Below are 288,358 nucleotides of genomic sequence, written 5' to 3' on the forward strand. Positions count from 1 at the left end.
CAAATCTCAAGTCTTCAGTTTGGGTGAGCAGGCTCGTACATACATTCTGGTCTCAGTTAACAAAAAAAAGAAAAAAGAAAAAAAAAAGAAAGAAAAAAAAGAAAAGAAAAATTCAAAACAAGATGAAGTAGAAACTTGCCAGACCCAGTAACATAGGTGAAAAGAGCCCAAAGGCTTGACAAGTTTTCCCTCCAAGTCAAATCCCAGCACTCCTCCTGTCTTTGTTTTTATTTGGCGATTACCATGCCCAGCAACAATCTAAACGTTTGACATGCATTAATCTAGCTCTGCCTTATCAAACCGAGGTGAACACTGTGCCATGGCAAAGGCAGGGCTCATCCCTAGGAAGCTGGAGGCTGAGAAGCCTGGCTGGGCTGGAAGGCATGGAAGAGAGGGGTAAGGAGGGGAGGATACCCAGCCTCAGGCCACTGAGTCCTTGGCCTTGGTAAAGATTCTAGATAAAGTCCCCTCTACTCATCAGAGAGCTTTGGCCCTACCCCAACCATCTGGATCCCTTGGGGCTTGTGTGATACTGGCCCTACACACAAACCCCAGCTTGGAAGAAGTCCTCAGGGCTGGCTGCCTTCCCCAGGTGGGGGCCCCCCACCCCATCACCTCCACTCCAACACTACATAGGCAACTTCTCGTGACTGGCTGAATATATCCCTGAAGTTTGTCAGGAAAAAAGAAAAGGTGTTTGGACCTTGGAATACATCTTTCCATAGAACTATAGGTTGATGGTTGCAGTCCCAGAAAAACCATTTATTCCACATGTACCCACACTGGGCACTAACAAGTACGTGTACCAAAACCATAAAAGCTCTCACTGCTTCCCATGAGCCCACATATAGCCAGGCCACAGGACAGAAAGGAGGACTCAGGAGCACTCATACCCTCACTGGCACTGGCTGCCAGCAGACACTTCCCCTCTTAGTCCTTGACCTGTAAGACTCCAGCCTTAGCTGTCCTGCAGGCTGAATTCATCCCAAACCTGGTCTCTTTCCCATTTTTTATTGCCTAAATAGAATCTCCATCTGGACCTTCTGGCAACTCCCCTCTGGCCAAACCCATTGTGCTCCAAAGGATAGAGGCCCAGGGCAGAGGACCAGGAGGCCTGGATTCTGCCACCAGTGGCTGAGCCTTCTTTTGGACTTCACAATTCTAAGTAAAAATATAAGGGGCATGCCAGAAACTACTCATGGCTCCCTCCTGATTCCAAAGGGAATCAACCACCTTCGTTTGCCTTCCCCTCCACGCTCCTCCATGCCTTCATGCTGCTAACAATCGCCTCATTCTTCTCCCAGCAAACTAGCACAAAATGTCAGTGTCCAATTTGACTCTTTTCTCCCTCCCTCAAATCCAATCAGTCACCAAATCCTGCAGAATTTCTTGGCAATCTCACTTACTTATGTTTCCTCCTCTACATCCCTGCTGCCATTGACTTGATGCAGGTCCTAATCCACTTCAATGGGTTAGTCCAACAAACATGCTCATGAGAAGTTCCTCTCTCCCTCCAGTCTGCCCTTCTCAGCCCTGAATCCTTCTCAAAGCACAGCTTTCGCCATGTCTTTTCCATACTCAAAGACCTTTGATGGCATTGGAATAAAATTTAAATTCTTTAGCTTCAACTTCTAAGGTCTTCCGTGATCTCTTCCCTAAGACTACATACAGCCTCACCTCTCCTGGGGTCCCCTCCCTACCTCACCCTGTGACTCTAGCCACTTGGGCCACTCCTCATTGGGCTTTTCCTAGTCTTTCAGGTTCTGCTCTTGTTCCTTCCCTCATCTCCTCCACAAAATAACCTGCTCCTTCCCCACTTTACTGAGGCAAACATTGCAAAACCAGCTAGCTCAAGGCTCCTGTCTGCCACACACTCTTCTTGAACATCTGCCACGCGTAGGCCACACACAAGGGCTGATGCAGCCCTAGAGCAGCTCAGTTTGCAGGGCGCGTGGACAGAGATATGCAAATAAAGTGCCTAAGTACCACAACAGAGATCTGCATTTGATGCTATACATATGTAATATTAGTGAAAAGAGTAAACATGACTTGGGGGTGGGGAAAGGAGAAGTGTTTCAAGAGTTTGATCTGCATCCTGAAGGATTACTAAGAGTGCATTCATCTCGCAATGCAGAGAACAAAGGGCCTTCCTGGAAGAGGAAATAGTGAATGCAAAGGCAGAGACACAAAGACAGAAATTGGTGAGGTACTCAATTTGGGGAACAGTGGAGATGCAGCTGGTGAGCTAAATTACTGTCAGCCTCCACAGAGCCTTGAATGCCATACAAGGATGCTATACTTTATGCTTTCAGAAAGGCAATCCTATCCCATCTTTGTCTAACCTTTCTACCTACAGATGTGCTAATGGGTCAAGATTACTATACAACAGGGAACATGGTGATTAAAAGCATTGCGCACAATGAATGATCAATTGTCAGTGTGCATAACTATGTATGTGACAGAGAGAGGAAATGAAAGTTAGAATTACCAAGAAAAAATAAACAAACATCATAAATTTCCTGAGAATTAGCAGCCTCTTGAAACTCAAAAGTCCTTGGGGCAATCTGGGTCTAAAGTTAAACAGATGCTCTGGAATAGCACCTTCCAGATTATTTACCTGGTGTGTGAGCCATGAGAATGGACCTCCTGAAGATCCACAAGGTCAAGCAAGACCTGGCTTTCAGTGTCTATGAAGGATACAGCCCACCTTTCTGAGACCACCTGTGGATTCTGTGAAAGCTGACACATAGGTGCCATCAAGTGTTGAAACCAACCAACAGGAAATGAGGCCAGGGAATAAAGTGGAACTGCTCTGAGGGAGGAGGAAGCAGGAAAAATAGTAACTCAGGACAACACGAAACTGCCCAAGTTTTAGCCTAGTTGTGCCCACACCAAAGGGTGCACAGTCTGGGAAAATAATAAATGCTTAAATGCCTCAAAGTGTGTTCATATGAGCTCTTCCTTCTTGTGTTTTGCAACAGAGAATCCACCAGGGGGTTTTCAGCAGGGGAGTTTCATGAACGAATTTGTTCATGGAAAAGAATTTCTGATGGCCAGGTAAAAAATAACTTCAGATCTTACCCCATATTGTTATAGTCCTAAATGCATGCCATTCCGCCTTCAAAGCTGGATTCTCTCAGAATCATTCTTCCCTGCTCACTAAACCTGTGCAGTGAGTCAAGAGACCAATTTGTCCCACTCCCTAGTCCCCCGTCCTATACATGTATAGATTCTATCTCTCTAGATTCTCTTCTGCCTCGATGGCCCATTCTCCAGACCCAATACATGGTCTCATCACTTCTATACTGATTGACTTTCCAGGGTCCTATCTGGGCTCTCCATTCCAGTGTCTGCCCTCAGGTCACTGCTTCCCATGGAACTGCCAAGAGTCCCCTACAAGACTCCACTCAGCCTTCATCAAATCTTCTGGGAAACCTGGTTAAAAACATCACAAACCTGCTTAATCTGAATAGTTTAAAACCTCCTCAGGCAATTCTAAGGCATACCAGGTTTGCAAACTACGGCTCTAAATCAGCCCAGGAACAGGTTAGAAATGCAGAAGTTCTGGTCCCATCCCTGACCTAGTGATCAGAATCTGCATTTGAACAAGATCCCCAGGTGATTCTTAAGCTTGTTCAAGTTGAGAAGCACTGCTTGAACTTGTTGCCTGACCATTCATCCTACAATATTTACTGGATTTTCTCTGCATCACAGTAGGGTTTGCAAAGTGGGACGGGTCTAGGGTGAAGGTCCCTGACTTTAAGTTCACAGAAACATCCATCCTTTCCCTGCTTAAAACCCATTATTGGTTTCTATGCTTTCAAAGTCCAGACTCTGGACCTGAACTTCACCACCTGCTGGGACCATGTTTTTCATCCTTATCAACTTTATTGTCTACCACCAGCCATAGGGGCCCACCTGGGCAACTTGTCACTTCTCAGGGCATGTCACCCCCTTCTTGAAATTATCCCAGATTTTCCCTGCTCAGATGAAAGACAGGAATTCCCACAGCTCTTTGTTCATACCTCCTTCATGGCATTTGTCTCATTCTACTTAAAGTTAATACACCTGCTATAGGAGGTGTATTAAGACGTAAAGAAGAGACCATGATACTGTGTCTCCCCAGTAGCAATAAAATAGGCACATCATCAAATTTCAAAGTAATAATAATAATGTGTTAAATCATCACCCACTTCAAAGTCATTTAAACACGAGTTTAAACAGAATACAAATAGTCTGCCTCTCTTAAGCCCAAAAGAGAAACACAGTCTCTAAATCAAATAACATTGTGTTTTTCAAATAGAAATAATAATCGAAGACTGAACATGCTGAAGATGAATTATGTTTACAGCCAACTACCTTTCTGTAGTCAGTCATTAAAATTCACAAAATGCAACATAAAATTTGGACACACTTCAGATATGTATTATAATCAGTTAAGGAACTGGGGGAGGAAGGAGAGAGAAGAGAAAGACAAAAGCAGACCAAAATTGGAAAGGGAGATAGATCTATACCAAACACCCAGCTGCTGTAAATGTAAAAGTATAATATTCTGGATTTAAATTTTTTTAAGGATTTAACACTGACTAGAATGCCTGTTTTAATCCTACTCAAATTTTGAAAGTTCTGATCTACAGATATATAATTTTATTTTTATCTGAGGAAAAATGGGATCTAGAGTCAGGATGACAGGTGGAAGAGGAGGAGCCCACTTTCAAATAGGAACACCGCCTTCTTACAGTCTACTGGGAGGCAGTGGCTTGAGAGTTTCAAAAGCATGTTGCATTTTTGCAATTACAATATAGTTAGTATCAGCCAAGGCTTTGCATCTGGACACATGCTCTGTCGAACACAGATTTACTTGGGCAAACAGACCGTAAGATTCCCAGCCACCTTGAGCTCTCTAGATTACGCTGTTGCTCCGGGGAACTGAGAAGAGCTCTGACATACCACACAGAACTCAAGTGACCGACCACCCAGCGCATCTCCAGGGACATCCTAGCACCTGCAGGGGCGCAGACTTTCCCTAGATCCCCGGAGAGTTGGGTGGAGATTCAGAGCAAATCTATAGGAGTTATGCCCTCCACCCACTTTTCTGGCCAGAGAAGATGGTCCCTGTCCTCGCGCCTGGGACACGCTCTGGGACCCATACTGTCACTGACCTCTGCCCCCCCGGGTGATTCTATTATTTGGAGGTTCTTCCTATTCCAGGCAATGCTCCTGCGAGGGCTCCCAAACCGGACCGCCCGCAGCGGGCCTGGGGGCTTTGGGAGAGACCACTGACCTGGGTGCAAAGCTCCTCTCCGGGCGGCTCAGGTGTGCGGACCGCTCCCGTGTCCCTCCCACTTCCGAACATGAGAGCTGAGAGTCGAGCTGCAGGCCACTGACCCACCGACCAACTGACCGACCGACCAACCCGCGGACCGACAGGCAGCGGCTGGGTCTGGAGCCCACGTGACGGGGGCGGGGACCCACGGGAGACTTGTCCCGGAGCGCCCGCTTTCCCCGCCTTCCTTCCACTGGGGCCGCCCCTCTGTCGCTCCCCGACCCTCTCTGGCACCGTTGAGAACCGCAAGGACCGGTCTGCCACAGGTTCCGGTTCCTCAGGGACAGACCTGGTCAGACACGCCCCTTCGAACCTGCCTTAGCCCTGGTCCGCCTAGCCCCGGCCCCGCCCCCTGGACAGCACTCCAGGTTTCCAAGCCCCGCCTCTCGCCGAAGACCACGCCCCTCCTTGGAGCCCCGCCCCTCTCCTGTCACATACCCATCCCGCACCCTTCCCGCCCCGGGGAGGCCGCCTGGCAGTTCCCAGCTCTCAGTCCCCTGGGCTTCTCCGGCCTTTCAGCGCCATATCCCGGCGGAAAAGAATGAAAACGGGGAAGCAGAAAGGAAATTTGTATGACGAAGTGCAGAGAGAGAAGCCATAGAAAAACCAATTAGAAGCACACCCAGCGCAGCAACCCTTTGGGTGTCTGGACTCCCGGACCTCTGCGATTCTGTCCGAATTGAGTTTGGCCAGAGGGAAGTCTCATTCCTTGTCTCTGAACTTCTCCCCCACCCCCCGCCCCGCCCAACCCCCGCGCCTCTATATGGAAGGCTCTGAGGCACCCTAGGGTGCGGCTACTCTTGAACCCCTCTACTTGGGGTGGAGGTCCCTCTAGTGGTCAGCGCCAACTAACGGCACTGATGCCCAGTCTTATGAACTGCTGAGGACCAGAAGCAGTTCCCTGTGCCCAGTATCAAGGCTGGGGTCCTTAGGCACAAGAAAAGCTTTGTCGGTCTGACCACAGGAATGGATTCTTGAATCTGGGCAGAACCGGGCCCTGAAGACCTAGTCCAATGCCTTCCACGAGTGTGTGGCCTGGATCCCCTTTGGTTGTACTGCTAGTTGTTGCCCTGCCTAGGCCTCCAAGGACTAGTTGCTCAGTTCAGCTGATTAAAATCCCTGTGGGCCTCAAATGGCATTGACACCAGGGACTCTGGCATAGTCCCCAGCTCTGGCAGGAGTCACTGCAGCCCTGGTCTCAGTTTTTTCTCTACATTTCTTCAGGCTGAAATGTTGACAAACTCCATAGACACATCCTTTTTTTTTTTTTTTCAAATTACCCTGGTGGTCTGAAATTACCAGTGTGCCCAGAAGACTTTTACATGTGAACAGAACTTAAGCCACCCTGGCAAATACGAGACTCTGGTCACTGAAGGAACCTAGCCAGAAGCAGACTAAGGGCAAAGCCAGCCGAGGAAGGCTGGGGCCCACAAGAGTTGTGTTACAACAGGACACCCTTCAGTTCTCTTTCACTTCCTTAAAATAGCAGCAGAGAGGCTTTGTAGATGAGGCAGCCACAGTTCACATGAGTTCATGGGTATTCCCAAACCCCACATCATTGCTCCAGTAGACCCACTGCCCAGACCCTGGACCCCAGAAAATGCTGATCTGTTCTCAGAACTATGTAATTAATTTTTTACAATCACTTTTTAAAAATGATGTAAGTCACTGGCTCTCAAGCTTATTTGCACTTTGAAACCACTTTGGAGGAGGGGATTTAAAAATGTATATGGGCCCCCCCTCTCCAGAGGTTATGATTTGATGGTTTGGGGTAATGGCCTGGCATTATGATTTTTAAAAGCTCCTCAGGTGATTCTTCTGTGAAGTTAAGTTTAAGAACCATTGGTATAGGTCATAGGGACTTCAATACAGACTAAAATCCAGCAAAATCCCCAGAGCTGAAAGGCAATTCACCTGGAAGAAGCCCCAAAAGTGTACAAAAGTGGTACATTAACAGGGGCTTCCTGGAGAAAATGTCTTAACCTAAAAGAATGATTCTAGCTGCAGGAATTTAAGGTGCCAAAGTGTCTTGTTAGTGAAAAGTGCACCGTGTAAAACTATAAATTCAAAGCACATCACAAATGAAAGTCAACCTCTCCTCTGTGCCTCCAAAGGAACTATTTGCTCAGGACTCCACTTGCTAATAACTCTACTCTAACCTTCTCTGTGAGGCAGCTCACATTCCTTATCCCTGTGAAATAGGTAATCTTCTTTTACCTATAGGGTAGGTAATGTCCTCAAACCCTTGGAGCAGATAATGTCATCATGTTTATTCATACCTGCCTCATTCCACAACGAATTTGGGCTTACCGTAGCGCTCTATTAGTATGTATCCATGAAGTGAGCACTAATTCCATTCTGCCAAAGATCTACTCCATGCTAGGGGGTGAAAAACCTCTCTTCACTGCCTATGGCCCTGGCCTGAGCTTGGCAGAGTCTGGAAAACAGCTGCAAGTGTACAAAGCAAACCCTCTCATGTGACCAACCTGGAAAGACAGAGACCTCAGCACATGACAGACTGGCACAACCATCCGCACTTGTGACCCAAACCAGGCTGAATTGGATGAACGCATGGGAAAGATTTTGAAGAAGCCCTTCTGGCCAGGCACAGCTGCCCCCTGTCCCCTGTGCCACGTGGGACGCCTGCTATGGCAGGAAGTCACTTGGAGGCTATCTGGCTTCTATCCAGATTCCAGAGTATTTACCAAGGGCCTCAGTGTGTTGGGGATTGTTCACAGTAAACCCAGGCACAGGCAGCACTCTCTGAAACTGCTTTGCTTAAGGACATGTAGGCAAATATACCTAGATGAGATTTGTTTGCTTAGCATCAGTTTTATTGCATCTCGAGCAAGAAGAGAGAGGCAGGGGAAGTAAGACAAGAGGAGGCTAGAGGTAGGGTCCTCACCCTCAGGCTAGTTTTCTGGAGCAAGTAGCATTTGAAAAGCCTATAGGAAGGTCTTGTGTGGACATGAAAAGTGGTTAAAGGGCAGACCATTATTTGTAGTATAAAATGATGAACATATTACTTATAAAAGGTTTGGTGAACAAACATGCATACAAGGGGAGACAAAAAAAACTGGAATTTATTTATTTTTAATTGTGTAGTCTTACACGTTTAACCTTTTGAGTGCCAACGTCACTGTGAGCGAAGCTGACAAGTTTTCCCAAAAGTCCCACAGCGTTGCTCCTAGCAACTCTTTTTTTGATGGCTATAAATGTAAATAAGAATGGAATAATTTGTATTTTATGTTTGGTTCTTTTTTTGTACCTTAGGTTATATATTGATATAACTTTTGCTCATGTTGATCCAAATTTTGAATTTTTACACTTGTTCAAATACTGACATATTAATTCTGTTATAACTTCTGTTATAATTTTTACTTACATTTTAAATGGCCCTTTTAATTTCATTTATATTTGCAATAATCGTCGATGAAGGAAGAACACTAAAGTATTGGAAGAAGGCTGTGTTCAGTGTATTATCAAGAAAGCTGCTGAATCCCTACATTCTTTATAAGGAAAATGTTTTAGGTGGGAACAAACCAACATCTAGATTGAACTTCAACACCTCCATAATAGAAGAGCTTGCCAGAGAATGGCAAGAGGTTAGAGACACTGTTAACAAATCCAGCAATGAAGAAAATCCACCAGGTCCCTCTCATGTATATGGCATAAAGATGCTTCCAGAAAGAAAGCTAAGATTGTGTAAGGAATGCTCAACACCGGAAAAAAAAATCAGGCTGAGAACAATATGTGTGAGATGTGACAAAGGGCTGCACCCAGGATGTGTCAATAGCCACAAATGTTAATATATAAACATTTTACTATTATTCTATTGTTTTTGCATTTCATTTTTGTTTATAAATTGTTTTTCTTGCTTGTTATCCATGTTGCTATGTGTTTTTCTTTCAAATTATAATAATAGGTTTTATATTATGCCATATATTATACTTCAAAAGCCATATTGAAGGAAAGAATTTATTTTTTGTAAAATAATTGTTATAATAAAATAATGTAATGCAATACATTTTTTGCTAAATTGTGTCAAAGGACACTGCTTACAAAAGAAAAGTGTATTTACTATATGTCATGAAATTTTCAGCAAATTATTATGAATAATAATGTTTTTAGAGACATTTTTCATAAACTCTGCATTTCTCAGCCATATAGACTGGCATTTCTCACACGAATTGTAGCAATTATGCATGGCACCCAAAGGGTTAAACTTCAGCCACCTTCAAAGTACTCTCCATTTGATGGAATGTACCTGTTGAGGTGTTTTTTCTACTGCTCAAAACAGTTTTTTATCCTGTCAGTTTTGATGCCTTTTAGTGCTTCTGCTGTTTTTTGTTTCACCTCTTCCACATCGCCAAAACATGTCCCTCTGAGCACTTGCTTAGTCAGTAGAAACAAACAAAAAAGTCACCTGGGGCAAGATCAAGTGAATAGGGAGGGTAGGGCACGGTGGTCATGCCATTTTTGGTCAAAAACTGTGACTAGTCAGCGCAATGTGGGCCGGTGTGCTGCTAAATGACTTATCATGAAATGGGCAAACATGTTGAAAAAGTCTTCCAAAAAATTCACTGAAGCCGAACACAGCCTCTCACAACACCAGTTGGCACAGTGATACAGATGGCTTCCTAGAATACTTACCTAGCAGGGGAAGTCTGTATTACAAGGGACCCACCCTTCAGAAGGTAATTCCATTTTTGGGGGGGTTCCCCTTGTATTTGGTGTTTCCTTGGGCAATAAAAAAATTATGGGATTTGCAGTATTTTATAGCTCTAGCTTTTATTTTGTAGCTGTGTTACTTTGAATGGCTCACCTAAGCTCTCCTCATTTCTAAAATGGCAACTATAAAGATTTGTTCTGCATACAAGACTAAGATAAGAATTAAATTATGTAGCATAGGTACAAACAATTTGTACCTGGAAAGCGGTATTCAAATGTTAATGTGTTTACCTTATTGTTACATCTACCTAGCTTGGTAGAGAGGCAAAACTAGGGGCAATCGAGATTAAACATCCATAAAAAAACAGTCATTTAGTTGGGCAGTAAAAATGGGAGAATATAAAAAGGCATTTGTAAAAGAGAAAAGAGTTTGGGCAAAGGCCAGAGGAGAGAAAAGGCAAGGGTATTGGGGGTGGCCTACATATCTAACTGCTCGGAGGGTTGAGGTGGGTAGAGTTAGAGTAAATGCTAGTAAAAGGCAAGGCAGGAAGTAAGCTGGATCAGAATGTGGAGGCCTTGAGTGCCAGGAGGTTTGATGGATTGGAAGTTGTTGAAATTTCTGAATGACAAACTCTCATTTGAGCTCTTGGAAGATCCCTAAGGCAGTAACATCTGGGAGGATACATATGCATTCCAACTTCTAGACCCTATCACTGTGTGTGATTAGAGGGATACAGTACTGTAAAGGGGCAGTGGCCTCCATGTCCTGGAGAGCAGCTTCCAAGGCCAAGGCACTCGCCCTTCCAGATGTAATGTGTTACTTCAGAGGCTGCTTTCTCTTTATCTGGAGTTTGTAAATGATCTGGTTTCCATCATTCCAGGCATAGAGCTGCTTATCTCTGGCGTTGTAATGGATCATGGAGTGACTTCTTGGCCGCCTGGGAAAGAACAAGTTGGGCAGATCCTCCTCAGTGATAGTGCCCCGTGGGTCATAGACACAGGTGATGCGATGCAGGCCACGGCCTCCAGAACTATAGACCACGTAGAGAACCCCACACAAGAGGAACGCAGCTTCGGCATCCTGGCTTCCACATGGAGTGTCCCATGAGTGTTCTACTCCCAGCGTGCCAGGTTCAATTTTGGTGAGAACCAAATGGCCATGGATGCCTGGTCCTGAGTGGATGGCCCAGAGCCCGTGCTCATCCACAGCCAAGTCAATGTAAGTTGATGGGGAATGCTGGTAGACCAGTGCTCGGCCTGCCCCTCCTGGGAGCAGCATTCGATCTTCCACAGTCCTCCTCTGCAGGTTGTATTTGATTATCTCATTGGGAGTTCCATGGTTATGAAAAAACAGGAAACCTTTGTAGATCACTTGGCCTGTTCCCTGCCAGGAATGTGTTAAGATTAGCTTCCGGGGGCCTGGCTTGGTGCTATCCTCCATGAGTGCCCGCATGTTTGCAAATTCCCAAACAGTGTTATTTCTGGATCCAATTAAGAAATAAACCTTTGGAGAGTTGCTGACAGCATCTTTCATCCAAGAGCCATCTGTGTCCATAGTCTTCTTCACTATTTTCAGAGACTTTATGCCCATTAGCATGTTGTCACAGCCTGGCCAAACAAGAGAAAAAGGGAAAGTTACTTTATAAACATGGGATGTCTGCTTTTCTCCCAGATGGCTTTTTTATCCCCTTCAGTGTCTAGAGTGAAGTTATCACACATAGATCAATGACAACTTATGGTATGATTCAATGAATCAAAGAATTAAATGAATAAATGGGTCTCCACTAAGGGAGGTGCTTATCCACCTAGAAGAGTCAGCATTTTATTCAAGTCACGTTGTAAGTAACTACTTGCTGTCAGAGGCCCTATTCACTCTCCAGAGCGCTTGGGAGTGGACACAGGTGTGACTTAGGTGTGAAGCTACCTAATTCAATTCCATTTGCCAAGGTTTTATTGGGTTTATCTACTGTGTTCTTAGTGTGTAATGTTACCAGAACATTACTAAGTATTGAGGGAGGGTAAAAATATATATTTCTGACATTGTCATGACAAAGAAAATCATGCCTCAGTTAGGATAAGAGACACTTGGAACAAGTGTTATTATTTATTGTATTATTTTCCATACAAACAGCTGTAAGCCTTATTTTGCCCTACCATTTCATTAATTATATAAAATCAACCCTACACCTTGAGGAGATCATCTTCTAGTGAAGGATTCTGGCCCTTAAACTACTAGAACATTATAAAAGGTCTATTCATCCATTCATTTATTTATTCATGAATGCATGCATGCATTTAGTCAGTAGACATTGGATACCTACAAAGGCAAAATACTGACCTGGGTGTTATGAGCTGGGGGCACACTGCACCGAGGTGCAATGACAAATTAGGAGGGGTTCTTGCTTAATATGACTAACAAGAATATAAAGCTTAATGTGAAATTTTTTTACATAAGAAGAACAGAGAATGGAGATGTCATTTGAGGCAGATGTTAATCTGCATTTGAATTGGCCCTTGAAGGATGACATTCTAAGAGAGGTAGGAAGAACATTCCCGACAGTTAACAAAACCATATTTGGGAAAGTCCTCCAAGATGAGTGTTAATAAAGTAGAATCAAATTTAAACCAATACAAGCTAAGTACTTGATATTGCCTCAAACTAGATGCATAAAACAAAGTAATACAATAGATTGAAACCAGCTCTATGCCTGGAACCTTGAGGGTGGAGCTAAGGAAGATGGATTTTATTCTATTGGCAGATGGGGAGCTACTGCAGAGTTTGAGCAAGAGTGAGCAACAGTCAGGGCTGTTCAACAAGATTAACTAAGCTGGCAGTCATGCATGATGAGTACATGGGAGAGAGGCAAACATCAGGGAAATCAATTAGAAAAATGCTTCTATAGTTCAACCAGGATGATAAGGGTATAAACTAGGTAGAGGAAGGTGAAATGAAAAGAGGGGTTTACATTTTCCTAGCTTCTCCTTGCCACTTCAGACTATTATTCTTTCACTTTTATGCAAAGAAAAACACCTTTCTTCTTTGTATCTCAAGCTATTAACTCCTTCTGGTCTAAATCATTGAGTATTCTCCAGGACACTACCCCACATGCACTAAGGGCCTGAGCATTTCAACCTCTTCGTTTCCACAGTACCTTACTTTCAAACCACTTTAGTAACCTCCTCCCGTGGTCATACTCTGGATCTCCCCATCCTCCAGAACTGCTCCATGTTATCAATATAAAACTCTAATATCCTGCCTTCTGCAACAACAACATCTAATCCTTCCATTTCTCACTCCTTTGCTCTCACCTTCTCTGCTCTTTCATTGCCTCATGCCATCCAGTCCCCTGACCTCTACTTTCTCCCAGGCCATCAGCCCTCTCTTGGCCTCGCTTCCTTTCCTATCCATCCTAGGCCACTGTAATAACTCTCTGAGCAGCCCTGTCACCCACCAATCCCTAGTTATTCCACAATATTCAATAGACAAAAGGCAGTTCAAACATCTGCCTCTGCCCAGGAGAGTTGTGTGTTAGTGGAAACAAATCTCACAGTGGCACATATTGGTGCCACTACACATTACGGGTCTCCAAGCTCAGCTGAGCCCCAAATACAATACCGCTTTTCATGGTTAGCTACCCGCCCCCCACCTTCTACATAGCAACTATCTTAAATCCCCCCACAACTACTCCATCGTTTCCTTCATAACAACAGATTAACTCTTTGAAAAATAAACACCATTAGGCTCCCTTCACCTCCTTTCCCTCACTTATAAACTTCTCTGCAGTTGTTCCTACCCTTGTTACCCTCCCACACATCTCAGAAGAGGCCATGTCATTCCTCCTGTCCAAGACGAAGACATTCACTGTGCCCTGGCCTTGTCCTTTCCTGGCTTCTCTTAGACCTCCTTGATGAATTATCATCTCTCTGTTATCTTGACTTTCTCCTTCACTACGAGTTCTTTAGCTTATAAACACCTTGGCCTGCATTAAAAAACAATTCTCTCTCAACAGGTACCCTTTACTGGTTACTTCACTAGATTCTACTACAGAATAGTCTGTACTCTCTACTTTCTCACCTCCCATTCTTTCACGTCACCATAACTTCACAGAAACTACCTTTTGTAATGTTAGCGGGCACTTCTCAACTGAAAAATTAGGCCTTTTACATCCATATCCTACTTGACCTTTCTGTAGCATGAGATCATACTCAGTTCCTCCTTCCTGAAGATTTCTTTCTTCTTGATCTTTGCGTCACCACTGTCTCTGTGTGCCTACTTGTTTCTTCTCTGACTGATTATGGCAGAGACAATGTCTGTCTGTGTTCATCAAACGCCATTTCCTTTGCCTCATCCCTAGTTACACATTCGCAGCCTCCTTGGTAGTTAGGCTGCACCCACTGACCTGTGTTCTATCCAGCGAGATATGGACGGAAGTGGTGTAAGCCATTTCCACCTGGCCTTAAATATGCTATTTTCCAGAAGACCATAGTCTTAGAATTTTGGATCAAGATAAGATTAGTTCTACTGATCATTTCAGGAAAAGCAGGTCATCAGTTCTAGTTAAGGACTTGTCGGGACAGCTCTGTTAGGCAGTCTACTGTGAGATGAGTAGAGTCACAGAGGCAGGGAATGGTGGTCTTACTAGAAAGCCTGAAGGACCCTGTGGGTCTCTATCAATCCTGAGGAGTTCTGTATCATGGGTAGGAGAGGATGGTCTTAATAAGAGTATGGAACTCTATGGGTACCCCTCATTGACTGGAGGGTGAGGTGCTGGCCTGATAGACATGCCCATAACAGTCTCTCAAGGAGAACTGGGCACTCTGAGGGCTTCCTCAAGTCCTTCCAAAGACTTTGGTATAAGAAGCTGGATGTGCCAGAGGGCTGTCATTTTCTTCTTAATAAATGCTTGGGTTCTGAAGGCTAACTGGAGGTCTAGAGTTAGAGGACATGAAACAGGTGAAGGGAGAGAAACTGGACACAAGGAAGAAAGACGCACAGTCAGAGAAGTCTCACAGGTTCTGAGGTAAGTAAGCATTTCAGCAAACTTCTTACTGCCAGATGTTTGGGTAAAAATCCTGCCATACTTCCTTAATCAATTCGTCATCCACCATTATCATACCTTCTCTTTCCTCAGGCCTCCATCACACCCTTCTCACTTTCATATGAAGATCTTAACTCTTATTTCACTGAGAAAATAGGAGCAATCTGAGAACTATATCTCTTCCCTAAAGTACAGCAATAGACTCCTACATGGTGACCACACCTCCATCCTTGACACCCATAGTCCATTCCCAGCCAAAGGGATTTCTTTTTAAAATGTAAATCAGATCATGTCACATGTCTACTCAAAACTCACAAGTGACTTCCCATCTTACTGAGTAAAGCTCAAGCCTGCCTTCCGGGACATATGTGAGCCATTCCCCACAGTGCCTCTCTGGCCTTGTCTCCTGCAACCTTCTACCTTGTTCATTTTGTTCAGCCACACTGGCCCCCTTACTGTTCTTCAAATTGTGACAAGCTCTCTCCTGCCTCAGGAGTTGGACGCTTTGTTTCTCCTCTGCTTGCAACCTCACTATCTTCCCCAAGATATCTACATGCTTCCTCTCTTGCTTCCTTTAGGTCTGTTCTCAAATGTTCCCTGATCATTAAAGTTTTTTCTGACAACCTGATAAAAGAAAAAAGGCAACCTCTTCTCCAGCTCTCCAAAACCCTTTTACCCTAGTTCATTTTTCTCTAGAGTGCGTCTTACCTTCTATCTGGCCGATCATAAATTCATCCATTAACATTTATTGTTTGACTTCCTTCAACAGAATGTAAACTCCACAAGGGCAGGAGCTTTGCCTTACTGCGCATTCATTGCCACATGTCTTGCCCCTAGGATAGCAACTGGTACATAGGCCTGTATCGGCTGAGTGAATGAGTTTACCGCCCACCATCGTCGGCAGCCATCCGTCTCGAGAAACGATGGTGTAGCTTCTTAAGAGTCTATCTGCACCGCTGAGAATAGCTGTGCAGTCCGACTCGGGAGTGACACGGTACCTGTCTCCTCCCGTGTTGAATCGACATCTTGCGATGACGCTGGAGTGTCCTCTCCAGTGAAGCTGAAGCTACAGAGCCTGGGCAGGGTCATATGGAGGGTCTGCTGTTGCCCATGCAGCAGACCCCCCCTCTCTTCGCAGCTGAAGGGTCCAAGGGAAAGACGGAGTCAATACAGCTTGGCTTCAGGTGCGCCGCAGGAGTTGCCGGTGTTGACTACAACGTCAAACCGCCTTAGGGACTCCGGCTCCGGATTTTCTGTCGGGGTTTACTCCCTTAGCCTTTCCCCTGAAGAGGTATGCCGCAAGGCAGCGGAGGTGTTTTGGAGTCAGAGTTTTCCTTCTCTGATGTGCCCTGGCTGGAAGATCGAACCAGCGACACTTAGCTCGCAGGCCGACGCTCAATCCACTGAGCCAAACCAGCCAGGGAGACCGCCCACCAAATCTACCAATTGTACCTAAACCCATACTCACGGCCTTCCCTCCTACTCTTTCAGTGGTTCTAATCCCCTCTCTCCTACCCAAGGATTTAGCACCTGAAAAAAATCTCCCCTCTCCTGCCTCAATCGTCTCTCTGTCCCTATTAGACCATTCCCCTCAATAAAGAGAACTTTGAGTGTGGCTCCATTTCTCTGTCCCACTTTACAATAAACCCCTTAAAAGAGGACTTCCATCACCTGCAATTATCCCTTCAGCTACTCTAAGCTTCAGTTCTACACTGATTTGAATTCCCCTGCCCACTCCACTGAATCTGTTCTTGTCAAGGTCACTGACAACCTTCATGTTGACATACCCAAGGGACTTCAGCCTACTCAAATTCTCAGCAAAATTTCTTTACTTACATACTATCTCCCTCTTGAAACCCCTTCTCTTGATTTTGGAGCACGCCTTCTTGTGTTTGTCCTTCCATCTTCCTGGATTTCTTTCTTGGCATCCATTGCTGGTTCCTTCTCATCTTCCACCTTTAAGTGCTCTGTCCTCACACCTCTTCTCTTCTTTATCTGCAATCACTTCCCAAGTCTCCTCGTGCTATCTCATGGCTCTGAATTCCACACAAATTCTAAATCATGATGAACTTTAAATTTGTATCTGAAATGATGTCCTATCTTGATGTCTACTTAGTCCCGAACTCATTTATCCAACTACCTACTCAATGTCCCTACTTGGATATCTTCAAACTTAACCTGTCTAAAGCAGAACCCGTGCTTCTATCCCACAAACTCTCTTTTTATCCTTCTCTTCCCATTTCTGGCAATAATCATCAAACAAGTTTCATTTCTAGAAGTCATGTTTCATTTCTTTTCCTCTATTTCCCCACCACCAGCAAGTTCTCATAGTAAAGCTTACCCTTAAACTGTGATGTTACGTTTAAATTAAAATGCTCAAATGCATCTCTCTCACCCTCTTACTATTTCCTCTTCCTTTGTACTCCTGGAATCTTCTCTTGCTTAGACCATGAAAATAGTCTCTAATTTCTTTCCCTGATTTTACTCTTGCTTACCTTCAGTATCTTCTCTACAAAACCATAGGAGTGACTTACTTGAAAATATGAACTATGGGGCTGACTTACTAAATCCTTTCTTCTATTACTTTTGGAAGAAAATTCTAACCCCGATCCTGTTCTAAAGCAGCAGCCCCCAACCTTTTTGGCACCAGGGACTGGTTTTTCCACTGGAGGGTGGGGAGCAGGAGGTGGAGCTCAGGCAAGCTTCCCTCAAAGTCCAGTTCCTAATAGGCCACTGATTGATAGCAGTCTGTGGCCCGGGGATTGGAGACACCTCTCCTAAAGGCCATACATGGTATGGCTGCTGACTATTTCTGGGACTTATCCTCTACTCCCCTCCCCCTTGCTCAGTGCCTTGGGACTACATTGGCTTTCTTGCTATTCTGGGAGAATGTCAAGTTTGTTTCTGCCTCAGGGCTCTTGCACTTTTAATTCTTTCTGTCTTGAGTGATATTTTTCTTAATCTTTCCATAGTCTGCTCCTACTCATCTTTCAATTCAGTTTCATTATCATCTCTTTAAGAAGCTTCCTGAGACTACTGCACTTAAATTTAAAATGATGTCCTACAGCCTATAGTATATTTTTCTATATCCCTGAGATCACTTATCATATTCTGTAATTATGTAGTCTGCTTTATTTATTAGCTTATTGTCCTTCTCCCCCACTATACTGTAAATTCCACAAAAGCAGGGCCTTTGTCTTAATGTTTATAATTGAACCCTACTGCCCAACTCAGTGCATAATGGGTTCAGTAACTATCTATTGAATTAATGAGGAAAAGAGCTTCATTCAAGTTGATGTTTTTCTAGGGTGTAAATAGTGCTACATATCCGGAGCTGTGATCACAATCTTGTCTTAAGTAAATAATATGTGTAAAGTACTTTAAAGCTTTTAAAATACTTTCAAGTCCATTATTTCATTAAAAAATCTGACACAAGCTTCTTATCAAGGAAACCTACACCAGGAGTAGAAGGGAGGAGCCTTCGCTGGGAAGAGCTGAGTCCCAGGGAGGTCAGTCCTTTTGGTGGTCATTGCTGTCACTGTGTGCTCCTGGAAGCCCAGAGAACTTGCCTGGTCCCCATTGTGGCCAGAGCCTGGCTTTGGGACTGAGGTGTAGAAGTCTCTCAGCCATCAGCTGCCACCACATCCCCTTGCTGATATGCTTTGCCAGCCTGAGGGATTGCTTCCCTGTGACCTCTGGGTCCCCATTGCCCAGACGGGCCTATGTTAGAGGAAGCCAAACCCTTGGGGAAGGCAGGGGAGCCTCGGCCAGCTGGGGACCTGTGCATTGAAGGAGGAGCTAATGGAGGGTCCCCAGCCACACTGAGTTTGGGGTCTGCGGGCTGTGGCGTGGAGGAGGAGTGGGCTTTCACTGACCTGGACCCATCCCTGCCAGAGCCCAGTATATCTTTTTTTCAGTTTCACAAGCTCATGCTGTCTCATGCAAATAATCTGCTCCTCACATATTCTCTGGTGATCGCAGTGGGTGAACGAATGAGGGTTTAAGCCAGTAAGTGATCACAGATACCTTTAATGGGGAGGAGGAGGAATATTAGAGAAGCTTAGAAACTGTTCCTTATTGAAAACCAAGCACAAAGACTTGAGAAGTTAATAAATATCTATAAATACATATGATGTGCTTGGTACTGTGATAGGTACTTTATTTAATTTATCTAATTCTTACAATAAACCCAAGTGGTAGATATTTTAATCTCCTGTTCCCAAGTGAAAAAACAATTAAGACTTGGATAAGTTACTTGGATAGGTCACAGAGCTATGGGTCCTTGAGCTCAGTCTGAGCCAGGAGGCAGGGTCAGCCAGGACACCTCCAGCCGGCCCCAGGGACATGGTGGAAGAATGTGTATCTGTTTGGTGGGAAGGTGAAGAGTGGGTGAGTCTGGGTGTGCCTAGAGAGGGGTTGGGTGAGGGCAATGGACTCCCTGGGACCTCTTCACAGGCTGATGACATATGCCTGGACAAGGAAGCCCCCAGCCTGCCCATCCTTCTGGGAGGAGAGGCAGCAGACTTTCAGCCCAGTTGAGAGGAATTATGTCTAAGAACAAGGCACATTCAATGTCTCACCCATAAGAAACTGTTCATTTAACATACAAAAGTACAAGTTAATAGTTAGAGAATAGTCACAGGGATATAAAATGCAGCAGAGAGAATACAGTCAATAATATTATAACAACTATGTATGGTGCCAGGGGGATCACTTCATAAGGTATATAAATGTCTAATGACTATGCTGTACACCTGAAAGAGTAAGCAAAAAATTTTTTAAAAAATACAATACATCAGAAACTAACACAAAAATTCTTTCCCCTTCTACGCCTCCATTCTAATTCAGAGTCCCTGGAGAAATAGCAAAACAAAGAGAGTGTTGATAGGTGGGTTTGATCAGGGAAAGAGTTCTGGGGAAAAAGAAGCAGACTTTTCCACATGTGCTCCCTCCGCTTCTCCTTTCCCTTCCTTGGTATAGGACTCTGCTACTGAGAGTCAGAGCCCTGAGGGGTCTGAAATAGGTCGCTGGTTCATTAGTGTTTCCCTATAAGTCTCTTTGTCAATCAGCCTTAGCTGAGCTTTTCCAGCAGTAAAAGGAGGAGTTTAGGCTGGATGCTTTCTGTAGTTTTTTCAGGTCATATATTTTATAATTTTTATAAATTCCTCTTGTTTTGGAATTTGGGGAGAATATACTTGCAGTGTTTGAGTAAAAGAGTAAACTGAGATGCTCTGCTGTGCTTCTCTTGAGAAGAGATAATTAGCAGGAGGAAAAGGAAGGATAGGAAATATGTTTAAGACCTTTGAGTTCAGCCAACATGCAAATTATTTAACAGAGACAATGACATGCAAGGTTCCACCTGCAAACCAGAGAATGAAACTCGGTCCTTTCTCCCTCAGGCAGCATTGCAGACAAGCAATTAGGATAGAATCTGGCCCAAGGCCTCAGAGTGAATTCATATACAAAGGACCCTTATTTGAATTAAAAAAAAACAAAAAAACTTTCCCCCTTATTTAATGACAACACTCTCCAGACCTGGTGAGACTTGTCCTTCTGTAGAGAAGTGACTCAGTAGGAGTTATGTTTTAGAACATGGGTCAGGGTGTTGATAGAGAATGGACTGGGGGCAGGGGTGCGCAGAGGGGGCCACAGAGAGACAGGTGGAGTGTCTGTACGTATAATCTAGAGGAGAGATATCTAAATAACAATGACATAGAAAAACGGGTATAGATTCAAGGAATAGAAAAAGAGATGTCAGGTCTTAATAATGATTAGATGGAGGGAGCTGGGTAATAAACCAAACTCAAGGATAGGGTGACAATGCGTGAGATAGTGACAGAGAAGAGAGGACGGGTTTGCTTGGGAAGAAGAGTGCTCAATTCATTAAAAAGAAGAGAATTCCTGTAAAACCATAAATATTTTGACTGCCTCTTGAAATTCTGCTATAAAACTTGACTTTTTCAACCACCTGAATTGTATTCATATTAATAAACACTTGTTAATACCTATTGAGTGACAAGTACAATGTTAGAGGCTCAGCTGAGGAAGATGACATCTCTCGGACGAGTAGTTCATTGCAGTGCTTCAGGCAGTTACAACAACATTGTCAACGTGAACTTACTTGTTCTAGAACATAGGGCCAGTGCATGCTTTTTGCCCATAGAATAAATTTCGGGTATCTCAGCATGGCACTCAAGGTCCTTCACCTGACTTCTTCTTTTGTCACTTCCCCACCACAGTAGGGGGGGGTCACTAGTCACCAGACTTGCAGCGGCCTCTCAGAGGTTTTAGGCTTTGCTTGGACTTTCCCTTACCTTTGCTGACTTGGGCCACATCTACTTGTCTTTCAAAATTAAATTCTCAGACTCCCTCAGAGAGCTGGTTGCACTGTCTACGTCCGAAGCGTTCTGTGCAGCCCTCTCTCTTCCAGGGCACTTGCCACGCTGAGCTGGAATTGTTTATTCAATTTGTTTCCTTGCAAGCACTTCAGACAGAGACAGTGTCTGATTTTTTTTTTTTTTTTTTTTTTATCCACAGTGCCTGGGACACAATACATATCTCCCTCCTAGTCAATCTTCTACTGCTTACCATCTGAACTCAGGAATCAATTCAGTTCAGGTAACACAGCATTAATCAACATCCAAGTCTGCCATCCCAACTCATGCTATGCCAACTTAGAAATAAAATTGATTTGAATAGCAGGAGACGTGTGTGGACATGAGCAGGCCCCATTTCATTGTCTGAGTGCCTGGGTGGTATGAAAGAGGTCTCAGTGAGCCATAGGCGGTGGCTTTGCAGGGTTGTGAATCCAGGGCTTAAACAGGGCCTGAAATATGATAAATGCTCTAGATGTTGGTTTTGGTGAGTTATCAGAACTCTTTGGTAAATCCACGTCAGAGGCTTTTCTAGGTGTCCCGCACTAAAGTCAAAGTATTCCATGGCGCCCAGTACTGAGCCCTGACAGCTCCTCTTGATTGGTGATTAGCGATAGATTGTGAGGATGAAAAGTTGCTTGCATGGCTGTGTGTTGCTCGGCGACACTGAGTTGAGAACCTGATGGAGGTGCATGGAAGCTGAAAGCTGAGTAACTGGGTCCCGCCGGCTTCCAGCCTGGGGTCCCAGAGCTGGAGCCCAACACAGCCAACCTCCTTCACATGCCTCCTTCTGGAAGAGGCCAGCCCTTCATAACCCCTTACCTTAGCTGATTTTCCTCCATAGTATTTATAATCCTCTATCTGACATGTTACACCTTTATCTTTAACATCTTTACTATTTGACTCCCCTCAATAGAGTGTAAAGCCCAGGAGGGCAGGGCTTTGTCTAACTAGTTATATTCACTGCTGTATGGCTTATCCTGGAATACTGTCTGCCACATATTAAAATTTCTATATTTTAATTATGAATAAGGTAAATATCAACAGTTATAACCTATATCAAAAATTCTCTTTGGGGTCCTTATAACTTTTTAAAATGTGAAGGGTCCTGAGACTAAAAGTTTGAGAATACTGTCTGAGAGGATCCAGGCTGGTGCACACTGATGGGAAGTGAAGCACAGGAGGGGCCAGTCCTCTGGGGAATTTTTGATCACAGAGCTCCATTTCATATCAATTATCTGACAGTTGCAATGTTTAAGCATTCCAAGGTTTTAATTATGAACTTCCTGCTTTTATTTTTCTTTTAAAAACTTAGCTTTTTTTTTTCTTGCATACTATTTGTTCCCTCTGTAATATTCTTACCAAACTAAAAAGGATAGAAAAGTTTTAATTTTTAGGTGTGGTACTGCCATCCTCCCATTTGCGTAGTTAGAACACAAAGTCATTGAGACATGTCAGCATGGATTTGTCCTATGAGATAAATCTCATTTCATTCTGTTCTTGCCAACCTTTCTCAAAGTCCAGGGCCTGCTCTCCTGAACCTGAACTTTGCAGCAGTCTTCTCCCTGATTCTTCGATCTCATCTCAAAGCCATCAATCACACTAATGCCCAATTCACTGCTCTCAGATAGAAATTTACAAACTTAAAAACTGATCTTGATTACTGCCTGTTTCCAGAGTGTCAAGACCAAAAGCCCTGTAAATGCTATTAGAGGTTTCAGGGGAAGGGTGGGCTCTGGAGCTAGACTTGGAACTTGCTTTGGCCAAAAAAAATTTGGTAAAAGAGACCACATCTTGGTGTGCTTGTGCCCTCTCTCTCACATACCTGCCCCCATCGTGAGAACAAGCCCAGGTTCGCCTTCTCAAAGATCAGAGATCACGTGGAGATTCAAGCCATCCCTGCTAAAGCCACCCTCAACCAGCCATCCCCTGGGCAATGTGCCACTAGGAAACAGCTGGCCCAGACCAACAGAGCTGTCCAGCTGCCCTGGAGACTTCTGAGAAATAACCAGTGATTGTTGTCTTGACAGCTCACTTTCAGAGAGTGGTTTGTTAGGCAGCATCATGGTGGCAGCGGAGAACTGACGCGGGGTAGCGGTGAAGGGTTGGTGAGCAGAGATGAAGGCTGAGATGAATCCAATGCATCTCAGGGGTGATGCATACTCTGGGTGCAGCGGGAAAATGGGAGGCAGAAGGGCTGCGTGAAACACTCTGAGCCACAGTTTCTTCATCTGAAAAGAAGTCATAATTGTCTCCACCTAGCAGGGTCGTCATGGGCTTGGACAAGATAACAGATAAAAAGTGCTTAATGCACTCTCTGGCAAATATTAATAGTTGCTTCCACTATCTAATAAATTACTCCTCAAGGTCAGAAAATATTGATTCCTACTCTGTTCCACGCACTGCAGTAGAGTTGGGAATCACAGCATGAATAATGCAGGGATGCATGAAGTATATTCATGTTTTCAGAATAGCAGATAAGACCCAGCAGAGAGTATCAGGTGGATGGAGATAGGCAGCAGTGGCACAAGACGAAGCTGAGAAATGTTCAAAGTTGCTGTGTTCAACTGTTGACTTGCTATCTACTGTCACAATAAAAGTAAATACAATAAATATAGTACCTACACTATTCACAGTTTTTACTTAATCAGCAGGTATTACTTTCATAGAGAATAACATAACAAATTGTTTAAAGAAAGCTAGGTTAGGGTCAGGCTGTAAGGGCTTTCTTTATGCTATTTTATGGGGTTTACTTTAGTTTGTACGTTGTGGTTTTCATCAAGGTTGATACAGCAATGATAAAGTAACTCTAGCAAGATAATATTGATGGCAGTAGAGGAGGAAGCCTGCCCTGGAACAGCCAGAGACTGGAAGCCAGTTAAGAGGCTCTTGTAGGAATCAAGAGTAGGGATGATGAGAGAGTGGTACAGATGGAAAAAATACACTTAAGAGGTGTTCAGAAGGAAGAGTCTACTTGATATGGTACCTGGTCAGATAAGGGCCAAAGAGATGCCCCTGAGATTTCTAGCACAGGAGATGTGCATGCAATTCTTCTGTTACCCAAGAGAACCAGAGGAAAGAAGAGGAGTGTTGTTGTTTAAGAGTAAATGAAGAAAACTCAGGAATTAAAAATAAGGAATGTGGAGGAAGAAAATTGACCCTTCTAGACCAGGGTTTAAAAGAATAATTTAAACGCAACTGTTTGTGGGCAGGACTCATGATGAAATAGCAACCAATAGGATCGACATGGTGTTCCTAGGGGTCCCACAGTCAGATCAGAAGCCGCTGAGCCTTGTGGGTGTGCACCTCCAGTCTCAGGACAGATGGCTCCTACCCCGAGTGCCTCTGTGACAGGGCCCTCTCTCCCTTCTTTGCACACTCTGCCTCTCCTCCTGCAGGCCATTCCATACACTGTGACCAGAATGACCTTCCCAAATCCTCCAGCTGAGCCCGGGCGCCCCCATGCTTACCACTATCAAGCAGAACAGCATGAAGGGAGAGGTGTATGGTGGCATCAGCCTTCTTCGGATGAACCTCAGTTCTGATACCAATTAGCTCGGAGACATGGGGCAATTCCTTAAGCGCTCAGTGGTTTAATTTCCTCACCCACACGTGGGAATAATTATAAAACCAATATATAAAATGCCTAAAGATTACCTGCTACACAATAAGCGCTTAATAAACAATAGCTACTCCTATTTACGTTATTTTCATTTCCCACAGCTAGAAAGTGTGACCCGGCTTAGCACAAAGGAGCTTAGCTCGTATCTGGTTCTTTCACCTTCTCTCCAAGCCTTCCCCTTCACCTGAGACCTATTGAACACTAAGCCGCATTAGGCCTGTGTGCCTCCACTTACTGTTCCATTGGCTTGAAGTGCCCTTTATTTTCTATTTATTGGTTCTTTTCATTTTAAAACTGAGCTTGAGGATTACTTTCTAGATTCCATGGCAACCCTGACCTTGCTTAATTACTTAACGGCTGCCCCTTGCACTTCTGTGCACTTCCATCAGAACAGTCACACTTTGGCTTAGATGGCTACCCCACTTGGCTGTAAGCATTTCGAGAACAAGATGTTATATTGTACTATTCAGTGTTCCATCTCTAATGCCTGGCACGATGCCAGCATATATCTGGAATTCAGTTAGACATTTGTTGAATAAGTGAATAAATGAGTGAGTTATAGAGAGAATAAATGGAGGTTCACTGAACCTGGATCCAAAGGCATCAGCTTGGGGACCTTCTGTCAGTATCCATAGTGATGGAACTGGAGGTATCCTCATAGACCACAGGCCTTCCAGATGGAAGTGCAGTGTGCCCGGGTCTTTCTGCACACAGCACAGCGGCCTACTGTGCTCTCCTGGAGACAGTGCAGGATAAACTGCACATGTCCCTCCAGTGCTACTGGCCCCGTGGGCGCAGCAACTTCCGGGCGAAGAACCTGTGTGTGTGCACTCACACTTGTGTGCTCACCCTCAGTATCCTCCGTTGTGGTCAATATATCTGTTGCGAATTAGAGTTACACATCTCTTAATGCTTCATTCCACTCATCACAAACTAACAGAGCCTGGGACCTGGCTCACAGATATGTTTTATTTGGCTTCCAGTAGGCTTTTTGTTTGCTTCCTTGCTTTTATTTTTATTTCATTTGTTTTTAATGGCTTTGAATATGAGGCACGCACATTTATACTACCCGAATGGATCACAGAGATATTTAAATTTGCAGCAAAAGATTTCCTTCTTTCAAAGAAGATCAAACAGAAGATATGAATTATTTAATTCAGCAAGGTGAGGGTTACTTGAGGTAACTTGCATGCATCCTTATAATAAAAGGGCCTGAACTAAAACAGGAAATAAAATAAAATATTTTATAATGCCTTGTTTTGACTGCTTTGAGAATTTTTCTTCACAAGCTACTTACAAGAGATTAATACTCTTATCCACACAAGAATGCAACCAAGTGGAATTGGCAGAGGACTTTTGGTTGGATGAATTCTCCACCTGGGTATCTGAGGCAATGTGCTTTGCCATAAACTTCCAAATGCAATGCAGAATTTCTTTTTACTAATAAGAGTTAAATAATCAAAGACTTGGGATGATTTTCAAATATAAGTTAGATTTTATTCAAGTAACTTTCACTTACTGTATTCTAAAGTATGTTTATGTTGTGTGTGTGGACGTGTGGATATACACATGTACATGAATGTGTGACAGAGGGAGAAAAGGAGGAAGGGGGGGAGAAATAGAGTGTTTGTTTGTTAAAGTTAGGATTCTAAAAATTTTACATAACCCCTAAACATCCTTAGGATTGTGGCACTCATAAAACCATCTTTTCCCAAAGGGTTGGAGACTTGGGAACAACTCTATAGGGAATGGCTTAATTACAGAACAACTCAATCTTATTAATTATCCTCAGTATGTAGTCCTTCATAGTTGCCCAAGAAATATTTCCAGAATAAATAAAAACAATTTAGACTGACGTTAGAATTTTCTGGAAATCTCTCGAGACACAAAGTTGAATGCTTCCAAGGAAGTTATATTAGCCTTTCTCTATAGATTTTCCGAAAAGAAATTAAGAGTATATATATGGACAAAACCCTGCAATGTGACCTCTGGTGATTCTTCTTCAGCCCATAATCCCAAGGTGTTTGTCCATCCAAGAGTGCAAAATTGAGTCTCAGAAGTTTTAGTTTAAGTTCCGTAGCTGGTTCAGTTCCTGTAGTCCAAGAGTAGAAGACAGCAAGATCAAAGACTTGTAGGAAGAAAGTGGGTACAGGTAATCAGTGGCACCAGCTGGGCTGAGCAGACTAGGTTACCCTTGGTAGACAGAATTCTAAGACAGATCCCAAGATGCCCACTCCCTAGTGGACATGCCCTATATAATCTCCTCCCCTTCGGGGAGGGCAGAACCTGGCAATACAATGAGATTATAGCATAAGATAAAGCTGAAGAAATTTTGCAGATATAATTAAGGTATCAAATCAAGTTGATTTTGAGTTAATCAAAAGGAAGATTATTATGGGTGGGCCTGCCTTAAATCAGATAAAAACTCTTAAAAGAGGGACTGGGCACTTCCTGAAGACAGGCACTCTCCTCCTGGCTTTGAAGCAGCAACAAGCCATGTTGTGAGCTGCCCATGGAGAGGGGCAGCCTCCAAAAGCCGAGGACCCCCAGTTCTACAACCAAGAGAAAGTTAATTCTGCCAACAACCTCCGTGATCCTGGAAGGAAACCCTGAGCCCCAAGTGAGAATTAGCCCAGCCACCATCTTGATTGTTCCCTCCCGAGACCTTGAACAAAGGGTCCAGCTGAGCTGTGCCTGGACTCCTGACCCCCAGAAACTCTGAGGAAATAAGTGTGTATTGTTTTAAGCTGCTAAATCCGTGGCAATTTGTTACACAGCATTAAAAAACTAACATTAGGCATAGTTACTAACAGAAATGGCAAAAAAGTGGGGGATGGGCGCAGTATGTAAAATATAAAACAGTGTAAGGTAGGGGAACGAGCTGGCATTCCCACGTCTATCTCTGGGCCAAGAATCTCTGAAAATAATAGGCCAAGGAACACTAATCACACAGTTGTGATTGTTACAGGTTTTTCTTTCCCTAAACTAGGCTCTTCCATAGAAAATAGAAGCCTCCTCCATGGGAGGCACTGATCCAGAGTCTGGGAATACAGAAATAAAGATGTAATATACTCGTGGTCTGATTGAGAAGTCAACTACACACAGACATGTATTGTTAAAAGTATTAGTGCTCCCTTGGGGCACTGAGTGAGGTGCTCCAGGAGTTCTACGGGCCAAATTGCCTGGAGTCTGTGCCACCGCCCCTCCCCACACCAAGAAGTCTTTCCAGAGAATCCACAGCAGTTGTGAGTCATAAAGGGTGGGTAGAAAAAACAATATTTTTATTTTCAATTGCGACTGCATTGGGTAAGTTATAGGAGCCTAAAAAGCTGGAGGTGAGCTTGGGATACTTTGTGAGCGGCCTTCTCTATATAAAAGGCTAAGAGATTTGAATGAATTTTTTTATTGTTGCTGATAACTGATGATGAATGACAAAAAAAATTGTACTCAGAGGACTAATTTTGATTCATTCTGTGTGGTGGGAAGGCCTGCATGACAGCAGTTAGATTGTAGGAGGCAAGACCAGAGGTAAAGCAGTAAGAGAGCTAGTGCAGAATGTACCATGTTCTACTGACTCCTCCATCCCTACTGTGTATGTAGACAGGGCCTATCCAAGAGTGGGGGGCAAATGTGGTTGTTAATCATAAACCAAGTCAGGGCCCCAGAGGGAACAGGCATGAAAGGAGTAATCTCCAGAAAGCTGAAAGAGAAGTCTTCACTCACCATGGAGCTGGGAGAGCGGGTATTTCAGCCACCAGTGTCTGAGGGATGAGGCAGAGGACGAGAGTTGAATAAGCAGCAAGTCCAGACTCAGGATGCCTGCTGAGCTCAAGGTGGAGTGGAAAGGGGCAACTGCAAACCTTGGGGGGCTCAGGGTGTTCAGGGACCAGGAGCATCTCAGGGATCCAATTCAGTACAACCAACCATTCCGGCTTGGGGTCCTGCCTGAACCCCGGCACAGAAGTTCAGGCACATTCTAACTCAGGCCACATTAGCACCCAATCTTAGCCATCAGCTTTTTGGGCAGATTCCATTCAACCTCTGCTGGCTCATCCCAACCCTTTCCCCCTTCCCTCACCCCATGCTTAGCCCCAGTTGTTCTCTCTCAGAAGATGGTCCATCTCAAGACAGTTTCAGGGCCAAAAAGGAATACTCACTTGACTTACTTGATCAACTGTTTCCTATTACAGGTAAGATACTCTCCTCTCTGTCTTCTGACTCAGAGATAACATGTTTTCTTTTCTTTCAAAGCCTAATAGCCCCTCTCTTTGTGCCAACAGCCCTTCTATCGATTTATTCATTTGTTTACTTAGTTATTCACTAACAAAGAGTTGTTGAACATAAACACTATTCGAGGCACTGGGACACAGCATTGAATACGACATGCAGGATTTAGGCTCTCATAGAGCTGACATTCTAGATGTGGAGGTGGAAAATAAGCAGTGAGCAAATAAATGATCTAGAAGAGTTCAGACTAACAGGTGGTCGAAAAAAGAAAAAAAAAGTAGTAGAGTAATAAGAGCTCCAAAACTCCTCTTGGGTTTCCTATCTCAACATATTTCAGACCAACCATCCAATGACCTAAGTCACAACCCTGGGAAGCAACCTGGATGTATCTTTCTCACTCACTTTTCACTTTATTTTAAAAAGATTTTATTTATTTATTGCTAGAGGGAGGAAGGGAGGGAGAAAGAGAGAGAGAAACACTGATATGCAAGAGAAATATTGATTGAGGAGCTGTCTCTCACATGCCACCAACCAGGGACCTGGCCTGCAACCCAGGCATGTGCCCTGACTGGGAATTGAACCGGCGACCTTTTGGTTCACAGGCTGGCACTCAGTCCACTGAGCCACCAGCCAGTGCTCTTTTCACTTTTAATTATCAGTCACCAAGCCATGTGGATTCCAACGCTCATTGGCTCTCAGACCCATCTGTTCTCCATCTCACTGACACCTAATGCGGGCACCATAAATCACCATAGCTCAAATTACAGCAGCATTGCCCTGACGGGTCTCCTCTCTCTAGCCTTGCCCTCTTCCTTCATGTCATGATGCTGCTTAAAATTGCTCAGTGGTTTCTATAGTTTCTCAAGTCAAGTCCAACTCCCTTAGCATGCAAGGCCTTTCATCGTCTGGATCCTGCTGAACTCTTCGATATTACTTCCCCATTCACCTTCCCCGAACAGGTCCACTCAGCCGTATCTGCAGACCTACATGGCAGAGTGGATGTTCCCTCATACCTATGACAGGTTGTGCCCTCCGCACATTCCTAATTTCTTCGTTAAAAAATCAGATCAACTGTCCCTTCATTTAGGAAGACCCATGGAGTTCTTAGGAGGGTTACATTGAGAAGATGTGTGAAACCTTCAGTGCAACAACGGCATTCAGCTTATATCTTATTTCCCTAATAAAGTTTCTCACATTTGGAGCACATGCACTTGGCCTATACATCAAGTTTTCCCATTTGCAATAAAACCATCTCAGAATACAGGCTTTGGGGGAATAGTCTCCCTCATTGTTTTAATAAAATGGACTCATGTACAGGACATTTTCCTTCTTTTATGTTTTTGTTGCTTGCTACTTGTTATTTTAATTTGAACTCCTAAACATTATTCTTAATGGCCTGGAAGTGATTCTGATGGATGACAAGATAGGAGACAAATCCCCTGGATCACACCATCCCAACAGCTCTCAAAATAATAACGCACTGCAGACCCCGGCCCAGAGGGTGGCCTGGCACATTTGCAGCCTCTCCCAGAGCCCTGGGAGAATCCACCAACCTGTCACTTTCCCTGCAAGGATCTGGAACCACACGCCTCTGCCAAAACAAGGTCTATCAGGAGATGCCCCACCTAGGCTGACCTCTGACACTGTAGCCCTGACCTTCTATGGGGTCTTTAGGAATGCCATGTGAAAGAAAAAGCTGCTTTCTAAGAATGGGTTTTCGTTTGGACACCTGTTCCCTGCAGAGGCTTCCCCTCTCCCAGCACAGGCTCACAAGGGTGCACAACCAACTATTACTCTCCTACTCAGTCAGCACCCTCACCAGGGTCTGTGTCTCTGAATGACAGTCCCCTAGAAGGGTGCAAAAGACACAGCTCTCTTACTTGCATTCAGCAGAGTCTGGATCTTTTTCTCTTCTTCAGCTTCTTGGACTAGCTTTTCTGCCAGCATCTTGTCCTCTGATTCCACGCACATGTCGGCTTCTCGCAGGTACTCCAGGTAGTCAATCTCCCGTTGGGCACGTTCAACCCTCAGTGCCAGGTTGTCCACTGCGCTCTTATATTCACTGGTGTAGGTCTGACATTTTCCCAGCATAACAGATATGTTCTTTGATAACTCGCGGAAGTCTTGAACGTATGCCCTCGTGACTTGGGTACATTTTTGCAGTCCTTGCTTCAGTCAGAAAATAAATTCCCAAATTACTGCTAGTTATGGAAGTTACCCAAATAATATACATAGCTATCACTCATAGAAAAAGATTTTTTAAATACAAATAATCAGAAAGGGAGAAAAAAAATCACCCTTAACTTCTTAATTCAAAGTAGTATTGATACTTTAAGAAATCAGTTTTTAAGTTTTTTTCATGCATTTAGTCATAGATATATAAATCTATATCTTAAGACGGTGAGCAAGTTGGCACTAAATGTGGTGGTGGAGTGGAGTTCTGGCACTTTTAAGGAGGTGAGAGTGGGGAGGAGGTGTCTGAGGAGAGAGCAAGTGAAGAAGCAGCAAGAGGCCAGTGGCCTGGGGACATGCCATCCACGTCTCCAGACCTCAGCCTGCTGGCGGGGCAACGCTAGGGAATGTGATGGCCTTGCTCTGTGGAATCATTTCACCCCGATTATAACTAGGTGACCAAATAATTTGGATGTTAAGATTTTTCAGGAAAATACTGAAAATAAATATTGGAGATAAGAGTGTCTGTGAAAGAAGATAAGTTATCATAATTTAACTTGTACAAAGGAAAGGCCATTAAATATGAAACAGTCAATGTCAACACCAGGGTCGTGTCAAAGGGTAGGTAGGGCAGAAGGTTACATTTGTCCATGGGAGACTAGTCATGCTGCAAAAATGTGGGGTTTTGCAAAGTTTAATGAAGTGGTAGCTGCAACATGTGGAGAAGAGGGGCCCAGATACTTTCTCTCTGCTTAACATTGCTGACATCTGCTCATCTCTAAATCTGAGTTCAGTTTGGCAAAGGAATCTATGACAACTTCTTGGCACAGCGATATCATGACTGTTACAATGACCTAATGGTTTATCATAAAAAGACATAAAGAAGAGCTAAAATTAGCTACCATCCTGACATTGTGAAAATGAAGAAAAAGTAACCCCAAGTTTTAATTTTCATATTTTAAAAGTTGAACTATTGAATAATAACATTTTGGACAGTTACCAGAATGCCAGGCAATGTTCTAACAGAATAATTTTTAATTAAATCTTCAGAATAGCTTTAGGAGGTACATCCGATTATCATCCCCATTCTACAGATGAGAAAACCTGCACGGAGGGAGGCCCTGCTCCAGGTCTGGGAGTGGTGCAGTCTGGACTCTGGTGCTCTAAACCACTACTGTAGCTTTAGCCATGTATTTATCATTTACTACCTGGAAAACTGCACCCAAGTAGATAGGGAAGCAGGGAAGCATGGGTAAGATAAGGTGACTTCCGGGAGGCATGTTCCCTCCTCAGGTGCACAGAGGCCACCTACCTCCATGACTCGAAGGCGCTGGTAGATGTAGTGCACCATGCCTGCGTCCTGCGCGCACTGTGGCGGGGGCAGAGGAGCAGAGAGGAACAGAACCAGGAAAGCAGAAGCTTGTCCAAGGGCCAGCATCGTCCTGCAAATCACACTGGGGTGGACTCTCCTATGCGGTGCCTCTGCAAGAAGAGTCAAGGGTCCAGGTGGTGGTCTTCTGGTTTCTAGCCGCTGCTGTGAAAATCCTCTAAAAACAACCGGAAAGCAGTTTGCTTGTTATTCCACCAGATGTGTGATCTCAGTTTGCAAGCTGGTGATCAAGTCCAGCTGTTGGCAAATGGGTCCCTGGAGGCCTTGCAGGCTGACTTGGGGTAGAGAGCTTCCTGGGTCCAGCATCTGTTGACATCACCCTTGAGACACACAATCCCTCCGCAGCCTAGTGGCTGCACCTTGTTTCTAGGCCTGGGTGAGTGTGCATTGGGGTGGGTACAGGAAGGACTTCTTCCCTCTCTCAAACTCTTTTACTTTTACTTTCCTTCCCAAGGAGATTCTGCAGTCCAATCCCAGCCCCGATCTAACACATACCACTCCCAGCTTCTCAAAGTTGGAATCTCAGTTTTATTTCTGGCAAAAGTTCCCAGGATCCTTTCCCAGAAGTCCTGTTGGGAGACCCCACCCCTCCTCCAGGCTGTCTTTGCTTTTGTGCAGCTCTTAAAGGCATAGCAAGGAAAAAAAGCTGTGATGTGCATAGGGCTGATTACCCCTAGGGGACAGGTACAATGGGCTGCAGGCCTGGCCACCCAGGCTGAGAGCTAAAAACATCTGAGGATCAAGCACAGAAGAGTTTTATTAAGATGCACAGCTGCACTTACTAATACAGTGATGCTTCCAGAGCTAGATCATCAGCAAATGGAACTCCCATAAGGAAACCCTTGACTTTTCTCATCCCTAGTGGCAGAATTCCCTTCACCTGTAGCTGCAGGCCAGGATTACATAGAACTCAATTCCTGCAGGCCCCAGTGCTGTTGAAGATAAATCACATTCTTAAGGCAAAATCTTGCAACTTTTGCCTTTGCTCTCCAGGCCTTTATTTATCTTAACCTGTCCTTTCATGTGTGGGTTCCAGAACACCCATGGTTCTTTTTCAATCACCTACCAAAGTAGGGAAGGTTGGCACATCTATGGGACTGGGAAAGAACTCTGGCCGGGAGTCAGAAGACCTGGGTTTGCATTTGGTCCCTTCAAGAGACACTAAAAGATTGAGAATTTCCAGTCTGGCCTTTGCCTGTCCTTGCCCCAATTAGATATTCTTCTCTGCCTCTCTCCCACAAACAATGGCTCCTCATCCTTAAGAACAATTCCTCCCATTTCTGAGAAGCATCTTTGAACTATTCCCCAAACTAGCTGATCTTCAGCCAGTCCTTCCTCTTAAATCCTCATAAAAAGTACTGCTTGACTCAGTCTTCTTGCCCAAGTGAGAATGCTCTTTTGGAAACTTCTCATGCCAGGCATTTTTGAATAAAGTCTTAAGCAAAAGGTGCTCTGATTGATTTTCTTCCCGGGTGCCTCAAGTCCTAATTTTGAGACTGTGACCTAAGGTGGGTAAGGTCAGTGGAGGAAATCTACGATTGTATCACACTTATCTTTTGTTAGATTTGTGCCCGGAAGAAGCGAGGAGTCGGGTGGACCAGTTCAAAGCCTTTATTGAGGGATGTTCAAGTAGGCGGGCTGAGTTCAAGCAGACTACAGCCCCAAGGGAAGGCATAGAGAGACTTTTAAGGGCATGGAGCAGACCCTCAGGGGGATGAGTCACACTGCTGGTCGGCTCCAGTGTCCAGGGTATAGGTGTTTTCAAAAGAACACTGTCCTCTGATTAGGGATGCCTGTCAGGAGACTTATGGCCCTTGTTCCTGGGAAATAATCAAGGGAGAGGGGAAGGGGCAGTGGGGGTGTAACTAGTTCTCAGTAGGATGCTGGTGGCTATGCCTTAGTCACCCCTGTTATAGGGAACTTCATGTTCAGGTGCAGGGCTGGTGACGCACACCTTTGTTTCAGCACAGGTCGGGGCTCAGGTCCTCCAAGTCCCAGTACATTCTAACGGCTTTGAGGGGCAGCGTTGTGGATAAACGTTTCCTTGGTTTTCTATAGCATGCTTACAATTATTTTTACAATGAAATATGCAGTCGATATTAATGAAGTCTAAAGAATTATTGGGAAAAAAAGAATTATTGGAGAGTTGGTGAACAGGCAGTAGAAGGCTTCGGGCTGCCTCTAGGGCTGCTGTGCCCAGTTGTGTACGGGGTATGCTCCAAAGAGCTGGGCCTCAGAGCCCTTTTGTCCAGTCCTGGCAGCCCCTCTCTCTGCCTGCCAGTGATTCATGCCCCACACCAATCTCTCATCAGTCACCAGCTTCGTAGGGATAAGCCTGGCCTCCCTGCTCTAACTGTTCCCACACGGTCTTAGAGAGCTTGACTCTCCTGATCCCAGAGGTAACAAAGCCCCACAGCTCGCTCCCTGAGGCCATTAGGATTGATGAGCCATAGGGCAGACCCAGAGTGGAAACCCCAGTGTTCTTTTTTAATCCTCATCCAAGGATATATTTAAATTGATTTTAGAGAGAGAGGAAAGGGGAGAAAAACATCCATCAGTTTCCTCCCATACTGGGGATCAAACCTGTAACCTAGGTATGTGCCCTGACCAGGAATCAAACCTGCAACTTTTTGGTTACAGGACAATGCTCTAACCAACAGAGCACCCAGCCAGGAATGAAACAGTTGTATTCTTGTGATCAGAGCTTTCATAAAGCAAAATTAAACTCACCTTGGAGATAGTAACAGCTTTGACTGACACAGAGTAGCCAACTCTGGTCATCTTCATTCAGAGCAAGCCTTTGTCAATGGGAAGGGGAAGATGGCTTGCTTAGCCTGCAGCTGGGATAAAATCCTTCACTTTTGCCTTCCTTACATTTAACCTCTGGCCTTGACCACGGCTATAAGCTCACTACTGACGGCAGTGACCAAGCATAGTGACCTCCCTTTTCTGCTTTGCAAGTGCCTGATCCTTCTGCTTTCCTGCCGAGGTACCTGAGAGAGGAACTTAAGCCCTTTGATAGACACCACTATGTCCTCAGTGTCCTTGGATCCAGGTCGCTGGTCCTTGATCTGCAAGCCCAGTCCTGAGTTGACTATGTTCCCTAAATGACCAATCAGCCCACAGAGGCCGATCTCGTCCAGCCTCCGCAGGAACTCCATAGGAACTGACCCCTGATTTCCAGAGCCTCCTCTGCTCCCAGGATCCTCCACTTTCCAGAAAGTCTGTGAGGAGGAGACCGTCTTCTTGAGGAGGCAGAGCCCAGCTCAACAGAATCTCACCTGGGATACTAGCATTCACCATTTAGATCTGAACAAGATATCCCCTTTCTGTCTTCTCCTCCCTTCTCCTCTCTTTTTCCTCAGCTTTTTCTCTTTATCTTTTAGTCACCCCTCAGGCCCCTACCCCCATCCTGATGGCTCTTGGCTTAATGTTATCCTCCAGAGTTCCAACCTTTTACAATAATTACATTGTTTCCTGCCGGAGTGATTTGGAACAGCCTCTAATTCCCTGTTTATATGTCTAGAGAAAGCGCTGGCTGATTTTATGCCAAAAGGAAAGCTCTTTACCATGATCTCAGCCACCCCCTCTTGCCTCAGCTCTTACCATCCCCCGCATGCCATCGCCACAACAGCTGCATCTAATTGTCCCCAAACTCCCTAGGAAATTTAACATCCGGGCATCTTTGCTTATGTAGGTCCCTCAGCCCAGAGTGTTCCTCTCTTTTGGAACCAGTGAATTGTTACTCATCCTTCGTGTCTTCCTTTCACTCCCTCAGCCCCATCCCTGTCAGAATTACCCCTTTTTCATCTGTTTCATTACACATTGAAGTCTGGATCTTAGGAACCCGAGGCAAAGGCTCATCTGGAGGAGAGGCACGGGCTGGTGCCTCTGGGGCAGCGGTGTGGAAGGGGACGAGAAGAAATGTAGGCCTGTTAGAGCCAAACTGAACCCCCTGCAAAATTCCTACCCGCCAGTACCTCAGAATGTGACTGTATTTGGACACGAGGCCTTAAAAAAAAAGTGACCTAACCTAACGGGACTGGAATCCTTACAAAGAGAGGGGATTTGACACAGAGAGAGATGGCAGGGAGGTGGGCGCCCGGAGGACGGACCACGTGAGGACAGAGCGGGAAGGCAGCCACTTACAAGCCAAGGAGAGAGGCTCAGAGGAAACCAGACCTGCTGATACCTCAATCCTGAACCTTTTGCCTTCAGAACTCTCAGAAATAATTTCTGTTGTTTAAGCCTCCCTTATACTTCCTCTGTATTCTCTCTCTCAATAAATAGCATCATCTCCTGCCTACTTATAAATGCAGAAACATAGGAGTTATTCTAGACTCTTCTTCATTCTTATTCTTAATCAGTCATCAAAACCCATTAATTTTAGTACCTAAATATATATCAGATATGCCCTCTTCTCTTTTATTCTTTTATTCTGCTGCTGCTTCCTTACTTAGAGCTTCTTTATATCCTTTTATTCATTTATTTAACAGATATTTTGGTGTACCTGTTGTGTTCCCAGTCTTGCACTATGCACTAGCGAGACAATTATAGACAGGACAGACGCCGTCCTTGCCCTCACAGAGGATATAGTCTAGTGGGGGAGGCAATCATATGGATGTGTAATTTAATTATGTAGTGACAGAGCCAGTACTGATTGCAGTGACAGCTCAGAGGTAGGGCATCTGAGCTTAGGGAATCAGGGAAGACTTTCCGGAGGAGGTGACATCTTAGCCGAGGCTTGAATGATGAATAGGAGTCAGCCCTGCAAAGCGGACAGCAGGGAGGAGAGAAGGGGAAGGCTCTAAGCAGGAGCAATAGGATGTCCAAAGACACATAAATCAGAGAGTGCTTAGTGGACTTGAGGAACTGATCAAAGTTCTGTATGAACTTTCAATGACTGAGTGATGGGGCTAGAAAGTATTGTAGGTCAGGCCCCCCAGAAAACAGACAGTGAGACCAACTCGCAGGCAAGGCATTCTGGGGGTGTGTTCTCTGGAGCAATACCTGTTGGGAGTGAATGAAGCATAAAAGGGCAAAGAGAGGAGTTAAGCAGCTACGCAGTTGCAACATAGGCCTCAACACATGTCACAGAGAGCTCTGGAACTAGGAGGGCCCTTCACAGGTGGCCCCAGTTGAAGCAATGGCACCCCTGCATCAGGCAGTCATTGCTGAAGGCTGCTCCTGAGGAGGGACGTATATAATCTGGAATAAGGCAGAACCCTCTTGAGTGGCTAGCAGAGGCGCTGTTCCCTGCCTGCAGTCCGGAGCCTGGCCCTGCCTCCCCGCCATCCCCAGGATGCACAGCTGCCTGCTCAGCATTCACTTGGTGGAATAGTCACTGCCTCACACTGCTCTTTGAAATAAAAAACCATATACACCAGAGCCCCTAGAATTCTCAAAACCCCTCCCAGTGATCATTCTGGTTTGACTTTTGAACCTCCCCCCCACCCCGGGCAGTTTCCTATGAGATGATTCTCTCTGGAGGCTGAGTGTCTGGTCCTAAGTGGCCCTAGTCAAATGCTGGACATGCCAGGTGTGCTGATTGGGCTCAGGTGGCCTATTTGGGGTCCTGGTCCTTTAGCACCTGGTAACCAAATCTCTGCTGATAGCTTCTGAAGTTTTGTGGATGTTCACTCAGCCTGGGGGGTGCTTGGGAACACAGGGTGGACAGACTGTGGTTGAGAAGACTGATTAATGAGAGGCTGATGGTGCTGTTATGTGACCAGTGGCTTCTGGAGGTGGGAAAGGGGTAGCTGCAGCTTGAGAAGACCTGCTGGCCAGGACATGATGTCATATTGCCTGATGGTCACCTGCACAGGGCTCCTTCCTAGAGAGGTCTCAGGGCCAGGGCAGGTCAGTGAGGGTGGGAAGCTGGGTCTTAACACAGGCTCTGTGGCTTCCCCAGCATAGGGCTACCCTTGGCCTCTGCTCCACAGATTCCCAAGTAAGTGAGGCCTCTGGGGACCTAATACCAGAGCTCCAGGACTTAAAACCAAAGGAGGTAAGCCCTGTACCCACATAGTACCTGCTTGGGCAGTCTCAGTTCAGTGTTCCAGGCCCACATTGTCAATTTTGTGCAGAATATTTGTTTGAGCCTTTAGCCACTAGAGGGCAGAGTCTTTTCAGGTGTTATCTGACAAGGGCTCAAGTTAGTAGTCCTTTTCCTTTAGAGATTTGGATGGGAATGTATTCCACCTGCCAAGAGTGCCCACAAACCTCTCTTCTTTCCCTCCTCCCCTAATTAATCTGATTGATATTCTCAATCAGATTGACTAAACAGAACGATCTGCGTGGTTTTATTTTCAAACATATTCTTGCAGTCAATAGAACATCAGGCTCTAGAAATCCACATTACAAACCAGTGCACACGGGGGCCTGATGGGTGGGCTGTGCTGGCTTGTATGAGTTGTGCGGTTTGGCGAGGGCGGGTACTTGCTCTGGGTGCCCGGTACCTCTGTCTGGATGTTATTAGAGCACAGGGCTGAGCAGATGAGCTGTGGACAAATAATATGAGCTTTCTGGGATCAAGTTTTCTACCACAGCCCGAGGGCGGGGATTATAGGCTGTTGCTTGAAGTAGGCCAGGGAAGGTGTCCCCCTCTTCCCTGCCCCTGGCTGTGGGCCAACCACACAGGCTGTCTTTCCCTCTTTTCTTTATCTAACCTTACTTCCTCATCAAGAAACTCTTCCTTTAGAGGCCTCACTGTGCCGCCACCACGATCCTCCCTCCTCCAGTTCCTTGCAGGACCACAAAGAGCTCTTGGGGGTGTATTGAGAGAAACTGTCATGGTATTTAATTCAAAATGGAAATTCCTCTAGAGTGCCATTTTCTGATGCACGGCAGACACCACTGATAATTAAAAGGGCATCCAGGAAAGTCTCAAAATCCAGCCCCTTTAAGATCGTATATAATCATATGTGGGATATAAAACTGAGATCGACGAAAGAACAAATAAGACAAACTAACACTCACAGACACAGAGACAGTGTGGTGGTGACCAAAGGGAAGGGGGGGTGGGTGGGAGGTAGTAAAGGGTAAAGGGCGTCAAATATATGGTGAAGGAAGATTTGACTTCGGGTGGTGAACACACAGTGCAAAATACAGATGATGTATTATAGAATTCTATAGCTGAAGCTTAGATAATCTTATTAACCAATGCACCCCAATAACGTTAATAAACAGAATATCATATATAATCAATAGTTAAAAATAACCTGTTGAAAATCATGGGGGAGGATGGGGAGAGATCCAATGTCCTCTGGAAATCATAAAAATAAAAAAAAAACTCCTCCAGAGTTAGTCTGCACTTGGGTTTCCCAGCAGTAGGAGTCTAGGACTACACAGGCCGCACCCAAGCTCCATGGCTTTCCCATGACAGAAACAAGCAGTTCCTTAGATTCAGAGACACACAGACAGCAGAGGTGGAAGAGCACAGAACACACTGGGCTATAACCCTCCTTGTGTGAGAAGAAGCTGGGAGCCACAGGGTGGTCTCAGCTGCACAGGCAGGAGCAGAGCTCTGGGTCCAGCCCCAGTCCGGGGCCCTCTCCATTACATCGCTCAGCATTTCTCAGGCTGGCAATCCAGCTGCAAAAACCCCATGTGAATAGCAGCCTTTCATCCAAAGCAGCAACCCTGAGAAACCTACACATTATCTGTCACGATTCTATCTTGAACCCACATAACATGGCCCTAGAGTGGTGAGGACACCCCTAGTGACACCTTTTTTGGCTGCAGACCGGGTTATGGAGGTGAGTGTCATGTAGAATTTTGCATAAAATGAGAGGCAAGAGCTGCCATGACTAAGGGTCACAGGTGTCCAAGGAGACAGGAAGAAGCTTCTGAGAAGCTTCCTTATGCCACATGGGCAGGTGAGCTCATGAAGCCTTGCCCTACGTTTGGAGATCCCATGCAGCGATTTCTGTAAGACCTAGAGAGCTTCTTGCTGTAAAAGATGCATAAGGTCAAGTCTCCCAGCTCCGAATGAGGCCATGCTCTCCTCAATCATTTTCCCTTGCCTAGAAGGGACATGAAGCCCTGCACCAGACTCTTCTGAGCTGTTCCTGCAAAGTAATTGTATTTATGTTTGTGTGTGTGCATATGTACAGCGGCCTGAGGATACAAAGCCACATTAGGTGAAGGTCTGTGAGAGGCTGGGACAAGGCAGGAAGTCCAACACGTCTGTTGTGTCCTCGAGTCCTTTGGGGATTGCCAGAGTCCTCTTAAGCCCAGAAGTGTGGGCACCAAGTATAGCCACAGGTTCACTGCTGTTTCCTGTGAGGTATGCTTGTGATCTGGCTGTACCAGGGACTGACAGGGTCTGGGCACGGACCCCTACGGGCTGGAGGAATAGTAGGAAGATGAGGCCCGAAGGTCACAGGGCTGGTGGGTGGCAGAGCAGATCCTCAGTCCACCACAGGTGGGGCTGTTTCCGACCAGCACTCTGCTAGGAGCTCACTGGTTTGAGTTCCTTCCGCATCTTCTAGGGCCAGCTGGTCTCCCACTGCTTCCTTCTACCAGAATAGGCAAATGTGTTATGATTAGAACCCAAAGCAGTGAGATAAATGCACTAGTTTCAAGTGGTGGGTACAAGTCTAACCTTCCTTCCCAGTCCTTAACCCTTGGATAATTAGAGCTTTAAGCCTGACATCTGCCTTTCCCAAATTTGTGATTTTATCTTGTCCCCTGGAGTCAAAGAGAGTCACGAGTTTGCCCCTCATTTATATAAACGCCTTCATCCACAAGGACCGGCCCTCCCCATGGAAGCAGCAGAAGACGTGTAGACTGTGCTGGCCTTTCCAGTATCTGCTCTTCTCTTCCAAGCTGGAAAGGGCTCGTAAAGTTTCATGTGTAGGGACAGTCCTTTAAGGAGGCACCCGCAACAGCTATTTTTTATTTTTACATGGTCTGTCAAAATTCATATAAAGGAGTAATCAGTCAAATGTTAATATTTGATTTACTAGATATAAGAAGCATTTGAATACTCTACTGAACTTTTCTGTTTCTATCACAGACATACATACCCCTTGGGTTTTCTCTGAGCCCACTGCTTACATCTTTATATCCCCTACAAATTCAAGATCAATAAGTTTTCAAATGTAGAAAAAAAAGAAGAATCCTGCATTTGGGTTGGCTCTAGATGATGATGCCCCCTTCCCTGCGTGCACGTGCAGAAGTTGTCCTTGTTTTTATTCTATTTGGTGATGTAGATACATCCTCCCTTGCTTTGATTTCTTTTGTGGGGGTTGGAGAGAAAGGACCCCCTTTTAGAATGAGGAGAACCAAAATCAAGTGGCAATTCCTGCCCAAATTATCTTGACCTGGAAGCCCCAGAGGTTTTGTGGAAGCTGCTAAGTGGCCTGCAGATATTAACAGCTCTGGTCAGGTCCGGGTCCTCCCTGGCAGATCGGGTAGGCAGCTTCTTGTAGATTTCAAGTGTGGAAAACACTGGAAGGCGAAATTTAAATGTCTTCTTGTTACTTTTACTCAAATAACAATTCTTTCAAAACCTTTCAGTGCTGTTCAAGATAGTGTGACTGACTTTGCAGAGAGATCAAAGTAAAACCAATACATATTTTAGAAAACTATTTACTTTGGTTGAAGTACTTCCAACCCCAGGGGTTCTAAATTAGAAAAACAGCATATAGCTGCTCTTCTTCCATTTTATATGATAGCTCAGACACTCCGTTTCTCTTCAGGGGGCTTGGCCCAGGGCTGCCTGGATCTTATTCTCAATAAAACCTTTATGTATTCACTCTTTCCAGCCAGAAAATACAATTTAAAAATACTGACCATAACGTTGGGTCAAAATGCAGATTTGTTGCTTGTCTAAGAAAGCTCATGAGACCTGCTGGATCCAGCAGGCCCAGTGGGTCCTCAGCAGCTCTCCAACCTGCGCTTGTGGACCCACAGGCAGGGGTAGTGCAATTTGTTTTCGATAAGAAATGTGCAGTTTATGGCAATGCTTTTATATTGAGTTTTTGTCTAGCTTGCGCTTGCGTGTGCACTTTTAAAAACTTTACCTTAGATTTCAAGTTTTAATTTAGTTCCAATTTTGCTTGAGGGAAAAACAATTTAGTTTTTAAAAGTCATTGCTCTTTTGAGATAAGAGTAAAACTTGTCTCTGGAAGGTTATTATTTTATATGGTCCATAGCTCATCTCTAAAGCCCTGAATACAGTATCTTCAGGTATTTGAAGAAATGACTTTATTATTATCTGAAAGCTTTGAGTTTGATGAATTAGAGAAATTGTTTTCCTCTGATGCATTCAAATCTGGATATTGTCACCACACAAAAAGATTTTTATCTAAATTTTCAAAAATCCAGTGTCTTCAAGTTGATGTTCACTTGATAGGGAAAAAACCATATGGGACGATGCTCTAACCAACTGAGCTACCTGACCAGGGCTGGAAATAGTTTTAATGCAAAGAATAATTATTGGAATAATAACTATAATAAATTTTGTATTGAGCCAAGAGGATATTAACTTTTTAAAAAACTAACTTTACGTTTTGGAATCACAAGATAAATTTTCCAAAAAAAAAAAAAGATAAAAATGATACTATGCATTGTAAACTATAAAATGCAGTGTTAAATATAAATTACGTCTATATTGATCAGTATACTTTTTTAACTGCCTGGCAATGTTCACTCAGCCTTCATGGAGAAATCTAACTTACAATGGACATTAGGAGGCAGAAGCAAAGACTTAAGGGCCCAGGTCCCTTTGGCCTGTTCTCCTACCAACCAGGAAAAGTTACACAAAAATCATCAGCTACCCTGTGGATGAACTGGGGACACTGGTGCCATTAAGACTTAACCAAGATGACTAAACTTCATGGCTGGCTCCTGATCCTGTCAGGCCTTGGGGGCTATCTTCCAACCTGATTCTTGGTTCTTTCCAAGCCCAGAGCTCCTGGACATGGCGAAAAGACACCAGGGAGTGTGAGGACAGAGGTGATTATACTGCTGGTTTAATTTTGCAGCCCATATGCTCAGGGAGCCTAGGCAGCAAGTGACAAGTAAGCCTTTTGAGTGGAAGAAGGAAGAAGTGGGTTCTGCCATGGCTCTTGGAGACCCTGGATCTGATTTCTTGGGAGACTGAGCAAAAGGAGTTTTCACTTGACATCATTGCCAGTAGAGGTGGGTCCATGGCACTGCTCAGAGCTTCTGTTCACCTTCCATCTGGGCTTAGAGATGAAATAGAACCAGGCCTCACCTTCTACAACCCCTGGAACACCAACTAATGCTCTCTTTTCCTGTTTTCCTTGGAGTTACCCTACAGGTATTCCCTGGGATAGTTCCTCAGTTGGTGGGGCAATTTTTCCTTCTGATCCTTTTATTTTTCTTGGTTTTACTATTTCACTTCTTCAACGAAGGTCAGCCTACTTCATATGAAGTTGGATTAAGGTGAAATAGCAGGTGCTATAACAAAGGGCTCCTTCGTCTGGGCCTCTTCTTCAGAAAGGGCGTCTCAGAGACACACTATGATTCTCTGAGCTCTGCCTGTGACTTATCTCTGGCTTAGAAGATAAGGTCCCAAGCCAAGCCTCTATGGCTGGCATCACTGGGTCTATGCCTAGGGAAATAATGGCAGGTGATTTTTAAAAGTTATTGAGGTGTGTCACCTCTCTTTGGTCCAGAGAGAGGATTGGAGGGGGAAAGAATCAGAAGGCCCCACCAGCGAGAAAACCTCAGTCTCAGAGAAATCTCTTTGGCCGCTCCATGTCAGCAACCAGCTCTGGAATCCTATGTGTGCAAGAGGTACTCTTTGCAGGGATCTGGAATGGGACAGTAAAGCCACAGGTGAGGCCATTCTCTCTGGCTTGAGTGTGCGTGGTAATTCCAGGGCACTTCCAGGCTGGATGGACACTCCCAATAGGCCTCAGTGGCCATCAGTGAAATGGGTGGCCATGGGCAGCTGAATGGCCTGCAGCCTTCCCGGGATGCACATACAGGGTGCAGACATTGTTCGTGGCCATTTGCAATTCCATGTTTTACATCCTTTTCTCAGTTCATTAAATCACTTTCTTTACCTTCACTTTGAAAGTCCTAGCAAGGTGGCTGAGTTAAATGGAGGCCAGGGCAGGGGGAAAAATCAGTGGGCTATTCCATATAGCAGACTCCTGCAAGAGAGGGAGGGACAGACTAGAGAAGGTGCCATGGCAACTCTAGTGATGTGGGGACCTCATGCAAGGGGATAGCTGGCAGAATTATGTTCATCCAAACTAGACTTGATAAAACTCCTCTCTCTTAATTAACTGCAATAATTCTTTCTGAAGTCTTCAGAAAAGGAACAATCTCCATTTAGCACACTTAGCATTTTACTCCCTATGTTTCCAAGAATGGGAATGTCTTGTTTGAATCTTTACTTTGGTTTAGAGCTGGCGGGAGGGAGAAGCATCCAGCTCAAGCATTTGAGCAGTCCGTAGAATGACAACAATCATGGTTTCCCTCTAGGGTTTCTTGTGACGTTGTAAGCTCTATAACCATCACAACCAGTTGCCTTTTAGCTTGTGCTCCATTTACATGCCCATGGATATCGTTCCCCATCCTCCGCTCCTTATTACTCGCCCCTCACTCTACCCTTGTGCATGTTAAGTACTGCATGTGCTTTTAAAGTGATAGCTATCCAGGAAGCCCTCTGATTTAGTGACACCTCCCCCTCCAACTTCTATCCCCACTATCTCCAAAGTGGCCCCAATGAGCCACGTCTTCTTACATTCCATTCCTGTGTAACCCTCCCCCTTGAGTCTAGGTTGGCCTTATGACTGTGTTACTTCAGATGTTATTAGAAGAACCTTGCAGTGTCTACTGGGACCTCTTGCAATGTCATCTCTTGGCAGGAAGCCAGTTGTTCTGTCAGAAGTCTGACTACTTTGAGACCTCCATGTTTCGAGGAAGCACAAGATAACTCTGTGGAGAGACTACTGAGAGATGCCCAACCAGCCTCCACCTGTCCCAGTCACCCCAGAGGAGAGGCCAGATATGTGAGCAACTGATCACTCATGGATGTCCCACGGAGTCAACCATTCAGAGGATACCAGACTCAGCTGCCATCTGAAAGCATTTGTGAGACTCCAAGACACAGCAGTCACCCACATAATCATGGGAGATAATAACGTTCTATGTAAATCACAAAGTTTTGTGGTGCTTTGTTATGCAGCAGTAGATAACTGGAACACCATCGCAAGACAGGTTGGTCATGAAGATAGCAACGCATTTTCCAAATCTATCTTTTGTCAGTCTTCTTGGCTTAAGCATGAAAGTATAACTTCCTTCTCTTCCTATGAAAAGTAGTTCTAATAATGGCCATGAAGACTAAACGACTCCATTTAGAGTCATGATCACTGGAACATTTTGAAAACAGGCACATTGTAGAAACCACTGCTTCCCCTTCCCTGCCCTATTCCTCCTCTGGTCACACACCAGCAAACTTCCTGGACGTCACATCGCCTGCTGAATGTGTCCAGTTCACTGGCTGGGAAGATGCTCTCACAGCAACACACATTCAGGGCAGAATTCCTTGAAGACAGAGGCAACAAGAGGAAGGGGCTGAGAATCAGTGCTAGGTGTGTGTGTGTGGGAGGGGGGGTGGGGGGTGGGTTCCCATGTCTTGGAACCAGCTTTCCCCAAGGCCTCTTTCTAAGATCTAACCAGAGTGTTTCCCTCTCCAGTGTCATTTTCAATTTTTCAAGGTTCTTTAGTTTTCTTCTCTACCCTGGAAAAGACATCGGAGAACACCCTTCCCCCTCCCCAAATTCAATGAGACAAGGTTGGAATTTTTCAAAAGGAACATTTACTAGGAAACTAAAGGGGAAAAAACAGAATGCAAGAGAACAAAAGCAGACTTACAGATGGGTTAAAGGAGTTCAAATTTATAACTGGCCTCTGGCTTCTGGCCACAGCTGGACTGGCTAGGCAAAGCTTTCCAGACATAAAGCCACCTGCCTGCCATGTGGGCAGGCCTCTTCGCCTGCTGGCCCCTACAAAGCCACCTTCTGTTTCATACCAACAAACCAGTAGCATGCTCATTAGTACCCCAGGGCTGCTAACTCTCTGGGCAGGAAGATTGTGACGGGGAACAATAGGCACAGCTGCCGCAGGATCTCCTACCCAGGCTCCCAGGGCCAAGGACATGTCAATGTTAATTGGGATGGCTGCCTGATACCTATTTGGGCCAGTCTGATTTATCTGGGACCATTCTTCTGGGCTTATCTGCCTGGCTCTGGAGAAAACATTTCTGCTGACTATCCTGCTGGCACTAGTCTTCCATGCTTTGGTCCTAAACACTGATATTGTGAAGGATATCAGAATGGGGAGGAATAGGCAGAGAGAGTTGGCAAAGAAAGTTGCATTCTTCTCATGTCATCAGACAAAGGCAGAAACTTGGATCCCCTTTGGATCCTGGAGGTGGAAAGCCAAGTAGAAATGGAAATGAATTAGGCAGGCTGGGGCACATGAAGCTGGAGTGTCATCGTAGTGACTCACACAACCAAAGGCCTCCATCCTTTTTAGATCTGACATCAGGGTAGTTTCTTTCTTTCCCTTCTTCCCTTCCTCCCTTCCTTCCTTCCTTCCTTCTTAAATCCTCAACTGAGGACAAGACCACTTTTTTAGAGAGAAGGGAAGGGAGGGAAAGGAGAGAGAGAAACATTGATGTGAGAGGGAAACATTGATCAGTTGCCTCTCATACATGCCCTGACCAGGAACAAATCTGCAACGTAGGCATGTGCCCTGACTGGGAATTGAACCCGCAATGCTTCAGTTTATGGGATGATGCTCAACCAACTATGCCACACTGGCCAGGGCAAGGGTAGTCTCTAATACCAGGCAGCTGTGGCAATGCAATCTTTCTGAAGACATGTGATGATCCTGTTTCCACCCAGTTAGTTCCCCATTGAAATGTTAATTCAAATGAAGATAATGAGCTTCCCAAGAACGTAAACTACAATCCAACTCTGGATTCTGCTGCAAAGGGCTTGTATGAAAAGGGATGTTATCTTGGAGAAGTGGAGAAAATGTGTGGATGGAGTACCTTGCACCCATCATGGGAGAGAGAGGACCTCCCCTCCCAGGGCATGCTGAGGCCTTTGGTTTCATTTATATCATGGCAGAAGCAGTGAGGATGAGGGATGCAGCTGGCAGTGGGTTGGCTAATATGGTCACAAAGGAAGCTGAGTAATGAATGAGATACCCGGGGAGAGCCCTTGACCTTCACTCTTGTAGGTATTTCTATTCCCCAAGTGCTATGAAAGTGACGTATGTGTCTGGAAGTGAAAAGGAAACTACTCAAGGCTATGCCTCTGGGCTGTTGCATATGGAAATACCCCAGAAGGCACTCAGGCCAAGAAGTCCCAAGCATTGTGCCTTCTGTCAGGGGACTACGGTATTATCTCTCCACGAACTCAGCTCACACGGTGGCACATCTGTCTGAGGCTATGGCCTCCATGGACAAATGTGCCTGGGAAAGGGTATTCCAGGACGCTTACGACACCCAGATGGATGCCTCTCTAACAGGAATGACAAGTAACTTTCATTCTAATGCCAACACCAGGTGGAAGGGAATGGCTGCTGGCTATCTAGAAGACGTGTTGGAGATTCTGACTCCTCGGAATCTGGGTTTAGCAGAAGAGAGGGCCATGATCCACTGGTGCTTGCTGCCATGTGCATGGGAGGGGGCAGTGAATTTGCTGTGAACTAGCCCTCCTTGCATGAGATTTTCTCCAGGGGAACAGCCTGCTTATTCTATTATACTCCTGGGGCTATTCCTTGCAAAGCTGGAGCACTTCTTGGATGAAATTACTTTCTGGAGACAGTTGTTAGCTCAAAGGTGAAGTAAATCTGCTGCCTATTTAGCACCTGGATATATTTTAAAACATTCTGTCCTTCCAGGGTGTTCAAGCAAATAACATCATGTCGATATGATGTTGCTGGGGCAGATGCTGTGACCTCGTCACTATGAGTCCTGGTACTCAGAGTACTCCCAGTCCTCTCACTGCATCAGTTCGTTTCTTCCATAGTCTGGTCGTGGTTCTTGGCCATGAGAAATGTGCCTTCCCTGCAGCACACCACCTGAAGACAGTTGCACCATTCATGTTCGCCAAACCCAGTCTGGAAAGAAGGCCAGTTATTGCTGTGGTTACAGCTGAGCATCTGGTCACTGGAGCCGTCCAGGTGTTGTTGGAGAGGGAACGTTACTTAAGATCTTTGTAAGATGGTTGTCCTACTGTGCCTTGCCAAAGCAGTCCTCTTACCCACAGTCATCGTTTCTGCAGGAAGAAGAAACAAAAAGAATGCTTTGGTTTTCATCCATATATTTTTAATGCATACCAAACAATTGCACTGTTCTGGATGCTGGGGACACAGTTCCATGAGTAAGACACACACCCTGATTTCAAGGGGCTGACACAGGGAAAAATGACAACATGAGAGGCTGAAAAACAGAGGTATACATTAAAATGCATAAGAGCAAAGAGGAGGGAGGGACAAATTTCCAGGGGACTGAGGAAGTTTACAGACAGAATGCTGAAAGATAAGTCTTTTAAATTTTTAAAAAATTTAAGTACAGTTGGTATACAATATTACATTAGTCTTGGGTGTAAAATATAGTGATTAGATATTTATCTACCTTACAATGTGATCACTGCACTAAGTCTAGTAATCATCTATCACCATAAAAACTTACCACAATATTACTGACTATATTGTCCTTCACCTTTTCCACCCATCCCCCCACACTCTCCCCTCTGGCAACCATCAGTTTGATTTGTTTCTATGAGTCTGCAAAGAAAGCAAATCAAAACCGCAGTGAGATACTATCTCCCAACAGTCAGAATAGCTATTAACAAAAAGTCAACAAATAATGTTGACCCTTGTGCACTGCTGGTGGGACTGCAAATTGGTGCAGCCACTATGGAAAACATTAGGCAGATTCCTCAGAAAACTAAAAATAGAACTACCACATGACCCAACAATTCTACTTCTGGGTATTTATCCAAAGAAAAGAAAAACACTAATTAAAAAAGATACATATAGGCACCTCTATATTCATTGTGGTATTATTTACAATAGCTCAAATATTCAAGCAACTTAGGTGTCCATTAATAGATGGATGGATAAAGAACCTGTGGTACATATACACAATGAAATATTACTCAGCAGTAAAACAGAATAAAAGCTTAGCTTGCCATTTGTGACAACATGGACAGACCTAGAGGGTATTTTGATAAGTGAAGCAAGTCAGACAGAGAAGCAAATACCATGTGGTTTCATTTATATGTGAAGGAATCTAAAACACCAAAACAAATGAACAAGCAAAAAGGAAGGTAAGTTTGGAGCTGGAGCATTGAGGCTGAAGGGGACTCCATCAGCAGGGAAGGAGGGAAGGCCATTTTGGGCGGAGGAAGAGCCTGTGCGAAGGCACTGAGACAGGAAAGGGCATGTGGCGCACTGGAACTATCGTCAGAATTTGGTGTGAGGGTGGAGTGGTAGGAAGCGAGGCTGGGGAAGAGAGAGGAGGTCTGCCTGGTGCAACCTCCCTTCTTTGTTTCCAGTCTGTGAAGGATAGGCTTTCATTGGAGCCCAGACTTAGAGTAGCAAGGTCTGTTGTTTCACTCTCAGCCCAGTATTCAACTTAATTTATAAATTCAGGACATTTTCTAGTACAGAGTAATGCTGCAGTCACAGCGAGAAAAAAAAAAAAAACAGAGTCACTTCCACGGACATAGCAGTAATAAAAAAGCATATATAATATATATACTATGGGAAAGCCACAGACATTCCCAAACTGGAATATATAAATGGAATTTCAAAGAGCAAATGTTCGCATGTGAGGCTATTAGAGGAAGTAAGGCAAGCCGGAGCATGCACTGTAGAGGGAAAGCCATGTCTGACTGTGACCCTTGGCTTTGAAGTGAGTGTCTGGGGGTGGATACACCCATCCCCCTGGGAAAGGGTATGTTCCTTTCCGAGTCTAGGAAGAAAATGTGAATAGATGTTTGCGTATACTGTGATTCTAATACAACTTTCTCAGATCATCTGATGTTCTGGAGTACCCTCCAGATGGCTCTACTTCCTAACCCACCACCCACAACAGGCCCTGCTTCCCAGGGCCCCTTCCCTCAGCTCTGAGACCCATACCTGCTGGCCCAGTGTGCCAGCCCGAGTCCTTCCAGGGAAGGCAAACTATTAACAGCCTCAGCCCCACCAGTGAATGTGGTCTGGAATTAGTTGTCCTGCTGTTAAGACAACTAGGCCACATGCCACATCCCTTCAGCTTTTGAGTACCTATTGTGTGCCAGGCACTAGGATATAAACTTTTCACCTTACAAAAATCCTATAATGTTCTTTACTTGATGATACAGAGATGTAGAAAGATTAGTTTTTCCAAAGCCATGCTGTTACTCTCAGAGCTGGGATTTGAACCCAAGACCTCTAACTTCAAAGTCTAAGCTTTAACAATTACAGTATTCCCTCACTTATCGCGGGTATTACGTTTAGATTCCCCGCAATAGGTGAAAATCCATGAAATAGGAAGATTACATTTATTTTAGTATTTATATATATTTTAAGGCTTTATAAACCCTTCCCACACACTTATAAACCGTTCTCAGTCCCTTATTAACCTTTCCCACACTTTTATAAACACTACTTATGTTCTTGAACATATTCTACACTCTTAAACCTATGTAACTTTAACAACATATGTATACAATACTGCAAAATCCTGCGATATAGCGAAAAATCTGGTATAAATAATTATAATATTTTAAAAAATCCTGCGATAAGTGAACCACGATATAGAGACGGACTACTGTACATGATTCTGAAACTCACTCTGTAAGTCCAAGCTATACATCTGAGCTTCTGCCTAGACAGATGAAATAACTTCAAGAAACTAGTCCAATCTAGTAGTATGCAGCAGGTGCCGTACCCCACTTATGAGTTCCTACCTTCTTATCCCATTTCTCTGGACTCCCCTGGTTATAGTGACCCATTTGTATATCTCATTTGCCCCTCAGTTCTAGGTACAACCCCATTCTTCTCTGTTCTGACTTTAATTTTACCTCTCCATTTGAGCAGTCCCTTCAGACTGCTTTGGATAGAGCTCTCTCAAAATGCCTAAGCCTTAGAGACCACCTCTATTTGTGATTTGTTATGGCATTACCTGAAGACTGCTTAGAGGGCTGGGCTATGACCTCAGCCGATCTTGTACCAGGCCCCATACCCAGCAGAGGTCAAGCTGCCACTGGGAAAATCATAGTAAAGCTCTGATCTGACCTGGATAGCTGGGCTTCACTCACTTAGTGAGTTTCTTTGTGTGCAATTACCTGGAATCAAGCTCAGCCCTTGGGAATACTGTGGCGTAGACTATTGGTCTCCCCTTTCTTCAGCTGAGTAAGTTTTTTGGGCTCTGGTACTGCCAGGTCCCAGTGTCCTTTGTTTTCCTACGCTAGACTTTAGTCTGCCAGCCACGAGATGATAAAAGAGTTTCACCACATCTGATGGAATGCAGGGGCCATCTCTACCAGGGGTCTTATGAGAGAGTTCATGAAAACAAAGTTCTCCTAGGGAAAGTCAGGTATGGAAACTAGGTGTGGGAAAAGTCGTCCAGCTGTTCCGGGAGGAGGGCAATTTCGTGTACTGTTGAGTGAATTGTGCTGTGGGTCAGCCCCCTGTGTGTGTCTTGTGGGGAGAAGACAGGAAACACTCAGCTAACCAAAGGAAACCAAATAAGCAAACTACAACACATTTCCAAACTCTTAGCACCTAATAAGCTGTTTCTCAGTCAAAATTTCTGTTAAATGAGGTATAAAAAAATATTTTTCTATATTGACGCAGTAGGAACTTGGTGGGGGGATGGAGTGGTAGAGACTGTGGCATCAAGACTGTAGATGGCAATGGTGTCCGAGCACCTGTGGCCATGTGGCTGGCCCAGCTGGTTCTGGTGTGCGCCCCCAGCCCATTTCAGCAGGCAGAAACAAATGACCTCATTATCAGATCCAGTGCCCTCCCAGGCAGTGCTAGGAGTTTACAAGGTACCAGGAAGTTTAGGGGCATCAGCAGGAGTAGTTGTTAAAATCTTATTTGAACAGAGGAGGTTTTAAACAAATTTAATTGTCCTGAGACATATGAATCTGATTTGAATTAAATTGAATTGAAAGCAAAGATGAGAACTGTCCCAATGAAAAATATAATGTGAAGTGACACTTCGATCACAAAAATGACAGCTGATGTGAGACAGGCCATTGCAACTGACCCCAAATTAAGAACATGAAAAGACTGAGTGGATCATTAGATAATATCTTCCTGTGAATTTGAAAATGGGTTTTGATTACAGGAAGTACTAAGGGCTTTGAGCTAAGAAGCTTGTCAAAAATTGAAGTGACTCATTACATGATTCAATTTTATATGTGCTTAAAAACTGAAATTTAAAAATTTCATTTAAATTTATATAAATCTCAGAATTTTGTTGACTATTTATTATGTATCACAGCTTTGCAAATAGATGACAAAACATCATGCCATGCCCACTCAGCATCTGATTCTTCCTTTCCCCCTTTCTCCAAAGAGGGCATTCTTTACTCTTCACTCCCTGTCACCCCTTAAAGAATCAGTATATTAAAGATATAAAGCAGTACGGCTGTAACTACACTTCCAGTCAGGAGACTGGAGCAATAGCATGGAAAATGAAAGAGTCCATTTGGGTAATAACTGCTATTCAATGAGCACTGAAGCACCCTGCTCTATCCTGAGAGCTTTGCATACCTCATCTCATTCAACTTTGGCACTCTGTGATAGATATTACTATTACATTTTTACAGAGGTAACTGAGTCTGAGAAAGACAAACTAAAAAAGGTAGTAAAGGCAGGGCCAGAATCTGCCAACATGGTTTATGGACCCAAATGTCTGCTCTTTAATTACCATGCTCAGGATGGCAAATCACCACACCTTGAATGCCAACTCCATTACGATGCATTTCTAAAAAGGATTCTCAGTTCAGAAAAGAATTTGAACCGTCCAGTCTTCGTAGGAAAGTGAATTAGGATCCACTGTAAAGTCAACCTTGAGAGGAAAGGCGGTGAATGGTGGCACGGGTGACATGGAGACTGCTACTGAGAAGGGTTCACTGGAAACGAGCAAGAAGCAACAGTCCTAAGTGAGGTGTCATTCAAAAAGGTGAGGAGAGGGCTGTGATAGCTTTTCAGAGGAAGGGGCAAGTTAGGGGATTACTGCAAGGAAAAACTTACACTACCTGATGAAGTTAAGTAGAAGATGTTTAGAATTTGTTATTCCAAGTTAACATTAGTTATATTTATTCATTAATTCATTCAAAAAGCATCTTTGAGCACCAGGTAGTTGCTGTGACTGATCGAACGTGTCAAAAGTGGTTTGCAAAGTTTCATGCTGGAGATTTCTTTTTGGACAATGCTCCATGGTCGAACAGACCAGTTTAAGTTGCTAGCAATCAAACTGAGACATAAACTAAAAACAACCAATGTTATACCACATGGGAGACAGCTGACATACTCAAAATATCCAAATCAATAAAGTTATTAGTGAAAATGAAAAACATGTCTTTCATTTTATGGAAAAAACCATACAGACTTGTTGGCCAAACCAATATAATGTTTATTTTCTGTTTTTCCCACTAGCACATAAGCTCTACTAGGGCAAGAATTTTTGTCTATTTTAGGTATTCAATCAATATTTTTTGATGAATATATTAATGATAGCACCCCCCCCATTTCCCTCTGCAAAGTGATCATTTTAAAGGAAATTGGACTGATCATTACTTGAACAGAACATAATAAATGATGCAGGTAATGCAGAGGCATCTTCAAAGGTTGCTGAGATAAGCAGCCACTATGGCGATGCCAAGGATGATGGAATTCTGAGCTTTTTGGAGGAACTGGCCGTGGGTCTCCCAATCTGTTTTTTTTTTTTTTAAACATATTATTCTTTTTCTTAAATAATTTATTTGTTTGTTTATTTATTTATTTTTAGAGAGAAGTAAAAGGAGAAAGAGAGAGAAACATCACTGTGTGGTTCCCTCTCACTTGTGCCCCCAACTGGGGACCCGACGTGCAACCTAGTCATGTGCCCTGACTGGGAATTGAACCAGCAACACTTGGCTCGCAGGCCAACGCTCAATCCACTGAGCCACAGCGGCCAGGGCTCCCAACCTGTTTTTAAACTATGATGTTTTTTAGGAAACCTTTATGAAAACTGCCACAAACCTCACCTGAGACAATGACTGGGAACTGAACTGCATCATCTTAACTCTCACGGGTGTTGCCTTGCCCTTGGAGAACTGGGTGCTGGAAGGAAGGTGGGGCTCATTTAATCCTCAAGAAGAATGAAGCTTCTTTGGCTTTCAGAGGTAGCTCTGGGTTACTTTTATACACTAATAGAAAGACCACACCTGTAGATCTGAAAACAGGACATGCAGAGTTCATCTAGCGAATCAGCAATCGTTTTCCAAATCGTAAGATAGAAGAAATGGGAATTCCATCTGACAAGAACGTGTTCAGTGCTGACTCTGGGCCTGGCATTCTGCTGGGTGCTGGTTCACAATGATGACAGCCTCATGGAGCGGTTGACATGCTGTGGATGACACATGTACACAGAGGACACCAAATGGCGCCAAATGTTGTGTTAGGGGTAGGTACAGGGTACCAGGGGAAGAGAACAGACAAGAGCCATTAAATCATAGTAAGAGGGTGTTCAGAATGCTTCTTGCAGAAGAGGACAACAGACCCAGATGCTTCAAAGATAAGCTGGACCCAGCCAGACAAAGAGGGTAGCAAGGCAGCACAAGAAAGTGTGAAAGCAGAAACAAGGACATGGGGTGAGCAGAAAACACTGCGGCGAGGGTCAGCAGTAACTGGGCATGGCCTCAACATGAAGTGCAAGGAGCAGGTGAAGGGAGGGTCACTGAAGACCTCGAATGCCCAGGTTGGGAGCCTGATCCTTCTCTGGACAAAGGGCGGTAACTGAAGGATTTTAAGCAGGGAGGGGCCCAATCAGACCAGCGTTTTGGGACTGGGCCCCCGGAAGCAGTGTGGATAGGACTGGGGGACACACAGGAGGGCAGTGAGGTCAAAGGTAAGTGACCGTCTGGGAGCAGCTGAATTACCCCTCTGGCCTCGACAGTCCCTGCCGCCCTGGCCCTGTGGAAATGCTGGTCAGTGAAGCGGAGAGGAGGTGGTGGGCTTCGGCTTCTGAGAGCTCTATTTGGCTGGGCTCCAAGCAGTACTAAAGTGTTTAAATTCAGTATTTCCTGAAAAGGGACAAATGGAGCTCCGAAAAATTACGAAGAGCTGTAACTATAAATACCAAAGAGACAGGAAGTGAAGAGCCATGTATCTACCTGACAACCACCAACAGACCCTATACAGCAGCGCACAATAACATGGATGCTGGATTCATTCACCTGTGAACTTGACTTCAGAATATCACCATTACCACTTATGAATAATGGGCATTTTTTTGATAAAAAGAAAGACCCCAATGTCCTCTAGTTCTTGTCTGCCTGACACGAGGGTGATACTGAAAGGAGGTACACCCAGCCTGCTGCATGTGTGAGCACCTTGCGTCTCTCCTCTGGGTGCTTCCAACCACTGTGCAGAGCTATGTGCAGACTGCATCAGTCAATCCTCCCTTGGGCGCTCTCACACTGACTAGTTTGTCCCCTCTTGTCTTGGTGAACACAAATGGACCATCACCTACTGGAAACTTCCCTATGGACCACATAGGAAAGGTTCAGTCACCATCTGTAGCAAAGGTAGGCAATGAGCCCAAATCAGCAAGATTCATCAGTAAGTGAATATGAAGGCTCTACTTTTTACCAGGTGGTAAACACAATTTCAGACCTGAAGGGGTTCCCAGTCGAGAGAGATGACAGATGAATTAACTAGCTCTAAAGCCACACCTAGAGGCAGAACATGGTCAATGTGAATCATAATCAAAATACCATGGGAGCACTTTGTGTGAAGTGGGGTGCAGTCTCTGGAGACTTCACAGAGGAGGTGGCACTTAAATTGAACCCTGAGGACTATGTAGGATTCATATGGTGATTGCAGAGGAAAGGTGTTCTAGGCTGAGAAAGCAACAGTAGAAACAGTACAAAAAAGAAATTTAATTTAGGAACTATTAGGAGGTAGGGCCAGCCAGTAGAAGCTTTTGAAGGAGGGAGAACTGGTTCTTCCCAAAGAAAGCGGCTTAGAATGAGAAGGGAGCAATGCAGGGGCTGCCGAAATCACTTCCATAGACCACCTGAGGGTGAGATGATGGGCACTGGGCAACCTCCTTCTTGGGCACCTGCTGGGACCAGCCTCTTCCAAGTGGGAGGGGATACTCACTTCAGATGTGACCCCAGAGGCGGTCACTCACTCCCAGAATTTACACAGACCAAAGAGAAGGGCTGTAGAATTTGTAGCCTACTGTGGCACCCTGAGGGATAAAATACCAACTGCATGACAGCCTTGAGTGGGGCCCTCGAGCCCGCCTCCCAGGCCCTTCACGCTCCCCGCCTCTCCTCCAGGTGTGACTGTATAGAAGGGTTCTCCTTATGGGGGGAGAGTTCTCAGAATTAGCTTAAACATTAGGATGTAGTTGCATCGGATAAACCCATCCAAGAGATTGAACAGAACTTCATTTTGAAAAGTCAATTAAATGTGGTAATTTTAAAAAATAAATCTTGCAGCTTATTTTTCTCTGAGAGCTGAGAGAATCCTTTAAATATGTTGTTTGAAAGAGGTTATGACATAAGAAACTTTCTTCTCCCCAAAGATTTTGAGGCTTATATTGATGCTATTAATAATATCAAATTTTTGGTACTGTTCCTCCTATCAGTTTTTCATATCACAATACTGAAAAAGCACCTATCAGCACAATTAATTCTCTCATATCTGAGTATCTGCTCTCTTCTAAAAAATATGACAGATAGTAGGCCATGAATTGTATCTCTGCACAATGCTATTGACATTGGCCCTTTGCGTGAATTAGAAATAGGAACTTGCCCTGGCCGGGTGACGATGCAGTTGCTTGGAGCTGCACACCCAAAGGTTGCAGATTCTATCTTCAGCTAGTGTGTGTATGGCAGGCAACCAATGAATGTATGTCTGTCTGTCGTCTCTCTCTTTCAAATCAATAAAAACATATCCTCAGGTGAGGATTTAAAAAAAGAAGAAAAGAAAAAAGGAAACAGGAACCTCTTCCAGGCACATGCACCATTGGGTGAGTGGAGAGAACACTGTCTCCAGCTTCATGCATCACCTCTACCTGGTTACCTGCGGAAGGAACTACTTGTAGGACAGTTTGCATGGCCCAGGGAGGGGGCTATTGGTGGACTTAGATTATCAAAAGTAAAGTCCAGATGCTATCTCAGCCTCAGAGGCTAAGACCATAAAAGGCTATTCTGCATAATGATGTCAAGTGTGTTCCTCACAGGCAGTTTCCTATTGGCAGGGACAATTAGACATCAGGTAGATGTTTCTTTCCCTGGTTATAGAACTTTCATTTTCACATGATCTGTTTTGTTCTGTAATCATTCATTTCATCCCCAATTCTTAGAAAACTTTTATTAAATGCTACAGCCTGGCACTAGTGTGCTCTGGGGAGCTGAGAGGGGCTGGGTCCACACCTGGGGTGAGCAGCTGGGAGAAGCAGTTTTGAGACCCCTTGAGATGACCAGAAGATAATCTCTGGGCACAGCTGGGAGAGCGGAAAGGGTAAGCGACCGTTGGGACCTGGGAGACAACGCAGACAGATATTCTTCAGGGAATTGCTGAGCTATGTGGGGAGAGGTAATCACCTTAGGGCAGAACAAGGTAGAGATTCAGCTCAGGTAAAACTCGAGGTCCCTGGATTTTCATCAAGGGGCTGCAAGCAGGGCATAAGGAAGAAAGGTGACTGACAGTGCAGCAAGGACCAGGAAAGGGCTGCTCATCTTGGCTGAATTAGGCATTGTTGTTACCCGCGGGGAAGCTGAACTCTCATGGCTCTGGTGGGAGCCCGTTAGGCAAGATGAGCCTGCACAGGGGACCATCTGAGCTCAGCTCCTCTCCCCTGGGGCTCAGGAGGGGCTGGGGACCAGAACCGCAGGGGCAGCCACCCCTTTGCCCCGATGTCAACGCCAACTCCAGAGGACTTTGTGTCCCAGCCACACCCACCTGTGCTCCCTCATTCCTAGGTCTTTGCTCGGCTGTCTGCTTCCTGTTCCAAGTCTCTGTTCAGTGTCCCCTCCCCAACCACCATCACAAAGATATCCCCAGTCACTCTAAACACATCTCTGCTGTATTTTCATCCTCGACTTATCATGACCTATTTTCTGTTTACTGTTTGTGATTGGTCTGTCTCCTTCCACCAGCCTGCAAGCTCCACGGTGGCAGGAAGCTTGCCTGCCTTGCTCCACACTGTATTCCCAGGGCCTGAAATAGCACGTGGCACAAGGCAGGTGCTTAATGAATGTTGGCTGAATAAATGTGTGAACGTGGAGGTCAGGACCACTGAAGACTATCATGGGAACTGCTGATTAATATGCTGATGGCCAGCCCTTGGGGGTTAGGAGTGACCTCCCAGCACACAGTGACAACACTCCCTCCCCATTATCTACAGTGCCCCCACCCAGAGCAATGAGTCTCTGAAAGTCATGTTGTGAGACATGGCTCCCTTAATCCTCTCCCCTTCCCCCATAACCCACTGCCTTGGCTGTTAGGACCAAGGGCAGGCAACCAACCCAAGATGGGTGAATGAACGGTCCTGTTTTGGGAAAACGGGGAAGGGGAAGAAAGGGAAGTGACAGAGGGGGGGGGGAGAGACCTGGGGGTTGGGGAGAGAGAGAGAGACAGATGAAGTAGAGATGAAGAAAGGAGAGAGCAGGGACCTCCCGCCAAGATGGAGGCATAGACAGACACGCTGTGTCTCCCTCCACAACTAAGAAGGAATACAACTACCTCAAAACTAGAAACAACCAGAAGTTCCAGAAAACCAACTACATGGAAGTCCAACAAACAACAATATAAAAAAGAAATACTCATCCAGACAGATAGGAGAGGCAGAGCCAGGGTGGAGAGGACACAGTGTGGTGGTGACAGCAGCGGCAGGCCAGCAGAAAGCGTAGTCACACGTTTTAAAGTCAGGAGGGACACCTAGGGAGCATTTCCAGCTCCTCACCGGCCCTCGAAGCTCATGGTCCCAGCAATGGGGGAAATCAAGCCTCACTGTTTCTGACTGTACAGACCAGTGGGGGCTGGGGTGGAGGCAGAAATTGCCAGTCTCTCAGCCGAGTCCGCTTGTTTAAAGGGCCCCCATGGTCCTAGAAGGTCCACAGACCCATCCCTTCTGGGAACGACGACCAGGGCAGCGGCTAGAAAGGCGCCAGTCCAGTGCGGAAGTGGGAGAGGTGCTTAGAAAAGGGGCAAGTGCTGGGCAGGTGGCATTGTTCCTTCTCAGACCCCTCCCCCACATACAGAGCCACAACGTGGTGAAACAGGTTGCCCTGTACTGAAGAATCCCTAAGGCTCCACTCCTTACAATGTAACAGGAGCGACAGCTCTGCTTAAGACACAAAGGTAAACAAACACAGGAGCCTGTCAGAACAAGGAGACCGAGAAGTATGGCCCAAAAGGGGAAATGGATCAAGGTTCGGGTGGGAGAACTAAGCAGTGAGGAGATAGACAACCTCATAGATGAGGAGATAAACAACCTAACAGATGCAAAATTCAAAACACTGGTGATAAAGATGCTCACAGGCTTGACAGATATGCTGGAGTATGGCAAATGCATACGGAAAGCTATGCTAAGTGAAACGAAAGAAAATCCACACAAAACCAGTGGTGAAGGGAAGGAAACTGGGGTTCAAACCAATGATTTGGAACATAAGGAAGAAAAAAACAGTCAACCAGTGCAGAATGAGGAAGCAAGAATTGAAAAAAATGAGGAAAACTTCTCAAATTTTGTGAAGGAGATGGACATACAGGTCTGGGAAGCACAGAGGATCCCAGGTGAGCTGGACCCAGAGGGGACCACACCAGGATGCAACATGACTGAGATGCCAAAGGTGAAAGATAAAGACAGAGTCCTGGGGGAAGCAAGAGAGAGGCGAAGAGTTGCCTACCGGGGGGTGCCCATAGGACTATCAGCTGATTTCTCAGAGGACACTTTGCAGGCAGGAAGGGACTGGCAAGCAGTATTCAATGTGATTAAAGGCAATCTTCAACCAGGATTATTCTATCCAGAAAGGCTATCATTTAGAATGGAAGGGCAGATGAAGTGCTTCCCAGACAAGGTAAAGCTAAAGGAGTTCATCATCACCAACCATTATTATATGAAATGTCAAATGGACTTACTTAAGAAAAAGAAGATCAAAATTATGAACACTAAAATGACAACTCACAACTATCAACAACAGAATCTAAAAAATAATAACAAAATCCAACTAAGCAAACCAGAATAGGAACAGAATCATAGGTATGGGGGTCATTTGGAGGGTTGTCAGCTGGGAGGGGGAGAAATGGGGAAATGGTGCAGGGATTAAGAAGCATAATTGGTTGGTACAAAATAGACAGGGGAAATTAAGAATAAACAGGAAAGGGTGAAGCCAAAGAACTTAAATGCACGACCCATGGACATGAACTAAGGGGGGTGGGATTGCTGGAGGGAAGGGCAGAGAGGAGCAAAGGGTAAAAAATTGCAATACTGTAACAACATAATCAATAAAATATACTTAAAAAAGAAAAAAAAAAAAAAGAAAGGAGAGAGCAGAGTGAAAGAGAAAATAAATGTTGTCTGGCTTCCCAAAAGTTTCCATTACCAGCCTCAGTCCTTCCTGGAACCTAGATATATTCCTGCCCTTGAATTTCAAGAAACTTTCCTCTATCCTTACAAAACCCCTCAAGCTAGTTCCACTTGGTATCTATTACCTATGATTAAAATAAGCTACAAGAGGAGACACCGGGCCTGATTGCCACCTCACACCCCCCAATGCCATTTCCAAGGCCCAAGGCTCCCAGGGCTCCCAAAGCCCTCCAAGTTAGGGTGCACATGCCAACGGAAGCCTCAGCCCCATGCTTGGTGGGGCCGAGAGTAGCTCTTGCAGCCCCTGGAGCTGGGCATACCTTGCAGAGCCTCCCTTGTCACCTGTAGGTCACAATGCCACCTGTGTGCACCAGGTTGGCTCTGTCCTACCTGGTCTCAGTTTCTGGTCACAGCCCTAGGCTACAGCTTCTGCATGGCCAACTTTGGTGGAGGTCCCGCCACCCTGCCTGTCTCTGCCAGTCTTGAAACCTGTCCCTGGCAAAGGCCCTGTGCGGCCTGTACCACTACCTGAGGCTTCCCAGCCCCAGCCCTCCAATCTCCCTTTTCTCGCCACCTCCTCGCCTGGGCCAGGTGCGGGCAGTTCCACCCTGAGCTGCTGAGCGCTGAGTGCTGAGTGACCCATCAGTGCACCTCCTCAGTCTCTGGTCGCCTATTGTCTCTCCTCCCTCCGGAGGTTCAGATAACGGCACCAGGACTCATTACCCTTGTCCCCACCTCTCAACTCTGCTTTCCTTTGATTTGCTCCATTCTGGGGCAGGTTCTAGTACAGCGATGGCAAGATAGCAGCTAGGACTCCACAGCTGCACCTCAAAATTCCAAGTCCAGAGGGAAAAGGTGAGGCTTCCTGGCGGTTCCTACAAAACTCCTGGGCCTAAATTAGGTCCCGTCCACACCCGGAGCCAATGCCAGAATGTGCTGATTGGACACAGCCCAGGGGAACCGAGAGCCACTTCTGGAGCTGAGGGTGCAGTTAGGTCCACCCAAACCACATGGACAGGGAGGGTGCAGGGGTGGGTCCTCAAGGAAAAGGGGTTCTTTTATCAGAAGAGGAGGGAAGGAATGCTGCATAAGTAAAACCATGTTTTCACCTCAAAACTTTTCATATTAAGATAACCAGGGAGTCCTGGCTGGTGCGGCTCAGTGGATTGAGTGCTGGTCTGTGAACAAGAAGGTTGCCAGTTCGATTCCCAGTCAGGGCACATGCTTGGGTTGCGGCTAGGTCCCCAGTTAGGGGCATGTGGGAGGCAACCAACCAATGTATCTCTCACACCTTGTTGTTTTTCTCCCTCTCTTTCTCCTTTTTTTCCCCTCTCTCTAAAAAGTAAATAAAATCTTAAAAAAAAACAACAACAGCTAACCAGGGAAAATCAGGTTCTAATTTGAGGAAATCAAATCCCTGTAGTTACAACATGTAGTCTTATCAGAATACAACGTTTAAAAACACATTTGTGGAAAAAGCCCAAAGAAAATAATATGACACCTAAAATTTTAAAAAAAGGATTCCATTAGCTTGAAGGATTTTTTTTAAGGGCTTTCAGTTAATCAATTTTACTGCCTATTGTTCACTGCACATCCTACTGGCTCTGAAAATTATGGTTATACTGAAGCAGATGATTAGGTGGGGGAAGAAACAGCAAAAGCCGAACAACTGAGAGGAAATTAGCTGAAAGCTTACATGAGAAACCATTGGGGAATGAGATATCGTGAGGGCTACTGAATCGGTGCCAGCAGGAGGACAACAAAACGACTTTCCAGAATATTCTCAGGCCTTGTTTCAGTTTTACATTCATAACTGAGCTGCATAATAACAGAAGGGAAAATCTTCAGAACCAGCACGGCTGTGTGACCTGTGAAGTGACCGACCAGTGAGAGGCTGGCTGGGTGTGACTGACACAGCTTCGCTTCCTTCCAAACTGCCCAGCTGGCGGAGGAACGGGTTTGAGATTTGTTGAGAGGTGCAGATACAGGCATTTTTTCCTCTCTCTCTCTAGGAAGAGGGCAGGGGAAGAAAAGGAAGAGTACAAACTGGGATGGGTAGAGCCTGCCTGCTTCCATGGGATGATGAAGGGATGAAGAAAGAGAGCCTTTCCTATGGAGTGAAGAGAGGTCCACATCTGGATCCAGGCCAAACAGCCCCGGTGCCCGGCTGAGAAGCACTGAGATAGACAGAACACCAATTTTAAGAGCACCCTGTGAAGAATCAGCCGGAGAACATACATGCATAACCCACAGACACAGCCAACAGTGTGGGACGGCCAGAGGGAAGGGGGGTGGGTGTTGGGGGGAGGTGGGCAAAGAGGGGGGAAATGGGGACATCTGTAAGAGTGTCAACAAGGAAACTAAATAACAAATAAAGAAAAGCACTGTATGGAGTCAGGGAGATCTCAGTTTAAATCTGCATTAGTCAGCTCTCGTTATATCCCCCAATCAAGCTCAGTCATTTACAACAGCAACCACGGATTTCTTGCTCACGGATTTGTGGGTTGGTTTCGGCTCTGCTGGCTCAGCTGGGCCCGGCTCCAGACGGTAGCTGTGTGCCTCTGTGTCTTCTCATTCTAAGCCCTTGGTAACTCCCATGACAGATGGACAAGCTCCAGGGGTTGAGTAGAAATACATGATCCTTTGAACTGTCACCCTTCCCATATTCTTTTGGTCCAAGCAAGTCACAGGGTCAAGTTCAAAGTTACTGGAGTGTAAGACCCTTGCAAGAGTGTGCATAGAACTATGGAAAAATAGAGCACTCTACATCATTATGCTAGTTCCACCACTTATTTGCCTCATGACATCGGGTAAGTTAGTTCAGCCTGTTTTTTTCATCTTGGGGGATACGACTGTTTACCTCACAGGGTGAGGGTTAAATCTGATGATGCACATACAGTGCTTAGCGCAGTACCCTGGGCAGAGCAGGTGTTTGATGCAGGAAAGCTAACAGGACATTATTACTAATCTGAGGTATCGTGTTATAGGGAAGGCATGTCTGCTTGTCAGGAGGACAGTAAATGGCATTGAGGAGAAGGGAGGACACAGTGACTGACAGGTTAGAGGGGCACAGTCCAGGTCAGCAGGAGGGGCGGTGCCAGTCAGGCAGACAGGTAAGGGTTTAAGGTGGTGGGAAGGACAGGGTCACATTATACCCAGGGCTTACGAACACTGGGTGATGAATGAACAGATGCACGGGGGAGACAGCTTGGGCCCCGTCTCAAACAACTCTGGGAGAGCAGTTGGTCCGAGGCTTCATCGTCCCACCCCAGGACAATAGTTACCCTATTTCCTCCAGGTAAGGCACACTTTGCCCCTTGAGACTGAACCCACCAGGGCTCCCCCCTTTACTTTCTGCCTCACTGTCCAGTCGCCTGTCTGCTCCCTGTTGTCATCCACATCTGGTCCTGTATTCCCCTTCCCTGAAAGACGCCTCCCCCATTGGAACCATCCCCAGCCCTCCCTTGGTGCCCGCCACCAGACATCGTCTACGTCCTTGACTGCTGAAACCTCTTTCCATGTCTTTGGCTTAGTGCATCCTGGTCTCCCTCAAAGGCTCGACCCTCTGCAGCCCTCCCCCCAGAAGGCTGATGCATCCCTCCTATCTCCTGTATCTCGCTGGGGTGATAGCATTGTCTCTTTCGCTCTTCAATGCCTTTGCTTCTCCACCTTCCTGTAAAACCGCCTGTCGACCCTACACCTCTCTTCCCTGAAACCCACATAACATCCTCGGCCACCCCCTTCATTGCTGAAGATGAGGGCGCCTGCTGCTCCCAGTTTTCCCTTCCACACCAAGCCCTGCCTTTGCCCCACACTAATAACCAGGCTGGGGAAGTGTCTCCCCTTGGGGCCAACTCATTGCACCATGAGACCACAGCCAGGCATCACAGTGACTGCCTGACGGTGGTGAGGAGGGGATTCAGGTCTCCGGGCAGGCTGTAGAGATGGGCCTCTGACTCCATGGGCCCACTGAAGAATTATTTGAAGGGCCTAGGAAAGGGAGCTATTTTGAGAGAGTTCTTTGTGCGTGCAGCAGAGAAGATTTTTTTCCACTTTATCAAATGATTTCAGGAAGTCTGAGAAACAAAACTATGCACCACACCAGGCTGGAGACACAGTGGGGGCAGTTGCCCTTCTCAGCATAGACTGAAGTGGAATAATCGCAGCATGAAATTGCGATAAATAAAGCGCAGTCAGCCTGTTGACGCCAGCACAAGCGTGTGCCTGGGATGCTTTCTCTCTTCTTCAGAGCAGGAGGTGTGTGCGACTGCACTGTCCTCTGCCTTGTGCTGAGCATGGCAGCGACTGGGGCCACACGCAGAAGCTAAGATTGATGGGGTGCCTGAGTGCCCTCTGCTCATTTCACAGAAGCCGTCAATGGTAATGGTGTTTCCCCCAAATCTCAAACCAGATCCCACGCATGAATAATGGCCTCTCACACGGCTGTTTTCAGAATAGATTTGAGATGAAGCAGGTAGCTCTGAAGCCCTTCTGGAGGCCACAGTCTCCTTGATCCTCTGTCCTTGCTCCCTGCTGCCTCTCCATCTTGCACATTCCCAGTTTCACAGAAAGTCACCAAATCACCTCACAATGTGAATTGTCACGACGTCCCTGGGACCTCGAAGCCCAGCTGGATTCCTCTCCCTGTGGAATGTGCAGAGGTTTCCTAAATGTTCCTCCAGGGAGGGAGAGCCTCTGTGTTGTCAGGTAAAACATGGGTGTTGTCAGTGAGGGCTTTTCCATTCCGCTTTCAGTGGGCAGAAGTTGAAACACGACAATTTGCTGAAATGATGCACTGATTGTCGGTGAACGACTCCCAGTCTGTGAGTCAGGAAAGGGGCTTACGTACCACTCATGCTGAGCGCATGAAAAGCCAGGCCTCCCTCCCGCCGCCCTCCGCGCGTGCATGTGTGTGTGTGTGTGTGTGTGTCTCTCTCTCTCTCTCTCATTCAGCCAATTGCTGGGGCCCACACAAGGGTCCAGGGCTTCAGAGATGAGTGGGATACAATCCCTGTGCTCAGGGAACTCAAAGTCTGTTCTAGAAAGCGAACACAAAGCGGCAAACAGCCTTATGGGAACTACCACGAAGGTGTACGCACAGGCAGGAGACTAGGCTTGGGCTGAATCTGAAAGAAGTAGAGTAGCCCCGCCTTCACCCATGGTTTTGCTTTCTGCAGTTGCAGTAACCTGTGGTCACCTGGGGTCTGAAAATATTAAATGGCAAATTCCAGAAACAAACAATTCTTGTTTTAATTTGAGCACCGAGTAGCGTGATGCAGTCTCACAGTCCTGCTGTCCAGCTGGGGACGTGAATCATCCCTCTGTCCAGCGTATCTACACTACAGATGCTCCCCTCCTTTAGCCAACCTGGTCATCAGAGTGACTGTTAGTGGTATCGCAGGCTTGTGTTCAAGTGGCCACCCCCATGTTACCTAATATTGGTCACAAAGTGCCATAGAGTGATGCTGGCAATTCAGGTATACCAAAGAAAAGGCATAAAGTGCTTCTTTTAAGTGAAGAGGTTAGTACAATACCATAAGGTATTTTGAGTGAGAGATCACGTTCACATAACTTTTATTACAGCATAATGTTAGTTATTCTTTTATTATTAGTATTGTAGTTAATCTCTTACTGTGCCTAATTTATAAATTAAATGTTTTCATAGCTATGTGTAGAAAAAAACAATGTGCACATAGGGCCTCATGAGAGCATGTTTTGGATACTCTGGTTTTCTCTTCTGCTTTGCTCCTCCTGTACATACCTGTGTGTTAAACAACATCAATTATTAAAATTTACCTAGCATCCATTAAGTGCCAGGCACTGTGCTAAATGCATTGCATTATTTTCTCCTTTAGGTCTCAGCAGAGGTCTTTGGTGGGGTCTACCGTTGTGCCATTACAAAGGTGAATGTCTGAGGCTGAGAAAGGTTCAGATACTTGCTCAAGGACACACAGCTCAGAAGTGGGGAAGCCAAATGTGAGCCCTGCGGTCTGACTCTAGAGCCCGTGCTTTTAAATTCCACAGTGGAGAGACCACATCTCTAGCCAGGAGTTAATGGAACGTGGCCTAGGGCCCCTGCAAAATCCAGGCAGGGGAGGACCCTCCTGGAAGCTTCTTGGCAAATCAAGCCGCCCTCCCTTCTGTTCCCAGTCACTGACCTCAAGGGCCCAAGAGTAATCCTGCTCTGGAAAATCATGAACTCTGTGGGAGATCAAAGGCAAAGCCAGCACGGACTGCCAGTCCCTTTGGCCCAGCCCCTCCTGCGGTGTGGGTCTCAGGGAGGCAGCTTCCACAAGACACGGAACATCCCTGGCTCTGCCTCCATGGGGAAACACACACATGGGCCTCTGGTCTGGAAATTGGGCAATTTCTCACTGAAAACCATCTGAAAACAAACTCCAGTGCCTTCAAAATTATACATTCTCAGAACATTTCTAGATTCTGGAATAGGATCAGACAGTAATGATTTAATTGACGGTTAAGTGTGTAGATAAAATGAATGCGCTGAATCCTCTCCATAATTATCTCTCCAAGGAGCCCTGGCGGCTGTAATTACTGTCTGAGGCCGAAATTACAAACTGGCTATATAGCCTTAAGCAACACGTGTTGCCGCCCCTGCTGGATCTCTGAGTAAAAGTCGGTCATTCCTAGCACAGGGGCCACCACTAGGATTGTCAAAGAGAGCATAGCCCTTTTGAGGTTTGCCTGTTCTGCATGCCCAGCCTGCACCCTTACTCCCAGAGCCTCCACCCTGTTGGTGGCCAATACACCCAATTGAGTTATAAACCCACTTCTGACTACAATGAATTGTAATGGCTATCTCCACCAATCAAATGAGTCCAATCATGACTGAATTCATTACAGAAACTAAGCTTCTGCCTGGATAATTATGCAAAATTCATGTACTCGTTCAAGAATTGCCACAGAATTATGGAGTGCCTCCTATGCACCAGGTGCTGCAAGAAGGACTGGGGACCCTCAGGTGAACAGAGCAGATATGGCTCCTGCAATACTGGTCTGTGGCTCTTGAATTGTCCTTGACTACAACCTGCCAAAGGTCCTGGCCAGCAACTGTCTCACACATCTGGATCTGCATCTGGAGAGGAGTCAGCTAGATAGAAGAGAGTGTCAGGATGGGGTCGGCATGCTGCAGGTGAGGGGATGGCACGTGAGCTGCTGATTTCACCAAAGTTTGTTGGAGACAATGGTTTGTTTCTCAGGTCTTGGGTGCTTTGCAGCCTCTATCATGCATACAGCACTTCCTGGGATGCTTACTGTGTGCATAGGCTGTGCTCCTTTGTGGTTCATTCCTTCTACCCCCAAATCATGGATTCCATGCCCAATCCTTGCTGTGCAGGGCTCTTACATAAACAGACAGAACACAGATCCAGGTAACACTGACCATAATGGTTATCAGTCAACCTGTCTGGTTGTTTACTTTTGTCTATCCCCTTAACTGGACTGTAAATTCCACGGGGGATGGAGCTCCATGTCCCCACTCTAGGTCCAGTGCCTGGCAGAATGCTTGGCACCTGCTCAGAAACATTTGATTTATAAATGAAAAACCACACAATGCTAGGGAGAAGGCAGATGTCACTGGCACACTCTACCCTAACAGGGAAAGGGAGCTCAATGCCAAGGATGTTGTGAGGTGAAGGTGCTAGTAGGCAAAGCCTGTGCAATGATGAGCAAATCTAGGCTTCCACAGGGGTACACAGAATTCATTCATTCTCATATTCTTTCTTTCTCTCTCCCTCCCCACCCCCTCTCTTCACTTTTCCTCACTGGACTATTCTCCTGGAAGGCAAGCACCATGCATTTTTATTGCTGAGTCCTCTGTGTCTAGACATGAAGCAGTAGTAAGTGGCCCTAAATAAGTGTTTATTGAATGAGCACATCCGTGAAAACCATCAGAGCCCTGAAAGGTTACCTGCAGTGACACTAATGGCCTGAAGAGGGCAGCAAAGAGTAGCAGAGCTGATGGCTGAGGCCCTGGAAGGGCCATTTGCTCTATGGGGATCACTGGGCATTGAGGCAAGGGTCCTATTATCCATGTGAATATCTGGGGACACTGAGAGCACCAGGACTGGAGAAAATTGCTGGAAGAAGTCCAATGAAGCCCAGCATCATTAGGATGGGAGATCAATTTGAGTGGGGAACTAGCGAGACTGGTGGCCCCAGCTGGGGTAGAGACGTGTGTCCAGGATCCCGAGTGAAGTAGTCTTGAGCCACACTGTTGGCAGCACACGCCCTATGTTGAGCACCTCTGGGAACTCTAAACTTACCCTTGGGACTTTGCCTGTCATTCTTAAAGTGACACGTGTCCTGAAAGGCAGGCCTGATACCATCCTCCCTCCTGATTTGGTCTTAGCACAGTGGGACTTAGGAACAGTGGGACAGAGGGCAGGGACCCCAGAGGGCAGGGACCCCACCAGAGCTGTGTGTGGGGATGCTCCCACACTCAAAGTCCCCCACAGGTGTGGGAGTTGACAGAGTGCTGGGTCATTGGAAGAAGAGCTCCTCATCTCAATCCATTTCCCCTCTAGCTCCAAGTGCTGATGGCAGGTGCAGAGATGATACAGGAGACAGGTGGAGAGCAGGCCGCTGGCTGCCTGCCAGGACCATCTATCACCTGGAGAGGGTCTCTGTGGGGGCTGCTGGTCTGGCAAACTGTGGGATCCAGACCTCATTTGCTGCCCTGTGGAGCTGATGGTGGCCTAAGCCTTTTGGAACTGGCTAGAAAATGGTTTGCTTCAAGGAAGGCAGATAATTGAGCCCAGAGGTATTGTGGGCAGACATTGGGGAATGCAGGGAGTCACAGCTGCAAGGTCAGACAGACAGCATGAGGGGGCAAGGAGATGGTGTTTTTATTTATCTGAAGAAGGGATTCTGCCTGAGGTTGGAAAACAATGTCCTCCAAATCAGGACCTTTGGGCCTTGGTGGATGTAACATTGCCTGCTGACCCAGGCAGTAGGACATACAGCTTTTTGGGATACTATGAGTGTCAGGAGCTTTGGGACGTCCTTTGCCCAGGAGGATATGAAGAGACACACACCCTTAGGTTTTGGACCAAAGCTTTGATGGAAGAAAAATTTGCTGTAGGATTCCTCAAAGTGTCCCAGTTGTGAAAAACAAGTGGCCCCAGTGTCAAGTGCATGGTTACTTGAAGAAGTCCAGTATAGACGGAGAAGCAGATTTCTAGGTGCACCTCTGGAGTAGGCCCCTCCTGGAAGTGGAGAGACAGGTAAAGCTCTACATTTCTAGAGAGTGCATGTGTTTCATAAAAGCAAAAGGATGAACAAGGGGCCAGGTGGTTCTGAGAGACCAGGTAGTAAGACAAAGGCAGGTGTGTACCCTCCTTACTGTTTTCAGTGTTTGTACGTGTTCTTGTAAAACATCAGTAATCATGTGTTTCTGTGAGTGCCTCCCTTACTATCATTCTGATTGCACCGTCACAACAGCGCTTTAAAGAGCTTTTCAAACATTTTGAGTCTCCATCTAGGCTCCCAGCAATTGAAAATGTCTACCTTCTCTTCTTCTTCTTCTGAATTTTCGAAACTCTAATTCTAAAGCTGGTGGTGGAATCAGACCATATCCAAACATTATCCCTTTCATTATCATAATCTCTAGGATGATATTCCTCAGGGCCTAATTACTGTTTTGCCAAAGAGTTCTTGTTTTTCTACACATTTTCTTTGTATTTCTCCTTCTATTAACATACGGTTGAACCTTGAACAGTGTAGGTGTTAGGGGCACTAACTCTCCCGCATGCAGTCAAAAATCGATGAATAACTTGTCTCCCCAAACCTATTACTACTAATAACTACTGTTGACCGGAAGCCCTACCACCTTACCAATAACATAAACAGTCAATTAACACATGCCTTCTAGGCTGTACATGTTATATACTGAACTCTTACAATAAAGTGAACTACAGAAAAGAAAATGTTATTAAAATCTTAAGGAAGAGAAAATGCATATAGAATATTTATTGAAAAAAATCCACATATAAGTGAACCTGCACAGTTTAAACCCATGTTGTTCAAGGGTCAATGGTGTATGTTTTCTTACCTGTGTCCTTGCTATCTCCATTAATCAGGAGATAGCTTATAAAGTACACTCTAATTACCTGCCCAGTACCCATTCCCCCAATCTCCTCCTTCCCAAGTGAACCCTGAATTTGTCAGGTTTCCACCTCCCTGCCATGCATCTAGGCATCTTAAGGGAAGGGGATCCATTTCAAGAGTTGGATCTGTATGACCCACTTAATAATAGTGATTAAAAATTGAGGAAGTCTTTCCTTGCTTCTAATAGAGCTACAAGAAGTGCATTGTCCTCTGGTTATTTTCCTGTCTGAATGCAATGGCTGAAACTGCATCCATCTTGCTACCAACCTGAAGATGAACGAAAAAGGAAGGTTGCTCAGCAGCGTGGGAAGAACCCATGTACTTGGCCCCATCATGAGCTGCTGAACCTATACTCTCTGAACTCCATCTTAACTCTAATCCCCTAGCCAGATGACACATTTTCCCACTGTTTAATCCAGTTTGTGTCAGGATATCTGTCTTTTACATCAAAAGTATTTTGACTGATATATCTTGCCAGCAAAAAGACTCAAGAACTTGTCTGATCTCTGTTTTCAACCAAAGAATACTCTCAGGAAATGACTCCCAGGCGAGTGTCTTCCTCATGAGATTTTGTCTCTACGCTATTGCTATGCTTTGCCTGAGGATAGCATTGCTCTCTACCTGTTATGCTCCCTTAGCGGGGTCATTCTAACCCTATAGTGGTATCAGCATAGGTTACTTGAGATCAAACACGCTCCTTTTTTTTTTCTTATGATACTGTAAGTATCTATAAATGTTTAGCTTTATCTTTTTTTAATTATAAGAGGCAAAATTTCCATGTCATTACATATCTTTTGAAAACCTTTTTTTTTTTTTTTAAGATTTAGCTACTTTTAGAGAGAGGGGAAGAGAGGGAAAGAAATCTTGATGTGAGAAAGATACATCGATTGGTTGCCTCTTGCATACCCCCAACTCGGGACCTGGCCCTCAACCCAGGCATATGCCCAGACTGGAAATCAAACTGGTGACCTTTCAGTCTGCAGGCCAGAGTTCAATCCACTGAGCCACACCAGCCAGGGCTGAAGACATTTTTTTAAATGGCTGCCTGTGTTCCATCATTTCTATTTAACATAATATACTTAACCATTTAGGCACACATTCCATTCCCACATTTTTGCTATTTATAAATAATGTTGCAATGAATGTATTTGTGCATAAATATTCATATGAATTTCTGACTTTTACCCAGGAAAAAAAAATGACTGTGTCAAAGGGCATAAACTTTGCTTAGGTTCTCTATATATTTTGCCATTTTAATTTCTATGTCTATTGTATAACTCCCTCCAGCACTTTTTTTTTTTTTTTTTTTTGGTAATTTAGAATAGTTTAGGTTTTCCTCTTTTCTTTTCTTAAAATGTTTTTTTCTATTACAGTTGACATGAAGTATTATATTTGTTTCAGGTATACAACAGAATGATTGGACATTTATATACCTTATAAAGTAATCATCTGGTAAATCTAGTACCCATCTGACACCAGAGCAGACAACTCTTTTCTCTCAGCCCACCCTCAGCTCCAACACTGCCCATCTGTAGCTTCCTTATCCTCATTTCCTGGAATAAATAAAAACCTCCCCAGAAGGTTTAGATTCAGGTTCTAAGTGAAGGTCTCACACCATGATGAAAGCAGATCCGGTGACTTTTCCTTTTTTTCTATATGATGTACGTATCTCCAAGCCTCTACTGGCATGTATAATTCCAGTTTGTATAATTCTTTTCATTCTTGCCTGGAATTTTGTCCGCTCCATTAAGCTCAGTGTTTAGGAACACTGGTCAGGCTGCTTCATCCCTCTGAATGTCTTGCAGTTTGTCTGATTGGAGCCAAAAGGGCGCAGTGAGCGTTTGCATTCTGAGTGATGAGAGTAGCCTCTCGCATCAGCATTGAGCCCTTCAGGACTTCAGAATAAATGCTCAAAGATTGTCCACAGCTGGACTTGCTGGAGCTGAATGGAGGTGAGGCTGTGAATTAGAGCTGGGAAGACACTCTGCATCGGGGCTGATGATGAAGTGAGAGCTGAGATCTAAGCAGAGGTGTGGCACATTCATTCAGGTGTCAGCAGTGGGATGTGGGTGGTATCAAGCCCTGCATGGTTTGACAGGGAGTGGGGCTCTGATCTGAGGGGTGCAATTTCAAAGTGCTGAGCAGAGTAGTGGGTGGAGGCTGGGTTGTTCCAGATAACGTGATCAAATTTGATAGAAGAATAAGAGCAGGGTCTGAATGCTGGCTAAAGGCCCAGCAGGATCCAGGTGAGGAAAAAGGCGCTTTCAAGGCTGCACTGGGCTGGAAGAGGGCAGGGTTGCTTTCAGTACATGGGGGCACATGCAGTAAGTATGCAGAGAAAACCTGGGGACCTAGACATGTGGGAAGAGAGGAGGCAGGTGATCGTCTGGGCCTCACTGTATGAATGCCGGGTGCTCTGCCCTTGTTCTGAGAGCAGCACAAAGCTACTCCCTAACCCCATTCTCTGGGGTAACATCTGCTTCCATGGCCACAGAGGCACGATAGAGCCATGGTGGCCAGAAATAGGAGAAGAACATCCTGTGTGCTTGGTGAGAGGAGCAGGGCCTAGGCCCAGGGCTGTGTGTCTCCAGGATAAAGGCCCCCACATCAATTATCCCCTCTCTCTCCTGTATCTTCAACCTTTCCTGCCCTATTAGCCTTTTCCCCAGTCCATAAAAACACTCAGATCTCTTGCTTCTGAAACAAAAGATCCCGCTGTCAAAATCCTTCATCTTTTTATCTCTTGCCTTCCCCTTTCAGCTAGAAACGTAAAGAGTTGTCTGTAATCATTAATTCTAATTCCTCACTCCTTGTCTGTCTCCAGTTCAAAGGCCATCAGATTCCACTGCTAGACTGAGATGCTCTCCTTGGGGGAGGGAGACACACAGACATGAAAATTCAGGGTCGTCAGCCCAATCCACCCTGTGCATACAGAAGTGCCAGCATGCTCTCTCTTTCTCAAGATATTTGAGAAACTTAGAAGGTAGCAAAGGGACGTGGCATAGTTTGAGGAAAGATTTTAAAGTATTATTAATTGCAGTATTATTTGCAATTGTCAAGACATGGAACCAACCCAAGTGCCCATTAATAGATGAGTGGATAAAGAAATTGTGGTACATATTTACAATGGAATATTACTCAGCCACAAAATAGAATGAAATCTGTGGCTCTCTATGGAGCATGCCCATGCCTTTCCCCATCCCCTTCCCCCAGGTACGTTTTCCTTGCTTCTCTCTACTAAGCTCCAAGGGCCCTGTGTTTGCCTCTGTAAGTTGTTTCCTGAGCCTATTTCTTCTACGGTTCATTTTTTGTTTTTTTACCTCTGTGACTTTCTAAATAAACTTGCTCTTATACTTTGAGTCTTGGCTCTGAATTCCTTCTTAGCCAGAACTCAAGTACCACAGTTGCTGAACTTAAGTCTAACACCTGGTGCTGTTTCATTACCACGAGCACGACTTTGTTCAAGTGTGTTGCCTCTTTAAAGTATAAGTTTATTATCTATGTGGGCAAGGCTCTTTATCTCCCATAATATTTAGTAAAATATTTTGCACATGATAAACACTCACTAAATGTTGAATAAATAAAATCAAGTATTTTGAGAGAGGTCATAATACATCTAACAAAGAATCTCTGTTGAGAGGCTTTATATAGTTTTCTGGATTTATCTCTTTTCAGAATATTTCATAACCAATCTAACTTCTCTTGGCTTAAATAATTGTTGGCATTTCCCACTCATATGATACTCATATCTGACATTTATAAACAAGAAAAAAATTCCCTTTTCTCATTAAAAGTAACCTTTTCAGGCCTATGGGAAATGAATGTATACTTAATATCCCACTTAGTTTGGCCCAGAAATGGAGACGCCACTGACGGTGTATGACAAAAGAATAAAGTAACATCACCTGCCACAATCATAATGAAACTCCAAAATTAGTTATAATAGTATGCCCTAAGTTACTAATTTCAAGAAAGGGAAGTTTAACCTGTTTTGCCCTCAGGCAAAATTGATGCTATGTTTTTTTAAAAAAGAAGAAGAAGAAGAAAAAGAATGAAATCTTACCATATTTTAAAAAAAGAAAAATACTGAAATCTTACCATTCGTGACAATCTGGATAGACCTAGAAGGCATTATGCTAAGTGAAAAAAGTCAGACTGAGAAAGACAATTGCCATATGATTTCATTTATATGTGGACTCTAAAAAACAAAATAGATAACAAAACAGAAACAGACTTACAAATACAAAGAAGAAGCTGATGGTTGCCAGAGGGGAAGGGGGTTGGGTGACTGCATGAAGGGATCAAGAAGTACACATTGGCAGTTATAAAATAGTCACGGGGATGTAAAGTATAGCATCTGTAATATAGTCAATAATATTGTAATAACTATGCGTGGTATCAAATGGGGGATCAATAGGTATATAAATGTCTAACCATCATGCAGTACCTGAAAATAATATACTGTCGACTGTAATTGAAAAAATACATTAAGTTTAACGTGAAGTTGATCTGAACAGATTTTGCTCAGCCTTCCTTTAGTCCCAGGCTGCTCCGGGGCCCAGCGCTGACTGTCCCAGTGCTGCTCTGTCTGTCCAGTCCTCACCACCTCCTCTCCGTGCTGGGAGGACACCCTGTCTGTCTGAGTTCGCTTGATGACTATGGCTCCAGATCCTTTTTCAGGCCTCGCTCTCAGCCTCAGCAGTGAGAGGGGTGCAATGCAAAGAATCCGCCTGTTGGAGTCGAGGTCCCTTCTCTTCCCAGCAGGGTTGCAGCTGAATCTGGACTCTTACAGATATGTTGGCCACCTGGGAAAACCTGCAGCCTCCCTAACTCATGGAGAGTTTTTGTCAGTAAAGTGTAGAGGTTCCTGACATGTCTTCCCCAAGGGACCTGGGCTTAAAAATTCAGGCTAATTAGCCTTTTGTCAGCAGATTTTGGGCACAGGTATTTTTGTTTAAAAACCAGTGTGCCTTTTTCACGTGGCCTTGGGCCATAAATAAAATCTGACTGGCTGTCAGCTAGGAAAAGGGTAAGAGACAGGACCACTGTGTGTGAGGGGTGGATGGTTAAAATCTAAGTAACTTAGTTGTGAACGCAATACGTCTTCCAGGAGAGCATCCTTCAGAAAGTAATACGTGAATGGTACATTTTGTCAAATTCCTCTGCTCTTGGCACTGAAACTCCTTGATATCTCCTCTCTCCTTGTCAGCTCCATTTCCCTCACTCCTGTCCCAAACACCCTGTCCCTTCTCTACCATTCTGTAGCTCAGTAGATGTCAGGACCATCCGTCGACATAGAGCCCCAGTTCTTAGCCCAGCCTCCTCCCTCTTCCTGCCTTCCCATAAACCTCTGCAAGGCCATTTGTTCTTCCTTCCCCATCCGCCCCTCTGTGTCTGCCCACTTCAGGTCAAGCCCAGCACATCTTTTTCTTAAATATATTTTTTTATCGTTAGCTGAAAATATGTTTATTGATTTTAGAGAGGGAGGGAGGGAGGGAGCAGGAGAGAGAGAGAGAGAGAGAGAGAGAGAGACATTGATGTGAGAGAGAAACATTGATTGGTTGGTTGCCTTCCATATGCACCCTGACCAGGAATTGAACCTGCAACCTTTTGGTGTATGGGATGATGCTCCAACCAACTGGACCACCCGGCCAGGGCAGCCCAGTGCATCTTGACCTCTGCCTCTAGCCTTGTCCCCCACTCTAACCCACAATGCTCCAGATGGTTGGCATGATGATTTTAAAACACAAATTTGAGCATGCTGTAGCTCTTCTTAAAATAATTCCAGAGCTCCCTTACTGCCCCAGTGGAAAGTTCTAAGGCCTTATCGTGGCTGAAGGAACTGTTCCCCTTCTGGCCTCATTTCTGTCCTCCATGTACCCTGGGTTTCACTCACCCTGAACTCCTCACTGACCCAGGCACCAGCCCTCCTCTTTCATACCTTCCTGCACTTCGATGTGTTAACCTTTCTCCTCAAAATTCCTTTTCCTCTTTGCTCAGTGGGAGGATTTCTGCTCATTTCCAAGAGCCTGCCCCAAAGGTTCAGTGTCTGGTCACCACCCTTCCCCAGTGGGTAGCTGGGAAGTCTCTCATCCCTGTTCCCAAACAAGTTCTGAAAACACAGATTATACAATTTACTGTCAGACCACTCCCCACCCCCTGCCCACAGCCCCGGGAGTCCTTCAGGGCAGGCCCTCAGCACCAGCACTAGGTGGCAGAGCAGTCCAGCCACCTTAGGAAACTCCTTCATAACAGGGACCCAGTCATCCAACAGGAACTGCCTCTTCCTTCTGTGCCTTTACCCAACATTTTCCTTCAATTATAAACACACAGTTGGTGTCCCTGTGCTGTTTAAGTATTTTAAGGCTAAGCCCAGCTCCAAACCAGACGGTTAAATATTTGTGATTAAAAATAATCTATTTGAGTTCATGCAAAAGTGGCAACCCAAACTCAGGTATGCAACATTTTATGCAGAGAAGCTAACACCAAGGGGTGGTGTTGTTTCCTGACAAACAGATGGGCCAAAAAGCTGAGAATTCTGATCTGTTGCAGAAAAAAGTATTCTGGGTGGCCCTAAAAATGCCTGCAGTTGGCTACAGTTCCACATTTCCCTCAGCCCTCCCACACCACCCCAGAATTACAGTGGCCTCTCTAAATATGCATAAGCTTTACTCCACTTTTTCATAGTCTGGATCACGACCAATTATTGGGTTTGAAAATCAATTTAATGGTGTGACCAGCCTTTTTTTAATATAATAAAATTGAAAAATTTAAAAAATGCATCACAGATATATGCATTATTTCATGAAACTTTCAGTTTTATATCTGATGTACAACGTATTTCTTACTGTAAATCACAGCCAATATTGTTTGAGGCACAATGCCCTATATAACTGGGAACTTAATGAAATATTGTGTTACTACATCTTACGTTCTTAACAGCTAAGTCCCTGTGAATCATTGAAAATTCCAAAAGCCAGAGAAATGACAAACTTGGAATAACCCAAGAAAAGTTATCTATTTTGAATACTCAGAATCAGGAATGGAAAAGCTGGGTGGAGCTCCGTTTTCCCTGCCGTTCAACGCTTGGTGAGCATCTTTCACTCCCAGATACTATGCTGGTTGCTTTCATATACATTGTGTCATTAATCACAGCAGGTATTTAAAACTAGGTGCTATCAGCCCCATTTCATGGAGGAGGAAGCTCACCCTCAGAGAGACTCGTAGTTTGCTTAAGTGCACAGCTCCAAGCAGCAGAGCGGGCATCCGCCCCCCTCCCTGCTAGACACTGCCGCAGCATAGCTGAGGTAGCCCACCAGGAAGTTTAATTGGTTCATGCCTTCCCCTTGGATGAATTGGTTTGGCTCTCTTCAATTCCTGTGTGCTTCAAACACAGTAGCTCTTGCATTTATCTCTTTTACATATTCAGTTTCCCAACTAGATTTGACTTCAGGGAAGAGTTCAACAGTAAGAACAAAAACTCTCCAAAAACTCCACACCTCTGTGTTAAACAAGTAATTGAAGCCTTTGGGTGTATGCTTAAATTTGCTAAGTGCTAGCTTTGATTTGTACATATCTAGATGCATATGAGGAGCAGACTGCAAAAAATCTAGAATCATGTAAGACCTTCATGGATCCTTCAGTCTGGGAGTCAGACTCAGCAAGTTCTCATAATGTAATCTAAATTCAAATGTGTTAATCCCATTGAAGACTTCTTGGAGCTATGATGGTTACCTTGTCCCCTGCCAGCAAAACTGACTCCAAGTATCCTTCAAATATCTTTTATCTCCCTACCCTGGTGTCCCTGCCAAATCACCAAATTCCTTTCCCTGTGGCTGCCTGCCCTCCACCACTTCTCCCAAACCTACTCTCCCTTTAGCTTCTCTGACCACAACCCCTTGTACAACCTCCCGCCCCACCCCACTCAACAGCTACTCAGCAGGCATGTCCCACTGAGCAACACAGAGCATTAGAAACAGGCTACCCAATGTTCTCTGATCATGGAGGGGATGTAACAGTGGAGGGGGCCTAGCCTTTAACTCCCAAGCCCTCCACCCTGGGTGGGAATGAGCGAAGCTTGAGTTTGGCCCAGATCTGTTTCTTCTATCACAGCACTGGTTCCCCACCATTCCCTGGCTCACGGAGTCCCTTTCTGGTATTTGCAGCTGATGCACTAAGCAAAAAGTGATAGCAATCTCCCTGCAATTACTCAAGACCTCCTGTGAAGCTCAGAGCCACCCACCTCATCTGTAACACAAGACTGGGTGCTGCATTTCCAGGGCTATCACTATTATTAACTCTGGTCCCTGTTCCTGCAACTGAGGAAGCCCCCACCTAGTAGAGCAGTCTCCTGGGCTCCCATGAACTCAAACGCCATCTGTAAAGATGGTGAAGGAAGCTACATCTGCACTGTGGGCTTCAGAGAATCACTAGCTGGAAGCAGTAAGAGAAACATCTGGACTGAGTAGCGTGCGAAGACTCCCGTGTGATTCTAAATCCTTTTCTTTCCTATTATTCCCCTTCCTGCTTTCAAGCATCTCCATCAGCAGCAGTGGCTGGAGCTAAAAGCTATTTCCCCATAACAAAGCACAGCTTTCTCAAGGCCTGTGACGTGTGAGAGCAGGACTCGGTGGGGCAGGTGGGCACTGGCTGTGGTAGCTTAGATTGTGCTGGCTCAGCAGTGTTCCTGACTCCCCTCTTCCTGGGAGTGAAGGGTTTCTCTGCATCACTATTTATTTTTCTGCAAGGATCCCTGGATCCTTATTCCTGGTATAAGATTTAGTTTCAGGTAAGCCCGTACTGACATGCTTCTTTGGTTCCATACTTGAGAGCAATGTAAGTGCCCCATTACTTTTGAGTGGCAGGATGAGAGCTATTAGTGCTAATCCCAGGAGTGGGCATTCTGCAACTTTAGAAACATAAAATTTTAAATGCAAGGGAAAGATCAGATCCTCTCAGCCCCAGCTCCATACCTAGGAACCAATGTGGACTTTGCAGGTTCCAGGTGGGCAGGCAGATGGCAGTCCTGTGGATGCCCTGCCGTGCTGCGGGGCCCTGTCATACAATTTTCCACAGCCAAGGGGCCTTGGTTGTCAACTCATTCCTCGACCTGCGTGCCAAAATCTAACTCCCACACCCTTCACCTCCACTGCCAGGCTGACCCAGCCTGCCAAGCCGAGGTCTTGCTTGGAGCTGCCTCAGTCCTAAAAGTCTGCCATGAAGACACCTGCCATCAACTCTAACACCAGAAGCCCACTCTGACCTCTGCCTGACTCTTGGGTCCCTTGTTTGGGGCTGGATCTAGGGCCACAGTTGGGACGACAGTCATTGCCACAGGGAGCCCCAACCTTTGATCCCTGTATGAAAGCTCCTAGAACAAGGATGGGAGCAACAGATGCTCAGCCTCCATAAGTTGGTTTTGGATTCTGTGAACCCCTTTGCATCCAGTTCATCCATGCCCGCCTTTCCCTTGTGAGCAGGAGTTGACTGTTCCAACCCAGCTTTGTCCTCAGTATGATCCGACTCCAGACAACAAGGGGGAAGAGTGCAGGCAAGGCCCCAAAAGAGCACTCTTTGTCTGCATGCACGTGCCCCCTTCCTTCTAAGACTGCATTACACATTAACAGGAAAAAAGACACCCAGAGTGTTTACATTGTTCACATTTAGTCAGTCTTAATCCTTTTGCCTGGTATTTGCTTTCTTGATTGGTTTTAGGATCTATTTCTAGTAAAGTTTTCAGTCTGAACACTTACTATCATATATGTACAGTATTGACGCATACTCCATTCAGATCCCTCCGCTACACAAGAAAAAACTGCACCTTTGTTTTCGGTTCTTAACTGCTGGTCTTCCTGATGATCTGAGCACAACCCTCAATAGTACATCTATACCTAGGAGTTAAGATTGCGTTATGTAAGTGCTCAGTGATTTGTAAAGTTCCCCTGGCTTTTAGAAATGCCCCCTTTCCTTATTTTTAAGCATTTCAGTAATCAATACCATCACATTTCATTTTCTGAACTTTATTTAAAAAGGGGGAAAATATGTAATTCTAGCACTACTAGTCACAGACTTAATAAAAAATATAGGAGCAATCTATAGATTCAATGCAATTCCTATTAAAATACCAATGGCCTATTTAACTGATCTAGAACAAATACTCCAAAAATGTATATGGAACCAAAAAAAGACCCTTAATAGCCTCAGCAATCTTGAGAAAGAAGAATAAAGTTGGAGGGATCACAATACCTGATAAAAAACTATACTACAAGGCCGCTATAATAAAAAAAGCCTGGTACTGGCCTAAGAACAGACACATAGATCAATGGAACAGAATAGAGAACCTGGAAATAAACCCATGTTTCTATGGTTAATTTATATTTGACAAAGGGGGCAGGAGCATACAGTGGAGTAAAAATAGTCTCTTCAATAAATGGTGTTTGGAGAACTGGACTAGTACATGCAAAACAAAAACAAAAACAAAAACGGAAGTCGACCACCAACTTAAACCATACACCAGAACAAACTCAAAATGGATAAAAGACTTAAATATAAATCATGATACCACAAAAGTCCTAGAGGAAAACAGAGGCAGTAGAATTTCAGATATCCCACATAGCAATATTTTTGCCAATATATCTCCTAGGACAAGGGAAATAAAGAAAAAACAAAACAAAACAAAAAAAGGGACTATATCAAACTAAAAAGCTTCTGCAGAGCTTAAAGGAAATCATCAAAATGAAAAGGGAACTGACTGCATGGGAGAACATATCTGTCAATGATACATTGGACAAGGGTTTAATCTCCAAAATATATACAGAACTCATGTAACAACACCAGGAAGACAAATGATCCAATTAAAAAATGGGCAAAGAACCTGAATAGACACTTCTCTAAGGAGGACAAAAGAGAGGGCCAATAGGCATATGAAAGGATGCTTAACATCACTACCTATCAGAGAGATGCCAATTAAAACCACAATGAGATACCACCTCATACCTGTCAGAATGGCCATCATCAACAAATCAACAAACAACAAGTGCTGGCGAGGATGTGGAGAAAAAGGAACCCTAGTGCACTGCTGGTGGGAATGCACACTGGTGCAGCCACTATGGAAAACAGTATGGAATTTCCTCAAAAAATTAAAAATGGAACTGCCTTTTGACCCAGTGATTCCACTACTGGCAATATACCCTAAGAATCCCGAAACACCAATTCAAAAGAACCTATGCACCCCTATGTTTATAGCAGTGTTATTTACAATAGCCAAGTGCTGGAAACAGCCTAACTACCCATTTGTAGATGAGTGGATCAAAAAACTGTGTACATTTACACAATGGAATACTATGCAGCAGAAAGAAAGAATTCCTACCTTTTGTGACAGCATGAATGGAACTGGAGAGTACTATGCTAAGTGAAATAAGCCAGGGGATGAAAGACAAATATTATATGGTCTCACTTATAAGAGGAATCTAATGAACAAAAACTAACAAGCAAAATACAACCAGAGGCATGGAAGCATGGAACAGACAGACAGCAGCCAGAGGGAAGGGGAGAGGAGGAATAATGGTGGGAAGAAGGGGAAGGGACTAGTCAAAAAACATGTATGAATGACCCACAGACATGGACAATGGTGTGGGGATTGACTGTGGGAGTGGGGGATGGGCTTGGGAGATGAGGGCAAAGGGGGGAAAACTGGGACAACTGTAATAGACTAACAATAAAAACATACACAAAAATATAGGGTTAAAAGAGAATGTTCAAGTTGCTCAAATACCATTATTTAATAACTATAGATTTTCATTTCCATTATAAACAAATGACTTGTAGTACATAGGGGGACAGGCTGCTGGGAAAGAACAGCCATGTGGCTGGTCTTCACTAAGGAATTGCCTTTATTACCCCAAGGGAGCAGCCCAGGATGGGGAGCTACCCAGGGCTCCCACAAGTCCATGGAGGGTTTGAATCTGCCTTTGGTAAATAAGATGCAGAGCAAAAGGAAGGCAGTTTTTCTCATTTTTTACATTACTGGTGTGTCATTAAGAGTGGGGAGTCTTTCTTTTAGCCATAACTGTTTCAATGCACAAGTGAATTAACAAAACATCAATAATTTGTTTCATTAGGAACACTTTATTGAATGTCTACCACCTGCTAAATACTTTGTGAGGTATTGAACATCCCACGGTGAGCAAGACAGAAGGGCTGATTCCAGGCAGCTTTGGAAATGGTTCTCTGAGTCCCAGAGAAGGTATCTTCTGTTTCAAGCACAGAAATCCCACTTCATATTGCTTACACAACAAAGGAAGTTTATTTGCTTATGTATTTATAAAGGCCAGAGTGAACGCTATACTCATGAGAGGCTTGCTCAACCAGAGATTCTTTTTCTCTCTATTCTGCCACCATGGGGCTGGCCTCACCCTACGCCTGGCTTCTCTAGAGGTTCAAGAGGGCCACAGCTGCTCCTGGGGAATAGGCTTCCTTGTTTACATCACAGGAAAGAAAGAGCATCTTTGTCCAAGCATTCACACAGGAAGTTCTAAAATGCTGTCTGGTTAAATCAGCTGATACAGTGCTAATCCCCATAGCTGGCTTGACTGATTCAGCCTGGGACTAGGCTGTATGTAATTCCATTACTGGAGGCAAGATTCCTAGCATCCCCAATAAGAAGTCAGGGCATCAGAAAGGGGGTGCTGACGCTGGGGAGACAACAAGCAAACATTCATGCTGCCCTGGATGGGTTTGCAGAACCAGGCAGGTTCTTGCCAGCTCTCCTTCTGCTTTTTGTTTTTGGGGCAAAAAGAACTAAAGCCATCTCCCCTAACATCACTGTCTACCAAATACAGTAGTCCCTCGCTATATTGCGGTTCACTTATCATGGCCTCACTGTATCATGGGATTTTAAAAAATATTATATTTAATTATTTATCGCGGATTTTTCGCTATATCGCGGGATTTTGCAGTACTGTATACATATGTCGTTAAAGTTATGTAGGTTTAAGAGTGTAGAATAAATGTAAGATTCCTACTTCGTGGGGGTGTCTGGAACATAATAACCGTGATAAGTGAGGGAATACTGTATACTCTTCATTAACCTGACTTTACTATTCTATTGTCTTCATTAGTAGCTTTATTCCTGGAGAAGACTGTTGCCAAGCTAGATAAAAGCTGCAAATAAAATTATTGCTTATTATGGGGACTTGCCAAAAGACCATCAGTTCTTCCTTAGAAAGCATCAACAGACAGTTAACACCTCAAAACTCTTTGAACCCTGGTTTCAAAGTCTTCACCTTGCTCTGTCCACCTAAACTATCACATGATATTTACTCAATCCTAACCAAGCTCCCAAAGCTTTGGCTCACCCCCCTTGCCACCATTGAAGACCAACCTTACATCAAACTTCAAAATCTTCATAAATCAGACTGCCTTTCCCTTTTCATTACCAGGCAAGCAATACACTCAGTTTTGCCTTATCAACAGGTTGTTCTGGTGCTTTTTGGGAGATAGCATTCAACAGGCACATACTCTGAAAGACCATTTCCTCATCAGTGGTCTTCATCATGTCCTCGATCTGCTGCCAGGATGCTCCACCCAGCTCCAGGCCCCTTCACCCAGGAAGTGCTCTCCTCCCGCAGATAACCATGGGGGATTGTGGTTCTTCAAAAGACTGGCATAAACCACTAAAGTTCATTTCATCTCGGGGGAAGAATCGGGCCCTCGACCCACTGTATTGGCAGTCACTTCTGAATGTCGTTCCTGGAAATGGAGATTGCTGAAGACTCGAGCCCACTGTCAACCACTTTCTTACTTGATTATTATTAAGTGTGCCCTAGGAACGGCCCAGGACAGCGACTGCTGGGGCAAGGTCACTTGTGAATGAGAGGATAGTCAAGGTGCACTTGTCTTTGTTTGGGCAGTAATGCTATTTTCCAACACATTATTATCCTTTATACCTCCTGCGTTTACCCTAATGCTTCTGTGTTGTGTATGATTACTCTCTCTCTAGGCCTTCAGAAGAGTCACTGGTTTTGTACCCAGTGACTTTAGAAGAGAAAATGTTTAGCATCCTTTTATTTGTACAGATAATTCAACACAGAAAGAACCCTTGCTTGGGAAATTCGAATGCTCTTGGTTTAGTTTGCTGACCCTTCCCTCCACCAGCTGGAAACACAACACCTCATTAACACTAACCATCCTGCTTGTCCAAGCTTTGTTCTGGCCACTTATAGCAACTGGCACAGATTCTAACAGGTTCGTTAATGTTTTTCAGATTCCCAAACATGTAACACATTTTTATGTTATCCACAATCAGTTTTGCTTCAGTTGCCCTGCAGGTACTTATGGATACTGGCATGCTAAATCCCATCAATTAAAATAGCTTTTTTGGGGAGGAGGGGTCTCAATTTATAAGTCCTTTGTTTTGTCCAAAAACACTTTCCCACTATTTTTCGCTTTTTTTAAAAAATTATGTTTTATTGATTATGCTGTTACAGTTGTCCCAATTTCTTTTCCCTTTGTTCCCCTCCACCCAGTGACTCCCTCCTTCCAGTTGTCCCCCCCACCCCTTAGTCCATGCCCATTGGTTGTGCATATAGTTCTTCTCAACATCTTCCTGTCTACTCCATTCCCTCCTACTATGCGTCTTAATTCCTGTACCATCTCCCTCCCTCTCCCCTTTCCCCTTCCCTGCTGACCTTCCCCCAATATGTTCCCCATACCTATAATTCTTTTCCCACTCTCATTGCCTACTTAGTTTGCCTTTGTTTTGATTTCCTAGCTTCTGTTGTTGGTTGTTGTGATACAGTTTTCATTTTAATGTTCATAGTTTTGATCCTCCTCCTAAATAAGTCCCTTTAACATTTCATATAACAGTGGTTTGGATCTGACGAACTCCTTCAGTTTTACTTTGTCCTGGAAGCACTTTCTCTGCCCTTCTATTCTGAATGACAGCTTTGCTGGATAGAGTAATCGTGGCTGTAGGTTTTTGCTTTTCTTTATTTTGAGTATTTCTTGCCAGTCCCTTCTTGCCTGCAGAGTTTCTTTTGAGAAATCAGCTGATAGTCTTATTGGGACCCCCTTATACATAATTCTCTTCTTCTCTCTTGCTGCTTTTAAGATTCACTCTTTATCATTAATTTTTGATATTTTGATTATAATGTGTCTTAGTGTGGTTCTCCCTGAGTCCAGTTTTTTTTTGGAACTCTCTGTGCTTCCTGGACCTGTAAGTCTATTTCCTTCACCAAGTTAGGGAAGTCCTGCTTCATTATTTTTTCACATAATTTTTAAATTTCTAGTTCTTCTTCACCTTCTGGCAACCCTATGATTCGGATGTTGGCCCACTTATAGTTGTCCCATAGGTTTCTGAGCCTCTCCTCATTTTCCTCACTTCTCATTTCCTCTTTCTGCACTGGTTGACTGTTTGTTCCTTTCTTATGTTCTGATTTGTTGGTTTGAACCCTGGTTTTCTTTCCCTCACCATTTGTTTCGTATGTATTTTTGTTCATTTCAGCAGGACTAACCTTCATTCCTTCCCCATCTTGTTTAATATCTGCTGTCAGGTCTGTAAGCATTCTTATAACCAAAGCTCTGAGCTGTGCCTCAGAAAGATTTCCTATCTGCTGATCCATTAGATCAGATATTTGCTGGCTGGTCAGCAGCGTTACTGGGATCTCTATCATGATCAGTGCCATCCTGACAGTTCTGTGTTTATCTTTGCTTCTTGGGCAGAGCTGTCCCACCTCCTACGCTATAGAGGGTGGAGCCCCATGCACTCGTCACTACCGGGCGACCCATCTCACCACACTGTGGCGTTTTCTATGGGGGTGGGGGTCCAAGATGGATTCTTGCCGTTTACTCTCCGCTGAGAGACAGGGAGCTTCTTCCTCTGCCCCCACCCCCTCCGGCTTTCACGGTCCAAGGCAATGGGGGTCTGCCTTCCCTGGCATTGGAATCACGAGCTGATGGGTTTGGTCTGCAGCTGAGGGTGCTCCCGGCTTACTGCCATCCCACTGCCATTGCCACAGCTGCCGCCACCATCACAGCTTGACCTCTCTGCTCAGGCTTCACCCCTCCCACCCTTCTAGACAAGCACCACTTCTTTATAACTTCATACATTGGAATTCTATGTAGCTTTATTTTATGGACTTTCTGGTTATTTCTGGTTTTACAGTAGATGTATTCCTTCTTAGTTGTGGAGGGAGATGGAGCGTGTCAGTCCACGCTCCATCTTGGCTAGAAGGCCTATTTTTCTCTTTTTTATCTTCACATGCAGATGGAGTGAATCATTACCTTGTGCAAAACTGCTGCTAAAATGTTTCCCTGGTGAGAAAAGCCAACTTTTGGACCAATATCCTTGTCACCTCCTGATTAGTTCTCATCAGGGTACAGTGGTCTGCCACTCACCACAGGGATCTCTGTGCTGTTTCCATTTCCTCTGTCTCTTATGAAAGAAGATACTGAAGTACTCTAGAACCTGGCTGTCCATATTAGCTCAAGAGAAATCTTCATGATCTAATAAGTTGCCTCAGTTACTGTTCTGAATATTTCTCAACTGGATTCAAAATGCAAAGCCACTCTTGTCAGATGGCAGTACATGGGAACCAGGAGAACAAATGACCTCTTCTCACATCCTCCTCCTAAATGGAGAAGAGCTTAATAAGGGCCATCTCCATTTGAAGAGCCTACTGCAAATTCAGTCTCAATATTTTCCACATTGCTCCGAACTGACTTCTACCTGAACTTCACTGAAAGGGGAGTTATGGAACTTTATAACCAAAGGAACCCAGTTGCTTTCATTATATGACTCATTCATTCATCCATCAAATACTAATTCAGAATCTATGTAATAGGGATAGTATTTCCATTCCCTATAAATTGTGTTGTTCCATACAATTAACCAAAGCATATGTTCCAGCACATCAAAGGCAAATAACATAAGGTCAGTGATCAGCTACTCCCTCATGAAGCAAGGGAATTCCAGATATTCTCTTTAGATGTTGAGAGAAAACCTTGGCTATCTGAGCATAAGACACAGGTAGAGAGGAAACATGCTCTGCACATAAAGAAGTGTCCACCAGTTGGGAGGAGGAAGTAGAGAGCCTTTGGTGGAGGAAATAGGAGAGAGAAGGAAAGGAGGCTCTGATGCAAGGTCCTGGCTTTGTCCCTCAGGTTCAAAACCCTGTGTGGATTAAGAAGGAAGCTGAAGGCACATGTGGCCCCTGTGCCCACACAAGGCCAGAGGAATAATGTAAAAATGGCCATGCACTAACATGTAATGTAATAGTACCAAGTCTCCTGCAGTTCCCATGTGTCCCTGAATGCTCACAGGATGTGGAAAGGAGGTGACAGTATTAGTGAGAGTTTTAGGGGTGTTCCAGTAAGTGGGGAAGTGACCCTGTACCAAGGGCTGCAAAGAAGACCTCCTGGGTCAGGCATCCAATGGGATGGACTGCTAGACTCGAGACCTGCAGGGCTATCAATAGCACAAGTGGGGTCTGGTCAGCCTCGAAGTGCGCAAGCTCCCAAGGAGCAATCTTTTTGCCTGGCTGATGCTGAGGACAGGCATACGTGAACCCCACAGCCACCATGAGTAGCTCAGGCAGTGACGGAGGCGCCTGGACAGCATGCCCAGACACATGCAAGCACCCAGACCCCTGCCTGGCATGAGCTTTGTGCTTCCCTGCACCTTACTGCCAGCTTGGGAAGGGGAGCTAGGAGATCGCTAGGAAGAAGGAAAAGAGCTCTAGTTGGAAAACTGAATGTTACATTTGATTGAATATTTATCCCAAAGAGACTGATGTAACCTGGATATTACTGAAAAACAGTAATTAGCAAGATCAAGTTTCTTTTTTCCCTTCCTGTTTCTTACTAAGATGGTATCTGTTTTAGAAAAAGGAATTTACATTTCTTTGCACTATTTCCATGTACTTTTAAACATTTCTTATTCTCTCAGTTTCCATCCGGAACAAACGTTTTGTTCTCTAAGACACCAGACACACCATGGCACTACGTGTGGGGAGGCTATCACACCACGGGGGAGATGGCGTGATGCCATGTGGCCTGCATGTACCCACCACTCATGTCCTCCATTACTACCCCCGACACGCACACCAGGCTCCTGCTCTGTACCTGTGCCATGCCTATGATTGCCAGCCAGGGTTCACTCCCTGCTCAACGACTGGGGTTCATGCTGTTTCCAGACCTGCAGGCTGGGGTGTTAAGGGGCACCTCAAGTACCCCCTGCTTGCTAAGTAGCAACACTTCCTATGGCTTTCCTTGTTCTAGGCCTCAGGCCACACTTTTTCAAAATAATTTTTCTGTCTCAGTTCTCTTCTCAGTGGTCTAATTCTCACCTGAACCCCTTTAATGGGAACCTGATTTGCTTGGTGTTTTCTAGTCACCCACCCTCTTTCCCCAGAGTGCTAAAGCCTCTGACTCCTTCACCTCAAAATCTGGGTAACAGTGTGTTCACTTCTGTCAATGACTCTATCCTGCCAGGACCCGTCTTGGGAAGTCTAATCCCCACATTCCTGCTGGAGTGAGCACCAGATCACACTTCCATGGCCTGAGGCGAACTGGACCAGGGATGGATCAGGGGTTGCCCAACCTGGGCAACCAGATGCTTTCTCCTGGGAATGTGTGGACCTTGAAGACTCCTGGTAGGCTCTGCTGGGCACCTTTAGAGTGCCTAGTAGTGTAATTCCCTGTTGAGTCTGTGTATCTGACATTTGCTTTAGATCTATAGCTCTAAGTTCACACCCTTTAGAAGGCAGAGGGTGGTAGGACTGCCTACCAGAGTTCATTGTGCTACACCTGCCCCCTAGTTAGGGGCATCGGGCTCCCTGATGTGGTCCCAGCAGACCACTAGACTAGCCGGGTGCAGATTCCATTAGCCTTCTGGACATGCATAGAAAAGGCTGAGCTTGGAGAGAGAAAGACTTATCCACACCTGGGTACACCCTGAGGAGAACTTGGAAGTTTAGAATCTTCCATCTCTGCCCGTCAGAACAATGCTGCTGATTTTCACTGTAAATTCTGACTAGAGCTTCTGTCTTCTATCTCTTTTAGAAGAGTAATATTGGACTTAACCAAATGATATGTGCCTAGTCTTCTGATCAAACCGGGTTTCTTAATGCAATGCATATGGAAGCAATGAAAACCTGGAACTATTTCTATGATTCTCCCTGGGGATCATAACATAGGTCTCAGCTCCACATCCAGAAGGGTGGGCAAGGAGCTGGGACACAGCCAGGCCAACACCATCTTCTCTTGGATATATGGTGGAGGGGGCTGTGGTGGGAGTCCCGACTTCTGTCATCTCTTGAGACCCCACAGAGGGGACACTCCTATCCCCAGGCCCCAAGCAGCCTGCTCTGGAGGAGTCTGCACAGTTTCCCAAGCCACTGGCATCATGTGCAATAAAGGAAGCGGGACTCGCTGACCTTTGAGTGTGCAGTGAAGCCATCCAGAATCCCTGAGAGAGAAACGGGTTTTTGAACTCATTGGCTTTGAAGACTCCATCTGCCACCTGCCCTGGCAAGGTCAGGGTATGCTGGATGCAGCCCCAAGCAGGCTGCCAGATCTCTGCAGGGATCAGGGTTCAGTCCTAACCTGATCCCTCAGCCCCCGGCAGTGAAGAGCTTCTGCCAGGGCAACCTCCCTTTACACTAGATCCTAACTATTCTATATCCTCTCTTTTCCCTTTTTCTTTCTCCTTCATTCAAGCACACATGCTTCGGTACACACACACACACACACACACACGCATGAGAACTGGGACTTAATTACTGTTTTTGTTTTAAAGCAGAAATTTAAACAGCAACTTATCTTTAAGGCCGAGGAAGAAAGGAGAAGAAACAGAACTTATACATGTGCATCTACCTCCAGCAAAGTTGCAAATGACTCCTTCCCCCAATCTGAGGTAATGGCTCACAGGGGTGCAGGGGACAGGGATTTCCACCCTTCATGTGACCCTGAACAGCAGATGTTATGGATGATATTTCTTTGTGTGACAGTCACATAAGGACACACAGCAGTCACACAGAGTGTGGGACACATAAAATAATGACTGTAACTGAGGACTTTACTGAGCATTTATTATGTGCTGACCACTGTGCTTCACATATATCAGACGGTCTAATCTTCACCATAACCCTGTGTGATAGACGCTGTGATGGCCCCTCGACAGAGAAGAAAACTCAGACTCAGGAAGGGAAAACTTGTGAGTGGCAGCAGAGAAGGATGTGAATCTAGGTTCATCCAACTCCCAGTGAGTGCTTCCAACCACCCTGCCTACAGCCTCCTCCGTCCTCATGGTTGTCATGGAAGTGCAGTGACCTGACACTGCTTTTCATTCCCTCTGGTACCAACTCTCTGATTTTGCTAGCTGCACACTTATTTTTAAAAGGAAAAGTATCACTTCCTCCCTCAGGATGGATCCAGAGTTCTGGCATATACTTCAAAGAGACAGGAGGCCCCAGGGCAGGGACAGCCTCCCTCGGTTTGCCCTTCATAGAAGGGCACAGGTGTTTCATTTCCTAAGTTCTGCTGCAACAGTTGAGAATGACCATTGTATTAGCCGAAGTTATTCTAGCTGCTGGAACAACCAACTCCCAAGATTCAGTGGGTTAACCCTAAAAACCTTTATTTCTCACTGACATAACCGTCAACACAGATTTGCAAAAAGCTAAGTGCTTAGGGTTAAGGAGTATCTCCCAGTGACCGAAGTCACACAACATCTTTTCCTTGGCAGAGAAGAAAGCCTCCAAGATTAGCTGTCTACATGTCCTGTTGTGTCCCGTGCAGGTGTTGCTGCTCAGGGTCCCTGGTGCACACCACCCCGGGGTCCTCCCTGACAATGTCACTGTGAAAGAAACACTTGTACAATGAATCAGGGCTCACGTCTCAGCCCCCTCGCCACTTCCTAGTCCTTATCCTTTCCCATGTTCTGCATCTTGAGAAGCACAGTTTTATACTCTTTGACACTCCAAATTACAAATAAGAGTTAAAATCAGCAGTGACTTGTAAGGGTGCAAAATGTCTATTAGAACTGCCCTAACTGCCACAGCTAGTAACAGGCGCAGGCAATGTGCTGAGCCCACAGATGGGCTCCTCTGAGACTTGCACCAGGAGCTGCAGAGGCGAGGTGTTGTTCAGTCAGCATCAGTCCTCCAGCTACTTTCCAGGTGCTTCATAGAACCAGTGGGTCTCCTGTAGGACTTAATTTTGAATCCAGGAAAGAAAGTGTCTTGGCTTCAATGGTCCAGGGGCAGAGGTATCCTCAGGCACCTGCAAACTGGGGACCCTAGGCTCCTCCTCAATACCCTGAAGCTTAGAATCAAACCATAAATCCTGTCCTGCACTTCTCTCTCCTGCACCATCTCCAACAAAGGAAGACTGTCCCTCTGTCCCCAGGCTGGATAGGGGCTTCTCTACACTGCCAGCATGTTTCCTTCAACCAGTCTGACCTGACTGTACATGGCAGCAGCACCCACACTGAGCAAGGTTCTGATGGGGACCTCTCAGGATGGCATTGCAGGGGGTGGAGCCATCTGCACTGGGAGAGAAAATTCTCTGAAACCCATGCTCCCTGTTGTCCCCATTCAAAGAAATGCTCCACGGATAATCTCATCTAAGCACAGCAAACACTCTCCTGCTTTGTCCTTCTGGAGCACCAATGTGGATAATGATTATGAATGTGCACTTTAATGAGTTTATATGCCATACTCTGTCTCTCTTATGGTGTATAAGCTCTTCTGTGGAAGGAGGGGATGGCATTTGACTCTCAGAAATGTTACCCAGTTTATTCTTGAGAGAATGAGTTAGTAAATAAATAAAAGAGTAAGCCCATGAGCAAAGATGAATGAGAGGAGAATAAATGAGAAGTAAATCATGGGGAGTGAGAATATGAAGGAGGGTATGAGAGGCAGAATGACGGCCCATTGCCTCTAGGTCTCCATTGTCCTCTTCTTCCTTGCATTCAAAACCCTAGTTTTTAATCGGGCACATTTCCACCCAACAACAAAAAATAAAACACATTTCCCACAGTCCATGTGACTAAGTTCTGTGCCTAAGTTAATTGTGAGCGTCAGGGTTGCATGAGACATCAAGAAAAATCCTTGGAAAAGGAGTGTGCGTGCTTTTGGTCATCTTTCTATGGCATAGAAGATATGTGATGGCTAGAGCTTAGCAGCTATATTGTACAATGGGGTGACCTCAAGAAAAGAAAAAAGCCACACTAGGTCAGTGACGTAGAAGTCTAGGTCTCCACGGATCACAGAACCTCTATAACAGTCTAGACTACCTTCTTCTGGGCCTTTATTATGTAAGACAGAAATTTTTCATTTCACTTGTTGTTTTGTGGTTTGTTGTTCTTTAGATATTTAACATATGTAGTTGAATCTGATATTAACCAACCTGTCCAGAATCACAAGTTCATGCTAGAATCAGTCCTAATATCCAGAGTCAGTCCTAATATCCAGGTCTTCTCTCTCCCAGCCGCAAATTCTTTCTGACACCAGGTGTAAGTCACTATATGATGGTCTGAAAATGCCACAGTCACCCAGAACCTGACTTTCAAATGTCAACCCAAAGCCATAACACAGGATCAGAGAATCCTGACCTTTATTTTAAAGACAATTAATGTGAGGGATGATCTCTGATCTGTGCTCAAAACCCACTAGGCTGGCAGAGATCACAGACTCAACCTCAGATTGAATGCAATTTCTTATAGCCCAGGAAATGTACACTCACATTTTTGATGGGTCCTCTATTTCAACAGTGAAGCAGTTTTTCTTCCATAAAGTGGAGCATGTGGGGGTCAGATCTTACCTCCACCAGGGAATGCCAGTGTGCAATGGGCTTCCGAGGATACGACAGCATTTCACTCCAGTGGTCTCTGCCCAGCCTCTCTGCTTTGTTGCCTACTTGACACACGCCGATGATCTCATTGTGACCTATACTGTGAAAATGGCCCACAATAATTTTTTCTTAAAATTTTAGTATGTAAGAACAATAACTACTCAATTAAACCAATAAAGGAATTAGGGGAAGGGTGGTTCTTTTTATTCCCTAATTTAAAACTAGATGCTAAGTTTAGTAGAATAGACCTGCGATCCAATATTGTACTCAGTGGTACAGATTCAAAGAGCAGAGTCTGGTCCTCACACACCTAGGGTTTTTGAAACAAGAACGAGGTGGCATGGCTTAGCTTGTTCCCAAGAACCCTGCACTTGAAGAGTTTCCTGATGCATGCTAAGGATGCCACCTCTGTTTGGTTTTGGAGCTAGGTTGACCTTCAGGTCTCCAAACCCATGTAACGAAAGGGGACTACCTAAAAGGAATTTCTTGCAGCAACAGCTACTCAAATTTCCGCAAAAGGTAACCAAATACTGAGGGGGGAAGCTCTGTGTCTGGCAGCCATAGTCTTGAACCCACAAAGTAGGTAGAGTTGAGGAGGCTCCTGGGTCTTCTTGCTTCCCCTCTCTTTAGCGAACATGTTTTCTCACAATCTTTCCTCCTTCCTTCCAAACCCAGCTTTGCTCTTTGACCTGATTTAATTTCCCTACTGTAAAAAGTGTCAGAACATGGCGGCAGCTGGACCGCCCACCTGGACTTTTAACATATGCAAATTAACCTGGATATAGCCCCTCCCATAGGAAATAAAAATGGACTTTGCTCATTCCCAGAAGAAATGTTGATGGACCTAGCATGATATATTGACTGGCCTGGTGGGGGAAAAGCAGGGACATGTAAATGACCTGCTGAATGTGTTGATGGGTAAACTCAACCCTAACCGAAATGTATGTTCGGAAAAGTGTGGGGACGGTGCCTGCAGGTGCACAGGCAGGTAATTCCTACTGTCCCTTGTGGGTGACCAGGAGTCTCCGCTCCCTCTTCTCCCTTTCACCTTCCCTTCCCCCTTCTCCTTTCCTCCTCCCCCATTCTCTTGTTCCTATGGGCCCTCAAGTTAGTCTGGAAGTTTCCTCTTTTCTCCATCCCCTTTCCCAGTTTTTCCTCAATAAACCTGGTGTAAAATCCTAGACTGTTCTCTGGGTGACTTCTTGGAGCAAAAGCAGCCTGACAAAAAGATCCTTAGCTCCTTTAACTTTAGGGCTGATATTTCTGAAACATTCTCTGGGTAGGTCCCTGCCTTAGTCCATTTCTTTTTCCTTAGTAGATTTTGGTGAGAGATCCTTTGCATAACTAGAATAACATGGCCCATCCTTTAACTCTTAGGGATCAAAACACACAGACTTCCTCTCCTGTTTTCTTCCTATTTGTGTAGGGAGTAAGGGGGAGACAAGGTGGGGAAGTGGCGTGAAGGGTATTCAAGTTTATGCTCATTAAAACCCATTGCATGCAACAGCACCATGAATTCTGCCGTGGGTTTTTCCAGGCCAGATTCATGATTTTACTGAGAATTACACTGAAGCAAAACTCACATAATCAGGTTTGTCAATGCAGGAAACTTGGCAAAAGCATGAAAAATGCTGGCTGAGCTTTCCATGGTTGGTGGGCAATGTCCCCGCCTGTGGCTTGACACTGCTGGTGTCGTGTGTTGTCCAGAGGAGACAAGAGGAGGTCTGCTGCCCAGAGTGGGCTGCCACGCCCACAGGCAGCTCGGCCACCCATGTGCCCCTGGGTTGGCAGATGCTTAGGCTTCACCCAGGCATCCGCTGGAGCTGCTTTCCTGACATTTCATAGGTACGTGAGAAAAAATTTTAGCTACAGATAATATTTGGAAGATTATATTAGACGTCAGAATGATTTTTTTCAAAAAATTGTGCCCAGACCACGTGGGAAGTTTCCAATTAAAAACAGACTTTTCATTTCAGTCTAATGACTGGTTTAACATATATAATTCCCTGTTGGTACTTCCTCTGCATATTAAAGTGACTGTTTTTCAAATCTGTCCTTTAAAGACACAGTTGGCTACAATGTAGGCTATAAATATCTCTTCTGTGCTGTATTAATTAGAAAGTCGAGCATCTTATACATTTTAATGTACCCTGTCATCCATACTGATTCTAGCATTTTCAAGAGAACATTGCTGTGTTTGCTTTCAGACTTAAGTGGATGGAAATGATCTTTATTAAACACATTGGAAGAAGCAGGAAAAAAATAATGCAGTTATGTATATAGAAATGTTGGTGGTCTGGCTAATCATTCTGCTGTTTTGAGTGGAACCCTTCCATGAAGGCTGGGCAGGATTGCCCAAGAGAAGATTTAGACCTGTGGGGCCACAGTTCTCCGAGCTGAGATTCTAGGGGGTGTGCAGAGGTGAAAGGGGGTGGGGTGGGAGTCGGAAGGATGGAAAAGGAGAAAAAGACTGAAAAGGAGGAGGAAAGAATGGGAGAGCTAAGAGGCACTTTCATAACCTGACTCTACAGCATGGTTTGTTTCCTGCTGCCAGGACACCAGCTAAGAATCTGTGACTGCCCCCACCCCACCCTCCTTGCCCTGGACACAGCGGGCCTGCACTGAGAAAGAGCTCCAGGAATCTCACCGGTCGTAGTCCATGACCGCAATGGACAAGTGGATTTGGTCAATGTTGTCGGGAGGGACGTCAAAGACTATGGCTTCATTGTAAACAGGATTCAGGGTGTTCCTTTTGGTGGACGTTTTCCTCTTCTTCAGCCGCCTGTCATCACACATCAGTGAGACTTTCACATAGGGATCTGTAGGGCCCATGAGAAGCAGGGGTACTATGAGGATAAATGCAGATTTAGACCTGCAGTTTCATCATTGCGGGGGTTCACAGACTGTACGCACAACTCATTTCTTTTCCTGCCTGTTGACTGGAGTTTGAGGATTTTAATTAATATGATGCCTGGGCAGTGAAGAGTTGGGATAATTAACTCTTTCATTCACGAAAAAGCACAGCACACTGTCTCCTCCAAATGCATGGAGTTTAAAAATAGTGTGAAAAAACACCTGTTACCAAATTAGAAACTGTTCCAGCTAGAATTTGGACCTGCCTGGCTAGGACGGGAAGAGAAACGCAAAGGCACTTTCAGGCCTGGAGAGATGGGCTGCAGACCCTGACTCTGAGCCACTAGGAAGGACAATCTTCTCCTAAACATCAGGTCTTTAGGAAAGGGAAAATTTCAGGGGTGGATTTCCGAGGTGCAGGACCCTTGAACCCCCAGAGCTCCCTGCAGTCAGGCTGCAAAGAGGGAAGCAGTTCAGCATGTCAGGAAGAGAAAGAACACAGGCTTGTTCATGGTGCAACATTGGGATGGGGTGGCAGGTGACAAGGCTGGTCTCTGCTTCAGGTGGGACTTTCCTGGTTGCACCTCACTATCCTACTGCTCAGTAGGGAGCTCTCTCCTGACCTGTATAATAGTGTGTTGCCCTGACTCCCATACACTGCCCAGCAGGGGCTTGGACAGCCTGAGGGGCCTGGACAGCCTGAGGGGCCACATCTTTTGTTTTCTGCTTGGAAAAACACTGGAGTACCAGAAGCAGATGTTGCATCTCATGTCCTTTGATTTCAGTGACCAACAGCCTGTGGACTAGGTATTTCAGGAGCCCTCTGCAGAGGTTGCTTGTGATTTTGTATATTAGGAACTACATGTTGGGTCTTTCTTTTTAGGGTTTAGAATTTAAGGTACAGTGTACACGTTTGATTTACTGGAAAAACCAAACTGCATAGTTTACTAATGAGCCTTTTATGAGGATATAAGATTCTCCAATCTTCAGTAAGCCTGACACGGTAATTGCTTGTATCTGAGGAAAGACTCAATTAGGATACTATATCATCCTGTGTAAATTGCAGACCCAGTTCACAATTTTGGTGAAGACAACTTAAGAGAGAAGAAGAATGATGATAGCTAACAACAGATAGCACTTAGTATGCGCCAGGTATGTTTATGGTTTATTATGGATTAACTCGTTCAATTTTATAACAATCCAGTGAGCCAGTCACTACTATTACATTCATTTTACAGGTGGAGAGTCTGAAGCCCAGAGAGGTTAAGTGACTCGCTGAAGGTCACACAGCTATTAGGTCTAAGACAGGGATTAAACCTAGGTAGTTTGGTTCCAGAGTCCACGTGTTTATTACTCTACTAGAAACTTTGTAAGGCACACGACAGAACTGTATGAGAAAGTCTGAATTAGAGAATGTCCCACCTGATGCTCCTGTTATGTCCATTGCCTTTAAATTCCTTGCTTTTATAACAGTGATGGTCAGCCTGCCCGCCGTTGGCAGATAGCAGAGGGAAAACATCAGTTCTCCAAGATCCACGTTGTCCTGTTGAGAGAGCACAGACTGAAGCATGAGGAAGCGTCTTCAGCCTGAGAGGGTCCACACTGCTCCCTCTGCTTGTCTCACAAGTCCCCGGGGCCTCTCACCTTCACACCTGCACTTTGGGAGCCCCTCGCCCCAAGGAAGCCCAGGCCATCTTCAGATGGCAAAGCTGTGGAGGCCACTCGGGGCCTCTACCACCTTCTGTCCAGCCACTTGCAGCCCTGCACAGCCTCATACAAGTCCCAGTGGCTAGAGCAGTAGTCCCCATAGCCTTAACTACTTCCCACAGAGTCCCCCATGTGAGTCCATTCATATCCCCGTCACAACCCACACAGAGGCCCTAGGACACTGCTACGCAGAGGTGCTGCAGGACCGTGTGGCCCCCACCACAGCCTTGCACATGCACGTGCCCTGCACACAGCCCTGTGCAGCCTCATGCAGCCTCTCAAACAGGTGCCCACACAGCCCCTTGGGGACTGTCCCTCCCCTATTTCCTGCATGGCCTCTGCCATAGTTTTTCCCACAGGCCTCACATAAGCCCACAGAATCTTCCAAATAGTCACCGTCCATAGGCACCCTTGCCCCATACACTCCCCTACACAGTCCACCCCAAGTTTGCCACAATACCCTCGTAGATGCCTGCAAACACTCCCGCACCCCAAAACGCAGACACACACACACACAACTCCTCCACCCACCAGAGCACTGCACACAACCTGTGCAGACCAGCACAAGGCTCCACTAAACCCTGGAAACATCTAGTTCCTACATGGTCATGGCCCTGGACAAGGGCCCTTCAGAAGCCTGACAGCAGCATCCAGTAACCCCACACATCACAGCCCTGAGCACACTCTCCATGCGGGGACAGATGGCTGGGACCCAGACTGCACAGGCCCCTATGGCCGGCCCCAGGGACCCCACTTTGCTGCAGTGCTTGCCGTCTCTCAGTGTGTTTCTAAAGAGCCCCCATCTCCCCTGTTGGGGAAGATGTCTCCTCAGGCAGTACACAGCCATTCAAACAAGTCAGAAGACATGCTTCTCTTTCTTTTGAGCCCAAGGAGAGTGTAACCAGAAAGGAAAATAAAGCCAGTTCATTTAGTTTTGCTTTCTGTGATACCCAAGGTTATTGAGCTGGGGTGTGTGTGTCTAATTAATACAGTTTCATACTCACAATGCTCTGGGAGTCCGGTTTTTGCCCTCAACATCCACAGCCTCCCTCCCCTTCTCCATCCTCTAAGGATGCTTCTATTTTTAGATGCACAGAATCAGCTCCGGAATGTCACCTCACCCAACCTCCCTGCCTTGACCAGTTCTGCTGGAGGAGGAGGTACAGGGAATCTGTTTGGTCGCCAAGGCAGATGGATTGCTCTGTATCTTCATGCATCACTTGCCTCATGTAAATAGATGAACTTAGCTTGCAAGCCAGGCTCTCCTGATTCCTGGAACATTGACCTCAAGAGACCCAGGTGGCTGGGTCTTTCCCTCCGGGGTGGAGATGAGGAGGAGAGATGAGAATTCTACAGGAGTGGGGGGTGTCCCACGGGCAGGTGCTGGACTGCTTTGAGCCACTGGGTTCCATACAGCAGGAGGAGTATCTGTCTCACTGAGGAGGGAGGATCTGACCCAGCTTCCCGCTGGTAGCACAGGAGGAAGAGAAGCAACAGCTGTCTCCACAAATTATCTTTTTCCTTCCTTACTCCCTGGCCTATTCCTTTGCTTTCCATCTGCCTTAAGTACAAGGGCCCAGACACCTGTTCTCCCCTCAAAGGGCTTCGTTGCATCAGTCTCACTCCTTATCTTCTCTTGTTCTGCTCAGATAATCTTGGTTGGACAAAGTAGAACAGGAGGGATCAAAATCACGCCTATGAAGCTTCATCACCATCCGTCTTTGCAGCATACAATTCCCGAGGGTCCACACCGCACAAGTTGGTGGGGTCAAGATGTGGTTCCTTAAGGCCAATGCACACAACTGAATGTGGTATGTCAGGTTACTTTTGTACTAAGTACATTTTTTTTCCAACATAAACCCCATTCACAAATAGTTATATGACTGTTCGCTCCTGAGTTTAAAAAAAGAAAATCAGAGCTTCAGGCTTGGTGATACTTCAGAATGTGACTTAGGGCTAATGTCCACATTGGTACTTAAAAAAACTCTGGCAAATTAAAGAAATACAGTAGTCCCTCTCTATATGGTGGTTCATTTATTGCGGTCTCACTGTATCACGGGATCTTAAAAAATATATTTATTTATCACGGATTTTTCGCTATATTGCAGGATTTTGTGGTACTATATACATATGTTGTTAAAGTTACATAGGTTTAAGAGTGTAGAATGTTTAAGAACATAAGTAGTGTTTATAAAAGTGTGGAAAAGGTTAATAAGGGAGTGGGAAACGTTAATAAGGGACTGGGAATGGTTTATAAGTGTGTGGGAAGGGTTTATAAAGCCTTAAAATATATATAAATACTAAACTAAATGTAAGGTTCCTACTTCACAAATTTTCACCTATCGCAGTGTGTGTGTGTGTCTAGAACGTAATACCTGCGATAAGTGAGGGAATACTGTAATTATTAAAGAGAAAATGTGTGCTTTGATTTCCAAGTCCTTTAAAAATAAATCATTCAAAACTTTCTATGCTGTGAGGTTAAAAATGATAAAACTCAAATGCACAAATTTTTAAGTAAAAAAAGTAAATATTCCCCTCTTATGTGTATACCACCTATGTTACTCCTTTCTGCAGAGTATCACTGTGGATCACCGATATTTTGCTTTTCATCCATCCATTCATTCATCCATCCATCCATCCATCCATCCATCCATCCATCCATCCATCCATCCATCCACTCACTTATTGTTTTAACATTTGCAGCGTTTGTGGTTGTTGAGCACTGCTTTTTGCCAGGTGCTGGGAGCTGTATTTACAGTGGAGAAAAACAGACATGGTCCCTTGACGAGAGATGGACGTGCTTGGATAGGAAGTAGAAGGTGATGGCACCTAATATTAACTCTGCTTTCTCCCCATCAGCTGATGTTAATTTGAGGTCAAGAAGCTGTAGATTCTGATGTTTGTAAACATTCCCTTAAACCAGTGGTTCTCAACTAGGAGCAATTTTGCTTCCCCAGGGGACATTTGCTACCACCTGGAGAAATATTTGATTGTCAAAACTGGGGACATGAGCATCTTACTGACATCTAGTGGGTAGAGTCCAGGGATGCTGCTAAACGCCCTATAATATACAGAGCAGTCCTCCACTACAAAGAAGAATCTGGTTCCAAATGTCAATAGTCCCAAGGCTGAGAAACTCTGCATTATACAAACAGAAGTGCTTATATTATTAGTAAAAAATTTCAGAATGTTGATAAAAGTCAAACATAAGAGAGTGGTGAAGCATTTGGTTTCTTTCCAGCTTGACTGAAACCAAATAGCAGACGTGTCACTGGTGGCTGAGTGCCCCAGGGTGGGGCGGGGAGGGGGGAAGGAAAACGTCACACAGAGAAATGCTTCATTTGCTTTGGCTTTGTGTGGCCAAGTTCAGTATTGTTGGCAAGATATATTGGGGCTTTGTAGAAAGTGTGTGTGAATTCTCGACCTGACAATCTGTAAATAACTGTAAATTCTTTCTGTAATATGTTTGCTTGTAATGGTCTACGATAGCTCTAGTTTTTGTCTACCTAGTACACTTCCGCATTTCTCTTGCTGGATTCTTCTGGTGAGCTCTTTCTCAATTCCATCAAGTTCTAGGATGGCTGCCACAGGAATTCAGTCGAGCTTACCAAAATATTCACATTACAATATACTGTTGTCTGTTCAGGGATGAGTTACATAGTGCAAGCAGGGCCACTTACAGTCCTCTCTGAGACTGGATAATCAATACTGAGAAATTGTCATTCTGTTGGGGTAGTCACTGGGAAGATATGAAACCAGAACTGTTGTAAGGTTCTTGTACTATATGTAGTAAAAGTGGTATAATATAACTTTAAGTTAGGTTGTGCATGTTAAAGATGTATACCACAAACTCAAAATAAATGACTAAAATAATAGAAAAAGGACTTATAGCTAATAAGCTAAAGAAGGGTATAAAATGAATGCTTTAAAATATTTAATTAATCCAAAAGACGGAAGAAAAAAGGGAAAGGAATAAAATAATAAGAGACAATTCTGAAAGAAATTAAAAAATAGTAAGATGTTAAATTTAAACTTAACTATTTTAATAATTATATTAAGTGTAAATAACATAAGCATCCAAATAAAAGGCAAAGATTGTCAGATTCAATAAAATGGCAAGATCCAATTTTATGCTCTCTACAAGAAACTTACTTTAAATATAAAAGTAAAATAATAGGCCCTGGCCAGGTAGCTCAGGTGGTTAGAGTGTTGTGCTGATACACCAAGGTTGTGGGTTTGATCCCTCCCTGATCAGGGTACATACAGGAATCAACCAATGAATACATAAATAAGTAAAACAACAAATAGATGTTGAGCTCTCAAAAAAAAAAATCAGTCAATAAAAAACTAAAGTAAAATAATAAAAAAGATATGCCATACTAACACTAATAAAAAGAAATCTGGAATGGCTAAATTAACATCAGATAAAGTATATGTCAGAGCAATGAATATTACTAGGGACATGGCTAAATTAACATCAGATAAAGTATATGTCAGAGCAATGAATATTACTAGGGACAAAAAAGGGTTATTTCGTTATGATTAAGGGTCAATTCATCAAAAGCAAACACATAACAATTCTAAATATTTATGCACCACACACCTTCAAAATAGATGTATATTCTTATGAGAATAAACAAGTTATAGTCATAGATTTGAATACGTGAACAACACTACCAACTAAATGGGCATAACTAGTAGCATTAAAAGAAAAAAAAAACTCTACTAAACAGCAGTAGAATGCATATTCTTATCAAGTGCACCCAGAACACTGAACAAGATAGACCACATTGTGCGCCATAATAAAAGTCTCAATTAAATTTGAGACGTTTCAAAGTATATTTTCTGAATGCAATAAAAATGAATTAGAAATCAAATGAATTAAAGATAAAAAGTTATCTGGAAAATCTCCAAATACTTGAGAACTAAATAACACACTTCTAAATAACCCACGCATCAAAGAATAAAAAGAGAAATTAGAAAGTATTTTGGCCTAAATCAAAATGAAAACAACACATAAAAATTTGTGGAATGCAGCACTTAGAGGAAAATTTATAGCACTAATATGCCTATATTACACAAGGAAAAAAAACTCTCAAGTCAATGACCTCAGCTTCTACCCTAAGAAGCCAGAAAAGAAAAACAAATTAAAAGCAAAGTAATAGAAGAATGGAAATAATAAAGATTAGATAAAAGAACATAAAGATGTATATTTTAAAGAATAGAGTAATCACTAAAGAACTGAAAGGTATATGTTCTTTAATAAGCTATTACTGAAGATAAAATGGAATCATAAAAATACTCAATGCAAAAAAAAAGGAAAGAAAGAAAGAAAAACACAGATGAAACAAATAGAAAAGGTAGGTTTAAATATTATCATATTGATTATTACATTACATGTATACACCTAATAACTTCAATGTAAAGGACAGAAATTGTCAGATAGAATAACAAAACAATATTTAACTATATATGCTGTCTACAGGAAGCACACTTCAAATATGACAAAGATAGGTTAAAAAAGGATGAAAAAATTAGGCGATGTAAACACTAACCAAAAGAAAGTTGTAGAGGCTATATTAATACCAAAGAAGATTTTAGAGCAAGAAATATTACCAGGAGGAAGAGGACATCTCATCAATAAAGGGTCAAATCATTGAGAGAACATAATCCTAAATAAGTATGCACCTAAAACATAACTTCAATATATATTAAACAAAACTGATAGAATTAGGGGGAGAGAGGGGTAAACCCACAAATAGAGTAAGAGATTCCAACACTTTATCAGTAATTGATTGAACAAGCAAGCAGAAAACAAGTGAGGATATAAAAGACTTGAACAATACTATCAACCAGCTTGACCTAATTGATATTTACTCTACCCATCAACACTCCATCCTACAACAGCAAATAGACTTTTTTTTTCAAGTATAAGCCAAACATTCACCAAAAGAAACTATATTCTGGGCCATAAAAAATCCTCATTGAATTCAAGAAGATTGAAATGTTACAAAGTATGTTCTTTAACAAGAATAAAATTAAACTAAAATTCAATAATAGATATCTGGAAAATATGCAAATATTTGGCAATTAAACAAAACTTTTCTACATTACACACAGGTCAAAGAAAAAAATCACAAGGGATATTAAGAATTATTTTGACTAAATGAAAATGAAGACACAAAATATCAAAATTTGTAGGACACAGCAAAACAATGCTTATAGTGAAACTTATAGCATTAAATGCTAATATTTAAAAGGAAATTTAATCTGAAAACAATTATCTGAGCTTCACCTTAGGACCAATGAAAAACAAGAGAAAATCAAACACAAAGTAGATAAAAGGAAGCAAATAATATAGGAGTAGAAAATAATACAAAATAAAAATGGAAACACTAGAGAAAATCAATAAAACCAAAATCTAGCAAGACTGATCAGGAAAAAAAATGAGAAAATATTAATTAATATCAAAAGGAAGTGGGCACATCTGTACAAATATTATATACATTAAGATAATAAGGGAATATTATAAAAACAATTTATCCCAATAAATTTGACAACTTAGATAAAACGAACAAATTACTTGAAAGACAAAAACCACCATGAAATTTATATGATAAAAAACATTAATTGAGAATATAGGTTATTACAGACTGCACATCTTTTTAAGATTAAATTTACTGGGGTGACATTGGTTAGTAGGATCATATAGGTTTCAAGTGTACTAAAAATTCTAGACAATAAATACAGTATATTATACTATAATATTTTATATAAGTAATTTATTGAATATTAAATGTTAGAGCAGCCAATGAAGTACATGAGAAAATAGTAATTTTGAAGTTACAATTTTCAAACTAAAGACTTAATAAAAAAGAAAACTATTGGGAAAAAAACCACCATAGCAAACTAAGGAAAAAACTGGTAACTGAAATAGTATTACATCCACTAAATAAACTGAAGTCAGTTAAAAACTTTCTCACAAAGACAATTCCATCCCATTTAAGAAAGAAATAATACCAAATCTACATGAGCTTTTCCAGAAAATAGAAGAGGTGGGAACATTTCCCAACTCATTATATGAGGAAAGCAATATCATGATACTAAAACTAGACAAAGATATTATAAGAAAACTAGAGACTAATGTCCTCATGGACATTGACATGATTATACTAAGTGACATTTTAGCAAATCAAATCCAGAAATATGTTAAAAAGGATATGTATTGGTAAGAGGGATTTATTTTGGAAATGAAAGTCTGGCTTAACATTTGAAAATCTTAATTAGGTAAATCACCATATCAACATACTAAACAAGAAAAACTATATCAATAGATAGAAAATAATCATTTTATAAAAGTCAATACCTAATTCAGGATAGAAACTCAGCAAACTAGGAATGGAAGGGGATTTCCTTCTATTAAGAGAGGCATCTGGAAAATACTAGCTAACATTACACTCAATGGTAAAAAACTTAACCCATTCCCCTCGAGATTAGCAAACATGGCTAGGATGTCTCTCACCACTTCTGTTCAACATTGAACAGCCAGTGAAAAAAGGCAGCAAGAAAATACATACACATTAAAAAGGAATAAGTAAAACTATCTTATTTGCAGATGCAATGACTGTTTATGGAAAAAATCCTGAGGAATCTATAAAAAACTACTAAAACAAGTTTAGCAAGGCTAACAAGGGCAATACAAAAGCAACACTATTTCTACACACTAGAAATTAAACAATTGAGAATTGAAATTTAAAAAGAAATTTAATTTATACTTATGGATAAAATCAGCAAATTATGTACAAGTTCTGTATACTGAAAACTACAAAACACTGCTGAGAAAAATTATATAAAACTGAAATAAATGAGCTATTTCACATCATGGATCAAGAGCCCCAACATTGTTGATATCACTTTTTCTTTATTGATCTGTAAATTCAATACAATTTCTTTTTAAAAAAATAAAATTTATTTTATTTTTTTTATCCTCATCTGAGGGTATGTTCATTGATTTTAGAGAGAGAAAGGGAGAAGGAGAGAGAAACAGGGGTGGGGGTGGGGAGGTAGAAGCGGGGGGAGAGAGAGAAAGAAACATCTATATGAAAGAAACATCAATTGGTTGCCCCCATATATGCCCGGATTGGGATCAAACCCTGCAGCCTTTTGGTGCATGGGATGACGTTCCAGAAACTGAGCCACCCAGCCAGGGCTCAATACAATTTCAACCAAAAGCCCAACATACCTTTTGTAGATGTTGATGAACAGATTTTAAAATTATATGGAAATGCAAAAAACCTAGAATATTCAAAACCATTTTGAAAAAAACAAACAAAATTGGAGCACTTAACATTATCTGATTATGAAAGTAGAATAAAACTTCAGTAATCAAGACAGTGAGGTATTGGCAAAAGGACAGATATAATGATCAATGAAACAGAATGAAGAGGCCAGAAGTAAACCCCCTTTTTTATGGTCAAGTGATTTTCTAGAAAGGTTCCACAAAATTTTTTTTTTTTTTTTAATTTATTTATTTTTTTATTTTGGTTTTTCAATTACAGTTATCCCCTTTTCCCCCAATTTCTCTCCCCCACCCAGCCCACCCCCTCTCCCGCAATCATATCCCTCCCCGTTGTCTATGTCCATGAGTCTTTCATACAGGCTCTTTAATTAAACCCTTCCCTTACTTATCCCCCTTCTCTCCCTCTCCCCTCCCCCCTATTGACTTCTATTCTGCTCTTTGTTCTATTTAGTTCCTTTGTTTGTGCTGTTCTTTAGTTTCCTGTATTAGGTGATATCATATGGTATTTTTCTTTCTTTGCCTGGCTTATTTCACTAAGCATAATTCTCTCTAGTTCCATCCATATTGTTGCAAATGGTAGGAGTTCCTTCTTTCTTTCTGCTACATAGTATTCCATTGTGTAAATGTACCACAGTTTTTTGATCCACTCATCTACAGATGGGCACTTAGGTTGTTTCCAGCACTTAGCTATTGTAAACAGTGCTGCTATGAACATAGGAGTGCATAAGTTCTTTTGAATTGGTGTTTCAAGATTCTTCGGGTATAATCCTAGTAGTGGAGTCGCTGGTTCAAAAGGCAGTTCCATTTTTAATCTTTTGAGGTAATTCCATACTGTTCTCCATAGTGGCTGCACCAGTCTGCATTCCCACCAACAGTGCAGTAGGGTTCCCGTTTCTCCACATCCTCGCCAGCACTTGTTGCTTGTTGATTTGTTGATGATGGCCATTCTGACTGGTGTAAGGTGGTATCTCATTGTGGTTTTTATTTGCATCTCCCTGATGGCTAATGATGTTGAGCATTTTTTCATGTGTCTATGGACCTTCTGTATGTCCTCTTCGGAGAAGTGTTTGTTCAGGTCCCTTGCCCATTTTTTAATTGGGTTGTTTGTTTTCTTGATGTTGAGTCGTATCAGCTCTTTATATATTTTGGAAATCAGTCCCCTGTCTGTGATGTCATTGGCAAATATGTTTTCCCATATGGTTGGTTTCCTTTTCATTTTGCTGATGTTTTCTTTTGCTGAGCAGAAACTCTTCAGTTTGATGTAATCCCATTTATTTATTTTTTCCTTTATTTCTCTTGCTTTAGGAGATGTATCCGTGAAGAGATTGTTACGTGAGATATCTGATATTTTCTTGCCTATGTTTTCCTCTAGGACTTTTATGGTGTCACGGCTTACATTTAAGTCTTTGATCCATCTTGAGTTTATTCTCGTGTGTGGTGTAAGTTGGTGGTCTAGTTTCATTTTTTTGCAGGTCCCTATCCAGTTCTCCCAGCACCATTTGTTAAAGAGGCTCTTCTCACTCCATTTTATGTTCCTTCCTCCTTTATCAAAGATTAGTTGACCATAGAGGCCTGGGTTTATTTCTGGACTCTCTATTCTGTTCCACTGATCTATATGTCTGTTCTTATGCCAGTACCATACTGTTTTGATTACAGTGGCTTTGTAGTATTGTTTGATATCTGGTGTTGTGATTCCTCCTGCTGTGTTCTTCTGTCTCAAGATTGCTTTTGCTATTCGGGGTCTTTTTTGGTTCCATATGAATTTATGGAGTATTTGTTCTAGGTCTGTGAAATATGTCATTGGTATTTTAATAGGGATTGCATTGAATTTGTAAATTGCTTTGGGTAGTATGGCCATTTTGATGATGTTGATTCTTCCCATCCAAGAACATGGTATTTGCTTCCATTTATTTGTTTCTTCCTTAATTTCTTTCTTCATGTTATATAATTTTCAGAGTACAGGTCTTTTATCTCTTTGGTTAAGTTTACTCCTAGGTACTTTATTTTTCTTGTTGCTATAGTAAATGGTATTTTCTTTTTTGTCTCTGTCTCTGCTATTTTATTGTTGGTGTACAGAAATGCCTTGGATTTCTGTATATTTATTTTGTACCCTGCGATTTTGCCAAATTCACTTATTATATTGAGTAGTCTTTTAGTGGAGTTTATAGGATTTTCTAGGTATACTATCATATCATCTGCATATAATGAAAGTTTCACTTCCTCTTTCCCAATTTGGATTCCTTTTATTTCTTTTTCTTGTCTGATTGCTGTGGCTAGGACTTCCAACACTATGTTGAAAAGGAGTGGAGAGAGTGGACAACCTTGTCTCGTTCCTGAGTTCAGGGGGAATGCTTTCAGTTTTTGTCCATTGAGTATGATGTTGGCCTCAGGCTTCTCATATATAGCCTTAATTATGTTAAGATATGCTCCCTTTATTCCCATTTTGCTGAGTGTTTTCATCATAAATGGGTGTTGAACTTTATCAAATGCTTTTTCTGCATCTATTGATATGATCATGTGATTTTTGTCTTTCATTCTGTTTAGGTGATGTATTATATTTATTGATTTGCGAATATTAAACCATCCTTGCATCCCTGGAATGAAGCCCACTTGATCATGATGTATGATCTTTTTGATGTGTTGCTGGATCCTGTTTGCCAATATTTTATTGAGGATTTTAGCATCGATGTTCATCAGTGATATTGGCCTGTAGTTTTCTTTCTTTGTTGTGTCTTGACCTGGTTTGGGGATTAGGATAATACTGGCTTCATAGAAAGAGTTTGGGATTTTCCCTTCTTCTTGGATTTTTTGGAACAGTTTGAGGAGGATAGGAGTTAGTTCTTCCCTGAATGTTTTGTAGAATTCGCCTGTGAAGCCATCCGGTCCAGGGCTTTTGTGTGCCGGGAGATTTTGGATTACTGTTTCAATTTCCTTCTTTGTTATTGGTCTGTTGAGACTTTCCACTTCTTCTTGATTCAGTTTTGGAAGGTTGTATGTTTCTAGAAATTTGTCCATTTCTTCTAGATTGTCAAATTTCTTGTCATACAGTTGTCTGAAGTAATTTCTAACTATCATTTGTATTTCTGAGGTATCAGTCGTGATTTCTCCTCTTTCATTTCTGATTTTGTTTATTTGTGTCTTCTCTCTTTTTTTCTTGATTAGACTGGCTAGAGGCTTGTCGATTTTGTTGATTTTTTCGAAGAACCAGCTCCTAGTTTCGTTGATCTTTTGGATTGTTTGTTTAGTCTCTATGTCATTTAGTTCTGCTCTGATCTTGATGATTTCATTCCTTCTTCTTGCCCTAGGCTTTGTTTGTTGTTGTTGTTCTAGTTCTTGTAGCATTGTGGTTAGGTTTTTTATTTGAGATTCTTCTAGCCTTTTCAGATATGCCTGTATTGCTATAAACTTCCCTCTCAGGACTGCTTTTGCTGTGTCCCACAGGTTTTGGGTTGTTGTGTGCTCATTATCATTAGTTTCTAGAAATTTCTTGATTGCTTCTTTGATGTCATTGTTAACCCATTCATTATTTAATAGCATGTTATTCAATCTCCATGAGTTTGGGTGTCTTTGATTTTTTCCTCTGAGGTTGATTTCTAGTTTCAAGGCATTGTGATCTGAAAAGATGCTTGATATGATTTCAATTTTCTTGAATTTGTTGAGGCTTGTTTTGTGACCTATCATGTGGTCTATCTTTGAAAATGTCCCATGTGCACTTGAAAAGAATGTATATTTTGCTTCTTTGGGGTGAAAAGTTCTATATATATCAGTTAGATCCATGTGGTTTAGTGTGTTGTTCAATGCCTGTATATCCTTGGTGTTTCTTTGCTTTGATGATCTGTCTATTGTTGATAATGGAGTGTTGAAGTCCCCTACTATGAGTGTGTTGTTGTTGATATCCTTTTTGTGGTCTTCTAGTATTTGCTTTATGTATTTGGGTGCTCCTATGTTGGGTGCATATATGTTTATCAAAGTCATATCTTCTTGATGGATTGTTCCTTTAAGTATTATGAAATGTCCTTCTTTGTCTCTTTTTATTGTCCTTGCTTTAAAATCCATTTTGTCTGATATGAGAACTGCTACCCCGGCTTTTTTTTCCGGTCCGTTTGCTTGGAATATTTTTTTATATCCCTTTACTTTCAGTCTGTGTAAATCTTTTGTTTTGAGGTGTGTTTCTTGTAGACAGCAAATATGTGGGTCCTGTTTTCTGATCCATTCCGTTACCCTATGTCTTTTAATTGGAGCATTTAATCCATTTACATTTAAGGTTATTATTGACGTGTATTTATTCATTTCCCTTTGTACCTCTGTTCCTCTCCTCTCTTGTTTTTTCCTTCTTTTTTCTTAGAACAGTCCCTTTAGCATCTCTTGCAATGCTGGTTTGGTGGAGATGTATTCTTTCAGTCTTCCTTTGTCTGAGAAACTCCTTATTTCTCCTTCTATTTTGAATGAGAGCCTTGCTGGGTAGAGTATTCTTGGTTGTAGGCCTTTGTTTTTCATTGCTTGAAATATTTTTGACCATTCCCTTCTGGCTTGTAATGTTTCTGTTGAGAAATCAGTTGATAGCCTTATCGGAGCTCCCTTATATGTTATTTGCTGCTTTTCTCTTGCTGCTTTTAGGATTCTCTCTTTGTCTTGGAATGTTGCCATTTTAACTATGATGTGCCTTGGAGTGGGTTTTTGGGGGTTCCTCTTGATTGGAACTCTCAGTGCTTCTTGGACTTGCATAGCTTTTCCTCTCATCAGGTTCGGAAAATTTTCTGTCACTATTTCTCCTATCAGATTTTCAATTCCATGTTCCTTTTCTTCTTCCTCTCGTATTCCGATGATCCTTAAATTATTTTTCCTAATGCTATCCTGTAATTCCCTTACATCTTGTTCATATTTTTTCAATCGTTTTTCATTTTGCTGTATTGTCTGGGAGTTTTTCTCTACATTATCTTCTAACTCACTAATCCGATCTTCTGCTTCGTTTAGTCTGCTTTTGACTGATTCTACTGTGTTTTTCAGTTCAGAGATTGTATTCTTAAGTTCTTCCTGGTTCTTGTTAACGATTTCTATGTCTTTTTTTATGCTGGTGTAGTTCTCTGCAAGTTCCCTGTAATTTTCTTGGAGCTGCTGGTAACTTCCTTGAAGGTTGTCATAGTTGATTTTAAGGATGTCGAGTATATTGAGCTTCTTTACCACCATTGTTTTGAATTCCATGTCTGACATTTGGGCTATGTCTATTTCGTCTATCTCTCTTTCTGAGGATTCCTCTTTTCTTTTCATTGAGGGGTTATTTTTGCGTCTTACCATGTTGGATTCTTTTTGTTATTATTTATTTATTTATTTATTTATTTATTTATTTATTTATTTATTGGGGGGGGTAGTCTGCTTTGACTTCCCTCCTTTGTGGTGTAATATTCTTTATCGAAGGTCTGGGAGTTTCAGTGGTGCAGTCTCTTTGATATCCTGAGCCTGATGGTCTTGAGTTACCCTTTATGTCGTTTGTTTATGCTGTTCGGTTATATTTCAGATGTTCTTTGATAGGATCTTCCTTCTGGCTACTTGGTTGAGAGTCACTCTATCTGCTTTGTCTTGAGTTCTTTTGTGGATATGCTGTTAAAGACATAAACACACAGCCCAGGCAGGAGACCCACACCCTCAGAAAGTATCCCCCACTCTATCCTGCTATCGTTAGCCAACTAGCCCGTATTAATATAAATGTAAAGAGATTTGAGCTTTTATACTATAAGAAGAATAGATACGAGTTGTTTTTGGGGAGGAAAAATATAATTTTTGATAGAGGGGTTGATAGATTAATAATAGTTGAGACTGTGCAAGCCAGTTAGTAATATTTACATTGTATGTTAAGAAAAATAGAAGAAAAGGATAGAAAAATACTTAGTATAGTAAGAAAGTGGGATTGTATTGTATTTGGGTTTATATAGTAATTATATTGTATTATTTAAAGTAATAGGGGGGCTAAGCTAGACACACAAACGAATAAACCACTATTAAAGAGAAAGGATGAGAAGGAGAGGTTATATGCAACACGTTAGAGATAAAGTTTGTTATTATTGGAAGAGGTGGAGGAAAAACACCCCCCCAAAAAATCCCCAAGAAAATAGAAGAAAGAAAAGAAGAAAGAGAGAAAGAGAAGAAAATAAAAAATTTACCACAACCCCCCCCAAAAAAACCCCAAAGGTAAGCAAGAAAGGAACAAAGAAAGATAGAAAAGAAAGAATACAGAAGAAAGAAAGAAAAAAGAGAGAGAGAAAAAAAATTGAACCAAAAAAAGAAAATATATATATATATATATACCCCCCAAAACCCCCCCAAAAAACCCCCAAAGGTAACCAAGAAAGGAACAAAGAAAGATAGAAAAGAAAGAATACAGAAGAAAGAAAGAAAAAAGAGAGAGAAAAAAAAATTGAACCAAAAAAAAAAAAAAATATATATATATATATATATATACACCCCAAAACCCCCCCAAAAAAAACCCCAGGAAAAGAATAAAGAAAGAAGGAAAGAAAAGAAATTATTAAGAAGAAAGAAAGAACAAGGGAGAAAAAATTTGGAAAGAAAAAAAAAAAAAAAACGATGTTTTTACTCCGTTTTAGCCTTGGTGTGTTGCCTTCTTTTTCTGGGTCTGCAGCTGGTCTAGTGTGGGAGGTCAGAGGTTCTTGTTCTTTTGCCGGACTGGTGTGCGCACCCGGTTGCCGGCACTGCGCGCTACCTTGCTGCCCGCTGTAGCCAGTTGAGGTGCCCTTGCGCGCAAGCCCCTGCGCGCTCGGACAGCCCGAGAGTTTGCCCCGCGGTTGGAGCCCACTGCTGCCGGGCCGCGGTGGTTCCCCGTTCGTGCCAAGGTGTCCCTGCCCGCGCGGGCGGCCCGAGCGCTTTCCCCGGGATTGGCTCCCGCCTTCGCTGGGCCGCGGCGGTTCCCCGTTCGCGCCGAGGTGTCCCTGCCCGCGCGGGTGGCCCGAGCGCTTTCCCCGGGATTGGCTCCCGCCTTCGCTGGGCCGCGGCGGTTCCCCGTTTGCGCCGAGGTGACCCTGCCCGCACAGGCGGCCCGAGAGCTCCCACTGACCCCAGGCTGAGGTGTTTTCGCGCTCGCGCGCTGCCCCGTGCCCTCAGTCCCGCTGAGCCGAGCTCCGGGAGTTGGTCTCTCGCCTCTTAGGGCAGGGCCAGGGACACTTGCGCTCAGTGGAATCGAGCGTCCGTGGGTCGCCGCCTCTCGCTGTTCCCGTGCTGCAGCCGCCCCGTTCCCTCACCCGTCTGGGTGGGCACAAACAGAGCCTGCGCTAGTGGTCTGCTTTCCGGCCTAGGGCCCTGCGCCCACGGGAGCTGTCTAGGGGTGTCTGTGCACAGTCCTCTGCGTGTTCAGTGGGCCCTCCCTGTGCCCGTTGGGGCACTGATCTTATGTCCGTTGGGGAGTGTCCGAGGGACGCCTGGACTCACGGCCCCGCGCGCCTGGGCCAGTGAATGAGAGCACTTCCCTATGTGCGCCCCCGCGACCCAAGGGTAGGGTTGAGGAGTGGATTAGCGCGCCCCTGCGCCTGGGCTCCTCCAGAACGGCCTACCACACCCAAACTTTCCTCCCCTCTCCACCGTCCACTAGAGAAAAATATAAAGGAGAATTATGTTCTCACTTGCCCGGCAGCACGCTGTCTCCTGTCCTTCAGCGCCAATGCCACTTGGTCGAGTCCCGTCTCTGCCGGCGGGCAGAGACCCACTCTCCGCCTGACTCCTCTCTGGGGTAGCCTGTGGTCGCCAAAAATCCTTTGTGTGCTTCCCGCCACAGCTCGGGCAGCCGCCCCAGTCAGGAATCCCGTTTCGTCCCCTTTTTCTCCGCTATCCTCACTAAACAGGTTGTTCCCAGATGGATTTTCTCTAATCCAGCAGTGCCTTGGCTCAACTCCCGCCAATGTCCAGCTGCTCACTGAGATGTTCTGTCTGCAATTAGACCAAACTGCAGACGGGTCTCCGGAGCCTAAAACCGCAACCTCTCCTCACTCCTCCGCCATCTTACCTCTCTCCCACAAAATTTAATAAAGAAAAGATACTATTTTTAATAAAGAGTGTTGAAATAGTTGGGTATCTATTTGCAAAAAAACATGTACACAAAAAGAAACATGACTTTTCCCTCACATGCGATGAAAGCATTTAGGGAAAAGGATCATGAATCATGTAAGAACTAAGACTAAGAAACTTGTAGGAAAAAGCATAGGAAGAAATGCTTGTGACTTTGAGTTAGACAAAGATTTCTTAAATGGACACAAAAAGACATAAAGCATAATAGAAAAAAACCAATAAATTGTGCCTCATTTAATTTAAAAACTTGCTCCTCAAAACATATTATTAGGAAAGGGAAAGGTTAATCCATATGGTTGAAGGATCATACTTACAAAACATATAGCTAATTAAAGGACTTTCATGCAAAATATATAAAGTACTACAACTCAGAGAAACAACCTGACAAAAATATGGGTAAAACATCTGAACAGACACTTCATTAAAATTACATGAAACCTCAGTGAGATACCACTATACATCTGCTAGACTTGTTAAAATGAAAGGCTGTTGCCCCCAATGAAAAGCAACTGCTCCTTTGATAAGCTGCTGCTGGAAAGGCAAAATGTTAAAATCATTTTGGAAAAACAGTTTGGCAATTTCCCTTAAAAGTTACACATACATTTACCAAATGACCCAGAAATCCCATGCCTAATTATTTACCTAAGGGAAATAAAATCGCACATCCATCCAAACACTTGCATGAAATTAATTTTTCTGAGCCCAAATTGGAAAGAAACCCAAAGTTAGCATCAAATGGTGAATAGATTTAAAAAATGTGGCATGTTATACAATGGAATATTACTCAGCAACCAAATGAAATAAACTGCTATTACAAGAAAGAACATGAATAATCTCTTTTTTAGACTTGTATTTTATTGATTATGCTAATACAGTTGCCCTGATTTTCCATCCTCCCCCACAGTACCCCTCCCTCAGGAAATCCCCCCCCACCATTGTTCATGTCTATGGGCCAAGACTTAAGTTCTTCGGCTACTCCGTTTCCTATACTGTACTTTATACCTCCATGGCTATTCTGTAACTGCCTGTTTGTACTTGCTAATCCCCTTACCCTTTCACCCATTCCCCTACACCTCCCTCCCATCTGGCAACCATCAAAATGCCCTTTGTATGAATGATTCTGTCTCTGTTCTTCTTGTTTGTCTAGTTTGTTTTTTTACACTCAATTGCTGACAGATATGTGTTTTTTTTTGTCATTTTATTGTTCATAGTTTTGATCTTCTTTTTCTTAAATAAGTCACTTTAACATTTTGTATAATAATGGTTTAGTTTTAGTTTTTTCTTCTCTGGGAAGCTCTTTATCTGCCCCTTGATTCAAAATGATAGCTTTGCTGGGTAGAGCAATCTTGGCTGTAGGTTCCTGCTTTTCAAGCCTTTGAATATTTCTTGCCAATCCTATCTAGCCTGCAAAATTTCTTTTGAGAAATCAGCTGACAGTCATATGGGAACTCCCCTATAGGTAACTAACTGCTTTTTACTTGCTGCTTTTAAGATTCTCTCTTTATCTTTAACCTTTGGCATTTTAATTACCATGTGTCTTAAGAATATGCCTCTTTGCATCCATCTTGTTTGGGACTCTCTGTGCTTCCTGGACTTGCATGTCTATTTCCTTCATTAAATAGGAACGTTTTCTTTCATTATTTTTTCAAATAGATTTCAAATTTCCTGCTCTTTCTCTTCTACTTCTGGCACCTCTATGAAGTGAATGTTGGACCTCTTGAAGATATCCTACAGGCTGCTTATACTATCCTCATTTTTTGGATTCTTTTTTCTTCTTATTCTGGTTGGTTGCCTTTTGCTTCCTTATATTCCAAATCATTGATTTGACTCTCAGCTTCATCCACTCTACTGTTGTTTCCCTCTAAATTGTTCTCTATTTCAATTAGTGTATTCTGTTTCTGACTGAATCTTTTTTATGCTGTTGCGGTCCTCACTAAGTTCACTGAGCATCCTTATAACCAATGTTTTGAACTTTGCATCTGATAGATTGCTTATCTCCATTTCATTTAGCTCTTTTTCTGGAGTTTTGATTTTTTCTTTTATCTGGGCCATGTTTCTTTGTCTCCTTGTTTTGGCAGCTTCCCTTTGTTTCTATATATTAGGTAGCGCTACTTTGACTCCGTGTCTTGGCAGTATGGTCTAATGTAGTAAGCGTCCTGAAGGGTCCAGTGGCACAGCCTCCCCTATCACCCAAGCTGGGTACTTCAGGTGCATCCTTTGTGTGGGCTGAGTACACCCTCCTCTTGTAGTTGAGCCTTGGTTGCTGTTGGCAGATCAAAGGGAGGTATTTACTCAGACCAGTCAGCTACAAGGATGGCTGTGAACACTGATCGCCAACCTCTGCCCACTGTGGAGGATCAGCTGTGCAGGGACAAGGTGGTGGTGCTCTGATGTAGCCTGTAGGTGCCCACTGGGAGCACGGGCCCTGGGGTTTTCCAGGTGGTGCAGGCCAAGGTCAGCCCCCACCTGTGTTTTGCTCGGGCCACGCTGCCTGAGCTATGAAGCAATCTGAGATGGCTGCTACTTGTGCTGGGCTTGAAGATTTCCATATGAAGCCAAGCTGTGAATCTAGGCTGGCTGCTGCCAGTGCCGGGCCTGGAGCTCACTGAGGCCAACTGCTGCTTGTTTGATAGGATTTAGGAAGTTGTGAAGCCTGAGCCAAGAGCAGAGATTCATATGGAAAAGCATCTTAGGTGGGACCAAAGTCTCTGGGGATCTCCAAGGTGGGTTAAACAGTGTTAGCCAGGTTGATGGAGTCTCAGATATGGCACCAGCTTGCCTGCTTTATGGCGGGAGGGCTTACAAAAAGGACAATGACCCCTGCAAGCCTTGATGCCAGACTCTTCAGTTCCTCCCTGTATGCCACTGGTGCCTTTCAAGCTGCTACTCCAGTGTTAGAGCTCAGAGGGAGTGAGTCTGAGTAAGTGAATCCATGTGTGGGTTCTTTAAGAGGAACTGCTTGGGGCTTCAGCTGTTTCTTCCACCAACTCAATTCCCAGTGGTTTTTGCAGCCAGAAGTTGTAGGGACTCATCTTCCTGGCACTGGAACCCTGGATTGAGGGGCCTGGTGTGGGGCTGGGACTCCTCACACCTGAGATATCCCTCCCTAATTTTTATGGGTGAGGGACCAGCCCATTCTGTGTCTGCACCCCTCCTACCAGTCCAGATGGATGTGGTCATTAATTCCGTAGTTGTCAGACTTCCATTCAACCCAATTCCTGATGGTTCTGAGTGATGGTTGTTCTATAGTTTGGTTGTAATTTTGATGTGGTTGTGCAAAGAGGTGAGCCATGTTTGCCTATGCCTCCATCTTGACTACAAGTTCAAAATGAATAATCTCAAAAGTGTTACGCTGAGTGAAAGAAGTCACACAAAAGAAAACATCTTACATGAAATTCTAGAAAAAGCAAAATTACAGTGACAGAAAGTGGTAGTGGCAGCTAGGACCCAGGACTGGGAAGAGGAGATTGATTGTAAAGGGGCACTGGGAAACCTTTGCAGATACATTCTATAACATGGTTATAGTTGTGGTTACACTACTATACATGTGACAAACTTGTACACTTAAAATTGGTTAATTTCATTTTATGTTAATTAAATTAATAATGGGGATTTTAAAATTTCGAGAAGACAGATTTAGCAGAGAGACTATATTTTTGTTTTCTAGATTTATTGCCTTGAGTTCAGAATTATCCCAGCCTATCCTATCCTATTCTATTTCATTTATTTGTGTTCAAATGCATCTGAAAATAATGGGTATTCTCTATTTGAAGGAGACATATTTTTATATGCCTGTTAAATTGGACTAGTTAATTTTGTATCCAAATATTCTTCCTGGAATTTAATTTATTATGTTTTTGTCTTTTAAAACGTGGTTCCTTACTATTCCATTATGTTCCACAGCCAAATTATTAATAGACACTTAAACTATGGTTAAAATATTCTAATTTCTTTGCTCACTGCAGTTTCTTAAAACCAATATCATATCCACTTTTTAGATACAATTTTTATTTTGCTTAAGTGTGTCCTTGGGTACCTTTTTTTCCAGTAAGGGTTCACAGGTAGTTAAAATAATCTTTATTGTGCTTTAATTCGTAAAAGAAATTTGGCAGGGCCATGGAAATTTAGGTTCAAATAATTTTATCTTAAAATCATTTTATATTGTCACAATGTCTCATAGTACTTCATGTTCCAGCACGGGTGTTTGATGCCATTCTTTTGTAGATCTTTTTTTCCTCTCAAGGAGGTTTTAAGATAGTCTCTTTGTACTTTTCCTTTTTATTTGTACTTTCTGAAATTTCCCCAAAAGGTATTTATTTACATATCTTGTTTTCACTGATGTTGTTTGGTCCTCAGAGATCAATGTTAGGTAGAATTCTTTCTCTTGCTTCAATCTCCCTTGGACATTCTCTTTCATGATGTTGGTTTTCCTCTGATTCTAGGATATCCCTAATTGTCTATATTTACAACTGAAGGGTCAAAGCGAAAGTCTTCTGCTTATGCTGTTTGTAGTTCCTTTCCTATGATTTTATGAGGAGCCTCAGGAGGGAGTGGAGGCAGCCTCATGGATTTCATCTGATGTATTTAACTGGAAGTTCTGATGAATTATTCTTTAATACTACTTCTATGATATCAATATCACCAACATTACTGAACTTCGGCTTTATAGAAAGTTACACAAGTTAGGTAAAGAGAATCATTATCAAAAGACTTTTGATACTCTGGTCTCCTCGGTATTTTTTGAGTACCACTATCTTGGGTGTCCCCTGGCTCATCCACAGGTTTGATGATTCACTAGAAGGATCCACAGGACCCAGGAAAGCTGTTATACTCATAGTTAGTTTATGACAGATGGAAATAAGCAAAGAACCAGGCACACAGGGCGAGGTGCAGGGGAAACTAGGATGAGCCTCTGGTTGTCCTCTCCCAAAGGAGTCACACAGACAGCACGTATTTCTCCCAGCAGTGACGTGTGACAATATATGTGAAGTACTGCCAACCAGGGAAGCTCACCTAACTAAACCTTAATGTCCAAGCTTCTTATTGCAGGTGGCAAGGAGGGCCCACATGGCTGACCTTAACTCATCGGAGATCAAACAGCATGGCCCAGGGCCCGAGGTGAACAAACAGGAGTTCACCAGAAACCACTTCATTAGCACAAAATACCCGGTGTGGTTAAGGTCTGTTATACAAAGAACCCTTATCAAGCAGGCTATTTTAAGGGTGTAGAGGCTGTCCATCAGGAACCAGTCAAGGGCCGGTCCTGTCTTTGGAACATGCAGAGTTTGAGCACCCCAAGTTTGCCGACTTAGCAGTTTACTGCATGCACACAATGCGCTAATTTCAACTAGCCTTTTCACACATATCTTCCTGTACTGAAAAGGGAAGAGGTGGTTGTGGTCCACATGCTTGCATACCCAACCATCACTCATTCTCACCCAGAGATCAACAACCGGTATCATGGGAGACATTCTGGAAGGAGGTTAGTTAGCAGCAGGGCCTGGCAGAGATGTTAGACAGGAGGGGTGGTGAGCATCCTGCAATTACACTAGCAATCTATAACAAAAAGATAATTAGGAAGTTTTTATATGTTTGGAAACTAAGAAATACACTTTCAAATAAACCACAGGTCTAAGTAAATATCACAATGAAAATTATAAACATATTACATTTGCTGATAATAAAAATAATATATTTCAAAATATGAAGAATGCTATACATGGTGATTTAGAATAAGAAAAACACATTTGAGCCCTAGCCAGGTGGCTCAGTTGGAGTGTCATCCTGAACACCAAAAGGTTAAGGGGTTAGATTCCCGGTGGGGGCACATGCCTAGGTTGCGGGTTCGATCCCCAGTCAGGGCGCATATGAGAGGTGGTCGGCTGATAGATGTTTCTTTCTCTCTCTCTCTCTCTCTCTCTCTCTCTCTCTCTCTCTCTCTCTCTCTCTCTCTCCTTTTCTCTCTAAAGTCAGTGAATATATTCTTGGATGAGGTTTAAAAAAAAAAGAAATACACAGTTGATCTTTGCTCTGTTCCTGACACAGCGTTCCTGAAACCTTCATAAATTCCCAAGTGATAAGACCATCAGGAGCATCTTTTGTTCTGTTGAGGTGACTCTGAAGGGTGGGGCTGGAAATGTAGTTCATAATAGATCATGAAAATGCCCATAGGGTTGGGTTTGGAGAGCTTCCAGGTTGGTGAACATGTCCACATTATCAGGAGGGTGATACAGCCCAAGTCCATGGGGACAAGTGCTTCTGTGCTTGGGACCCTCTCAGACCTTGTCCTATGTCTCTCTCCATCTTGTTCTGCATCTGTATCCTTTAATAAACTGGTAAACATAAGTAAGCGTTCCCCTAAGTTCTGTGAGCTGTTCCAGAAACTAATCAAATCCAAGGGGAGAAGGTCATGAGAAACTCTGATTTGTAGCCAAGTCAGACAGAAGTTGTGGGTTTCCTGGGGGCTTACTACTTGCAACTGGAATCTGAAGTGGGGGCAGTCTTGTGGGGCTGAGCCTTTAACCTGTAGGATCTGACACTATCTTCAGGACTGACTCACACTGTAGGACACCCAGCTGGTGTTGCAGAATGGCTGCGTGGAGGAACAACCTCCCCATGCCTGGTGTCACAGGTATTGTGAGTATGGCAGTTCTGTGACAGTAAAGGAGAAACACACAGACTAAGATTAAAAGATTAATTAAACATCTGATTAAGGAGAAAATTTTAGCTTTAAATGCATAACATAACAAAATAACATATGAGTGATCAAAGCATCTATCTCAAATGCTTGGAAAAAAAAAAAAAAAAAAACAACCCACAAATCCAAAGTAAGTAGAAGGAAGGAATTAGTAAATATAAGAGCAGACATTAATGAAATAGAGAACAAATATATTTATACAGAATAAACAAAGCCAAAAGTTAGCTTTGGAAAGGCTAATAAAAATTGCTAACTTTCTTTTAAGACGAATAAAAAAGAAGAGGCAGGGCAAAAAGGCACAAATAACTATGTTGTGGTTGAAAATGCAATATTCTACATGTCTTTACTAAAAGCATTAAAAAGATACTTTATGTCCGCATAGTTTAAAAATTACACAAAATGGATACATTTTCCAAAAACACAAGACTTATAAAATTGATGTACGAATAAAAGGCTGAAGTTTTATGGTCATTAAAACATTGAATATGTAAATTAAATACCTCACTCAGCCTGAAGAAAATTTCAGACCCAGTAGGGTTCACCGGAGAATTCTATTAAATACTTAGGGAAGAAATAAAGCTAATATTAAGCACACACTTTCAGAAAAGAGAAAAATAGGTAATATTCCCCTATTCATTTTTTGAAGCCATCATATTTTGGATACCAAAATCTGAGATGGACATTACAAGAAAGGTAAAATTATATTTGAACTGAAATTTAAAAATTAAACAAAATGTCAGAAAACTGAATGCAGAAAAACATGAAAATGATAACACATTACTAACAGATGTGTTTTACCTGAAGCTTACAAGGTTGACTTAACATGTGAATATTTAAAAACATAATTGTGTATAATGAAAAATAGAGAAAAATCATACAGCTAAATGTAGAAAAATATGATAAAATCAATAATTTACTTATGATAAAAGTTTTTAACAAATCAGATATGGAAGCGGTATTTGCTTATTCAATGGAGGGAATCCAAAAAGAAGGCTAAAGCAATGGTGTACCTAATGGTGAAATATGAAAAGCTTCTCAATTAATGCGAGGAATAAAGCATGTTACTACTCTACGTGAGGTCCTAACTAGTGAAGTAAGGAGTAAAGAGAAATAAAAGGTGTGAAGTGTTGAATGAAGAATTCATTCTGTCATTGTTAGATGATATGTAAAATAATTTGAAAAACTCTACAAATAAATTAATGGAATTAATAAGTATGTTTGTTGATGACCGATAGATTGATGAATATTGGGTCAGTGAACAAAAATAAATTTTACTTTTATATACCAAAAAAAAAGATGAAAAAGTAAAAATAGAATTAATGAACTCACTTTAAGAAACTCACTTAAAATAGCATAAAAAACATCAAGTACCTTGGAATAAACTTAATCAAAAATGTCCAATATTTCTTTACAGAAAAAAGAATTATTGAGTAAAGTTAAGAAAGGTCTAAATAAATGAAGAGATATACAATATTCATAGAATGAAAGACTCTATTACAAAGAATATAAAGATATTTCTAAACTGGTCTACAGGTTAAATGTAATTCCAATCACATGACAACTTGACAAACTGATTCTAAATTTCATTTGGACCTGCAAAGTGCCAAAAACACTGAAGATTCTCTTGAAGAAGAACAAGTTGGGAGACCTTACTTTACTGAATAGGAAGACTTATTAGAATGTTATGGACTACTGTCCAGAATGGACAGAACCAGTGCAGCATTTGTGCAGGGCAAATAGACCAATGGAGTTATATACAGCTCTCAGAAATGGACTTGTGCGTGTATGAACATTTGCCTTATGTATGGGTTCTCTCCATATGCCTCTCCACACCAGTCCCTGCTCTATGCTCTAAAAGGCTGTCCTCTACAAAAAGAAATGAAGCCTGGTGTATTTACTAAGAGACTTAACCACCTGACAGACTTTAGGATGAATCAGTGACAGGTGCATGGACACACCCACACCCACACACAGCAAATAAAGCTGAGATAATTCATAAAATTAATTATACATAAATACACATATAACACACATGTATAAGAAATAGAGAGGGAAAGATAAAAGTAGAGAATGGGGTTAAGTACTGTTGAGGGGTGAAATAAAATGTTAAAGGGAAGGCTTCCCAAGAGAGTGCCTTTGGAGTAAGGGCCTGGAGCAATGAGGTGAGGAACTAGTGATGCAACTCATGGGGGAAGATTCCACACGGGCCAAGGAGCAAGTGCAGATGCCCAAGGTGGGAGTGAGCCACTCTGTCTGAGGAAGGCAAAGGAAATAGTGAAAAAGGAAGAGAATAAAAATAATGAGGTCAGACACCAGGTAATGTAGCTTATCAAAAGGATTTTGGCTTATGCTCTGAGTGGGAATGGAAGACATTAAAAGGATTGAAGTAGAAAAATAGCACAATGTGACTTTATTTTAATAGGATCAGTCGGGCTGTTCTGTTGAGAATAGTCTGAGGGGACAGGGCAGAAGCAGAGCCATCAGTTAGGAGACTGCTGCAATGAACCCAGTGAAGGGTACTGTGAAAGCAGGAGAGAGATTGAGAAGTCACCAAATTTTGAAGATAAAACAGAATTTTCTAATACATGAAATGATAGAAAGAGTGGGGTCAAGGATGATTCCAGTATTTTTGGTCTGAGTTAATGGAAAGGGAGAATTGCCATTAACTCCCATTTCTTTTAAGTACCATATATTTTATTGATTATACTATTACGGCTGTCTTAATTTTCCCCTTTTATCCCCTCTCCACCTGGTACCCCCCTTGCTCCAGCAATCCCCCTGCCTTAGTTCATGTCCATGGGTAGTGTGTGTAAGTTCTTTAGCTTCTCAAATTCCTACACTATTCTGAACATCCCCTTGTCTACACTGTTCCTATCAATTATGCTTCTTAATTCCTGTATCTTTTCCACCATTCTCCCCCTTCCCCCTGCCTGCTGATAACCCTCCAAATGATCTCATACCTATGATTTTGTTCCTGTTCTAATTGCTTGCTTAGTTTGTTTTTTTGTTTTTTTTTTAGATTCAGCTGTTCATAGTTGTTGAGTTTGTTGTCATTTTATCGTTTTGATCTTCTTCTTTTTCTTAAATAAATCCTTTTAACATTTCATATAATAATGGCTTGGTGATGATGAACTCCTTTAGCTTTACCTTGTTTGGGAAGCACTTTACCTGCCCTTCCATTCTAAATGATAGCTTTGCTGGGTAGAGTAATCTTGATTGTAGGTCATTGCTTTTCATCACTTTGAATACTTCTTGCTAGTCCCTTCTTGCCTGCAAAGTTTCTTTCGAGAAATCAGCTGATAGTGTTATAGGCACCACTTTGTAGGTAACTCTGCTTTTCTCTGCTGCTTTTAAGATTCTCTCTTTATCTTGAATCTTTGGCATTTGATTATGATGTGTCTTGGTGTGTTCCTCTTTGGGTCCAACTTGTTTGGGATTCTATGTGCTTCCTGGACTTGTATGTCTATTTCCTTCACCAAATTAGGGAAGTTCTCTTTCTTTCTTTTTTTTTTTCAAGTAAGGTTTCAATTTCTTGCTCTTCTTCTTCTTCTTCTTCTGGCATCCCTATGATTCCGATGTTGGCCTTTTTGGAGATGTCCCAGAGTCTTCTTCTTCTTATTATTTTTTAAATAATTTATTTCTTTGTTTTTATTTATTTACTTTTAGAGAGAGGGGAAAGGAGAAAGAGAGTGAGAGAAACATCACTGTGTGGTTGCCTCTCACTTGTGCCCCCAACTGGGGACCTGATGTGCAACCTAGTAATGTGCCCTGACTGGGAATCAAACCAGTGACACTTGGTTCGCAGGCTGACACTCAATCCACTGAGCCACAGCAGTCAGAGCCCAGAGTCTTCTTATACTCTCATTTTTTTGAATTCTGTTTCTTCATTCTGTTCTGGTTGAAAGTTTATTTCTTCCTTATGTTCCAAATCATAGATTTGAATCCTGGCTTCCTTCCCTTCACTGTGGTTCCCCATGGATTTTCCTTTATTTCACTTAGTGTAGCCTTCATTTCTTCCCTTATGCTTTTGTCATATTCAATGAGATTTCTGGGCATCCTTATCATCAGTGTTTTGAACTCTGCATCTGATAAGTTGGATATCTCTACTTCATTTAGTTCTTTTTCTGGAGTTTTGATCTGTTCTTTCATTTGGGCCATGTTTCTTTGTGTCCTCATTTTGGCAGCCTCCCTGTGTTTGTTTCTGTGTATTCAGTAGAGCTGCTTTGACTCCCTTATTTCTAATGGAATGGGAGAAGTCATTGGGCTATGGGAGAGATCAGGAACTCAGTTTTGCATATGTTATATGTGAAGTCCAAATGGGGAAGTTAGGTGGCCAATTAGATATGAATACAAACATCAGAAGAAAGAGCCTGGCTAGAGATACAAACACTAACTCCTGGGGGCAAAGAGACAATGTAATTACAACACACTATATGGTCCAGCTATCAACTAATTTTACATAATACTGATATAGACATGAATCATTATCTCCATAAATTTATGATATAATTATTTTGAGAAGATGGGGGAGGGAAGTGTATGTAGTTGAACTTATGAGCTAAATCCTCATCTTCCATAATAAAATTCAATAAAAATCTAAAACAAAAAATAAATTAAATTAAGCATTAAAAAATATATGGAGGTTTCTTCAGATGTATATATCCAGAATTGGAATCGCTGGATTATATGGAAGTTTCATTTTTCATTAAAAAATATTTTATTTACCTATTTTTAGAGAGAGGGGAAGGGAGAAAGAGAGGGAGAGAAACAATCAGTTGTCCCTTGTATGCCCCAACAGGGGACCTAGCCTGCATCCCAGGCATATGCCCCAGGAACTGAACCCACTGAGTCACACCAGTCAGGACTCATTTTTAATTTTTGAGGAACCTCCACACTATTTTCCATAGTGGCTTCACCCATCTGCATTCCCATCAACAGTGCACAAGTTTAAAAGAAACAGTGAAAGTAGTTGAAAGCATTTGCTTCTGATAGGTGGGAACTGAGGTTGGCAGTAAAAACAGGAAGATGACTTAACTGGAATTTTAAGGCCCTGAAGCCTGGACATAGAGTGTACCTGATTGAAGCTGAGTTCAAGTCTTAGCTACTCACTTACTATCATGCAACCTTAGATAAACTACATAATTTATCAGTTTCTCTGTTTTCTGTTTCCTCATTTGGAAACTGTTTAATATCTAAAGCATAGGGTTATTAAAAAGATTAAATGAGAAAACACATGTATGCAGCAACTACCGAATATGCAGTAACTATTATTACTAATGCATTTGATTACATGTTTCTCAGTCTCACTGGTCTGTGTACTCTTCAAGACCAAGTCCCACCTATCCACATCTCCCAGAGGCTGACATTTAGGAATAGCTCAGTCAATTTTTTTTGAATTAATAAACTGATGGACAAATGAAGAGCAGGTGCAAGCATCCTTGGATATCTGCTGCAGCCTCTCAGTAGCTCAGCTTCCTGGGGACTTGGGGTCAAATTTCCAGTGAGACACCACACAGTGGGATATCTGGTCACTGCCACCTCCAATCTTCTGACTCACTGAGAAATCCTGTTATTACAAAACCTCTTTCAAAAACAAAACCTTGTGAGATACAGCAGCAAGAAATCGTTATTCATCAAGTGGAGAGGAAATTCTAGTTGCAACCTTTCTCTCAAGTGTCACTGATCCACACCTGTAATAATCACACTGATGGCCCAAACTTGGCCTACCTGTTAGTGAGTCTATCATTGTTTTTTCAGAGACTCCAACTGTATTCCTGATGCTTGCCCCAGACAGGACAAAACTGGCAAAAACGCCCCTTCACAGCAACAGAGCCTACCAGTAATTTGCATGCACTGCTAATGTAACTGTTGGTTGCACTTTATTTTTAGGTATTAACGTGATTAATTATATTGGAAGCATTCCTGGTGGATGACACTTTCTTAGCTGGTACCGGGCACAAGTGAACCCAGCAGCCCTCCCCGGGTGGGTAGGGGAGGGCTGACATCAGACCACTCCTTTTCCTTTTCTGAATTGCTCCCTCAAATGATTCTAGGTCTAATTCCATAGGACTGGCCCTGCATTAGAAAGTGTTTACCTTGACTAATGATATGTTCAGCTGGAAATGGACAGGAGAGTAACATCACATATGTGCAAAGCACTGTATGGCTGACCAACAATATTCACATCACTATCTTATCTGATCTTATCCAGTTCCCTAGCTGAACCCTTTGAGTGCCAACGTCCCTGTGAGCAACGTTGACAAATTTTCCCAAAAGTGCCAGCATCGCTGCCAGCGACTCTTTTTTCGATGGCTGTAAATGTAAATAACAATGGAATAATTCGTATTTTATGTTTTGTTCTCTTTTTTTGTACCTCAGGTTATATATTGATATAATTTTTTCTCATGGTGATCCAAATTTCGAATTATGCATGACACACAAAGAGTTAAAATGCCACTTATGTATGGATGATGCCAACATTTATATCTCCACCCCAGTTTCTTCCCTGCATTATAGACTCATACATCCAAATTGTCTAACGGGCATCTCAATCTTAATATTTGAAAAACTGAGTTGATTCTGTCCTCTTTCCCCATCCTTCCTAACCAAGTCTTCTTCATCTCTGTTTGATGAAAACATCCTGCCAAAGGCTGAAGCTCAAAATATGTAGTCATCATAGCTGTATTCCTTCTCGTCTCTCACCATCCCACATCTGCCAGTCATATTATTTCTCTCTCCAGAAATATCTAGAGTCTGTCCAAATTTCTCCTCTATAGTGCTGCCCTATTCCAGATACCATCATCTCCCTGACATGAACTACTGCAGACCAGTTAAGGCAAAAGGAAAAGTGAGTCCACAAGGAAAGACAGCTGCTATGATAGGCTCGTTACACATGATTCTATATGCTCAGAGTTGCTCAAGATAGAAGGAAGCCTCTGCTGACTACTTATATGTCCTCATGCCTACACTGCAACACCACTCTGAGTGTGGGATTCCCAGTCTGGTCTGGTGCACCGGTATGTACTCAGAGAAGGCCTCCACCTGTGGAGAGGACATGGCAGTCCGCTAACACCCCACATGATTGCAACTTCCCCTCAAATGCTCCTAGAGCATAACTCAGTGGCTGAAGAGTGCCTAGCCCATCTCCTACACTCAGAAAGCCAGCTGTATCCTAGGGCTGTGATGGCAGATAGGATTGGTCATAACAATAACACAAAGAAGAAGTTAATGACAACAAGAATGCTATGTCTCACTGAGGCTTACTAGGTGCTCAGCTTTTCTCAGCACTAAAGGGGAAAAGGAAAGCTTAGGGACCGGCTTGTGCCCCATTGGAACAAATGGACCACCTAGGATGACAGGCGGAGCTTCACCACAGGCCACGGGTGGGGCCCTGGCTGGCCGAGAGGGGTCCCATGGGCCCAGAGTAAAGAGCTGAGTGAGCCCTTTCCCTGGGAAATTACGCTTAGTGCCCATCTCAGATATGCTGTCAGCATTGATTATTTTAAAAGTATGGTTTCAGAGGCCCTAAAAAACCCCCATTCAGTCTTCATGGCTTCATCACAAACAGGTGATACTAGATGAATACAACTTTCTTTTTGATCTGGGCCACATGACTCACACATTAGGGCACTTCTGTAGGCACAGTAAATGTGGACCTTGGCATAATACCGGGTGATCTCTCTCCTGACCACCTCATAGGGGACCTGGGTAAACTGAGGCTGAATGATGATGAATTCATATCTAGTTGGACAACCATGACTAAAGGATAGTTGGGTATTATCCAGTTCTGTTCATTCTATCAATAATTTAGACAAAGATGTAAAATTTGAGAATGACAAAATAGACATAACAAGTACACTGGAGTCCAGAATCAAGATCCATAGAACATCCTGACAGGAAGGTGACATGGATAAAGCCTAACAATATAACTGTATCAAGATAAATTTGAGAGCCTAAGAATTCAATGATGCAACCTCCTAAGTAGATGCAATCGAATGCATGAGAAAATAAAAGGCTTCGTGGTTTAATCTTATTTTGAATCAAAATGTGATATAGCTACCAGTAGATCATTTTGCTTTAAGCTGCATCAATAGAAGTATAATCTAGAGAGGGAGGGTATACAGCAGCCACAATGTACCTGAAACGTTAATCCTGCCCTGGGCATCTCCATTTTAGAGACATGTGATCAGCTGGAAGATTGTGAGAAGAGCAACCACCATGGGAGAGGGGCAGGATTCATGAGGAGCCGTGAAGAGCTATTAAGCTTTATGGAAAAGATTCAAGAGAGACAAGATTCTCGTCAGCACATATTTGAAGTGGTGCAACACAGAGGAGGGACTCAATTTGTTCTTAATGGTTCCGAGGATTAGAACAAGAACCAACAAGTGGAAGCCATGGCAACGAGGCAGGATAGTTAAGAAGTTAGGAAAAGTCCTTGGTAAGTGGACTAGGGAAACCAAGACAGACAGCTGAACAAACAGGCTGAGTGACTTACAGCCAGATACAGAAGGTCACCTCCCTAAAGATAGCATCTAGGCTTCAGTTGTATTTCAGCTCCAGGCCCAGAAAAGCGGCAAAACCAGGTGGGTGAAGCCAGAACCAGCAGCAATGCTAAGCACCCCCTGTGCTGGCACTCACCAGTCAGTGGAGACCATAAGCCTGAAAGGGCACACCTGGAGAACTGATGAACAACATTCTGCTGAAACCCTCCCCTGAGACCTCCCCTATGAGTCCCATCTGCAAGAGAGAAATAAAAGCCTCATGACAAAGGACCCCGCACACACTCTCCCTCTGGGGAGAAGCCTGTGCCATTCCCTTCCCTTCTTCTTCCCTCATTTCTTCCCCCACAGGAACCCATCTCCCAAACTCTAAAGCACCCTGAGACTTGCAAGCTGGGGAGCAACAGGCAGTGGTAGATCATCTGGGGCTAACCTTTTGAACCTGTTTTCAAGGCCCCTTTTCTCTGACAGCCCAGCCTGGGGTCTCTTGTTGCTTCTGTGCTGAGCCCTTTCTTGTTTCACTGTCCTCAGCTTTAATAAACATACCCTCATAGTCATCTAACTCATGCTGTGAAGTCTTTCCTACATGAAGTCAAGAACCCACACACTACAGGCTGACCCTAGGCTGACCCTCGGCAGACCAGCTCAGGGCCAGGCCTCCTGTCCAGTAACAGAAAGATTTACAACAGTCTTCTTTATCAATCCCAAACTATAGCCTGTTTGTCCCTGAAGGTTATAAGTTCCCAGTCTCTTTGGCAGGTTTCTCTGCCTTAGAGGAGAATTGAGTATCAAGTAAGTGATTGAACAAATGTGAAGCCTGTCCCAGCTCTGATATCCTGCAATTTCCTGCTCTCAGATATTAACTGTGGGCAGGAGGAGACAAAGTTTTGGAGCAAGACAATTGTGTTACTGGAAGTGTGATTAAGGAGACAGTATTTGGTGGACAGTGTAATTGTATTTTAGGGCAAGATCTGGAGCCTGGGAAGTCAGAAACGAAGAGGGCTGTTGACATAATGCTTAATTCAGCATCCTAGGACAATGCATACTTTAAAAGCAGACATGGGAAAAAGGAGGTGAATTCCAAGGCTTGGTGCACTTCGCATAGAAATTCTGAGTACTGATGTCTCCCTGGATCTTCTTATTCTTTCTTAACATGCTTCCCTGAGACAGAAATTGAGACTCACACATGACTTTTGTAATGCTCCTATTTTCCCTATGTCTACAGAGTGTTCTTAACCCTGGCTGGTTTGGCTCAGTGGATTGAGCATCGGCCTGCGAGCTAAGTGTCGCTGGTTCGATCTTCCAGTCAGGGCACATCAGAGAAGGAAAACTCTGACTCCAAAAAACCTCCGCTGCCTTGCGGCATACCTCTTCAGGGGAAAGGCTAAGGGAGTAAACCCCGACAGAAAATCCGGAGCCGGAGTCCCTAAGGCGGTTTGACGTTGTAGTCAACACCAGCAACTCCTGCGGCGCACCTGAACCCAAGCTGTATTGACTCCGTCTTTCCCTTGGATCCTTCAGCTGCGAAGAGAGGGGGGGTCTGCTGCATGGGCAACAGCAGATCCTCCATATCACCCTGCCCAGGCTCTGTAGCTTCAGCTCCACTGGAGAGGACACTCCAGCGTCATCGCAAGATGTCGATTCAACACGGGAGGAGACAGATACCTTGTCACTCCCGAGTCGGACTGCACAGCCATCCTCGGTGGTGCAGACAGACACTTGAGAAGCTACACCATCGTCTCTCGAGACGGACGGCTGCCGACGACGACGACAGAGTGTTCTTAGTGAAAACAAGGAGAGCAGATCTCCTAAGCTAAAAGGCTACAGAAAAGGCTTTCATATATTATTTGAAGGTAAATAATCTATTCTGTAAACACTTTTTATAGATCCATCAGTTCTCAATAGAGAAAAAACAGAAGTAACTGGAAATAAAAATGTGTTCTTATTTAAAGAACAAATGCTGTTTGGGAATATCAGAGCATCCTCGGAACCACGGGCATTGTCTGCCAGCTCTGACTGCTACAACGTGTTCCACTTGAAGAAGAGAAAACGTTAAGGTGAACTGGAAATAATGAAAAATTCACTCCATATCCTAAGAATCACTGTCATCCTGAAAATTTCCATCAGAACTAAGAATTCGCAGTTTATGGGAGATGGGAGGATGAAATTCTTTAGCAAAGATGTCTTCTAAAGAGAAGTATAGCAGTGAGTTAAATCAACATTGTCAGTGGTATGAACAATCACAAAGAAAAAAAAAACACATTATTTTTACTCAGCCATGGATGGGGATCTGCTCCAAAGATAGTTAAAGGACACAGGGTGTTTTTAACCTTTTACTGGGGGCAAGCACGGGCATCCCACCTCTCTTCTGTCCCCACCAACTATTCTTCCATCTCTATTATTATTTAACTCTTAGAGCTTAGTAGTCTGCGAATCACCATGCCACTTCATTTGACCTCCAAAATGCACCATGATGACAACTCTTCCTCTCTGTGCCCTTTGCATCAGTCTCTGAAAGATTACTCGGGAGCAGTTCTACCTCCTGTAATCCATATAAACACAGATCTGGTCATCTCGCTCCTTGCTTAAACAAGTCAAGAGATCCTGGGTGCTTTTAGGTTAAAATGTGAACCTCATAGCATATCCTATAAAAGATGACTTCTCCAACTGTTACTCTGTTAATGTGTCTTTTTATTTCTCTAACACGTCCAATTCCTCCATCAGTCAGAACTATTTTTAAACTTCCTCTGCCTGCCTTACCCATCTTATCCTTTCTGCGCTGTTTCTTCTTCCTGAATGACTCTGCTCACTTCTCTGCTGGCAAAATGTTCTTTTGTACCTTTGAAGACCCAGCTTGCAAGTTATTCTCTCTGCACAGCTTTCAGGTCTGCTCAAGTCTGTGCTCTCAGCTCTGGCAACCCTGTGTCCATATTTCTATTACCAAATGAAATTAGAGATATTTGTATTAGACTGTATATGAGATGCCAAAGGCAGGAGCTGTGTCTCCCTCCTTTTGGAACTTTTATTCAGGCCTGGCCATTTTATGGAGGAGAAACCTGGGTCAGAGAGGTTGAGCAACCTGTCCAAGGTCACAGAGTGAGTTAGTGCTAGAGCCCCACCCCAACCAGACAGCCTGACTGCGAAGCCTATATAGCACTGCCAAGTGGGAAGCCCTAGCGTAGCCTGAGGGAATCTGAGGTGATGGTTAAGGGGAAAAGGGGAAAGTGGCCAAATCCCGCCCCCCCCCTTTTTTTGGTGTGTGGTGGAGACTCAAGGAAGCTTGGAGGAGCCGAACTGGGAACAAGTATTCAGATCCTTCCCTTCACCACACACTGTTTCTGGCTTCAGGGCTGACCTTCTTATACCTTTTATCTGCTTGAATTGCTTTTGCCTTTGCAGCGAGTGGGAAAAGGAGAAAAATAAAGAGAAACTAACTTGACTAAATCCTATTTAAGAACTAGGGCAAATGGAGCTTAAGCAAAAGATCTGCTTTTCCTTCATGCACCAACATCAGACCATTTCCTTCTGTGTCCACTAAAATTTCCTAATGCTCTTTAGGGAAATAAAGAGATTATGTTATAATAAAGGGTAATGTAAGTGTAATCAGGCCCATCTCAGATTCACTTCTGGTAAATAAGAGTCTACCTCTATCTTTTTCTTTCTCTCTGTGAAAAATTAAATAAACTAATATATGTAAAGCATTAGGCACTGTCTCTGAAATACATGTGTTAACTCATTATCAGTGTTGCTCCTACACCTCTTAGAGCAGTACCTGGCACACAGTTGGCCCATAATTATTAAATGCAATGCATCAGTGAATGAATAGCAGTAGTCTCTACAGAAAGGGAAGGACTCATAGGCCAGGGAGTGCACAAAGCAAGGACTCCCCACTACTAGCTCAACCCACATTTGAAGACATTCACTTCCTGATCTATAAGCTGCATAAAGGAAACACACAGGTGCTATAAAATTTCCTAGGCCATGGGTAGAATTATACAGGAAGGAAAACAAATTAGATATACTTTTTAAGTGGTATGCCCTGGGACCTACAGATGTTATCAGATACCATCAGAGAGGCTGAACAACTTGCCTGTGGTCACATAGTTCACTAGGGTCAAAATGGGTTTGAAAAAATTGAAACACTCTTAGACACAGAGAATAGACTGTTGGTTGCCAGAGGGGAGAGGGTTTGGGGGGACTGGTGGAAAAGGTGAAGGGATTAAGAAGTACAAACAAACTGGTAGTTACAAAAGTCATGGGGATGCCAAGTACAGCATAGGAAATACAGTCAAGAAGTTGTAATAAGCACGTATCGCGCCTGGCGGGTACTGGAAATATCAGGGAAAACACTTTGTAAACTATATGATTTTCTAACTATTGTGCTGTACACCTAAAACTAATATAAAATAATATTTTAAAAAATAGGCTTGAAGATACTTTCCTTCTCCATGTGCTACCTCTGACCTTAAGTCTCCATTCAAAAGTGAGGATTTTTTAGAGTGTCAATCAAACCTATTAGAACCTTGGGCCAGAGAAGTTAGAAATTTAGAACCAACTTCCTATTCCCACTCCCAGGACTCAGCCAGCGCTCCAGCTGAGACTGACAGGCATTTTGAGGAAGAGTAAGTCAACAACTACAGGGAATCTCCTTCTTGGTAATGCCCAAGGTCATTGTGCATGTTGGGATGATTAGAGTGACAAACCTGGGCACTGAGGTTGCCCTGACCATCTGAGCAATTCCCAGACTCCCTAGAGTCACAGCTCAGTCTATATCATGCTGGAATTCTCTCTGATCTCTGCAAATGCATAGTTCTCATTCACCGAGGATGAGAGCAAAGGCAGCTAGCTATGCAGGAGGCAGGGGAGAACCTGGGCATGTCTAAGACAAAAGTTTTCACTTTAAATATTCATTCACTTGTTCAACAAGTACCAGGCACTATATACTAAGTGCTGAGACTACAAAGGGGAGAAAAAAGGTAAGGATCCTTGCTGTAATGGAGTTGCCATTGTAGCTGACATTCTAGAACTCAGATGATAAACAAATTAAAAAAGTAAACTATATTATATGTTAAATGGTGAAAAGTGTTACAAGAAAATTACAGGGATATAGGAGGTGGTGGAAGGAAATGCCATTTTAAATAGTTTAGTTAGGGAAGACCTCAAAGATGATGACATTTGAAAGAAGACCTAACAGAAGTGAGGAAGCAAGGCACATAGAGATCTAGAAGGAGTGGCTCAGGCAGAGCACGGGGCACTGAGGCAGGAGGGTGCCTGAGCATCCAAAAAGACGCTCCAGTGTTCTTGAAGGGCAGAGAATGTTTGGGAGAGTAGTGGGGGATGATGTCAGGGATAATGGGGAGAAGGGTCCAAATCCTGGAGAACTCTGGGCTTTTATTCTGATGAAAGGAAGTCATCAGAGGGTATGGGACAAAGAAGTAACAAGCATCAACCAAAACAGTAAAGGGATCACTCTAGCTTTTGTGTAGAGAACAGACTACAGGAAGAGGGACAGGGAGGCAAAACAGGATCAGGATAACCAATTAGGGGACCATTGCAATAAACCTGCAACCCATGCTAGTCAAGGTTTGACTCTTTTTAGCTCATTTCTTAAGATTGCCTTGGATTTTGACAAGGTCTGCTTAATCATTAAGAAGTATTTTTAATTGGTCATAGCATTAGCCACTGCTCCCAATGTAGACACGTTTCTGCTACTCATCTAGTCAGATCCTGTAGTGGATGGTAGGGTGCCCCTTGTGTTTAGGAAGATTTACAGGAGGGGCCTAACTGAAGATTCTCCCCAGGAACTCTAGGATATCAGAGCAAAACCCTCTAGGGCAATCCCGAAAAATGCAAAAAGAATGTTGAAAATGTTCATCAGGAAGCCTTTGCCCCACCCCATGAGCCCAATCACACCCACTGTACACTTTTCTCCCCAGGGTCCCTAACCAAGAAGTGATTGCTTCCCCAGACCCTAGGTGCTTCCAGACATGTGAGAGGAGCAAGTCCAAGTATGAGGCTAATTCTGCGCATCTGCCACTTTTGTAGATCAAAAATGGGCTCCTATCAGCAATTTCACAGAGTTTAACCTATTTCATGGCTCAGGGTGAGTGTGAGCTGATCTTGCTGTTGCCTTTGATGTCCTCATTAAATGCTTTCTGACTCAGTACATGAGAACTCATTCCAAGATAAAACGCAAACCTCAACTCGGGGCAGCCAAGGATGCTGACAATGCCTAGACCTGCACCAGTGGGACCCAGAGCAGGTGAGCAGGGGGCTTGGGAGCCTCTGGGGCTCAGCGCTGGGCAGTAACAATATAGGAAAAGAAGATGTGAGATGAAGGAAGTCACTCAAAACTAAAACTGATAGAGGAATGGGAATGAAAAAGTGACATAGGTAATTGATTTATTTTAACATATATTCCAGAGGAAAAAATAGTAATAACTCTCATATTGGGTTTAGTATAACCCTGAAACCAGTATCTGGTAAAGATGCCCAAAAGTAGCAAGCACCTCCACGGAAACAACAACAGACAAGCAAGTGAGCAAAAACTACAGGCCGATTCTTGCACGAATATAGCTGAAAAAGCCTATATATTAATAAATAAAATCTATCAGTACTAGTAATACACCTTGACCAAACAGGACTTATTCCAAGAGACATGAATGTTTCAAAATTAGTAAGTGACACTAGTAGATTAAAGGAAAAAAAAACATGCAAATATCTCAATGAAAAAGATAGTATATAAAACTTGACATCCATTCCTAATAAAATTATAATAAGGTCACCCTAAGATCATTATCATTAAATTCAAGATCAGGACAAGAATCCTTGTTATAACTCCTATTATTTGACAGTTTGTGAAGTTTTCACCAACACACATACACACACAAACAAGAAAAATGTAAAATTATTATCAAAAAGGAGCAAAAATATAATTCTGCACAGAAGATAAAATTGTTTACAATGAAATGAATAACTACTGGAACTAACGAAACAAATAGCTAATTATAAGTACATAAAAATAAAGAACTACAAATCATAAATCAAAAGATAACCCAATAAAAATGGGCAAAAAGCTAAAACATAAATTTTATAAAAGAAGGTATATGACAAGCAAGAAAAGGCACCTAACATCAGTGATCATAAAGGAAAAAGCCACAACAGAATGCCAACAGTAGAATGATTACAATAAAAAGATGACACTGAATACTGGCAGGGGTATGCGGCAACTGGCACACAAATGCTCTACTGGTTGGAATGTAAAACAGTACCACCACTTTGAAAATCTATTTGTATTTCCTATAAATATATATCTATCCTATAACCAAGAAATTTTACTCCTAGGTATTTATCCAAGAGAAAAAAAAAAAGTCCACTCATAGACTTGTAAAAGAATGTTCATAACAGCTGTATTCATATCAAACAAAAACAAAAACAAACAAAAGGAAAAAAAAAACAAACCCAAAACTAGAAATAACCCATATGTCCAAAGGCAGGAGAATGTATAAACAAATTATGGTGTACTCATACAGAGTAATATTACTCAGTAAAAAGGGGAACAAACTACTAATACACTCTACATCATGGATGAATATAAAAAAATTATGTTGAGCAAAAGAATCCCCTCTGCCAAAGTATGCAGTATAAGAAAAGGAAGTCATGGTAAGATGAGCCAGAAATCGGCTGTGGTTGGGGAAGGAGTGGAAGGAGTGGCCAACCCAGGGCAGGGTGAAGCTTGCTGGGATGATGGAAATGCTCTACACCTTGCTTTAGATGAAGGTGACATGGGTGAACACAGATGTCAAACCTCATCATACTGAGCACTTAAGGTCTATGTGGCTCATCGAATGTAAGTTATCTCAATTTAAAAACAATCTTTTCTATATATACCAGTGAATCAAACAGTTTTAAAAATGAAAAATACCCCATTCTCAATGGCAGCAAAAATACAAAGTACACAAGAAAAATCTTAAAAGGAAATATACTAAATACATATAAAGAAAATTTACAAAATGTTATTAAATGACTTAAAAATGGAACTGTGAAATGGAGATATTCTATGTTCCCAGATTGGAATATTTAATATTGTAAAGATATTCATTCATACCAAAGTTGTATTAAATGTAAGTAATCCCAGAGCAATGTCACAATTCATTTTTAAAAACCTTTCCTAAATGATATAAAGGTTTTACTTGTAAGATTAAGTGAATGAAACAATCTTTTTATCATTTATAAAAATAAGAGGGGAAAACTGTCTTACTAGATAGTAAAATGTATTATTAAAAGGCTGTAATTATAATATCAGCATACTGCTACCAGAAAAGTGAGGAAAAATAGAGGGAAAAAGATGCATTAAGAACAAAAATAGACCAAAGCATACAGACAGGCCTCTACTTTGGTACATAATTATCTCATAAAAACATACAGAATACAAATGTATTAAACTGAAAAACACACTTAGATATTATAAAGGGGTTTCTATTCTCTAAGAACGAAAAACTCTATTAAAATCCTAGTCACACAACTTTTAACAATATGTTCCCAACATTTTCTTTCATTCACAATAGATCCTAGAATTAACAGGCTAAGTGTAATAGCACATCTGTTTTGAGGATAACAGTGAACTTCTTTCAAATTCTAATTATTTCCATACTTATCCCAGTCTTATTCCTTTTTTGATGCTTATACTTTATGACTCATACCAGCACTTTTCAAGTTCTCATCTTCTGTGTGTATGTGTATGTGTTTGAGTGGGGTGCAGGTTGGTTTTAAAAATTGTCTTGCAGGGCAACTAACCGTCTTAAAAGTTTCTTCTCATTTAAAATATGGTTTCACTTGAAAATTAAACCATGTCTGTGATATCATCAAAGATATTCAAGTTGCAGGCAAATAGAATTTCAAGTGCCTTGCAACTAGATGTCTTCCCAATAAGACAGTCTTACAGATTTAGAGACTTGTTTGTGGGTTATGTTACATAAATTAACACGTGTTTTTTGTTTTCAAAGGACATAAGCCTATGATCACATTACCTGAGTGATTATCTGTACGCATAAGCCTCACTTAATCCTCTCTGCAGCGCTGCCTCCTGAGACTCAACGGTTTGGCTGAACTAAATGGCTGGGTTGGGGAAGAATGGGGTGGTCTGTGGGCTTCACTTTAAAATGGGTTTCTCTTTTCTATCCTAATGGCTTGGACAGAAAAGGCCCAGAGGTCTGAGAGGGGGAAAACCTAAACTATTTACCTCAGCCCAAACTAAGTATAATGGGCAAAAGGGTTTTGGACAGGTGAGATGTGCCTAGCACACCTTCTTACAAAGAAGCCCTTTTTTTTTTTTTTCCTAATATGGAACATTGAAAAATTAATCCCTGCCTTTTGTCATCTAGTAGTTATGGATTGAATGATGTCTTTTAACCCTTTTCGCCAAATCTGTTGCCCCCAGAACACAACAAGGACACCAGCCTGTTAAACCAAGCACGCCGTTGACCGGAGACAGCCAACTGACCTGGAGTCTGCACGATCCTTCCCCATGTGGGAAGGCCACCCTCCCCTCCACACCCCCACTCTTATTAGGGTTTTCTGGACCCAAGGGTAGGTAGGACGATGACCATGTCCAGCTTGAAGCAGCTAGAGGAGCTTGAGACCTTCGCCCATTGTCCTTTACAAGATTACAAAGGGTCCTAATATTTGAGAGGGGGGGGATAGTTAATTTTTACGAACCAGGGGTACGGACTTGGGGGGGATTGCTGGGGGAGGGGGGTGCTGGGTGGAGGGGAGCAAGGGGGAGAAAATTGGAACTGTTGTAACAATATAATCAATAAAAAACATTTAAAAAAATTGCCTTGCTGAGACATAATTTATATCCCATGAAATTTGCCTGTTTTAAGTGTAAAATTCAATGAATTTTGGCAAATTTACAGAATTTTACAACCATTATCCCGATCTAATTTCAGAACATTACCATCACCCTAAAAATATGCCTATGTCCATTTACAGTCATTCCCTACCCCCGCCCCCAGTCCTACACAACCACTAATCTCGGAATCTATAGATTTGCCTTTTTGAACAGTCTACATTAATGAACTCATATGTCATGTGTTCTATTGCGTCTGGCTTCAAAATAATAACAAAATGACATACAATTTTAAAATATTTATTTATTTGTTTATTTGCTTGTTTGTTTTTAGAGAGATGCGAAGGGAAGGAAAAAGAGAGGGAGAGAAACATCAATGTGAGAGAGAAACCGACTGCTTGCCTCTTTACGTGCCCCAACCAGGGACTGAACCCACAACCCAGGCATGACATACAATTTTTAATCAATTATATAAATACTTCTAACCAAATGAAGATGAAGATTTTACTGAAACTGATCCACTTTAGCAATGCCACTTGAAATAGGTTTCAAAATCTTTATCAGCTGATAGTTTAAATGTCAAAATTGGGTTATAGAAGGTGGCTTAGTGATGGAGTCTAAGTTTCAAATGTGCAAAATGCGCCAAAGTTAAAAATGACTATTTGTTATATGGCAATATTGGTAGTTTAGAAATGCTGGTTAATTAGATGGGGTTGATATAACTGATTAGTTGGAGAAATTAGTTAAGATCACAGCATATTTGTACACTGAATTCATTCCAATTGTATTTAGACTCTGAAATCAGACTTCCAGGCTCTGTTTGTCTCTCTGTGACCTTCAGTCTATCACTTCACCTTTTTGGGTCTCAATTTCTTCACTTGTGAAATGAGTTATAATAATATCATATGCCTCATAGGATTTTTGTGATGAATAAAGAACATATACAGAAAATGGTTAGAATAGGGTCAAACAAAAGGTTAAGTAAGTACTCAGTAAATGTTAGTTGTTGATGTTGCTTTTGTTGTTAATTCAGGTAATTTTTGTAATCTCAGGAGTGAGGATGTGGGGGAGAGGGAGGCGGTGCTATCTAAGCACTATTCCAAAGGCAGAGTCTCCAATGATAGAACATTATGTATGTGAATACATAAACATCTACCAATGTCATAAAGCAGACAAAGGCTAGCACTTTTAAATTCAAAGAGATCTTAAAATTTTCCAAGGAAAAGAGTAAACACTAATACAAAAACAAATTAAAGAAGCAGACAGGTCACAAAAAAAAACCCTAAATGGTCAATAAACACACAAAAAGATGTTTATCTTCATCAACAATATAAGAAACACAAATCATGTCAAACTCATCATGGCATATTTTGTTTGCCTATTAGATTAGAGAACAATAAAAGTAAGATAACAGAAAAAAACCTGGGCAGTCCACACTAAAACAATACCGACAACAATTAGAAAAAAAAAAAAAATTAAAAAGGGAGAGAGGTCCCCTGAAAATGACAGAAAAGAGAAAGCAGTGCGAGCCCGAAGCCAGTGAAAAGTACTGGTGAGAATATTCTGTGAAGTTGAATTAGTCATTCATTCATTTATTAAAAAAAAAATGTCATCACCCACAAGCTGTCAGGCATGGCACAGGCACGAGAGTTTGGGGTGAGCAAAGGTGAGTGAAAGAGTTCCCTGACTTCGTGGAGTTTCAATCCAGCTTTCTCAGAAGAGCAAATGAAATGCAACCTACAGTCAAACAATGTAAAACATTACCAGAACATGACAGACTATCAATTCTTAAAAGTATTTTTAGCCTTGTAAAAACAGAAAATGAGAAAATGTGATTTTTTTCATTTTTGACTGAGAAAAAAATGTAAAACATGCTTTCCTCCATAAACTGGGGAGAGAATAAAAGACGTACTTTTTAAACTGGGGTGTCTATTTTCCTGACAAGCCTCCTGTTCCCATTCTGCCACTCCCATTTCACGGATTTCTAAGTTATTTCTTTCATGTTTTTTCTCTCCACAGGCATGAAGACAAAAAAGCCATTATCATAGCTTTCATTTTTCAGCCTTCCTGTTATTGGAGGGTTTCACTGCCCCAGGGAGTGACGGTAGCATAAAGTAGAGGAAGTCTGGGAAAGGGAGCCTGGATGGCCCAGGAACATGCTCATTATCTAAGAGCCCAAGACACAAAACAAGAGACCCTTAGCAATCTAGAAAATCTGTTCTGGGAGGCAAGTCATCATTGCCTGGATAGAAGGCTCAGTTTAGGGCAGATTCTTTTTCTTCCTCTTCTCCCTCAAGCATTTGCTTTCTCATCCATCTGTCACAGCTGCAGAGTTCCACAACCTTGAAGGCATCTGACCCCAAATTCTATTTTTGACCTAGTGATGCCTCAAATCTAACAGAAATAAATGTTACACTGAAGACAACTAACTCTGCTTGCACAGGTTAGAGTTTTCAACTGGGTCACAAATGCAGAAAGTCCAGTGAAGGAATGGCAAAAAAATATCCAACAAGTCAGTAAAAACTGGAGGAGATAATTTTTGCCTTTACCACACTCTTCTAATTTTTTACATTAAAGTATCAAACAGATCTGGTGTCATACAGCTCTGCTGTATGAGTTTGCACAAATAATTTAACATTTGTTTACACATCTGTAGAGTGAGGGTAAAAGCAATTACTGGCTTTTTGTGATTATTAATGATATTAATAATACTACATTGTTGCTGTTATTTTTTAATTGTTGTTCTATTACAATTATCCCAGTTTCCCCCATTGCTCTCCCTTGCCCTGTCCATCCTCTACTCCCACAGTCAATCCCCACCCTGTTGTCCATATCCATGGGTCATTTATACCTGTTCATTGACTAGACCCTTCCCCTTCTTTTCCCTTTTATCCCCCTCTCCTCCCCTCTGGTTGCTGTCAGTCTGTTCCTTGGTTCCGTGCCTCTGGTTCTATGTTGCTGTTATTATTTTGAACCGTTATTAGTTGGATCAATTAAGAATAAGAAATATAAAAGTTTTTATTTTACCTTCACTTAATTCTTCTTTGATGCCCTTTCTTTATGTAGATCCAAGTTTCTGACATATTGTTTTCCTTCTCTCTCTAAATAATTTCTTTTAATATTTTTGCAAGTCTTCTGGCAAAAAATTCCATCAATTTTTGTGTATTTCTCCTTCATTTTTGTAGGATAATGTCACAAGGTACTAACTTCTAGGTTGGTGGTTTTTTCTATCAACTCTTTAAATGCTTCACTCCATTCTCTTCTTGCTTGCATGCTTTCTTAAGAGAAGTCTAATGTAATTCTTATGTCTGTTACTCTATAGATTAGATGTTTTGTTTTGTTTTTTTTCTCTGACTTCTTTCAGGATTTTTTCTTTATCTTTGCCTTTCTGTATATTAAAAATGATATGCAAAAGTGTAGTTGTTTGGGAATTTATCCTGCTTGGTGTGCTTTAAACTACCTGGATCTGGCTTGGTGTATGAAACTTATTTGGGGGAGATTCTCAGTTATTACTGTTCCAAATATTTCTTCAGTTTTTTTTCTCCTGTGGGTATTCCTAATTATGCATATGTTATGGCTTTTGTAGTTGTTCCACAGTCCTTAGATATTCTTGTTTTTTTTTTTTTCCTGTCTTTGTTCTCTTTCCTGTATTTCAGTCTTGGAGGTTTCTATTGAAATATCTTCAAGATCAGAGATTCTTTCTCTCAGCTGTGTCCAGTACATTAATAAGTCCATCAAAGGCATTCTTTATTTTGGCTAGTGTTATCTTTAGCATTTCTTTTTGATTCTTCCTTATGGTTTTTATTTTGGGTTATGTCTTGATTTTGTTAGGCTCCTGCCAAGGTGCCTATTAGGAAAAATAGGAGAAGGAGGTTTGAAGTCTCTGGTTATCCATTTATCCAAAAATTATTCTATCAGGGTTTACTTCTTATTGACTCATCATCTTTAGGACAAGCTCAGAGAAGGAGATGTTCAATTGTGACTGGTTCATCTGTATTATCTTGCTTGGAGAGACAACGTTTAGAAATACCAATAGTTTAAAACATTTTTATTATTGGGTCCTAAAGATCAGTGAAAACTTAATATTATTTTTGTCTTATGCTGCTATATGTACCCTATACTTCTAAACAACTAGACATTGGTTCCTTCTTTTTAATCTCTCAACACAAGATAATACCAATATATTGAGAAGTTAGATACCTTACAATCTCTTCTCCACATAACAGTCTGAGGATTATTTTATTTTATTTATTCTTTTCAGAGAGAGGGGACAGAAGGGAGAAAGAAAGGGAGGGAAACATCAATGTGAGAGAGAAACATCGACTGGTTGCTTCTTGTGTGTGTCCCGACAAGGAACTGAACTGCAACCAAGCACGTGCCCTTATCAGGAATAGAAGTGGCAACCTTTCACTTTCCAGGATGATGCCCAACCAACTGAGCCATACAGGTCAGGATTGGGGATTATTTTAAAAATGCAAATAATTTCATGTCACTCTCTTTCTTAAAAATCCTTCAGTAGGTTTCCACTGTTGTATAGGGAGGGGAAAAAAATTCCCAAATAGTTAATATGGCTTGTTTTTCATCAAGAAATGCTCTTTCCACAACTTCTCTTTAGTGTTCTTCTTCAGGTTACCTTGTACGAACACTTCAGCAAAAGCAGAAACACTACTTCTCTGGGGAAAGGTCCCCTGACTCCTCAGGCCAAGTTTGGCCCATTTGTTACATACTCTTGGAGTACCTGGCATTTTTCTGGTATAACTCTCACAATTTTAATGAAAATAAAAATTTGTGTAAATATTTATTAAATATCTGACACCCCTTCCGGTTAAAACGTCATGGAGGTAGAAACCCTAGAACATAGCAGCAGAGTGCCTGGCACATAGCTACCAATCAGCATGTAATTGTGAAATGTATAAATTAGCATATATTAACATTACAACTGGAAAAAAAAAAGAAGTAAAAATAATTATTCTCCAAATACCAGAACCTGCACGTGGAGCTTTAATTACTGATGATCACAATTACTTTTAATTGCATTTGCTATAAAATGTGACAGCTGTCTGTAAAGAACTATAAGGTTCAGAAAGTGGGTTTTTTTCTTGTTATCTCAAATGTTCTCAAGTCAGAGGTTTATGTGAGTAAGTCACAAGGAGAAAGGAGCGTAAGTGGAGTACAGAGGGGTAATGTGCCCCAGGACAGCCTCTACCTCTCTTCCCTCCCTGGCAGCTTGCATTACACAGAGTCAAAGTGCTGTTGGGATGGAGAGGAGAGAAAGAGCAGAAGAGGCAAAGCCCCCAAACTAGGCCAGGGTTGCTTAGGCTATGGCCTTGACGCTAACTCTTCACAGTTACCAACACTGAAATCCATAAGTATCCACTGCTGCCAAAGGAGGAGCTGGATGATGAATGTCAGAGTTGCAAAAAAGTTGTTGCAATTAAATTTGACAGATGAGGAAGATGACTCAATCTGAAGATGCCAACAGGAGATTCACCAAAAACTTCAGGCTTTCTTCCTGTGCTACAGCTACAACTGGGATCCAGACAGTTAGCCTCTGGGAACTGCTTCTTCCATCCTTTGGCAAGCTCACTATCATTTGCTGACTTTAGTCACAGAGACCAGTCTGCTCCAGGACAGGCTCAAGCACACTGTCAGTTATCTCAGTCTGGGTCTGAGACAGGTAATGAGCATATGAGAAACTACCATCCTACTGGAATGGTTTAGGTTTGACTCAAATGGAATCCAAGGAAAAGGCAATCAGACTCAAATAAGGAACATTTTATGAGCTCCTATTTGTACAGGGCCCTGGGCCAGGTTCGCTGCATTGACCCAAGTCAATAAGGAAATGAACGGGCCCCCAAGGAGCTCCTGGGGAGAGGGGACACAGCATGAGAAACACAAATAGCACAGACCTGGCATTCCAATTCCAGCTCCAGGTGACACCTGCAAAGGAGAGCAAGGTCTGGTGGTCCCTCTGCTCCCTTGGCCCCATCCTGTGCCCACCATGCCTGTACTGCAGGGCTTATCCCCTGGAGAACACACTCACACCCCAATCGCCACCAGCTCACCCAAACAGCAGGCTCTCAAACCAAGTAGTTGGTTGCTGGTTATTTTTTTTTCTTCCATTCTGCTCCCTCTCAGGCCTGTCACACTCCTGGGGATGTCCGTAACCCAGACAGAATTCTCACAGCCCTGGGTATTCAAATACCAGCATATTTTTCATGTAAGCCCACTGTTTGTCTGAGGATACTTTGCTTAAAAGAACAGCCAAATGTTGACAAAACGGGGCTGAGCCTCATCTCAAGTTTCTACTTCCATCTTCAAAATCGATGAGGATTCTGGAAAGTGCATCATTAATCCTATTACATCATCTTATTGAAGACGCTGGTATGGTGTTTACAAAAAGGAATGCTTTCTTTCCCCAGAAAAATCAATGATGACAGGCCAAGGCTCTGGGCAGGGAAGGAGCAGTCCACAGCTCTAGCCCAATACACAGCTCCCATGTGGGGACCCCATAACTCAGGAGCTGCTCTCAAAAGTAGGCCAGCATCCCCACTACATCGAACATTGTCACTGCCACCAGACAGGCTGCTCCAAGGCCCGGGGCCGTCTGGCACTGACTATGGAAGCTGGACCCGGGCTAGCCACATTGCTGGCCAATGAGTCCAGACTTTCGAAAATGTAATCACTGCCCCAAACAACACACAGATCATACTTGACCTGTACTGAAGATCTTAGGAACTATTGGGTTTTAGTTCCTTCATGAAAAGTTCACGATATTCAACCATAAAGAAATAGGTAATACCACTTTATTTTTTTTGCAAGGTAAAAAAAGAATCACTAAAAATTATTTTTAAAACCCTACCTATTTATATAAAGATCAGGGCTGTTTAAAAAGGGGCAACTTTGATCTGGATATTTTTAAGATAAGTGCATCATTTAAAAATTGCTGGTTTTATTACCAAGCTGATGCTTATCCCATCCCTGCCCCACTCCAGACATGACCATCACTCACAGATAGGAAGAGGGTTAGTGATGGTGTAAGGGTAAAAAATTCACCACACAGCTGTTTTACACGTTGTTTGGCAGTGTTTGTAAAAGGTGCAAGTCTCTGTTTTTAGGCAGTGTGCAAATGCATGTAGCCCTCCCTATCTTCTGGAACAGCCATGCCCTCGGGTTGCAGGTTGGCAGGAGCAGCCAGAGCAATGCCAGTCATGACAGGAGCAACTGGGGTGTGGGCACTGAAAGGTGAGAGCACCAGGCCTAAGAGATGATGGAGCGAGGCCTCAGCAATAAGCCTGGAGATAAGGGAGATGAAGGAAAGTCAGCACAGGCCACAGCCCTGCGTTTTGGAGGTACGTGTCTATGATGCAAAAGTAAGCTGGCAGGGATAGAGGCTTGTGGCCTGCAAGACAGACCTGTGCAGATGGGCAGCTCAGGCAGGAGCTGACTGTGGCCATCCTTCAAACTCGTGTTCTTTAAAGACCTGTTCACTGTTTATTGAAGAGAAGCTGACTGTTCTGATGGGTTAAGAAAGCAGGTTGTTGGAGATAGTACTGAGCTCCCCACTATCATCTGAACAGTCAAGCCCAACGGTCGCAGCTAACTGTGCCCGGATCTTCAGCAGACAGGTAGTGAGCATTCTTTGCAGCCTGAGCTACTTGGGAATGTCGTCGCTCTTCCTTAGTGGCTTATTAAAGTATTATTTCCAACTGTATGGAATATTCTCCTGGAGAGAAATATTGATTGATAGTTTCCTCTTCCTCAGTGTTTTAGCACCCTTTATTGATTAGTTCTCTGGACATCTGTCTGGCCAGCCTGGCCCTTATTCTGGCTCTGATGTAGCATCTATTCATCAGAAACTACACAGGGGCAGGGGAGGGGTTGTGGGTGGTCCCACTGGTGTGAGTGACTCCTAGGGTACAAGGGATCCATGATGAAAACACCAGGAACAGTGATGACTCTGATAAGCATGCTAACACAATCATGACACAAACTCACTTTCATTCCAGAGTCGATGAAGGCATTATTCAAAATGTATTTTTATGCTAGAGCAGATATTCTGAAGGGTGGTATAATGGCTCTGGGACACAGGCTTTAAACAGGCTGACACTCAAAACTTTGTTTTGCCCCTTATTACTTATGTGACCTTAGACAAGTAACGAGCCCTGTCCTGACCAGTGTGGCTCAGCTGGTTTGGCGTCATCCCACAGAGCGAGAGGTCGCCAGTTCGATTCCCAATCGGGGCACATGCCTGGGTTTTGGGTTCGATTTCTGGTCAGGGCACATGTGGGAGGTGGCTGATTGATATTTCTCTCTTGCATCGATGTTTCTCTCCCTCTCTTTCACCCTCCATTCCCCTCTCTCTAAAAGTAAATAACTAAAATCTCCTTTAAAAAGTAATAAATCCCACTATGCCTCAATTTCCTCTTATGTAAAATGAGTATATAATACCTATTTCATTTTTTGAAAATTAATTAGGAAACATGTAATTGAGCCCTGGGTCCCGCAAATAGGAAGTACGTGTTACTCTTGAGACCCCCCCTTCTTCCTCTGGTGGAAACTGGCGAGGACTCCAGCCCCCAGTGAGCACTCAAGAGTAAGAAGGGTTCGGCCATACTGCAGCTGCTCCTTGACCACACTGATGTTTTTATAGAAGAGTAAAGCCTTTTTTAAATAAGGCTTTTGTTTTGTATTTCCAATGGGTACTCAGTACCCCGGAGAGAACCTTGCATAGGGATGGTGTGGAGAGTGAGCAACAGGGGAAGAGAGTGACAAGGGATGAATTTGGTTAGGACAGATGCTGGTGGGGTGATGGCCCAGGCCTCTGGGAGCTGAGGCAAGACCCGCCCTCACTGCCTGGGCCTGTTCTGAAACAAGGAGGAGCCACTCACGGTGACACTGTCCAGTGCCCCGCTGAAGCAGGACCGCCAGCTCTGTGCCCTCTGGTCTGGGCTCTCCTCTGCTGGCTCCAAGTCGCTGTCACATCCTGGTAGAGGATTTTTGTTTTTGTGCATATTTTCAAATTATAGTAAAATATACATTACATAAAATTTTCCACTTTAGCCATTTACAATTGGTTAATTCAGTAGAATTCAGTACGTTCACAATGCTGTGCAAGCATCACCACTATCTATGTCCAGAAAGTCTGCCTCAGCCCGGACACTCTCTCCATTGGCCTGGAACGCCCCATGCCACCCCTCCCCCCAGCCCCCGGCAGCCTTGGTTTTTAAGCCCCAGTGGGGAGGGTATTCCTATTCCAAGCCCATTTCTGAATTTTGTGTCTCCTTTGGAAGCCACTCCTCAGGACGCTGTGGGGAGCTCAAACCACAACGGGGTGTGTGGCCTCTAGGCCTGGGAGCCCAGCATACTCCTCCCCACCCCACCCCACCATGGCTGTGGCCCGGTAAGCTCCTCAGCTTGAAGAGGTAAGCTTCCCTTTCTTCAAAATCAAATGGACCTTTGCTACTTTCTGTAACTGCTACGACTGAGAAATACACAGACGTGAGACAGACCCAGACTTGAGGCCCATGCCTGAGAGTGAAATCTAAGGACAGTTAAAAAAAAAAAAAAGCCCGTTTTTAAAAAAGGACCAGTTCAATTCTTAAAAACTGCCCATCCACAATCTTAAAATATAGACAGATTCTCTTTTAAAAACAAGCAAGAACAAGGTCTGATGGCTCTGCTATCTGGAAAGGATTAAGTGCTAAAAATAGCTCAAGGTGTTGAGAATGCTGTGGGAGTGCTCAGTGCACGAAGCACAGGGCAGTCAAATCTGGCACTAAATGCGAACAGGGAGGAGTTCTGAGTCACTGGGACCCCCCCTCCACTAGATGTAAAACTAATATTCTTTAATAGAGGCACAATTCTGGACCTTACTCTCCAGCCTATTGTGTTAAGAAAGCACTAAATGCCCAGGGAAGTATCCCACATTGACCTGAAAGGAAGGCAAGGAACTATGAATTAGATTCTCTCATATCTCCCTGTTTTGGGTGAAGTCGTGCTGATGGCCAGGTGACATGTGCAGGGCCATCTGGTGACATTTCTTTTTGGGAACAGATTAACTGAGACTGGGGAGGGTGGTGAAGTAGGTACAGTGGCCAACACAAGATTCTCAGGTGTTTTCCTGGAGCCTATGTCCATCTTTGAAGGGGGATCCCCTATTTTTATTCTAGAAGAGAGTGATCCAACTATTGTTACTAAACATTACATGACCCGATGGACGAATCCTACACTGAAAGTACTCCTTCTCATTCTGAAAGCTTCCATGAATATGAAACCCAGGTATTAAGGAAAGTCTCTTTCTAGAACTGTTCTATCTTCCCTCCCCTCACTCTTCCAGAGGGAGAGGGAATACATGCAGGTAGATGTGAGTTGCTTATTCTTGAAATTGCTCTGATGCCACAGACTTAACCAGTTTGTAGTCTCCTCCTTCAGTGCCTACGGGCACCCAGTGCCTAGCATATAGCCTGGTAACGTCTGCTGAAAGAACAAATTCTTCACTGGGCCTTGACCATTCCATCATGTTCTGCTCTCCCTGAGTTGTCAATCTCTTTCTCAATATGGCAAAACGCTAAAATTTCCTCTGGCTTCTCATCCCCTCAACAAGCTGCTGTCCACAGCCTGCTGTGAATGGTGAGACTCTTCCCTCGAGGCCTAAGTGGAAGCATTTCATATCTGCACACTTCCTTACTCCCCGGGCCCAGCAGCAGCCTTTAATGCAGGGATGCTGGGCCCAAGACCACTGAGGTTGTCCTGAGACTTCTCAGTGCCTGGCCCTGCAGCATGACCCAGCTTGGACTGGGATATTTTCATAAGAACTGTTTGAAAGTAGTATTGGTTGAGCTGATCAGTGCCAGCTTCTCTTTTGGACACACTGTACCTGCAAAGAGAGAAGAAGCCAGACAAGTGGCCTCTGACGGCGGCACACTGGATTTGAGATTGCCCAGGGTTGTCTGGCTACCCAGGAGGCCTTGACTTGGGAAGTGTGGATGCAGGGAACAAAGCCCTGTCCAGCTCTTCAGAGATAAGGAGCCCCACCCTCCCACAGAGGGGTTTCTCTGAGACACACAATTATGCAGTTCCGCTTCTTTCCTTAAATTAACACAAAGAGCTTACCAAATCATGTCACAACCATATAAAAATCTCAAATGAAGAGCCATGGACAAGAGATTATAACAGGAAAGATATATCCAAACATTAACAGTGAATGTCTCTGGGCAGAGGGCTTCTCAGTGACTTTGTACTCAGGATCATCCACCCTTCTCTTTCTATCCAAGTTTTCTGTATTGCACAAATTACCTACTAAAGAAAAAATGTCAACAAAATATTTTTGCAAAGTAAGATATGTTCTAAAGTTTAAAACAGACCAAAGATAAAGTGCAATTGAATTTAACAAGTTGTATTTTGCAGTTATTGTAAAGGGAATCATCAGAGTGGTAGACCCGAAAGGACCCCAAGCTCACTGAGGGCAGAGGCTATTTCCCCATGCACTCCCGGCACACAGCTCTGTCTCTTACATCGTAGAGAAAACAGAGCCACCACATGGGGCTTCACTTAACTTCCTGCTTCTGCGGAGCCTCTCCTGCCCACGTGTGACTTGGGAGGAAGTGTCCTATCCAAAGGTGACCCACCAGCTCTGTTCTGGATCCCATCCACACTCACCTTCCAGTGGGCTCCCAGCCACAGGCACCTTCCACTGCTCATCCCCTCTTTCTTCCATCTTGCAGTTCCTCCACTCTGCTGGCTCTCAGCTGCCAGCATTTAAACGTCCACCCCGCCCCAACCTTGACAAAACCCTCCCTGTCCAATCTCTCTCCTCTTCTTTGCAGCCGAATGTGTCACAGGGCTATTTAAACATTCTGCCTTTCATTTGCTTTTCAGTCTTCTCTACTCTGGCTTTAGTCTTTACTGCTAACTTCTAGAGCCACCATGTTGCAGAATCCAATGGTTTCTTTCCCCTTCTTTTCTTAATTGACATCAGTTTAGCTTTTGACCCACCTGACCATTCACAGTTCCTTGAAACATTCTTCTGGTAATTTCCATGGCACAATAAACCATTTTCCTTTTACCTCATTGGCTGTCCCACTTCCAGGTACTTCAAAGTCTCAGGAATTGTTTCCACACCCTCTTCTTTCTTTACTCTAGTCTACCATTAAGTAAATTCATCAGCCTCTATGATTGAAATACCATAAACAGTATATGTTGACAATTCATAAATTAATATTTCCAACTGAGACCTTACCTCTGAGCTCCAGCCACATATATCCAATTGCTTTTTATTTTTTTTACACTTTATAATGTTTCACTGAAAATGCAAACTGAATATGTTAAAAGTGGAACACATGATCTTATATACACCAAAACAAAACAAAAAAACCCAAACTCTATTCTTCACATAATTCTTTCTATCTCAGTAAATACCAACACCTTCCTTGAAGCTGCTCATGCTAGAAACCAGAAAATCTTTGACCACTTCCATTCTTCAAGTCTCATAGAAAATGAATTCTTCTGACAATGATATAGATACGGGAAATGAATTTATCTTCACATCTTAAACAACTAAAAATCTGAACAAAGCATATGAAACAATGGTTTCCAAGACACTGGACATCAGACAATGAAGATAAGTCATACCTGGGTGACAGGAAACAACTGAGGTGAATCCTATTATTGCCCCTGCTCACTACCCTGAAAGAATTTTCAAGACACACAGAGAGAGGTGGGAACCCATGCAGAGCCTAGTGTGTTTCCTGAGATGAGGAAATGAACTTGGGAGTTTGAAAAGGGCTAACCCTGCTAGTGTTTTCAAGGCAGACTACCAGAGAGGAGAGAGATGACATTGAGAGAGTTCTAGTGAGCTGCAGCACAAAACATTGCTGAAATAAATTAAAGATATACACTGTCTGTGGTTGGGAAGACTCAACATTTTTAAGATGCCTACTCTTTCCAAACTGATTTTACAGTCAATGGAACCCTAATCAAAATTCCAATTGGGGTGGTGGCAGTGTGTGTGTGCGTGTGTGCACATGCATACATAGATAAGCTATTATAAACTTCATATAGATATTTGAAGGACCTAGAATAACCAAAACCACTTTGAAAAAGGAGGACAAAGTTGGAACAATTACCTTACTTGATTTCAGGAATTATTATAAATCTACAACAATCAAGATGCTGTGGTATTGGAGTAAATATTCACAAATAGAACAATGAGTAACAAGAGCCCATAAATAGACTCATATATATGATCAGCTGATTTTCTTCAAAAGTACGAAAGCCAGTTAGATAAAATAGTCTTTTCAATAGTTGTGCTGGAACAATTCAATATCAATAAAAAAAGCTCTGATCCATACTTCATACTATATATAAAAACCACTCAAAATGGTCATAATCACAAGTGTAAGAGCTAAAAACAGGAAACAGAAGAAAATCATATTGTGTAAATTTGAATGAGGAAATGTATACTCTATAATAAAGATTAAATTGATAAAATGGACTTCAACAAAATTAAGAACTTCTTTCTTTCAAAAGACAATGTTAAAAGAATAAAAATACACACCACAGCTTGGGAGAAAATATTTGCAGTGCAGATATTTGATTAAGGATTGGCATCCAAAATATATAAAGAATTCTCATAACTCTCTATTAAAAAGCAAGTAACCCAATTAAAATGGACAAAGGATAGGGACACTTCAACAAAGAACATAAACAGTTGGTAGATAAGCACATGAAAAGATGCTCAACATCATAAGTCAGTAGGGAAATGCAAATTAAACCTCAATGAGATTCCACTTTATACTTCTTAGAATGTCTAAAATTGAAGACTGGCCCTGCCAAGTGCTGGTGAGAACGCAGAGCGAGAACTCTCACACGCTGCTGGAGTGGCTGCAGAATGGCATAATCACCTCAGCAAACCGTTTGGAAGTTCCTTAGAAAGGTAAGCATACATCTACCCTATGGTCCAGCCATTCCAATCGCAGGCAATTATGCAAGGAAAATGAAAGCATATGCTCATACAAAGCACATGAATGCTGATATAGCTTTATCTGTAATAGTTCTAAAGTGAAAATAATCCAAATAATCTAATAATTTTATTAACCAATGTTACCCCAGTACATTTAATTAAAATAAAAATAATAAAGACGTTTACCATAAAATTAAGTTAAAAAATAATAATCCAAATATGCAACAGATAGAAAAACACTGTTATATCCATGCAATGAAACAGTACTGAGCAATAAAAGTCGTGAACTATTAATAAACACAGCAACATGGATGAATTTAAAAATAATTTTTCTGATAGAAGCAAAACAAAACTATATGGTCCTTATGTATATAAAACTCTAGAAAACTCCCAACTGACCTATAGTGACATAATCCAGATCAAGTGTTTAGGGTAACAAATTTATTCATTATTTTGATTGTGGTGTTGGTTTCACAAATATTACATATGTCAACTACTGTCAAATTGTATATGTTAGACTTTCCGCCAAAATGGAGGCATAGGCAGACACACTGCGTCGCCCTTCACAACTAAGAAGGAATACAACTACCTCAAAACTAGAAATAACCAGGAGTTCCAGAAAATGAAAGTGCATGGAAGTGCAGCAAATGAAGATATAAAGAAGAAATACTCATCTAGACAGGTAGGAGGGGCAGAGCTGGGGAAGAGGACACAGTGTGGTGGTGGCAGCAGCGCAGTTACACGTTTTAAAAAGTCAGGATGGACACCTGGGGAGTGTTTCCAGCTCCTCACCAGACTGCTCAGCTCACTGTCCCAGCTCCAGGGAAAATCAAGCCTCATTGCTTCTGACTGTGCAAACCAGTGAGGGTTGGGACGGAGGCAGAAACTGCTGGTCTCTCAGCAGAGTCCGCTTGTTTAAAGGGCCTCCATGGACCTAGAACATCCGCAGACCCACCCCCTCTGGGAATGACGGCCAGGGCATAGCTAGAGGGGCGCCAGTCCCATATGGAAGTGGGAGAGGTGCCTGGAAAAGGGGCGAGTGCTGGGCAAGCAGCATTGTTCCCTCTCAGACCCCTCCTCCACATACAGCGCCACAATGTGGTGAAACAGGTCACCTGTTACTGATGAATATCTAAGGCTCCGCCCCTTACAACGTAGTAGGAGTGACAGCTCTCCCTGGGACACAGAAGCAAACAAACACAGGAGACTTTCGGCCAAGATGGAGGCCTGGACTGACACGCTCCATCTCCCTCCACAACAAACAAGGATACAACTACTGCAAAACCAGCAATAACCAGAAGTTCCAGAAAATAAATGGAAGTCCAACGAATGAAGTTATAAAGAAGTGGTGCTTGTCTAGATGGGTGGGAGGGGCGAAGCCTGAGCGGAGAGATCAAGCTGTGATGGTGGCGACGGCAGTGGGATGGCAGTAAGCACAGAAACCCGTATTTAAGGGGAGGTGAGAAGCACCTGGGGAGCACCCCCGGCTGCAAACCAAACCCATCAGCTCGAGATTCCAATGCCAGGGAAGGCAGACCCCCACTGCCTTGGACCGTGAAAGCTGGAGGGGGTGGGGGCAGAGGAAGAAGCTCCCGGTCTCTCAGCGGAGAGTAAATGGCAAGAATCCATCTTGGACCCCCACCCGCACACAAAACGCCACAGTGTGGTGAGATGGGTCGCCCGGTAGTGACAAGTGCATGGGGCTCCACCCTCCATAGCGTAGGAGGTATGACAGTCCTGCCCAGGAAGCAAAGGTAAACACAAAATGGTCAGGATGGCACAGATCATGATAGAGATCTGGGTGACGCAGCTGATCAGACAGCAAATATCTAATCAAATGGCTCAGCAGATAAGAAATCTTTCTGAGGCTCAGTTCAGAGCTTTGGTTGTAACAATGCTTACAGACCTAACAGCAGATCTTAAACAAGATGGGGAAGGAACAAAGGCTAGTCCTGCTGAAATGAACAAAAACACATACGAAACTAGTAGTGAGGGCAAGAAAACCAGGGATAAAATCAACAAATTGAAACATAGGGAAGGAACAGTCAACCAGTGCAGAAAGAGGAAACGAAAAGTGAGGAAAATGAGGAGAGGCTCAGAAACTTATTGGACAGCTATAAGCGGGCCAATATCTGAATCATAGGGCTGCCAGAAGGTGAAGAAGAACTAGAAATTGAAAATTTATGTGAAAAGATAATGAAGCAGAACTTCCCTAATTTGGGGAAGGACTTACAGAGAGTTCCAAAACAACTGGACCCAGAGAGAACCACATCGAGACACACTATAGTCAAAATATCAAAAATTAAGGCTAAAGAGAGAATCTTAAAAGCAGCAAGAGAGAAGAAGAGAATTACATACAAAGGAGTCCCAATAAGACTGTCAGCTGATTTCTCAAAAGAAACTGCAGGCAAGAAGGGACTGGCAAGAAATATTCAAAGTAACGAAAATCAAAAACCTACAACCACAATTACTCTATCCAGCGAAGCTGTCATTCAAGATAGAAGGGCAGATAAAGTGCTTCCAGGACAAAGTGAAACTGAAGGAGTTCATCAGACCCAAACCAATATTTTATGAGATGTTAAAGGGACTTATTTAGGAGAAAGGATCAAAACTATGAACATTAAAATGAAAGCTGTATCACAACAACCAGCAACAGAAGCTAGGGAATTGAAACAAAGGCAAACTAAGGCAACAAGAGTGTGAAAAGAATTATAAGTAGGGGGAACATTTTGAGGGGAGGTCAGTGGGGAGGGGAAGGGGGAAAGGGAGGGAGATGGTACAGGAATTAAGAAGCATAGTAGGAGGGAGTGGAGTAGATAGGAAGATGTTGAGAAGAACTATATGCACAACCAATGGGCATGGACAAAGTGAGGGGGACAACTGGAGGGGGGGTCACTGGGTGGAGGGGAACAAAGGGAAAATAAATTGGGACAACTGTAATAGCATAAACAATAAAGCATATTAAAACAAATTTAAAAAATTGTATACCTTAAACATAGGCAGTTTATTATATAAGGAGGGACCCCAAAAACCCTGAAATTATCTTCTGGAGGGCAGGCCCCTTGTAGTACAGGCTTCCCCTGCTAGGTGAGTGTTCTAGGAACCCATTGTATCAGTGTGCCAGCTGGTGTTGTTGAGAAAGGCTATGTTGGGCTTCAATGAATTTTTTTTTGAAGACTTTTTCAACACATTTGCCCATTTCGTGATGGGCTATTTACGAGTGCACCTACCTACATGGCGCTGAGTGTCCAGCAGTTTTTGACCAGTTTTTGGTCCAGCATGACCCTGTATTCCACCCTCCCTATTCACCTGATCTCACCCCAAACAACATTTTTTTGTTTGTTTCCCCAGGTGGAAAAAGTCTCAAAGGGAAACATTTTGCCAGTGTGGAAGAGGTGAAACGAAAAACGGCAGAAGCACTAAAAGGCATCAAAACTGATGACTTCATAACCTGTTTTGAGCAGTGCAAAAGTCTCAATAGGTGCATTGCATCGGATGGAGAATACTTTGAAGGCAACTGAAGCTTAAACGTGTAAGAATAGACAATTTTTAATAAATAAATTCCTTTTTGTCTGGCGCCCCCATATACCAATTATTCCTCAATAAAACTCTTTCTTTTTTTTTCCCTGGAATTTGCTGTTCTCCTTCTCTATTACCACTATCCTGGTGAGAAAAATCATCTCCATCCTGGCCTGACCCTTCCTTGCTGTTCCCTCTTCTCTGTTCTCTGCATGACAGCCAAAGTGATCTTCTAAGAAGACAAATCTATTTGTGTCATTTCACTGCTCAAAATTCTTCATATTTACTTATAAAATAAAGACCCAAACACTTCAATGCCCTATCTATTCTCGCCCCTGCCCAAATCCTAGTCTCTCTTCCATTTTGCTTTCCCCCTTTTAACTCTTCTGCCTTTTACTCTTGGAACTTGCCAAAATTGTTTCTGTCCTGGGGCCCTTGCACATGCTAGTTTCTTTTGCCTGGGACTTTGCCCTTCCAAGTGAACTCCTAACCTTCCTTTAGCTCCAGCTTCAATGTTACCTCCTCCAAGCATTCTTCTTTGATGCTCCTGGCTAGGTTAGGTTTTGCCTATGTCTCCTTCACAGCACCAAACCCACACATAAATAACTATCTGTGCAATGCTTGTTTTTTTCCTATCTGTCCCTTTTTTGTGAAGGCCCACCTCCCAAGACCATAATATGCTCCAAGAGAGTAGGGATCATTATATACGTGATACCTAGTCCGTTCTCTAACACATAGTAGGAATTCGAAAATATTGACTGAATAAATGATAAGACAAAACTGGGACTCACTTCCTGACTCAGAACTTCCTCCCTGACTTTCAAATTACATTTTTCTTAATCTGCTCTTGCAAAATCCATCCTTTTGTATCTGACAACCAATATACTTTTCCTATAGCTACTTAGGTCTCAAACTGGTAAAAATTAAGAAACGTACTAGAGCCATATCTTAAGTATTAAATACTTTAAAACCAAAGTATTGGACTTAGAAAAGGAAGGTTAGCAATGTTAAACACAGCTGAATTTTTTTTTAATCAGTAATGCTCCTTTTAATGATACAATTATTCTGGAAGTTACACCCCAAGAGAGTTACAAAGTTAATTAATAAGACATTTCACAAAGAAGGAAACTGACTGGAGAAGAGACTCAAGAGGAAGAACCAGGTAGAAAAAGAAGTCACAGCCCCTCTCTGAGAGTGGATGGCTAATCCAGCACCGCCATGTTTTCAGTAAAGCAGTGGCCTAGATTCTCAGCGTAGCTGAGGGTGTGGGGCTGGGGAGATCAAGATCACAAACATGGCCATTTTCCAGAACAACTTCCTAAGAAACAGCCTACCTTCCCCTTCTTTTCCCTCCCACACTTTGTTTATAGACTCCCCTTAATTAGAGCATTTCAGCATGGAAGCATAATCCAATCTGAGAGAAAATTTCCCTTGAGAGCCATCTGTCAGAATTAGACTACACTTAGCTACTGGACAGTAAGGCTGGGCTGTAAATACCACCGACTGCTTCGATTCTCCAAAGGCTCAAATCTCATTTTCCAAGCAAGCAAATGTCAGTCCCAGGGACAAGGCTTTCTGTCAGGAAACTGGCTCTCTGTTTTGGACAGTTATTCCTCCACAGGCAGATGATTATTAAAAGTGGTCCCAGGAGGACACTCTACCTGACCAGCCTCACCTTTCTCCAGAGATGAAAATGCTGTCCTTGGCAACTCTATTAACTCTCCTTCAGTTGTTCTAGGTTTGCAGGAGATAGTTTTTGTTGAGCTAGATTTTCCTCATGAGTTCAGCTGTAGAGATATTTGACTGTGTAAGGGAGGACCAAGTGGAGCCCACTTTGGCTTCCTATAAAGCCAGCCCTCCTTCTCAGGAGCACCCAACTGGCCACGCACACACCTCCCTTTGGTACCCATGCCTAGGCACAGCTGACTCTTGCCTAGGAAAGGAGTGTTTAGGGTCAGGTTTGGGGGTTTGGGAGGAAGAGGGTCCCTTCTCTCTTTCTTCATCATTTCCCTGTGTCTCAGAGGTCACCTGATCCAGGGCCTCTCTGCGTCCCTGTTACCCCTTTCCCATTGTTCTGTTCTGTCATCCTGCTTCACACCCATGGTGTCAGGCCAGTGCACCCAGCCCATAGCTGCTGTGAGCGTTGGCTGCTCACAGCTCACTGCTGCATCCTTGCTGGGACAATTCACCTCAGCTGATGGGCACCATCTTAAAAATAACTGACAAGTTATTCCCTCTCACCAGGGGTCACCCACAGCCAGTGACAAAGGCAGGGTAAAGAGGCAGCCTGTGTCTCAGAGTGGGATACCTCTGTGGTGCCTTTCTTGCAACCAGCTGCCTGCTGGCTCAGGGTCAGGGCTTTTGCTGAAGTCCCACCTTCGCCTGTCCTGCTGCCCTTACTTCCTTACAAATTTTACTTGAAAGCAATTCCTTAATAAATCATCTGCACAAGAGTTCCTCTTTGCTTCTGCTTCGAGGTAATGCTACTTAAGACACACACATTATATTGGTGCTATCTTCATTCCATTCGTCTGTTCATTCATTCATTCAAAAAGCATTTATCGTCTACCTCTTAGGTTAAGTACTGAAATCATAATCACAGACTTTGTCTTCAAGGAGCGTCCAGTCTAGTGGGGTAGGCAGAATAGATAGATACTCACAACTGAATGTGGTACCTGCCATGAAGAGGTACATAGAGGATACTTGAAGAGCTCACAGGGACACCTAATCTGTTCCTAGTGGATATAGGAAGGGCTTGCTTAAGGTGATGGTATAGCGTAGGACTTTGTGAAGAACATTTAATTGACCAGAAAAGAGAAGTGGAAATATAGGTCACTGCAGACAGAAAACAGTGTACGTACAGAACAAATACACGAGTGAACAATTAGAGGGAATTAGATGGAGTAACAGAGGGAATTCGTTGTCCAAAACCTATGGCAAACATTGCTATTGCATCCTGGCTTTCTCATTTGCTAAGCCCTTACTTCTTCTTAACACAGCTCACTAATTAGCTAGCACCAGTTGATTGGAATTGGTCAAGGTCAAAACCCTTTGCCACACCTTTTGCCCATAACTTCTGTTTATCTCCAACTCCAAATCTCCAAACTTTGCTGTATCTGCTCCCACACTTTTCTCATCAATCCCCACAACAAAGGAAACATTTATCTAAAGCCAGCACTCTACCTGTATTTTAGATCCTGTCTCCTATCTTTTTGTGGGGGGACTTGCTCTGTTGATTATTGTACCCTCTGTATCTATATATTCAAATTCTATATATGTACTGATAATTTTAGCCCTGGCTGGTTTGGCTCAGTGGATTGAGCGTCGGCCTGCGAGCTGTCGCTGGTTCGATCTTCCAGTCAGGGCACATCAGAGAAGGAAAACTCTGACTCCAAAAAACCTCCGCTGCCTTGCGGCATACCTCTTCAGGGGAAAGGCTAAGGGAGTAAACCCCGACAGAAAATCCGGAGCCGGAGTCCCAAGGCGGTTTGACGTGGTAGTCAACACCGGCAACTCCTGCGGCGCACCTGAAGCCAAGCTGTATTGACTCCGTCTTTCCCTTGGACCCTTCAGCTGCGAAGAGAGGGGGGGTCTGCTGCTTGGGCAACAGCAGACCCTCCATATCACCCTGCCCAGGCTCTGCAGCTTCAGCTTCACTGGAGAGGACACCCCAGCGTCATTGCAAGATGTCGATTCAACACGGGAGGAGACAGATACCATGTCACTCCCGAGTCGGACTGCACAGCTATTCTCGGCAGTGCAGATAGACTCTTAAGAAGCTACACCATCGTCTCTCGAGATGGACGGCTGCCGACGACGACGACGACGACGACTGATAATTTTCATTAGATATTTTTTCATTCAGTTAGGTTTTTATTTCCCCTTAAAAGTGATTTTAAATTTTTATTAATTTATTTTTCATTTATATACAGTAAAATTCAGTTTTGTTATACTGTTTTATGAGTTTTGACAAATGGAGAGAGTCATGTATCCCCCACAACTGCAACAGAGAACAAGTTCATCAGTCCTCCAGAACTCCCTCTGTTGACCCTTTGTAGTCAACTCATCTCCCCACCCCCAACTCCTGGCAACCATTGATTTGTTCTCTTTCTCTAAAATTTTGCCCTTTTCACAATTATCATATAAGTGGAATGATAAAGTAAATAGCCTTTTGAGTCTATCTTCCTTCACTTGGCATAATGCACCTGAGACTGATTCATATTATTGTGTGTATATTATGCACACATTGTTTCCTTCATTGCTGAATATTATTCCATTGTATAAATATAACATTCTATCCATTTACCCATTGAAGTACATCGAGGTTGCCTCCAGGTTTTGGTAATTATGAATAAAACTGCTATACACATTCCCATACATGTTCATACAGATTTTTTAAATAAATATATTTTTATTTCTCTTGTAAATTTACTGTTTTTCAAATTTCATCTAAAATCAAAATGTGGGTAGATTGTATAGAGAAAAATATCAGTATCTGCTGCAATCTGATTTGAGGTGTAGAATGTAGGCCTCCATATATGCACACAAGAATCCCAACAGAACCAGCCTGCTTTCTCAGCTTTCTGCCCTGTCCTCCTCTTTCTGAACCCCAAGAAAGAGTAAAAAAATAGAATCAGAGGTTGGTCTCACACTTGAATTTAGTTGTAAAAACCTTTAACAAAATATTAACAAACCAAATAGCTGAATACACACACTCATGTATACCCATGTATGCAAAAAACAATACATCATGAATGAGTTGGATTTATCCAAGAAATACAAGTTTTCACCAAAATTAGAAATAAAGCAATATAATTTATGACATTACAAGATAAAAAGAACATAATATATTATTTCAATAAATTGAGAAAAATCATTTGATAAAATCTAATATTCTTTTAAGTTTTCAGTCTATAGCCATCCCATTTAGTGGTGAAAATTCAAAGTATTCCTTTTAAGATGAGGAACAAACCAAGGATTACTCTATTGACTTCTGTATTGGAAGTCCTGGTACATTCAATAAAGCAAGCTAAAGGGATGGTTTTAGGGGGGAGAAGTCAAAAAAAAAAAAAAGAGAGAGAGAGAGAGAGAAGAAACAAAGCTGTCTTTATTCATGCATAGTATGATTGTCTATGTACAAAACTTAAACTCAAAAGAATCTAGTCAATTGATTAGACTTAGAGTGCATAGGTTACCAAGTGTTGGAGAGAACACAGACTGAGATGGGCTTCCGTACTGCTGCTGGGATTGTAATCTGGTCAAACCACTTTGAAATATATATACATTCCTAGGTATGTATACCCTACAGAAATTCTTGCACCTGTTTGCCAAGAGACATGTATAAAAAGTATACATACTCATAGATGAAGAGCAGGATGACAGCTAGTGGGTGGGGAGACATAAGGGGGTGGAGGGGGTTAGCAAAAGAAAAAAGGACTCATGGACACGGACAACAGTGTGGTAATTGCCGGGGGTGAGGGTAAGAGGACTAAATGGTAATGGGAAAAACACAATAAAGAGAACATTAAAAATAAATAAATAAATAAATAAATAAATAAATAAATAAATAAATAAAAAGTTAACTCCCCCTCCAAAAGAAACAACATGTCCTTTGCAAGCTCATTGGTGGCTCCGGAAAAACCTCTCTGTGATGAGGCTCCGTCCGCCTGTTCACAGGCACTCTACATAGCTTTGGGATGTGAGGTAGGATCAAGCAGGGGAGAGGTAGAGCCCAGTGTGGGTGCACATCTGAGCGTGCCACCTTCAGAACAATAATACGGTATTTATAATACACAGCATGGTATCGGCTAGTGGGAACAACTGTACTAGCATAAACAATAAAATATAATTTTAAAAAGTATACATATAGCAACATTTATCTAAAATAAAAAAATTAATTCAAATATCATTGATAAAAGACTAGATAAATAAATTATGATATACCATTATAGTGGAAAGCTAAAACACCTCTGCCAAAAAAACCCCCAAAACTCTACAGTATGTACATGAACATAAATAATTTGATACAAATGTTGAAACTAGCAGTTTGCAGAAGGATTGTATCACATAATTTCTTTTATTTAAATTTCAAAAACAAGCAACACTGAACAACCTTCTCTTATGTGGTGAAATTATTTTAAAAACAAGGGAATAATAGATATAAAATTCAGTATATTAATTATTTCTTGGGGGATTGTGGGTATAGAGAAGGGACACACAGAGCTTCAGGGAGACTGAATGTTCTCTTCAGTTAAATTCTGGATGGACTGGTTACATTTTGTTATTTTTAAATCATACCTATATATTATATGAACTCTTGCATATGTCATATGTTTCAATTTAAAAAGCAAATGCTTTGTACTGGCACCTACACTAGGAAAAAAGCTATCAAAGTCTCTTTGCCAGAGACCTGAAGCTTTATTAATTCCTTCCTTCTGATGTTCTGTTCCGCAGCTCTACCACTTTTCTCTCATTCTGAACGATTTAGACATGAAGGGGATGACATGTGTGAGGGTGGGATTTCGTGGGCTCTCATGGAGAGACACAGCTCATCAGATCCCAGAGATGGCCCACTGCACGCATATCCACATTATGGAAGGAATCTGGCTTCGCTGTCATCAGCTGGACACCAGGGCTTTCTGTGGGGCTTCTCAAATAGTTGGTCCCTTAGGATCCATTATTCAACCAGCTGTAGAGTTTCCAGCACCACACCCAGTGGTGAACTGGAGCTTCTCTTATCACTGGCACCAGCTGGCGAAAGCCCACGTGAGCATCTTTTGCCAACTCTGCCTTCAGTGATATTATATGGGTAGATTCAAATCAGCCCTGTTGGTGGTTGACACCACAGAAATGAACAAATGCTACGGATCAGGCTCGCTTTCTATCCCTTCCACCCCAGCCAGTTGTTCCACATCTACCAGGACACCATGGAATGTGACATAGCCATGCATGTTCAACGGTGAGGAGCTCGCATCCTGGGATTCCCTGAAAATTTGTATCATCCCAAGCGGTTTCAGGTATCTACTGCTAGCAGATCTAGAAATGGCCCCAGGGTCCGGGAGACAGAACAGGGAAATTCCTATAAAATACTGGTTTTGGCAATGACTCAAAAGTCAAATTTTGATGGAAATGTAAAGTTTTTAAATCCCTAACATGAAAATAAAGTCTATGCTGCTGTAAATTTTACCACTCCCTTTTCTTAACTTGGATCCATACTGACATGGAGGGAACTTCACGGCTGCCAGTATTACCATGTGAGGAGCAGGATGCTGGCATCTCCTGCAAATCAGAGTCAAGTGGAGAGGATCACAGGTCCAGAGAAAGTCTCTGAACCAGGTTATAAGCAGGCCACCAAGAGAAATTCCTACTCTCTTAATGCCTACTTGCCAGAGAGCCAGTATTGAGTGGGGTATACTAAAAATGCCATGAGCCCATAAAAAAGAATGAAATCTTACCATTTGTGACAGCATGGATGGACCTAGAGGGCATTATGCTCAGTGAAATAAGTCAGGGAGAGAAAGAAAAATACCATATGATTTCACTTATATGTGAAATCTAATGAACAAAATAAACAAACAAAATTGAAATAAACTCATAGACACAGAGAGCAAACTGGTGGTTATCAGAGGGCAGGGAGTTTAGGGGACAGGGTGAAAGAGGTAAAGAGATTAAAAAGCACAAATTGGTAGTTACAAAGTAGTCACAGGATGTAGGTAAAGCATAGGAAATATACTCAATAATATTCGGTAACTATGTATGGTACCAGTGGGGTACTAGAAATAGCAAGGGGACACTAGTAAAGTGTATGATTGTCTAGCCACTATGCTGTACACTTGAAACCAATACAAAATGAAATTGAAAGAAAAAATAATAAAATTAAAAAATAAAACTGTTGGGTCAAAATAGATTAGCATAATTTCAAGAGGTTACTCTGTACATTATCATTAGGTAAGCTTTTGCTTTTTATATTATAAAGATTGACTTTAAAAAATAAAGTGTTTAGGGGTTAAGTAAAATAAATAAATAAGCCAGCTAGCCAGCCAGCCAGGAGTATAGGCATGACAGGCAACATTCACCCAGACCACTGAACTCATACTTTCCCTTTTTTGAGACCTTCCCCAGATGCTATCTTCTCTCCTGTTGGTTGACACATGTCCCACAAAGATTCATTATGCCATTATTGATTAGTCTTGCTTCAGTAGATGAGAGGTGTGATTAAACTCATTTTTCCGTTCAATAATTGCTATTTTTTCTTCATAGGAAGGTGTGAGAATTAATTTTCATTTGACTGCTAACATTTATAAAACTCATCCTCTCCCTGGAGAAATAAAGAACAGAATTTTTTAAAAATTAGTTTATAGTTTCAGCTCTGTTATATCTCCCAATCAAATCAGGCCCAAAGCTTCACCAAATTAGGCCCTCATAAGGAGCTTCATTTTCTTCAGTTAGTGCTTACTAATTATTTCACTTACATACAACATTCTAGAGGCTGGGCACATAGTAGCATATAAGCCAGCTATGGTTGTGGCACTCACAGAACTGTCTAATGGAGAAGGAAGAAACTGAATAAATAACATAAAAGAAGGTATAAGTTAATGACAGAAGAAGAGAGTGTCATGGAAGCGAAAACCAGAAACACCTATCCTCATACAGGGCATACAGTTTTCCGAGGATGTGGCATTTAAACTGGGATCTAAGAGCTTAGTACAAGTTAGCCAGGGAAAGAGGGGAAAGAGAAGTAGAAAATAAGCACATATGATGATTTTGAGGCAACTTTTCATGAACTGACTGAATTGGCTATTGAAAAATGTAGTCCTAATTCCTATTTGGCCATTATCCAGCTGTGTGACCTTGGCTGAATCTCCCAATGGCCCTCCACACAGTTGTATGTGCTAAATGAGGATTTTAGATTATAGAACCTCTATAATCTAGGCTCTTTGTGGCTCTTCAATCACAAGGCAAACATATAATAAATACACAGATTATATTCAGTTAGTGTAATAAAAACTGCTTTTTGAACAGGCCTTGAGCAATACAGTACACAGTGTTTCCAGTAATAGGTTGGATGTTCCCAGGAACTCCTCCAGGTAAAAATACTGGATTATAAAATCCTTTTTAATGCATAGCAAAGCTGATGGGACAGAAACAGAAAAAAATAATAAATCTACAGAGGTAAGAAAGCTGTAGAGCTGGAGCTTAAATGGATGAAACTGTGAATCTCTTGTGGTTTAATGCCTGGGTTTGAGGACAATAGGAGAATCCTGCCTGTAGCTGGAGGCCTAAAGATTAAGGGACACATTTTTAAAGGACAAACAAAACAGAACATCCACTTTGCAGAAGTACACACTGGAGATCCATTCTGTCTTGAACGTGCTCTGGGTAAAAAGCATGAAAAAATATCTCCCTGTGTCAGTTTCTAACCACTAGTACAAGCCTAAACTTACACATTTGGAGCCTATATTTACCCTAACTCTGTTTTCCAAAAACCCTCAAGCTCAAAATTCAGTTTAAAAGTGGTTGCATGTTGGCAGTTCACCTAGGCATCTGGTAGAAGCAATTGCAAATCATCTCTGAAGGAATGTACTTTAAACCTAGAGCTTGGAAACTTCAGTGGCCCTCCTCATCCTCGATGTCTGCATCTGCAGATTCCAATATCAATCTGCTCTTGGTTGAATCCAAGGATGTGGGACCCATGGATACTGAGGGCTGACTAAGGGAGTTGAGAATCTGCAGATTTTGGTATCCATGGGAATCCTGGACCCAACTCCGCACGGATAACCAAGGATGACTGTACTGACAAAGTTCCAAGGCAGATGAGCTCACAATCATAAATCACTAAATACAAGAGACAACAAGGCATGATGAGTTATGGAATGGATGGAAATGGCAAACAAAAGAATCAGAGCTGCAAAGGTTATAGTTATTGGAGTTATGAGCAACAGAATATATATGCGTATGTGTGTGTACATGTATATATATGTTCACATATATACATGTATATGAACATACATATGTATGAAAGGGTAAAAGAAATAGAAAATGGAATTGAAAGTATGCTTTAAAAAGAAACTATCAAATATGTTAAGCAAATATAAAAACACATCAAATAATACTTCTAAAAATAGAAGAAAATGGCTGAGAATTTTCCAGAACTGATAAAAGGAAACAACTTCAGATCCAGGGAACCCAATAAATCTCAGTCAGGATAAATAAAAAGAAATGCCTACTTAGCAATGTTATAGTTAAACTACAGAACACTAAACAGGAAAGCAAGGTCTTGAAAGCAATAAGAAAGAAAAGGAAAATTACATACAAAGGAATAAGTATTAGACTAAATGTTTACTTCCCAAAAGCAATTGGAGGTCAGAAGACTATGGAATGATAGTTTTACAATACTGATATCAGAGTAACTGAGAGTTTTGTGCCTCCCAATTTTTGTACTCAGAATAACAATCTTCTAAGAACAACAGCAAAACAAAGACATTCAGGAGCTGTTACTGTTTGCTGAAGGTTATTTCCAGCCTATGGAGACCCCAAAGAAGGTATCTGGAGAGATAAATAGACCAACTTCACTCTGCTCCCTTCCTCATTGTTTGAACCTAATCAGAAGCCATAGACTAAGGGAGATCTCTTCAGTTTGAAGAAAAATAAACAAAAACCCCAAAGCCTCCAGGGGACTGAGCAGAGGCAAATGGAATGTGTCCAAAATAATACCCTCAATCAATTCCATAAATCAAGAATCACATTGACCCCAATCCAGATAAGTACCATACAAGAAAGTAGATTACATGTATCACTCATGAGGACAGATGTCAAAAACGCTAAACAAAATATTAGCAAACTGAACTCAGCAATGTATAAAGCAGGTACTGTATCAAGGCCAATTGGGATCATACTAGGGATATAAGATTAGTTCAAAATGAGAAAATTAATTAATGTAATTGACCAAAGGTGCATATCAAAGGGGGAAAACCTCACAGGATCATGGCACTTGATAAAACAACTGTTTGTGATAAAGTTTTTGTCAACTAGGAATAGAGGGATACATTCTTAATATTACAAATACATCCACAAACTATCTATAGCAAAATTGTGTCAATGCAAATGTTAAAAACATTCCATTTAAAATAAGGAAAAGGTCAAAGATGACTACTACTATAATCATTATTCAGTATTGTTTTGGAACTCCTGGTCTGTGTACAAATTTTAAAAAAAAGAATAAAAGATATACAAATTAGAAAGAAACAATCATAATGCACAACTCATTATTTACAAAGAAAATTAAGAAGTATCCACAATCTAATTAGAGAATTAAACTTTTGCAAGACTGACAAATAGAAGATAAATATACAAAATGTAAACATTACTATACAGCAGCACTAGTTAGAAAATGTAATTTTAGAAAAGATACTGTTTAAAATAATCAGAAAGACACCTAACAATAAATATAACAAGAGATATGCAAGATCCTCACATAGAAAATCATAAGACTTGAATGAAAACTTTAAAGAACTAAATAAATGGAGAAATGCACAATGGTCAAATAGGAAGACTTAATATCATAAATGAGGTAAAACTTCCCTAAATTAGCCTATAGACTTCATACAAGTACAAACAAATACAAGAAAAAATTCTGTTTAACTCGATCATTAGATTCTAAAATTTATGAGAAAAGTCAAGTACCAGTCAATACAGGAAGATTAATAAATCACTCTTTCAGATATTAATTAAGGCTTATCATAGAATGATAGCAGAGATAGTCGAATAGAACAATGGATAAAAAAGAGAAGCCAGACTATTCATATACCAAAACCTACAGAAGACAGAGCATGCACTGCAGATTATTGGGAAAATATGCCAGAACATTGGTTATCCATAGGGAAAAGGAACTGTAGATGCCTTATGGAGTGAATATTTATGTCACCCCCAAATTCACACGTTGAAGCCAAATACCAATGTGATAGTATTTGGAAGTGGGTCCTTTAGGAGGTAATTAGGTTTAGACAAGGTCATGTGGATAGGGTCCCCATGATGGAACTAGTGTCCTTGTAAGAAGAAAATGAGAGACCAAAGCTCTATCTCTCTTCACCACGTGAGGCCACTGTGAGAAGGTGGCTCTCTACAAGCCAGGACGAGGGCTCTCACCAGGAACCAAATGTGCTGGCACCTTGATCTTGGACTTTCCAACATCTAGAACTGTGAAAAATAAATTCCTGTTGTTTTAGCAGTTTATGTTTTTTGTTTTTTATTTTTGTCAGCCTGAGCTGACTAATACAGAATGCCTATATTATCTATACAAACAATTTCATCCTGGGTGGATTAAAATCATAATTAGGAAAGTCAAAACTTTAAGATTTCTAATAGAAAACATAGAAGAAATAGCTTTGTGACATAGAGTAAGGATTTCTTAAGCAGGACACATAAGTGCTAACTTTCAATGAAAAATATTGACATGTTTTACTATATTAAACATAAGAACCTCTATTGATCAAAAGATACCACGAGTACAAAGATAGCCATAAATGGAGAGATGATGCTTTCAATACACATCACCAAGAATTTGCATGCAGACTATATAAAGAATATACAAGAATGAATAAGGAAAAGGAAACAGAAAAGAAGAGCTGAATAAACATTTTACAAGAAAGGAGACATGAATGGCCAATAAACATATCAGAAGATGGCCAACCATGGCAACCATGGAAATGCAAATTATATACCATTTTCCATGCATGCACATGCACACATATTCAACAGCATGACAACTGCAAGAGTTGGTGAGAATGTGAAGCATTAGGAACCAATGGGAAGATCAATTTGTACAGCCACTGTGGAAAATAACTCGGCATTGCCTAGAAAAGCTGAACACGAGTGTACTTTACACCTCTACCAGGGACACACCCTGGAGAAATTATTATGTATGTGAATCAGGAAATGTGCACAAAAAAGTTCTCTGCTGTATTATTCAGAATCATAAAAAACTAACACAAACCCAAATGTCATCAATACAAGAAAGCTAATCTGTCATATATAACACAATGGGATGTTATATAGTAATGAAAATACATGAACTGCAGCTCTATTTGTCTCTGTTCTTAAATGTCAAAATCAATGTGAACCAGGAAAAAAAAGTCATAGAAGAGCTATGAAAAGCAGCAAGAGACGAAACTAAGCAATATATTGTCTTACAAATATGTCACAATAGATAAAATTTAGAATAGTGGTTTTATGTGAGCAGGAGTGGACTGAGAGACAACGTGATGAGAGAGAACCCAAAAGTCACCAAAATCCTGGTAATGTTCTACTGGTCATCTGAGGGGCGGGTTCATGCCTGTTCACTTAATTATTCCCTCCTTACTCAGTACATGTACATCATACACACTGTGCTATTTTAAAGATAAAAGCATGGCAAATCTCAGTCTGTATACAAGGTCACATTCAAAAGAGCACAGTCAACACAGTCCCAAATAATAATTTTTACATGAAATTTTAAAAAATACGGATTATAAAAATAATCTGTATTTTCATTCTCAGGATATACTCTCTCCTGCTGACCACCTAAAGGCCTTAATCAATGCCTAGAATATTTATTTATTTATTTACTTATTTATTTATTTTTGCCTGAGGAAACTGAGAATTTTGAGGACATTGGCCTTTTTAGTTTTTCTCCTTGATAAATAATTATCATTCTTCACAAATTTGTTGCAAATCAAGACTTTTTCAGCAGTGGACAGGGAACCCTTAGTCCCAGGAGAGTGCTAGAAGGGCAGTGATCTCCAGGCTAGAAGGTCTTGCAGGCTGCCACTTTATATTCTTATCCCATGGGAAACTAGAAGACATTCCCACCAGGGATCAGCCTTATCCAGATTTTTATCAGCCACTGTCAACTCTCCACAAAGTCCCTGGAAGGCAACTCACAGCAGGATCCTTGTTGAGCTTTTTAATAACCATTCCAGCTATTTTATGAAATTCATTTATCAAAAAATATAAACTGATGTCACACTAGATGGAATGACCAGCCTCCTTCTACCAAGGCTCATCACTGTCAGCCAGCAATGTCTCAGCTTATACTCAAGCGGACTTGGCAAATACTCCACTGAGAGTGCTCATTCTTGAGCTATTCATACATTATAAGCAGCCTGCCCATCTCGTTTCTTTAGAGCTTCTCATGCTGCCTACCGATTTGAGGATAACTATAATCCTTGCTTCCTCTCGCATCACTTTTTTGGGTTTACAGATACTATAACCTTTCAAGATTGAAGAGATCTGCTCCTTTCTTAACCTCCCAAATCACTTTAGTTTCATCACATGATGCTCTCTGCACCTTCTCCAGCTCCTTCTTTTCTTTCCTCATTGTATCATCAAGGCCAGCAAAACCCATGTTACATATACTTCACTCACTGGAGCAGCAGGACAAAGCTGGCACTAGTACCCAGTGGCACGTGAAGAGAAGGTGTTCAAGTATGGGCGAGTCCTCAGCTCAGAGGCTGAGGATGACAAAGTACTAATGTGGTTACTCGGTCATTGGGCAGAGAATTTGTGTGTTCAATTTCTGAGCAGAGTGAGAGCCTTTCACTAAATGGGCTCCAAACTCAAGCTGGATCCATGGTCTTAGCTGAGTAAGGATTTGGTGCTTGATGTCTTTGGACGCAAGGTAGGGAAAGGGAAAGGGAAAAGGAAAAGGAAAGGGAAAGGGAAAGGGAAAGGGAAAGGGAAAGGGAAAGGGAAAGGGAAAAGGAAACAGAAAGGCCTCAGAGGGCCCATACTCCAAAAACAAGCCAACAAAGTTACCTGAGGGAATTTGGACAGGTGAAGGAAACAAGGAGCATTAATCAGTTACCTAAACAAGTCCAATTTTCCTTTCTATTTCAGAAGTGTCACTGCACCTCTGCAAGTTAATGAAAAGGATGTAAATGGAGTAAAAATATCACCACTGCAATCCTGTGTTGAAAATGTATGCATGGATATATGGCACCACTGCATGGCACTTCTGCCCTCTCTCTCCTGAGCTCTAAATTGGATTTGACCTTCTATAGATTAGTGCTGCCAATATCTCTACATCTTTTCAGACTGCTCTCCTTTTAACTTTGATTCAATATTTGAAACTGTGGCACCAACTCTTCTCAACTATTCTCACTTCTAAGATTAAAAGTGAAGATCTCATCATGAGAAATGCTACTGAGTGGAGCTGAACTGAGAACATGGGTTAGAACTTAATGCTCTTAGCTGTAGATTATGGTCAAGAGGATGCCAGGATCCATTTAGGACAAACAACCTAAGAAATCGCTAAAGAAAATGTGGTAAGGAGGGCAGATAATATGTGCTTCTGTGAGAGAATAGCTAAGAATTACCAAGTAGAAAAGAGTGAAGGTTATTCTTGAATATCGTTTTCATCAAAAAACCTTGGAAATTTCAAATGAATATCGTTAAAGACCTGTTTCTAGAAGGAGGTTCTGAAGACACAGCTACAATGTATGTATAGTGACATGAATTTTATACTTTGCCCCCCAAGTAAAATAAGGTGTAAGTAATTTGTTTGTATTCTGACTAAGAAGCACCCCCGCACCCAGAAAGAAAAAATGCTGGACTTACATTGGTGACATATTCGATGTCCTTCCAAAGGATGCACTCCCTGGGGAAATCAGCCAAGTCTAGGAAGTGATCCACCACCACTTGGCCAATTAAGTCATGGCGAGAGAACCTGTCAAAGTCGTACACAGAGAAGTGAAGCTTCCGGGCTTCAAGTTCATTGTAGGGAACAGGAAACAAAAACACTTCATCAAACACAGGGTTTAGGGTTTTTCTGTGAACTTTAGTCTGATGTTTTGTTTTCCGATCTGGGAGCAAATAGATCTTGACATAAGGATCTGAAGTCCCAGAAAAGTCCTTGGCGGGCAAATTGACAGCTTTATGAATCTTCACTATGAGCTGCTCTAAGTCACAATCATATTTTAAAATAAAGTTCAGTTTCCCACAGGCTTTGCTGTTATTCCTTCTCCCATCATCATTATCCAATGACCTCTGCTTATATAACTCTGGTTTAATTCGACCAATTCCAGCCAAGTGTTCCTGTTTTTGAAGCTGCTGGATGTTGAAGTCTGGGTTTGACAGGTTGAGTTGTCTTCGGATTGAATTATGCCTTGAGTGAAGAGCAAGAGAGGACAAAGTTATAACCTCATTAGCTATGGGTCTTTCAAAAACTTGTGCCTGGGATGTAGGTAGACTGTTATGCACTTATAAAAGCTTAGATATGTAGGTCTAAATTCAATATGCTCATCAATGTTATTAAGTTGCTCCCCAAGGTTCGAAGCCCAAAACTGAGGCCTGGAATCAGGAAATGAACTTACTACATGAGACCTTGGAGCTTTAAACGTTTAATGTACTTTCTAAACTAATATGCCATAAAAAAGCTTATGCAGCTGGTGAAATGTAGAGGTTTGTTCAGGCTGCTTTAAAAATAAAAGTATTCACTTTTATATATAGTATCATCGTGACATTGAAAAGTTAGCTGTGTATCTTCTTAAGAAGAACTGGACTGGTACATGCAAAAAAATTAAACTAGACCACCAACTTACACCATCCACCAGAATGAACTCAAAATAGATAAAAGACTTAAATATAAGTCATGACACCATAAAAGTCCTAGAGGAAAACATAGGCAGTAAAATTTCAGATATCCCACAGAGCAGTGTTTTTGCCAATATATCTCCTAGGGCAAGGAAAATAAAGGAAAAAATAAACAAATAGGACTACATCAAAGTAAAAAGCTTCTTCAGGGGTAAAGAAACCATCATTAAAATGAAAAGAGAACGGACTATATGGGAGAACATATTTTCCAATGACACCTTGGACAAGGGTTTGATCTCCAAAATATATAAAGAACTCATGCGACTCAACACCAGGAATACAAATAATCCAATTTCAAAATGGGCAAAGGACCTGAACAGACTTCTCCAAGGAAGACATACAGAGGGCCCAGAGGCATATGAAAGGATGCTCAACATCACTAGCCATCAGAATGATGCAAATTTAAACAACATCAAGATACCACCTCACACCTGTCAGAATGGCCATCATTAATGAATCAACAAACAACAAATGATGACAAGGATGTGGAGAAAAGGGAACCCTAGTGCACTGTTGGTGGGAATGCAGACTGGTGCAGCCCCTGTAGGGAAGTGTGGAATTTCCTCAAAAAACTAAAAACAGAACTGCGTTTTGACTCAGTGATTCCACAGCAGGGAATATACCCTAAGAATATCAGGTCACCAATTCAAAAGAACTTATGCATCCCTATCAGTAAATGAGTGGATCAAAAAACTGTGGTACATTTACACAATGGAATACTATGCAGCAGAAAGAAAGAAGGAACTCCTACCTTTTGTGACAGCATGGATGGAACTACAGAATATTATGCTAAGTGAAATAAGCCAGGTGGCGAAACACAAATACCATATGATCTCACTTATAAGAGGGATCTAATGAACAAAATAAACTAATGAACAAAACAGACCGCAGGCATGGAATAGATTGAAAGTGATAAGAGGAGAGGGAGGAGGGGGAGAATGGTGGGAAGAAGGGGAAGGGACTAGACAAAGAACATGTATGAATGACCCACGGACATCAATAACAACATGGGAATTAGCTGTGGGAGTAAGGGGTGGGACGGGAGGAGGAGGGCAAAGGAGGAAAAAATAGGACAACTGTAATAGAATAACAATAAAAAATTATCTTAAAAAAGAATGAATCTTTCTTTAAATTAAACAGAATTTCCTGTCAGTGGCTTACAGCTACAGCTTTATATATATATATATTAATTGTGAGGTAGTACAGTACAAACTGGCTGGTTTGGCTCAGTGGATTGAGCGTCGGCCTGCGAGCTAAGTGTCGCTGGTTCGATCTTCCAGTCAGGGCACATCAGAGAAGGAAAACTCTGATTCCAAAAAACCTCCGCTGCCTTGTGGCATACCTCTTCAGGGGAAAGGCTAAGGGAGTAAACCCCGACAGAAAATCCGGAGCCGGAGTCCCTAAGGCGGTTTGACGTTGTAGTCAACACTGGCAACTCCTGCGGCGCACCTGAAGCCAAGCTGTATTGACTCCGTCTTTCCCTTGGACCCTTCAGCTGCGAAGAGAGGGGGGGTCTGCTGCATGGGCAACAGCAGACCCTCCATATCACCCTGCCCAGGCTCTGTAGCTTCAGCTTCACTGGAGAGGACACTCCAGCGTCATCGCAAGATGTCGATTCAACATGGGAGGAGACAGATACCGTGTCACTCCCGAGTCGGACTGCACAGCCATTCTCGGCGGTGCAGATAGACTCTTAAGAAGCTACATCATCGTCTCTCGAGACGGACGGCTGCCGAAACATATATATATATATATATATATTCTTACTGGTTCAAATCACATCATTCCATTATAAGAACACAATTTCTGCTTTGGTGAGAATGTATGGGACAGGATGCCTCTGCTTGCCATGGACTGTGTTGCCTCTGACAGGTGTGAGCGATGGCTCCAACAGTGTGTTTCTATGATACCATGTGGGTAATGACTGAGCAGCAGGAAGGGGTTCATTTCTGTACTAAACACTATGGGTATAAAAGGAAAAGGTAAGCTACTACACCTGTATACAAGGATTCAGTTAGAGAAGGTTAAATACTGATATTTTTCCAATGAAATATTTGCTAAGAGAATCTACTCTTCACCCTCTAAGCTGATTGGTTTAGGTAAAAAGTTTCTCTGAAATTCTTTGAAACATGCATTATCATGTGAATCTTCACAAATTGAAAGAAGCTGTCATTACATAAAGGTTGTTTTTAAGGCTATTTTTGTTTGTTTTTAGCTCAGAGTTTAGTCATGATACTACATTTTCTGTAGTCTCAATAACCTTAATTAAAATAGCCTCCTTCCACCAGGTCAAAGGGAACGGCTGGGCTATATATGTGAAGGATCGGTACATAGTTGGAGAGGCAGAGAAAACATTTGAGTTAATCTTCTTTTCCTTGCTTGAGACTGCTTTATAAAATAAAGCGGTAAAAGTGAGATAAATGGTCCCTGAAACATGTTTGAAATCATTCTCCCTTGTCATGCAGCTGTTGTTATGCAGAACATTCCTCTTCATCCTAATACCCTCCTAGTCACTAATCGCCCACGTGGTACAACACAGGCACAGTCACAGAGCTGTCACCTGCACCTGTCACACCAACACCATCCACCACAAACAAACACACCCCAGGTACACACATTTGCACATGAGCAAAACTTGTGTAGTCTGAAAGTTTCTGTTGTGAGAGTTTAATCTCTTACAGAGAAATCCACTTTCCTAAGCTTTCTTTGTATCTTCTGCATTTTCAGAGGTAGGACGAGAGTCAGGGGATGCTCTTCAGCATCTAAAACTGGCTCTCTGTGCAAGTATAGCCAAGTCGAGATGTTGAACCTCTGTAGTGCTAGAATAGAGCTTTAGTCTTGCTCTGTTGGGCTCTCTGGGCAGAAGGGACTGGCAGGGAATAGGAAGTATCCAGCTCTATGCAGAGGCCACAAGGGGCTGGTAGCTGCTCTGGCTGCTTCTGCTATTGAATTTTTCCTCCAGGCTGGGTCCAAACAAGAGCCATACTGGGGTCTGGAGTCAGTTCCCACCCACGATGGGCCATTCTGGGAGCTGTTGGTTGGTGATGCTGTTTGAATACCAAAAGTGCTCCATCAAGAGTCACTGGCTGCGCTTGCTCTGCACCAGCGCCTGTGATGAGATATGAGACCTGTGTCCACACCAGCCCCAGACTCTGCCACTCTGCTGTCACTTTCCTCCCAAGGTGGTTGCTGAGCAGATTCCCGGTGCATAACAACGTACCTTCAATTTTTTGGAGAGCGCTGGCTTTAGATTCATCACAGCAAGATTCTGTCTTAACCCTTATCTGTAAGACTCAGCCTGCCACATAAATTTAAATTTAAATTCAAAACTAAATGAATTTGGCTGCTTAGCAGTGGAACATATTCTGTTTTCCTTGTACATTTTCTTAAGGCATGAAATCTGAAGAGAAATAAGTCCTATGTGTTCTGCTGTTCCCAACCACAGGGGATTGCCAGCGGGTAGAGGGAGTGGATAGGGGAAGGCATTAGCAGAGATTTCTGATTCAAAGACCAAACATTCCCTCGGAAAGCAATTGCACAGACACCTCCATTCGAAATTCCAACCCAGCTGAAGATTCTTTTTTAAAATATCAGGCACGATTATGAATACTATTACCCACCCAAATGTTTTACATGACGACTTTTATTCCCAACACTTTCCTCCATGCAGAATCACACTTACTATGGGGAAAACAGTTGAATCCAACTGTAAGGTAGTGGCTAAAAGCAGAGAGCAGAGACTGTAACAGGCCAGGACAGTTTTCACTCCCCGGGGCTCTCTTTCAGTCGCTTTCAATTTCCTTTCAGGAGGCAGTCAGCGATTACCGGGTTGGTGGCATGAACTAGAGAAGCTCAGGGCAGTCTGAGAACCAAGGTAACTCACTCACCACTGCCGCAGCCCTCTGGGCTGAGAAATGAGAAAGTAGAGCAGGGTGCCTGCCCCAGGGACATGAAGGAGAAGAGGGGTAGAGGGAGTGGAAAATCAATATGTATTCCATGGCTCTCATAGGTTTTTCAAATGGAGGTCGGGAGATATGCAAGTCAAAAGCAAGCAGAGGAAAGACACAGAATGGGATGTTGTGTCCTGGCTCCTGGAGCCCCAGATGAGTGGCTGGTTCTAAGACGGTCCATGGAGGTGGCATGTGAGTGCAGTAAACTAGAGCTGCCACCCTGCCAAGGGCCTAGAAGTTTAATGCTACGGAGTGACACTGAGTGTAATTACACAGGATCTGTGTCTGAAGCAGACAGTCCTGAGGAGGCCTGGGGAGTCCTGTATTTTGGTGTTCTCAGGACTTAAGGTGTACAGTGAATGGAAGCAGGAGGTGAACCCCAAGGATGGAGTGTGATAAGGAGAGACAGTGTCCTCTGTAAATCAGCCATACCCTATTGCTGTCTTAGAGAAGCTGGCCCCTGGAGTTGGAACTCACAAGTTCCTCCACCTCCCAGTAGAGGCCATTTTCCTGTCTGAAAGGGGCCAGGATGAGAACTCTATCTAGACCTGAGCTGGAAGACTCATGGCTGAGCCTGAAGAAAGCCTAATTTCAAACATGACTAACAAAATCCATAAAGCAGTCTTCCCACAACAAACTCAAAAACACACTTTCTTGGCTGAAGGAACCTGAGCCTGGCGTTGAGCTGCAGCCAAGGGTCAGGAGAGGTAGGGGCCCAGATGCAAAAGGCTTTTTCCTCCTCTTTTTCCCTCAAATTTGAATGAACCAAGTCCAGCATTCCACTTTGAGTCCCCAAAGCCTTGGTCCCTGAGCCATCACCCAAAAAGCCAACTACCTGCAATGAATCTTAAGAAAGAGAACATTATCGCAATTCAACAAATCTGAATGTGCAAAGCAAGGGGCCAGGTAGGGTGGAAGGGAGAGAGAGGAAAAGGCTAGTCATTGCCTTCAAGGAAATGACTCCCAGGAGGATGATGAAATAGTCATACACTAACTATATATACATCAGGGCAGAGGGGGATGAAAAACAGCTGGAGGTTAGAGAGCCACAGAAGCAGAGACAGAGGGAAAAATATGTCTCTGGCTTGGGAAGCTGTCATGGAGGAGATGGTACTTGAGCAGATCCTTCTTACTAACTTGGCCTCATACTTACCAGCCTCCAAGCTCTAGACCTCAAGAGGGAAATTAAGTTACCATCTCAGCCCCAGCTCCCCAGCAGGATGAGGGCTTTGGCTCTTCTGCCCCAGCAGCTTCTCCTAACAGCCAGTGCCCAGAACCTCCAGCATGCTTCCTATTGCTGGGTTCTCCCTGGGCAGCCATGGACAAGGGTATGCTCTTGTGTCCTCCCTCACCTCAGGGACCCCAGCTCAGAGGTGAAATGTGGCCTGTCTTTTCCCTGGTTCGGGGGCACTCAGGTCGACAATGCTTCAGGGTCCATCGAGAGGAAATAGAAATAAGCAAACTGTGATTTCAGAACCATCATGGGTTTCTTCACTAGGTTTACAGTGGAGACAGGATTCCTGTTTCTTTTCTTGAAACTCGCCCAGTTACGGAGGTGGAAGAGTTCGGTTGTCCTGATCGGCTGGCAGACACAGGAACGTGGAGTCGCAGACAGGGACCGATGCAGTTAACTGACTACAAGGGCAGGATGGGGGAAACTGAGGCTTTTTTATGTGTTTGTTTTCATTAATTTTTTCCTTTTTATTGACTTTATTGGGGTGACATTGCTCAATAAAATTATATAGGTTTCAGGTGTACAATTCTTTAATACATCATCAGTATACTATAGTACGTGTTCACCACCCCAAGTCACCATATACTCCCCCCATCTTTACCTACTTTAACTTCTCCCCTCCCCACTTCCCCTCTGGTAATCACCATATTGTCTATGTCTATGAGTTTTGTTTTGCTTTTTTGTTTTTGCTTAATCTCTTCAACTTTTCTATCCAGCACCGCAACCTGCCTCACCGCTGACAGATGTCAGTCTGTTCTCTATTTATGCGAGTCTTTCTTGTGATGGGATTCAGAGGCTTCTGGAGTGAGTGACAGAATGAAGATGTAGACATCAGGCCTTGGCTAGTGGAGGAGTGTGGTCAAGTACAGTTAGATACACTAAAGCATAACCTGCTTCCTCCCTCCCACCCTCTCCTGAGTTAAACAGGTTTAAAACCTCGGTGTCATCTTTGAATACTGTAACCCCTGTTACTAAGACGAGCCTATCCCCATTGCTAGGACTAGTCTCTCTCTAAGGAGCACACATCTCATATCTCTTCCCTTTCCTACTGCTTCCAAGAGAGTTCAGACATCCATCACCACAGGCCCGACCTGCTCCCCTGTATCCGTCTTCACCGGGTCCTATGCATCTCATACACTCCTGCCACATTCAACAATGTGAGCACTTAAATGGACATAATCTGTGGTCTTGTATATTTCATCAACTCGTCTGTGGGCCTTTTGAGGGCAGAGCTATATCTTTTTTCTCTTTATTACTAGCACATAATATAAAACTTTGCACATGGCAAATGCTTAATGCATGTGTCTAGAGTAAATATATAAATGCCATGGACATAACAGTTTGCTATAATTAAATCCCAGTAGAGAAAATACACATTTATATCTAGTTGAAAGACATCTAGGTAATTTCCATTTTTGAAGCTGTCAGTACATTAAACTCTGAAGAAATAATTTGAAACAAAAGAGAGAGAAAGAGAATTCAAAAAATTGTTTCAAATGTTTCTATCTAACCAATGCTTTCAACACAAAACAGTCTAGCTTAATAGAATTGTGCTACTCATGGATTAACTACAACATTTAATCCTAGTGCACCACTTCTTGGTGTTGCAGCAAGTAATGGAGTTATTTAAATTTCAAGTACGATGACTGTCTTCTTCTTTCAATTTGGTCAGTGTATTTCTATGACTCTGAATTGCTTAGCTCAGTCTGAATGTAAGGCTCTTAATGAATGTGAGACCTGGTATAAATGGCCTCATACCAGCCTTATACCATTCTAGGCCTTGCTCAGTTTATATTGTACTTTTGTCCTTTTGCCATTCCTGTCAGCAGAACTGAGCATGGTGGCCTGATATTGACGGATGTGTTGTCAGTCATTCATGAAAAAGTCTGCTATGTGCCAGAGGGTGCACTAGGGGTTACATATTTAGGCAAGAAACAAAGTGGATGTGACTGGTCTTTGAGCTCACAGAACTCATAGTCCAGAGAGGGTGTAGGCAACAAACAAGGAATCATTTAGTTAAAAGTAGAGTTCAATCCCCATGAAGAAGTGAAAGCAATGTACTGTGTAAAAGAATTTGGAGTGGGAGGAAGTGGAGGAAACAACACATGCTTCAGACAGGATGATCAGGGAGGCCTTTCTGAGGAGGTGACATGTTAGGTGGGAATGAAGGTTACAAAGAAGTTAGGCATGGCAAAGAAAAGGGAAGAGCATTTCAGGCTGAGGGAACAGAATGTATGAAGGCTCCAAGCCAGGAAAGGGCTGGAGATACTGAAGGAGCTAAGAGAGACTAGTGAAGTTGGAGTGAGATGAGCTTTTTCACGTCAAACTTCCTACGAGTCCATGTTAACAGTGTCCTCTGGGGTAGTGCCGCATGGTGGCCCTGGCTGACAGCTGATAGAAGCAGACTGTGGGGGTATGACACAGAGCTGATAAGGAGTTTGTGGTGTGATAACTGAAAGTTTTACAAAACTCCAGAAAGTGGTACATACAGTAGGATTAAGTGTCATAATTACTCCATGAGTAGCATAATTCTATTAAGCTAGACTGTTTTGTGTTGAAAGCATTAGATAGAAACATTTGAAACATATTTTTTTGAAGAACTCTTTTAGTTCTTTAGATTTTCGTAAACTGACAGCTTCAAACATGGAAGTTACCTTAGACCTCGCTCAGCCTCCATGAGACCCTGAAACTAGACGTAACTGTGTATTTTCTCTACTGAGATTTAATGATCAGAAATATTATGGCCATGGCATTTATAGATTGACTCTAGAAACATGCGTTATAGATCACATAGGTAATTTGAAAAGGCTTGAAAAAACAGATTGGACATTCCTCTTGGGACAATAAATTAGAGATTGGATCACATGGCCCATTAAGGTTCCTTCCATTTTGAGGATGTAGGAATCATATATTTGGAATAGAGACATCTTTAAAATGTTCTGCGAATAAAAAATTTTGAACCCTTCCCCACATCCCAGGATATTAGGTCAGTATACAAAAGAGATTTCATCTAAATTAAAAAGAATTAACATAGCCCTGACCAGCATGGCTCAGTAGGATGAGTGCCATCCCACAATTCATAAGGTCGCTGGTTTAATTCCTGGTCAGGTCACATGCCTGGGATGTGGGCCAGGTCCCCGCTGGGAGTGTGAGAGAGGCAACCAATCAATGTTTCTCTCACACATCGATGTTTCAGTCCCCACTTTTCCCGCTCTCTAAAAATAAATAAAATCTTAAATTAAAAAAAAAAAAAAGAATTGAGAATTTTGGAGGGTTCTAATAGAATGGAGCTAACTAGAAACAGAACGCTAATGTGTTTGATCTCTGAAGAACCACCGAAAGTCATCCTGACCAGAAACATTCTTAGGAGATGAAACAAATCTCATCTTAGGACATTCCAAAGGCACTGGTGGGAGCCACACGTGTCCACCCTGAAGAGACCAGGTGAGGGTGGGACTGCAGACGTAACCGCTGTGACAGAAGCGACGCCGACTGCAATGACAGTGGGGATGCCCCTCACTGGGAGTCTGAGCCTTGCGTGTCTGGCCAAGGACATGTCCTGGGAAATTGGGGACAAATGATAACAGCTGCAGGAGGGAAGCAATAAGAGAAAAAGTGACAGCAGTGAAAAGGTAAAGAACATGATGAGAAAGAAAGGAGAGAAACAGTAATGAGCAGAGTACCTCCCCTCTCCCCAAATGTGTTATCAAAATTGTGAGTGAGAAAAAAATGTTAAAAATCTTTTGGAGCATGAAGGAAATTTCACTAATTTTTCCCATTTTATCAGTAAAAATGCTTTTTGTGTGTGTGTGTGTATTTATAACACAACGTAATTCCTAAACAATTACAAGGCCATACACCATACTCATGGTAACACCATCCTCATGGTAACACCATCAGCAAAGGCATGTATTTCCAGATATAACCCACACCACTAGGTCACTAGTAACTTAGATAAGAATGTTTTAAATGCATAATGATGCAAGTTGTCAGTATTAAGTCAAATGCAGATGGAAAGAATTAGTTTTCTTATTTCTTTTTGGCCATCAGAAAAGATAATTTAATTGTATGACTTCCAACTAAAATAAATCTAAATATAAAATATATCTGACAAGAATAATTCCTTCTCTATGTTCTCTATTTTTTCCTTCTATTTTCCACAAGTCAGTGGTAATACCTATAGATTTTAAAATAAAATATACTTCTGACGTGCAGCATACTTCCACATTTTTCTAGGATAAAGACTGTGATAATTATGTGATATGATTGCTATCAATTTATTAGAATTATGGCAGAGTCCTCAGATCTATAATCTAATAAAAACACAGCACCATCATCCTGTATTGATGAAACCCAGATCAGAAAAATTAACATGCAGAGTAACACCAAAAAGGAGACAATTTCAATGGAAACTCCATCTAAAAGGCTCCAGTTATTGAAGCACTGAGAAGATTGTGAGCCCGCACCACTGCAAGAACTCCACAGCAGCATCAAAAAGAGCTCCAGTTAAATATTTAAGTGTTAAATCCAAAGAGAAATCCTAGTGATAAAATCCAAGGATTTCTTCTAAATCAAATGGCAAACAACCATCCATTTCCTCGCAGAGGAATATTTTAGGTTTAGCTCTTTGATTCAGAATTGGAAATGATGCTAAAATAGGTTTCTGAAAAAATTAAATTATAAACTGTCATATTCCATCCCACTTAATGTGAATGAGCAGAGCCTCTAGGATAAACTCGATTAACATAAAAAAGGGTAAAATCTTTTTTCTGTTTCTAGAGAATAACAAAAGATGTTTAAAAATTATCCCCAAACTGTGCTCATACTTTCCAAATAACAACACAAGCTTTTCTCTAGCTATCACTCAAGCAAATATTTTCATTTTAAAGAAAGCTGCTTCCTGAGTCTCTTTTCCTCAAGTCTCTTATTGAGAGTGAATTTTTATATTCAATGACTCAGAATCGGCTGTTTGACCTCAAAGCCACCTTTATGCACCATCTACATCTTGGGAGAGGCCCGTTTCCATGATAGTGATGCTGGTAATAACAATCCCGAAAGCAAAAAGGCAGCTCACGTTTGGAGTATTTACTAGGCATGGGTCTGTGCAAAGCACATGACGTCCATGTTATTGTTTCATTCTTCAAACCACCTATACACCTGCTATCACTATTCCTCGATTACAGAAGAGGAAATGGAAACATACAGAGATTAAGGTGTCCAATATCACACATGTAAGTAAAGCCAGTTCATTGGACTCCAGAACCCTTGCTTCTGTGACTGCATTATATTATTTCTCCATTGCTGAAGTGCACAAAGCACCCAGCCACAGAAAGAGAGTGACGCCAGGCCTGGGCACTCTGCAGGCCTTGCAAAGGCTGGAGATGGACAAAGACCACGAGCCACTCTGTGGAGTGTGTGTGACAGCCAGGCTAGGTCAGAGGCATGGGGGATAAGCGCCACAGCACTAGGGGTGGTTAAAAACTTAGGCTCTGGCACTGACTGAACCAGGGTTCAAATCCTGACCTGGGTGCTTACCAATATATGATTTTGTTACTGAATCTCCTTGAATTAAGTCTCTTCTGTGAAATTTATATGATAATAGGATCCACAAAGTTGTGAGCTATAATAAAATAATGCAGATAAAGTTCTTAGATAGTACTTGACACGGTAAGTCTTAGTCATGGTAATTATCATTATTATGGGCTAAGCAGAGACTACGTGGAGCTCAGGAACCTCACTGGAATACTGGAAGCTCCGAGTTTTCCCATATTCATGTCTATGACACTGAATGGGCATTTGAAAGGTCACAGGCTTCCTGCCTATTCAATGCCATTGCTGCCAAGAGTGGGGAGTGGGTGGGTGGGTGGCCCTTGTCTTGCATTCAGAAAGGAAGGAGGCATTACTGACCGAGTCGACGAGGCTGGCTCTGTGACTTGGCGCTTCACGCGGACGCCATGGGCACAGTGCTCCCGGCCCCCCACCTGGGTGGAGAGGGGAATGTCGGGTGAGGTGTGGCTGATCTTCATGGAGGAATCAGGGCAGGGACTGGGAGGGTCTATGAAGCCCTCACTGTTCTCTTGCTCATTGGTCTCTGTGTCCGTGTAGTTAAGAGGCTCCTGGTTGTTGTCTTTGCTACCAGAGAACAGGCCTCGTTCTCGCCATGGAACCCAGCAGAGTTTCCAAGACACGAAGAGAGACACGCCAAAGAGAGCGAGGCCACAGGCAGTGACCACAAGGGTCAGCAGGCTCACTGAGATATCTGCAAAGAAGAAAAGATTAAAGGTCAGTATGACTGCCACTCCTCCCACCCTGTGCCCATCCAATGCACGGGACAGGTAGATTGACCCTCCCGTCCATTCAGCCCTCAGAAGCCCTCAGAGGAAGGCCAGGCTGCGGATGCCGCTGGGTCATCTGATGCTGAGGCACAGACAAGGACTTGGGCACAGCACAGAGGAGGTAACATGCAGCTGTGTTTAGAAACAAGACACAGGCAGCAATAGAACAGACGGGATATTCAGAGGGATGAGGGAGGCCCTACAAGTCAGCATAACTGTATTATCGTTTACCCTATCCCACGGCAACACAAATCACTGGTATTGGATGAGCAGGGCAGTTTCAACTGTCCTGAAAAATTCCTCTGTCATCTCAGAGAGCTGTATAATATCACTTGTGAACTGTTTAAATAACAACTTAAAAAAAAACGAGTTTTTTTTTCTGTTTTTGATATTAACTTCTCAGGGTCTTAGCAACGTAAAGCTCAAGTGCTCTGAAGCCTCAAGAACAACCACATCCCAGTGGTCAGGTGCCCGGGACCCAGGGACAATGGTTCTCGTTTGGATTTACCCCACAGCAGACCTGAGCCAAGGTTCAAGAGCAAGTGGTTTACTGAGATAAAGATAACACGGGTAGGGGAATAGGGAAACAATCCAGGGAAGGAAGCCTGAAAAGGGGCTTTATCAAGCCAGTACCACAGTGGAGGACTGCAGGGTAAGCCTGCTGGGGAGGCTCCACATACCTGGAGTCCCCCTGCTCCTGGTACCAGAGATGTGGGCTATTTATAATATCAACTCCCTTCAGTCAGTGATTTGAGGGAAGCTCTCAAGGGGCATTTCCAGCATGCAGCATGGATGGCAAAGTGGCCAGAAAAATCCCATATTCAATAAACACACAGGCTGGCCCTTGGAGGTCAGGAGGCACGTGCTCAGGGCATAAGGGTGAGGGGACATGGCAGGGCAACAGCAGCATCTGCTCCGTGAACTGTGGCTCCATAGCCTTAGGTAGGGTCCATGGCAGTGCAGTGTCCAGTGGTTGTGCTTTTAACTCTCAGAACAAAGCCCAATCCCCTCCATGCTTTGACCCCATCTTCTAGCAGAGCCAAGGAGGCTGAGGCATCAACCTGAGCTCATTCCTAGCACGGTGGTAGCTGTAAACCCCTCACTTTAAAGAACACCTCTGCTTCCCTTACTGTGCTACAAGGACTCTCCACATCATTAATTTTTACACTGATTTAGCCAAAGTTTTCTGAATATCCATACATGCCAGGTACTGTGCTAGGCTTTGGAGGTACAGTGGTAAAGAAGAAAATTAGGAATTCATTATTTAATATTCACAAATTTAACTATCCACAGCATGCCAACAATCCATGATAACATGACAATTTGTATTTCTGCTTAGGCATGCATATGAACCCTTCTTGCAAACCTCTTGCCTGCTGAGTCAAGCTGACCACCTAGCATCCGTGTGCTTTTCAACATGTCTCTGAAAATACCTGATCATTCTCAAGAAATGATAAAACAGTTTCTTCATGAAAAAACTGCTCTTTGACAGAAAGCCAGCTGCCAGGGCTGGTGATGGATCTAGTGTATCTCCTCTATGACTCTCAATCAATCTTTGCCGTGGTGGCAAAACAATATGATATCTCTGTTTGGAAACACTGTGGTTCCAATTTCAGCATGGGTAACTGAGCTCAAATCTTTGCCAGTTTTCTCTCTTCAAGTACCACTGACATGGGATAAGCAGACTACATAACAATGGAAAACAATGATGGGTACTGTCAATCCATCAGAGAACCAGTAACATTGAGGGATTTCTTGAATTGTTTTAAAGGAAAAGCTAATCAGTGCTGGACACTGAACACAGGCAAATGAAAACGTAGGATACCAAAGGAAAAAGAAAAATAACCTGCCCACCCCAGATGCAGAGCAACATAGGCAGGGATGAGGTATAGGGAATAGTCAGTGGGGCAAAGGGCACACGGCAGGGGGCGCATGGTTTGGCTGCAGGCTCCTGCTGGTCCTGCCAGCTCCCACAGCAGAGTGCAACATTTGTTGGTGCCATTTCTACAACAGGTGGTAGTGCTGGGTGCCTAGGGAAGGAGACCCCTTCCCAGTTAATCAGGCTAACACAGCAAACATCAACCCCTGCTCCCTCCAATGAAATCTAAAAACAAAACAGGTTTCACACCAATGAAATCCCTTAATACATTCTGTAATCCAAATGGAGACAAAACTTTCCTACATCCTGTTAATAAATTCAGCACTGTCCTGACACACCACCACTAGGCGACCACCTGCAACAGCTAGAGGAGGGGTACTTGGGAAGGCAGTGGGGTTACTTGTATTCTTATTTATCCAATATTCGCTCTTCTCCACCACAGCACCCCCTCCGAGGGAGGAGCATCACCCACTATGCCTTGATGTTGGTCTTGGCCATGTAACTTGCTCTAGTCAATGAAATATGAGTAGATATGGCCCATGCCAGCTCAGACCGCAGGACTCTTGGGCTTCCACCTTGTGCTGAGAGAAGAGAGGTCTCACGTGAGGACTAATCTTCCAGGCTGGGTGTCACCATGGGACAGCTGTGGCACAGGCACAACATCCAGAATGAGCAGCAAAAAGAAACCTGCCCCACAGACTGGGCAGAGGCGGCAGCTGATCCCAGATCCATGGGCAAAACCTAAGCAGCTGATGTTTGAAATCACTAAGATTTTGAAGATATTTGTTACCATGACAAAAAATTCACTCATATAAATGACTCTGTAATTTATTGTCCCAGGCTGGGACACTTTTAAGAAGGAAAAGAGGTGATATAAATAGTCACAGGGGACAAGAGGCTTCACCTAGGATTGTCCTGGGTAAAGCAGGTCATATGATCATCCTAGATTTAAGAATCCTACCTGAACTCTGAACTTTTCAGCTTGGTACAGCATGGCCCCTGAGGGTTTACTTGGCATAGAAAACATGTTAAATAAATTAAAGCTTGGGCTGACTCTTGCTAGAAATCACAGGGCCCTGACCCAGTTCAAAAACAGCTTCAACTTGTTAGTTAACTCCCAGCTCATGCACCCCCCCAAAAAAACCCAGCTTGCTCACAAGTTTAGTCATGGGGGGTGGGGGCAGGATCCATGAGAACAGAGAGCTCTTCTGTCTATCTCAGCATAGAACCCCAAGCATCTAAAAGATTGCCTGGCACATAGTAGGCCTTCAGTGTGTGTTTGATGACGCCCACCTGAGGAACCCTGTAGCCACCTCCTTTGTTTACCATGAAATGTGGTGTGACTGGTAAACTCCAGGAGGTAATGTAACATTACAGGTTTTTGTGCACGGAGTTATTACAGAAAATTTCTGGCAAGTGGCAAGAGTGGGTTTTTCTTACCAACAGAAAGGTGATGTGTAGGTTAGCAGTGGCAGGGAATACCTGACCAGAGAAACTATGCCCTGCACAGTCACACCCACCATGAAGTGGAACATCTAGATTCTGTTTGCAAACAGCTCGGGGTGCTCTCTACACTGTATGCTTGTACTTTCTTTTTTCAGAAAGAAGTGCTGAGAAAACTGCTATGGAGTCACTAAGGCCATACATACTACCTACCTCCTACCCTACGACCTCAGGAAAGGGAGAGGGAGAATCCGCTTAGGATCACAAAATAGCTTTATTTAGAAGAACAGAAGTAATTTCTTCAGTTAAGTGGTAGGTTCACAGCCATGTGTTTTATTATTGACCTTGAAAGTACATGTATTCACTGTGCATACTCTTTGACCTTCATAGTATATTTCATAATAAAAATTGTAAAAGACAGTGACATTAAAAATTATTATTCAAAAGATAATTTTTATAATTGGTCTTTTTGTCCAAAGCTGAAGAGAATAACCAGATAGAGATTCAGGGCTAAAAGGAGACAAATGGTAACCTAGTTGTGACCAGATCAGGGAGGGGTGGCTGCTTGGGGGTGACTGTGCATGAAACCCCCCAGAGATGCCAATGAAGTGTGTCCTCCCAGGGAAGGTGTGGCATGCAATGCCCTGCAATCAATCTGATCATCAGAACCCTCTTCCATGGGCTGTTAGTCCTTGCCACAGGCTGTATGTATTGCAGTAACATCCCTGGACACCAATACAACATATAGCGACACTTCTAACCAGCAGACGTCCCAGCTGGACATCCGTAAATCTACGGGATCCCTGCAAGCCTAAAGAATGACTCTGGAATGGCAAATATTATTGTCCCATAAGTGAACAGCTTGAGCACTACATACGGACAGGGGAACAGTCGTCGCCCTGCTGAACTGTGAAAGGCCAGAGAGAACACATAAACTGACAACCAAAGAAAAGGCAGGAGACCGATAGGACAAATCAGCAACTTAAAAGAGACTAAGCAAGCTGAGCCATCAGAATAAATGGCTCTTGACATAAAACAAATTAATGCATGAGGCATATTAATCCATATACTCAGTGAGATGTTTAAAACAGTGCATATGAGAGAGAAGTACAGCTGCAGCAGTGACCATGAGCAGATACCTGTGAGATCCCACCTGAGCCAAGGAAAGGAGATTATAGCCCTAGAATTTCACAGCCAGTCACCTTATCACAAGAGCAAAGGAGAGGCATTTTCAGCGGCCAATGAGTCAGAAAATACACTATTCGTGTACTCTCTCATGCATAAAACCTAAGAAATTCTCCAAGCAAACAAACAAAAATCAATGTCAGAATAGAGAACCCAAGAAGGAAAGAGCATACTACATGAGATATATACTTACATACTGTGTATCACAAGAATTAGTGAAAAGCAAACAGTAAAAAAGTATATTAAATCTAAATACTTGCTTGTTATGAGATCATGAAGTTTAATTAACTATTAAGGGAAAATGCTTAAAACAGCAAAAGAATAATGACTATACAAATACTTATAGTCCAACAATTTCAACAACACATGGGAGACAGAAGGAGGAAGAAAATAAAAACAAATGAAATGTCCTATATTGTTAGCAGGAGGAAATTACAAACACTTCAACCTGGTGCTAGTAAGTAAATATAGGTAAAAATATGTATATTAAATATTTAAGGGGAATGTGATTCATAATGGTACATCTGCATATATATTTATATTGTTTTCTTCATGAGACACCCCCCCCATTAAGTGATTCTAAATAAATATAAAGTATAAACCCACAATCACAAAGAGAACAGCATGGGTCCATCAGCAAATGAAATTTTCTTTTTTTTACTGGAAGACAGTGTGTGGATGGAGGCATAATAGAGGCTGCTGTTCCCCCCACCAAAAGAAAGAAAGAAAATGCAGAGGGACATACATCTGAGGGGCAGACAGACAACCTGACCTACTGAACTCAGACAGACTCAAGACAAAACTGGGAAACAGAGGACACTCTGATACCCACCCCAGCCTTCCTATCCTGAGCTCTCCTCCTTCAACTGTCCTCCCCACTCCCCACGCCTTGTTGTCCCAGGGAACTAGAATTTTCAAAGGGATTATGTTGGAAGCTAAAGATTTTGTATCTGTGTCTTGATGGTTGGAACACTCAGGATGAATGAAATGTGTTTCCAGGGCAGGCCAGGCCAAGGAAACGTGGAATCACAATTGAGGAGGGAAGCAAAAAACAATCAGAGCTGGGAAAGTGGTGCTGAGCATTGAGACTGAGGTGGGGTGGAACAAAAAATCCAAGAGGACACTTCATGGTCAGAAGCTGTGATGACAGGAACTTGTTTAAAGGTCAGAGCAAAATGAAGTGAACGAAGTGGCTCAAGATCACTGATGCTCATTTACATAGGACTTACTTTTTTTTGCAAAAGGATTTGAGGCAGCTTTAACAATGTATACAGCACGGTGGGATAAAATAAACTTTGTGAGGAAATCAGGGCCAAAGAAAAATAAAAGTAAAATGAAGATGAAGTCAGGGGTAATGTAAACAGTCCAAGTGCATGCATGAAATTTGGTGAAATTGCCTGAGGTGGTGACGGAACTGGCTCCCAGCATCCCACTGACTACAAAAGAAACATGACCAGTTAAGTGAGTCAACATCTAAAACAATACACAAGTAATAAACACTGATGAGGCAAGGAAAATTTAATGTAATGATACTAAAGATTATTGTTCATTTCTTTCAGATATGATAATTTTATCGTGGTTATGTGGTGTAGATACATGTGGAAACTGTCAAATGATATGATGTCTAGTTTTTGCTTCAAAATATAAATGAAACAAGTTGGACCATGGGTTAATAATTTTTTAAACTGAGTAATGAGGATGTAGAGTTTATTACATTATTTTCTCTACTTTTCTCTATGTTTGACAATTTCTTAATGAAAAAAAAAAAAACACAAAACATGTTTTGGTCAGGGAAAAAGGCTGGCCCTGACTTCAATCTTAGCCAGGTGTATTTAACAGGTCTTGGGCGAGGGACCCTTAACCTTTAATTTTAACAAGCACCTCAGATTTCAGATTAATCTGATGCAGATGGTCTATAAAAAAATAACTGCAGCCCTGGCTGGTGTGGCTCAATGGACTGAATACCAGCCTATGAACCAAAGGGTCACTGGTTCTACTCCCAGTCAGGGCACATGTCTGGGTTGTAAGGCAGGTCCCCAGTTGGGGGCATGTAAGAGGCAACCACACATTTGATGGTTCTCTCCTTCCCTTTCTCACTCTCTAAAAATAAAGAAAACCTAACAAAAAAAAAAACAAAACTGCATAAACCTGATCAAGTAAATATATTTATGTTGTTGTGGTTCACAACGCAAGACACTTTCCTAATTCTAAAACACTAGTGGCTTGGGGGCCTAATAAAGATAATACTAGGAAATTTAGTTACAAACATCAGGCCATGGGGAATGTGAGGCTATCACACAGTGCCCTGCAGGGGAAGTGGTAATGTGATTAGACGGAGGAAATAGGCAAGATCAGAAAGCTCTGATGATGAGATGTGAGGTGTTTCAGGGAACTGAACCGATGCAATAACTTTGTAGCAGAGAAAACTCAGGGAGCAGATTCCCTCATCAACAATCTCCTCCATGTGACCATGAGGCCTCCATTTCAATACTTTATTTTCTGTATTTTTTAAACGTACACAATGAACATGTATTACTTTGCAATTAAAAGAAGAAACATAATAATAATACAATGGTTGCATTAAAAAAGAATCACAGCATTCTGGAGTTAGCCAGTGAGGGGGAACATAGGCCCCTAAACACGTCAATAGCCCAGAGGGCATCTTTTGAATGGCGACCTTGATGTATCTTGGATAACAAGCATGTAATAGATTTTAGGCTAAAATCAGATGTTTTGGTTTTAAGACACTGAACTTAAATTGTCTGGGAAGTACAATCTTTCCGAGACCTTGCTCTTTAATTACACTGTAGGCACCATAGCCCAAGAGTTAGGAATACAAGTTCTAGAATCACACAATCAAGGTCTGCAGCCAACATCTGTTGTGCAACCTAAGATCTCCATATTTTGCTTTCTCGTAATAACATTAGCATAATAGTATTTACTTCTTGGGGTTGTAGAGAGTGCTTAGAAAGGTACTTGTGCTCAATAAATGTAAGTGCTTGTGTTCTGTTTTCTCATGAGGTGGCTCAGCATTCAGCCACTCCATATCCAGACTTGCTCGTACTGCCACAAAGTGATCAACTTTGTCAATAAATAGTGAAGCCTCCTGAAGCTTTATGAAGTGAGCTGGCAATGAGAGAATGAATATCAGGTACCATATAGGTGCTTACTGAGCTGAGTTACTGAGGAGGACAAGAGAAGGAGCTCCTATTGACCGCCTGATATTTACAAAGGACTTAACAAGGGGCACAAAATGAATACAACTAGACCTTGCCATTAAAAAGAGCCCAATAAGGTCATTCACAATTCACAGCATACGCGGGAACCCAGAAGTGGTTTCAGAGAAGGCTTCCCATAAAAGGGGAGAGAGCCAAGTTCTACTTATAACCACTTCTCTTATGCAAAGGCCAAACCCAGGTCATATGGCCAGGTGGTCAACAGAGTACAGCAGGAGGAAAGGAAGGCCAGGGCTTCCGTGTGTGCTCGCCCATGTTACATAAGGCACAACTTGCTCAACTGTACTTAGAAGCCCCAGGAAAAAGCTCACATGTTCCAAGGGCTCTAGGACCAGCTTTCCCACCATTTATATTTTGTGACCTCGGTCATTACCCTTCTGTGGTCTTCCTCCTCTGTCATATGGGCCTGGACATAGCTCTCACACTCTGTGGTTCTTATGAAACTGCCAAATGACCTTGTGTTCACAGCAAAGTCTATATCTATAATAATTCCTATTAATGACCACAAGTCAATGGGCACGATCCAACTGGAGACTATATTTTAGGACCATTCCTGCATATAGGAAACTCTCTTAGGCACTGGTGCATGGTATAAATTGTAAGGATTAAGGGAGAATTAACTTGGGTCTACAGGGGCCATACCATTATTAAGGTACTGAGCCAGGTAAACAGAGCATTCCACACCTTAACTCTAGAAGGCTCTGGACAAGTCAAATGAATTAGAACATAGAAACTGGCAAATGGCATCAGCTGCATTTTGCTGAGATGGACACACAGGGAGGAGCATCTTTAATAGGAATGAGTCTCCAGCTCTCAGATCCTTTCCTCAGAAAGCTGCCCAGGTGATTCTACCTGAGTGAACAGAGCAACTGGTCTAAAATTAGTGATGAGAGAACACTTTCTGTTGCACCTTCTATTTGCAAAGTGCAGCCTCATCAGTGTGACCAGCTCCTCTTCACACTGGCATCACCCCCTCTGCCTCGACCAGACGCAGCAGGGTCTGCAGAGGCAACACAGTGGCTGGAGCTACAAACATGAAGAAGCAGGTTCTAGCTCTCATGTCTATAACCCCTGACTTCCCAATCCCCCTGCTACCTGCAGAAGAGAAAGGCTCAGGAATTATCATCAGGTTTGCCATTGGGTTTCCACTCTCTTTGTACTCATTCTCTACAGAAATTATTTAATTAGAAAAAAAATCAATTTAAAAAATATTTTATCACCCACTGCAGCTTCCCTGTCGGTGCCTGTAAAATCTAGTTTTCTCTGTCATGGGATCCTGGCCTGTACAAAGAGAACGGAAAGATTTAGAAGTGCCAGGATTCTTGCAAAATAATAGAAAATCTGATGTGCAGGGTTTCAGACAAGGGGGACTTTCTGCCTGAAGAGAATACAAGGAAACAAAACTTAAGAACATTAGGGACCCAGTACAGGCCAAAGAGGCCAGCAACGCTCCTTGGTGTGTATGCGGGAAATGGGAGCCAGTGTGTGTTTGTGGGGGGGTGGTGCGCGGAGTTAGTTGGCCGCTGGAAACCTGGTGTCCACCTCTATGACCTCCTATGAGACTTCAGGTGGCCCATACCTGTCCTGGGCCATTTCTCACCCCTAAAAATAAGGGGAGAAATTCTGGCTTGCCTGGCTCATTTGAAAATGAGGTGCACTTGCATGTATCTAAAAGCCTGTGCAGTGCTTTCATTGCGCGGCTGGGAGTTCTTTTGAAGCCAGCGCACTGAGGCATTGACCCAATAACTCACACCTCCCACAGGACTCCTTTCCAAACCGTCAGTCCGAGTCATTTCCTAGGCCGATTTGGCCTTGCTTTGATCCAACTAGTGTTTAAATCTCTCATCTGCCTTGTGGAACAAGATCAAAAGGTTGCTCACAACCACCTTCATGAAGAGCATCTAGAAAAATTGCATAAAGAAATGTGTGATGTAAGGGTGGGACTGCTTCTTCCCACTCCTGGCTCCCACAAAGAGTGACTTTCCTCCAAATGCTGCTGGTCACTTTTCCTACCTTTTACTTTTCTGTTCAGAGGGCAAGTGGGCTGCTTGATGAGAAAGCTCAGGGTAGCCCTGCCTCTCCCTTCTGCCTGACACCGGCCACTCACATGTGGCACGGGGCAGTATTGGGAAGTCTGTTATTGCTCTGACCCTCGAAGCAGGCAGATGTTCTCTCTTGGTCCTTCCTCAGGGACAGTTGGACACCTACAGCCATGGCCTTGACCCTTAAATGCAGGGCCTGGCTGAGAGCAGCAGGTGCGCTTGGTTAGCTGGCCCTATACAGGCATGAACAGAGGATTCCCAGGCTTCTATTAGCAGGAAGGGAGTTACATGATGGGATTTTTTTCATAACACAGCAATTGGGTGAGAGACAGGATATATGAAGAAGCGACCAAGAGTCTGAGTACAGACTTGTTTTTATTTTTATTTTTATTTTTTAATTTATTTTTATTTTTATTTTTAAAAGGTCTCAAATTTTAATTAAGATACTGAAAATTGAAATAGCACATGAAAAAACTTGTTATAATTCAAACTTTTGAAAACCAGAGAATCTAGTTAATACACCCAGGACTAATCATGCTCACCAAACCACCCAATGGTTTTTTTTTTTACATTTTTTCTGCACAAGTTACTTGCTTCTAATTCTTGATGTTCAGTTTCATCTTACCAACCAGGCTTCTACAATACAACAATAACACTCAAGACCTATTAGGACTTCTTTGGGTCAAATAAAAAAGGAACTGAAGTCATTCAAATGCAGGCTATGTAGATTCCCTATAAGTCACTAGCATCAATGTAGACAAGAAAAAGATGCAAAAAAGAAAAGACATCACAGAACTTCTATCATAGGTAATCAAAATATTGGTCTACAGTCTATCCTAGAATAGTCACTTTCCTAAGCTGCTGCATAATGGCCTTAACATTACCAGCAAGAAACAAAAAGTACAAGGGTAAGTTTTATGGCTAAATTGACTCCATGTCATAATTATTCTCCATGTCAATAGTATCAGAAGGATCTCCATGATATAGGCAGTAATGACAGCCACATCTAAATTTTCTGGATCTTGATTCAATCTCAAGTTTCCTCTCTTGTGGGTCTTTTTGAAGCAGAGACAGGGTGCGGTACCTAATAACTTGCAGCATCCTTCGCATCCTTTCTTTCCGAGCAGTTGCCAATGTCCTCACTCCACGTCTCCTCTGGTAGAGCATGCCTTGACTCAGCCCCAGGCCCAGCCCCTGTAAGGGTTTTTCTCCGCCCTGCTGTTGGGGTGAATGTTCTTGTAGAAGGGAAGGGAGTTTGGTACTAGGGTTGAGTGACAAGTTACCAAGGTTCTTTGCTAGTAGTTCTGAGACAGCTTGAGTGTCAGCCGAATATTCTTCACGGGGCATCTGAAGAGACTCGGGGGTCCAGGTTGGGTTAAGCTTCTTTGGGGATTCCATTGGATGTCTAGCCACAGCCTGAAACTCCTAGATTCTCCCCAGACTTGTTTTTAAACACATGTGAGACATTCCCTAGAATCCCCCAGTAATTCTTGCAAGAAGTACTCAAAGACCTGGCACACCCTGGTGAGCTGCTGAGGGAAATGAGCCAATGAAAGCTGAGGTTCTAGGCCATTTCAGTTTTTTCAGAAAACAATTATTTTCGCTTTCAAATTAGAAAAATTTTAAATCCTATAAACAAATAACTCAGCATTTGTATGTGATACCCTTTATAGGAGAGTCAAAGACCTCCCAACATCTGATTAACCCTGAAACTATGTCCTAACACTTGGATACTGAACATATACTAAGTGTTCTAGTAGGGAACAATATGTTGTACATTTTCCACCTAGCACTACAAATGCACTCTCCTTCCCTCTCCACTCTGCTTTGGGCCTTGGACGTAGACCCATGTGGACATATCAAGGGAATCCTGTGCCTTTGACTAGTTGAGTTCAGCCAATAGGAGGCCTTCATGGGATATTAGAGGGTGGGAAAAGAATAAAGTTACGGTATATATTCCTCCAGTTAAGGCATATATATATGTATGTATATATATATATATATATATATATACACACACACACACACACACACACACACACATATATACACACACACACACACACATTTGTATATGTGCCTCTACTGAAAGCCACAGCTCCTTTACCGGGTTCTTATAGGCCTGTGGGTGGTGTGGGTGGCAATGGCTCTCTACTGTTACTAGCCCTGGAATACTGCACTGTCCTTTGCTGATTTCCCTGAATCCCGACCATGCCTTTATAAAAAGTTCCTGTAATAAGCGCTCCTCAAATTACCTCATTTGACTGTGCTGTCTGCTTCCATCATTTCCACTGGGACCCAGATGGATCTGCTGTGAAATGAGTTGTTTTCTATTCTGGGTGCTACCTCTAGTTACCTGCATAACCTCAGGGAACCAGCATTCATATCTGGGCCTGAGTTTCCTAATATATAAAATGAAATGGGATGAAATGAAAGAGACCTTCCAGATTGCATATTCTTGAATGAGAGAAATTTTATATCTAAAGTATCTTCTACAACTTAGTATGATGTCGGGTATACAGGGGGCAGGCACTCAACGTTTGATGAATGATAAAATTCTAAGCTAGGTATCATTTCCACTTTTATATCCACTTAAAAAGATGTGCTTCAGGGAAAGGAATTGCCAAAGAACCTGCGTTTTTAAGCATATATATAGAGGGGGGGCATTAGGATTACCTTTTCTTCCTGATTAAAAAAAAATGATACAATATATCATGCTTCTCTGAACAGTGAAGATTCCATGAGGCAGTGCAGTGTAGGGGAAGGAGCACAGGCTCTGGAGACAGTCGTCATTATTTACTGAATTAACTTCACAACACACTGAACTGAGCTGCCTTGATGAAGATACAATGTAACTGGGAGTAGAGTGACCTATTCAGAGGGTGCCAGAGAAACTAAATTTTCAGGAGACACCCTTACAGCCAGATGATATCTCCAGAGAGTCATGTTGTATGGCCAGCACTAACTGTAGAAGTGCCTCTATTGAGAAAGTTCCAAGCCATGAGGTTTTAAAAGTTGGAAGACAGTGAACACTTGGCTCAAACTCTTCCCTGTTTTTTTCTTCTGTCTGGTACAAACCTTGGTCCATAACTAAAATCACAGACTCCCTTTCAACATATAGCCTCTTACTAGCCTGGACTGCTACTCCTAAAACCCTGATGTACCCCCCAATCATGGATCTTCCTGTGCTAAAAGCATGATGGTGCTTACATTATTGGCAACTGATTAAATGCATGGGTTCCTGTCTCTTTGGACTTACCTGTCAATTTGCTACAAACTATATATTTGTAAGTCAATTTCCTTTCAGTAAATATTTAAGGTTGCTGAAATGAGGATGGTTTCTTTTAATTCCATAAGTTTCATCAGTAGTCATGCATAGAAATTGGCATTTATTCATCATCAGAATGATTAATAACAGCAGTATATGACCAAGGAATACAGCAATTGTTCTAAAAAGTGTTGATTATAAAGAAGATTTTAATACAAATTACTTTAACTGGAAGAGACAAGGAATATTAATTCTTTTTAAAAGTGTTCTCCTCAGGCCTGCCCCCTCCCTGAGTCACAGAAGTTCTTTATGACAGGCAGTGGACAGAGCTACAACTATGAGCAGGTGCTGGTGTTTTTTTCCTAAGACATTTCTCTTTCAACAGGGTAGGTTTTATCCCACTTTTTAAAAATTGAGGTAAAAATCTATATAACATAAACTTTACCATATTAACCATTTTCTGGTGTGCAGTTCAGTGACATTAAGTTCATCTGCATTGTTGTATAACCATCCTTGTTCTCCATCATCAGGAAACTTCCTCATCCCATCCTGAAATTCAATACCCACTAAACAGTGACTCCCCACTCCCTTCTCCCTCCCTGCCACCCTGTCCCAGGAAACCACTGCTCTACTTTTGCCTTTATGATAAACCAACTTTCATAAAAGTGATCACTAGATAGGCTCTTCACCTCCCAGAGGTGCACAGGAGGAACTGGCAATGGTCCCAGCCAGAGCACAGGCAGGCTGCTGCATGAATGCTGAGTAAAGGGGGAGCATGTGGGGCACATCCCAAGGGATGCTTTGGAGGCTGAGGTGGAAAAGGGGGCTACAGTAGGTGTTTTCCTAATGTTCTCCAGATCTCCCGACACTGAATGGAAATGCACTCTCCTGAAGATGCACTGACCTTCTCTCACTTTTCTGCACACCCCTCAGCATCCTGTGTCACTAGGGAACCAAGCAGCATTGCTATGAGACACTCGCTATATGAGCTGGGCTTCAGATAGCAAGTTTTTTCCTAAAGACCAAGAATGCGAGCACTGAAGACAGGAGTAATGAAGACTCCAAACAGCAACAGTACCGAGGGCAGGGTTCTCACAGTTAAAGAGGAAGAAGGTACAGAGGCTGGACCACCATGTAGATCAGGCAGGGAGCTGCAGAGCAGAGATGAGCAGGCAGCCAGGCAAGGAGAACGGGAGCAGCATCGGAGGAAAGAAAGACCAAGAACAGCACGTACGGATTAAAGGGATGACAAAAGCAGTAAGTGGGCTCAGCTGAAAGATGGCAAAGCTACAGGAAGTGGCTCATTTCATATGAGATATTTTTATCCACTGCATCCCCCATGAGGGACTCACAGGAAAACACAAGAAGTGGCGTGACAGGGGACCTTCTTATCCCTTGGCAGGTAAAGGCTAATGATTCAGCACACCTAGGCATAGATGTAAAGTAGCCTCACCTAGCACATGAAATAAATGGTATTGAAAGTATTGGAAAAGATAAGACATTATTATCATAAAAATACAAAAGAATTACTAAGCAAGGGGAAGAGTGATGAAGTGTTAAATTTTTAAGAAATACATTTAACTCCACAGCTTTACTAAATATTAATAACAGTCCCTCTTAAACTGCTCTGCCAAAGTACTCCTAGTGGAGTACGCCCTCCCCAGAGTTTGGGATTCCTCCTAGGGTTTCCAGGGCTCCCATAGTCACTTACTTAACCCCACTGTGTTGACTCTGGGAGTCTGTGTCAAAAAACCCTTGGATGACCCTACAAAATTAAGTCTAGGGAGCATCTTTGTTGTTTGCCATGATGTCATGATGCTTCTTTCTACTGTGACCATATGGACTGCTATATGTCACCTGGAAAACATGGTACATCAAAGCTTAAAAAATTCCACTTTCATAACATAAAATATACAACAAGAAAATGGGGTGTAGGCATATGGTGTTTGAGTTTCTTTATCACTTGAATACTGCCTTGGGAATTTCTGGATGGTTCGCTGGTTTATAATTTGTTAGAATCTAGAAGGGGGCCCCTATCTTGTTGTCCCAAAATGCAAAAGTTGCAATTAGGTGTCATTACTACTTATCAAATTAGGCTTAAAATGGGGATGCAGATTATCCCAAGGGGAAAAAGCCATGACCAGGTTATGAATAAGGAGCTTGACATCCTTCTAAGATAGAGAAGGACTCAATTTCTACTCAGATATTTGAAGAATTAAGGGTAGAGACTATAACCACCAGTAAACTGAAAGGTCAATGCTAGCAATTATATCCACTTATTACTTAATGTTATCTTGAAAGAAGTAAGTGGAATTTGCTAAAAATCCCTCTGACTAGTGGTGTTGGTCACTGAGTTCTGAACCTTACACTTGTGAACTTATAAGAAGAACCATTAATTTCACATGGGCATTGAAAGAAGAGCGAAGCTCACCAGATTTTTAGCCTCAAAAATTCCTCCAAAACAGGGTCTACGGAGAGCTTGTGCTAGAGACTGACTGTGTCTCCCCCAAAGTCATGTTATATCCCAACACCCAATGTGATGGTATTAGGAGGTGGGGCCTTCAAGGTGTGATTCGGTGGTGAGGGTGGAGCCCTCCTCGATAGGATTAGTTCCCTTATAAAAGAGGCCCAAGAGTTCCCTCACCCTTTTCATCATGTGAGAACACAAAGAGAAGGCACCCTCTTGGAGAAAGTGGGATATCACACTACACCAAATCTGCCTGCACTTTGATCTCAAAATTCACAGCCTCCAGAACCAAGAAATAAATTCCTGTTGTTTAATAGCCATCCAGTGTATGGTAATTTGTTCTATTTTAGTAGCCCAAACAGACCAAGACAGGTTGGTCCCTTGGGGAGGTGGAATCATAAGTGAATGGCTTGAATAAACTCATAATGAGTTATCTCTTCTCTTGTTCAAAGCTCAAACTCCATAGTCAGATGAGGGGAAGGAGAAGGAATGATGGTGAAAGGGTCATGTAAAGGGAAACAAGTATGAGAAATGAGAAGAGAGAACAAAAGATTCACCAAACTATTCTGAGGTGAACTTTTGCTTTCCAAGATACTACGAATATAAAGCAAAAAGATAAAGAGCAGAAAACAAAAGATTAAACTAGGCGCACCCACACCCAAAGAAATTCTTATAAAACTAACATTTCCCAGAGTGAAAGACATAAGGTTTTTAATTAAATATCCCAGGAAATGCTGAGCAAGATGAATGAAATAAGGCTTACATCCAAACATGTTGATATGAAATTTCAAAACCCCAAGGCTAGAGGAAACAGCGTAAAAGATCTAGAAGTAAGCTGTCAGCAGACCTCTTTTAAAGCAGTTCTATAATGCAAGAAGACCATTCAACAATACCTTTAAAATTCCAAGGGAGGATAATTTTCATTATAGAATGTATGTTTAGCCAAACCATCCATAAAAAAGAGGGTAAAATAAAAGCAGTTTTAGAAATGCATTTCTGAAAAATTTACTTGAAGATGTACTCCAGCTAAATGAAAAAGAAAAGGAATTCAATAAAGAGTAAAATAATTTATTTATTAGGAAAACTAATAAACAGCGTACCTAACCTCCAAGTGCAAATGATATGGGGTTCCAAACATCAGCTCTGTGTAAGAATAATTCTCAATATGGCCAGAAACTCCTGCAAGGAATACTGTCAAGAAGAAAATGGGTTCCCACTACCAAGTGAATGATCAAGAGACTGGGTATATTTAATAATATAGTGAAGAAATATGCTTCTTTTTGTTCACAAAATATCCTAAGTATTTCATCTTAAAAATATTCTAAAACAGTCTAAGACACACAACATGCCATAAAAGTAGTGGTCAAATACAAAGCCAATTAAAGTATGACAAGATTTTAACAACTGGTGGCATATAATTGAAGATTTGGATGCAAGGAACTGAATCCTTCAAGTCGCCCAAGAATCACATAAAACTGTGTTTCCTTTTCTCAGGGTCCAATCATACTTCATGGCTCAGTAGTTATTAACTTTTACAAAATCAAAATATTGTAAAACCAATGATAACAGCTCCACATTTGAGTGCCTAACAAGTGCCAGTGCTGTAAGCATCACCTATGTGCTAATTCATTGATCATTCAGATTACCGCAATTGAACAGGTGAGGAAACCTAAACACAGAAAGGTGAAATAACTTGCTGAAGTCTACTCTTAATTACTATACTCTGTTATTAAAAGCTGCTAACACTCTTAGCTAATGTGGTTGGCACCAGTTAATTGAAAAAGTCAGTTAAAGGAAAAAAATCAACACCTTTAAACCTTAAATATTTTATTTTAACATGAACACTTTATTTTGACTTAAAATATTAATTCACCAATCCTTTGATATAGGGTAAAGTTCTTCTCTTTGAATACAGGTCCTCCAATTACATTGTTGTCTTTCTTACATCAGAAATACCCATAATGCAGGGTGTGTTCAACTTGAGTTTGTTTATAGAATAAAAAGTTACAGATATTTGTGAAGCAGTCCAAGAGAATCCTTCTAGATTATTATCACTGTTTTCAATCCTCCACTTTGTAATTCAGCACCATTTTAAAATATAATTAACCGCCCTGGCTGGTATAGCTCAGTGGCCTGGGCATGGTCCCGAGAACCAAAAGGTCACTAGTTTAATTCTCTGTCAGGGGCACAAGCCTGGGTTGCATGCAGGATTCCCAGTTGGGGCCACGCAAGAGGCAGCCTATCAGTGTTTCACGCATCGATGTTTATCTCCCTCTCTTTCTCCTTCCTTGTCCCTCTCTCTAAAAATAACTAAATAAAATAAATTTAAAAAATAACTTTTATTGAGTCTTAGCATTCAATTCAGTTTTTATGGAAACCGTTCTCTTTTAGCATTCACAGTTCATCAGTATATGTAATATTTAAATATATTACACAATTGAATAACAAGTAGAACTTGAATAAACAAGTTTTGGAACAAAAATAACTTTCTTAGCAAGCATCCAACTTAACTTATGGGAGTAGAAATAAACAGAAATAGCAGTGAATAGCCTGCTATTATGAGAACTCAGCCTATCATGGTATTTATTGAAATTCTTTCTAGAATAAATGGTAAACCCTGTCATTATTGCCAGTTAGAGAACTGGAAGAAGGTTACAAAAGCTTCAAATGTATCGTAAAACACAGTCTGTTGGTATGTAATGTTTAGAATTAACATATATAGACAAAACATAAATGACTTTATAATCATAACACAGAATGTAAAAATTTTACCATCATCGTATAATAATAACAACATAATAGCCTACCAATAGCCTCATTTTACAAAGAAGAGGATCGAGAGATAATGTCAAAAGTCAATACAAAAGGAAATGGAAATTGAAAAAAAATTTTTGTAGTCTAAAAATGTAAACAATAAAAGAATCCAAAATAACATACCAATTATAAATTGGGAATGGGAAAGTTCTTCATCTTATTTATATTCTAAAATTGGTATATAAAACTGAAGCACAAGAATATTATTTATAGTACTGAGGAAATTATCAGAAACCTACAACTAGGAAGGATTAAATAAAAATAATTGCCTCTGAGAGTGGACCCATGGGTAAGAATTAAAGCTTTTCTTTCTCTTTTTCTCAGTATTGTGCAATTTTTTAAAAAACGTGTATATATATTATTGTATAACTATAATTAAAATTTGTAAATAAAAGGTAAAGAAATTAAATATAATTTTTTAAAAACATGTTTTAAATTAGGAAGCTGAAACATTCCCAACACTGACTAAAGAGGATCTTGAAGGACCCCCAAGGGGCCCTGTCTCAACTGAAACAGGCCAGAAAGCACATGATAGCACCTGGGAAGGTTTCTGCTCCCAGAAACTTCCCACCAGGATGCCTATAGGCTGCCCTGGGCTGAAGAACCCAGATGGCGGCCCAAGACACCCTGGGTCCATGCCTGTGCATAGTGCCCTGGGAGGTGCACACTGGATGAACTGTAATTAGGTGCTGCTTGTCATCGGGCACATGAAGCCCAGGGTGCCTTGCCTGCCATCTGTCTACTTGCCTGTTTCTGTGAACTCACACCTAGATACCTATCTGGCCAAAGAGTATTTTATAGAAGCCCTAGGCTGTCATTCCTTCTTTTTGCCCTAAACAAGATCCATGGAATCTGCTGGCCATACACTGAGTGTACACTTCTATGTTCATGGACTTGGCTTAAAGAGAGAAATGGGAAGAGGGCATCGATGCTGTGAAATGGGTTCAGTGTCTCCCTCCAGCCAAAAGACTGTTTGGCTTCACTCTGTTTTTTAAAATACAATAAAAGAAAAACGTTGCTTTTTTTCATTTTATAAATGTAAGATCTCATTAAGAGGGAAGCTTCCTTATCCTAAGTAAGAATCAGTGGACACCATAATAATTTCAACCCGAAGAAGTGTTTGAGGGCCTGTAGAAAATCTATCATGATTGAAATAGCAGCAAAGTTGCTGCGTTATATAGCCAATATCCACAGCAGAAAAAAATAATTAGTAATTTTGTGTTTATATTCCTTTGGCAAGCAAAGTTCTATTTCAGTAGGTCCCTGTGCCCTAATTACAAGGGTCAGTTCAGAAAATATTGATAGAGCCCAGGTCCCTACAGTAGGAAATTCAAACACACTTCTGGAAATGCTCTTGAGGGGAAGAATGAAATTATTTAACAATTTGCTTCTAACATAACAGTGAGAAAAAAGGAAAAAAATAATATGATTGTGCACTGGAGGCATAGTCCTAACTCCCTTGTTATCCAAAAATCCTATCAAAGAGACAACACCCCACAGCACTGTCAGTTTTTAATATGAATTTACATAAAGGTGTGGCTCAAATCCTAATATCTTTGTGTGTGGCAGGCAGCTTCAAACGTCCAGCTCCAAAAACGTACAAACTGCAAATCAATTCTGTATTCTGGCTTTGAGCAAAGGAGTCCAAAAATCTACTTTACTGGCCACAGCCATGCTGTCATTAGATTGTAATTACAATCTGACTGCCCTTGTATAGTAGGGTGTAGAAGAAAATAGAAAAGTAAAAATAACATGACCATTGCATTCAGAAGGGCTTCTTGACTGGAGCATGTCAAAGTACAAAAAACAGTTTAGCTGAAACAGTAGGATGCAACACAAGAGAGGTAGCTTTACATGTCAAAATATCTACTGATGCAAAATCTAGAGCTAGCAAAGAGCGTGAGTCATAGTTTCCCAGACATGACAGGAAACCTGTTCTATTGGATCTGACCTCATCTGTTTAGGAATTCCTTTTCATTGTGATGCCCAGGGGCAGGACACATTTGTCAGGTATGTTACTGCTATGTTCTTGCAGAGATAGATGGTTGGGCTATATCTCTGCTTTTGTGCAGGAGCACCAATATGATATTCAGGTACAAATCCATATGTGGATAAAATGCACCTCTTCTAAGCAAGTTCAGAAAACTCACCCCTATTCAGTAGTGGACTGGACCCAGCTCACAACAGCTCAGAAGCAATTGTTCAATTTCTAGGAATTTTGGGAGCTAGTTAATAAACACAGCAATTATTTTAAAATTATATTATATAAACTTACAGGTATATAAATTATATTGACAACAAAGGTAATAAGTATTCAAAAGTCATTCTTTCCTACTCACTTTACTATTATCTATGTTCTCAATGTTATTGACATGTATCATACCTGTGTGGTGGAAATACTATAGAATGATATGTTACCACATGTCTCTTCCCAACTCCACATTCAGTGATGTCATGTTCGTAGGCTGAAATGGGCCATGGTGGGAGCATCCGCACCACAGAAAATTCCCACACTACTAATCAGGGCTGGACACGTTATTTTGCTGATGGGTAGTAAGTAGTCTTAAGAAAGTGATGGAGAAAATGTCAATAGTGACGATTAAGAGTATGTCATGTTTGCAGTGATTACATTGTGAACAGCACAAAGGATTGAAAATAAATTCTTCCAGTATTCAAAAACCATTGTCTGATTCAACAAAGAAGCTGCTCACAGTATTACTGACAAATGACTGAAGCAAAGTTACGACATGTGTCCTTGTTGTTTCATTTTTATCTTACTTGTTAACATGAATGAAACTATCAACCACCACGCATGCTGGACCTACACTCATTTGTCAACTGCCACCAAAGTTTGCTATGGATACAGAAGTTTGACAAAAATCAAGGCTTGCGTTCTGTAAAAATCAATTTTAATGCAATCAATAGTGTATTTTATATGAACTGTGTACTGCACATCCTTTATATCAGTAAAATTTATAACAAAAATTTGTGTATGCATTTATGCATACATTTTTAATTCTGCAGACCTAGATGATACACAGGAAGCAGCACACTGTTGCCCCCAATTCAGGCAACATGGAGACTGACTTTCTCAAGCAAGTGTAAAGACCTAAGTTTCCATGTCCCCTTGCTCTACATAAGGTCTTCGCTTGACTCAGAATTTTCGTTTTAGTGCTCAAAAGATTTGCCTCATTAGCCCTGCTTTTCCAACGTAAGTGGCTGTCACCAGATGGCAACAGAGTTGGCCTTAACCCTGGGCAATTCAATACTGAGGAAGATCAGAAATGTCTGGGTCACAATCATAAAAAAGTGAGCCCTGGCATGGTAGCTCAGTTGGTTAGAGTGTCATCTCAACATGTCACAGTTGCAGGTTCAATCTCTGGTCAGGACACATATAACAATCAAACAAAAAACACGTAAAGAAGTAAAACGACAAATCAATGTTTCTCTCCTCCTCTCTCTTTTAAAAATCAAATTAAAAAAATTTTTTTAAGTGATCCTTCTTATAAATCAATTAAACAATTCTTACACTTTGATAACTGTGTAACTTTCTTCCGGTGAGGCCCAGGAATCTACATTGTACTTCAACACTCCCAAATATCTCTGGAGGCAGGTGGCTCATGGTTCACAGTTTGAAAAACATGGTATTATGAGACACTCTGAACATAAACACAGTGGCTTATTTAAGCTCCTTTCTTAAGAAGATCCTAATTGGCTCTACCAAGCTGGCCAGAAGGAGGTATCTTCCTGCCTCTCCCGCTTTTTTTCTTCAGCTGATGTGAACCTCACCCCACCTACCAGCTAGCTCAGTGTCGTAGTTCCCAGTGGAAAAAAACACAAACACTTCTGTTCGTTATCATAAGGAGCCTCATGAAAAACCTTGCTGAAGTCATGAGCGACTATCAATAAAGGAAACACAGGAAGTTTACTGTGACTTGATTTTAATAAGCCAACTCTGGAGAACCTTTTCTTTTCTAGATGCTTACAAACCATCTGCTAAATTGGCTTAGGACTTTGCCAGCGACAAGCACCAACCTCATGAGCCTTGAATTTCTAGATTCCACATGTCCTTTGCTGTGAGGATTGGGCCACCTGCCCGACTCTATCTGCTGGCATCGCTCCTACTCTATTGGGTGCCTCCTGGCATCTGTTATTACTCCCACCCCCCAAGCAGGGAGATAGCTTCCCTTTTGGTTTGAATATAAATTAAAGTAATACATCTCTAATTACTCTTTAGGTGTTTCCAGAGCACCAATTCATTCTTGCCATCAGTTATTCCTGGAAATATTTTCATGGCATATGCCGCCTTAAAGTTCCTAGATGTGTATTTGCCTGCCCCTTCATTTGTGTGCCCATAACCCTTTAAATTTGTGCTCATCAGCAATAATAGTTTCTGAGATGGTGGGGTATCCCCCCCTGACTTTTTTTTTTTTTTTGAGCAGTAAAGCGAGGCCTTTATTCACGAGTCTGCAGAGCCGGGCACACCCTTACAGCCAGGAGAATGTGCGCGCCAAGTAGACAAAGGAAACTGGTTTTATAGCCTTAGCTTCCCCACCCCACCCTGACTTTTAAGAGTTAGAATTTGAGACTCTGAAAGACCCTTGATGTTTTTCATTTCTTGAGCTATTTGGAATCTGATTACATGACATTATTACCTAGTTTTATTAACTTAAAATTCTCCCTGAATAACAGAACACAAGCCCAGCTATCTTCAGCCAAATCCAGTCAAATACAATATCAAGTGAAATATGATAAAGAGCGATCATCTATAAACCGGATACCAGTGCTGTTGCCCTAGTTGCAGAGGGAGTGACCTGCAGCTTGTCTGGCCCGTTAGGTCCAACTGTAGCCCAGACAATGTGCAGAATCTCAGAGTTCAGTAAGACAGTTTTAAAACCACTGTGAAGATTCAAACACCTCAGTCTTTTCTCTGCCATTTTCACTAACGTGCAGCATTCCTAGCTTTTGACAAGTTTATAGTGTCATTGGCACAATGCCTTTCTTAGTGAATCTTTATATGCCACCGAGACAGAACTGTTAACTCAAAATATTCTGGGCATGAATTCCAACAAGTTGATGATAAAGTGCTGCAACAGAAACATTTGTTTTCATATTGAACACTCACATTCCGTATGTATTCTAGGGGAGAGAGTAGCAGCTTTCAACTAAGCATCCCCTAAATCCTTAAGAAATTATACACTAAGCCACGCTGTCCATGTGCCTGACATAATACATACTATAATAACAATGCAATCACTTTACTATTGCAAAATGTGTCTTTTAGTTCTTGTTGGAGAAAACCCTTCAGATTCATAAGACACAGAAAATAATGGATGTAATCTGCGAACAGTCCTTTTTCGTTTTCTTTTTTCAGCTATTGTTAAATTGACTTTTGATTTTTAAAGGACAACAGGGGGGCAAGAAATGGGCACTTTCTGACAAGTATAAGGAGAAAGTTCTGCAATAGAGCACACAGGGGACTCTGTTTTTCAGACTGCACTAATATCTTCCAGGTTTGGGAAATGCAGTTCTGTGCTATAACTTGGCAAGGACCAGATTTCCACCAGAAACACTCATCTAGACAGGTTAATCGTTCATTCTTCCACCTATTCAAACATTTATCAAGTAATTTTGCTCCAGCCACTGGATTAGACAAAGGGAATAGAAAGATGAATAAAACACAGTCCTTTCCATCAAAGGAATGAGTTCTTTCATTAGAGTTCCCAATCTAATGAAGGAAAACAGACACATGGACAGATAATGTTTTCAGTGTAGATATAGTAATAGGAAGAAAGAGCACAGAGAACCCAAATGAAAGAGACTCAAAGCTTAATGTTAAAAGAATGATTAGGAAGAATCCACCGGGAGAGAGGGGGCAGGGGTGTGAGGAGAGTCATTTTAGGCTGAGTGGACAGTTTCACTATGGAGACCAGCAACTAACTGCACAGCACATGTGACTGTTAAGAGTAATGCAAGAGAAGGCAGGGTGTGTGACCAGATTAATCTCCCATATGTCACGCTAAGGAGCTTGGACTTACCCTGTAGCTAACTGGAACTGTGAAGAGTGTTACAAAGGAAAGCAGCAGGGTCAGATCTATTTTTATGGAAAGACCACTCTGGCTTCTGAGGAGGCTTGATTCTGGTGGTTAAGCACAAAGGCAGGAAGCACATTAGGAGCTTCAATAACACAGAAGAGAGAGCGGAGGGCCTGAAATAAGGTGGTGGTCATAGAAACAGAGTTGGGAGGCAGATTGGAGAAAAAAATACTGTTAGATGAAACTTACTGGAATTGGTGACTGTTGGGTGAAGGGAGGTAAGGATGTGAGGATGGTCACAGAAACTTCTGGAATGAGACCCAAGTTTCTGAGTGACTGAGAATGGGGTGGTGTTACCCATCAAGATAAAAATACAGAAATCAGTCTGGGGTTGGAAAGATGATTTATTTATTCACTTAATATCTGGGGACTACTAAGTTTCACAAATTGGTCTAGTGCTACAAACATAATAGTGAACTAGATAGGTAAATAGATCTTACATTCTAATGGGCGGAGGCAAACACTAAACAATTTTAAAAATTCTATCCTATAAATTTAGATATATAAGTTCTGAAGAAAAGTAGTAAAGCTGGGGAAGAAATAGGTTCATATAGGGGCTTTTCTGAGAAGGTGCTGACTGAGCAGAGACTCAATGAAGAGTGTGCTGAACCTGGGGGACCTGTGCGAAGACTGTTTCAGGCAGAACATCAAGTGTAAAGGCCCAATGATGACTCCAGTTTTGAACATGTTGAATTTGAGGTGACTTTTGTCTAGCCAAAGGGAGACATCTAGGGGGCAGTTAAACATACAAACCTAAAGCTCAGCACAGTCTGGGCAGAAACATGGATTTGGAACTATCAGCCTAGTGGGAGGCTGCTGCCTCCTGACAGTGGAGGAAAGTGCAAAAAGTGAGAAAAGCAGTGGCCGCACTAGGTAATTAGGAAACACTGACATTTAGGGGGCAGGCAGAAGAAAAGAAACCCATGAAGGAGAAAACAAAGAGTTGGATTCAGTATTGCAAAATCCAAGAGAGTAGGAAGCCATGATCACCATTTCAAAAGCAGCAGCATCCCAGTAACTGAAATGTGGCCACTGAGATTAGCCATTAGCAGGTCACTGATGACTACAGTTAGAGCAGCCTCTGAGCAGTGGAGGGTGTGGGAATTGAAGAAGACGAGGAGGAACCCAGCAAGTGTAAGACATCTTGCAGTGTGGCTATAAGAAAGAGGTCATTTGGAGAGGTGAGGGGCAGCAGAGAGAACATTTTCCCTGGCGAAGTCTGGAGTTTGGCGAACAGGGAGAAATCCGCTGGAGCAGTGCTGGCAGGCAAGGGGTGTGCTCTGAACTGGAACAGAAGCCATGAGCACTTTGCCAGATGGTTTTGTGCAGCCCTGTCTCTCAAGAACTAATTCCAGCCCATGACCTGAACTTTTCAGGGCCAAGATGAAGCTGTTAGATCACTGAGCATTCCTCACTCCAGTGGACTGCAAGAACCTTTAGGAAGCTCTCCCAGATCCATGTGAGGGACCAGGTGTAACAGGAAATGTAAGCGAAACAAAACCAGTGATGTTTCTCAGCTGAGGGGCCTGGCTATGAGAAAGGGGCTGAGGTGGCCTTACGTGTGGCTGCTGCATGCTGTAAGGGAAGACTCCTCATCCCTCCATTTATACTATAAGGCATCAGCCCCAGAAGTTCAAAGTTAGGTTCAGTCCCATGCATTAGATGGACTATGAGAGGTGAAGAAACAGAAAACCTGAGTAGTGATGGAGATAAGAGCCCAGCCATATGCATGGAGAGAAACTAACCAAACCAACTAACACAGTGAAAATCAGAACTATCAGAGATATGATAGAAGATTATACATTCATGACTGGTGTAAACTACAGAAACATGGATTTGGTTAACAAATCCTGAAATACCAGAATGAGATGGCTCCACTGGGTACAAAAGAGAAGTCAGGGTCTGGCTCATCAAAGGAAGCTCTACAGAGCCCCACAGCTAATACACTTACCATAGGACTTTATCTCAAAGGGCATACAAGCCAAAAATAAAAATAGACTCCCAACATTTTTATATAAATTCAGCAATAGCAAGACCATAGTTGTTTCTTAAATGAAATCAGCTGACTTAGAGACATCTCTCATCTTGGGCAATGAGTTTAGGCAGGATAAGACGTTACCTATCACTCACCTCCAAATTCTCATTCATACACTTCCCTTGGGATTACCATCAGCCCATGTTTCTGGCCATGGGGCCCACTTAGAAGGCACTTCTGCTTCTTGGAAGGAAGCCAACTTCCAAGTTCCAGTAAGCAAATCCTATGAGACCAGAGGCTGAACATTCTATTTTATTCTAATTGCCTTCACAGAAAATGCATGCTGGGTTCTCTCCTCAACTTCAATTATGTTCTTCTTACACTTTGATACCTCTTGGATATATATAGTGAGCTATCATTACCCAACCATTCACAACAAAATATAAGAACAGGCAGGAAGGCCAGAATCTTTCAAAAACAAACAAGCAAACAAACAAACAAAACCAAGAAAACAGTTTGGAATAACAAATGCAATCACTATCATAATTTCAAAATAAAATTTGAAATTGCTTTTTCATTTCAGACACATATTTACACATATTTACACAAACCCACATTTCTGAGACCCATCACAGTTTCTCTCACTCCCTCAACCTGCTCATTCTTCAATATTCTGTATGCTCTAGCTGCCTAAATCAGAAACCTCAGACTTCCCTTACACCTCCCTCCTGCTGTACTTCATATCCTATGGATTCTATCACAAAATAGATCACTGTTACCTTTACAATAAAAGTCAAATTCTTAACATGGCCTACAAGACCCCTACACACCTTTCTGACTTTGTCTCTCATCACATAAACATCCCCCACTCTAACTCCCAAATTCAATTCCACCCACCCTAAATTTATTCAGACGCCCTAAGATCACGCACCACCTCACGTATTTAAGGCTTTGCACATGTTTTCTTTATGAAAGATCTTCGTCTGAATGCTTTGCTTGAACTCTCACTTTAATAACCTGTCAGAGCTTACTTGTTTCTTCTCTGAGGACGCTGCCTTTGATACTGCTCCTATCAAGTTTAAGTCTGGTGCCCTTCCTATGAGCTTCCATAATACACCACGCTTCCCTTACAGCACTAAATTACAACTGCCTGTTTACTTACCTGTATCCTGCTCTAGATGGTAATCTTTTTTTTTTTAATGTTTTTTATTGATTATATTGTTACAACAGTTCCAATTTTCTCCCCCTTGTTCCCCTCCACCCAGCACCCCCCTCCCCCAGCAATCCCCCCCAAGTCCATACCCCTGGTTCGTAAAAATTAACTATCCCCCCCCCTCAAATATTAGGACCCTTTGTAATCTTGTAAAGGACAATGGGCGAAGGTCTCAAGCTCCTCTAGCTGCTTCAAGCTGGACATGGTCGTCGTCCTACCTACCCTTGGGTCCAGAAAACCCTAATAAGAGTGGGGGTGTGGAGGGGAGGGTGGCCTTCCCACATGGGGAAGGATCGTGCAGACTCCAGGTCAGTTGGCTGTCTCCGGTCAACGGCGTGCTTGGTTTAACAGGCTGGTGTCCTTTCTTGAGGACAGGAACCGTTCCTTTCTCATCACAACAACTCCAGCACCAAGGACAGCACCCAGCACATGCTAGTTTCCAGTTGAATACAGTGAATTATATAGCTAGATTTCATCTGCTTCTCATTCATGAAAAGCAGCAGAAAAGAGCTAATAACAAGTTTGGAGGATAAAATGAAGCAAGAGGCAATAATATGAAATAAAAGAAAAGAAAACAATAATGTTGTAAGGAACCAGAAGGTGAGTGGAAAACAAGAAGAGAGATTAATGGATGAAGTAAAAGAAAGCAAAAATAAAGGATGGAGTAAAAGCCATTTGCACAGATTCTTGTGAAACTCAGAAAAATCTTTCCCCAAGGGGAGTAATAAGGGAACTAACGTTTATTGAACTCTAACTGCCAGGCCTTGTTCCAAATCCATGATCTCATTTACACCTTGCTGCTCCCCTATAAACATTATTACCCTCATTTTTCAGATAAAAAAATTGAGACACCAGGAAGTTAGGTAACTATCCCCAAGTTATAAAAGTATGAGGCAGTGAAATAGTCTTTGAACTCAGTTTACATAGACTGCCCAGGATATGTGCTGTCTCCTATAAGCATTCATTTAGGGAGTATTTAACTGTAGAACAAGAAAAATGTGATGGTAAAAAATTCTGAGCAGCTAATCTTATAAATGACACAGTTTTACCTTGTTATAGCTCAGCTTCTGCTTTTTCTTTCTTTTTAAAAATAATTAGATTTTTTTTTTTTTTTTTAGAGAAAGAGGAAGGGGGGTAGACAGAGACAGACAGAGAGAGAGAGAGAGATTAATTTTGTTGTTCCACTTATTTGGCATTCATTGGTTGCTTCTTTTATGTGCCCTGTCCAGCAATTGAACCCACAACCTTAGTGTGTAGAGATGATGCTCATTTTAAATTTCTATCTTATAGCTCCTCTGAGAGCAAAGAGAATATCTTGAGGTCAACAGCAGCCAAAATCCTATGTGGAACTGAAATCAGCACTTCATCGGCCCCCTCTAGGGACATTTGCGGTTGCAGGGACCCAGGGCACCTTAGTACAGTGAGATTGTTTAGCCGCCCCCACCCTTGCCGCAGGCTCCAAATGTGGAGATGAGAGTACTGCCATCTCACCGATCAGCAGTCCCAGCCCATGCCACACAGACCACCAATGGCTCTGGAATGTCCTAGCAACACCCCCAAAGTATAAATTTCCAGAAATGCATGGCTTGTGTAGTAGATACAGGCCTCAGCTACCAAAGGAAAATGCTTCGTAAACTAACATCAAAAATATGCTTGGAGCTAAAATATATATTGGGCTATTTTACAATGGAAAAAAAAACCTGTTCTCTGTCTTCTCCCAAACTTCTGTAACAATAAAATAGCTTTGTCATGACCGCATTCACAGGTGCAAGGGAAGAAAAGCTACTCCTCTAGCTGAACAAAAATTCATACAGTGGCAATTATGCCTCAGGTTCCCTCATTTACAGAAGTCCTCCCTCTTCAGGTAGAAGCAGGGTCCTTAAAGGCAGAGCCCCTGCAGCCTTTTCTCACCCCATTATTAAAAATTTACTAGGCTTTGTAGGTTTCAATCTACAAATATTCTCTACATATGATACACACACACACACACACACACACATACATATTCCTTGTGCAAGTAAACATCAAAGCCAAGACTTTCTCATGGAAGCAGATTTTCACAAGAAATTAATTTTAACTGATACAATTCATCATCTAACAGTGGTTACCAAGGATACCAAACAGCTAAAATCACTTGGCTCCAACTTGCTTGTTAATCAAAAGATACTAACAAAAAGCTGTGAAGAACTACTGCTGTCTAAAGTAATCAGGCCAGAAACAATGCCCCCCACCCCCAACAATGTCTCCAAGTCCTGAACTCAGTTAAAAAACATCCCAGGTTATAATAACCACTAAAAATCATGCAATTCAGTGATTAGTATTTAGAAAAATGACCACTAATAGTTTCACTTTAATTCACTTCCTGATAAAGCACTGAACTGAGAATGGCTACTGATTTGATCTTCTTATCAATCTGAAAGCAGATGATTCTCAGCAAGGCAGTTAATTGAGCATTCAGGTAATCTAGCTGATCTCTCCTAAATCAAACAGCCCACTACCACACATGTATTAAAACAGGGTAGCATTAAACAAATAAGCCTACAATGTGTATACCTAAAACAAAAAATGCTCCCCCTAGCTAAAAGGTCAGTGTGGTTTTTCTTTAAAAAGTACAGATAAGATTAAGCATTGTCCATAATGTATTACTACACACTTAAAGAACCAAAGAATTGATACTTTCTCTTCAAAAGGCACAGTGAAGTTTCTTACTGATTACCATTTCTTTGCACTTTAAGAATATTAATTATATGTCATTCATGGCAACTATTCTGCTCCATTTTGTGGTTTGCCTTCATTTTGCTTAGAATGCCTTTTGCAAAAGAAAAAAGAACTGTTGCGTTTGTCAAAACCCATCAAGCCCGTCTGTTACGATTATTGGCTTTGGGTCATGCTAACAAATGCTTCACCTACCTAAAATATGACAGAAACAGGTAGTTGCCACCCAATATCTATGTTTTTCCTTTTTCCAGAATAAAAACAAAATACCTAAAATTTAAATTGTATTAGGAATGACAAGGTATCAAGGCAAAAGACATTGCCCAACTTTTCTTCTGTCGAGGTATAGCCATATGACTAAATTCTGATCAATGTGTTAGCTAGGACTTCCAGAAAGGTTACTTAACAGCAGACTTGGGTTGGAGGTGGGGCCTTTTGTTTTCCCCAGCATTTGCCGTGGGTAGGTATAGTCTTTACTTTCTCTAAGAAACGAGAAGTACAGTTATTTGCAGAAAGGTGAAAGTAGAAGTAGAGCTAAAGATGAGTGGGAGAAGGACAAGGAAGAAGTCAAATGACAGAATGATCAATCAGCATCGAGGACCCAGCTGACATGAGTCTTCATATTACAGCATAAGGGTTAACAAGCTGGACTCTCCCCAATGCCAGCATTCAGATTCTGGTTCCATGATTTACTAGCCATGTGTCAGACAAATCCCCTCATCTGTGTACGCTCCAGATTCCTCCTCTGTAAAATGGAGATAACCCTTTAGAACCTACCTCAAGGTTGCCATGTTAAATGCATTACTACATGAAAAGCTTAGAACGGTATCGGGCATTAAGTTCTATTATGTGTCATCATCATTACTAATAGTTATAATGTAATTGTTACTGTCATCATCAATATCATCATGATCATCATCACACCAGCATTCTTATTATTAAGGTAGCAGGTCTTTTTGTTTCCTATGGTATTATCCAGAATAATGTTCAATTTTATCAGACGGTTTTGGGCACGGCCTGAGATAATTATCTTTGTTCCTCTAAAAACTTATTATTGTGAATGAGACTCCATTTCGCATCCACTAGAAAGACTATAATAAAAAAGATCGATAATGACAAATGTTGGCGAGGATACAGAGAAATAGGAACCCTCATACACCACTGATGGGAATGTAAAATAGTGCAGTCATTTTGGAAAATAGTTTGGCAGTTCCTCAAAATGTTCAATGTAGAGTTACCATATGACTGAGCAATTCCACTTACAGGTATGTACCCAAGAGAAATTAAAACATATATCCATTCAAAAACTTGCACCTGAATGTTCTTAGCAGCAATTTTTCATAATAGCCCCAAAATGTAAACCACTCAAATATCCATGAACTGGTGAATGGATAAATAAAATGTGACATATCCACATAATTAAACACTAATCAGTAACAAAAAGAAAAGAACTAACAACACATGCTACAACATAGCTGGACCTCAAAAACAGTATCCTAAATGAAATAAGTTGTAAAAGCAATCACATATTGTATGATTCCATTTGCATGAAACGTCCAGAAAAGGCAAATCTATAGAGACAGAAAGTAAATTAGTGGGCTCCTGGAACCAGGATTAATAGCAAATCAACATGAGGGATCAAATGTTCTAAAGCTGAGTTATAGTGATGCTTGCACCACTTCACAAATTTATTAAATAACCACTAAATTGTACACTTAAAGTGGGTGAATTATATGACATAAAGTAGCCTCAAAATGTTATTTTTTGAAAAATAAGGGAATGGCTGGATATTAAAGAAACTGTTCAAAGTTTGTTACTTATTTTGTATAAACATGGTCAAAATTTAAAACAAATTATAAATATATATCAATCACAAAACAAAACTTACCATTGTAATAATAGGTTTCCCAGTGCTTTACCATTCTTTTTTCTTTTTATATTTTTTATTTTTTAATATGCTTTATTGATTATGTTGTTACAGTTGTCCCAATTTCTTTTCCCTTTGTTCCCCTCCACCAGTTGCCCTCCCCCTTAGTCCATACCCATTGGTTGTGCATATAATTCTTCTCAACATCTTCCTATCTACTCAACTCCCTCCTACTATGCTTCTTAATTCCTGTACCATCTCCCTCCCTTTCCCCCTTCCCTGCTGACCTCCCCCACTATGTTCCCCATACCTATAATTCTTTTCACACTCTCGTTGCCTACTTAGTTTGCCTTTGTTTCGATTCCCTAGCTTCTGTTGTTGGTTGTTGTGATACAGTTCTCATTTTAATGTTCATAGTTTTGATCCTCTTTCTCCTAAACAAATCCCTTTAACATTTCATATAACAGTGGTTTGGATCTGATGAACTCCTTCAGTTTTACTTTGTCCTGGAAGCACTTTCTCTGCCCTTCTATTCTGAATGACAGCTTCGCTGGATAGAGTAATCGTGGTTGTAGGTTTTTGATTTTTGTTACTTTGAATATTTCTTGCCAGTCCCTTATTGCCTGAAGAGTTTCTTTTGAGAAATCAGCTGACAGTCTTATTGGGACCCCTTTGTACATAATTCTCTTCTTCTCTCTTGCTGCTTTGAAGATTCACTCTTTAACCTTAATTTTTGATATTTTGATTATAGTGTGTCTCGGTGTGGTTCTCTCTGGGTCCAGTTTTTTTGGAACTCTCTGTGCTTCCTGGACCTATAAGTCTATTTCCTTCCCTAAGTTAGGGAAGTTCTGCTTCATTATTTTTTCACAAAATTTTTTAATTTCTAGTTCTTCTTCACCTTCTGGCAAACCTATGATTCAGATGTTGGCCCGCTTATAGTTGTCCCACAGGTTTCTGAGCCTCTCCCTTCATTTTCCTCACTTCTCATTTCCTCTTTCTGCACTGGTTGACTATTTGTTCCTTCCTTATGTTCCAATTTGTTGGTTTGAACCCTGGTTTTCTTTCCCTCACCATTTGTTTCATATGTGTTTTTGTTCATTTCAGCAGAACTAGCCTTCATTCCTTCCCCGTCTTCTTTAAGATCTGCTGTTAGGTCTGTAAACATTCGTATAACCAAACCTCTGAACTGTGCCTCAGGAAGATTTCCTATCTGCTGATCCATTAGGTCAGATATTTGCTGGCTGGTCCACAATTCTTGTACTAGTGAAAGAAACCTTATGAGGTTACAACATATCACTCTTTTAATACAAAGAATTATTTAACATAAAATTTGGGTATCTATGTGCCTGAGGGTTTTTTATAAGCACAAATATTTTTTTAAAACTGTTTTTCCTATTGTCTTTGTCAGATTTAATATCAGTATATTAGCCTCATAAAGTGAAGTGGAAAGTTTTCTATATTTTTCTGTGTTGTGGGATAGTTTTTAAAGTATATGAATTGTTAAGCCTCTTCAGAGAACAACCTGATAATTTTGTATCCAAACAGTTAATGTGTATAAGTCTACATTTAGTGATTTCAATTCTATTTTTTTTTTTTTTAAATAACAGTGATTCTTTCTGGATAAGCGTTATCCAAGATTCCCAGAAGTAACGCTCTCTATCTCCTTGGAGACTTCAACGCAAGAGTAGGAGCCGACCACATGGCCTGGCCCACCTGCCTTGGAAACTTTGGGAGAGGAAAGATCAATGAGAATGGTCAGCGACTGCTTGAGCTTTTGTGTCACCACGGCCTGTGCGTGACAAACACATTCTTCAAGTGCAAAGAGATCCACCAGGTGTCATGGAGGCACCCCCGCTCCCGCCATTGGCACCAGCTTGACCTCGTCATCACCAGAAGAACGGATATTGGCAGCACCCTCCTCACCCGCAGCTACCACAGTGCAGACTGCGACACGGACCATGCCCTCGTGGTAAGCAAGGTGCGCATAATGCCGAAGAGGTTGCACCACTCCAAGATGAAGGGTCGCCCACACATCAACACCAGTTGTGCCAGCAACCCAGTTAAGACCCAGCAATTCATCAACAAGATGGAAGATGCACTCGGCGAGGGAGTGGCGGCAGATGACATTATCGAATCCAATTGGCCACGTCTCCGCGACGCCATATACAACTCCGCCATTATTGCTTACGGGAAGAAAGAGCGGAAGAACGCTGACTGGTACGAGGCTCACTGGGAAGAAATGGAACCCGTGATCGAGGCTAAGAGGAAGGCCCTACTGGCTTACAAGGTCACGCCCACTCCCAGTACACTTCAAGCTCTACGGGCTGCCAGGAACAAAGTCCAGAAGACCGCCCGCCACTGTGCCAACACCTATTGGCTAAACCTGTGCAGAAGCATTCAGAAAGCCGCCGATATAGGCAACGCACGAGGAATGTATGAGGGTATCAAGAAGGCAACAGGCCCAATCCCCTCCAAGATCGCCCCCCTTAAGTCCAAGACAGGTGAGGTCATCACTGACCAGGAACAGCAAATGCGGCGGTGGACCGAGCACTACCTCGAGCTGTATGCAACGAAGAACACCGTAACAGACACTGCTCTTAAAGCCATCCCAGACCTACCAGTCATGGAGGAGCTAGACACCCCACCTACTGCGGCAGAGCTCGGCAAAGCCATCGACCGCCTTGCTTGCGGGAAAGCACCAGGGAGCGACGGAATCCCTCCAGAAATCCTAAAGAGCGGGAAACCAGTCCTGCTACAGCCGCTCCACCATCTACTCTGTCTCTGCTGGAAGGAGGGTTACATCCCCCAGGATATGAGAGACGCCAACATTATCACCATGTACAAGAACAAAGGAGACCGCAGCGACTGCAACAACTACCGGGGCATCTCTCTCCTCAGCGTCGTCGGCAAAGTATTCGCCCGGGTCGCTCTTGCCCGCCTGCAGACCCTTGCTTCCCGCGTCTACCCAGAGTCCCAGTGTGGCTTCAGAGCTGGCCGATCAACAGTGGACATGATCTTCTCCCTACGCCAGCTGCAGGAGAAGTGTCACGAGCAGCATAAACCACTCTACCTCGCCTTTATTGACCTCACGAAGGCGTTTGATCTGGTCAGTCGAAGCGGACTCTTCAGCTTGCTACGGAAGATTGGCTGTCCACCACATCTGCTTGCTGTGGTCATGTCCTTTCACGACAACATGCACAGTACGGTGTCCTACAACGGCGCAACCTCTGAGGCCTTCCCAGTCAGCAGCGGAGTAAAGCAGGGCTGCGTCCTCGCGCCTACGCTGTTCGGAATCTTCTTCTCCATGCTCCTCCAATACGCCTTTAAGGACTGCAGCGAGGGTGTCTTCATTCACACCAGATCCGATGGCAAGCTCTACAACCTGGCCCGTCTACGAGCCAAGACCAAAGTCAAAGAGGTGCTCATCCGTGAGATGCTCTTCGCCGACGACGCAGCTTTGACATCACACTCCGAAGAGGGACTCCAGCAGTTAGTCACTTGCCTTTCCCACGCATGCAAGGAGTTCGGACTAGCCATCAGCCTGACGAAGACGAATGTTATGGCTCAAGGCACGGGGACTCCCCCATGCATCACCATCGACGGATACACCTTGGAGGTTGTCAACGACTTCACTTACCTCGGGTCCACCATCTCGAGCTCTCTGTCAGTCGACCTGGAGGTCAACCGGAGAATCGCCAGGGCAGCCACAGTTATGGCCAGACTGAACCGGCGAGCGTGGAACAATTCCAGCCTCACTGAGAAAACCAGACTGCGCATCTACCAAGCCTGCGTACTCAGCACTCTCCTCTATGGCAGCGAGACGTGGACCACCTACGCAAGGCACGAAAGGAAACTCAACAGCTTCCACATGAGGTGCCTGCGACGCGTCCTGCATGTCGCCTGGCAGGATAAGGTCCCCAACACCGAGGTGCTGAAGCGAGCCAATATGAGCAGTTTGCATGCAGTTCTTAGCGAGAGACGCCTCAGGTGGCTCGGCCATGTCAAAAGAATGGATGCAGGCCGTATCCCCAAAGACCTCCTCTACGGCGAGCTAGCAGAAGGCAAGAGGATGAGAGGGTGCCCAAAACTGCGGTTCAAAGACATCTGCAAAAAGGACATGACACAATGCTCCATCAATCTCAACACATGGGAAGTTCAAGCAGACGACCGTCTAGCCTGGAGGCTCGCGGTCAGGCAAGGTACGTCACGGGCAGAGGCTGCGCGCAACGAGGAGGCGGTCCAGAAAAGATCGAGGCGGAAGCAGCGTCAACAGCAGCAACAACGGCCATCTGCCTTCACCTGTAACAAGTGTGGCAGGGATTGTCACTCCCGAATCGGACTGCACAGCCATTCTCAGCGGTGCAGATAGACTCTCAAGAAGCTACGCCATCGTCTCTCGAGGCGGACGGCTGCCGACGACGACGGATTCTTTCTGGATAGTGGAAGTGCTTGTGAGCTTTCCTTAATTCTTATGCTAATTTAAAATGTTGTTGCTGTTGGGTTTTTTTTTTTTTCAATGAGAATTTAAAACAAATTTGCAATAACTATTATGGTTCCAACAAAAGAGAGAATAATGTATTACTTGATATTTTGATAGACTGACCTATAGAAATACCTGGGCCTATAGCTTTTTATGAGTAATAAGTTTTAAAATGTTTTCTAAATATTTTTATACTGCTTGAGATGTTTATACATTGTACTTAATTTGTATTTCCACATCATTGGCATATATGGCATTTTCTTATTTAAGTTTTTAAATCTCTTCTTTATCAGCTATTAAATCCCTTTCTCATTCCTTTTGCTTTATATTCATGTTTTCTCATTTTTGTCAGAATAGCAAAATATTTACTTATTTATAATTCAAAGAAATAAACTTTGATTTTGTTTATTAATATGACTTTGTTTATTTTTCCCACTAGTTCATTAATTTCTTTTTTTGTTTGTTTCACTAATGTTTTGCTCCTTCATTTTTTGGTTTTACTATATTTTTTCATTTCTGGGTTCTACAATTTAATGATTTAATGTTTGGTTTATTTATTTTCTATCATTTAATTTATTTACTATAGCACGTTAAAGTTATAAATTTTCATCTAAATATAGCTTTGACTGGACTCCACAGTTTTGATATATGTACTCTTATTTCCATTGTATTTTCTATAATTTTAGTTTCCATTTCTGATTTTTTTTTAAGTACCTCTGAAAGAGTTTGATTTTTAGGTGCTTAGGGTTTTAGTGTTGTTGTTTCTTATTGTTCATTCACTGGTAGTTTTATTGCATTATGGTCAGTAAATACGGCCCATATACTTCTGACCCTTTGGACTTAAGGTCCATTTTTATGGCCTGATCAGCTCCTTTTTAATGGAATAGTCTATGAACATTATTTTTCTCTTGGTGAGTAAAAAATTCCTTAAGTATTTCATATAAGTCAAACTTACAACATTTTTCTCTCCTCCATTTATGCAGTTATTCTATTTGAATTGTCATATTATTAGCAAAGTGTGGTAGTATCCCACTATAATTCTGATTTTTCTAACTTCTGAAGTCTTAACAAACTTGGTTCTACATATTTAAATATTGCTTCATTACTTAAAAGTTTATGGCTGCTACGTCTTCATTGCTTATTGTATGACTTATCAGTTTAAAATAAGTTTTACTTAATGACTTCTATGTCACATTCAGTATGTTTATTACAGAAATGTTAGTTTAATTAGCATGAGGCTTTGCAAAAAGAGCAAATAAATATAAAATCCACAGATATTTAAATGCACTTGTTATTTTATATTTAATGAAACAATTTCCTGAACAGTTAAAGAAGCAAGTAGTGTAAAGCCAACTCTGATCCTCCTGACATTTCCCCATGTTCTGAGCTGCATTATTAAGGCCCCTATTTAATACCTGCTGCTCTCCAGGAGCTTCCCCAGTTAAGTCTGATGACTGTCATAGCCCTGTGACCACAGCTCTAAACTATCACCTTTCACCATAAAGGCATACACTATAGCACTCTTGTTTTGTGCATCTGTCCAATTTAACTTCCCAATTCCCACTACTAGGCACTGGTAGGATCGTTGTGATTGAGTCATTGAAGCATAAGACAATATAAAAATTAAAAGATCATAAAACCAGTGTAATGGAAAAGAGCTGCTATTTTAATCTTTATGGGCCTGCAGAGTAGATCCTATGGGGATTAGATTACCCCCAGAGAAGCCTACAGTAATCCACACATAAATGGGCTCTAAAGCAGTGTGGAGTTAGAACTGATGGATGATTCTACCAATAGCAGTGGGAAGGACAAAAGAAATACTTTGTAGACTCTCTCTGAAATACATTCCATAACATGATGAATTTTTAGCTCCCTGGAAATTAAAGTAATTCACACAGAACATTTCAAAGCCCTAGAAGAAGGATGACCTATAAATTCAGGATATTACTGTGACATTAAATCTAAAGTAGCAGCCGCAGTGGAGCAGATTAAAGAAAAACAAACAACGGTTTTCTCTGTCCCTCTGAAATAATTTGGGAAGCCTTCAAAGCTAGCTCAGCTATGCCATCCATTAACATCCCTGTTATTTGAAAAATTCAGAACTGAAAGAATGTTTGACCTTAAGATTTTCTGAAAAGTGTTAAAAGCTGTTCTAATGTGGCCCCTCCTCCTTTGTTTTCCAGGTTCTTCTGACAGGGAGTGAACACATTGGCAAGAATGAGTGATCGCCTACAGGAATCAAGAAACCATGTTCTTCTCTAGGTTCACAGCCTACTTAGGATTTTTATAGAGTTTATAGCATGGTTATCCTAAATTTTAAAAAAATGATAATCATAATACTACAGCCTAGCAATAAAGAAGACCATGATTTTAGTGCCAGGATGCTATAGTTACATCCTACAGCTAAATTTTATACAAAATTTATTATTAGTTGCACCAACAGCAGCCGTACTTATTGCGATAACTCCCACTGTGGTAAGAAAAAAAAAGGATCAATGACAGATAGTAAATGCATTTTCGTGCCTGATTTCCTTGCCTAAATTTTATACCAGTTTTACACAAATGGCAAGAGCATTTATTTTGACAATGGGGTTGTGTAAAGAGTAACTTCAATCCATAAAGTCCATGAATGCATGTCATTTGCAACCCTGGCTGCACACAGGACTCCTGTGTTGAGATATTTTAAGATGTCAGCCCAGAAGATTCTGATTTTGTCAACCTGGGGATGGCGCAGTTGCATCTTCAAAACTTCCCCAAGTGATTCTGTTGCATAAGTGGAATTGAGAATCACTTTCCAAAACCCTTCAATTTTGAAGTGGCCTCAGAATTCAAGCCGTTCTCACTCTCTTTGACTTCCAGTAACTTCTTTCCAATGGTTCCATCAGTTAACCTCCCTGGACATCTGCATCAGACCTCATACACATCCTCAAACTTAAAGCATGCAGAATTGATCTTATTATGTTCCCACAAAACATGCTCGACTTCCTTCAGTAAACCTGACAAATCACATGATCATCCTCCCAGGCACTTATGCCAAAAATATGGGAATTAGGGTCCTTCCACTTCATTTCAGTGTACTGACTGTTTTACCCGTAGAATATTCTTTTATATCTATTCCCTCTTCAACTCCATTTCCTTAAAGCATTCCTTCAGCACTTCTGCCTAATACATACTAAGAGTCTACTATTCCCAGTGTTTTCTCTAAAACCCCCCAGTTTTGCCTGAGCACTACATTACAGCTACCCAGCCTCATCTTAGACACCTACTGTTCTTCAGGTCACACTCCTCCCCATTTCTGGATGGTTGTCACTCTCCGCAGCACTACTTTAGTCTTAATTTTTGGTTTATTCAATACCTCCAAAACTCTGGTATTTCCATTATTTTCCTTGTCTCTTCCAATAATTTGTCCTCCACCCGACCTCAGGGCCTCCCTCCCAGGATCACACCCTAGACTGGCCATCCAACAACTGCAGCCCCTCCACAACCTCTGGCGCCCTCCTCTTCACTGCACTCTCAGTAAGTGTCCCACCCCAGAGGACCTACAATTCACTCACCCTTTCACCTCTTGACTATCCTTAACCCCTCACATGTCCACTTTACTCGCCTTACTCAGGCAAAATTTCAATCATTCCGTCAGTGCATTCTATGAACCCTCAACTCTGCCACTTTTTCATTGTCCCACATAAGCACAATCCAGCTCAAACACAGACTCCTGTCTCTTCATGCCTGCACAGAGCTGCATGGAAGAAAATCTCACACCTATGGCAGTGGATATCACTTTAAATTCATGATCACCAACTTCAAGTGGGCTCTTAATGATGCCTGGCAAGCATACTCCACCTCCCTAATCCATTCACTCTACCTCCTGGACTATCATTTATACCTTTCCGGTTTTCAAGCCTCCATCACCTCCTACTCCATCTTCACTCTCAGCTGATAACCTTGCTGCTTCCCTTTTCAACCATAATGGAGAAGTAATCAGAAGACAAACTTCTGTAACACCCCCAAACCATATCTACCCACCTGGGCCCATATACTCTGCGCCGACTCCTTGACAATGAACAAATTGCTGAAAAATCCACCCACTCCAGCACATCACTCAGGCAGTTCAATCCTCTGTATTATTTTTAAGTTCTCCCCAGCATACAAGCATGTAGTTTTTGTCCTTTCTTTAAAAAACATCTTCTAAATTATTCTTTTCGTTCACAACAAAATAGAAAAAAGTAATGCACATTCTCTTTCTTCAACTTCTTTTGCTCTCTCTTGAAGAGTCTCTCTAGTCAGACTTTCACTAACTCCACTCACCCAGCGCTCCTCCAGAATCACTCAGTTCAAGGTTACCAATGAACCTCTGTGTTGCTGAATGCAATGATCATTTCTCGGTCCTCATCTTACTTGATCCTCAGCTGCATTTCACACAAGGGCTCCCTGGCTCCTCCCAGGAATGCTTTCTTCACGTCCAGGACAGCACAATCCTGGTCTTCCTCCCGCTGTACTCGCTGATCTTCCCAGGGCCTTTTTGTTGGTTCTTTCTCATCTCCCTAACCAATAACTAGTTGTTTGACGTATTTTTCTTTTTCATCTTCATTTGTTTATTGGTGATCTAATCTAGTTTCTCAGCTTTAAACATCATCTTTATGCTGATGACTCCTAACTGTATATGTGCAGACTAGACTTGTTCCTTGAACTCCTAGGAAGGATCTCCCAATGGTCATTCAAGGATATTGCTCCAGCAACGCTCCCCTCCTTATCCTACATCACACATTTTTGTTCACTGCTACATCATTCCCATCACATTACTGCTGTTATCTCTTACAATTAAAAAAACAAAAACTCTTGATCTCACTTTCCTCACCAGCCAACTACTAACCCACTTCTCTACTCTTGTTTGCAGGAAAACTTAAGAGTAGTCTGTACTCAGCACTCCCAATTCCTCTTCAGTCAGCTCCTCTTAAGGTCACTCCGATCAGGCTGTTGTTCCCACCTCTTTCCCAAAACTGCTTGTGAACATCACTTCCAGTGACCCCTACATTACCAACTGTAGTGGTCAGTACTTAGTGCTTGTTCTCTTGTACCAGCTCTCTTGACAGCATATGACACAGCTTCTTCGTCTTTGACACACCTTCTTCACCTTGGCTTTCAGGTCAACAGTCTTGCTTGGATTTTCTCATCCCTCTTTATTATAAGTCTTCTCTTGCTGGTTCTTCAGCTTTTCTCCACCTCTTAGCGTTGGTGAGTTCTAGAACTCAGTCCTGGTCCTCTTCTCTCCTCTAGTCATGCCATCTTCCTAAATGACTTCAGCCAGACTCATATTAAATACCTCTATGCCTACAACTCTCACATTTGTATCTCCTGGCAAGCCACCTCTCCCAAACTCCAGACTCATATATCCAACCTCCCAGTCTGTTCCCTACGTGGCTCACTAATAAGCATCTCCAGCTTAACATATTCAAAACTGAGCTCCTAACCATTCCCCTCAAACTTCTCTTTCGACTCCTATTTTCTTGTCCAGGCCAAAATCTTGGAGTAATTCTTGATGCTCCCCTGTCTTTCACACCCTACATCCATCCATCAGTAAATTCTGTCAGCTCTCCCTTCAGGCTACCTGGAATCTGACCACTTCTCACTTCCTCCAATGCCATCACTCTGGGCCAAGTCACCATCTCCCATACCAGCCACATCACTGCTTGTCCTGATTCCACCCTAACTCTCCTACAGTCTGTTTTCTTTCTTTTTTTTTTAAATGTATTTTATTGATTATATTGTTACAGTAGTTCCAATTTTCTCCCCTTTACTCCCCTCCACCCAGCACCCCCCTCCCCCAGCATCCCCCCCCAAGTCCATACCCATGGTTCGTGAAAAATAACTATCCCTACCTCTCAGATATTAAGACCCTTTGTAATCTTGTAAAGGACAATGGGCGAAGGTCTCAAACTCCTCTAGCTGCTTCAAGCTGGACATGGTCATCGTCCTACCTACCCTTGGGTCCAGAAAACCCTAATAATAGTGGGGGTGTGAAGGGGAGGGTGGCCTTCCCACATGGGGAAGGATTGTGCAGACTCCAGGTCAGTTGGCTGTCCCCGGACAACGGCGTGCTTGGTTTACCAGGCTGGCATCCTTGTTGCGTTCTGAGGGTGAGAGGCGCCTAGCACACCTTCCTCCAAAGAAGCCCTTGTTTTCTTTTTTTCTTTTTTCTTCTTTCTCCTAATGTGGAATACAGTCTGTTTTCTATATGCTGGTCAGAGTGATCCTTTCTCTTCCTAATCCAGATATTATCATTTCTCTACTTCAAATTTTCTAGTGGCTCCCCATCTTACCCTGAGTAACACAGCTTACAGGGCCCAATGATCAGCCTGACATCACCTCTCTGACCTCACCTACTACTTCTCTCCTCCTTGTCATCTCTACTATAGTACTACCACCCTTGGTTAACACATGAACATGACAGGCATGTTCCTGCCTCAGGACCTTTACATCGCTCTTGCCCTGCCTAGAATGCCCTTCCCCTTGTGTACATGCCTGTTCCTGCACCTCCTTCCGACCTTTACTCACACATAAACTTTTCAGTGATGTCATTTTATTTCCCACACCTTATCCTGTTCCCAGGTTTTATTTTTCTTTTTATTACTGTCTAACATAGTATGTAATTAGTTTATTTATGTATTACCATTTTCTTCTCACCAACATGTACATTTCATAAGGGCAAACTTTTTATTTTGTTTAATTCCCTACTGTATGTACAAAACTGCATCTAGGTCTATGGTATCTACAATACCTAGAACAGAGCCTTGCACATAGTAGATGTGCTATAAACACTTGATGAGTAAATGAAATACATCACCAAGTCATAATCTCTCCAATCAACCTTCATCCTGTCTCCAGAGAGATCTAATTAAGAGATAAATCTGTTCATCTCAATTTTCAGCTTAAAATTCTTCAATGGGTCTTCAGGGCTACAGTTGATACAAAGTGAACTGTCTTTAGTAGCAGGCATATCCCATACATACGGTAAGTAAAGTTTATGTGTGCGGGATGTGGTGTGGGGGGGGGGTGGGTATGAAAAATGAAGAGCGAATGATCCACCTAAAAGCAGTCAGTTCAATTATTTTTAACAAATTGTGCTGGCTACATGGCACCCCCTGTATACAGAATAAAGAACCATCTCCACAGCACAGCTTGGTAAGCACTAGGCAGACCTGCCATGCTTACTCCCTCCTGGGCGCTGTAACACCAGGAAAGAACAAAAACAAAAATAAAACAAACTGTGCATATCCACAAACTGAGTGCTTGCAATGCAACAGAACACGTTACTTTGTCATTATTAAATAATCAGGCAAGGAAGCAAGTTGTCACTGTTGGCATGGTCTGAAATTATATCTGGAGTCCACATATTTGAACCAGATGACTAACTTTGCTAAAGGCAGTTTTTACAACTGTATGAGGTAATCATAGTTGTATTTCAGGGTGACATGATTGGAAAATCTAAACTAGGTAAGCCCTCATTCAGTGATTTCAATCTGTCGGGACCTTCCCTTGGACGGGAAGAACAGCCTTGCCACCCACTTGAGCTTTCTCCCATGAAGAACCAGAAAGACTTGGGTTTAGTCACAGAAAGTCCCCCATCCTGAAATCTCCTGCAGGACTTTGCTGAGAGTGGATCCTTTGCGCTCATCCCATTGTACTTCTTTCAAGATTTCTGCGTCAGAGTGCTCTTGCCAAAGTCCTTAATGGGACTTGCACAATGGCATACAAGAAATTCCATGATCTGACCCAGTGTTTAGGAGAAACAGACTCATCCATCAACATTCCCAGCACACACTCCACTTACTCTTACCAAAGCTCCACTCTCTTCTGTCTTAGGACCTTTGTAAACTCCTATATTGTCCTTCCCACTCACACATTCCCCAGCAAAGTGCTCCACCCCAGAATCAACTTCTCTAGGAATCCTCTGCAGACTCGCTCAAGTCAGCTAATTACTTCTCACTTTTCCTGCACTGTATCCAGCACATATCGTCCTTCTTGTCTTTATCTTATTCGTTGTAATTATTGTTTTATCTCAATTCCATAGAGGCAATAATCATGTCTAATGTATCTCTGAATTACTGATGCCTAACCTAGTACCTGGCACTTAAGAGGCATTCAACAATTTTTTGAAAATTTTAACTTAATTATAATTCGGAAAGAGTGACTATATCAGTCTGGCTAGAGTAAAGTCTACATGAGTTCTGGGAGAGAAGGGAAATTGGAAAGAGGGAAAGAAAACATAAATAAAAAGATACCCGAGGTATGTAACAACAAATTGTTTTCATATTTCACATAAATAAAGGCAGCACTTTGCACTGGAAAGAATGTTCCATATGTCAGTTTAATCTCTTAGCCGTTATGGGCAGAAAATTAAAAACACTAACTTCTCAACATAATTCAATTAAAGCTTAACCCCTACCTCCAAAAAAGAATGTTGCAATAAAAATTTTAAAGGCAGACTAGTTAGTATAATGAATTGATTATAGTCAGATAACCTGAGTTCATTCAGTGTACAGTGCTCCTTCTATGAGCTACTTTAACAGAATATTTATTTTTTAACTAATACAAATGGGTAAGAAAAACATTGATTCTCAAAAAATAAATTGACACATAGTAGAGAATAAGCATAGATTAATTATATAAGAGGAAATATAAGTAGATTTAAAATATTAAAAATATTCAATTCTACTAACAATAAGTACAAACTGAAACAATAATGAGGTAGCTACTTTAAAAAGTACAATTAAATGGGCATACACATGCCCTGTTAAATTAGCCACCTTGAGTTCACATTATACCACCTAATGCTAGTGGATTTACTGTTGGCATTTAGCAGGGCTTAATGGAACAGATCTTCTGGAAAGCAATTTGAGCACATTGCTGATAATTTATCATTAAGAAGTTTCCCAAAAGGGAGTGGGATACTACAGATATTGTTTATAACAATGAAAAATTAGAGTCTAGAAATGCCCAAAAAGAATAGTTAAGTTAAAAAATGTGTCTATTCTTTGGACTATACATTGCCATCACAATAATTGCACAAAAATGATTGTTCATTATGGAAAAATTAAAATAATAACATGAATAATGGCTAATAGTGAGCATTTGCTATGTGCCAGGTACTATGGTATTTCAGATGCATTATGAGATCGGTACTAATAGAGGGTTGCCAGACTTAGCAAATAAAAATATAAGATGCCCAGTTCAATTTGAATTTCAATATTATCTGTTGCTTATCTGAAATTCAAATTGAACTGGGCATCCTATATCTTATCTGGATGCTAGCAATAATGATGAGAAAACAAGGATACAGAGATTGTTACCCAGGGACACACAATAAATTGTGATAAAATGCTAAGTTTACAAAAAAAGTAGAATAGAAATATTTGTCCATGAATGATTACAAACAGGTGAAACATATGCATGTTCATGGACACGGCTGAGAGGAAACACGGACAGGTGATGCTACTACCACCAAAGCCCATTTTTTGAGTGTTTTACCAAGGCATGTGCTGCAGCAGCCTCCCGCTCCCATTTCACATATGAATAAAGTGAAGAGTTAAATATCTTCCTCAAGGTCATAAAACTAGTAAGTACAGGATCAGATTTTGAGTCTAAAGCTCTCTCCTGTTCCACTTTGTCATCTTGATTTTCCTTGGTGAGTTCATTTATTTTTCTTTCAGCTGCAGTTCTATCAATGTTGATATCAAAGTTTTTGTGTGAGAAAATACATGCACTAGATGGATATTACAAGAAGATCTGAAAAACCTAGTTGTTGGCAATTACTTTGGTTTAAAGCCATTCCTACAGCTAACCGATGAAGCACGTAAAAGAAAAAGCCACGATGCACTTTCATGGCTGAAACTGAGATTTCATTTAGAAAGCAGAAATACATACTCCAACGTACCCTTTAAAAAATGAGGCTGCTCTCCCACTTCTGCCTCTCGCTAAGCTCCTCCCCTTTCTCTAGCTCATCAGCATGTGAACTTGCTCCTTCAGATAAATCACTTAAGAAGGGACTGTAAATTTTTTTAAGCCAAACATATGGGAAAGCACGTGTGCACACACAAAGACAAAAATGTCAATATGCTTTCACAGTGAAAGCAATGCCCATCTTCTTTATAGAATAGAGAATTTCAGGGTGATTTCCCTGAGCTGTCAGCTTAATTTTTCCATGAGAGCTTAGCCCACATCAAAAAGTTTGTACTTTTGATTATTTATTCTCCAAGAGGCAGCTGGCCATAGGGCTGCCTGTGATGCCTCTACCACAGTTTGCTTTTGTTTTGCCGTCTTGATAATTACTTCATGACTAAACCACTCACTGGTCCATGTAGAGAAATCCCACAGAGATGAAAACACACTTGTTTAAATAAAATATTTATGAAGAAGCCCCAAATGTCACTGAAGTAAATGCAAATTAGATCTTCACATATTATGCATCCAATATGCCACTCATTCCTTAGAAGACTATTTTCTGATTGCAATTAACATTAATTTTTAAAATTAATCCCATTGTGCATAATTACATCAGTGCCTGTTCATAAAAATCCAGTGTTTTCCGGTTGATTCTCTTTTAACTATCTTTAAAAATGTGAATTAAAGCTAATATTTAATCTTGATGATTACTTTAGAAATTTTCCTTTAGAAACTATATTTATTATTTTACATATACTCTTCTAATTAGTTACTTCACTCTAATTCAATATAATGCAACATTAGTAAAGTTTCCACATTCTGACCTTTTAATGAAATAGTAGTTGGACACGATTTTCTCAATTTGTTCTTTTCCCTCCAATTGAGTAAACATAATAGATTCTCATGATATTTTAAAGAGCCCACAAAATAAAAGTTTGGGGTAATAATGTCAACATTATTGAAAGTTAAGAATCAGTTGATTTGGGTAGCAACAGTACAAGAATAATAGTCAAAACCCCAGACATTTGATGCCATCTTTCCTAATTTTGCAGGAAAGAAATGTGAGCTGAGCAGAGTCCCATGGATTCATTCCTCATTGATAGCTGCACATTCCAATCAGCTGAGGAACTCAAAAAATACTGGTATTAGGCCCTGCCCCGGAGGTTCCGATTTAATGTTTTAATTTTGTTTGTTTGTTTGTTAAAGCTCCCTAAATTGTTTCTAATGGTGAAAACCACCGGTCTAGAAAAAGCCTTTCCTGAGAAGGGTTAATGCCCACCTAGAAAGACGAGTCATCAATGATGTGTCGTGAGGCCTTGCTTCACCCATTGACCAGGTGAACCAGAAAATGAGAAAAAGTCTCTAGAAATACAAAGCTAGAATGTCAGTGGAAAACCAGCATCCTGAATAATTTATAAAGCTCAAGTATTTCATATCATTCAAATTCATATAATTCAAAAATTCATAACGAAAAACTGAGCTGAGTCCTTAAAACTGCAGAGAATTTAACCTACGCTTAGAGATTAAATCCAATATGAAAGTACAGAATAGAGAGTTGGTCTAAAGATGGCTCTGATGAAAAGTACCTAGGAAATTTTCATTCACAGTAACTCCTACACTCTTAGCATATGTGGTGTGTTTATCTAAGATCTACTTTAACTTAGACTCAATTCTTTTCTTAAATGGAACCCATGGCCCTGGGCTAGTTTAGCTCTCTGAGCTTTGGGTTATTCATAGACACCAATCTTTTAGCAATGCTACTCAGACTTCAATGTTCCTATGAATCACCTGAGGTTCCTGTTAATACACAGAATCATATGTAGGTCTGGGGTGGGGCCTGAGAGTCCACATTTCTCACAAGCTCCCAGATGCTGCTAATGATGCTTGTCCACAGATGAACATATTGAGCAGCAAGGTCTTAGAAAATGTTATGAGCATTAAATTAAATGACCTACTTAAAATGCTTGGCAGAGACATGGTTGGCACCCTACAGAAGAAAAGACTTGTGGGGGAAATAATAAAACATGGTGGAAACCTAGAAGTCCTGTGATCCAATCCTCTTTTTCTTTTCCAGATGGAGAAACAACAGGTTGGGAAAAGTTAAAATCACTACTTCCTAAGAGCTAAAGGTGTGTAGTGAGAAGAGACATTCTTTTTGACAGTAAAAGGTATAATCAAGATCAATGAGTGGAAATTAAAGAGAGCTCTTCATTCCGTACAAGGAAAAACATTTTAATAATAAATGCAGTCCTATAATCAACTGGCCCTCTTTAAGAGTGAGAATGAAGCCCCCAGTTATAAAATATGAGCACAGGCCATTTGATGATGTTAAAGACATATTTCAGGTCACTGTTGAATATCTAAGAGACACCACACAATAAGTGCAATTTAACAAACAAACAAACAAACAAAACAACCAGAAATCTCCTTATTTCCCTTTGCATTCCAACTCTACTACCCCCTCCCTCCAGAGTCTTCTCCTTTGTAGTAAATTGGGATGCTTAAGTCAAAAAGCTTTGGAGTCACCCTTAACTTCTGTTCTCTCACTCCTTACAGCCATTTCATCAACAAACCCTAATGCTCTACCTCCAAACAGTGTCTGTAATCCGATTACTTCTCACCGCCTACATTAAAAGTACCCTGGTCCAAGCCACTATCTCCTCTGTCTGGATTACTGCAATAGCCTCCTAACAAGTTTCTGTCTTCAGCCATGATCTTCTACAGTATTTTCCCAACACAGTAACCAATGTACTGCCACCTCTCTGCTCAGTCATACTGATGGAGCAAAAGTAGGTTTACAGTTGTTCGTATGGAAAATAATAGAATAATTGGTAAATAATAATAAAAGAACTCTTTTTCACATACTCGCAACTGTAAACCTACTTTTGCCCCACCCTGTATGTGAAACAACCTAAAGACATCTAACAGAAGCATTCTAATTGCCTTCCATGGGGGAAAAAAAAGAGTGCTCACACTTAGCTTAAAAGTCAGCATTTTACTTTTCTATAGTTGCTACAGATGAAGGACTGCATGAGTTAAATCACACTTTAGCAAATCTTCTCTTAACACCAACTTAAGAAAGATGAGGTTCTCTGCTCCCACATCAGAGCGCTGCAACTACCTGGGCAAAGAATAACCCTTCTGATGTCCACTGGTCTGTAACCCAGGCTTATCCCACTTCTAACAAAATGAACAAACATCCTAGATTCAATGTCACTCTGCTGTCCACAGAGAATTACATATGTTTTCTCCTTTTAAAACCAAAGTTCCTCAAGTGAGCTGGAAAAACCTAGCCACCATGGATGGACAATGGATAGAGAAAGCTGGAGAGTGGCATGCAGGTGGGCTTTTTGTTTTTGGTGTTGTTTTGTTGTTTTTTTTTGTTGTTGTTGTTTGTTTTTTGTTTTTTTTTTTTTTTAGAAAAGGAAGCCATGACTTTATAGAGAGGCAGAGGAGACTCCCTCTACGGACTCCTGTGCAGGGCTGCTGGGCATGGTGGTTCCGGTTCCCACTACACAACAGCAGAGGGCCCTTCACAGTTCTGCTGTGCAGCTAGCTTCTCCAGCCACTCAGCTTTTAGGGCTCAGGAATTAAAGCCACTCTTCGCTTGTACAATCAAACAGCTTCGGAGGGATGGAGATAAATGCATCTGATGAAAGAATTAATGTGGGCAAGGACAGGAAGGAGGGAAGTGGAAACAAATTTTGGCCTGAGCTGCAGTGCCCTGGAAGAGAGGGTGCACAGTGGATGTTAGCTTCAGCCTCAGTTCCTCTCACCTTGCACTCACAGCCCCACCCCCCAACTCCTTCCTCAAAAGCAGGATACTTCCTGCAGCAAACCCACAATTCCGAGGGGCAGCCTCAGAACCCCTGTGCCCTCCTTTAAGAAAGCAGAGCGGTGCTTTCAGGAACTCAAGAGAGCAGCAAGGCGTATTCTTATCTAGGGCTATTTCTCAGCCAAGGAATCAGATTTGTCTTTCATAAGAAGCCTTCTCTGTGATTCTTTCTCAAGGGCTTCTCACTGCAGTGGTGGAGAAAGACCTAAGAACATGGAATCCAGCTTGTGCATTAAAAAAAAAAAGGCATAAAATCGGCCAAAAAAGATGTTCAACATGCAACTCAGCAAGAGACCTCATCCATATTCTCTTGTACAAAAGCCAATGGCAACTGCTTATGGTGGATAACAACAGGCACCGTGGCACAGTCATGGGCAAGGCAGTGGGACACATCAACACTAACGCTTGCTGTGGATGAAGCATGTTGATAATTTTGTTGCTCCTGCTGCTAAAAGACAGAACTCTCCGCACTTAGGACATCATCCTGGGCCCCAGTTCATGAAATGAGGCACGCTCATCCGTGTCTGCAGTCTGTGCAGCAAGTCACATTCAGCAACAAGCCACACAAAGGCTGGCCGTTAAAACTCTGGGGAAATCATTTGGGACCAACAGTACTTCTCAGCTTAATTCTCGACTCTGAGTAACACATTACCGATCATCCTATAAACTTAATTAATGTAACCACGGGCAATGGGGAGGAATCATCTTTCTTTTTCAATAATAATAATAATAAAAGGGGGGGCCCTTCGGGAAAGCAAACAGCTCCACCAAAATTCCCTCTTCCAACCTTAATTGGACAAATGCCAAAAATAAATGAACTTTTCAAAGTTAGGAGCTTCCCAACTTTCACGAGGGACAACTGCAGGTGCACAAGCCGTGACCGGCGAGCCCACGGACCCGGCTGTGCCGAGCGGTGGCAGCTGGTCGTGCCAGGCCCAGGCCGCCTCTACACCAAGGGACCCGCAGGGAATAGGTTCAGGCCCGGCTGTCCGGGACCCGGGGACGGGACTCCCTGGCCCCGGCCTAACGCCGTATCCCGCCCCGCCCTTCTCACCCCAGACCAAGGAAGGGAAATAGGTGCTCCAGAGCAAGGTTGAGGAGTGCCCAGTGGGATTCAGTCGCAGCCCGGGGCCGTCCCCAACTCTCAACTTCCCAGAGTTTTCCTCGGGCCTCCTCCCCCTTCCCAGGGCTCTTAAGGCCGCCGCGGCCTCCCGTCGCCCGGAGCGCAGAGCTGGAGAAGTGGAGCGCGGAGCTCTGAGCTCAGGAGCCACCCCTAGGAGCCCCAGCGTAGGTAGCGCAGGTGGCGGGCGTGGTCCCTTCAACCCTACCCCAGCCCACCGGGAATCGGCCTCCTCGCAGCAGCTTCCACTGGGGTCCCCGCCCGGTTCGGCATCAGGCCCCGGTGCCCTGGTTCCCGATCCCCCTCCCCTAGCTCAGTGGCAAGCCCCCACCGCCACCCCCACCCTGCACCCTTTCCCTCCAGTTCGCCTCAGGCCCCGGTGCGGCCGCAACCCCCAGCCCAGGGCCCTCGGGTCGCGCAGGGCAGTGGCGGTGGCACTCACCTGGGTCGCGGAGACGGGGTCTGGCGCGGTCCCGCAGGTGGTAGATAAAATCCTGGCAGCTGTCGTGCTCCAGGGCCCCCCGGGCACAGAGCTCGGCCAGCAGCTGCAGCGCCTGGTGACAGAGCGCGTCCCTGGCCCCGGGCATCGCCCCCCCGCATCCTCGGACCGCGCCGGGCTGGCGGGCGCGGGAGACAACCCTCCGCCTGCCAGCTCAGAGCCGCCGCCTCCGGGCCGTCCACCCTCGCGGCCAGGGACCCGCCGAGAAACGGCCTGAGCCCCAACTCCAGCCTGCCCGGCCTCCCACCGGTTGCATGCAGCTCTTTGCCAGCTGGTCGTGGGTCGTTCGGGATTTCTCTCTCCCTCTCTCTCTTCCGGCCCCTCCGTCCCTCCCACGGCACCAGGAGAGGCGGTGCCGAACAGCTCGGCGTGCCTCGCTCCTAGCGCTCCGCCCGCTACTCGCGGCCGCCCAGGGCGGGGCCGGGTCAGGGGTGCGCGCCGCAGGGTGGGATCTCGGTGGTTCCTGCTTGGGCGCCAGCGGGGAACTGCGGGGCGCTAGCCGTTTCCTAGAGGAGCGCGGAACTCGTCTCCGGACCTCGCGCTCAGAGAGGTTGCACCCAGGCTTCAAGAGTGTGAGCGGGTGCGCGCTTAGGGCGCTCTCGCCACCGCACCCCTCCGACTTGATGCAAACCAGCCTTGCCCACTGTCCCTCATCGCGTGTGGCCAAAGCACGTTTTGGGATGCGTTGTGGAAAAGGTGCAATCTAGACTACACCCGTCAGATCTGCGCCGTCTTCAAACTTGAAAAGCACCGTCTGTCTATAAAACACGGGCCTAATGGTGCTAGATGTCCAAATGTGGGCTTTGTGTTCAAGATTCGCCATCAAAGGAGAGATTTCCCACGCTCAGGGCCTTTTCCACCACTCTGGTGATTGAGAGAAGGTGGAGGCTCTCAGATCAGAACTAAGGTCAAATAAATGGCACCTGAGAAAGACATTTGGATTTACCTGGAGCTTTATAGGTCCTGCCTCGTTTTCTAAGCAACTGATTGGAAATCCGCGGATTGCCGACGTGTTTCCAGCACCTACCAAGGAAGACTATCACAGAATTTGAGATTTTTGGAAGGGAACACAGGGCACCTCTCATACACCCACCTCTTCAGCCTTTCAGGCAATAAGCCCAGAAATCACTGCGGAGTACAGAACTCTTTTGTTTGTATGTGTTGGGCACTGTGCCACAAGCCTTTTAGATATATAATCTCATTTAATTCCCTGGATAGCCCAAGGAGGTCTGTATAACTGTATCCCTGTTTTACCAATGAAAAACCTGAGACTCAGAAAAATGTCACCTACCCAAGTTCACATAAGGGGAGGCGAGGTAACCCTTTTCTTTTCTTTTATATACTAGTGCCCAGGCCCCACTCTAAAACAGGGTAGAACCTCTACCACTGGTGTTCTTAGTCATAAAGTTGTGTTGCTGCTCGGGACATACAGCAAATCATCTGCAGAGAGGTAATTCAGGACAAGTTTTGAAATCCTTCTGTGCATGGTGCTAGCACCTGAAAGACCTCCTATTCCAGTGATTTTCAACCTTTTCATCTCATGGCATACATAAACTTATTACCAAAATTCTGCGACACACCAAAACATATATTTTTTGCCCACCTTACAAAAAATAGGTTTAATTTTTATTTATTCACACCAATGTCTATTGTGTTGGCTGTTGTCATTTTTTCATTTGACAGTCTAAGGGAAAAGAGGTCAGTGTCCCTGACTAAATAGTCAGGTATTGCATGCTTTAAAAATTCTTGCAGCTCACCAGTTAAAAATCACTCTTCTACTGAATAGGAGCGAAAGTGCAGAGTTGTAAAGGTAAAGATAACTCCAGAGATTTGTGAAAAGGCAAGTAGACTCTCTGCCCTAAGAAATTAGGGGGGAGAAGAAACTGCTGACAGGGAGCCTGTAGAGAGGGTAGAACAGAAGCTGGTCCTTGAAAGGAGGGAAAGATGTGAGGTGGCGGGGGAATTAGAGAGGGTTTGGTGCTAGGGCTGGTGTAGTAATGGTGGGAAGGAACTGTGTTAAAGCATGTAGAAGTCTAACACTGATGGGACTATGTCAGAGAAGAACTGAAAACAATAATAAATTAGTTTGAGCAACAACATGTGTAGGCGAAAGCCATAAGCCCTCTGCCGGGAGGCCTGCAAGCGGGTCCCCCCTACCCAGGTGTCCTGTGATCTCAGCCTGCAAAGAACTTGCAAGGGAGTCTTGCTGACGCCAGCAGCTGCACGCGGCTCCTGGTAACTGAGTCACGAAAGCCAGGGAACAAAGCAGGCTGAAGACCTAAGCCTCTTCCCCTTAGTGATAACATCGAATGGTGCAGACCCTTGGACCCTTACCTGCACACAATTCTTGGGGGCTGGTTTATAAGTCTCTAAGAACAAAGAAGCTTGAAAATTAGTGTCTCCTCTCTCCCATAGCAACTATATTGGATGTGGAACAGACCCTTGGACTTTTTGTGATTTACTGCTTTGCTCTGTGTAGCCCTATAGGTTAATGTTTGTCCCTCTTAGTGGAATCAGGTAAGCCTTTTAGCTTTGTAGCCCTATAGGTTAACGTTTATCCCTCTTAGTGGGATCACGGAAGCTTTTTAGTTCTGTAGCTCTATAGGTTAATGTATATCCCTTTTAGTGGAAAGAATGTTTGTTACTATGTAAGCTTTTTTAGTTTCTATTTAGTTTTACTTAAAAAAAATCTTTTCTGCAACCCAATAAAAGGAATGGTAAGGCTGTGAACAATCGCTGATTACCAGAGAGAGTTACAGCCCTCCGTTCGTTGCTGGCCACTCATCCTGCTTGCTGGACTTAATCTCAGCGTCTCTCTCCACAAATATTAAATGCAACAACATGGATGGCCCTAAAGGGTATTATGCTAAGTGAAATAAGTCAGAGAATAAGAAAAATACGATATGATTTCACTTATATGTAGAATCTAAAAACAAACAAATGAACAAAACAAAACAAATAATTGCATAGATACAAAGAACAAACTGATGGTTGCCAAAGGAGTGGTGAAAAAGGTGAAGGAAAATAAGAGGTACAAACTTCCAGTAATAAAATAAATAAATAAGCCCTGGCCAGATACTCAATTGGTTAGAGCATCGTCCTGATACGCTAAGGTTGCAGGTTCCATCTCTGGTCACGGCACATACAAGAAGCAACCAATGAATGCATAATGCATAAGTGGAACAACAAATTGATGTTTTTCTCTCTCTTTCTCTCTCTCACTCTCAAATCAATGAATAAAATAAGTCATGAGACTATAATGTACAGTATAAGGAATATACTCTATAATATCACAATAACTGTACAGTGACAGATGGTTACTAGACTTAGCATGGTGATCACATTGTGAAGCACAGACATCTGTAATCACTATGTGGTATACCTGAAACTAATATAATATTTTATGTCAACTGTTACTTTAATTTTAAAAATTAAGAAAAAATCACTTTGCCAAGTCAAGAAAGATATAATGAGGGCCTAGATTGGGCTAAAGACATTGGCTGATTTCCAGAAACATCTAAATTTGAAAAACATTTCAAATGTTAATTGACAAAATTGTGACCAATGGAATGAGAAAGAAGAGAAGACAAGGAAGTTTCAGAAACTGACCTGGGCCATATTTGGTTTGTCCCTGATGACACCCTGAATTGCATGCCTAGGATATAGGAGAGAGGGGTGTCAACAAAAGCTCACTGCTACCAATCTAATGCCAAGAGTCTCGATCTTGAGTGTCATAAAAGGAGAAACTTTATTCGGGTGAACAATTTGCAAATCAGGGCAGCACAGCCTGGAGGAAAGAGGAAGTGCGCTTCCCAGAGACAAAGGGGAGGCCTGCTTTTATAGAGAAAGTTGCAATGCTGTCCTCTGACTGGTCTATTTTATGCAAATGAGAAATCCAAATTTGCACAGTTTCAATGGCTCAGATAGCACTGTCCTGATTGATTAGTTTTCAGTGTTTTGATTGGTTGTTATGAAGCCTCTCTGATTGGTCATTATAGATGCAAATGAGGAGATAGCTCTGTAGTTCCAATTGGATGGGGCAAGTCTTAGCCCACTGGTTGAAAGATAATTCCAGAAACTTCTTTATAAGGTTCAGTTCAGATGGCTGCAATACAATGTTGGGGACTTAGAAGCTCAGTTTGTGGCTTTTCCCTGAAATTCAATGTGTATGACAGGCCTCTGTCAGCAATGGCTGCTAGACTCTTGCTATAATTTTGCACCCAATTAACCACGAGGAGTCCTTCTTGGTAGATACATTCCTTCTCAGGGTTCATATTGAATTGCCACATTGGTTAGGTTCCTCCAGGAAAGAATAGCTGGAAAAATGGTAGAGAACATTGTCATGTAAAATGTGGCTTAACAAGGACAAGAATGATAAGCAGCCATCAAAAAAGGAGAAATCAGAAAGAGGGGAGTTAGTTATGAGGGCCAAAGGAGGAGGAGTGGTGGATGGAGGAGTGATCAACAGCATCAACTCCAGAACTTAAAAAGAAAAAAAAAACTGTCCTTTTGCCTTGACCAGTGTAACTCAGTTAGGCATCAGTCCACAAAGCAAGAGGTCACTGGTTCAATTCCCAGTCAGGGCACTGCCTAGGTTTTGGATTTGGTTCCTGATCGGGGTGTGTACAAGAGGCAACCAATCAAAGTTTCTCTCTTGCACCAATGTTTCTCCCCTTCTCTTTCTCCGTCCCTTCCCGTCTCTCTAAAAGAAATTAAATCTTAAAAATAAACCCCAAACTGTCCTTTGGATGTAGCAGAAAATAAGACACACAAGATTTAGAGAGAACAATTACTGTGCAACATACCCCGTGGAAGGTAACGTTTTTGTGCCCATGATTTCTCATTAGATAATACTGATATGTGCATCACTGGGTTGTTATAAGATTACTGGGTTGTTATAAGTATTTAGCGTAGTGCTGCCAATCAATATATTTTTGTTGTTGCTGTTGTGTGTCTACTACAATGTGCTAAGTGCTAAGTGCAACAACCCTAAGTGGTAGATATTATTATTTCCTATTTTACAGGTGAAGAAAGTGAACTCAAGTGTTTAAATAATTTCCCCAAGGACACATTGGTAGATTGTTTCCAGAGACAGTCACATCATTCCTTCTGTTCCACATGTCCCTTTGCAAGGTGACTTTACCACTCCTTTCACCAAGAAGTCAAGTCTATTTACCTTCCCCTTCACTCTGGGATGGCCCTGTAACTTACTTTAACCAACAGAATATGTGGCAGTGCTCTTCTGATGACAGCATATTGGCTGGCAAGGACGTGGAGAAGGAATCCTGGTGCACTGCTGGTGGGAAGGTAAAGTGGTACAGCCTCTATGGAAAGCAGTACGGAGATTCCTTTAAAAATTAAAAATAGAACTACCATATGATCCAGGTACCCAACTCCTTGGGTATATATCTGAAGTAAATGAAATCACTATCTTAAAACAAAATATCTGCATCCCTCTGTTCACTACAGCACTGTTCACAATAGCCAAAACATGGAAACAACCTAAGTGTCCATTTACAGACAATGGGTAGGGAAAGCATGATGTGTGTGTATTATACATATACAGACAAAAGAAAAAGAAAAAGAAGGAAATCCAGGCATTTGAGACAACACGGGTGAACATGGAGGGCATTAGGTTAAGTGAAACAATGAAATGATCCAGAGAAAGACAAACACTGTATAGTATCACTTATGTGCAGAACCTAAATAAAAAGAAAGAAAGAAAAAGAAAAAAATAGCTGATCTCATAGAAACAGTGACTGCCAAGGGCTATGGTGGGGGAAACAGAGAGATATAGGTCAAAAGACACTTTAAATATATACAATTTTGCCAATTATTCCTCAATAAAGCTGGAAAAGGAAAAATAATAAAAAGAATCCCGTGAGTCTTTTGTGCTGTTCTTAGACCACATCCTCACTCCTGGTCCCAAGACCCAGATTCTGTATTTCAGAAATGGTTTGAGATTCCTAATGGCAGAACTTTGTATTATTGTCATTTTATTTGATTCAGTGTCTTGTCAGATAGTTGCCTTTAACGAAAGAAAGATTCAACTCACATGACTTGTTTTTCATGAATTCATGCTATCTCCCAGTGATTGGCACTCAGATCAATACCCACAAACCTCCTGCTTCATTATTCCAAACAGGTTTTCATCCTCACACTTGATTTAGAGCCTTAAACATCATTCACCTGGACCAGAAGATTAGCACTGAGCTCAACCCTGTGATAGCTCTCTCCTCTTGAGCATTAATCTTCTTCTAAATCTCTGAGGTTGGCCCTTCCCTATTTGGAGTAAAAAATTTTGAGATAAAATAAAGGCAAATTTGGGATTGGGTAGCTTCATTTTTCCCATGTGTTTGTTATTGTACCAAGCAGCAAATTGTTCTGGGGTGTTCATGATCTTTATTCTTCCTACCTGGGCTGTGTTAGACCATACCAAGTTTTATCATTGCCAATTACAAGGTTATAACTCCAATTTCTTTGACTTTAAAGAGCAGAGTTATATTAACTTTAATATTTAAAAGATACCCCAATAGAAGAAGTACAGTATACTGAAAGGAACAGAAGGCAACGTTCCGGGTCAGAAAGCCTGGCACTCCTCCACTGCCTCTTCTTAGAAGACACTCATGGTTCCACATTTGTTCATCTTTTCAGAATGAGGCCAGAGAAGAGAGCAGAGGTCAGATTTTTGCTGACTGAGAAAAACCTGGACCTCAGGACTCTCTGCCACCAAGTAACTTTCTTTTTAATCCTCACCCAAGGACATGCTTATTGATTTTAGAGAGAGAGTAAGAGAGGGAGAGAGAAACACCGACCAGTTGCTTTCTTGAATGCACCCTGACTGGGACTGAGCCCGCAACCAGGCATGTGCCCTGACTGGGAATCAAACCCTCAGCCTTTTAGTTTGCAGAACAAAGTTCCAACCAACCGAGCCACACCAGCTAGGACAGCTTTTAAAAAATGTATACTTTTAATGTTCCTGGAGCTGCCTTTCACAGCAGGTGACATCCTTCACCTGGGACAGGTTTGGGGAACTGCTGGAGTCACTCTGGCTATCGAAAAGAGAAAGAATAATGAAATTCCAAATTGCTAGACTGTGTCACAGTAGTTGTGGAATATCCAATTAGCTGAAGAGAAGCCAGAAGAAAATATTTCAAATAACCAACACCTTTCCTCATCTTCCACAGCTGAAAATGTGTGTAGAGTAGCTTGACCTGTCCTCAGGCGCCTCCTTATTAAGAAGTCAATGTGCATACTATTGGGTGAGAATACTAAGGTATTAAGTAATTAGAGTTTCAACAATCCTTTCTTGGTCTTTTGTTTAGCAACAAACGGCTTTGACCAAAACTCGGGGTATACACAGAGACAGAGAGAGAAGCATCCATTTTACTGCCCTCTACCCTTATTCAGAAGAATCAGCCCGTATAAACCAACCTTGTTACTACTATACTCAGAGAAGGAAAACTCTGACTCCAAAAAACCTCCGCTGCCTTGCGGCATACCTCTTCAGGGGAAAGGCTAAGGGAGTAAACCCCGACAGAAAATCCGGAGCCGGAGTCCCTAAGGCGGTTTGACGTTGTAGTCAACACCGGCAACTCCTGCGGCGCACCTGAAGCCAAGCTGTATTGACTCCGTCTTTCCCTTGGACCCTTCAGCTGCGATGAGAGGGTGGGTCTGCTGCATGGGCAACAGCAGACCCTCCATATCACCCTGCCCAGGCTCTGTAGCTTCAGCTTCACTGGAGAGGACACTCCAGCGTCATCGCAAGATGTCGATTCAACACGAGAGGAGACAGATACCATGTCACTCCCGAGTCGAACTGCACAGCCATTCTCGGCAGTGCAGATAGACTCTTAAGAAGCTACACCATCGTCTCTCGAGACGGACGGCTGCCGACGACGACGACTACTATACTCATTTTTTACCCAAGCCCTAACTTTGCTTTGATTCCTCACTAATGAGCACCTAAACTTAAATTTCTTTCTCCTGTCAATCTTCACAAATGTATTGTTTCTCTAAAAGGTGTGAAAAGCTGGGCTAGTTAGATCATTTCTCTGACCATCATTCATGATCTCCCATGTGCACGTATTAAATTGGTTTTTCTCCTGTTAATCTGGCCTTGTGTCAATTTTATTATTCATTCAGCCATAAGAACTAAGAAGGGTAAAGGGGAGAATTTCCCCCTCCCCAGCACTATTGAATACTTACTAAGTGAGGATTTTTTGATACAACTTCTGGGATGAGTATTAAATTTCCATATTTAATCTTTCTTCTTCTTATATCTTGCATTCATTATTCAAAACTTTATCATCTCAGTATTGATTATATTTTGAGTTACCCCTATTACATATCTTCTTGACTTTTCTTTCTAACCTTTAAACTACCTGCTCCTAACTTCCGTCTTTCTCATTTTCTTTCCATAAATCCATACTGCAAAGCTTTTGTCAGGAAGCAAAATAGAATTTGGAACCCTAGAGGTCTTGTTCAAAGTTATTATTATAATTATATGTTTCTATTATCTTTACTATGTTTTCCTAGCTCATGCTATGTGCCAGACACTCTAAAAATGCTCTAAATATATTAACTCACACAATCTCCATATCAACCCTATGAAAAAGGAATTGCTATTAACAATCCCTACTTTCCAACTGAGGAAACTAAGCACAGAATTTAAATAGCCTGCCACAGGTCACACAGCTAGTCAGCGGTTGCAATGGCCCATGTGACTCCTGAACCCTGTTCTCCTTTGTAGGTGGGTATAGTGGTCCAGGTGAGAGCACAGAGCCCACACCCTGAAGCCAAATAAGCCCAAATAGCCAAAAGAGCAGCACTGGCATTGTGCCTTCACCAGCTCTGGTGGATGCAATCATATCTAAGCCTTAATTTTGTTTTCTGCATGTGAAGATGGGCAGGGTCTGACCAATGTGCATTTAAGTTCTATGTAGTCTTTCCAGACTGGCCTCAGTGTTCGTTTATAGCTGACATTTATAGTGCCATGTACTGTATGTTGTCCTTGGCTTAAATGATTTATTACCACAACTGTCTGAAATAGATAATGCTATTATCATCCTGACTTTATAGGTGGGAACACTGAAACTCTGAGTCCTAAGTCACCTGCCCAAGGTCATCTAGCAAGCAATGGAACAGATTCAAATCCATGCAGGGAAGACTCTAGAGACTGAAATTTAACTATCACAGAGTATGCTTCCCCCAGTGTTGCCTGGCAGGATTTTTCAAGGTTTATATACGTTCTTGGAGACTCTTATGATCCCCCTGGATAATCCCAGGAAAACCAAGTGCACACTTTAAAATGAATTATATACAGCTTACTAAAAAATTGATTAAAGCCCAGGCGATTATATGATAAACTATAAGCAAAACACTCCGTGTTCTATTATTCTGCTAACCCAGTCCCACCTGACTAAAAGGCTGGCAATCCTGCTGCAGTCTGGATCCTCTCCACTGGCTTTCTCTTAGCGTGGGTCCTTCCGCTCCTCTTCTGCACTTCTGCCTTTCGTGGAGGCATTGGGATTGCCTTCCTCCAACCCAGAGGCCTCAATGTCTCCCTCAGAAACTCATCGAAGTTCAGATTTTGCATACAGAATTTCCACAACTGAACATGCTTTCCTTCCATCCAATAACTGCAAAATAATAGCCGCCCTTCACCACATTTTCTTTCTCTCTCTCTCTCTCTCTCTTGAATAATCTCTGCCTTTGTGTTGGGAAAAGAGTCACTCTTTTGGCCAGTATAGGGAGTAATGATGGATTCTGTCTGTTGCAACACAAAATAACTTCGCTGGGCTCATATGGATGTAGCAAGTGAGCGATTTTTTTTCTTTTGAATCATTTTATTCCCTGAGGAAGAATAATTGTTTCCAAGGAAGATTAGAGCTCTTCAGGTTCCTCAGGGCACAGCAGTGAGCCAGGGTGAGGGCTTCTTTCACTATTTTTGAAGGGTCTTTTGAGTCCTGACCTCTTCTGAGAGCGTGCAGCTATTGAAAGGAAGGAAAACTCATCAAGTTTAGATAATGAAGGTTTTATGCAAAATCTGAACTTTAATAAACTGTAGATGGCTGCCTGACTTTGAGAGTTTAATTAGAAGAGGTGTACCTTTTAAACTATAACTTGAACTCCCATTGATTAAAATAAAAGCACATTCTTAGTTTTCTTTTAGATCCTCAAAAAAGAGATCCCTATTTATCAGTTGCCCTATTTGAAATAGTTCTATTTAAAGCAACACAATGTTATTTGTGAACTGCTTTAAGGACACAGCCTCAATGAAACAGGAAGACGTGGTCTTCTTTGTTTTAAAATGTTCAGAATGTTAAGTGATACAGCCAAAGCTTGTCTTGGGGGATTTTTTTAAAGCTTTTTATTATGATATTTATGAGGAGAATGTCCTGCATATATTAATCAAGAAAGAAAATGTAGACAAGTTTCTAACGTGTTTTCCTCTCCTCGGTTACGTCCCTGGTTTCCTCCGGTCGCCTGTGGTTTGTAGGCTCAGCTGAGGGTGAAATCACTTGCAGGAAGTATGTTAAATGAAACTCCAAACACGGATGCGACTTCAACATGGCGGCTACTTTCACAGACACTCAGGGATGGAGTGGGGGAGACGGACAGAAATTAGGACTGGAGAGGTTGGAGAAAAACCATCTCTCACCCTCCGAGACCTCGGTTTTCTGTTGCCACAGCCTCCTCCTTCACTCTCCTTTGCCGGCTACGCCCCTTCGCCCTGACCTCTGTATAAAACTGATGCCTCGAGCTTGTTTCTGGGGCCTCTCTTTCTGCCTTGCTATGCTTTTCCCTAAGGCATTTCATTCAGTCCTAGGATTTTAAATTCCCTCTTTATACTGATGACTTGCAAGTTTAATATCTCCATCCATAATTTCCCTCTTAGCTCCAAACTCATGTTAAACTGCATGCTTAATAACCATTTCAATGTGTAACTTCACCTTCACCTCAACCTGTTTCTTCCCAACCCTCCTGATTTATGTGAATTACTGATTTAAATGCTCAGGTCTACACTAATGGATCATTTTCTTTCCTCTCCCTCCTAATTCAATCCACCAACAACTCTTGTTTTGTAGATGTGTGGTATATTCCCTATCTGTTTCCTCCTCTCTGGTCCCACTCCATTACCTAAATACAAACAGTTATCATTTTCTGCCTGGGCCCTGTAATTACCTACTATAGCAGACGGTATTTTGTTGTTTACCCTCTATCCATCCTTCTCTAGGGGAGCCCTAATGTTTTTCTTATAGCTACCTTTCTTCCCCCTGGCCAGGTGCTTCAGGGGAGTCTGGCTCCAACTCCAGACCCCAGAGGTAAGTACCTAATTAGTCCAAGGCAATTGTGGCAATACCAGTCTCCGTTTCAGCGACTGCTTTAGGAAGGAGCATCTGACTGAACTGTGGCCAATGAGACTTGAAGGAAAGTTTGTAGAGGGCTCCTGAGTAGAGCTCCTCATGGTTATAAAGGAATACAGGGAATATAGAGCCTCCTTCTATCTATGGACACTGTCATATCTAATCTGATACCTGGAACTGACACAGCCAAACAGAAACCGGCCAGGGAGGAGGGAACAAACACCCAGAGAAGGGCACAGCTTTGAGCACTCTAGTATAAAGTGGAGCCAGTGTCTTGAAGGCCCAGCCCTGCAGACTCCCTCCTCTGTGCTTCCTGTTATGGGAGGGGGTTCATTTCCATATTACTTAAACCACCTGGAGGCAGTATTTTCTGTTACTTGCTTTCAAAGGCTTCTTTGCCAGTTTGAGTTCCCAGTTGCCAACAATAGAGCCCACTAGATAGTTTTAGCAAATTAGGAAAGGATGTTCTGGAGTAAATCAGGTTAGGAATCTAGGAACAATATCATGTTACATCAGCAGATAAAGCCAAAGACCCTTCCACTCCCACCACCACCAGAGGTTCAAGTTGGACATGAGATTCACCACTAGCCACTTATCGTTTGCCTCCTGTGAAAGCTGAATCTCCCTCAATGACCTTCCCCAGGATCAGTTTGCTGAAGCAACCCCTTCTCCATGGCATTATTTCCTGAACTGAAGGTTCTAGTCACATGAGTCAGATTGGCAAAGTTTAGGCCTCTTGCCTTTATCCTAGCTGCAAGGAAGGCTAAAAAAGTTTATTTTCACTTCCACCTTGGGGTGGCAGGACTCAAAATGGGATGGTTTAGTGCCTTGGCCGGTGTGATTCAATTGGTTGGGCATCATTCCACAAAGCGAAGGGCTGCTGGTTCGATTCCCAGTCAGGGCACATGCTTGGGTTGCAGGCCTGGTCCCCCGTGGGGTGGACAAGCAATGTTTCTCTCGCATATCAATGTTCCTCTCCCTCTCTGTCTCCCTACCTTCCTCTCTCTAAAATAAATAAACAAAATCTTTTAAAAAATGGAATACATCAGTCATCTACTGCTATGTGACAGAATACCCCAAAACTTAGCAACTTAAACCAATAAACATATGTTATGTCACAGTTTCTGACCATCAGAAATCTGAGAGCAGTTTAGTTGTGTGGTTCTGGTTCAGGGCTCTCACAAGTCAAATTGGCAAGTTGTCGGCCACGGCTGCATCATCTGAAGACCTGAATGGGGATGCTTTCAAGAAGTCTTATGGTTAGCTGCTGCTGAAAGCATCAGTTTCTTGTCATGTCAGCCTTTCCACAGGAATACCTGGCTGTTCAAGACATGACCGCTGCCTACTACAGAGTGATCCTAAAGAGAAGTTAAGAGCCCTACACACAAGCCACAGTCTTTTATAACCTAATCTTATAAATGATATCTTATCACTTTGGTTCGGTTCTATTAGTTACACAGACTAAATCCTTGTGAATATGAGAGGTGACTACACAAGGGTGTGAATACCAGGGTGTGGGGATCAGTGAGCGCCATCTTGGAGGCTGGTTTCCACAGTGGGAAATTCACCAAATATAGGAAGAGGTGTGAAGGGGCTGAATGACCAGAGCATGAAAAACATTCATTAGCACAGTGCTTCTCCAGTCTTATTCACTTTGTGGGAGGCATGAAAAATGATGCTACTTATTCAGCATGCTCACATTAAAGGATGAGTCTGTTTGAAGACAAACCAACTCTATGGCTTTGGCCAGCCCAGTCCTCTCCTGGTTACATAAGGACTGAAGGAATCACTAACCTTTACACCTGTAATTTGTTTATGTGCTACAACATCCTAACTGACGCATTTCCTAAGCAGTCTTCCTTCTTCCAGCCTTGCCTCCTTGCTCCTTAGATCTGCTGTAGTGATCTTTTAATTTGTGAATTAAATCACATTGATTCACTGCTTAAACCTCAAATGGCTACCAGTTGCACTGGCAATTAAACCCAAACTCCTTTGTTTGATCTGTAGTGCCAGCATAACTGAGCTTCCCTCTACCTTTTCGACTCCAGCTTGTACTACTCTCCAGCTTGCTCAGTTTGTCTCAGTTACATTGTTCTCTCTCTGTACCCAAATGGTTTGTTCTCAATTCACTGATGTTTTACCTGCACTTTTCCTCTACCTTGGACACACACCCTCTGTGACTCCTTCCTTTTCTCCACATTTAGCCTAAACGTCACCTTCTTAGAGAAGTCTTCCCTCACTGACTCTATTAAATGCTCTATTTAACGTTAATCCATTTCCTTCATATCACTTATCACTATCAGAAACAATCTTGCTGATTCTATCAGATCATAAATATTCAGTGCCAGAAACTGTTCTGGGTGCCAGGTATGTCTTTGCTGATTTTTACTTACTCCCATCCTTTGTCCCCCATGAGGGTAGGGACCTTCTCTGTCATTGCTGAGAATCGAGCATCCAATACAGTACTTGACATGTACTAAGTGTCCAGTGAATATGTGTTGAATGAAAGATGGCAGGTAATTAAGGGCAGCACTCAAATCCAGATGGGCCAGGGCATCAGTTGCTTGGCAAATACGTAAGAACCAGTGTCCTCTGTCAAAGAGTCATGTGAATCAGGAGTTCAGAATCCAAGTGAGCAGTCTGGATGGGGATATATGCAGGATACGGAGTAAGACCAGAAGCAATGTGGGAGGAACTCATTCATGGAAACAAAGTTAAGCTTCCCTCCAGTGTCACCTCTTTTACTGTCAGTCTTATCATCACAGATCCAAGCTAGTCAAGTACAAGTGCAATGGCCGCTGTTGAATAGTGTCCCCTCCATCAAAAACTTCATGTCTATCTGGAACCTCGAAAATGTGACCTTATTAGGAAACAAGGTCTTTGCAAATGTAATGACTTTAACAATCTAGGGATGAAATCATCCTAGATTTAGGGTGGGCTTCTTCTAAGAAGAGGAGGGGATCCAGAGAGATACACAGAGAAAAAGACAGAGGCAGAGATATGAGTGATGCAGCTATAGGCCAGGGCATGCCCAGGAACTACCAGGAGCTATCAGAAACTAGAAAAAGGCATGAGAGGATTCTTCCCTAGAGCCTCCAGAAATAGTGTGGCCCTACCAACACCCTAATTTCAGATTTCCAGCCCCCAGAAATGTGAGATAATAAATTTCTGCTGTTTTAAGCCTCCAAGGTTATGCTAATTTTTATAGCAGCCCTCGGAAAATAATGTAACAGCTATGTTTTTTTTGTTTTGTTTTTTTTTTTTCTGGGCATACAGCAAGTGTTAAGCCAGGCAAGTCTGTAGCCAACAACTTGTCCTGTATTTGGCATAGAGCAGATGAGTCTTAAAATTCTTGTTGTAATAAATGTTTGATGATTGGGTGACCTGGTATGGTTTCATAAAAACCCCTAGGAGAAATATATCAAAACGTTTCAATGATTCTGTCAGTGACTATACAGTCAAAAGCACCAGAGGAACCTGACCTTTTCCTGCTACTGAAACGAAAATGCATTACCTTTGTCTGTAAAGTTATACAAGAGCTGAGGTCAAAATGGATAAGAAAACAGAATGGCTTGGAAACATGTCTGTAATTTTTATGCCAAGTATGAAATATTTTATTTATATTTATACCCAGGATTTAGTTCTTCACTACCTGTGCTGCTTCCTTGTATAATGAATGGAGCCCTGAGCCAAGAGCAAATTTACCTGAGCTATTGCAAGTCAGTTCAGGCTGATGAACCAAGTGCTTCCTGGATAATTATGACTGTGTTAGTCACTGTGAGCTTTGAAAATGTATAATATTAGGTTCTTACCTTGTGGGGCCACACAATCCTTAAGTAAAGATAGAAGTGTGGTACCTTTTTTTATAGAATTGCAAAAAATTGCAGAGGGATGGAGAGAGTAATCCCATCAAGAAGTTGCTTAGAGCATCGTCCCGATACACCAAGGTTGAGGGTTCAACCCCCAGTCAAGGCACATACAAGAATCAACCAATGAATGCATAAATAGGTGGAACAACAAACCGATGTTTCTCTCTTTCTCCCACCTCTCTTTCTCTCTCCCTCCCTCCCTATCTCCCCATCCTCTCTCTCTCACCAATAAAAAAGAAGCATCTGTCTAGTATCTGGTAGTGTGGCCATAAGAAAGTAACTCTCTGGTTATCAGTGCCCCATTGCCAAAAATAAACACATTTGGCAAAACAAGGTTCATTTACATGTTGACAGTGTAACACTGATCTCAAATTAGTCTGTTTCATCTGTGTTAGCTCATCTTCCCTGTTAGACTATGATGGGGTAGGAATCACATCTTAAACATTCCTCTGCCCCAGAGCCCAGGGCATGGCCTGGCCCATATTAGGCATCAGTTAAGCACATGTTGATTGGTTGATGACTGAAATTCATCTTTCTCTCCTATTCTAATATCTCAGAATCAGGTAGAACTCTTTGACTGAAACTGAGAGACTTCAAACAACTGAATTTAAAGATAAATATTAAATATCTGCAGGAAGCTATTCTTGGACTAGAACCTTACCCTCATGAATCCCATTGAAGGGCTTCAGAAAGGCTCTATATCTCAGTTCACTTTGCTAGTAATCTATCAAAAAGCCCCCTTCCTGAACTAAGCTCCCCACCCCTCCATGATCCCCTCTAACTCTTAACACCTGAGGCCATGACTACCATGCACCTATATATGCGAATGTGTCTTGAAGACGTGAGCATTTATAGGTGAGTAGTGTGTGTGTGTGCACACATGTGCACATGCACACATGCACACAAATGTAAGAGAGCAAATATGAAATTCAGTAGCATGGGCCTGAAAGATGTATGAGAGACTCTCTGAGTGTGCACTTGTATGTGTTGATTAGTCCAGTGACAGGAAGGGACTTCTTTAATGCCCCACAGAATTCCCAGCCCAATCTTAAACCAGAAGCCATCCTCCAAGTTAGTTTATCCCACAGTTTAGCCCAAGGAGCCTCATGCCTCTTGTCTGTTAATATGTGAGCCTCCATTTCCTAATCCTGGGGGGAGAATTCTCTTCACTGTGAAGCTTTAAATAGATATGACCATGGAAAAGCTACCAGTCTCAGGGTTTTGGTGTTTCTTTTTTTCAGAGTATTAAAAAATAGCAAGCAATCAAGCTTGGCTTTCTCTACTAAATAGGTGATGTTCTGTCTGTTAGAAAAACTGTTATCTGCAAAGTTTTTTTCCACAAATAATTGTTTTCACCTTATGACACACTCTGCCCCCAGAGGGGCAAGAAAATAAATCATTTGTTTTCTAAAAGAAAAGATAAAACCATAAAATAAGAAGCAAAGGCCCAATAAGTTGATTTTTTCCTTTCGGTTTAAGCCAAACTTGCCTGAGTAAAATATGTATGAGTTAAGGCCCAAGAGGGATAAGTATAAGCAGGTCCAAGTCCAGGCCTCCAGAGACTATCCCATGAGTATTAATACTAATCTGGGATTTTCAGGGAACACAAAACAGCCTTATGTCATATCTCTAACACTGTTTCTGGGTCAGGATGACTCCTGAGGCAAAAGGAACCTCTCTGTACTGGGGAAGCTTAAGTTTCTTTTCTTGTCCATCGATACCCCTCCCCTCCCCAGAATTTGCTGTTCTATTACAAAACTAATGGCTAACATAGAGAAGACCCATTTGTGGAGCTGTTGCTGTTCTAAGCACTTTGCAAGCATTAATTTATTGAATCTTCAAAGCAATACTATCAGGTAGGTGCCATTATTATATCCATCTTACAAGTAAGGAAGTTGAAGCCTGAGTAGATTAAGTTACTTGCACACGGTGACACAGCCAGAAAGTCATGGAGTCAGGGTTCGAACCCAGGCAATCTGCCTGGAGACTGTTTTATTAACCGCAAGACCACATTACTTGACTGGCCAGGCCCCTGTTGCAGACAGGTTCTAGAAATGGACTTGTAATGTGAATATTAAATAAAATCACAGTTTAAAATAGAACTCTGGCAATGATGTATTTAGATTTGATCGATTTTTAGGATTATAGCAAGGCAAATATAAGGATGGGAAACACTGAGAATTTGTAATAGCCTGTGGATGTAATAAAAAAATGTACTGGTAAGAGCAAGGAGGCTTCAAAGCTTTCTCTGCCTCTATTCTTTTATACATCAACTTGATGTCTCTGGATACAGTGTTTTACCATCTGCCTATATATGCCATTAGCTATGTTGAGTCCCAGGAACTGAACTCCCTAAAAGCACATAGGAAGAGACTTAATAATTAAGAGACTATGTGTGTAGTTGGAGGGGCTGGGGCACAAGGAGAGTGGCTCTCCTGCTACCTTGGGCAGTTGAGAGCCCTAGACCTGACCTCTTAGCGCTCTCCTCATTTACAGTCCCTCTACACTCTTGTGACCGGGAAGGAAGGGAGGGAAGGAAGGGAAAACAAGTCAGGTTTGCCCCACTAGGCCTCCACCTGAACCTTTGTGTTGTCTCTTCTAAAACAGATTTAAATATAAATCAAGTGGAATCATGAAAATGGATGGTTTGGTATAATATCCTGTGGCATGTTGCATTATATGATGATGCATCCTTGAACATATATTATTATATTTTCTACACTCTGACTCTATTAATAGTTGATTCCATTCATTCCAGTCAGAATCCCAAATAAGTCCTCATCCAAATTTATCAACCATTTGTAACATACAATTGATTATTTTTCCCCCTGAATTAATTATCTGTTGTTGCCTAACAAACTACCCAAAAACTTAGGAACTTAAAGTGACAAACATGTATTTTCTCAAAGTCTCTGCGGGTCTGGAATCCAGGTGTGGCTTAGCTGGACTTTGGCTCAAGGTTTTTCAAGAGGTAGTAGTCAAGCCATAGTCAGGGCTGTGGTCTCATCTGAAGGCTGACTGGGAGAGAATCCCCTTCCAATCTCACTCACATGGTTGTCTCCTGCTTCAGTTCCTTGCAGCCTATTGAATTGAGGGCCTGAAGTTTTACTAACTACTGGCTAGAGACCTCTTGCAATTCCTTGCCATGTAGGAAAAAAGTTATAGCAATTAAACCAAGGAGAAAAACGTTTTACAAATTATTGATTTGTTGATCTAGAAGACCCAAGAAAGTTTAACAAAAATTATTCAAATTAGAAAAGTTAAGAAAATGATTAGAAGCAAACTTAAATATAAAATATTAATGGTTGCTCCTTTTTGCCAGCAATAATCTAGTCAAAATTAGAGTGGTGAAACTATTTTATTCTATATCATCAAAAATAATAAAGCAAATTTACAAATAACCCTAATAACAAACCTGTAAAAATAATTCTCTATACTGAGAGAATTGGAAAACATAGGGAAAGATATAACAGGAAATTAAATGGGAGATACACCATGGTTCTCAATGAGAATACTAAATATTATAAACGTAACTAATACTTCTTAAATAATTTAAAGATTTAATATGACTCGAATAAAAATTTTCTAAAAGAGTTCTAATTTTTTCTTGAGAAAGTGCTATTATCATTCATGTTAAAAGTGTGTTGTTTTGCATAGTGAAAAATTCCCAAAAAGATAAAATAAAATAAGATGAAAAGAGTAATGAAGAGAGATTTGTCTTACAACATAATAAAGCCTACAATAAACTTTGTGTTATTAAAATGCTGTGTATCTAGGGCAAGAATTGACAGTTTGATCAATGGAGCAATATAAACATTTTAGAAACCAACACTCTTATATGTAAGAATTTAATATATAGTTGAATTTCCATCATAAATCAATGTGTAAAGGAAGGAGTATTCAATAAATGATGCTGGAACAATTGGTTAGGTATTTAGAAAAAAATAAAGCTAGACTGAAATGACTTAGTTAAGTGCTTAAAATTAAGACAGAATAAAACGAAACCAAAGTAAACTAGAAAAAATTATAAATGAGCATTTTGTAGACCCCAGGAAGAAAAATTTTTACTAAGAATGAAAGATATAGAAGAAATCACAAAGTAAAGAACAAATAAACCAACAAAAAATAGATTAATTACTCAAAAATCTAAAACCCATTTTTAAGTTATCATAAAATAACATTCAAAGAAATTTTACGACCTGGGAAATTATTTGTAAATAAAGTCTTAGTCTTCTCTTTTTTCCTCTAGTGACCACAAAACTGTTCATTTCGTTTTTAAATGTAATCTTTAGTGTATTTTTTCTATTATCATTTCATCACTTTTACCGCTCCCCCCAAGCAGTCATCACACTGTTGTCCGTGTTCGTGAGTCCTTTGCTTTTTTCCTTTGCTTAATCCCCCCACCCCCTCACCTCCCCCACCCCACCCCCACTAGCTGTCATCCTGCAAGGCTTAGACTTCTTAAAATATTTTTTTAAATTGCTATCAAATCAAGAAGAAACACAGTTACCTCATGGACAGATAATTCAACAAAGAAACATAAAGAACCAAACAATATATTTTTTAAAAGTTTGATCATTTTAGTTATGAAAGACATGTTTGTTAAAATAACAACGAAGCAGTATTTTCCTGGTTCTAAATGTGAAAAAAGATTTTAAAAGCTATAATATTCAGTGTCAATGAGTGCTATGTATACTAGCATTAGGTATAATCCTGTCTGGAAATAATTTTTGAAAAGTATATCAAAGTAGTTAATTATTAATATCCTTTGACTAAAAGGATAATTGGAATTTATGTTTTTCAAATAGAGGCTATTTTAAAACAGTTTAATTGTCTAATAATAGGAAAGAATCATTTAATGTTGATATATTTGTATCATTATATATAATATTCTCAAAGAAATTATTTAATAAAATTGGAAAATATTCATAATACAAATAAAATATTAGAATGAAAAACTGTTTGTATAACGTGATTATAAATGTATACATCTCTACGCACGAACACATGCAAATACCAACATGTGCCTACATAAAAATGATAGCAGGAAAATATCCAAAACCTAATCTATCTTTATGGGTGGATTACAAATTTGTTTTATTCTCTTTTTTTTTTTGTAATTTTGAATATACTAAGAGTATTATATTTTTACAATAATTAAAGAATTGTTAAGAAAAATAAGGGGGTACTTCTAAAATCTAAGTAAACATTCATTCATATACTCATTCAACAAATATTTATCAAGTGTCTACGAGTGCTGGATACTGCATTAGGTCCTTGTTACACTAAGGGTAACAAAACAGGCGAGATTCCTTCCCCCAGGCATCTTACAGTCCCTGTGCCTGTCAAGATTTGTATTCCTAGTATTATCTCTGTCAGAATAAATACGTTGCATTTTTCTCATACTCAGCAAATAATATAGGCTTGCTTTCCCACAAAGAAAACCTAGCAACCAATTCTCTTAACTTCCTATCCTTTTGCTTTAATAGGCAGCCCTCCGCCAGAGCTAACTTTTTCCCTGAAAGATGACTATGTCATTAGCAGCAGCCAAATTGCCAAATGACACCTCCCTGTGTCTCTGATGTATTAGCAGCCCAGGGACTCAGTTTAGCAGAGTTCTGTGCTGAGGCCACAAAAGGAACAAACTTTTTTTTTAAAAAAAAAGCTCTTAGATGAGCTCTAGGCAGACCAATATAGTAAGCCACATTTTCTCCGAGATTCTGCTGTTATTTCTACAAAAAAAATAGTGTGGGGGTGGGGTTGGGGGGGTGGGGGTCATGCTATGCCAGTGATAGGTGCTATATACACATAATACATGTGTACTAGATTTCCCCAAAACTTTAAAATGTATACTTAATAAATAATACCAAAGTTAACCTTCACTAATGGCTATTGCACTTTTAATTGCTGATTAGCTGGGCACAAATTTTAAAGCAATCTTATTCCTCTAGTTGGAAACAGCTTCTGGCAGGCAGTCATTCAACATTCCCTTCTAAGTGGCACTAATGACCCTACCACTGAGGATATTGAGAAGAATGAGGCAGTCTTTTATCCTTAACTCTCCAGCAGGGTTGAGCAGAGGTGTAGAAAATATTACAATATTATGAGGTAAGGGCTATGTTCAAGGTATATTCGAGAAGCTTTGAGAACCAAAGGAGAGATCATCTAATAAATTTTGTTAAACATACACTATTTATGCTAAATTTGCAAAGATGTAAAGAAGCTTCAGTGGCACACAAAATGGGACAGGCAAAGAAAAGACATGTGAAATTTTAAGGAAACTAGCGAAAATACTATACAGTAGTGTGTACCAGGATAATTTATTGACCGACTAATGGTCATTTTGTTTCTGCTGCTGTAAAAGAGCTGGAAAGAATATGAGCTCCTTGTGCTTTTCTCACTGTGTTTTCTCTCCTTCCCATTCTGGCACATTATCAAACACTGTGCTAAATCCTTTTTATAGCTATTAATTCAATAAATCCTCATGGAAACAATAGGGAGGAACTATTATTCATTTCTAGTTTACAGGTAAGAAAACTGAAGCACAAAGCAGATAAGCAACTTACTGGTTAGTAACAAACCAGAATTCAGAAGCAAATTGGGTCAAAGCCTATATTCTACAACTACCAGGCAAACAAAGGACTCATATGCAGAATATATAAAAGAAGAGAAAAGACAGAAAAATAGTCACAGATTATAAAGTTCATAGAAGAGGGAATCTGAATGGGCAAAACACATGCAAAAAGATTTCAACCTCATTTGGATTTTGCAAAATACAGAGTAAAGCAACACCGTAATGCCATTATCTCTCATTAAACAGGCAAATAATAAAGAGTTTGATGACATCAATTGTTTTCAAGGATTTGGGGAAAACAGAATACTCATTCATACATTACTGGTAAGGATATAAAATGGCATAGCAATTTTTGAGAGCAATTGGTAGTACTAGCAAAATTAAAACTACACATACTTTATAAAGATCCAGCAATCTACTTCTAGATATACAGACTAGAAAAAATTCTCATATGTATGCACCACAAAACATATATAATGAAAGTTATTAATCTATTGTTGTGATATTATAAAGCTGACAACCACCAAAACGTTTATTACAAAGGGAATAGACAAAACTTGTTATGTTTATAGTATTATAAAATACTTTACAGTGAATAAAAATTTTGAACTACATATAGTTTATCTACATCTGTAAGCCATTAACCATTGTTAATTCTGGGTTGGGGGAGAAAAGGTATTTGTCCTATTATTCTTTGTGTTTTTCCATATCTTTAAAATTTCTTAGAAAAAAGGAAAGGACAATCATTCTTCCTATCTTAAGAAAGAAAGAATAAATCCCCCAATATGCCCTAAGTTTCTCAGATTCCAATACTATTTCCTATTTTTGCCACTTCCCTGACTTTTTAGGGGCCTATAATCAAGCTTTTGCATTTTCAAAAGATTTATAATCCATGGGCTTGGAGTGTTGATTCTAGGCTGAGGCATCTCTTTACAAAGCCATATGCTGTTTTATTTTTCTATTTACTATTTTCAGATGGGCCATCTTGAACCAAAGCTTATCTCTTTTATTACAGGATATTTACCAAGGACAACAGAAGCAGCAAAAATCCTTCACCACCCTACATTTTTCCACAAGGCCCCTAAAATCCCAGTATTACAGTAGGTGCAGAATTGAACTAAAAAACGAAGTATTAATAGATGGCATTTTAACCAGTTGTTTGACAACTTCTCAACCAAGACTGTCAACTTCTCAGCAAGGGGCCTCACTATCCAACACCATGTTCTTTGCTAGTTCTGTAATTAAGTCTGTCAGTTGTAACCCTCCAACCTCTGGATGAATGTTAGTATTAATCAGAAGACTTTAGACTGCAAATAACAGAACCTCATGTCAAATGAAACATATTGGCCCACCCACCTGGGAATTCTAGGGGCTAATGGCTCCTCTGAGGCATACCTGGATGCAGGGACTTAAATAATTTGATTCCTCTTCCTGCCCCTTCTAATATTTTTATTCTGCTGTTTGCCTTTTGTCTTACTGTAGAGGACTGCCAGCAATTCCAGGTTTCCTCTGTCTGAGCTTAATAACTCCAATGAAAAGATAAATACTTTTTTCTCAGTATCCATATATCAATCCGATTTCCTTGCTTGGACCCATTACTGTTGCGATGAGGTGTGGGCACCCTACCAGAAACCAAATGGAATGGAACTGGAGCAGCTGCCCAAAGGAAGAGAAGGAATTCTGAGCAGCAAAACTGTTCGGTACCACAAGTCCACTAAAATTCTACTTATCCCTATACTTACAGTTACATACAACTTCCTTCCCTTAGTGGAATTCTGAAGAACATGACCTTTTCTGAATCATCCTTGTATTGGGGCCAGCATGGTAGTAGCAGTATCAATGTGATGGAAAATGAAAAATGGAGGGTATCCTGAGTGCTTAGCCCACCCACTCTCAACAAGCAAGAAGACTCTGAAGGCTGTAGCATTGGTATTTATACTGTGCCTGGCTGGCTAAGAACCCACTTGTACCAGAAATTTAATTTTGTACTCAGCCATACTCACAGGCACCCCACATTTCCTGGGGGCAGCTTTATTTAGTTTCAGCATCCACTATGGGAAAGACCAGGGCATGGCTTTCCTCCTACTTTCCACCAGGGCTGCCTGCGTTAGTCTGATCCTGACTTCCCACCTCTCTCGTCAAATGGAAGCCGGAGTGCTTTTCTATTCTCCCAGGGGAAACATCTGCCCTCCCTGAGTGTGGCCGTGCTGTGAAGAGAGATTATAGAGTATTGCTCCACAGCTTCCTCCTCCTCGGTAGCCCAGCACCAGGCAAAATGTCAGAGCAGCTGGTGCCCATCAATTCACCCTCTGTGATTTCAAATACCAATTAGAATTGTGAACTCCTAATTGCCTCATTTCTAGCCCCATTTTAAAGTAATTAATAAGTAATTGAGTAATGGGTTAATAATAGCCTTAATCATTTTTCTAATGATCAACTAACTCCTGCCTATAGTCATCTTTATGACCCATGGGAAGCATTGCACTCAGATCATATCTTGTTAATAGCCCCCAAGCCGGTCCTGTAAAGCCACTGTGTCTTACCAGAGAAATTTGCTTTTGTCCCTCAAAACAACTAGTTAAGAAAAAAAAAAGTTCAACCTTAGAGCAGCAATTTGTCAGACATTTTTAAAAATTTTTTTCTCCTCTTGCGGGCCTTGTCCCTTCCTCTTATCCAATTTATTCTCCCGCTGAAACTCAGAAGGAGGTGTCAACATCCAGGAGTGACTGCTAATTGCAGTGAAGCCTTATCTCATGACCGCTCCTAAACACACACTTCCTTCAATGGTAAGAACATTTACCTGGACTCCCAGTTGTTTCATTATAATTATAGCTTATATTAGCTGTTAGATATGCAGGGCCTGATTAACCTTTTGGTTTTAACTCAAGGGGGAGGATGGCCACTGCATAATTACCCAGACCATCAAGAAAGATGTAAGCAAAAAGCATAGTCATAAATAGATCTCCAAAGAGGCTGAAACTTGCTGTTCTCATGATGACCCCCAGCAGTTGAGAGCCACTGTGACCAAGTCCTTTAGAAATGAGTCAGAAGAACATTGGGTGGGCAAAATGAGTAAAGGGTCCAAAAGTACAAGCATCCAATTATAAAGTAAATAAGGCATGGGGATATCATGTACAGCACGGTGACTATAGTTAATACTACTGCATTGCATATTTGAAAGTTGCTAAGAGAATAGACCATAAAAGTCCTCATCATAAGAAAAAAAGGAAAGAAATTGTAACTATGTGAGGTGATGGATGTTAATTACACTTACAGTGGTGTGGGAGACCAGCATGTATGGTACAGAGGACCACAGCCACTGTGTGGAGCTGGGACTGAAACATGGGCCCATAAGCCTTAACCGGCTGGCAAACGCGCCCCACAGACCAGGCTGCCAGTCTCACACTCCGGAGGGTTTTAGAAGTAGAATAGGAATGCAGTGTACTCTTTGAAGCTAATGCTTGCTCTGTGTAGCCCCAAATTCTTATCAGTAAAATGTGAAAACAAAATGTTTAAGTAAAATAGAGACATCTAGAGTTGTATGATATGCCCTGGTGCCTCACAGTCTTGCTGCCTATCTCCCTATGCTGATTTATGTTTCCCTGTGTTGTTACTCCCAACCATTTGGTGGAGGCCTGCATGCTTACCCCATGCATTTCTGCATGTAGCAAATTCAATAAAAACCCTGACTGAGAAAAGAGTGATCGGTGATCTCCTATGAAAGACACTTACCCTCCTCTTTCCTCAGATAATTAGTCTGTGAGGCAGTTCTTCCATCTGCACCAAGGGGTCTGCGAGATCGGAAACTCACACTGTGGTGATCATATCACATTGTATACAAATACCAAATCATAATACGTATATCTGAAACTAATATGATATTATAGGTCAGTTATACTTCAATAAAAACACAAAACAAAACAAAAATACCCATAAAATAGGGCATCCTTCCCCCTCCTCTAGTGTCCACACATGTCACCCACAGGCTTTCCATCTGCTGTGACACCCCCTTCCCCGGTTCAGGCCCACCCCAATGTGCACAGGTCTGTTGTACTAGAATGTTTCTCAAGGAGGTGATGGGGTCAGTGTGGGTTCAGAATTTGGGGAAGAAAGGCATCAAGTATGGGAAGAGCCTTAGGATATACCTCCCTAACTTGATTCTCTCTGCCTTTATCCTCTTCTCCCAGTCAAGAACTAATATTATACTTTAGAATTATGTCACATTGATTTCTCATTTTGGAGTCTTTTGATTGGTCCTCTGTGTGATGAAATACAAACTCTATTCCTGTTAGATCCAAATCTAGGAGACATAAAGCTGATTATAAAATATACTCTCACTCCCTTAGGTTGGGTTCCCCAGAACAGACACTGCAACCAAGATTTTATGCAGGAGGTTTACTGAAGACTGTTCTTGAGCACAATGCCTATGAATGAGTATGAGAAACTGGATTCTGCTAAGAAAGAGGTTAAAGGGTACGTGGCTGCACTGAGGCTTCAGCCAATCTCATGAGAGCTCTGAAGCTGCGATGGCCCTTTAGAAATGTCCTGAATTAAAGCAAGGGGTTGAGTTCTAATATCCCTGCATCAAACATCATTGAATGTGAGCTGTTCCGGGGGAGGGAGCATAGCCTTCAATAAGGACAATTTCTGCAGAGGGAATGGCATACCAGCTGTCAATGTGCCTGACAACTGGGAGAATGAGTGCCTCATTCCTGGAAGAGGGATCTAGAGGACAAGCCCCCAGCATCTAGGACATTCACCCTTCCTTCCTCTAAGTCACTGTACTCAAGTCTGTTCAGGAACCTGAGCCTTGCCATCATCCCTTCTGAAGCATGGGGTTGGTGGAAGCCTCGGAACACTAAGGTGATTCTGTTCACTTGCCTGAACCTGCTCTGTGGGGTGGAATTTGTTTTACCCTTTCTCTCCTCAAGGAAGTTGGCTCTATTCCCTGCCAACAATAAGTCACCACAACCACACTTTTTATTCTCAGACTTCCTTCTAATCTCAGGTACTTCCTCTACAACTTGTTCAAATGGTAACTCACCAAAATCAAATGCAATTCTAAAGAAAGATGTTAGAACTCTTCCATACCCTTTAATTAGAATTTCAGTGAGTTCCTAATTGTCAAAGTCAGAGGACATTTTTTAAACCCTAAACTAGTTTGACGTTTCTAGAATATGACCTTGAAACTCTCTTCTCCCCTTCCCCTAATTTTTTGACCTCACATTCTCTTCATATTGTTTACCACTCTGGCTCTAAAATCTAAGATTCTAGACTCCTCTTTTCTGTCCATCCCTAAAGCACCAGTATGCTATCTAGACCATACTAATAACCCAAGAATTGTATTTACTATTATTATTCTTTCTTCACACATCAACTATATGCTGTTAATATCCGTATCTAGAAATCTGGCTGGCTCATATCCTGACTGAGCAATTTTGCTATGTATGTGTGATATGTGGGTGTACATATTGGACATTAACATTCAAATACCTTAGACAAGTTATACACAATATATCCTTTTTTCCCCTAAACACAATTTCTCCTCTTATAATCTCTGCCTCAAGTAATGTATCACCAGACACAACTGTCACCAAGGCATTCTAGGCTCTGGCTTCTCCTCATGCCACATATATTTAAACATCAACTCTGTTTCTTCTACTTGCAAAGTAGCTTTTGAATCTCTCCGCTATTCTCCACATTGAGACTGGCCCTGGTAGAAGCCTCCTAAATTCTCACCTAAACCTCTTTAATAGCTTCCTAATGGATTTCCTCACTCTATTCTCCCCTCATCCAATTCATTTTCACACTGCTACCAGAATGATCTGCTTAAAACACACAACTTATCTTGTTGCTCCCTTCCTTAAAAGCCTTCAACTTCTATTGCCTTCTGGATAATGTTCAAACTCTTTGTCAGGGCATTAAAAAAAAAAAGATTCAATCTGGCTCTCACCCAACTCTTTAGTCATATACCTTCCACACTTCACTACAAACATGCCAGACCTTTAATTACTTCCAGAATCTATTGTTTCTCATATCACCATGTCTTGCTTCTGCTGATACATTTGCAATATCCTTGCCCAAGTATGGAGACTTTTCCAAAATGAAAAGTCCACATTGTCCAAGAACAAGAATTATGGGGTGAGGGCCAGTTGGTAAGTTTTTCCTGAGCGTCCCATGGCACTTACGATTGAAGAGTGGAGATGAATGGAGACTATGGTCAACTCCTAGAGATAAAGAAATGTACCTCCATCACTGCAAAAATAAAGCCAGAGAAAATAAAGTATAAAGGACATTTACAATTCTGTGAATTCTATTTGCTACTGAGAAAATGCACCCACATTATTACCATTGGAAAATAGAGAGCGACCAGACCAACATACCGGCAACTTTCAGTTCATAAAAAAATGTTCATAAGAAGATGGATTAAAGGACAACCACATTCCTACTATCTGCCATTAGTCACTACATGCAAGTATAAGTTGGCCAGGGGCCACTCCCTTGGTTTTCTCAGGTCCACGCTGCCTCACTGTAGTCACTGGGCTTTCCTAGAAAAAACTGTGAGTCAAAACTACCCATAGCTGCCTGCCTAGATCAAAGGGTCCTACCTGGCAGTCCTATTTCTGGCACTTCCATCCTTTAACCTTCCAAGGAATGAACATGGATGGAATTTTCATAGTCACTGTATCATCTAGGAATTTTACAGTCAAAACCTTTAAGAAGAGGTCCACCTGAGGTGAAGACCTATCTATCCATCTGCCTTGCATAGGAGGGCTGCCTACCTCTCATCTATGGTCTTTTAGAAAATATATCCAGCTACTGCTTCTCTAGGCTTACAGGTGCCAGAATAACATAGGATTTGAAGCCACTCCAGTGTAACTCTTCAAGGGGGGAAATCATGGAGCAAATAAAACAAATTAGCATGTCAAAATAGAGTAATCAGGGCAAATAGACCAACTTTTTAAAAAAGAGTTAATGTAAAAAATAGGAGAAGACTTCAAATAATTCTAACTTGTATTCTCTGTTAATGAGATAATGCATTGATAAAAACATAGCAGGCTGCTATGCTAAAGAGCCAGTTGACAATAAAACACCATTTTTCAATATAAAAAACATACTTACCAAAATAAAAAATTCAGTAGAGGCAATGAACAGAAGAATGTATGCTACCAAACACTGAACTAAAGAGTTCAATTATTGAAACAAATAATCCTCCCAGAATGTAGACCAAAGAGATAAAAAATATGAGAAAACTCATGGAGGATAAATCCAGGTGCTTCAATTTGAAAAATGAGAAGGTTGAAAGGAGAGAAGAGAGCTGATGGAGGAGAAATGGCGATGAAAGTTGAACTGAAAGAAAATGTCTCTAAGGTAAAAAAGCAAATGTTGGCCAAGATTATTTTAAAATATCTACATATACATTTAGTGACATTTTGAAATCAAAAGATGAAGTCCTAAAAGCTTCCATATAGAAAATAGCAGTTACCTAAAAAAATCATAATCAGATTGACACAAATATCTTCATATGAATACTAGATATACAGTATCAATGGAGCAATATAGGTGGAATTTTAAGAAAGAAAGAGTAATTCTGCATGACTGTATACAATCAAATTTTGTTCTTTCAGAATGGCAAGAAATTTTTAGACATGCAAGTGCTTAGAAACTATCTTGTCTATATTTCTTTTCTGCAAAAAGAAGACACTCATAAAAGTACTCTAGCCAAATGAAAATTGCATTAGCATAAAGATCTCAAGATGGTGAAAACTTAATACATAAGAAACAGTATCAATCAATGAGACTAGTGGTAATTCAATCTAAATAACAGTTGGTACTATGGTTCTAAAACATGTGGGAACTGTTAAGAAAGAATTCTTGAAATACAAATAATATAAGAAAAATAGTAATAACAGTGTAAGAATATATTCACGAGTGCAAATTCTCAAACTTAACTGCTACTTCTATCATTTTCTAGCTATTATAATCAAGAACAAATTATTTAACCTCTTGTGCCTTGGTTTCCTCTTTAGTCTAATAGGATTGATAATAGCATCTGCTTCATGGGGCTGTGGTGAAGAATAAATAAATCAGCACATAAAAACATCTTAGAAGAGTATGCATTTAGCATTTGGTAAGTGCTCACTAAACATTATCTATCATCATCATCATCATCATTGCTATTATCAGTAGAACATCGTTGAGAGGGCAGAAACATAATTGCTATTTTATTCTTACCTCTAGGAAAAAAAGCAAAGGTTCAAATGTTTATTTAAATTAAGAAAATCAATAGAAAACTTGAAATAGCTTAGAGAACTTCTAAATCAATTGAAGAAAATGAGAACAAACACAATTTGATTAATCCAGCTAATTAATCAAGATGATAAATACAGGACAAGAAGCTTGTTTGAGGGGATTATGATAAATCCAATTTTGGACACAAATGAATTTGAGATTCTTCTTTGACAGGTTAATTGAATATTCAGAACTCAATTTAAAAGAGAGGTATGGATTAAGGACATATATTTTTGAAAATAAGATTTACAGATGTAGTTAAAGCATGAGAGGATTTCAAGAAGGGAGATTAAGGTAACATGTGGCAGAAAGGTTTGATTTGGCCATGAGGAGATCACTGGTAACTTGGTGCGAACAACCCTGACCACAGCAGACTGGAGAGGTATCTGGTGCCCAGCAACATGCAGAACCTGATGCCTAGATTTAATAACACTAACTGGGAAATGCTACACTCAGAGAAGAATGTACCTGTGTCTGTGCAGAGGTAGAAACCTTCACACGTGAAATGATATTCTGGGACTAGGACACAAGCCTCAAGGCAAAGAGGCAGTCATTACTTCATTCATTAAGCAGCTATTTCACACCTATGTGCCAGATGTTGTGCTACACTCTGGGGGTAGTCTATAGGCACAAAAAAAGTAATTCTTTCCTCAGCCCACAAGAGGAAGAGGTTTCTTTCAAGATGTTAAATCAGCTAGATAAATGCTGGGATATAAGGAGGCTCCAACTTCTTTCTTTACCTTGCCATAGAGAAATATTCACTTTCTTTTTTTTTCTTTTTATTGTTGATAGTATTCCGGATACCCCCCCATCCCCCTCTTTGGTCCCCTCCACCCAGCCCTGTCCCCACCCCTGGCCTTCACCACATTGTTGTTTGTGTCCATGGGCTATGCATATATGCATATATGTTCTTTGGCTAATCTCTTCCGGTCCTCCATACCCCCTCCCCTCTTTATACTGTTCATTAGATTCCACGTAAGTGAGGTCATATGGTATTTGTCTTTCTCTGACTGGCATATTTTGCTTAGCATATTTTCCAGATCCACCCACACTATCGCAAAGGTTATGAACAACTTTTTTCCACGGCCATGTAGTATTCCATTGTGCAAATGTACTGTATCTTTTTTATCCACTCATCTATTGATGGGCACTTGGGCTGTTTCTAGATTTTGGCTACTGTAAATAATGCTGCTATGAACATAGGGGTGCATGTATGTATTCTTTCTAATGGGTGTTTCTGGATTCTCAGAATACATTCCTGGAAGCGGGCTCGCTGGGTCAAACAGCAGTTCCATTTTTAGTGTTTTGAGGAAACTCCATTTTCATCAGCATTCAGTATGTCCTGAATATAGGATATTTAGAATAAGTATAGAATATAGGCTGTCAGCTATATTACACTTTGAGCCTCAGAATCCTGTGCATCCCATTAAATGGGACTCACGCCCTTTACCTGGAGATGCAGACCACCCACTTACATCTCATTCACCTTAGATAAGCAGACAGCAAGAAAAGCCTCTCTTTCAGGGATCCCTACAAACTATACGTCGCTTATGCAGGAGAAAGCCTGGGCATTTTTTTCGGACATCCCTTCCCCTCCCATTGCCCAATCCACCTCAAATCAACCTTAAAAAAAGAGACTGAGGAAGTTTCAGGGAATACCTTTGCTCACAGTTCTTGTGCATATTCTACCATAAATTCAAGCTTCATAGTTGTCAGTTGAGTAGTGGTAGCAGTTTCCTGTCTGTATAACCTCACATTTACATACAATTGTGTTGCATTCCCTTTTGCTGGGTAGCACAGTGACCATTTTTCATCACTTGCCTTGAGTGAGGGATGAAGACTGTGAATTCAGAATTCCACAAATAAATTCTTAAGATATACTGTATTACAGAACTAGGGACAAGAGGAAGGAAATCTTTATTCAAAAAAGTAGGGGCTCTCTCTCTTCTCCTTCTGGCACCACTATGATGCAAATGTTGGTACAGCTGAAGTTGTCCTGGAGGCTCCTTACGCTATGTCCATTTTGGGGAACTCCTTTCTTCTTTTTGCTGTTTTGATTGGGTGTTTTTTGCTTCCTTGTATTCCAAATCACTGTTTTGATTCTTGGCTTCATCTACTCTACTGTTGATTTCTTGTAAATTATTCTTCATTCCGGTTAGTGTATACTTCATTTGTGACTAGGTCTTTTTTATGGTTTCCATGTCCTTTTTTAAGCATTATTTCAAATCAAAGGACAGATAAAAGAGCTTTCCAGACAAGGAAGAGCTAAAGAAGTTCATCACCACGAAACTAATATTACACAAAATGTTAAAGGGCCTTCTTTAAGAAGGGGGAGGAGGATGAGAAAAATATGAAGAATAAAATGGCAATACATACATATTTATAAAGAAATGAATCTTAAAAATTAAACAAAGCAGAACAGAAACAGATTAATAGATACAGAGAACATTTTGACAGTTGCCAGATGTGAGAGGGGTTGGGGAGATGACTAAAATAAAGTTGAAGGAATTAGGAAATACAAATTGGGTGTTATAGGATAGCCATGAGGATGTAAAGCACAGCATAGGAAATATAGTTAATAATATTCTAATAACTATGTGCAGTGTTAGATGGGTACTAGATTTAATGGGATGATCAACAGTAAGTTATATAATATCTAAATACTGGGGTATATACATGAAACTAATATAACATTGTATGCTGACTGTAATTGAAAAATAAAAAATAATTTAAAATTTTTAAAGAGTAGAGGCAGAGGGCACCAAAAACAAAGGCATGCCTAAAGCCCAGGTGGAAACATGAACTCTGTCCTAAATCTGTTCAAATCCAATGGGGTTGGAATCAGATGTTAATTTTGGGTTATGTGTCCTGGAGACAAAAATCAGGGATGAAGAAAGCAAGAGCAGCAGGCACCGAAGTTGGTAATTGCCATTATGAGACTGCTTATAGTTTAATTGGGATAAGTCTTGCAGAGTTTCTGAGATCTATTGAAGCAGCATGTGATGTCCATGAGCAGGAAGCAATTTTCTTGGAGTATTAAGTCTGAATAAGTGTGCACAGGCTGTAGAAAAAATGGGAACATAAATTTGCACTAGCTCTAATATGCATCCCTCAGACTTAGTCTGATCTAGTTTCCTGGAAAATTATTACTATTGGCTGCTGGAGATTCCACTGATTAACACTATGATTAACATCTTCATGCATGCATTTGTGTTTCTATTAAATATTACACTATATCCTTAGGACAGAGTTTTAGAATTTTAAGAGATGTAACCTGATGAGATCAGTACTTTAGAAAAATAATTCTGATGGAAGGGGAAACAAACTTGAAATAAAGAGACAAAATAGATGTCTGAGCAGGTGTAGTAGGGAGAGAGAGGAGAAATTCAGGTAATTTCTTGATTTCTCAGAGGCTCATGTGTTGAATTAAGGTGTCTATGAGACATTCTGAGGGAGATTTCAAGTGGCCTGGTGATGTATACCTCTAGCTTCTCTATTAAACAACCACAGCAGTACTAATAATATTGCATTTAGTTGAAGTTGAGTTATAAGGTGCATACTTAAATTAGTAAGTTCCTCCATTCCAAAGGAAATACTCAAATAGTTTTCTCCAGTGCACATGAGGGAATATTTTTTATTTTTTATTTTCCTTCAGTTACTTGATTTATATATTTTCTACTTATCTAGACAGATGGCAATAAACATATTGTGTTTTCCCTGACAGATTATTTGGTTTCCTACACACAGAGTATAGTATGTTTATACCAATACATTGCAATATTTATCTTTCACCTCTCAAGGATAAAGATATTTACAAACTTTAAAGAAATTACTGATAATTTTCAAAAGTTTTGATTATCAAAATAAAATAAAATATATTCTTACATATGTAAACTTCAATAGGCTGTGTATTTGTGAGAAAATACCTAATGTAATGTCATTTCATTTGTTTCATAGAGTTATTATATGAATCAAATATAAGGTACTGGGACAAAAATACAAATTATAACATATCTACTAAGGGCTCTGACAACCTAACCTCACATTTCTGTCCACATGAACACTGGATATGCTGAAATGTGCCTAAGTCGTTTATACCTCCCTTCTGATGATTAAAATCTAGATTCTAAAAATAAACATATCCTAAGTTCAGAGATGGTCTGGTGATGAGGACACAGGAGTGATGGGTGTGGCCAGTGCCACGTGAGCCCTTGGAGAAAAGAAGCTGCTCAGGCTGCGGTAGTGAGCATGTCTTGCAGGAAAACATATTTGGAACTGGGTATGGAAGTTCTGCTGTTGACTTTAAGATAATAGGAAATCCCGCAAACCATCTTACTTTTTCTTTGGCACAAATTTTGTTTTGAAGCAATCTCAAACTTACAGAAAAGTAGTATGTATAATACAAAAAAACAAAAAACAAAACCAACAACCTTTTGAGTGTAAATTGCTGACCTGCTGTGCTATTACTCTCTGAATACTTTAGTATAGGTTTCCAACAAGCAAAGATATTGTCTTAGTAATCATAGCATAAACATCAGAATCAGGAAACTAATGTGGCACGTTAATATATCTAAGCCTCAAACCCCATTTAACTTTTTTCAGTTTTCCAAATAATGTCCTTTATAGCAAAAGGATTCAGTTTAGAATTATGTATTGCATTTGTAACTTCTGAAGATGACAGGCCAGTTATTTTGCATCACATCTCTCCATTTTAGGGTGTCTAATGTTTCCTCATGACTAAAATCAGATTATGCAATTAGGCAGACAGATCAGAGAATAATGCTGTGTTCTTGTCATGCATCCTATTAGGTGATACAAGATTTCAACGTTTCCCATCACTGTTGGTGTTCACTCTCATCATTTGCTTAAGGCAGCTTATGCCACACTTCTTTACTGTGAGGTTTCCTCTTTTCCCTTTGAAATTAATAAGTTTTGGGAAGTTCTTTGAAGCTATGTAAATATCCATTGTTCATCAAAATTTCTTATTTAGTTATATCAGAATGGACTGTTGTTTTTTATTTAATTCATTAGGTTTTACAGTTGACCCTTAAACAACTCTGGGTTTTGTAGTGCCTACTGCTCACAGTCAAAAATCTGTGATTAATATAAGTCTGCCCTCCAAATATAGACTCCCAACCTCCAGTTGACCCTTGAGCAAGGCGGGTTTGAACTGTGTAGGTCAACTGAACTGAGCAGGGCAACAAAAAAACATCCATGTGTAAGTGGAGCCGTGCAATTCAAACCCACATTGTTCAAGGGTCAACTGTAACCCTCTACTCTAATGATTTATTTTGTTGTTCAAAGGTGATGAATTTAAAGATGGCTCTGATGTACTTTTGACATGTCTCATCATTCTTTCAGCGCTTCCTTGCTTTCTGGTATAAAAAGAAGTTCTGGACTCATTTTGCAGTTTCCCTGACCCAACCTTAGAATCAGCCATTTCTCCAATGAGCACTGGTTTCTTTTTACTGGAAAATGTTGTTTAGAAGCCATAATCTGGGCACTACATGTGCTACTGAGGTGAGGTTTTGAGGCCCTCTCAGTCAACAGAACATTCACACCATTTACACCTACAGCTATTTTTATATCTAGCTATAGAAGTCTATGAGTTCACACCAGTATCTCTAATTCCCCTCTGACACCATAGGTCCATCTATATTTGTATCTCCCACCTGTGACAATGATAAATATAATGGAAATTACCCTTACTATATTTACTTTTAAAAAATTAACTCCATGGTATGGAACCAACCTTCCATCACTCTGCCTACTTTTTTCCTTACATGGATGCTCACCTATACTTACTCTGGTTCCAGAGTCTCATGCCAGGAAGCCCTTCGGTGTGGATGATGCCCTCCGCACCCCACTGAGTCTCTGACTTCCATGCCAGACTGCCTTTCCATCTCCACACCATCCACACCCATGCATTCCCCAGCTGTATCACCCTCTTAGCACCTCAATGTGTTCACCAAACCAAAAACTCTCTGAATCCTTGCTTCCTTTAAGGGTTTTTATGAAAGTTTCATTACCGAGACATGATTGATTAAATGATTGGCCATTGATGATTAATTCAATCTCCAGTCCTCCTATCCCTAGAGATAAGGAGGTAGAATTAAAAACTCTTCTAACCCTGGTTTGGTTTTTCTTCATCCTGAAGCTAACTAACCCCACTCTCTACCCTCTCTGGCCAGGAATCATCTCACTAATATAGAAAAGACACGCCTCACCCCTGGCTGCTGTGGCTAAGTGGATTGAGTGTCAGCCTGTGAACCAAGTGTCGCTGGTTCGATTCCCAGTCAGGGCACATGACTAGGTTGCACGTCTGGTCCCCAGTTGGGGGCACGAGTGAGAGGCAACCACACAGTGATGTTTCTCTCCCTCTCTTTCTCCTTTCCCCTCTCTCTAAAAATAAATAAACAAACAAACAAATAAAAATAAATTATTAAAAAAAAAAAAGAACAATGGACCAGGCTGGCTTAAAAAACCCTCTTAAAAAAAAACAAAAGAAAAAAAGGAGACACTCCTCACTCAAGAGACTCCAAGCGTTTTAGGAGTTCTGTGTCAGGAACCCAGGACAAAGACTAAATACATACTTTCATTAAACCTCAGTGGAGAAGGCATATCTGTCACTTAACCACTTCATCCTGGCAGTGACACTCGTGACCTGAGCTTACATCCCGTTGGTGAGAACTTGTCACATGGTCACACGTAAGGGCAATGGCAGTTGAACAGTGTAGAGTAGGTGTGTGCTCAGCCGGGAGTCTCTGCCTCAGCGCCCTGACACAATCTTCTGAATTAAGGTTGCCTTAGTATACCGGTTGTTCTGATCCTTGCTTGCTGTCCACTGACAATAACTGAAATATTATACAGGAATTATAAACTGTGACATAAATGATTCTTTCACTCAATTTATAATGGCACAATTGAAATAGTGCCCAGGTTATTAAAGAGGCAAATCAAGGAAAATTAATACATGCTATCCTTGAGTAAATACCAGTTCCCATACAACTGAGCTCTAGGTTTACTGTATAACAGTTTTGCAAAACCTGTAAAGGATGCCCCTAGGAGTTGTGGAGTGCAGAAACATGCAGGTGGCCCTGTTCCCCCATTCTAGATAAAACAGTTAGCATAAAGAAGAGAACACGAGACACATGCATAGAAACTACAAAAAAGAAAAAACCTGAAATCAAAACTTTCTCTACCTTTTCAGAGAAATTACAAAGGTCACATATTATTTGAATCAAAACATAATTGAAGAGATTAAAAGATCAGATACTAAAATAAAACACCCAGTGAGGACGATAGCAGTCATGCCACAGAAGTTTGACTTGGCTAGTTCATTCTATATAAGGATATGAGGTCTGTCTGGAAAAAGTCCAGCCATTGTTAACTTAACAGGAATGGTTTGCGCAATATTGATGCAACCTGGCAACCAAGGAGAGTGGACTGCAATATGCATGTATAAACAATGATGACTTCACTGTACTAGGCAGTGGGGGCAGTAGTGACCATTGAGTGAGCATGTGTACTGTGTGGCTGTTGCATTCAAAATGACTGAGTGAGTACAGCAACAAATCTGCATCAAATGCTGCATTAAGCTTGAACATTTCTACATATAAATTAGTCAGATGATTCAGAAGTCCGCAGCTATGGGCATCTGGTTACTGGCAGCTCCATCAGGACATCATACCCAGTCATGCACCATGTCACATGCATAGTTTTTTTGCGAAACATAAAATCACCCAGGTGACTCAGCCCCTCTCCAGCTCAGATTTGGTTGGATTTCTGGCTTTTCCCATAACTAAAGTCACATTTGAAAGGGAAGAGATTTCAAACCGTCAATGAGATTCAGAAAAATATGATGGGGCAGCTGATGGTGATTGGCAGAACTGTGTGAGGTCCCAAGGTGCCTACATTGAAGAAGACTGAGGCATCATTGTCCTGTGTACAATGTTTCTTGTATCTTGTATCTTCTTCAATAAATGTCTCTTTTTCATATTGCATGGCTGGATACTTTCTGGACAGACCTCATATATATGGATTTTAAGATCTTAGGGTTAGAACTCCATTTGTTAACACTGCTTCTCCCTAAGAGCATATGCTGTGGGGAGTCCATGAGAAAAGCGAGAGAAGCACTTTCACCTCTTACTCTTTACGTTTCTGTAGCACTTGATTTGTTTAACATTAAACATGCATTATTCTTCATTACTTTTCTTCTGGGGGAGAGGGTAAGCATCTTTTCAGGCATCTCTCTATTCACCAATAGGTACACAAATCTATTATTACAATTTTACATAGCCTGTATTTTGAAACCTTCATTTTTCATTCAGTAAGATCTTTCCAGTCAATAAATATACAGTTCACTTTCAAGAGCTATATGAAATTCCTACCTCATAATTTACTTTACCAGTCTATTATTGATGGGAGTTAAGATTGTTTCATATTTTCAATATCGTAAATAGGGCAGTAATGTGCATTCATCTCTAGGGTAAATTCCCAGAAGTGCGCTGCAGAATGAAATATTTTACATTTCAGCATATATTGCTGCCCTCTTTTCTTAAGAAGATGTGACTGTTTTCAGCTATAAACAATATTTCAGAAGATGCACTGCCCCTCACAATTGCAAATTTGAGGTCGGATATAATTTTAACTGTTGCTGGTTTGATGGAAGGGAAAAGATTATTCACATTCTACTAATATTTCCTTGTTTGTGAGGCTAAACATTTTTCAAATGTCTTTGTGTTTCTTAGGTAACTTGCCTCAAAGTATTTTGCTAATTTTTCACTAGAACATTAAATAATCCCCCTATAGATTTTTAAGAGTTCTCTATCTGGGTTATTAATTCTTTGTCTAATATTTTGAAAATAATTTTCCAATTTGTTTTCTACCTTTCAACAGTTAATGGTGTTTATTTTCACACAGAGGTTTCATTTTTTTTTAAGTCGAGTTTACCAATTTTTCTTATTATGTTTTTTGATGCTGAGGAAAACTTAGAAAGGTCTTCCCCAAGCCAAGATTATAATCACCAATGGTTTAGTATTTTATAGTTTCAGCAAGAATTAATTTTGGTGTAGTAAGTGAAGTAGGAATCTGGGTCTTTTTACTTTCAAATGGCTACTTTATTTACTAATCTAATTTTAAATGCTACCTACACAGACATAAACTCCCCATAAACACTTGGTTCTAAGTCTGGAGTTGGATTCTTTCCATCATTCTTTCTGTTTTTGCATGAGTAAGATTATATTTCAACTTTATAATGTTAAAGCAAGCTGCTCTCATTAGTCTTTCTCAGACTTTTTTAGTATTTTCACTTGCATATTATTATAATTGTGAACCTGAAAAAAAATCTGTTGGACTTTTTTTGTCAAAACTAATTTTTTAAAATAATTTTTTATTGTTATTCTGTTACAGTTGTCCCAATATTTTCCCCTTTGCCCTCTGTTGGACTTTTTATTGGAACTGCACTGAATACGTATATAGACATAAGCTATGACCTCTTTCTATATATACAAAGTCTTTCCATCCTAAAACGATACAGACCTATTTATTTATGGTATTTGGTAAAATCTTATAATGTTATCAATTTCATTACTTGTGTTACAAACAACTGATTTTTCAGTTGTTATAGTAAATTATGTCTTTTCCTACTCTAGCACATGTGCACAAGAGACATATGCCATATTTACTGCTGCACTATAAAATGAAAAATAATAAGTGATCTAAATGTCCATCAGAAAGGGAAATGTATGAAATAAACAACAACCAAACTAAAATTTTCAAACAATAGACTATGATACAGTGGTTTAAATGAGTGATCTAGATTTACTTATACTAATGTGGATTAATTTTGAAATCACAGTACTGAACAGTACTGAATTTTTAAAAAGTTGCCAAATAAGTACAGAGCATCTCATTAACATAAAATGTTAAATTATCTAAAACTATATTCTAAGTTTTATGGGTACAAACATATGTAAAAAAGGAAGAAGAATCCTAAAACTCTCTCCCTCTCTCTCTCTCTGAAAATGTGACTTAAACAAATTAAGAGTTTATTCTTCTGCTGCAGAGGATAATCCCAGGCTGGTTCAGTGTCTCCTCAAGTACATGCAGCCCCTGCTCCTTCTGTCTACTCAGACATCCTCAGCATGTGTGTATTAACTCATGGGCATATGACAATTGCTCTGCCATTGGTTATCTCTTCTGTATTGCAGACTGTACTATGGGCAAGGGCAAAAGACATAGAAGGCGTGTTTCAACTGAACGTGCCGACCTTGAGGAGTTTTCTCAGGAGCTATACTCAACAAAGTCTGCTTAATATCTCACTAACTGGAACTGAATTACAGTAGTCCCCTCTATCTGCAGGGAATATGCTTCAAGAATCCCAGTGAATAGGTGAAACTGTTGATAGTACGGGATCCTGTATATATTGTTTTTTCCTAAACATGCATACATTTTCATTTAAAGGAAGCATTTCGTGCCTTCTCTTTGGCTTATCTGAATTGCTGGCATCACTCCCCTTGTGTGTTGGGGCCATTCTTAAATAAATAAGGGCAATTTGAACAGGCACTGAGATACTGCAACAGTCATTCTGACAACCTGGACAGCCACTAAGTGACTAGCAGGTGGGAGTGTACACATTGGACAAAAGGAAGACCCCCCATCCCCTGCAGGATGGATCGAAATGGCACGAGAGTTCATCATGTTGCTCAACATGGCAACCAATTTAAAACTTATGAATTATTTCTGGAATTATCCATTTAATATTTTTGGACTATGGTTGACTGAAGGGAACTGAAACTGCAGAAAGTGAAACTACAAACAAGGGGGTACGACTATAAATAGTTAACCATATATGGGGTCTTGTCTGGATTTTTTTAAAAAGCACCTCTTAGAATTTCAACAAATTAGCTGAGGATTATCAGTATTCAGGGGACCGTGCTTATTTCAGACTCTTTTAGTAGCACCTCTGGCGCAACCCCTATTTCTTAGTTTGAAGATTTAGACATTGCAATGATTCTTTTTTTGGTGATTCTTATCCAGTTTTATTTTTAAGAAGAGTTAGTGCTCTAACATATGAGTACTTTTTATCTAGTAAATTATATCGACTTATTATCAATCATTCACCACTACTTTTTACTCTGATGCCTGATGAAATATTTGTATTTTTCTGGCATCCCATATACAATTACAAGACCAGAAATCTGTCACTATTTTTGCATGGACTGCATTATCTGAACATACATTTAACTAGCCTTTTTAACAGTGTGTATAATTAATTTAGCATTAGAAACAGTTTCAAGAAAATATTCTAAAGTATTTTTCTATGTTTTACTACTGATATATCAGAAACAGAAAAAAAAGCTTTATTGTATCCCTATGATGGCTTTGACAATACAGATTTTCTAGACATTTATACATGCTCTGTATATTACACTTGTCAATTGCCTATGTGACAGTATTTTCTGTCAGACCGTGTCTTCTAACTTTGTATAAAAGAGTAGTTGGGCCCCAGATTTGGGGGGAGATGGTTCAGTATTTCCTTTAGCGTGGTTATCAACATTGATTTTTTATTATTAATTATAATTCATAATTTAGACATTATAAAGCTTCTGCTTTCTTTAAAATTATATACTTCCTTCCCATTATAACTGAATTCCATATGATCAATTATTCTGAAAAATATCATACAAAATCATTCTAATATTAAAGACACATGGGTCAATTCAAATGATTTTTAAGTTGCTGCTCTGCTGTGTTGAGCTATATAATTGTAAAATTAGTTTACTTTCTTACATTGATCACATCGACCTATTGATGAAAACATGTAGGAGTTTAATCATGAAAACACTTGTTCCTCCAGGCCATTTCTCATGTCAGTAGAAATTCTGTGTGCCATTTCATTGGATTTACCAGATGACAAAATCTGTCAGATGTACTAAAATGAAATCTGATAAATTGGGAAGTAAACATAATAAAAATTAAAAACCCTCACATATTTGTACTCAATATTTGTAATACTACTCCAGGTTTGTGCCCTACAAGTGTAATAAATCAATAAACATTAATGCATGCACTTCTAATCAAAAATTAATGTGACTGCCAGAGGCCTAGAGACTGCAAGGAGGAGTCAAAAGAGCCAACCTGGATAAAGATTACAAGGAAACAGATGTTTCCCAAGGGTAGGGGATGAGGTGGCCTCTGAAAAATCCCATGAGAAGAGAAGTAAGGTTCAGATATCTAGATACCGAGAAGCACTAACATCAGCTCTCACTTTGTAAGTCAAATTAAAACATTGGGCCTATATCCACCCCACCTTTCTCTTCACCCTGCTCTGAAGGGGCCATAAGCATCATCAGAGAAGCAAGAAAGGAGATGGAGGAGATAGGAAAAAAGAGAAATTAAGCATGTGCCCTCCACCAATGCAGGCTTCCTAGACTGAAACAAAACTCAATTTGGGAACGAAAAATAGTTACATTTATGAGAGCAACCTAGGTATGCACCCATAGATGAATGGATAAGGCAGTTATGGTATATATACACAACGGAGTATTACACTACAACAACAACAATAAAAAAATTAAAAAAAAAAAACAGAATCTTGCTATTTGAGACAACATGGATGGATCTAGAGGGTATTAAGATAATTGAAATGTTAGGCAGAGAAGGCCAAATACCATATGGTTTCACTTATATGTGGAATCTAAAAACAAAATAAAACAAAACAAACTCAAAGAAACAGAGACCAAAGGGATGGTTACCAGAAGGGAGAGGTGGGGGAGGAATGGGTGAAAATGGGAAGAGGAATTTAGTCAATAGTATTATGATAAGTTTACACAATGACAGATGATTACTAGAATTAGTGGGGTGATCACATTGTAATGTATAAAATGTCAAGTCACTATTGTACAGCTGAAACTAATATAAGATTGTTATATAACCATTATAAGATTGTATACCAACTATACTTAAAATATTAATTTAATTTAGTTTAGAGTTTTACAGTGTAAAGAACCAGGAATAAGGAAAAAATTATTTTATAGTGACCAAAAACTATGAGAACTCACTGAAATTTTATCCAGAGACGTGAAGATCAAGTTAAAATGCAGGTTTGAAAGTGTAGTTGTATAAGGTGGTTTCTATTTGCATTCTGCAGAGTCAACCTCACTCAGTAAAAGTTAAATTTGCCTATGGGGTATAATGTTGTGGAAAATTTTTAATACAATTAAGTATGTCAATAATATTTATTATATGTGTATTTGTGCCATATATTAAGACATCCTTTCCTATCCAATGTCATAAGTATTTTATCCTATATTTTCTTTTCAAAATCTCAAAGTATTGTTTTTAACAGTTACAAACTAATGCACAAGGAACTTACTTATTTTGTGTATATGTGAGATAATGAGCTAATTTTTTATATAGGTAACCAATTAACCCAGCTTCATATACAGTCACCCTTCATTTTTCCCCACTGATTAGTAATGTCACTTCTACAATAAATTAAGTTTCCATACGTGTCTAGGTCTATTTGTGGGCTTTTGTTCTGATCCCTTGGTCAGTATCACAGTGTCTTCATACCTTAGATTTATAATTGTAAATAAAATAGAAAATCTTATACTAGACCTGTATTATATATCATGATAAAAGAAAAATGGACAAATACTGCTGGTTATCTGAAATATAAAGAGTAAATCATTTCTGGAAAAAGTATCAAGTGTCAAAAATAAGTGTCCTGGCTGGTGTGGCTCAGTTAGTTGAAGCATTCCACAACCTGAAAGGTTGCAGGTTCGATCCCCAGTCAGGGCACATACGTAGGTTGCAGGTTCGATCCCCAGTTGGCGCATGTACAGAAGGAAATCAATTGATGTTTCTCTCTTGCATCAATGTTTCTTTTTCTCCCTTCCTCTCTCTCTAAATATAACGTAGGGGGAAAGAAGGGGTTGAGGTAGAAGAAGGGAAAAGGGGGATAAATGGTAATGGAAAAAATACAACAAAAAGAAAAATAAATAAATAAAAGCAATGAAAAAATGTCCTCCTGTGAGAATTAAAAAAAGTATTGAAGACTTCCGGCCAAGATGAAGGCTTAGATGGTGACATTCGGTCTTCCTCTACAACTTAAAAGGAATATAACTACCTCAAAACAAAAGATAACCAGAAATTCCAGAAAATAAAACTACATGGAAGCCCAACGTATGAAGTTATAAACCAGCGGTGCTCGCCTGGACAGGTAGGAGGGGCGAAATTGGAACCGGAATGTAAAAGTTGGGAGGTGCTGTTTGTGGTAGCAGCAGGGAGAGTGGCAGGGGGAGCAATCCCGGCTGCAGTCGAGCCCCGGCAGCTCGCGACGCCAACGCGGGGAAAGGCAGCCCCGCCATTGCATCGGACGGTGAGGCACAGAGGGCGGGAGGATGGATCCCAGTCTCCCAGTGGAGAATAATGGCAGGACTCCATCTTGGACCCCTGCCCCCACACAAAGCGCCACAGCCCGGCGAAAAAGGTCAGGATCACCGCTGGTCACCGGGTAGTGACGAGTACACAGGGCTCCGCCCCCGAGAGCCTGCCCAGGAAGCAAAGCAAAACATAAATTTCTCAAAATGAAGGAGACAACGATTGAAATCCTGGTGATGCAGCTCACCAGGCAGCAGATGAAGAACCTGACAGACAAACAAATAAGAAACTGTCAGAGGCTCAGTTCAGAGCTATTGTTATAAGGTGGCTTACAGAATTAACAAAAGATTTGGAACAGGACAGGGAAGGAAAGAAAGCCACTCATACTGAAATGAACGAAAACACGTACAAGACAAGTGGTGAGGAAATAAAATCCAGAGATCAAATCAACAAACCAGAACATAGAGAAGGAACAAACAGTCAACCAGTGCAGAGAGAGGAAACAAAAAGGAAAGTGAGGAGAGGCTCAGAAACCTCTGGGACAGCTATAAGAGATCAAACATTCGGATTATAGGATTGCCAAAGAGCGAAGAAGAAGAACTAGAAATTGAAAATTTATGTGAAAAAATAATGAAGCAGAACTTCCCAAACTTGGGGAAGGAAATAGACTTACAGGTCCAGGAAGCACAGAGAGTTCCAGAAAAACTGGACCCAGGGAGAACCACTCCAAGACACATTATAATCAAATTGTCAGAAATTAAAGATAAAGAGAGAATCTTAAAAGCAGCAAGGGAGAAGAAAAGAATCATGTACAAGGGAAACCCTGCAGGCAAGAAGGGACTGGCAAGAAATATTCAAAGTAACAAAAATCAAAAATCTACAGCCATGAATACTCTATCCAGCCAAACTGTCATTCAGAATAGAAGGGCAGAGAAAGTGCTTCCAGAACAAAATAAAACTGAAGGAATTCATTAGATCCAAACCACTATTATATGAGATGTTAAAGGAACTGGTTTAGAAGAAGGAGGATCAAAACTATGAACATTAAAATGAAAACTCCATCACAAGAACCAACAACAGAAGCTAGGGAATCGAAAGAAAGGCAAGTTAAATAGGCAATGAGAGTGGAAAAAGAACTATAGGTATGGGGAACATACTGGGGGGGAGGTCAGCAGGGAGGGGGGAGGGGGAGAGGGAGGGAGATGGTACAGGAATTAAGAAGCATAGTAGGAGGGAATGGAATAGACAGGAAGATGTTGAGAAGAACTATATGCACAACCAATGGACATGGACTAAAAGTGGGGGACAACTGGAGGAAGTGGGGCCACCGGGAGGAGGGGAGCAGAGGGAAGGGAAATTGAGACAACTGTAACAGCATAATTAATAAAATATATTTTAAAAAAACACTTAGTATCAATATAGCACCTGGAGAATGGAAAAGTCTCATGATATAACAAAAAATGCTTTACTACAAAAAATGACTGAACTTGATGTGTTCTAACCAACCATAATGCAGCATACAACCACATTCTGTAATCCCAGTTGTTACCATATGGTACCTTTTTTCTTTGGGGTCTGAAAAATTGAAAATTTAGAAAGGTATGAAAGAAATACTACTAAACTTTATTTGAAGACAACTCCAGTAATAAATAGGTATAAAAGTGAAGGTAATGAAGAAATAATTTTTAAACCTAGTTTAAATACTTTATACTCAGGTTTTCTGGTGAGCATCTAATCAATTTTATAGTAATTATACTACACATGCATTTTGACAGCTTTTTGAAAATTTAGAGCATTTAAGAGCCTTTTATATTAAAAGGGATTCTAATTAAAGGTTTAGAAGTGTTTGATTAAGTTTGCAATCAATGTTTAAATGTTTGGGGAAATTTAAGCTGTTTAGTGTTTATCAGTTTATATACATGCTGTGTAAATAGTCAAATGTTATTAATATTTAAATAAATTCTACATTCACATGATTAATAAATTAGAAAATAAATTACTTATAAATAATAAGTGTTTATTCCTCTTCCTGCATAGAAATTATTTGGACACAAAATAATCTCACAGTATTAAATTATATCTTTCCCCTTGCCTTTTTTCTGCAAAATGGTCTTTCTATTTTTGGCCCACAATTTCTACATCAGAATTTTAGAATTAGCTCAGTAAATTCTGTAAAAGTGCTCTGTAGTTATTTTAGTTGAAATTGCACTGAATCAATAGGTTAATTTGGAATAAATTTTCCTCATTATGAGAACACAAGGAATTTGTTCTGTTCCTGTTTTAAAAGAAAATGCTTCCAGCATATTCCCAATTAGGATTATGTGTTTTTGCATTCAGTGATGCTAAAAAACCCAGTCTCAATATTTTTCTCATTCACTTGCATATAACTGAGATACTAGACCTTTATCAGAGATATGATTTGCAAATATTTTCTCCCATTCTGTAATTTATTTTTTTACTTTCTCTTAGTAATCTTTGAAACATAGAAGGTTTTATTATGATGAACTCTATTTTTATCTTTGGTTGCTTGTACTTTAGGTGCCATATCTAAGATAATATTACCTAATCCAAGATCACAAAAACTTAGTGCTATGTTTTCTTCTAAGAGTTTTATAGATTTAGTTCTTATCTGTATGTCTTCGATTGACTTTGAGTTAATTTTTTGTATATGGTATATAAGGTACTGGTCCAAATTCATTCTTTTGTGTGTGGCAATCCAGTTGTCCAAGCCCTATTAGTTAAAAAGACTTTTTGTGTAGAATGATCTTGCTACCCTTGTTGGAAATCAGTTGGTACACATACACAATGGAATACTAACTACTGAAATATTAAAAAGGAAGGAAATCTTACCTTTCATGACAGCATGGATAGACCTAGTGGGTATTGTGCTAAGTGAAGTAAGTCAGACAGAGAAAGACAAATACCATATGATTTCACTTATATGTGTAATCTAAAGAACAAAATAAATAAACAATATAAACAGACTCATACAATAGATATAGAAAACAGACTGGATGGGGGCTGGGTGAAAAGGTGAAGGGATTAAGAAGTACAAATTGGTAGTTACCGAAGAGTCAAGAGATGTAAATTACAGCATAGGGAATGTAATATTGTAATAACTACATGGGGCCAGGTGTGTACTTGAAATACCAGGGGCACCACTCTGTAGAGTACATGACTGTTTAACCACTATGTTGTATATCTGAAACTAATACAGAATAATACTGAATGTAAACTGTAATTGAAAAAATAAATAAAATCAATTGACTATAGATGTATGGCTTTATTTCTGGACTTTCAATTCTATTTCATTGATGTATATGTCTATCCTATGCCAGGACCAGTTTTATGATATTATATAGTTTTCAGTGTGTAAGTTTTATACTTCTTTTGTTATATTTATTACTAAACATTATATCTCTTTGATGCTATGGAATTTTCTTAATTTCATTTCCAGATTTTTCATTGTTAGTGGATAGAAATAAAATTGATTTTTGTATATTGTATCTTGCAACTTCGTTGAACTCATTTATTAACTCTGACAGTTTTGTGAGGAATGGGAGTCCTTAAATTTTTCAATATACAAGCTCATGCCATCTGTGAATAAAGATAGTTTTATTTCTTCCTTTCCAAACTGCATGTCTTTTAATTCTTTTCTTGCCTTATTTTCCTGGCTAGAACCTCCAGTAAAATGTTGAATAAATATGGCAAAAGCAGACATTCTTGTCTTGTCTCCTCATCTGTTAGTTACACAAGAATTCTTTTAAATCTCTTTGTACCTATATTCACTGTGAAATGTCTAGGTGTGGTGCATTATCTGTATCTTTTTTAGTTCTAGGAGCGTACTTTTAGTCTAAGGACTCATTTTATTTGATTCTGAAGATTTCAGTTTTTTAAATCTCCTCAGATACTTATTATCTTTCCTCTATTACATTCTTTTCTGCTCCTATCAAATAAATATCCTTCATGCCTCTTAACTGCCATTTCACAATGTGTGTATTAGATTTATCACTTTTTATTGTGTCCACTGTCCAAAACCAGTCATGTTGATCTCCACTTAACCAAAGGGTGTTGAGAGTGTGGGGGAGCAGGTAAAACTTGGGGAGAGCACCCGTGCCCATGCCATGCCACCAATAAATGTCTGTATCCTGACCATTCTGCTACACTTTTCAACACCATCATGTCAACCTTTACTTTTCAAGCTACCAATCCCCAAACCCTTTTTGGGTTATGCCCAATTCTGCCCTGAACATAAGCCCATATGGGTTCTTCATGGACCAGAGCCCTGAGTTGATTAATTGGTTGCATTGGCTCCATTTTGCTACTCACACTTTCCCTGGCCTCCTTTCTCTTCCATGTTGTTTGAAATGATCAGTACTCCAAGGCCTCTCAGTGTTCAAAGATGGCTTTGGCATTCATCCCAACAACCCCCAAGTATCACTTTGGCAAATGGGGCTTTGCCTGACTCAAAAGACGTAGTTTTCCAAAAAGGGTACATTAAGTCCTTGCAACCATGTCTACAGCCTCTAAACCACACCGTGGCCTCAGTGAAAAGAGCACTGGATTTAAATTCAGAAGTTTCATCCTGGCTTTGAATTTAACAATCACCATAATAAATTATCATTATAAAAATATCTACCATTTATTACTTGCCTAAAATGTGTTTATTTCTCTTCTAAGCACATTACACATATTCCTAATGAAGATTTTAATAAAGCAGTATTTCTTTTCCTATTTAACAGGTAGGGCTTAGGGAATTATAAAACAGACTATCTATGGTGAAAACAAAATCTTCCTCTCCTCTTTAGAGAAGTAGTTCTCAAAGTGTTGTCTATAAATCTGGGTCAAAACTATTTTCATAATAATACTAAAATTTTATTTTTCTTTTTAACTCTAATTACTTCAGGAGTGTAGTGTATACCAGATTGAATTCAGAAGCGGAATAAGAATCCAGGTCTCCCTATTTAGCCAGACATTAGAGAGAATTACAAAAAGGTAATTTACAATGTTACTCTTCTATTTTTTTTTTTGGAAAATGTAGTTATTTGTATACATTAACATGTTTATGTTAACATGTAATCAGTTTATTGTTATAATTTAAAACAATTTTTCAAATTCTCAGCTTTTACTTCTAATGTAGTAAATATCTATAGATGTAACTCACATAAACAAAGCTCCTTTTGATATATTTACTAAATAATGAAATTAATTTTTAAATCTTCTGCACCATTCAACAGAGGTTCTCATGTAAATTCAGGAGGAAATATCCTTAGGCGGTCTTGAAAACAAATGAGTAAGTACTATATTTATGTATTTTAAACAGTTGAATTTAAAGCCAATTGAAACCCCTGTGAATATTTTTAAATGTTAGAGAATTGTTTCTATATGTTAAGGTACACAACCAGGAGAGTTTTATGGGTGACACATAACATTTTCAGGAGCAAAACCACATATGTTTCCAAAAAATCATTTAAAAAATGTTCACTCCATACTTGAATTTATTTCATTAATAAAACATCATATTTTCCTTGAAGAAGAAACCACATGAGTTTATTTTTTCCAACCATATCTGTTAGGTAA

General features: G+C 41.8%; 3 protein-coding genes across 3 annotated transcripts; all 3 read right to left on the reverse strand.

The window, feature by feature from the left end:
• Positions 1-9,481: 9,481 nt before the first annotated feature.
• On the reverse strand, positions 9,482-33,279 carry OLFML1 (olfactomedin like 1). The gene is made up of 3 exons (XM_090267668.1): positions 32,744-33,279; positions 31,140-31,428; positions 9,482-11,605 (listed from the first exon to the last, which is right to left on the reverse strand). The coding sequence occupies exons 1-3, from the start codon at positions 32,867-32,869 to the stop codon at positions 10,815-10,817; spliced, it is 1,206 nt and encodes a 401-aa protein (XP_090123794.1). The 5' UTR covers positions 32,870-33,279; the 3' UTR covers positions 9,482-10,814.
• Positions 33,280-48,787: 15,508 nt separating this feature from the next.
• SYT9 (synaptotagmin 9) lies at positions 48,788-238,639 on the reverse strand. The gene is made up of 7 exons (XM_090267670.1): positions 238,230-238,639; positions 185,787-186,138; positions 173,661-174,207; positions 98,886-99,006; positions 97,258-97,429; positions 94,581-94,710; positions 48,788-49,098 (listed from the first exon to the last, which is right to left on the reverse strand). Exons 1-7 carry the CDS (start codon positions 238,372-238,374, stop codon positions 49,090-49,092), a joined length of 1,476 nt encoding a protein of 491 aa, XP_090123796.1. The 5' UTR covers positions 238,375-238,639; the 3' UTR covers positions 48,788-49,089.
• LOC150018233 (developmental pluripotency-associated protein 3-like) lies at positions 196,921-197,397 on the reverse strand. The gene has a single exon (XM_090267669.1). The coding sequence runs from the start codon at positions 197,395-197,397 to the stop codon at positions 196,921-196,923; it is 477 nt and encodes a 158-aa protein (XP_090123795.1).
• Positions 238,640-288,358: the final 49,719 nt, after the last annotated feature.

The sequence above is a fragment of the Furipterus horrens genome, unplaced genomic scaffold (assembly GCF_987537825.1).
Source record: "Furipterus horrens unplaced genomic scaffold, mFurHor1.1.pri manual_scaffold_2, whole genome shotgun sequence".
NCBI classification, from domain to species: domain Eukaryota; kingdom Metazoa; phylum Chordata; class Mammalia; order Chiroptera; family Furipteridae; genus Furipterus; species Furipterus horrens.

Bases quoted from the DNA above. Each gene is read 5' to 3' on its own strand.
- OLFML1 (XM_090267668.1), bottom strand. From the start codon at position 32,869: ATGCTGGCCCTTGGACAAGCTTCTGCTTTCCTGGTTCTGTTCCTCTCT. The intron at 31,429-32,743 runs GTAGGTGGCCTC...TTCTGACTGAAG, and splicing joins AGCGCCTTCGAGTCATGGAG to CAAGGACTGCAAAAATGTAC. The intron at 11,606-31,139 runs GTAAGAGAGCTG...TTGTTTGGCCAG, and splicing joins CCAGACTCTGCTGAATGCAA to GCTGTGACAACATGCTAATG.
- LOC150018233 (XM_090267669.1), bottom strand. From the start codon at position 197,397: ATGGAATCCCCAAAGAAGCTTAACCCAACCTGGACCCCCGAGTCTCTT.
- SYT9 (XM_090267670.1), bottom strand. From the start codon at position 238,374: ATGCCCGGGGCCAGGGACGCGCTCTGTCACCAGGCGCTGCAGCTGCTG. The intron at 186,139-238,229 runs GTGAGTGCCACC...TCTTCTTTGCAG, and splicing joins ACCCCGTCTCCGCGACCCAG to ATATCTCAGTGAGCCTGCTG. The intron at 94,711-97,257 runs GTGAGATTCCTG...CCATTTTCACAG, and splicing joins GCGGTCATGGACTACGACCG to TATAGGTCACAATGAGATCA.